At 44.5% G+C, this 286037-nt stretch overlaps 9 protein-coding genes and 6 non-coding genes across 18 annotated transcripts in view; 8 read left to right on the top strand and 7 right to left on the bottom strand.

The window, feature by feature from the left end:
- Positions 1-4768: 4768 nt before the first annotated feature.
- FIS1 (fission, mitochondrial 1) lies at positions 4769-43891 on the top strand. The gene is made up of 5 exons (XM_060684401.2): positions 4769-5405; positions 24722-24854; positions 26084-26160; positions 37816-37921; positions 42494-43891. Exons 1-5 carry the CDS (start codon positions 5361-5363, stop codon positions 42589-42591), a joined length of 459 nt encoding a protein of 152 aa, XP_060540384.1. The 5' UTR covers positions 4769-5360; the 3' UTR covers positions 42592-43891.
- A 78092-nt stretch (positions 43892-121983) lies between these two features.
- Positions 121984-144754, top strand: CLDN15 (claudin 15). Of its 2 annotated transcripts, none has more exons than XM_034441836.3 (5): positions 121984-122423; positions 136546-136710; positions 138207-138288; positions 140947-141057; positions 142072-144754. In XM_034441836.3, the coding sequence occupies exons 1-5, from the start codon at positions 122207-122209 to the stop codon at positions 142193-142195; spliced, it is 699 nt and encodes a 232-aa protein (XP_034297727.2). In that variant the 5' UTR covers positions 121984-122206; the 3' UTR covers positions 142196-144754. The 2 variants fall into 2 exon arrangements, with proteins under 2 accessions (XP_034297727.2, XP_060540361.2); XM_060684378.2 differs by lacking the exon at positions 121984-122423 and adding an exon at positions 131073-131184.
- An 8965-nt stretch (positions 144755-153719) lies between these two features.
- On the bottom strand, positions 153720-192194 carry LOC117679695 (dnaJ homolog subfamily C member 3-like). The gene is made up of 12 exons (XM_060684396.2): positions 191899-192194; positions 187156-187266; positions 182800-182924; positions 182082-182156; positions 181212-181355; positions 178879-179060; positions 168992-169111; positions 167964-168069; positions 164973-165093; positions 162481-162613; positions 156422-156570; positions 153720-155091 (listed from the first exon to the last, which is right to left on the bottom strand). Exons 1-12 carry the CDS (start codon positions 192044-192046, stop codon positions 154949-154951), a joined length of 1557 nt encoding a protein of 518 aa, XP_060540379.2. The 5' UTR covers positions 192047-192194; the 3' UTR covers positions 153720-154948.
- ADAT3 (adenosine deaminase tRNA specific 3) lies at positions 192082-195647 on the top strand. 3 transcript variants are annotated; one of them, XM_034441834.3, is made up of 2 exons: positions 192082-192363; positions 194502-195647. In XM_034441834.3, the coding sequence occupies exon 2, from the start codon at positions 194523-194525 to the stop codon at positions 195549-195551; it is 1029 nt and encodes a 342-aa protein (XP_034297725.2). In that variant the 5' UTR covers positions 192082-192363; positions 194502-194522; the 3' UTR covers positions 195552-195647. The 3 variants fall into 3 exon arrangements, 2 of the variants coding, with proteins under 2 accessions (XP_034297725.2, XP_060540380.2); XR_015733670.1 differs by lacking the exon at positions 194502-195647 and adding an exon at positions 192563-192754 and having other exon boundaries at positions 192329-192363; XM_060684397.2 differs by lacking the exon at positions 192082-192363 and adding an exon at positions 193729-193852.
- Positions 195648-201760: 6113 nt separating this feature from the next.
- TRNAM-CAU (transfer RNA methionine (anticodon CAU)) lies at positions 201761-201832 on the top strand. Its single transcript has one exon. It is a non-coding gene; the product is annotated as a tRNA-Met (tRNA).
- A 523-nt stretch (positions 201833-202355) lies between these two features.
- On the bottom strand, positions 202356-202428 carry TRNAK-UUU (transfer RNA lysine (anticodon UUU)). The gene has a single exon. It is a non-coding gene; the product is annotated as a tRNA-Lys (tRNA).
- A 3272-nt stretch (positions 202429-205700) lies between these two features.
- Positions 205701-205774, top strand: TRNAI-AAU (transfer RNA isoleucine (anticodon AAU)). The gene has a single exon. It is a non-coding gene; the product is annotated as a tRNA-Ile (tRNA).
- Positions 205775-211017: 5243 nt separating this feature from the next.
- Positions 211018-211941, bottom strand: LOC117679680 (histone H2B 7-like). The gene has a single exon (XM_034441833.3). The coding sequence runs from the start codon at positions 211650-211652 to the stop codon at positions 211272-211274; it is 381 nt and encodes a 126-aa protein (XP_034297724.1). The 5' UTR covers positions 211653-211941; the 3' UTR covers positions 211018-211271.
- Positions 211942-212085: 144 nt separating this feature from the next.
- Positions 212086-212845, top strand: LOC117679679 (histone H2A type 2-C-like). Its single transcript, XM_034441832.3, has one exon. The coding sequence runs from the start codon at positions 212150-212152 to the stop codon at positions 212537-212539; it is 390 nt and encodes a 129-aa protein (XP_034297723.1). The 5' UTR covers positions 212086-212149; the 3' UTR covers positions 212540-212845.
- A 10490-nt stretch (positions 212846-223335) lies between these two features.
- TRNAM-CAU (transfer RNA methionine (anticodon CAU)) lies at positions 223336-223408 on the top strand. The gene has a single exon. It is a non-coding gene; the product is annotated as a tRNA-Met (tRNA).
- Positions 223409-225056: 1648 nt separating this feature from the next.
- Positions 225057-225129, top strand: TRNAK-CUU (transfer RNA lysine (anticodon CUU)). Its single transcript has one exon. It is a non-coding gene; the product is annotated as a tRNA-Lys (tRNA).
- Positions 225130-225442: 313 nt separating this feature from the next.
- Positions 225443-225514, bottom strand: TRNAM-CAU (transfer RNA methionine (anticodon CAU)). Its single transcript has one exon. It is a non-coding gene; the product is annotated as a tRNA-Met (tRNA).
- Positions 225515-237789: 12275 nt separating this feature from the next.
- LOC117679694 (vomeronasal type-2 receptor 26-like) lies at positions 237790-244240 on the bottom strand. The gene is made up of 4 exons (XM_034441852.3): positions 243428-244240; positions 242198-242425; positions 240220-240346; positions 237790-238901 (listed from the first exon to the last, which is right to left on the bottom strand). Exons 1-4 carry the CDS (start codon positions 244238-244240, stop codon positions 238003-238005), a joined length of 2067 nt encoding a protein of 688 aa, XP_034297743.3. The 3' UTR covers positions 237790-238002.
- An 11157-nt stretch (positions 244241-255397) lies between these two features.
- Positions 255398-263146, bottom strand: LOC117679692 (vomeronasal type-2 receptor 26-like). Its single transcript, XM_087893352.1, has 4 exons — positions 262328-263146; positions 260560-260778; positions 258849-258975; positions 255398-256296 (listed from the first exon to the last, which is right to left on the bottom strand). Exons 1-4 carry the CDS (start codon positions 263144-263146, stop codon positions 255398-255400), a joined length of 2064 nt encoding a protein of 687 aa, XP_087749478.1.
- Positions 263147-277328: 14182 nt separating this feature from the next.
- The window catches only part of LOC148113763 (vomeronasal type-2 receptor 26-like), a 15748-nt gene continuing 7039 nt past the window's right edge, over positions 277329-286037 (bottom strand). Inside the window, exons 4-5 of the mRNA XM_087894439.1 lie at positions 285243-285369; positions 277329-278253 (exon numbers count right to left, since the gene is read on the bottom strand). Coding sequence (XP_087750565.1) covers positions 277355-278253; positions 285243-285369 — 1026 coding nt within the window. The 3' untranslated portion in view covers positions 277329-277354. The remainder of the gene's footprint in view (positions 278254-285242; positions 285370-286037) is intronic.

Genomic DNA, 286037 nt, shown 5'->3' on the forward strand with positions numbered 1-286037 from the left:
ACTCAGGAGGCAGCAATAGATTGGGGGGGGGGAGAGCGGGGGGGGAGAACCGGTTCGGTGATGTCATATCGTCACCGCTACTGGCTCGGCCTAACCGGACCGAACCGGGAGGAACCCACCACTGTTTTACTGACCTCAGAAGGATGGACGGCTGAGTCCATCCTGAGCCAGTCAGAATCGAACTCCTGTCAGTGAGCAGAGTTAGCCGGCCATGTGGCATTCTAACCACTGTGCCACCACGGCTCTAATCATTTGTACTGAGCTGTAAAGCGAGGTTTATCAAACTTGGGTAACTTTTAAGTTGTGCAGACCTCAACTCCCAGCATGCTGGCTGGGAAATTCTGAGAGTTCAAGTCCATACCTCTTAACGTAAAGAAGGTTGAGAAACATTGTTCTACGGCAGGGGTGTCAAACTCGCGGCCCACAGGCCGGTGATGGGTTTCAAATTTTTTTTACTACCGGTTCGAACCACTGAACTGCCGACCTTTCAATTAACAAGGTCAGCATCTTAGCCACTGAGCCACTGTGTCCCTTAATAAACCAATACCAAGGTACAAAGATATTCTTGGCTAGCTGCACTTACTGGTGTGTGTGATTTTCTCTGATTAGATAGCCCTCACAACTCACAACCGTTCGTTTCGTGATTGTTTGAAGTTACAACGGCACGGAAAAAAGTGACTTATGACTATTTTTCACACTTACGACCGTTGCAGCATGTGATCCAAATCCAGACCCTTGGCAACTGGCTTGTATTTATGACGGTAGCGGTGTGCCAGGATCATTTGCAACCTTCCCAGTCAGCTTCTGACAAAGTCAACGATTCGCTTAACAACGGTGGCAAGAAGGGTCGTAAAATGGAGCAAAACCCACTTAACAACTGTCTTGCTTAGCAATGCAAATTCTGGGCTCAATTGTGGTTGTAAGTCGAGGAGTATCTGTATAGGAACCGACTGGGAGAGCGTTGGTACAAATTAGACTGAAAATGACCTCACAGTTAGACTGTGAAGTCATCAATACGGAGAAAAGTCAAGACATTTTCCCCGTATTTTGTCTGTTTCCTTTCTTCTTCTTAAGAATGGCTGGGGATCTGATGGCCGCTAGATTACTACACTGCTAAGATTACTAATCAGTGGTGAAATGTAAAATTTGTTACTACCGGTTCTGTGGGTGTGGCTTGGTGGTGGGGTAATGTGACTGGGTGGGCGTGGTGAACATTTTTTTAAAAAAAACTTTTAAAAGCTTTTTTTTACAACCTCTTTGGCCAAAAAGGTTGTAGAAAAAATGCTTTTAAAAGGCTCTGGCGATCCCAGCTGAGCCGCGCGATCATCAGAGGCTTTTTTTTTTTTAAAACTTTTAAAAGCATTTTTTCGGCCGAAGAGGTTGTAGAAAAAATGCTTTTAAAAGTAAAAAAAAAAAAGCCTCTAATGATCATGTGGCTCAGCTGGGCATGTGGGGGGGGGAAGGATTTTTGCTACCGGTTTTCCGAACCACTCACCGCCATTGGTACCTGATCAGGTGATCCGGTCCGAACTGGGAGCATTTCACCCCTGGTACTAATCCAAATTAAAATATATCTGAAAAGCTGGATGGCTACCCAGCCTCTGCTGGATCCCAAACAATGAAGTGGAAATCACAAATTCCCTGGATAATTGTTTATAATTGGTTTGTCCACCAAATTTCTTACGGTTAGGACGTTTTTCATGATGTTCGTTCAGAATCATGGTTCCTGCAATTTAAGATGATGCTTCTGTGTCAGCAGAGAGCAAATCTAATCCTTATGATATGTCCTCAGATAACTTTAAAAAATACAGCCATGTCTATCCTTCTCGGTCATTGTTTTTCCACGCTGTTTATTTTCCTGATTTTTCTCCTCATTCTTCTTGGCTTTCTCTGAACTGTTCCAGTTAGGTTTCTATTTTATTTTTTTTTAAATGAGGTGCCAAGGACATACTACTCCAAAAGGGAGGGAGTCAGACCAAGGTAAAAAATAGAGCAGAATTATTCCTTTCTGAGGTGTGGAAACCAAATTCCACTTTTTAGAAGCCAAGACTTATATTCAAGTTGTGCTATATAACAATTCCAAAATCCTTTTCCAATGTTACATTTGATTCCTGTTTCCCATACAGGCAGTCCTCTACTTATGACTATAATTGGATAACCATTTGTCTGAATGTTCAGTTTAGTTTTAGTTTTATTTGATTTATATACCGCCCTACTCCCGAAGGACTCAGGACGGTGAACAGCCACAAGATAAAACACATAAATACAAAATTTAAAAGCAGAATAAAACCGAATTAAACAATTTGGGCGAAGACAGATTTAAAAACACCCCAATAAATTAAAAACAAATTAAAATTTGTGTTTTAAAAGGGGAAAAAGGGAAAAATTTAGGCCAGGCCAGCCTGATGGAATAAAAAGGTCTTGAGAGCGCGGTGGAAGGTGCGTAGATCCGGGATCCTCCATATCTCCGGGGGGAGCTCATTCCAGATAGTAGGTGCCCCCACAGAGAAGGCTCTCCCCCTGTGGGCCACCAGTCGACATTGTTTGGCCGACGGCACCTGGAGGAGCCCCTCTCTATGAGAGAGTACCGGCCGGTGGGAGGCTACTGGTGGCAGCAGGGGGTCCCATAGATAACCAGGTCCTAAGCCATGGAGCGCTCTAAAGGTGGTAACCAAGACCTTGAAGCACACACGGAAGACCACTGGGAGCCAGTGCAGCTCGCACAGGAGAGGTCTTACATGGGAACGCCATGTCGCTCCCATAACCACCCACGCGGCCGCACTCTGTGCCAGTTGGAGCCTCCGGGTGCTCCTCAAGGGAGCGTTGCAGTAGTCCAGGCGGAAAGTGACAAGGGCATGAGTGACCTTTGCCTCAGCCATTCACTCAGCCATGAGTGAATGGCTGAGGCAAAGAGGCAGTCCCGGAACCAGTGAAATCTGGGGGCTGGGCAGGGGACAGAATGTATCTGCCCTCAGTGTGGAAGGGATTGCCACTTTCGAATTGGCCTTTTTAGTCACACTAGATGCTGTTTTAGGACCTCTTTCCAGAGCACGATATCATAGTTTCTTGAGACTGAAGGATGCCAATGATTTGTCTGAAATGGTATAGGGCAATGATGGCTAACTTTTTTGCTGTCGCATGCCAAAAGCGGGGGAAGCGCGGGGGGTCGCTCACACGTGTGCTCACACCCATAATAACGCATGCGGGTGTGACCCCCACTTTTGGCACATGATGGCACAGTGGGCCCGGTAGGCCTGTTTTTTTGCCCTCCCCAGGCTCCAGAGGCTTTCTAGGAGCCTGGGAAGGGCGAAAATGGACTCCCACCCCACCCGGAGGCCCTCTGGAGGCTGGAAATGGCCCATTTCCTGACTTTCGATGGACCCAGAAGGCCCGAAAATCAGCTGGCTGGCACACACATGCACACTGCAGCTAAGCTAGAGCAACGCTCATATGCCCACAGATATGGCTCTGCGTGCCACCTGTAGCACACGTGCCATAGGTTTGCCATCACGGGTATAGGGCACCCTGCCTAAGCAGGGGGTTGGACTAGAAGACTTCCAAGGTCCCTTCCAACTGTTTTATTCTATTCTAATTGAGCCTCAAATTTCTGTTGCTAGGCGAGACAGTTGGTAAATAAATTTTGCCCCATTTATGACCTGTTTTGCCGCAGTTGTTAAGCGAATCCCTTAAGTTGCTAAGTGAATCATTCAGCTATTAAGCAAATCCGGCTTTCCACATTGACTTGGCTTGTTAGAAGTCAAGGCCATCCTTGACTTTACATATGGCCATCCTTAGTATGTAAAGCAAGGCAAACTTCAGAGGGTGAGTAGCCACTTTTTAAAAAATTCACAGGTCCTCGACTTACGACCACAATTGAGGCCAGGATTTCCATTGCTAAGTGAAACATTTGTTAAGCGAGCTTTGTCCCATTTTACGACCTTTCTTGCCACGGTTGTTAAACGAACAACTGCAGTTGTTAAGTTAGGAACACGGTTGTTCAGTGAATCTGGCTATCCCGCTGACTTTTGTTGTCAGAAGGTCACAAAAAGTGATCGCACGACCCCAGGACCCTGCAACCGTCATAAACATGAGTCAGTTGCCAAGCGTCTGAATTTTGATCAAATGAGCACGGAGATGCTGCAACGGTCGTAAGAAAAATGGTCAGAAACCACTTTTTTCAGTGCCATTGTAACTTTGAATGGTCACTAAACAAAATGTTGTAAGTCAAGGACTACTTGTATTCTCTATTGCTGAATACTATTAGACTAGACTGAGGATCATTTCTCAACTCAAATAATCACTCTGTTACAGTAGGGCAATGGTGTAGTGTCTCCTGTGGGGGGTTGGACTAGATGACCTACAAGATCCCTTCCAACTCTTTTAATCTGTTAATCAACCTCAGCATCTTTTCAGAGATGTGGACTTCAACTCCCGGGATTCCGCAGCCGGCATGCTTTGTAAATCATGGTTTATGGCTTAGTACAGTGTTTCTCCACCTTGGTCGCTTGAAGAAGCGTGGGCTTCAACTCCCAGAATTCCACAGCCGGCATGCTTTGTAAACCATGATTTATGGCTTAGTACAGTGTTTTTCAACCTCAGCATCTTTTAAGAGATGTGGATTCCAACTCCCAGAATTCCGCAGCCGTCATGCTTTGTAAACCATGATTTATGGCTTAGTACAGTGTTTCTCAACCTTGGGTGCTTGAAGAAGCGTGGACTTCAACTCCCAGAATTCCCCCACCAGCACGGCTGACTGGGGAATTCTGGGAGTTGAAGTCCACACCTCTTCAGGTGGCCAAAATGGAGAACCATTGTCTTAGCACATTACACAATCTCAACCTATGATGGTTTATTCCCTAATTTGTGGCTTAAAACTTTGGGGGGGGGGGAGATGGAATCCAGTCTCTATCTGTCCCCATCCCACAATACGTCCTTCCACATAGTCAGGCTGCCTTGCCGCTCCACTTTGGCCCACTCCCCAAACAGCGAGGCTGGGCTGGACCACTTTATTTCCCTCATGAAGTTCACCATAGAAACTATCCGAGCCGCAGAGGCTGACGGGAACTGAAGTCCTCTAGCGTAGAGAGGGAGGCCGGGTGGGGTGGGGCTAGCCATTTTAGGCGGTTCGCTCTTGGCGTTGCCATAGCAGCGGAAAGCCGTCTCTCGACCTATTTCCGGCTTTTCCCACCGGAAGACGGCCGCATGGACTTTAGGCACCGCGGGGCTGAAAAATCCTGGAGGCTCGAATAGGTGGCGCCGAAAGTCTGACCATAGAGACGAGGGGTTCGAGGGACTCTAGGTAAAGAAAGCAAGGTAGGGTTTCCGCTTCCGTCTCGCGGCCGCTTCCGTGTTTGGGCGTGATGGAGTCGGTCCTGAGCGAAGTGGTGGCGTCGGAGGATCTAAAAGTGAGTGACAGCTGCCTGGTCCTGAACCAGCGTGGCCGGGGGAGGTCTCCGAGTCCAGGAGCAGTCTACCTTTGGTTGCTAAGCTGGAAAACGAAGAGGGGGGGAGTGGAAGGTTGGGTGTCCCCCTTCCAGCCACTCCCTCCAGGGCAGGGGTGGGCAACTGTGGCCCTTTTACAACCTGTGGACTTCAACTCCCAGAATTCCTGAGACAGCAAAGCTGGCTCAGGAATTCTGGGAGTTGAAGTCCACAGGTTGTAAAAGGGCCACAGTTGCCCACCCCTGCTCCAGAGGGAAGTTCTGGGCTTGGGGTCCAACAAGGCTATTTATTTAACAGTAACAGAGTTGGAAGGGACCTTGGAGGTCATCTAGTCCAACCCCCTGCTCACGCAGGAAACCTGGACTAGGGATTCTAGCAATATATGTTAGCATTTCTCCTAGATGAATAGGAATAATAGGAATAGGATGAAAATAAGACCCAGAAATAAGAAGTTTAATACATGAAATTGCAGTAGTCGGAACATTTGGGTTAAGATATATAGTTAATTGGTTTCCACTAATATGTTGAATCGTATTATTGGGAAGAATTGATAAAAGAATCATTGGTGATTAGAAGAAAAGAATTTAAGGAAATAATTGGGGAATTGTACTGTGTTATGTGAATCTAAATTTAGGGGTTCAAATTTTAAGGAGGGAAAAGAAAAATTGAGCTATAATAGGATGAGAAGTCAAGATGAAGGGTAATGTTGGTTTTTTTAAAAAAAATTAAAGAGAATAAATGCTATGAGAAAAATTGGACATATCAAATTGTGTTAAAGATGAACAAAAATCTGTACAAATTTAAGACCGGGCCAATATTCTGTTCAGAAAAGATGTACTGTATGTTTGTTTGTGTGTTTAAAAAAAAAACTTTCCAAAAAAAAATGGAATAGAATAGAATAGAATAGAATAGAATAGAATAGAATAGAATAGAATAGAATAGAATAGAATATATGGAATGGAATGGAATAGAATATAAAATATATAGAATAGAATAGAAAATATATACACTGCTCAAAAAATAAAGGGAACACAAGCAGAAGACATTCAAGATCTGAATGAATGAAATAGCCATATTAAATACTTTGTTCATTACATACAGTAGTTTTGTGTTCCCTTTAGTTGTTTGAGCAGTGTATAAACAACTATACACTGTATATATAAAGAACAAAGTATTTAATAAAGCTATTTCATTCATTCAGATCTCGGATGTCTTCTGCTTGTGTTCCCTTTATTTTTTTGAGCAATATAGAATAGAATAGGAAAGAGACGAGAGAAGAGAAGAGAATAGAAAATATGGAATGGAATGAATAGAATATAAAATAAATAGAATAGAATAGAATAGAATAGAATAGAATAGAATAGAATATAAAATATATAAAATAGAATAGAATATAAAATATATAGAATAGAATAGGAAAGAGACAAGAGAAGAGAGAAAAGAAGAGAAAATATGGAATGGAATAGAATAGAATATAAAATATATAGAATAGAATAGAATAGAATAGAATAGAATAGAATAGAATAGAATAGAATATTTTATTGGCCAAGTGTGATTGGACACACAAGGAATTTATCTTGGTGCATATGGTTTCAGTGTACATAAAAAGAAAGGATATATTTGTTAAGAATCATAAGGTACAACACTTAATGATAGTCACAAGGTACAAATAAGCAATCAGGAAACAATATCAATATAAATCGTAAGGATACAAGCAACAAAGTTACAGCCATACAGTCATAAGTGGAAGGAGATGGGTGATGGGAACGATGAGAAAATTAATAGTAGTGCAGACTTAGTAACTAGTTTGACGGTGTTGAGGGAAAATGAGTAAAGCACAGTAAAATATAAATGTTAAAAAGATATATTTTCAAAAGTCCCAGCAGGGTTATCCTTGCTCGGTTGGTTGTTAGGCTCGACTAGATGTCCTCATGGGCCTCTTTCATTAGGGTTAAGTACGTCTCTGCTTAACCTTTACAAGGCTTTCAAATGTGCTTAGTCCTTTATTCCTTTCCATATAACTTTTTTTTTTTCCTTTTTCTTCTCTGGGCTTCTTTTCATGTTCCTTCCCTTTCGATTTACAGGTAGTTCTTGTCTTACAACAGTTCATTTAGTGACCTGTTCCAAGTTACGCCGGCACGGCAAAAAGTGACGTGACGGGTTTTTTTTTTTCACACTTAAAAACAACCACTGCAGCGTCCCTGTGGTCACATGATCAAAATTCAGGTGACTCGTATTTATGACGGTTGCGGTGTCCTGACACCACGTGACCACGTTTTGCAACCTCCTGGCGAGCAAAGTAAATGGAAAAATCTAGATTCACTTAGCCACTCTGGCAAGAAAAGTCATAAAATGGGGCAAAATTCACATAACTGTCTCACTTAACAACAGAAATGTCGGGCTCAATTGTGGCTGTAAGTCGAGGACTATAGTTTCCCCTGGGTACCTTTTTTGTTTGATGTGCAAGAATCCTAATTTGCTGCACGGATGGGATAAGTGAGGAGAAATCCAACGTGAATTGGGAAGTTGGCCCTAAATCCTTTACAACTTGTAAGACAGACATGCAGAGGCTTTTCTAATCTTAAGCAATTTATTTATTTTGCTTATTTATTTATTGGGTTTTTATCCCACCTTTATTTCTTTGTGGCAAACATACAAAATACAGGCAGTCCTCAACTTACAACAGTTCATTTAATGACCAAAGTTGACTGATGACCGTTTTTCACACTTACAACCATTTTTCACCCTTACGACCTTTCCGGCATCCCTATGGTCGTGATCAAAAATTCAGATGCTTGGCATATTTATGTCTTTATTTATTTATATATTTATATTTATATCTTGACATATTTATGTCAGTTGCAGTGTCCCGGGGAAGTCACATGATCCCCTTTTGCGACATTCTGAGAAGCGAAGTCAACGGGGAAACCAGATTCACTTAACAACCGTGTTACTAACCTACCAAATGCAACATTTCATTTAACAACAGCGGCAAGAAAAGTAATAAAATGGGGCAAAACTCACTTAAGTGTTTCACTTAGAAACATCAATGTTGGACTCAATTATGGTCGTAACTCGAGGACTACCTGTGCTAGCAACTTCTTCAGCAAAGGTCAGCAGTGCCCAGCATTTCCCTGATCAAACCTGCTTTTTTCCCCTATAACCTGGAACTAGAAAAAGAAAAATGCATATACAATACAATACAATACAATACTATTCTATATTAGCCAAGTGTGATTGGACACACAAGGAATTTGTCTTTGGTGCATATGCTCCAGTGGTGAAATCTAAAATTTGTTACTATCAGTTCTGTGGGCGTGGCTTGGTAGGGGGGTAATGTGACTGGGTGGGCGTGGCCATTTTTAAAAAAAAACTTTTAAAACCATTTTTTCTCCAACCTCTTCAGCGAAGAGGTTGTAAAAAAAATGCTTTCAAAAGGCTCTGACGATCCCAGCTGAGTTGCCTGATTGGCAGAGGCTTTTTTTCTTTTAAATGCCTCTGCCGATCAGGCAACTCAGCTTGGATCGTCAGGCATCGTCTTGGATCGTCAGCTTGGATCGTCAAACTCAGCTTGACGACCAGGTAACTCAGCTTGGATAGTCAGAGGCATTTAAAAGAAAAAAAGCCTCTGATGATCGCGTGGCTCAGCTGGGCATGGGGGGGGGGGTGGGGCAGGGATTTTTGCTACCGGTTCTCCGAACCACCCGCCTCCATCGCTACCGGATCGGACGATCTGGTCTGAACCGGGAGCATTTCACCCCTGATATGCTCTCAGTGTACATAAAAAGTAAAGATACATTCGTTAAGAATCATAGAGCCTTGGTAGTACAGGGGTTTAAGGCACCCTGTTATTAAGCTGGTTATTAAGACTAGCTGCCTGCAATTACTGCAGGGTTCGAACCTCGCCAGGCTCAAGGTTGACTCAGCCTTCCATCCTTTCTAAGGTAGGTAAATTGAGGACCCAGTTGTGGGGGCAATAAGCTGACTTTGTATAAATATACAAAAGGATGAAGGCTATTGCTGAGCACATTGTAAGCCGCCTTGAGTCTTCAGAGAAGGGCGGCATATAAATCAAATTAAAAAATAATAATAATAAAGTACAACACTTAATGATAGTCATAGGGTACAAATAAGCAATCAAATCATACTAGGAAACAATATAAATTGTAAGGATACAGCAACAAGTTACAGTCATGCAGTCATAAGTGGGAGGAGATGGGTGATAGGAACCATGAGAAGATTAATAATAATAGTCATGCAGGCTTATTGAATAGTTTGTGTTGAGGGAATTATTTGTTTAGCAGAGTGATGGCGTTCGGGAAAAAAACTGTCCTCGTGTCTAGTTGTTCTGGTATGCAGTGCTCTGTAGCGTCGTTTTGAGGGTAGGAGTTGAAACAGTTTATGTCCAGGATGCGAGGGATCTGTAAATATTTTCACAGCCCTCTTTTTGACTCGTGCAGTAAACAGGTCCTCAATGGAAGGCAGGTTGGTAGCAATTGTTTTTTTCTGCAGTTCTAATTATCCTCTGAAGTCTGTGTCTGTCTTGTTGGGTTGCAGAACCAAACCAGACAGTTATAGAGGTGCAGATGACAGACTCAATAATTCCTCTGTAGAACTGGATCAGCAGCTCCTTGGGCAATTTGAGCTCCCTGAGTTGGTGCAGAAAGAACATTTTTCATTTTGCTTTTTTGATGACGTTTTTGATGTTAGGTGTCCATTTTAGGCCTTGAGATATGATAGAAGCTAGAAATTTTATTTAAAATTTTAAAATAAAATAAAATATTAAATGTGAGTGGAGATGGACAAGGGACCCTTGCTTTTGCATCAAAATTGTTATGCTGAGGCTAAGTTAGATAAGTGTCGGTAGCAAGTCAACTTTCTGACAACTGATATGCTCACATCGTTAAAATTAAACACATCACTCAAATGGTTGAGATTACACCATCATTTTTACGTGTCAGGTATGGTGCAAAAACCTATGTCCAAATTCTCCTGGCTCTTGTATTTCAGTATGGTGCAATCAGGGATGAAATGTAAAATTTGTTAGTATCGGTTCTGTGGGCGTGGCTTGGTGGTGGCGGCGGCGTTAATGTGATGGGCGTGGCCAACTTTTTTTTTTTTAACTTTTCAAAGCATTTTTTCTAATGCTTTGAAAAGCCTCTGCCGATCAGGCAACTCAGCTGGGATCGTCAGAGACTTTTCAAAGCCTTTAAAGCGCTCCATGGCATTGGGCCTAGCTATCTCCGAGACCGCCTGCTGCTACCGATGTCCTCCCATTGACCCGTGCGCTCCCACAGAGAGGGCCTCCTCAGGGTGCCATCAGCCAAACAATGTAGGCTGGTGGCCCCCAGGGGGAGGGCCTTCTCTGTGGGGGCTCCCACCCTCTGGAATCAGTTGCCCCCGGAGATAAGAAGAATCCAGGACCTCAATGCCTTCCGTCGTTCCCTGAAAACCTATCTTTTTCAACAAGCCGGGTTGGCTTAAGAAGAAATTTTTAAAATTTTAAAATTCTTTTAATTAGTCTGTGATTCTTAACTTTCGGGCCAAAATTTATATATATTTTTAAATGTTTTAATATTTGTATTCTATGTTTTTTATCTTGGCTGTACACCGCCCTGAGTCCTCAGGGAGAAGGGCGGTATATAAATTGGAAATTAAATTAAATTAAATTAAATTAAATTAAATTAAATTTTTTTTAACCACCTCTTCGCCTAAGAGGTTGCAGGAAAAAATGCTTTGAAAAGCCTCTGACGATCCCAGCTGAGCCGCGCGATCATCAGAGGCTTTTTTTTTTTTTTACTTTTAAAAGCATTTTTTCGTCGGAAGAGGTTGTAGAAAAAATGCTTTGAAAAGTTAAAAAAAAAAAGCCTCTGATGATCGTGCGGCTCGGCTGGGCATGGTTTGGGTGGGGGGGAGCAGGGATTTTTGCTACCAGTTCTCCGAACCACCCACCGCCATCGCTACCGGATCGGGCGGTCCAGTCCGAACCATGAGCATTTCACCCCTGGGTGCAATTGAAAAGAGATAATGTGTAGCACGATAGGCCAAAAGTACATTAGAGCCGTGTTTGGTTCCTTCAACCACCTCCGCTAGAAACTTATACATATATTTTCTTTTTATATAGTTGCTTTTTTCTCAAAAAGTTGCTAATTGCTTAATTATATCAGCGAAGCTCCTGCATGACTGCCATGTCCTTCCTACCTGTTGCAAAGGATTTAGGGCCAAGCTGTCTTTTTATGTTGGATTTTTTCCTCATTGCCAGCACTGGTGCAACAACTTAGAATATGCGCCTTATTGCAATTGTCCCCAATCTTTGTGGCTTGGTGGCCTGGCTCGGCGAGGGGGAAAAGAGGGGAATCGGGCTGCGCGAGTGGCGGGCCGACCTGCACACACACACACACACACACACACACATCTCAACTTGCACATGTTGAGCTGTATGCATGTGTGCACATGTGCTGGCCCTCCGCTCGCGCAAGCCAAGCTGCACATGCATGTTCACCGTCCCACCAGTCGTGCAATCCAGTTCCAAATAGACCATGGCCTGATAGTGGGCTGCAGCCCAGAGATTAGATATATTGCATTGTGCACTGCAAACACAAATTGAACCGTGCAAAATAAATTGAAGAGCCATAGGTCTCTTATTAGTTCACTAAAGGTAAAGGTAAAGGTGCTAATCCCGTGATGTCGAACCTATGGCACACTTGCCACAGGTGGCACGCGGAGCCATATTGGTGGGCACGCGAGCTGAGCTCCAGCGTGCATGTATGCGCCGGTCAGCTGGTTTTCGGGCCTTCTGGGCCCACCGGAAGTCAGGAAACACACTGTTTCTGGCCTCCGGGTGGCTTCTGGGGTGGGGGGGAGACCTATTTTTTGCTGTCCCCAAGCTCCAGAGCCTTTCTAGGAGCCTGGGTAAGGGTGCAAACGGCCTTCCCCATCCCCCCAAAGGCCGGAAACAGCCTGTTTACCAACTTCTGGTGGGACTGGACGTCGGGAAATGGGCCGTTTCCAGCCTCCGGAGGGTTTCCGGGGTGTGGGCAAGGCCGTTTTCGGCCTCCGGAGGGCTTCCGGGGTTTGGGGAAGGCCGTTTTTGCCCTCCTCAGGCTTCTAGAAAGCCTCTGGAGCCTGGGGAGAGCAAAAAATGGGCCTACCGGGCCCACCATGCCATCGTGTGCCAAAAGCGGGGGGGGGAAGTGTGGGATGGTTGCGGGCACATGTGCAAGGGTGAGGCACATAGAATTATGGGTGTGGGCACGTGCGCATGTGACCCCCCGCTCTCCCCCAAAAAGGTTAGCCATCACTGTACTAGTCATTCCCAACTCTAGGGGGTGGTGCTCATCTCTGTTTCAAAGCCAAAGAGCCAGCACTGTCTGAAGACGTCTCCGTGGTCATGTGGCTCCGTGGTTATGACTCAACGCCAAAGGCGCACGGAACGCTGTTACCTTCCCACCAAAGGTGGTCCCTATTTTCCTACTTGCATTTTTTTTAACATACTTTCGAACTGCTAGGTTGGCAGAAGCTGGGACAAGTCACGGGAGCTCACCCCATTACGCCGCCCTAGGGATTCGAACCGCTGAACTGCCGACCTTTCGATCGACAAGCTCGGCGTCTTAGCCACTGAGCCACCGCGTCCCTATTAGTTCACAAGCAACCGAATAAAAATAATAATTACATGTGTCACTGTTAGGGGGTCAAAAGCAGTGTCATTTAATAGTGCTGAGAAGACATTCGAAAGTCACCTGAATTTCTTCCTTTGAGTTTCGGGGTCTTCCTTAATCATCTGAATCTAAGTTATTGAAAGGAAAATTATAAGGTCAGCTGGTTTGGGGTCGCCCACCCCCTTTGTTCTTTAATGGATAGAAAGAAATTAACCTCGATAACAAAATGAACAGGGAGATTTATTTCCCTAGGTGGCATCCTTCAACTGCTTCATTTTTCAAAGCCTAGCTTTAAATTATCCCGTATTCAGACATGTTTATCGCCTAACATTAGCTTTATCAGTTGTTCATGGGCAGCTGCTGCTACCCTGTTTCCCCAAAAATAAGACATCCTCTGATAATAAGCCCAATTGGGCTTTTGATCGCATGCGCTAAAATAAGCCTCCCCCCCGAAAATAAGTCCTCCCCAAAAATATTTAAACACAGAGCTGGAAATCAGGTAAGACGGCAAGAGGAGCCCCACCTTGCTCCACGCGCCCCAAAATAATAAGACCTCCCCGAAAATAAGGCCAAACACTTATTTCAGTGTTCAAAAAAAATATATAAGGCAGGATCTTATTTTCAGGGAAACACGGTACAGAGTAAGTCGACGATGCATAGAGCAAAGAGCTTTACCTGTTGAATTGGATCAGAATGCCAGTGAGAATTTGGATTTTTTTTTAATTTCAAAATTTTAAGCAGAAGAGAAAGCTACTGAGACTCAAAAAAACTGATCCTGAATGCTAAATGTTAAAAGCCTGAATGTTAAAACTTCTTTAAAAAAAAAAAAAAGTAGGAAGTGAGACAGTTCCACTAGGGGGCAGCCAATTATTTTGATGAACTTTTTGATATATTTACAGTATCGGCATAACTATAGCTCAGTATATACAGAAATGTTTTGCTATAGGTTATTTTTCAGACGAGTTTTCGGCAGCTTAATTATCTTATTGCAGTGTGACAGATATTTGCAATCATTGCGGCTGGGAACTCAAGGACATGCTTCCAAACGTTTTGTATTTTATTTAGTCATAAGATTTATATCCCAGCTTTTCCTCCATGGACCAGGGTGGATAAAAATCAATGATTTTTTTAAAAAAATCAAAAAAATCAGTTTTTTTTTATTTAAATCGGATTTTTTTGATTTTTATCGAATTTATTTTAATAAAAAACTTTTGGGGTAAAAATCTATCATAAGATAGTTTTCTATTTAAGATACAGAAATAATTTAGTTTATTCAGCATGAAATGGAGCTTAGTTATGTAGCATGAGGCTATATATTCTGCAACACTGGGACTATCAGTGAGTCAACGTAATAGCAGAGATGACAGTTGCTCTTTAAATATTATGATTTAAATCGAGTTGATTTAAATCAAGCCTTTTTACTAGTGATTTAAATCATGATTTAAATTGTGATTTAAATCAACTCGATTTAAATCAAATCCACCCTGCCATGGACTCAAGATGATTTACATAGCCTTTGTTCCTCTAAATAGAATAGAATTCTTTATTGGTCAAGTGTGATGGGACACATAAGGAATTTGTCTTTGGTGCATACGCTCTCGGTGTACATAAAAGAAAAGATACGTTTGTCAAGAATCATAAGGTATAACTCTTAATGATAGTCATAGGGAACAAATAAGCAATCAAATCCTATTAGGAGACAGTCAATATAAATCTTAAGGATACCAGCAATAAGGTTATAGTCATAAGTGGGAGGAGGTGGGTAATAGGAACGATGAGAAGATTAATATTAATGCAGATTTCGTGAATAGTTTGATGGTTTTGAGGGAATTATTCGTTTAGCAGAAAATTTAGCAAATTTTCCCAACAACAACCCTGTGAGATAGGTTGAACTGGGAGAAGGTAACAGATAAGTTATTCAGTAAGTTCTCATGACAGAGTTTTCCTGAGTTTGAACCTGAATAGCCAGTGTCAGTTCAAAATCTTAACTACTGGCTCTTCAGGTGAGCTTCTACAGCTCCCGCTATTTGGCAGATTGAAAGTCAAATTTTGTCTAGTGCAGTGGTGTCAAACACAAGGCCCGTAGGTTGCATTCGGCCCGCGATGTGGTCAGATCCGGCCCATGGGGCCGTTCTGGAAAATCCGGCCCGCGTCGCTTCAAACCGGTGTGCCCAGTGCGAAGGGGAAACATCGGGCCAGCGTGGCTTCGGCCCGGTCTACCCAGTGCGAAAAGGAAACATGCCAGCAGTTTAGGGAGTGGCGTCAAGATGGCCACACCCACCCAGTCGGCCACGTCCGCCCGGCGCCCTGAGGTCAACCACAGCCGTGCTGTGGCCTTCAGTGAAATTGTGTTGGACACCCTGGTCTAGTGATTAAGATAACCAGGCTAGAAACCAGGAGACTGTGAGTTCTAGTCCCACCTTAGGTATGAAAGCTGCCTGGATGATTTTGGGCCAATCAACCAGGAGACACTGAGTTCTTGTCCTGCCTTTGGCATGAAAGCTGGCTGGGTGACTTTGAGCCAATCACCAGGAGACTATGAGTTCTAGTCCCACCTTTGGCATGAAAGTTGGCTGGGTGACTCTGAGCCAATCACCAGGAGACTATGAGTTCTAGTCCCACCTTTGGCATGAAAGTTGGCTGGGTGACTCTGAGCCAATCACCAGGAGACTATGAGTTCTAGTCCCACCTTTGGCATGAAAGTTGGCTGGGTGACTGAGCCAATCACCAGGAGACTATGAGTTCTAGTCCCACCTTTGGCATGAAAGTTGGCTGGGTGACTTTGAGCCAATCACCAGGAGACTATGAGTTCTAGTCCCACCTTTGGCATGAAAGTTGGCTGGGTGACTCTGAGCCAATCACCAGGAGACTGTGAGTTCTAGTCCAACCTTAGGCATGAAAACTGGCTAGGTGATTTGGGGCAAATCACCAGGATAAGTTCTAGTCCTAGTCCTGCCTTAGGCATGAAAACTGGCTGGGTGACTTTGAGCCAATCACCAGGAGACTATGAGTTCTAGTCCCACCTTTGGCATGAAAGTTGGCTGGGTGACTCTGAGCCAATCACCAGGAGACTGTGAGTTCTAGTCCAACCTTAGGCATGAAAACTGGCTAGGTGATTTGGGGCAAATTACCAGGATAAGTTCTAGTCCTAGTCCTGCCTTAGGCATGAAAACTGGCTGGGTGACTTTGAGCCAATCACCAGGAGACTCTGAGTTCTAGTCCAACCTTAGGCATGAAAGCTGGCTTGGTGATTTGGGGCAAATCACGAAGATAATGTGAGTTCTAGTCCTGCCTTAGGCATGAAAACTGGCTGGGTGACTTTGAGCCAATCACCAGGACACTCTGAGTTCTAGTCCAACCTTAGGCATGAAAGCTGGCTAGGTGACTTGGGGCAAATCACCAGGATAATGTGAGTTCTAGTCCTGCCTTAGGCATGAAATCCAGCTGGGTGACTTTGGGCCAATCACATACTCTTAGCCCAACACACTTCACAGAATAATTGTTGTGAGGAACAACAGAAGGAAGAAGTAATAGTATCTATGTTTTCCACCTTGAGTTAAAGTAATAAAGGCAGGATTAGAAAAACAAACTAATACATTATTGTGGCATCTGTCCAGAACACCTGCAGCTTATTAATTGCTTGCTCCTGAATTCGTTTCGGCACTGCGTATTACATTTACATCACATATTTATGGTGAATTTGCTCAGCAGAACTACAGTAGTGGCCAAAATTGTGGAAACCTTTTGGGAAAAGTGTATTTTCGAAAACTAGCTAATAACACCACTTTTTGGGGGGAGTAGTACCATAAAATTATATATCAGTGGAAAGTTAATTTAATCAAGAATGTAGTGCAATAACTTTTATGCAGGAACTGCTATTAGAAAAGCAGTTAGAGTATAAAGAAGAAAAATGAAACACGTAGAAAAAATGAGATACACAAAAATGATCACCATAGAAAAAATGAGATATACAAAAATGATCGCCACGTCAGTTAATATTTACTTGGGTCACCTTTAGCTTGAATTACGGCCTTACAACGTCTTCCCATGGAGCAAACCAAGTCTTTTAGTTCTGCAGCTGTTCTAATGTGAAACCAAGATTGAAGGATTGCTTCTATTAACTGGGTTTTATTGCTTCTGACTAACAAGTTTCTTTAGTTGGCTCCATAGATTTTCAATTTGGGTTAAGGTCTGGGCTATTCTCAGGCCATTCCAGCAGTGGAATAGGATTATCTGGAAACTCCAAAAAAAAGTGGCGTTATTAGTCATCAAACCTCAAAAATACACTTTTCCCAAAAGGTTTCACAATTTTGGCCACTGCTATATATTCACTAACTTAATTGTAGGCTGCTTAGATTTGCTGTTCAAGATTTAACTCGGTCTTCAGGTAGGTCTGGACTGGGAAGTTGGAAAAACAACCTGAGAAGAAGCCACGGAAAATCAAGAAAACCACAGAGATGTGTACATAAAGTCCATAAACTAAGTGACGAAATCCTTTTAAAAGAAAATGGCCTTTTTATGAGAAGGGCTAGATCTGCCGTTGCTTTTGGACTCCAAGTACAACATTGTGTAGTCCCAGAGGCATCTGACTGCCAATTTTTCGATTGATAGGAAGTCCCAGGGGCTGTTTTCTATCCGAGAGGCAATGTACAGTTAAAGGTTTATTTTGGCTTCCCTTAGCGTTTCCAGATCTTGAAGTGACGGGTGTTGGCAATGACAAATATTGCTTAAACAGGTTCCCATTTCCGTTAAAAAAAACAAAAACCATGAATGAAAGGGATGCTTTAGGGCAAAGGACATTTGGAGTGGGTATTTTTAGCAAACACGGGGTTTTTCAAGCAGGCCGAAGAGACGTCACGCCTGGTCTATGGCCATCTTGGTGATCTCTTCACTAAAGATCATCATGTTCTCCTTCAAACCCAGTCCAAACTCTGCCTTGAGGGCTTTTTAAAACTCTCTTAGTTTAGTTTACTTTATTGTCATTGCACATGGTACAATGAAATTACCTTATTTTTCGGAGTATAAGATGCACCTTTTCCCCCCCCAAAAAAGAGGGTGAAAGTCTGGGTGTGTCTTATACTCTGAATGTAGCCCTGCCCAGCCTCGCAAACAGAGATTTCAGAGGCTGAAAAAAGCCTCTGAAAGAAGCTTCCGAAAAAAAGCCTTGAAAGAAGCTTCAGAAAAAAAGCCTCCAAACAGAGCTTCAGAAAAAAAACCTCTGAAAGGCTTTTATCTAAAATAATATGGCAAGTAACAAAAGAAGAATCAGTAAAAGTTCTAACCAAATTATGCTAACAAATCTGGAGAATGACACAATAACCAACAGAAGAGGTTAATCTATATACCAATACCAAAGAAAGATTGAATAGAGTACAGATAGTCCTTCAGAATAAAAGCCTCTGAAATAAGATTCAGGAAAAAAGCCTCTAAAAGAAGCTTCAGAAAAAAAGCCTCCAAACAGAGCTTCAGAAAAAAACATCCAAACAGAGCTTCAGAAAAAAAGCCTGAGGTAGAAAAAAAAAAGTTTTTTTTCTGAAACAGAGTTTCAGACGTTTCAGAGGCAGAAAAAAAAAGCAAGGCACAGAGCTCACAACCAACCAACCTGTTGCTAAAATTCACCTCTGGAAACAGCTGATTGGGGGTATTCCGGGAGGCCGATCCACCCACCAATCAGTTTTTTTCTTATTTTCCTCCCCAAAAACTAAGCTGCGTCTTACACTCCGGTGCGTCTTATACTCCGAAAAATACAGTAAATGCCATCTTCAGTGTACATTGTAACTATAAAAATAAAAACACAAATATACATCCTTTACATTCTGTATAATTGAAATTGAAAACCCGATATTGCGCTATACCGTAGAATTCAATATAGTTACCCCTCTGGGATAGAAGCTGTTTTTCAGCCTATTTGTCCTTGTATTATCCTGTACCGTCTGCCAGATGGTAATAGTTAAAAAAAAAAAAAGTGGGGGGGTGCCCAGGATGAGATGGATTTTTAAGAACATTTTGAACTTTCTTAAGGCAGCAGGAGTTATAAAGCTCTTCCAAAGAGGGGAGAGGGCAACCAATGATCCTCTGGGCAATGACGTTGACCCTCTGGAGCGCTGTCCTATCTGCCGCTGTGCCATCGGCAAACCATACACAGGTGCAGTAAGTTAAAATCAGGGCTGTGGAGTTGGGAGATAAATGTTCCGACTCCAACTCCGATTCCTCAGTTTTTTGTACCTCCGACTCCAGGTGCCCAAAATTTCCTCCGACTCCTCGACTCCGACTCCACAGCACTGGCTGTGGAGTCGGGAGATAAATGTTCCGACTCCGACTCCTCAGTTTTTTGTACTTCCGACTCCGACTCCAGGTACCCAAAATTTCCTCCGACTCCGATTCCTCGACTCCGACTCTGACTCCACAGCACTGGTTAAAATACTCTCTCTGGTGCAGCGGTAGAAGGTCACCAGCAATTTTTCATTCAGTTGTTGTTTCCTGAGAAGTCTCAGGTAGTATAATCTCTTTCTGGGCCCTTTTGACCAGCGCTGCAATATGAGCGCAACAGGTCAGGTCCTCTTTTATGATAACACTCGGAAACTTAAAACTGGCCACTTGCTCCACTCGGTCTCCATTGATAAGCAAGGGCTGGATGTCTGATCTATTCCTTCTACAGTCCATTATAAGCTCCTTGGACTTGTTTGTGTTAAGGACCAAGTTATTGTCTTCTTTGAACCTTGATCGAAAGAAACCATTTCTTCCCACAGTTGAGGTCGAAAAGACCATGAAGATTGGGGTGAAAAAAAAAAAATCCCTCCGATTCTTCTTTGTAGCCTCTGTAGAGGCTATTGAGCTCTACAGAGCAGCAAACGGAGGCTCGTCTGTGGCTTAATCGGCGCCTGATTGACTGGTGAGCTAGTGCCTGGGGGAAAGCTCCATTTCTTCGCGCCTTTTTTCTCCTTTCAAGTAAAGCCTCGGCTGCGTCTAAGCGCTTCCAAAATGGCGGACGCCATTCGAAGCAATCAAGGGCAACTGTCGTCCACTTGAATGTGCTATTGTGGGCCTGACCACCTCAGACAGACAAACAAAAAACCCCACTGTCTGGCAGCAGAGTCACACACACACAGATACACACACTGTGGTGCCTGGGTGTGCCCTTGTCTCTGCAGTTCTCCGATATTCCTTCATAAGAGATCCAATTGGATCATTTCCCCCCCCCCCCGGCAGTGTGTTGGGTCCTTGCTGGCCACTCAGTGCAGTGAAACAGCATTGGAAATCGTTGTGTTACCTGATTTTCAAACACGGATACGTACCGTTCTGTGTTAATTGAAAATATTTGGCGGCTCAGCCTTCGTTTTAGAAAGATAAATGAATCCCCAGCAGGGTGGACTTGATTTAAATTGAGTTGATTTAAATCGCAATTTAAATCATGATTTAAATCGCTAGTAAAAAGGCTTGATTTAAATCAACTGGATTTAAATCATAATTTTTAAAGAGCAACTGTCATCTCTGCTACTCCTTTGACCCACTGTTGACTCACCGATAGTCCCAGTGTTGCAGAATATACAGCCTCATGCTACATAACTAAGCTCCATTTCATGCTGAATAAATTAAATTATTTATGTATCTTAAGCAGAAAACTATCTTACGATAGATTTTTACCCCAAAAGTTTTTTATTAAAATAAATTTGATAAAAATCAAAAAAAAAAATCCGACTTAAATAAAAAAAATCCGATTTAAATAAAAAAAACCTGATTTTTTTGATTTTTTAAAAAAGATCATTGATTTTTATCCACCCTGATCCCCAGCCGTCTTTACCACAAGGAATGGTAGTCCTCGTGCGTGCATGCTTGCTTCGCGCGCGCGCCTCTGTGCATGTGCCCGGCCTCGAAAACGTGGCTAAATAGGATGGCATTACTTCTGGGCAGACCCACCTGAAGTTTCCGCTACTGATTCGCCCGAACTGGTACGAACCGGCTGAATACCACCTCTGTTATTGTGCCTTCTAGGTTGATGTATTTTGTCTTCTTTTCCCCATAATTTTATTTGTATGAGGGCCCCACTTGGTACCTTACGTCAGGGGAAAACAAGAGTCTAAAGTCACCCTATAAGCTTTGCAGCTTCAGACTTCTCTATGGACAGGTTGTCTGCTCGTTTAGTGACCTTTCAGAGCTACAACGGCGCTGAAAAAAGGGACTTTAGACTACTTTCCTCAGTTAGGACCCTTGCACCGTCTCCATGGTTACATGATCAAAATTCAGCTGCTTTGCAACTGACTCATATATATGACGGTTGCTGGGTCACGGGATCCCCCTTTTGCGACCTTCTGAGAAGCAAAGTCAATGGGGAAGCCAGGTTCACTTAACAATCGTGTTACTAACTTAGCTTCTGCAGCAGCGGTGGGTTTCACATGTTGCTAGTGGTTTGGTGTGCGTGTGCACGCTTGCATCATGCTTGCATGCACCTTCCATCCATGTGCCCGGTCTAAATAGAATGGCATAGAGCCGGGGTGGGTAGGCGGGATCTCACCCGCGATCTCCGCTACCGGTTCGCCTGAACTGGTACGAACTGGTTGAATACCACCTCTGTTCTGCAGTGATTCATTGCCTAAATAGGACAACATAGAGATGGGGTGGGTGGGGCACCCGCGATCTCCACTACCGGTTCGCCTGAACTGGTACGAACTGGTTGAATACCACCTCTGTTCTGCAGTGATTCACTGCCTAAATAGGACAACATAGAGATGGGGTGGGTGGGGCACCCGCGATCTCCGCTACCGGTTCGCCCAAACGGATACGAACCGGCTGAATACCACCTCTGTTCTGCAATGATTCACTGGAGCTGAGGTGGATGGGGCACCCGCGATCTCCGCTACCGGTTCGCCCGAACGGATACGAACCGGCTGAATACCACCTCTGTTCTGCAGTGATTCACTGGAGCTGAGGTGGATGGGGCACTCGCGATCTCCGCTACCGGTTCGCCCAAACGGATACGAACCGGCTGAATACTGCCTCTGTTCTGCAGTGATTCACGTAACAACTAGGGCAAGAAAAGTAGAGCAAAATTCACTTAACCACCGTCTCCACTTTGCGACGGGAATTTTCGGGCTCAGTCATGGTCGTAAGTCGAAGGCTACCTGCGTTATCTTGGGGTTCCTGGGCTCTGAAGCACCAGTGAGAATTGCAAAGCATGCTAAATTGCTCAGAATTGCATAGCATGCTAAAACGGGGAGGTGAGAAATTGCGATTAGCTGGAAGCATTTCTCCAAAGCTATTTGCTGACTGTGAAGAATTGCCCTTTCTTACACAGAGAGGGACCGCTTTTATTTTGGGTTTTTTTTCATTATTTTCCCCCTTTCATTTTATTTTATCACATTTATTGTTTGGGGTGACGCGTTCTGATCTCAAAATCGAAAAATGAGGAAACTGCAGCATTTTTCTTCCCCAGTAGAGGGCGCAAAGACTCTGCGATTATCCTACATAGGCTCCATAGAGAGCCGTGATGGCGAACTTATGGCAGGCATGCCACAGGTGCACGCAGCGCCCTCTCTGTGGGCACGTGAGCTGTCGTCCCAGTTCAGCTCTGTTGCACATGCGTGTGCGCGTCTCCCGTCAGCCAGCTGGTCATCGAGTCTCTGCTGCACATGCGTGGAAGAAGCGGGACACACAGGGTGCCACACGCGCATGCACAGGGATTGGGGTGCTCATGTGCAGGGGGACGCATGCGGATGCCCCATGCAGGCATGTACGTGGTGGGGCGTATGGAGGGCGCATATGCATGCCTGGGGGGTGTGCGGGGACGCACTCATTGCACTTTGGGGATTCGGGCGCGCATGCATGCATTCGCACACGCTTTGGGCACTCGATCCGGAAAAGCTTAGCCATCACTGATATAGAGTGAATGAAAAACAAGGCAAACTTCAGGAGATGAAGCGCCACGTTTGAATTTTTCACAGGTAGTCCTGGACTCACGACCGCAACTGAGCCCAACATGTCCGTCGCTGAGTTGAAACATTTCCGAAGTGAGTTTTGCCCCATTTTACGACCTTTTTTTGCCGCAGTCGTTAAGGGAATCACTGCCGTTGTTTAGGTTAGTCATACGGTTGTTAAATGAATCAGGCTTCCCCATTGACTTCGCTTGTCAGGAGGCCTCAGCAGTGACCGTAGAACACTCCCAACCGTCATAAATATGAGTCACTCAGCAAGCGTCTTGAATTTTGATCACGGGACCATGGGGATGCGGCCACAATGTTGTAAGTGTGAAAACTGTCCTAAGTCACCTTTTTTCGGTGCCGTTGTAACTTTGAACAGTCACTAAATGACCGTTGTAAGTCGAGGACTACCTGTTGTACAATAGATAAAATAAAGCTGATTTTTTTTCCCCACTAGGTTTATTACCCTTCATTTTGGTAAATGACTTGTCCTGGAAAGTTACTCAGTATCAGTAACAGAGTTGGAAGGGACTCTGGAGGCCATCTAGTCCAACCCCCTGCTCACACAGGAGACCTGTACTAGGGATTCGAACTGCCGAACTGCCTTTCTGATCGAGAAGCTCAGTGTCTTAGCCACTGAACCACCTGGTCAGGACTTCTCATCCAGCTGGAAAACAAATGGAACAGAAATTTGTGCTTTATGGGTGTTCAGTACTTTCAACTTGAAATGGTCACTAAATGAGCCGTTGTAGTCCACTTAGCAAGGTTCGAGTAGCGCACACTTTTGCAGGATGGTTTTTCCAGAAGTTTCTTCTAGCCTGGCCAGCATTGAAAATGATGGGTTTTACTTACAAATCACAACTAGAGTGGTGCAGCCTAGATGTGGAGCTCTTGCCTCATAATCGGGAGGCTGTGAGTTCGATCCTAGGTGGGGGCAGTTATTTCTCTCTCTCTGGGCGCAATGACAATATATCTGCTGAACAAAACTCTGCATTGGCGACAGGAAGGGCATCCGGCCACTAAACACTCACCTCCATTCAGTTGCCCAGGCTCCACCCCGCAAGGGATTACGGGGGTCATTAAACGATGAAGAAGATTAACAAGATCATGCTAAGAATATTGTGCTGTATATGGTACATACTGTATATCTGCTGAACAAAACTCCGTGTTGGTGACAGGAAAGGCATCCGGCCAGTAAACGAGTCATTAAAACAATATACTGCCTTAGAAATCACAGCTTTGTAAGGGGTCGTGTTGCAGAAGCCTCTCGTACAAAGCAAGGAGAGAGATCTTTCTATGATTTTTTTCATTTTCATTTTTCATTTTATTTGATTTGTATGCCGCCCTACTCCCGAAGGACTCAGGGCGGCGAACAGCCAACAATAAAATACATATATACAAAATTTAAAAAGCAGAGATAAAATCGAATTAAATAATTTGGCCCAGACAAATTTAAAACCCCAATCAATTTAAAACAAATTTAACGTTGAATATTAAAAATACTAAAAAATTAAAAATTAAAAATGTTTAAAAAGAGGGATGATAAGGATATGATAAGGATAATGGACAAATTATTATATAAGAACGTAAGGAAACTTTCTATGCATGTGTCGACTAAGATGGTTTCGGGGCAACGGTGGCTAACCGGCAATTGTAGTTTGTGGGTGGACTTCCTCCATCAAGCCTTTTTTCTTTTCTGTTCTCCAGAGATTTGAGAAGAAGTTCAATGCTGAGCAGAGCGCAGGCAACGTCTCCAGAGGGACACAGTTCGAGTACGCTTGGTGCCTGGTCCGCAGCAAATACAATGAGGACATCAAAAAGGGCATTGTCCTTTTGGAAGGTGAGCTTTAGACCAGCTGCAAAGTGGCCCCGTTGATCTTGCCTTACGAAACTCCTTTCTTAAGAATAAATCCCTGTATTTCCTTTCCTCATCTGAATAATGTTGTCTTTCACCTGTTAGGCCTTACGGATGTGGCAGGGGATTGATTGAAAGGGAGAAGGGCAGTTATGGGCAGGGGTGGGATTCAAAAATTTTAGCAACCGGTTCTCCGCCCGGTTGCTGGGTGGGCGTGGCTATGGTGGGTGTGGCCTTCTCAGCCTCCTGCACCATGGTGGGGGTTGGGGTTTCACCCTCCCCGGGCTCTGGAGGCTTTCCTTGAGCCTCCGGGAGGGTGAAAACTGCCTCCCCCGGGCGCTCCGGAGGGTGAAAACAGGCCCGTATCCAGACTTCTGGTAGGCCCGTTTTTTACCCTCCCCAGGCTCTGGAGGTTTTTCTTGAGCCTCTGGGAGGGCGAAAATGGCCTCTCCTGCTCTCCGGAGGTCGTTTCCGGACTTTCGGTACTTCTGGTAGGCCCATTTTTTGCCCTCCCAGAGCCTTCGCATAGGCCCTGCATTTACCTGGCATCCAAAATGGGCTGTGTGGAGACTCCTGGGAGGGGAGGGGCCAGCCAGTCCTTGCAACTACTGGTTCGGGCGAACCAGATGTAAATTAGCATCCGGTTTGTCCGAACCGGCTGAATCCCACCCCTGGTTATGGGGGAAGAATTTAATCCAGTCTCCATTATAGACATTCTCTCTAATATTTGAGGCACATGACGCACTCCACTGCAGTGGTAGGGAGCTTAAGAGCTTTTCCCATTCTCTAACTGAAGCGACCATGTTAATTTTGGGACTATATACAGGTGAGTTCGATCCTAGTTAGAGGCAGATATTTCTCTCGGCCCAGTGAAAATATATCCGCTTGAAAAAAAAACTCCGCGTTGGCAACAGGAAGGGCATCTGGCCAGTAAACACTCAGCTCCATTCAGTTGCCCAGACTCCACCCCACAAGGGGTTATGGGGGGTCATTAAAAGAAGAGGATACAGGTGATCCTCAATTTACGAAAGTTTGTTTAGTGACCGTCTGAAGTTACGACGTCACTGAAAAAAGTGGCTTATGACCATTTTTAGCATGAATGACGACCTTACAACGTCTTCCCATGGAGTGAACCAAGTCTTTTAGTTCTGCAGCTGTTATAATGTGAAACCAAGATTGAATGATTGTTTGTTTATTTTGTTTATTTATTTTAGAACTGTTGGGCAAAGGGAACAAAGAAGAACAACGGGACTACGTGTTCTACCTCGCGGTAGCCAATTACCGGCTGAAGGTGAGCTTGTGGATATGCTGCCCTCACTTGTTTCCCTTGCTTGCCACTATTTCTGGATTCGTTTCTAGATCTGGCTGTTCTGAACATCATTAATCGGCTGCCCTTAGCCTGAAATCACGGGAGTTTGGGATTAGAAGCCGGAAGAAATCGCATTCCCTTAAAAAAAAAAAAAAAGAGGAATTCCGATGTTGAGCACTTTGAGGGACATGAGAGAGATGCCCGGCTGGCGGAAGAAGCTTTTTTGGATGAGAAGCGAAATGTTTTTCAAAGGAAAAAAAAAAATACACAAGGAAATCTAGTTGCCTTTTGGGGAAAAAAAGCAGCTTTGGAATAGCAGTGGCAACAGCTTTTACTCTTATGTAGTGTTTCACAGCTCTCTCTAAGCCAGGGGTATCAAACTCAGTTTCATTGAGGGCCACATCAGGGCTGTGGTTGACCTCCGGGAGTGGGTGGGTGGTAGGGCGTGGCCGCCTGGATGGGCGTGGCCAACTGGATGGACGTGGCCAGCTTGATGTCATTCCCCAAACTGCTGGCATGTTTCCTCTTCACACTGAGTAGACCGGGCCGAAGCCGCATTGGGTCGACCGGGCCGAAGCCATGTTGGCCTGATGTTTCCTCTTTGCATTGGGTAGACTGGGCCGAAGCCATGTTGGCCCGATGTTTCCTCTTCGCATTGGGTAGACTGGGCCGAAGCCACGTTGGCCTGATGTTTCCTCTTTGCGTTGGGTAGACTAGGCCGAAGCCACGCTGGCCCAATGTTTTCTCTTTGCGTTGGGTAGACTGGGCCGAAGCCACGCTGGCCCGATGTTTCCTCTTCGCGTTGGGTAGACTGGGCCGAAGCCACGTTGGCCCGATGTTTCCTCTTTGCGTTGGGTAGACTGGGCCGAAGCCACGCTGGCCCGATGTTTCCTCTTTGTGTTGGGTAGACTGGGCCGAAGCCACGTTGGCCCGATGTTTCCTCTTTGCATTGGGTAGACCGGGCCGAAGCCACGTTGGCCCGATGTTTCCTCTTTGCGTTGGGTAGACTGGGCCGAAGCCACGCTGGCCCGATGTTTCCTCTTCGCGTTGGGTAGACTGGGCCGAAGCCACGTTGGCCCGATGTTTCCTCTTTGCGTTGGGTAGACTGGGCCGAAGCCACGTTGGCCCGATGTTTCCTCTTTGCGTTGGGTAGACTGGGCCGAAGCCACGCTGGCCCGATGTTTCCTCTTTGCGTTGGGTAGACTGGGCCGAAGCCACGTTGGCCCGATGTTTCCTCTTTGCGTTGGGTAGACTGGGCCGAAGCCACGCTGGCCCGATGTTTCCTCTTTGCGTTGGGTAGACTGGGCCGAAGCCACGCTGGCCCGATGTTTCCTCTTCACATTGGGTAGACCGGGCCGAAGCCGCATTGAGTAGACCAGGCCGAAGCAATGCAGGCTGGTCCCTTACATATTCCAGGAAGGCCCCACGGGCCGGATCCGACCACATCACAGGCCGAATCCGGCCCACGGGCCCTGTGTTTGACACCCCTGCTCTAAGCAGTTTACAAAGGTGGCGTATTGCCCCCAACAATCCTCATTTTACTGACCTTTCGAAGGATGCAAAGCTGAGTCAACCCTCGAGCCGGTCAGGATCGAACTCCTGGCAGTGGGCAGAGTTAACCTGCAATATTGCATTTCTAACCATTGTGCCACCACGGCTCAACGATGCTTGGCTGACCACATCCTTACCTCTCTTTTCAAATCCTCTCTATGACTTGGTCTCCCTCCCGTGTTGGCCGAGGGGGTCATTAGATTGTGGTTAGCTGGCATACAGTTTGTTCTTCACTTCCCGTCTCTTTTATCCCGGTTAGATTGTCAGAAAACAGATTCTGTAAAATTTATTGGAACCCAATTTTTTTTTTATTGATACAAGTTAATTGTCTTTGGGCAACGCTGGTTCCCTCGGGCAAGAAACAGGGATGGGCACGGTGCCTTAGAGTCAGAGAGGATTGGCAGGGAAACCTTTCCCTTTTTAAAATAACAGGTTGTCCTTGACTTAACAACTAGTCCATTTAGTGACCGTTCAAAGTTACAATGGCACCGGAAAAAAAGCGAATTAAGACTTTTTTTTTCCACAGTTCCAACTTTTGAAATGTCCCCCTGATCCTGCGATCAAAATTCAGATGCTCGGCCGCTGCTTCGTGCTTGTGACTGTTGCTGTGTCCCGAGGTCATGCAATCCCCTTTTGCGACCTTTTGACAAAGCACAAAATCAATGGGGAAACCAGATTCCCTTAACAGCCGGGTTACTAACCTTAGCCACGGCAGTGATTCACTTAACAACGGTTGGCAAGAAAGCTCGTAAAATGGGGGGCAAAACCCGCTTACTAAACGTCTCGCTTAGCAACAGAAATGTTGGGGGCTCAATTGCGGTCGTAAGTCGAGGCCCACCTGTAACAGGATCTCGAAAGCCGGATGGCGCTTCCATTCCCTTTTTCTTATGCCTGACTAGGTGGCTCAAGTGGCTAAGACACTGAGCTTGTCGATCGGAAAGGCTGGCAGTTTGGCAGTTCGAATCCGTAGTACAGTATGAGCAGGGGGTTGGACTGAATGACCTCTAAAGTCCCTTCCAACTCTACTGTTACTGTTACATCCAAGAGAGTTAAAATAGAGACAGTTTAAGCGTCTTTCTGATATTCTCTTCCTGCCCTGGGATTACATTGTGTTTTGAGAACTGTTGCCAGGTGCTTTCTCCAAGAGTTATTGCTGACATTTTAAACCACCCCAAACGGACTGGTTGATCCAGGCCAGGATAGCATTTAGGCAAATGCCTTCAGGGAAAGGCCAACGTGAGATTTTGAATTAAGTGACTGACCCGAGAACTGTTTGCATTTGGAAAGGTTTCGGTGAGAGAGAAAAAGGAAACGTTTCACAGATGAATAGAGTTGGAAGGGACCTTGTAGGTCATCTAGTCCAACCCCCCGCCCAAGCAGGACACCCTACACCTGTGATGGCGAACCTATGGCACGCGTGCCACAGGTGGCACGCGGAGCCATATTAGTGAGCACGCCAGCTCAGCTCTGGGGTGCATGCGCGCGCCGGCCAGCTGATTTTCGGGCCTTCTGGGCCCACCAGAAGTAGGGAAACAGGCTGTTTCCTGCCTCTGGAGGGCCTGTGGAGGTGGGGAAGGCCCGTTTTTTTTCCTTACCTGGCTCCAGATCCTCTCTGTGTATCTGGGAATGGCGAAAACAGCCTTTCCCACTTCCTTGGAGGCCCTACGGAGGTTCAAAGGGCCCATTTCCCCACTCCTGGTGGGACAGGAAGTGACGTTTTTTCCTGTCCCCAGCCTCCAGAGACTCCTAGAGAGGCTCCTAGAGACTCCTAGAGAGGCTCCTAGAGACTCCTAGAGAGGTTCTGGAGGCTGGGGACAGCAAAAAATGTCACTTCCTGTCCCACCGGGAGTGGGGAAATGGGCCCTTTCAGCCTCCGTAGGGCCTCCAAGGGAGTGGGAAAGGCTGTTTTTTTACCGTTCCCAGATACACAGAGAGAATCTGGAGCCAGGTAAGAAAGAAAAACGGGCCTACCAGGCCATCCTGTGCCAGGAGTGGGGGGGAGAGGGGGTTGCGCATGCATGCGCGTGGGCACGTGCACGCGCGACCCTCCCCCGCCCCCCCCTCCTGGCACGCGATGGCAAAAAGGTTAGCCATCACTGGCCTACACCATTTCTGACAAACTGCAGTCCGAGCTCTTCTTGAAAGCCTCCAGTGATGAAGCTCCCACAACTTCCAAAGGCAACTTCTGTTCCACGGGTTGATTGTTCTCACTGTCAGAAAATTTCTCCTTATTTCTAGGTTGAATCTCTCCTTGTTTAGTTTCCATCCATTATTCCTTGCCTGACCTTCAAGTGTTTTGGAAAATAGCTTGACCCCTTCCTCTCTGTGGCAGCCCCTCAAATATTGGAAGGATCCTATCATGTCTCCCCTGGTCCTTCTCTTTACAAGACTTGCCCAGTTCCTGCAAACCATTCATCGTATGTTTTAGCCTCCAGTCCCCTCATCATCCTGGTTGCTCTTCTCTGCACTTTTTCTAGAGTCTCAACATCTTTTTTTTATAGTGTGGTGACCAAAACTGGATATAGTACTCTATACTCTATACACACCTACTCTATAGGTGTGGTCTTACTAAGACATTACACTAATATTTCCTCTGTACTGAGCCTTATTTTGTTTTTTAACCTTAACCACAAAACAGACCTCTAACTAGGGATCTTTAAAACGATTCCACTCCCACCGATACTTTTCTTCCTTCGGCAATTTGAAAATAAGTTTTCCCAATCTCCTGGTTTTGTGGAGATCAACAGCACCTGTTGTTTTGTCTGGTCTTCTGGAACTGGGGAAGGCGGTGGGATTGTGAAAGAGGAACTCGGAGGGATGTAACTATCTCCCCAACCTTGGCTGTGTGTGGGGTTGACTCTCCCCGTGTCTCCCTGTTCACTTGGCCTTTGCTTTATCTCTTGACGACTAATCTTGGCTTCATAAACTTCATGGAAAGCCGGGGCGTTGGCCATCCTTATCTGTCTTGGCTGATCCTCTTATCTGGGCTTTTTATGGACTGCCACAGTGCCGTGATCATAACTCTTCGATCCTCGGGCATGTTGTCAAGACAGCAGTGCAGATAAGAAGCAAGTTCGGGTCCAAGGGAGGGAGGGAGGAATCTGTGCAAAGCACAGCTGCGCGTACAGTGCATTCCTAATCGTGTTTGCTCAAGAGGAAATCCCACTTGAGCCAGCGGTAGGATACGCGATGAGGCCTTAAGAGAGCAGGAATGGAAGGGGATGGTTGATGGAAGGAAGTTCAGGCTTGTTTTGAAGCTTCTGTGTGGCGCAAGAGATAAGCTGTCAAGATTGCAAGGGTGAGGTGAATTGAATTGAACCCTGTCCAGTTCAAAAACATTATGAGATGGTCTGGAAGTTGTTGTCTCTCTGTTGAACCTCCCTCCAGTGAGTACGCGATGATCCTCTCAAAAACATCTGGATGCCAGACTTCAACATGTTCGTTGCAATGGTGGGATCCTCCCGGTTTAACAACCGGTTCGGTGATCGCGCGCTTTGCGCGCGTGCACAGTTTGAAGAAATCTTCATTTCCGGGTTTCTTCGGAGGAGTAACAGCTGATTCGCATGGCAGTCGGCTCTGCCACGCGAATCAGCTGAGGAGATAAAGGTAGGAAAATAGCACAGGTGGGCGGGTGGGCCCATCTGATCATTGGGGCGAACCGGTTTGCTCCCAGCTGATTGCCGGAGATACCAGTTCCCCTGAACCGGTCCGAACCGGTAGAATCCCACCACTGGTTTGTTGTCTAAAGCAGAAAAGAAGAATGGAAAAGCACAATCTCTCCCTCATATATTGGAGTTATTGCTCCCAACGTTCCGCAGCTGTTAACATCTGGAGAACCTCATGTTGAGAAGTGTTTTTTTCCAGTGGGACCAGTCTATCAGGGCAACCTGGTCTGCCCAATGATGGGACGGCGCAAACTGCTTCCGCTTTCGCCTTTCAGCCCCAATCCAGGAGCCTTCGCAGGCAGTCGCTTTCGCGACAAACCATTTTTGTGTTGAATTTACGTTTACCGACAAAGAAAGAAAGGGAAACCGGTATCTCCAGCAATCAGCTGGGAGCGAACCGGTTCGCCCTGATGATCAGATGGGTCTTTTTCAAACTATTTAGCTCTCATCAGCTAGCCCAGGGGTTGGCAATCTTAAACACTGAAAGAGCCATTTGGACCCGTTTCCCACAGAAAAGAAAACATGGGGAGCCACAAAACCCTTCCCATGTCCGACTATTTCCTGAGCAGTCACAAAACTAATGTATGTAGTTGAATTAAACATTCTGTTTTCTTCTGAAACTTTTCTTTCCTTGGATTTATCCATGGTTGGCCTACAAAAAATCGCATGCCGGCGGTGTCACACATTGGCGATTGTGACGCATATTTTGAGCGACAGAGCTGCAGCAGAGGGATGAAAGAGCCACATGCGGCTCCAGAGCAGCGGGTTGCTGACCCCTGAGCTAGCTATACCCTTCTGGGATTCGAACCCAGGCTACTTGCATATATTTTGTTGTTGTTGTTAGTTGCGAAGTCATGTCCGACCCATCATGACCCCATGGATAACATTCCTCCAGGCCTTCCTGTCCTCTACCAACCTCTGGAGTCATTTAAGCTCCCGCCAACTGCTTCAGTGACTCCATCCAGCCACCTCATTCTCTGCCATCCCCTTCTTCTTTTGCCCTCAATTGTTCCCAGCATTAGGCTCTTCTCCAATGAGTCCTTCCTTCTCATTAGGTGGCCAAAATATTTTGAGTTTCATCTTCAGGATCTGGCCTTCTAAAGAGCAGTCAGGGTTGATCTCCTCTAGGACTTGCATATATTAGGTAAACGTATTACCCTCTAAGCCACGGGCTCTTCTCGCTTTGTCGGCTACACCAGGGGAGAGATTAAGTGTTATAAAGCTCATGTTGAGAAGGGTGTCTGCAGAGGTATCCCATGCCTTCCTTCCTTGAAGTCTTCCTAGGCCCAAGTTCTGGGTAGTCCAGGATTGTGTTCCAGCAGTGGCACATTGGACCAATGTCATCTTGTTTGTTCCCACAACAGCAATGGTTGTAAGCCCTCGCACAACCATTCATTACGAGAAATTTACTGGACAGTTAGAACAATGAATCAGTGGAACGACTTGCCTCCAGAAGTTGTGAATGCTCCAACGCTGGAGGTTTTTAAGAAGAGATTTGGACAGCCGTTTGAATTGGTATAGGTCAGTGATGGCAAATCTTTTTGGGACCAAATGCCCAAACTGGAACGCGCGTACATATGCATGTACCGGAGCACTGAAAATCCGAAGACCAGCTGGCTGGTGCGCGCATGCCTGTTTTTTGGCTGTTTTCTGGGCTGGTTTTCCGGCTGTTTTTCCGGCTGTTTTTCGGGCCGTTTTCCGGCTATTTTCTGGTGCTACGGTGCCCGCGAAGACCAAAAACCAGGAGGGCTCTGCGCATGCCATAGGTCAGTGATGGCTAACCTTTTTGCCATTGCGTGCCAGGAGAGGGGGGGACGGGGGGTGTCGCACGAGTGTGTGCCCATGCCCATAATTCTATGTGCCCTGCCCCCGCGCATGCACATGACCCCCCACTCTTCCCGCTCCTGGCATGTTATGGCCCGGTAGGCTCGTTTTTCTTTCTCACCTGGCTCCAGGGCCTCTCTAAGAGTCTGGAGAGGGTATAAACAGCCTCCTCCCCCCCCCCCCGAGGTCCTCCAGAGACTGAAAACAGCCTGTTTAACAACTTCCGGTGGGACTGGAAGGCCGTTTTTTGCTGTCCTCAGCCTCCAGGGCCTCTCTAGGAGTCTGGGGAGGGCAAAAATAGTCTTCCCTGCTCCCCCGGAGGTCCTCCGGAGGCCGAAAACAGCCCGTTTAACAACTTCCGGTCCCACCGGAGCTGAGTTCGCATGCCCACTGATATGGCTATGTGTGCCACCGGTTCGCCATCACGGCCGTAGGTTCACCATCACAGGTATAGGTCTTTCTGCCCGAGCAGGGGGTCAGACTAGAAGACCTCCAAGATCCCTTCCAACTCTGTTATTCTGTTTTGCTATCCTTCAAAGTCACAACGGCACTGGAAAAAGTGACTTACGATCGTTTTTCACAGTGACGACTGTTGGCAGCATGCCCCATAGTCACGTGACCAAAATTTGGATGCTTGGCAACTGACATGTATTTGTGACGATGGCAGTTTCCCGGGGGTCATGTGATCCCCTCTTGCAACCTTCTGACAAGCAGCGTCAATGGGGGAAGCCAGATGCATTGAACAACCGTGTTGCTAACTTAAGGACTGCAGTGATTCACTGAACAACTGTGTGGTAAGAAAGGCCGTAATATGGGGCAAAACTGACCTAACAACTGTCTTGCTGTTGGAAAATTTGGGCTCAATTGTGGTTGTAAACTAAGGATTACCCTTACCCTGGTTATCTACGAGACCGCCTGCTGCCACCAGTAGCCTCCCACCGGCCGGTACGCTCTCCTAGAGAGGGGCTCCTCCGGGTGCCGTCGGCCAAACAATGTCGACTGGCGGCCCCCAGGGGGAGAGCCTTCTCTGTGGGGGCACCTACTATCTGGAATGAGCTCCCCCCGGAGATACGGAGGATCCCGGATCTACGCACCTTCCGCCGCACTCTTAAAACCTTTTTATTCCACCAGGCTGGTCTGGCCTAATTTTTTTTCCCTTTTTCCCTTTTAAAACACAAATTTTAATTTGTTTTTAATTTATTGGGGTGTTTTTAAATCTGTTTTCGGCCAAATTGTTTAATTTGGTTTTATTCTGTTTTTAAATTTTGTATTTATGTGTTTTTATCTTGTGGCTGTTGACCGCCCTGAGTCCTTCGGGAGTAGGGCGGTATACAAATCAAATAAACTAAACTAAACTAACTAACTTATTTAATTTTGTAGGTATCTGGTCCCTGAACATGGATAATACTGTTGTGTTTAATAACCACTTTTGGGTTTTCTGTCTATAAGAATGGACAACTTCCTTGGAATGTGTCCATAGTCATTAGATTTAATCCCCATACCTGTCTCCTTACGGGGACCGCCTCTGCCCTATTGTCTCTACCTGTAATGGTAGGTGAGAATGGCCTTGAACGACGGGGCAAAGAAATGCTGCCTAGGAAACGGTCAGATAAGAAAAGGCCATATAATGGGTGGAGAAAGACTCAGAAGGGATCCACCCTCATTTCCCGGGCTGCTAAGGAGACGGAAGAATTGTACTTTCAGATGCGCAAGTTTCTATTAAGGTGAACAGTACAGGTAGTCCTCGACTTAACGGCCACGCGTTTTCTGTGGCTAAGTGAGACATTTGTTAAGTGCATTTTGCCCCATTTTACAAACTGCACGTGACCTTGGGATGAAGCAATTGTTGTAAATGCAGTATTTTTAGGACTATAAGAAACACTTTTTTGTCTCCCAAAAGGGGGGGAAAAGTCTGTGTGTCTTATAGACCGAATATTGCTGCAGCTCCGCCCACCCACTTGTTTTTCTGAAAAAACGGGCTGAAAAAAGCCTTGAAAATGGACCGAAAATCCCCCCTCAAAAATGGGCTGAAAGAAGCCTCAAAAATGGGCTGAAAAAGGCCTTAAAAATGGACCGAACCCCCCCCTCAAAAATGGGCTGAAAGAAGCCTCGAAAATGGGCTGAAAAAAGCCTCGAAAACGAGCCAAAAAAAGTCTCAAATATGGGCCGAAAAAGCCCTGAAAACAGGCCGAAAAAAGGCTGGAAAAGGGCCAAAAAAGGGGCTGAAAATGGGGTGCGCGGAGGCCAAAAACCTTTTTTGTTGTTTTCCTCTTCTAAAATTAGGTGCGTCTTACAGTCAGGTGTGTCTTATAGTCCGAAAAATACGGTACATGCCAGGGTCCCGAATTTTGATTTCATGTCCAGGTGGACATTACGATAGTCCTGCGAAGTGTGCATATATAAAGGTAAAGGTTCCCCTCGCACATATGTGCTAGTTGTTCCCGATATATATATATATATATATATATATATATATATATATATATATATATATATATATATAAAATATAAAATCGTTTTTTTCAGCACCTTTGTAACTTCGAACAGATGTTAAACAAATGGCTGATAGTGGAAGACTATTTGTATTAAAATAAATGAATATAAGGAGCATGGATAGGAAGTCCTCGACGTATGACAACAACGGAGCCCAAAATTTCTGTAGGTTAAGCAAAACATTGGTTAAGTGAGTTTTGCCCCATTTTAAGACTTTTCTTGCCACAGTTATTAAGTGAATCACTGCAGATGTTAAATTAGTCCCACGGTTGTTAACTGGAACTGGCTTCCCCATTGATTTTGCTTGTCAGAAGGTCGCAAAAGGCGATCACATGAGTCTGGAAGACCGTCATAAATATGAATCAGTTGAATTTGAATTTGAATTCTGATCACGTCATGGCGGGGAGGCTACGAACGGTCATAAGTATGACAAATGGTCTTAAGTCTCTTTTTTTCAGTGTCGTCGTAGCTTTGAACGGTCTCTAAACGGACTGCTGTAAGTCCAGGACTACCTGTAAAATAGAATTAATTCATCTTCTCATGTTCTCCCTGTATGATCTTCCTCGTAAGGCTGACAGTTAAGGAATGTCGGCCAGCAGGGCTCACGGCTTTCTGCCATGGCACCTGCTCTATGGAACATCATTCCTCCTGAGATTCTCAGTCATCCAGGTCACAGTTGCCCCAAAGGTGCTTTTTCAAAAGACAACTGGATTTTTTTTTCATTGAAGACGTTTCACTTCCCATCTAAGAAGCTTCTTCAGTTCTGTCAGAAGTGGAGAGAAGCGAAACATGAAGAGAAGAGAAGTGAAACGTCTTCAGGGAAAAACAAGGAAAGTCCAGTTATCTTTTCGAAAAAAAAGCATATTTGGGACATTCCTCCTGAGGTTAGGTTAATGCTGACCCTGCTGTCCTTTCTCAAAACCCTAAAAATATGGTTTTTTTCCTCAGATCTGTAGCCCCAGAAGTGTAATAGAAGCTGTCCCTTGGTTTCTTGACAGATGTTTTATAAAGCTCAGCTGCCATGTTTTTAATTTTAATTTATATGTTTTATTTGTGTTTATCTATTTTCTGGTAAGTCATCTAGAGACAATAGAATAGAATAGAATAGAATAGAATAGAATAGAATAGAATAGAATAATAGAATAGAATAGAATAGAATAGAATAGAATAGAATAGAACAGAACAGAACAGAACAGAACAGAACAGAACAGAACAGAACAGAACAACAGAATAACAGAATAACAACAGAACAGAACAGAACAGAACAGAATTCTTTATTGGCCAAGTGTGATTGGACACACAAGGAATTTGTCTTTGGTGTATATGCTCTCAGTGTACATAAGGAGAATAAAATATATTCATCAAGAATAAAAAGTTACAACACTTAGTGATAGTCAAGGTTACTAATAAGCTATCAAATCGTACTAGGAAACAAGTAAAAACAATATAAATTGAAAGATACAAGCACATGGTTATAGCAATAAGTGGGAAGAGATTGATACTAGTGAGGAAGAGAAGAACATATGTGAGATAACAACAGAAAAATTTATTTGAATAATTCCTGAACTATTTTCCTTTCCTGACCATAACTAAGAATTCACAGGCTTCCAGTCCCAAAACTTTGTATAGATCGTCCTCGACTTAACAACAGTTCATTTAGTGACCGTTTGAACGGCCCGGAAAAAAGCGACAGGACTAATTTTCATACGTACGACCGTTGTGGCATCCCACATCCACACAAACAAAATCCAGACGCTTTGTGCCACAGACTTGTATTTATGACGGTTGCCGTGTCTCGGGGTCACGTGTTCGCCTTTTGTAACCTCCTGACAAGCAAAGTCAACGGGGAAGCCACGTTCACTTAATAACTGTGGCAAGAAAGGTCGTAAAATGGGGCAAAGCTCACTTCACAAAGGCCTCACTTAGCAACCGAGATGTTGGGCTCCATTGCGGTCGTAAGTCGAGGAACTACCTGTGCCCATCCCCTATTGTTGTTAGAACTTGAGAACATCCATCTGCTTCTGTTGTTCTTTCCTACGATGGGTCGGCGTGACTTCACCTGGTGTCCAAGATATGACTGCTGTTCTTTCTTTCTCCGTGACAGGAATACGAAAAGGCCCTGAAGTACATCCGGGGCCTGTTGAAGACTGAGCCAAGCAACACGCAAGCTTTGGAGATGGAAAAACTGATCAAGAGAGCCATGCAGAAAGGTTAGGGGCAGTGGTGGTATTCAGCTGGTTTGTAGCAGAGATCACGGGTGGGCGAGCGCATGTAAGGAAGGCGCGCGCGGGGCGAACCTGTGGTAAAAATATGTGAAACCCACCTCTGGTTAGGGGGCAGAGGTGGGGTAGAGAAGGCCGGTCCTTTTTAGCTCACATCGATTGTACTGGATCCCAGTCCAAAGAACAACGGCTAATGGGATTTTCCCCAATCTGCTGTTATTCTTTTTAACCTCTGGGTTATCCTGGTTTGTAAAGAATTGAGCTAAACACAGCTTCACAGTTGCGAGACCAAAACGTGCACTAATCTAACCCTAACCATGAATCAGAAGTGCAATCTTGGCTTTTAACAAATGCAACAAACCTGGATGATTAAAGAGTGTTATTTCTATCTAGAGAACTATGAAAGTGAGAGGTGGTACACTCTCAGCAAACTGGTTTTATTTAAATATACATACATACATACATACATACATACATACATACATGCATACATGCATACGTACATACCAGTGGTGGGTTTCAAAATTTTTTACTACCGGTTCTGTGGGCTTGGCTTGGTGGACATGGCGTGGCTTGGTGGGCATGGCAGGGGAAGGATACTGCTAAATCCCCATTTCCTCCTGATCAGCTGGGACTCGGGAGGCAGAGAATAGATGGGGGCGGGGCCAGTCAGAATTTTTACTACGGGTTCTCCGAACTACTCAAAATTTCCGCTACCGGTTCTCCAGAACTGGTCAGAACCTGCTGAACCTCTAAAACATACATACATACTTGTGTTTCCCTGAAAATAAGACCGGGTCTTATTTTCCTTTGGGCCTCAAAATAAGCACTAGGGCTAATTTTCAGGGGTGTCTTATTTTTTTTCCCCATGTACGGGAGGCCCACTTCTGCTTGCTCGTGGCCGCAACGGAACATTAGGCAGAGTGATGCACCAGTGCTGTGGCCACGAGGCGAGGCGGCGGTGGAGTTGCTCTACGTGCCCTGCACTGATTTACACCCCGACACTTGCCTCACCTCACGGCCGTGGCACCAACACACCACTCGGCCTCCTGCTCCATTGTCACCGCGAACAAAGCAGAAGTAGACCGGCAGCCATGTGGGTTCCTGCTGCACATAGCTGCTGGTGCTGCCACCGCGAGACAGATGTCGGGGCGTGGATGGCCTGGGCTGCGGGGGCCCTGAAGTAAGCCGGTGTGGGGCAGATTCATTCACTCACTTTGCCTCGTGGCCGCGGCACCTCAACAACAAAATGGGCAGCCAGTTGGCTGCACAGGCTCTTAAGTAGGGCTTATTTTGGGGATAGCACTAATATTAACCTAAATCTTCTCCCCTTTTTAAATGTAAATTTTAATTTGTTTTTAAATTGTGGGGTATTTTAAATTTGTTCAACCAAATTATTTAATTCGTTTTTAACTTATTTTAAATTTTTGTATTTATGTGTTTTATCTTGTGGCTGCTCATCGCCCTGAGTCCTTCGGGAGAAGGGTGGTATAGAAATTTAATAAAATAAATAAATAAAATAAATTAGGCACAAATGTATAAAACAGCCTAGGGCAGTGATGGTTAACCTTTTTGGTGCCGAATGCCCAAAGCGTGTGCATGTATCTGAATGCACGCGCGTGTGCCCAAATCCCCAAAATGCAATGCAAGCACCCCCGTGCCCCATTTTGGCTTCCAGGTTGGTGCAGGAGGCTTTCCAGGCCAAACCCCGTGTCCCATTTTGTGCCTGGAAAGCCTCCTGCACCAAAATGGGGCGCTGCGCAAGGCTCCTCCATTGCCCCATTTTCAGCCTGGAAAGCCTCCTGCACCCCCCTCTGCGCATGCTCCCTGCCCGCCCACGCATGCGCGGCAAATACACTAAGACCAGCTTGCCAACAGGAGGTGTGTGCGCATGCGCGGTGCAGCTGGGTTGGAGCGATGGCTGGCACGCCCACAGAGAGGGATCTATGTGCCACCTGTGGCACGCATGCCATAGGTTTGCCATCATGGGCCTAGGGCAGTGATAGCTAACTTTTTTGCCATCGCGTGCCAAAAGCAGGGGGAGCACAGGGGGGCGCACCCATAATTCAATGCCCTCCGCACATGCGGATGTGACACCCCCCGGTCCACCCGCTTTTGGCACGGTGAGCCCAGTAGGCCTGTTTTTCGCCCTCCCCAGGCTCCAGAGGCTTTCTAGGAGCCTGGGGAGGGCAAAAACAGCCTTTCCCACTCCTCCGGAGGCCCTCCGGAGGCCGGAAACAGCTAGTTTGCCAACTTCTGGTGTGCCCGGAAGGCCTGAAAACCAGCTGGCCAGCATGCGCATGCTTAGTGGAGCTGAACTAGGGCAATGCTCGCGTGCCCACATATATGGCTCCATGTGCCACATATGGCACACGTGCCATAGGTTCGACATCACGGGCCTAGGGCTTATTTTCGGGATAGGGCTTATTTTCAGGGAAACGGTATATACACATATATATACACACATACATAAATATAGGTAGTCCTTGACTTACAGCCCCTCTTTTAGTGACCGTTCGAAATTACAGCAGCATTAAAAAAAAAAAAAGTGACCCATGACTGTTTTTCACACTTAACGACGGTTGCAGTTACGACATGATCAAAATTCAGACGCTTGGCAATCGGCATGCATTTATGCCGGTTGCCGTGCTCCAGGATTCGGTGATCAGCTTTTGTGACCACCTGACATGCAAAGTGAAAGTGGGAAAGCCGGATTCCCTTAACAACCGTGTTACTAAGTTAACGGCTGCCGGGATTTGCTTAACAACCGTGGCAAGAAAGGTCGTAAAATGGAGAGACGCGACCTAGAAATAAGGAGAGTGACAGTGAGAACAATGGAACGGCTTGCCACCAGAAGTAGTACTCCCAACACTGGAAGTTTTGAAGAAGACTGTGGAAAGCCATTTGTCTGAAATGGGGTAGGGTCTCCTGTTTGAGCAGAGGGTTGGACTAGAAGACCTCCAAGGTCCCTTTGAACTCACTTATGCTGTAAAACGAGCAAAACTTAATTGTTTCACTTAGCAACCGAAATTTGGGCTTAACTGTGGTCATAGGTCAAGAACTACTTATACATGCATGCATATATACATACATACAGTAGTGGCCAAAATTGTGGAAACCTTTTGGGAAAAAGTGTAGTGTCCAAAACCAGCTAATAACACCACTTTTTTGGGGGAGTAGTACCATAAAATTATATATCAACGGAAAGATAATTTAATCAAGAATGTAACGCAATAACTTTTATGAAGGATTTGCTATTAGAATAGCAGTTACAGTATAAAGAAGAAAAGTGAAACACGTAGAAAAACAACAAGATATACAAAAATGATCACCATAGAAATAAATGAGATATACAAATGATCAGTTAACACGTAGTTGGGTAACCTTTAGCATTACAACGTCTTACAACATCTTCCCATGGAGTGAACCAAGTCTTTTAGTTCTGCAGCTGTTATGTTTGTTTTGTTTTATGTTTGTTTTATTAGATTTATATACCGCCCTACTCCCGAAGGACTCAGGGTGGTGAACAGGCACAAAATAAAATACATAGATACAAAAGTTAAAAGACATAATTAAAACCAGATGAAATAATTTAGCCCGAGACAATTAAAAAATCCCAATAATTCAAAACAGATTAAAATTTTGATTTAAAAGAATTTTAAAACAGGGGAGAAAATTAGGCCAGTCCGCCTTGCTGGAATAGGAGAATCTTAAGAGCACGGCGGAAAGTGCGTAGATCCGGGATCCTCCGTATCTCTGGGGGGAGCTCGTTCCAGATAGTGGGTGCCCCCACAGAGAAGGCCCTCCCCTGGGGGCCGCCAGTCGCATTGTTTAGCTGACAGCACCCGGAGGAGCCCCTCTCTATGAGAGCTTACCGGCCGGTGGGAGGCTGCTTGTGGTAGTAGGCGGTCCCGTAAATAACCAGGTCCTAAGCCATGGAGCGCTCTAAAGGTGGTAACCAAAACCTTGAAGCGCACCCAGAAGACTACCGGGAGCCAGTGCAGCTCGCGCTAATGTGAAACCAAGGTTGAAGGATTGCTTTTATTAACTGGGTTTTATTGCTGGATTGCTTCTGACTAACAAGTTTCTTTCGTCGGCTCCATAGATTTTCAATTTGGGTTAAGGTCTAGGCTATTCCCAGGCCATCCCAGCAGTGGGATAGGATTATCTTGAAACTCAAAAAAAAAATAAAAAATGGTGTTGTTAGCCATCAAACCTCCAAAATACACTTTTCCCAAAAGATTTCCACAATTTTGGCCACTACTGTACACTCCACAGCAGTTAATGTTTAAAGATTGCTCAGTAATTGTGTGTCTCTGAAAGGACCCAAGCTAGGATTGATGGCCAAGGGATCTTGGTTGACCTCAGGAAGGCAGGCGTGGCGGCTACTACTCCTTTGAAGGGGTGGGGGGTGAGTGGGTGGGAGATGAGTTGGTTGCCATGGTAACAGGTTTGTCCCGCACGCCCCTCTCTCCCTTTCGTCCAAAGTCCCTTCGGCGTGTCCGTCTTTAACTGACCCTCAAGGATGACACCCCCCCTCCCTTCTTGTTCTCTCCACAGATGGCTTGGTTGGCATGGCGATCGTTGGCGGCATGGCGTTGGGAGCAGCCAGTCTGGCGGGCCTGATTGGCTTGGCCATTGCCAAATCCAAATCCTAAGGCGGATAGGGGTTAGGCCTCCCTTCTCTTCCTCTGGTGGAGCAGCCCGGCCTGGCAGCTTGGAAGACCCAACCCTTCAAGAGAAGCGAGTGGAGGGATGGTTCAAAATTCTTTTTGTTTTTCTTCAAATGTCACTAACGCTGACTGTAATTCCTGGATTTTCGGTCCTCTTTTTTTTTTTCTTTTCCTGCCGATCAGCTGCCACGCTCATGAGGGCAAAGGGCCATGATAATGCAGAATTTGCCCAGAGAATGAGGGTGCCCTGAGACTATAATCCAATTTTTCCTCTTGCGTTAATCCAAGATGAGGTTCTTCTGCTTGTCTCTCCTCCGCTGATACAAGAAGACGTACTAAGTCCTCTCTCTCTCTCTGCCTTTCACTTGTCCCAAAAGTTTGGAGGTCTCTTCTGCTGAAGTACGGGAGCAAAACCACCTTGGTGTCTCTTCCGGAGAAAAAACCAGGATGTCCTTCTGCCTTTCGGATGAAGCTTTGATCAAGTGCTGGAGACAAGGCAGCCTTCTGGGATGGGTGGGAAAAAGCAGCAAGTTTTCCACCGGCAGAATATTCCCTTCACAGTGTGTGTAGTCAGGATGAATCCATGGTTAACACTAGATTTTTATTTTTTTTTAATTTCCTTGTAATGCTTAGCCGGGTAGGCTCCTGAATTCTTCCAATTTCTTTTTTTAAAAAGTCATTTTTGTGAAGGTAAAGAGGCTGGGTAGGCTCAGCAAGAGGCCCACCTGTTTGGGCTTCTGACAATGGACAATGGTATATGAGTAGTCCACTCCAAGCCACACCACCTCTAGCTGAACTACAATACCCAAAACTCCTCGCTCTTGACCATGTTAACCTAGACCTGCTTAGATCTGAAGCTCACAAGTCAGCTAGCTTGAGTAAGACGTCGGTCTATATCTGAGGTGGGGAACCATGGCCCCCTTTATGACTTGTGGACTTCAACTCCCAGAATTCCTGAGGGAACTATGGCCCCCTTTATGACTTGTGGACTTCAACTCCCAGAATTCCTGAGCTGGCTGGCTTAGGAATTCTGGGAGTTGAAGTCCACAAGTCATAAAGGGGGCCATAGTTCCCTCAGGAATTCTGGGAGTTGAAATCCACAAGTCATAAAGGGGCCATGGTTTTCCACCCCTGGTTTAATTGATACCCTATCATGAGTGTTGGATGGTTCACACCATTGGAAAACATCAACTCTTTTTTTTCCCCTCCCCCTGAATGAGGTATTTGTATCGTTTTCTAGCCTCCGGGTGGCATGAAGGAAGAATAAAATTCATTGAGAGAATGATGTCATTGGTTTCCTCAACTCTTGGTTTCTGCCTTTCGGGAAGGGTGAAGGAAGGGCAAGCCGCAAATCAGGTCATTCGTGAGAACGCTGTAAAAACGTTGCGTACTGCGCTTGCCTCAGATGTCAGGATGCAAATGCGTAGCCGTGTTTGCACACCTCCCCCCCCCGAGCCCGTTATCGTATTGGCACCCTTTCGGCAAGCCACCAATGGACCATGATCCCTTGCCAACCTTCCTTCCTTCCTTCCTTCCTTCCTTCCTTCCTTCCTTCCTTCCTTCCTTCCTTCCTTCCACTCTCTCTTTCCCTGTCTCTCTTTTTTCTTTCTTTTTCTTTTTCTTTCTCTCCCTCTCTATCTGTCTCTGTCCCTGTCTGTCTGTCTTCCTTCTTTCCTTCCTTTCTCTGTCTCTCTCTGTGTCCCTGTCTGTGTGTCTGTTTCTCTCTTTCTCTGTCTCTGTCTCTCTCTTTCTCTCTGTCTCTCTGTCTTTCTTCCTTTGTCTCTTTTTCTTTCTCTTTTTCTCTGACTCTCTCTTTCTTCCTTTCTTTCTCTTTCCTTCCTTCCTTTTTTCTTTCTTTTCTTTTCTTTTTTTCTTTTTTTCTTTTTTTTTCTTTTTTCTTTTCTTTTTTTTTCTTCACATGTCCTGGGTTCTCTCTCTGAAAAGAGAGTTATTATCGCAGGTAATAATATTTCTATAACCCTGGATTTTTGCCAAGGTCTGCCTGGATAATAACCACCTTTTTGGCTCACCTTGTACTCTGATGCATTGGCAGCAAAAAACGGCTTAATTGCTTTGAAAGAACCCATGCCAAGTGCAGCAACACAACCCAAGGCCGATCTTCGAAAAGGTGCAGATGGCCAGTTTCGCAAGCCGTCGGTCTTGGGGTGGGGGCCAACTCATGCCTGTGAAAAAGACCTGCGCACCACCTAGAACATTCCAGAAATTTTCAAGGTAGCTTTCGGACTAAGCATGTTCCTTGCCCGGTTTATAGAATGACTAGCAAGAAAAGTGGTTTTGTTCCTGTCTGGTAGTTTGTTCCATCCGGCACTTTTTTATTTTTCTTCCTAGATTTTAAACCTAGAGCGCAACAGTTTTGCTCTCTGGTGGCTTAGCAGCCGAGGCGAAGAACTTTCTTCCCACATCAAAGGTTGTGAAATAGCTGTAGCTCACATTAAATTCAAGATCCTCCCTTCCAAACGACTACTTCCGTATGGGATTCGGCCTGGTTCAATGGCTGGTGCCTCACTGAGAGAAGGAAAAGGACTTAAGCTTGAATCTGTGTGGAAAGCTCGACTTTTTTCTTTTTCAAAGGGTGCCTTACCTTTCGTGGCACTGCTTGATGGTTTCTTCAGAAGTCTGCAAAGACTTGGCTGTTCCTTCAGGGACCAGGGCCAGGATGTTCATGGTGCTCTTGCATTGGGTGGGTGTGAGATTTTGGGAACGAGATTTTTATCGGGGCCTAACCTTGGTTTTTCTTTGAAAGGGTTTTAGTTTTGGCCACCGGCCACTGTTCCATGGGGTCAGATACTGTAAGTCATCATAGGAAAAAAAGAAGGAAGGGAGTGATGAAGGAAGAAGGGAGGGAGGGAGGAAGGAAAAAAAGGAAAAAGGGAGGGAGGGAGGAAGAAAAAAGTAAAAGAAAAGAAGGAAAAGTAAAGGGAGATAGGAAGGAAGAAAAGGGAGGAAAGGAGGGGAAAAAAGGAAGGAAGAAAAAAGAAAAAGGAAGAGACGCAAGAAAAGAAAGGGAAAAAAGGAAAAGAAAAAGAATGAAAAAAATAGATGGGCAAGTCTTGGGAAAATAACTTAAATAATGCTATGTGGCAAAACATGCATTGTGTCTTAACTGAGCATGCAAAATCGTCCTGTTTGCACAGGACTCTAATCCTACATATTTATTTACCCTGGGTAGTTTACCTAAAAGGAGCTTTCTGGTCTAGATGCCTGCTTAGAAATAAGCCCCATTATTTAAAGCCAGCTTTTGTTGAGCCCAAATGGGTTGGTTTGCTTTTGGTTTCAATGCCCTTTGTGCCAATCCAACTGTGGTAGTTTAGAAACATCATTGCTGTGAAAGATGCCTTTGTTGACTTATTCCACAAACCACAACTGAGCGCAAAGTGTTGGACTCTAGTCCACGGCTAGGCCCAGGCCAAGCAAACAAAAACCAGGATGTTACATAGTTGCTAAGTTGTGGTTTAAGGTGTTTTTGACGACTCGCCTAGTCACACTGCATAGCTTGATAAGCGAACAATATTAAGTGGGTTAGTGCAAGTATATATACCGTGTTTCCCCGAAAATAAGAACCTGTCTTATATTTTTTTTGAGCCCTGAAATAAGCGCTTGGCCTTATTGCCATGCGCTCAAAAGCCCGATTGGGCTTATTATCAGGGATGTCTTATTTTGGGGGAAACAGGGTAAAAGTGTGGCACTTAATTTTGTATGTGTAAAAAAGGATGCTGGAGCTGAGAAAAATCACCGTGCTTTTCAGAGTATAAGCATTTCCCCCCCCCAAAGAGGGTGGAAATGTCAGTGTGTCTTATAGACCGAATACGGCCATTTTTGGCCTCCCAAAACACACACACCCCGCGGGTCCCGTTTTCATAAAAAACGGGACGTGTAGAGGGTTTGGGAGGCCTTCAGAGTGCTCCTGCGGGCTGGGGAGGACAAAAACGGGATGTGTGGGGGGTTTTGGGAGGCCAGAAACGGGCTCGTTTTTCACAAAAACGGGACGCGCAGAATGCTTGGGAGGCCTGCAGAGTGCTCCTGGGGGCTGGGGAGGGCAAAAATGGGACACATAGGGGGTTCGGGAGACGAAAAGTGGCCTATTTTTTGCGAAAACGGGTCCGTTTTTTGAAAAAATGAGATGCGCAGAGGGTTTGAGGGCCTGCAGAATGCTCCTGGTGGCTGGGGAGGGCAAAAACAGGATGCGTGGGGGGGGGGGTTCAGGAGGCCAGAAACGGGCTCGTTTTTCACAAAAGCGGGACGCACAGAGGGCTTGGGAGGCCTGCAGAGTGATCCTGGGGACCGGGGAGGGCAAAAACCCGACGCGCGCAGGCCAAACACTGTGTTTTTTTTCTTGTTTTCCTTTTCGAAATCTTGCGCGTCTTATACTCTGGTGCATCTTATAGTCTGAAAAATACAGTACTTTTTAGTGCCTTCTGGAATCCAGCTATTCACCACTGTTTTGTTTCCATTTCATGAAATTTTGACCCTTTTCACTTGCTGTAGAGTCCTGTACCTTTGTATAAAGATATTATTATTATTATTATTATTATTATTATTATTATTATTATTATTATTATTATTATTATTATTATTATTATTATTTTAAATGCTTTGTCCAGCTTCCCTTGTTCTTTTTTCTTTTCCTACCCATCTTTTCTAAAAAAATTTCCATGAAATGTAGGTGGCGGGGGAGGGGGGGAGAAATTTCTCAGTTCGCCCAGCTTGACTTTCGGTGTTGTCTGATCCACGTGTTAAACATCCAGATGTGAGTCACCTCCCTTCAACTTCCCCAATGGGTTCTTGTTTCATTCACTCAGAAGTTTTGGCCAATTCTGTATTTTATTTTTTGTTTTATTTTTTTTGCTGGGACAAAGCACTCTTTGCTTTCAAAAGGAAAAGGGCAGTTGAATGGGTAAAAGCATTCCGTGACGTCTTTAGAAATGAAAACGATAATTTCTAGGAAGTAAGGAGGAAAAAAAAAAACAATAATTAGGATTTATCCACCCCCCCACCCCCAGTTTACTGGTTTCTAAGTTGTGCAAGCTACAGAATTTTGATCTTTCATGTTCAGTTGTGACTCTGAGACAAGACTTGGCTAGGCCCCAGCGAAATTCATGGGAATTAAATTACTCATGTTTGTGATGTGAACATTCTCCAGGATGTATCTTTAATAACAATATTTTAGAAGGGTAGGTAGCAGGTATGTGGCTATAATGCTCAAAGTTATGCACGGTATTCATCCTGCCTCAAACTAAAAAGACTCCGGAAAGGCTGTATGTTGACACTGAAAAAAAAATATATTTTCTTGATTTGACTGCTCTGTGTCCCGGAAGAGTGGTGATTTCTATAAATAGTTGTGCCCAGTTGGTGGGATTCAAATAATTTAACAACCGGTTCTCTGCCCTAATGACCAGCTGGGTGGGTGTGGCCATGGTGGGCGTGGCCAGGAGGTGTGACAGGCAGCACTCGGCCTCCTGTACCCCCGTGGGAGCAAAAACGGGCTGCGGGGTGGGGGGACGTACCACCCCCTGTGCCCCATTTTGGGCCTAGGAGGCCTCCCTGAAGCCTCCTGAGAGCAAAAACAGGCCATGGGGGAGGGGGGGTTTAGGAGGCCTCCCTGCACTTACCTGGGAGCCAAAATTGGGCGCTTAGGGACTCCTGGAAGGGGCGGAGCGGGGCCAGCCAGGAATTTAACTACCGAACCGGCTGGATCCCACCACTGGTTGTACCTATTGTTTGATGCACGCATTTCAAACATTGCACGCTCACCTATCCTAGGTCCTTTAATTGATGCGCCTCGCTTTTTTCTTCATGCATTTGGAATTACGGCTTTGGACCTTCGCTTGCTCCTTCCGGCTAGTTCCCCTGGTTGACACCAAACACACATTTTCTCTTCGCTTGGTTTATTTTTTTATATCCAGACCGACATGGAGATATCGGAAATAAAAGAACCTTTTGCTCATCGTAACGGCAAATCTAATTAACATGTAAAGTCTTTCCAGAAATCTGTCTTTCTTTTCTTTTCTGGGTCAGAAATCAGCAATTTGTTGGATTCTCCATTGTTCAAAAAAAAAAAAAAAAAAGGTCGATACCTTTATTTAAGTTTATTAAGGGGTCTTTCTTCTAAGGCTCAGAGAATTGCTATCACGAATTATAATCAGTGACACCATCCGAATGTTAAATACATGGACTCAATTTTATGTGCAAGGTTGTAACTTTTAACCAGGAGTGGTATTCAGCCGGTTCGTACCGCTTCGGGTGAAACGGTAGCAGCGACTGCGGGTGGGCTGGGCCACCACCCGCCCCGGTGTAATGCCATCCTACTTAGCCACATTTTTGAGGCCGGGCACATGCGCGGGTGGTGTGTGTGTGAAGCAAGCATGCGCACACTGGGCAAACCAGTGGTAAGAAATTATGAAACCCACCGTTGACTTTAACCATGGTTTGTTCAATTGGCAGAAACAATGTTTTAGTTATATTGCCTGGGATCAGTTCTAAGCTGAGACGGACGAAGCCACCTGTTTATAAACCCGATTCATAAACCATTTATGGCTTAGTGCGGGGGTCTGGAACCTTAAATGCTCAAAGAGCCATTTGGACCTGTTTCCCACAGAAAAGAAAACACCGGGAGCCACAGAATCCTTCCCGTGCCTGACTATTTCTTGAGCGGCCACAAAACTAGCCATATGTAGTTGAATTAAACGTTCTGTTTTCTTCTGAAACTTTTCTTGGATTTATCCATGGGTGGCCTACCAGAGGTTGAAATGCTGAATAAATCGGGTGCCAGCGGGTGTTGCACATTGGCTGTTGTGATGCATATTTTGAGTGACGGAGCCGCAGCGGAGGGATGAAAGAGCCGCATGGTGGCTCCAGAGCCGCAGGTTGCTGACCCCTGGCTTAGTGTGTTGTCTGAATCCAGCTATTGAAGGTTATCCTACAAACAGGTTGAGAATGGTGTTAATAAGAATGTTTTCACTTCGTATGTTAGGCTAGATATATTTTCTTAAGGTTCATGTATGTGTATGTGCATCTGCATTTGGGACATGATCAAAAACCATAAACTCCATTATCTTTCCTTTTTCTGAAACAGCTACGTAAAATTTCCTAATTTTTTTTCCTCTTTAAACCCAGATGCTCAGATTTCTCTCTGTTCTTGTAGGAGCATTTTCTATTCTTCTCTCGTTCTTAAAATTCTAGATATTGCTAGCCTTTGACTTACGACAGTTCATTTAGTGACCGTTCGAAGATACAAAGTCCCTGAAAAAGCGACTTGTGACTGTTTTTCACACTTACGACCGTTGCAGCATCCCCAGAGCGATGTGATCAAAATTTTGGATGCTTGGAAAACTGGTTCATACTTATGACGGTTGCAGTATCCCGAAGTCATGTGATCCTGTTTTGCGACCTTCCAACAAGCAAAGTCAGTGGAGACGCCAGATTCACTTGGCAACCGCATGACAACGGGCAAAATTCACTTAACAACCGTCTCGCTTAGCAACAGAAATTTTGGGCTCAATTGTCATAATTCAAGGACTAACTGCAGTCACCAAAAGTTCAGCATTGCTTCCCAGTCTCTTTAGGGCTGTGAGTACTAGACTAGAGAACTCTTTCTCGGTGTGACAAACTAATGTTAAGTGGAGGACCTAAAGGAAAACCACATGTAGTCTTTGACTTACGTTCACAATTGAGTCCAAAATGTCTGTTGTTAAGTTGAGACATTCGTTAAGTGAGTTTTGGCCCTTTTTATGACCTTTCTTGATGTTGTAAATTAGAGGTCCAGGCTTTTGCTTTGTTCCAAGATGTCTCTCCAAGATGTCTCCCCGAGAGCTTTTATTTTTACACAGTTTTACACAGGCAGATAAAAGGTAGGATAGCAACAGGGTTCTAATTGGACAATCCTCCTCCCTCTTCCCCGACTCAGAAGAAGGTCAGATAACACAGAGCAGAGCAAGAATGAGATCATCCAGGAAGAAGATACAATGACACCAGAAACGGAAGCAGTGTGCTGCATTCTGCCGAACGTCATTCTTCAATTGCCTACATCTTGCCACAGTTGTTAAGCGAATCGCTGAAGTTGATAAAAAGTTAGTAACCTGGTTGTTAAGTGGCTTTTTCATTGACTTCACATGTTAGAAGGGCGCAAAAGGGGATCACATGACCTTGGGACACAGTAACAGTCATAAGTATGAAGCAGTAGCCCAAGCATCTAAATTTCGATCATATGATCACGGGGGTGCCAGGAGTGATGCGATGACCTAGAGGTGGAGCTCTTGCCTCACAATCGGGAGGCTACGAATTCGATCCTAGGTAGAGACAGATACTTCTCTCTCTGGGCACATTGAGAATATATCTGCTGAACAAAACTCCGCATTGGTGACAGGAAAAGCATCCGGCCATTAAAATACTCTGCCATCTCCATTCAGTTGCCTAGACTCCACCCCACAAGGGATTAAATGACGATGATGATCACAGGGATGCAGCAACAGTTGTAACTCTGAAAAACAGTTGGAAGTCACTTTTTTCAGTGCCGTTGTAGCTTTGGACAGTCCCTAAACGAACTGTTGGAAGTCAAGGACTTCCTGTAATCCATAATGAGCAATCTCTCCAGATAAAGCACCTCTCAGCAAAGAATGGGAACAGATATGGTTCCTTCTGGGACTTGCACAAAGGAGATAATCTGATTATGTTAGAGGAGAAAAGAAGTGGATAGTGGATTAAACCAATGTTTGTCAACCCTGGCAACTTTCTTTTGTGGGATTCCCAGAATTGCTGGCTTGAGGAATTCTGGGAGTTGAACTCCACCCGTCTTAACATTGCTAGGGTTGACCAACATTTGATTAAATCACCAAGCTTGTCTTGTCTTCCCTTCTTTCAAACAGGATGCTCTCAAAGTCAACCTTTTGTTGCTAAGATTAGACTTAACAGCTACTTGGAGTTGTACAGATAGTCCTTGAATTACTACCACAAATGAGCCCAAAACTTTCTTTGCTAAGTGAGCCAGTTGTCTATGTGACTTTTGCCCCATTTTATGGCCTTGTCGTGCCGCATTTGTTACGTGAATGACTGCAGTTGTTAAATTAGTGACATGGGTGTTAAGTGAATCTGCCTTCCATCAGTCACTTTGCTCATCAGAAGGTCGCAAAAGTTGATCACATGACTCCGGCAAAAGGGGTGGTACTCACTTACTTTCCCTACCAGTTCGCAAATGTGAGTGCGTGCGTCCACGCATGTGCCAGGCCTTCCACACATGTGCTTTGCTGCCGCGCGCACCTTCTGTGCATGTTCCCAGCCTCAAAATGTGCCTAAATAGGATGGCATAGAGCCAGTAGCAATTTCTGCTACCGGATCGAGTAAACCGGTCCGAACCGGCTGAATACCATCTCTGCACGGCAACTGTCATGAATATGAACTGGTGGCCAAGCATTTGTTAAAAATATATTTATTTTTTTTATCATAAAAGGTAAAATACAGAATAGAAAGACAAACAAAACACAACAAACACACTAATCCAGCAGTAACAACTACAAAAAAAGAGGAAAAAATGAGTTCCAAAAAAGAAAAGAAAAAAGCGATCCAAATTTAATTAAATTTAACATAGAATCCACCCTGGCTGGACACTGAAAAAAAAAGAAAAGAAGTATCCGAATTGTGATCGCATGCTGCGAACAGTCGTAAGAGTGAAAAACGGTCGTAAGTCACTCCTTTGGTGCCTTTGTAACTTTGAACGATCACTAAACGGTTGTAAATCGAGGATTACCTTGAGAAAGGAACTTGTTTACAAGGTTGTCTCCCTTTAAGGTCAGGCGAGTCATTAAAAGCTTATCTAAAGTTCTCTGCTTTCATCCCCAATAAAAAGCAAGGAGGACGGGACGGATTGTTCTTCTTTCTCGTAGTCTTTTTTTAAAATAACATTCTATTTTATTTTGAGGGACAAGCTGAACCTTCTCCAAGGTGGTTCTTGTCTTGAGTCTTCTGCTTCGAATCTCACCACCTTTTGCTCCTTCGGCTTCGTGGAGGACCAGAGGTCTTTAGACAGAATCAGTTCGGCTATTGTTGCCTTTGAGTTCCTTGGCACCAAGTCACCTATTGATTCTCTTCACCAGATTTTTTTCCCCCTCACTCTAACCACAAGATTCCAGCAAGGATTCTAACAAGTGATGGGATTCAACCAGTTCGGGCCGGTTCGGGCAAACCGGTAGTTAAATTGCTTGCTGGCCCCTCCCCTCTCTGCCCCTTCCAGGAGTCACCATGCGCCTCATTTTGGCTCCCAGGTAAGTGCAGGGAGGCCTACTCGGCCTAAAATGGGGGGAGTGCAGCGCCCCTCTGTGGCTCATTTTCGCTCCCAGGAGGCTTCAGGGAGGCCTACTAGGCCCCAAATGAGGCACAAGGGGGGGGGGCAGTGTTCCAATATCTGACGGGCTGCCACAACGATGAGGAGTCAGCCTCTTTTTCCAAAGCATCAGAAGGCAAGACAAGGAACCACCGATGGAAGCCAATGAAGGAGAGAAGCAACCTAGCACTAAGGAGAAACTTCCTAACAGCGAGAACAATTAACCGGTAGAATGCCTCGCCTTTGTAAGTTGTGGGTACCCCATCATTGGAGGTTTTTAAACAGAGACTGGATGGCCACTTGTCTGAAATGGTATAGGGTCTGCTTGAGCAGGGGGCTGGACTAGAAGACCTCCAAGGTCCCTTCCAACTCTGTTATTCTAAGTATACCCTTCGTGTATACCCGGGGTGTCAAACTCAAGGCCCGCAGGCTGCCAGCGGGATGCTTATATCTGGCCCATGAGGCTGCCCTGGAAACAGCAAAGAAACGGCCCGTGGTGCCTCTACCAGTGAAAACGGAGCTTGGGAGGGCCGCCCAGGCCCTGTTTTTGGCCGTGACAGCCTCCTGCAGCCCTCTACCAGTGAAAATGAAGCTCGGGGAACTCTGTTTTCATTGGCAAGGGGCTGCAGGAGGCCGTCACAACCGAAAGCCCACCCGAGTTCTGTTTTCACTGGCAGAGGACTGCAGGAGGCTGTTGCAGCCGAAAACGGAGCTCAGGAACCCATTTTCACTGGCAGAGCGCTTGGGCTGCCACAGGCGCCCCCGACACGAATGACATCGAGCTGACCATGCCCCCCTGGCTCCCCTGAAGTCAAACACATCCCTGATGCAGCCCTCAATGAAATTGAGTTTGACACCCTGGCTATAAAATAACCCCAGTCATCTCCACCATATTAAAAAAGAAGAACAAGGAAATGTTTAGGCCCCATTCGGCTTCGTAAGATGGGTTTGGGAGCCTGGTGAAACGCCGTCATGTGACCCATTGAGGGTTTTGCTCACCCAACTGGCCAACCCAGTTTATAATGATTTACGACCTAGTATGATGTGCTGGTTCAGCTCCTGGGAAACATGTATTGTCCAATGATCATTTTCCTGCTCTGGCTGAACTATACCAACACGCTAAACCACACAGCGATTTCCTTCTTGGTGGGTTAGCGTGTTAACAATTCTCTCATCATTGTGGCTTGTAATCCCTGGGTTATAATTTAGCCTTTGTGCGGGAAACCAACCAATTTCTCTCTCCCCCACCCCCCACAACTAGCACAGACTGCCGCCTGCCATGTTACATAATCTTTGACTTTTGTCCTTCCCGTAATGGGTTCATGGTGTTCTTTGCCTGAGATGCCATGTGCCTCGTGTGGCTTTGCTATCAAATAAAAGCAGAGTTATTTAAAATGGTGTTTTGCTTTTAAAGAGACAAAGCAGCGTTTCTGAACCTCAGCGGCTTTAAGATGTGTGGACTTCCAAGTCCCAGAATTCCCTACTTGCTGGCTGGGGAATTCTGGGAGTTGAAGTCCACACATCTGAAAGTTTCTGGGGTTGAGAAACATTGGCCTAATAATGGTTTGTTTAAAAAAAACCCCCAGAGGATCCTAAACCCTAACTGAACAGAACAATGTTTAATTCGGAATAACAGAATTGGAAAAGAGATCTTGGAGGTCTATGAAGATTCTCAGTCATCCAGGTCCAATGGTGGGATTCAAATAATTTAACAACTGGTTCTGTGCCCCAATGACTGGTTGGGTGGGCATGGCCAGGATGGGCGTGGCCATGGGGATGACAGAGGCAACACTCGGCCTCCTTGCACGCCCCTGGGAGCAAACACGGGCTGGGGGGGGAGCCGCACCCCCCCGTGCCCCGTTTTGGGCCTAGTAGGCCTCCCTGCACCCTCCTCGGAGCAAAAACAGGCCCTAACTTTAACCCTGCACCGCATCCCCCGCACCCAGTTTTGGGCCTAGTAGGACCAGTGGTGAAATGTAAAATTTGTCTGTGGGCATGGCTTGGTGGTGGTGGGGGTAATGTGACTGGGTGGGCATGGCCAACTTTTTTTTTTTTTTTTTTACTTTTAAAACCATTTTTTCTACAACCTCTTCAGCCGAAGAGGTTGTAAAAAAAAAAATGCTTATAAAAGCCTCTGACAATCAGGCAACTCAGCTGGGATCCTTAGAGCCTTTTAAAAGCATTTTTTCTACAACCTCTTTGGCCAAGAACGCTGCAGTGGTCTTAAGTGTGAACAATGGCCATAAGTCACTTTTTTCAGGTGCCGTTCTAACTTTGAATCAGGTGTGAAATGCTACCGGGTTGCACCGGTTTGGGCGAACCGGTAGTGATAAAAGCTACCAGTTTGGGCGAACCGGTAGTAAAAAAAAAGCTACCGGTTCGCCCGAAGTGGTGTTTCCAACAATCAGCTGTGCCGCGCGATCTAAATTTGCTAGAAAGCAGGAAATCCTGCTTTCTAGCGAATCTAAATCGTGCGGCCTAGCTGTTCCCTCCCCTCGCTGTTCTACTTACCTTGTTAAGCCTCTTTTTTCCATGGGAAATGTGCATTTGGCACACACCGCACATGCGCAGGCAGCGAACCGGTGGCAATCCGTGGAGAATTTCACCACTGCTTTGAATAGTTATTAAATGAACTGTTGTAAGTTGAGGAGTACCTGTATACATGTGTGTACACACAAACACACACACACCCCTATAACAGGGATCCCGAAGAAATAACGGGAAGCACAAGGGTACAGTATTCCGTGGTCAAGTTTGCTTTGGCCGCTTATCTTATCCAAAGAGGTATGTGAGTGCTACTGGAAAAAAATAAAAATTCAAGAGGAGTTGTCCTCACTTTCGTTGGAAAAATGGCAAGGGAAGAGAGAGGGAGTAGAAAAATATGCTGTTTTGCTCTTCAGCAGATCCTGTTTACTGGGAACGGGGCCTCAGCCTCCCTGATCAGCTGAGGCTCCGTATCAGATACTGACTGCTTCCTCGGTGGAATTTCCAAGTTCTGCGTTATCTCTAAACTTTTTTTTCTTATTATTATTAAGAAATTGCCAAGGATGGTTTCTTTTTTTGTTAAGCCTGCACATTCCTCTGAGGTTTTCTGGCTATTTACACACACCCCCATCCCAATTCCTTCTTTTGATTTATATATTATTTGGGCCTCTGTGCATCTTTAATTAATAAATTCCAATACCTGAGGGGCTGCCGCAAAGAAGAAGGGAGTCAAGCGATTCTCCAAAGCACCTGAGGGCAGGACAAGAAGCAATGGGTGGAAATTAATCAAGGAGAAAAGCAACTTAGAACTAAGGAGATATTTCCTAAAAGTTAGAACAATTAAGCAGTGGAACAATTTACCTCAGAAGTTCTGAATGCTCCAACACTGGAAGTTTTTAAGAAGAGATTGGATAACCATTTGTCTGAAGTGGTGTAGGAATTCCTGCCTAAGCAGGGGGTTGGACTAGAAGACCTCCAAGGTCCATTCTATTCTATTCTATTCTATTCTATTCTATTCTATTCTATTCTATTCTATTCTATTCTATTCTATTCTATTCTACTCTACTCTACCCTACCCTACCCTACCCTACCCTACCCTACCCTACCCTACCCTACCCTACCCTACTCTACCTTCGAGACCGTCTTCTGCCACCAATAGCCTCCCACCGACCAGTCCGCTCCCACAGAGAGGGTCTCCTCAGGGTGCCATCAGCCAAGTTATGTCGGCTGGCGACCCCCAGGGGGAGGGCCTTCTCTGTGGGAGCCCCAGCCCTGTGGAATGAACTGCCCCCGGAAATACGTAAGATCTCCGACCTCCGGGTGTTTCGCTGCGCATTGAAGACCCTGTTGTTCCGCCAGGCCGGGCTATCAACATAATAATTTTAAATTTTTGGGGTTTTAAATCGGCCAAATCTATTTAATTATTTTAATTTTTAATCATTGTTGTGTCTTGTGTTTTTAAATTGGCTGTACATCACCCTGAGTCCTTCGGAAGAAGGGCGGTATAGAAATAAAATTATTATTATTATTATTAAAAATTATTATTACTCTATTCTACTCTATTGTTTCCTGCACTGTGGTGTGGTGGCTGCTTTAGAAGAGACAACGTATTACCGGTAGTCCTTGACTTACAACCATTCATTTAGCGACCGCTCGAAGTTACAAAGGCATTGAAAAACATGAATGTCAGGATTCCAAGTAACATACCCATAGCAAACAAAACTGTGAGGCAGGCAGTCTCTTCACAGAATGCACTCAGTCAGGTCAGCTTCAGGGTTGACAGTGACGTATGACCGTTTTTCAGACTTGTGACCGTTGCAGCATCCCTTTTGTCGCAGGATTAAAATTAAGATACTTGGCAACTGGCTGAAATGGATGATAGTTGATGTGATCAGCTTTTCTGACCTTCTGACAACCAAAGTCAACGGAGGAGCCAGATTCCCCTAACCAACTGTGTTACTAACAACTGCAGTGACTCACTTTAACAACGGTGTCAAGAAAGGAAGCAAAACGGGGCAAAACTCACTTAACAACGGTTCCGCTTAACAACCAAACGGTTAGGTTCAATTCACTAGTGTTCGTAAGCCGAGGACTTCCTGCAAAACTAATTTATATTTGCCCATAAGTTGAGGAGGAATGTGTTATCTGGACTTTGGACCAGAAGGCCAAGTCGATGATTAGACTTTGGATCAATTAATAAAGTTCAGGTATGAATCATCTAATCCCCTGAATCTGGTCCTTTAGGAGTTGACTGGAGCTGACTTATTCTATGTGATTGCTGCTTAACCGCGATTGGTTGTCAGCACAACATGGCAAGCCAAAATAAACCATAATGTGGAATGCGGTGTTGGAAGAACCAAAGCTTGGTTTAAAGGATCATAGAATCAGAGAATCTTAGAGTTGGAAGAGACATTGGAGAGTAGGGGTGTCAAACTCGATTTCATTGAGGGGTGCATTAGGGTTGTGTTTCACCTCGGGGCTGGGGTGGGTGTGGCCTGGGTGGGTGTGGCCGGGGTGTCGGGGGCACCTGTGGTGGCCAAGTGTTAAGGCAGGACTTCCCTCAGACTCTCATTATAGTTTTCCTTCCTTCCTTCCTTCCTTCCTTCCTTCCTTCCTTCCTTCCTTCCTTCCTTCCTTCCTTCCTTCCTTCCTTCCTTCACCAGAGGTGGTATTCAGCCGGTTCACACTGGTTCGCGAGAACCATTGGGGGAAATTTGGCCAAGGTCGCCAAACCGGTAGCAATGGCCGGCTGATCACCCCCTCGAACTGGTCCTCGGGTTGCCACTTGCTTGCCCCGCCCGCCATGTTCGTCACTGCCATATTCTTCGTGCACATGCATCCCATTGCCTTGCAAGTCAATGGGGTGCACATGCGCGAAGAACATAGTGGCGATGGCAGCAGCTTTTTCCGCAACCTCCGGTACTTTATGGCAGCCTGTGGAGGCTTCTTTGCCAGCTGCTTTCCAGCAGTGGCGGCTGGCTGGGGGATGCTGAAAACTCTGGTCAGCTTGCCTTCCAGACTCTGGGCCAGTCGCCACGGAAAGTAAGCAGCCCGAACAAAGAGGCAGTGGTGGGGGAGGAAGCAGGGCTAGGTCCAGCGCCGCTAAAGGAGGGGAAACGGGGGCGACTGGTGAAGGGAGGGCAGGGGTAGATAGGTGGAAATTCCAAAAATTTTCCTACCTTTTCCTATGGGTGTGGCTAGGTGTGGGGGGGTGTCATGTGATTAAGTGGTCATGGTTGTGAGTGATGTCAAGTTGGCCACGCCCCCTCAATCACATGTCCCCCCCACCTAGCCACGCCCACCGAACTGGTAATGAAAATTTTTGAAACCCACCACCGATGCTAATCCAGGGGTGTCAAACTCAAGGATGTGGTTGGATCCGGCCTATGGGGCCATCCTGGAAAATGTAAGTGGCCAGCCCGTGTCACTTCGGCCCGGTTTACCGGCATCGCTTCAACCTGATCTACCCAATGCGAAGAGGAAACGCGCCAGCAGTTTGGGGAGTGGCATCAAGCTGGCCACGCCCACCCAGTTGGCCACGCCCACCCGGCTCCCCAAACTCAACCACAGCCCTGATGCAGCCCTCAATGAAATTGAGTTTGACACCCGTTTGTTAACCTAATACCTCGTAAGTATGATATTTTAATACTTATAACTGACTGGTTGGACGAATTAGAGTATTCGTTAGTCTGCTGCGATGATTGGGTTGACTTGAGGTGAACTTAAGGACATTTGTCAACCCTGAAGTACGATTTCATGTGGTCTGTAGACTCAGCCCCTGTACTTTATTCCACAAACCGTAGCCTAAAGTCACCTGTGAACCCATCCAAAATAACCAACGTGGGTTTTCCCCGGATGAGACTTTGGTTTACTCAAGCATTCAAGACAGAGCACCCAGATAGACGGTTCATATCTCATCTTGAGTCATAATGGGGTTTGGCTTCAGCTTGGCCTATGCAGCTAGTCCTCGAACGTACGGCAGTTCATTTAGTGACCGGTCAAAGTTACAACGGCGCTGGAAAAAATAACCGATGGCCATTTTTCGCAGCTACGACCTTGGAAGCATCCCCATGGTCACTTGATCAAAATTCGGATGCTTGGCAACTGGTTCACACTTACGACCGTCGCTGGGTTCCAAGGTCATGTGATCACCTCCTACGACCCTCTGACAAGCTAAGTCAATGGGAAAACCCGATTCCCATAACAGCCAGGTTACTGGTGGCGCAGTGGACTAAGTGCTGTTAAAGTAGCACTTAGTTGCCAGCTGCCTGCAATTACTGCAAGTTCAAATCTCACCAGGCTCAAGGTTGACTCAGCCTTCCATCCTTTTGAGGTAGGTAAAATGAGGACCCGGATTGTGGGGGCAATAAGATGACTTTGTATAAAAAAGAACACCGCTTAGGGGGGGCCGAAAGCCCTACTAAGCAGGTATATACAAAAAGTATGAAGGCTATTGCTTAATGCATTGTAAGCCGCCCTGAGTCTCCAGAGAAGGGCGGCAAACAAATAAATAAATAACTACTGACTTATCAACTGCAGTGGTTCGCTGTGGCAAGAAAAGTCGTAACCAATGTCTCACTTAGCGACAGAAATTTTGGACTCAGTTGCGGTCATACGTCGAGGACTACCTGTAGAAACCTGGCCCCGCTAGTTTGTAAGCCATCATTTAAGCTTTATGTCTATTCAATAAACCAGGGGTCTCTAAACTTGACAAACTTTAAAACTTGTGGACTTCAACTCCCAGAATTCCTCAGCCAGCCATGCTGGGATTTGAAATCCACAGGTCGTAAAAGTTGCCAACTTTGGAGACTTAACCAATGTCTCACTTAGCAAACTTTGGGCTCAATTGTGGTCATTAAATCAAGGACGACCTGTAGAAACCTGGCCCTGCTAGTTTGCAAGCCACGATTTCAGATTTATGTCTATTCGATAAACCAATGGCTTCTGGACTTGGCAACTTTGTGGACTTCAACTCCCAGAATTCCCCAGCCAGCCACGCTGGGAGTTGAAGTCCACAGATCTTTTTTTTTTATTTTTTAATTTGATTTATATGCCGCCCTTCTCCGGAGACTCAGGGCGGCTTACAATGCGTTAAGCAATAGCCTTCATACTTTATTTATACAAAGTCAGCTTATTGCCCCCACAATCTGGGTCCTCATTTTACCTACCTTTGAAAGGATGGAAGGCTGAGTCAACCTTGAGCCTGGTGAGATTCGAACTTACAGTAATTGCAGACAGCTGGTGTTAATCACAATGCTTTTAGTCTGCTGAGCCACCAGGCCCTTAAAGAGATCTTAAAAAGTTGCCAACTCCTCTGCCTTAAACCACGGCTGGAGGGGCCATATCGTGGCTGAGCATGATCATTAAGCCTGGTCGTAGAAGGTTCCAGAAGGTTTCTAGCCTCAGCGGCCTGACCACTAGCAACTAGCAACCTAGCAACCGTGACGTGACTTTTTGGACTATGCCCTCGGTTTGTTCCTGCGGCCTCCGACTCAGGGGCACCTGTTCAGGAATGTGTTGTATCTCTTTGCCCACGTCTGATTGATGGATGCAATGCCAACCACGGCCTTGTCCTGAAGTAGGAGTTGAGAGGTGCCAGGAGGTCCTATTTCCCAGCTGTGTGGGAGCAATGGAGGCCAGCCAGGAGTACGACGCGTTCATCCAGTCCTGCTGGTTAAGTCTTTCCAGTTGCAAAAGAATCTACTCTGGGTCCTTTCCTCTCTTCCTTTCCATCCTTGGACTTGTGCGGAAAAGAGCAGAAACTGAAGAGTTAAAAACTACCCCCAAATTATGGCTAAACCACCTAAAGTAAAGGTAAAGGTTCCTCTCGCATATATGTGCTAGTCATTCCCTACTCTAGGGAGCGGTGCTCATCTCCGTTTCAAAGCCGAAGAAGCCAGCGCTGTCCGAAGACATCTCCGTGGTCATGTGGCCGGCGTGACTCAATGCCAAAAGCGCACGGATCGCTGTTACCTTCCCACCAAAGGTGGTCCCTATTTTTCTACTTGCATTGTTTACGTGCTTACGAACTGCTAGGCTGGCAGAAGCTGGGGCAAGTCACGGGAGCTCACGCCGTTATGCGACACTAGGGATTCGAACCGCTGAACTGCCGACCTTTCCATCGTCAAGCTCGATGTCTTAGCCATTGAGCCACCATGTCCCTTAAACCACCTACTGGACCCCAACTCATCTGCCATTTTAAAAGTACAGTAAATTTAAAAAAAATAATCAGGACAGTTAGCAGAGTCAAAGAACACCAATTCCCAAGTACAGATATTCCTTGTCTTACGGCCACCTTCGAGCCCAACACTTTTGTTGTTAAGCAAGACAGTTGTAAGGTGAGTTTGGCCCCATTTTGTTTTGTTTTTTTACTTTTCTTGCCACGTTGGATAAGTGAGTCACAGTGAGTCACTGTGTTAAGATAGTAACACAGCTGTCAAAAGTCAGATACTCAAAAACAGACTCTTATTTATGATGATTGCAATGCCCTATGGTCCTATGATTTCATTGAAGGCCACATCAGGGCTGTGGTTGACCTTGGGGGGGGGGCTGGGGGGAGTGGCCGACTGGGTGGGGATGGCCAGCTTGATGCCACTCCCCAAACTGCTGGCATGTTTCCTCTTCGCACTGGGTAGACTGGGCTGAAGCCACCCTGGCCCGACGTTTCCATTGGGTAGACCAGGCCGAAGCAACACGGGCCATCCCCTTACATTTTCTAGGATGGCCCCGTGGGCCAGATCTGACCACATCGTGGGCCGGATCCGGACCCCCCGTCTAGGCAGTTTTTCTCAAGCTTAATGTCAACTTGCAAAGTATCCCTGACCTGTTCTTGAGTTGCCATAGGCCAGGGGGGATGGGAAACCGGCAAAATGGCACAGCAACCAAAGACAGATGCACATTCCACGCTTATCTCTCTCAAGGCTGTATCCTAGGGTTACCTACAGCACAGGGATGGGTTCTAAATTTTTTTACTACCGGTTCTGTGGGCGTGGCTTATTTTGTGGGTGTGGCTTGATGGTCATGTGACAATTATTTAGGATTTAGCAGAAATACTGGTCTACCAGGCTTTTAACTGCTTGCAGAGCTGTACCGATCTACCCATTTATTTTTGCAGGCACTGATCTACTCGTGTATTTTTGCAGGCACTGATCTACTCATGTATTTTTGCAGGCACTGGTCTACCCATTTATTTTTGCAGGCACTGATCTACTCATGTATTTTTGCAGGCACTGATCTACTCGTGTATTTTTGCAGGCACTGATCTACTCATGTATTTTTGCAGGCACTGGTCTACTCATGTATTTTTGCAGACACTGGTCTACTCATTTGTTTTCTTTTAACACTGATCAGCTGTAGGGCAGCCCTTTGAAGCCCCACGGCAAGAGTTTAAACAGTTTTTTTCCCTCTAGCCATCAGCTGGGACTCAGGAGGCAGCAATAAATTGGGGGTGGGGCCAAATAAAAGGTAAGAATAATGCAGGGCGTGGGGGGGCGTGTGGGGTGGGGGGCATGGGGGGCAGAACCAGTTCGGTGACATCATATCGTTACTGCTACCGGCTTGGGAGAACCGGGCTGAACCGGGAGGAACCCACCACTGCTACAGCAGCCGGAGGGGAGTGACCTCTACAACCCGCGAAATTGCTCCTTTGGCAAATGTGATTGATGACACACCCTAGGGGGAGGGGGGGAAATGGGTCATAATTGGAGCATAAATTACATAGGGTGAGAGCTGGCTACTCTTGGGAATGTGCCAACATGAAGTTCCTAATAAATAACTGGATTTCTTTTGAAGCTTGGCTCGAGACTCATGATTTCATTAGGGCATCTGTCGGAACCCTGACAGCAAGCAAATTTAAGATATGTAAACATAATAGACGGGAACATGCTGGATGAGGAATTCTGGGAGTTGGAGTCCACATATCTTAAACTTTTCAAGGTTGAGAAACAGGGAGTCCTTCCCCCCACCCCAAAAAAATCAGGAATCTGGGAGCAACATTTCTGATTCACACGTTTTATTCTAAGGCAGAAGTTTGGGGAGGTCCACAACTCACCTTCATCAAATAATTCAGTCTTTGAAGAAAATATGTGACTCGGTAAAAAGGATACCTTTTGGCGCCTTCTGGTTTCGTGACAAAGATGTGACGCAAATCCCAGCCTCCCCATCAAGGAACCGAGATATGGAGGTGTGGGATTGGCACACCAAACAAGGAACGCCAGCCAGCTTGGTACAATTGTGTTTTCTTTGCTCTTTTGTTCCTACGGGCAACTGATGGAGACATTTCCACTTGGCGGTTTATTAATTATTAGTCTCGGATAAACAACATACAAAAAAGGCCTCTATCCGTGGGGACAGGTTACTTTTAATGATGGGTTGCTTCCTTCTTTGTCATGGAGCTATCGATCTGTTTTTTTTTTCCCTCACCAGCTGAGCAATTCTTTTATTTTGTTGTTCCCTACAAATTCTCTGAGGTCTCTTTTGCATACTCCGTTATCCACCCGGTTCCCTTGTGTGTAGGGATTCGTGAGGCCTCTCCCTTCCTGTTTTCAGGCCTTGTTTTGCATTGCTGATGAATGTGAATTGACCTTTTTTTCTTCGTGTCAGTTCTGCAGAAGAAGATCATCGGCAGGTCTCTTGTCCTGGCTGGTTGCCCAACTTTGAAATTCACCTCTCCATTCCTCCATTTTTCTTTCCAGGATTATGAACGTCACCGATGTTTCTACGCGGCTGGACGTGAGGGGAATGTGGCTGTAGCATCTGACACCATTTCCCTCACCAGGGTTGACTTGTTGATCTCTGTCAGCAAAATTGCAAGGTTGGCAATCTCTCTTATCCTAGGTTTCAACCCAACCACCAGATTGGGTGGTTCAGAGCAGTCTCCACAAGATATCTGCTCTGGTTTCCATTCAATAGCAATAGCACCTAGGCCAAGTGTCAGCAACCTACGGCTCCGGAGCCTCATGCGACTCCTTGGGCCCTCTGCTGTGGCTCCCAGTCGGGTGATCCCATCACTGGCTGGCCCTGTCCCTTGCCCTCCCCTCTCAGTCACTCCTCGCCTGGCCTGAGAAGGTAAGGGTGACGGTGGATGAGTGGCTGGGGCAGAGACAGAGAGATACAGAAAGAGGTGGGGGGAGGGAGGGAGGGAGGGAGAGAGAGATGTAAAAATGGTTTTGTGGTTGCCGGTGTTTTTTTAACAACTGGTTCTCTACCCTAATGCCCGGCTGAGTAGGTGTGGCTAGGGGGTCATGTGACTTGTGGAAGTGAGTGACGTTGAGTTGGCCATGCCCACCCAGGTTTTGTGGCTCCCGGTGTTTTCTTTTCTGTGGGAAACGGATCCAAATTGTTCTTTGAGTGTTTAAGGTTGCAGATCCCTGACCTAGGCTTATATACAGTGCTTTTACAGCCCTCTCTAAGCAGTTTACAGTGTCAGCCTATTGCCCCCAACAATCTGGATCCTCGTTTTACCCAATCCTCGGAAGGACGGAAGGCTGAGTCAACCTTGAGCCTGGTGAGATTTGAACGGCCAAATTGCAGGCAGCCGGCAGTCGGTCAGCAGAAGTAACCTGCAGTACTGCATTCTAATCACTGCACCACCATGGCTCTTGATCATCACAAATGTCAGGAAGAATTTTGGCTGAGCCCGGTGTGGACTGGGTTCTTTTAAATTTACTTTTGCTAGGTCTGTGATGGCGAACCTGTGGCACGCGTGCCGGAAGTGGCACGCAAAGCCATCTCTCCGGGCATGCAAGCTATCGCCTGTTGTTCTTCTGGGTTCTTGCACCCTGGCCATCTGGTCTTCACATGCACGGGAGCACTGGAAACTGGAAGAGCATGCGCACACCGGGAATATGACCTTCTGGTTTCTGGTGCGCGTACGCGCACTGGCCACCTGGTCTTCCGGTTTTTGGCGTGCATGCAAAGATTATCTTCCCAGTGCGCACATGCGTACTGGGTGGCTGCTCTTCACACGCACATGCGTGCCAGAAAATCAGGTGGCCAGCGCACATGCATGCACCAAAAAGATCATCTTTCTAGCGCAGTGATGGCTAACCTTTTTGCCATCGCGGCCCAGGGGGGCTGGGGGGTCGTGCATACGCATGCCCACACCCATAATTCTATGCACCCTGTCCCCGCACATGCATGTGCAACCTCCCCTCCCCCCCGGCTCCTGGCACGCAATGGCCTGGTAGGCCCGTTTTTCTTTCTCACCTGGCTCCAGGGCCTCTCTAGGAGAGTGGGACTGGAAGTTGTCAAATGGACCGATTTCGGCCTCTGGAGGACTTCTGGGGTGTGTGTGTGAGGAAGGCTGTTTTTGCCCTCCCCAGACTCTTAGAGAGGCCCTGGAGCCAGGTGAGAGAGAAAAACGGGCCTTCACCACTACCCCAAGCCCTCTGGAGGCAGATAACAGCCTGTTTCCCTACTTGTGGTGGGCCCAGAAAACCCAAAAATCAGCTGGCGCGCCGGAGCTGAGCTCGCGTGCCCACTGATATGGCTACGCGTGCCACCTGTGGCACACGTGCCATAGATTCGCCACCGCAGTCCTAGCACATGCACATGCACCTGGCGGCTACTCTTCTAGTTTCTGGCACGCGCACTCCCGTTTCGGCACTTGGTGCCGAAAAGGTTCGCCGACCCTGACCTAGGTCAAACAAAGGAAAACTGTCTATGGATATTCTCAGTCATGGCTCTGGGGGGTCGTAGCGATTCTCAGTCATCCAGGTCATGGTTGTCCCAAAGGTGCTGTTTTCAGGAGGCAATTGGACTTTCTTATTTTTCTTTGAAGATGTTTCCCTTCTCATCCAAGAAGGGATGGTAGGGAATGGAAGTATTTTTACTGTTTGAACAGAAAGCTGATCGTTTGCATTCTTTTGGAGAGTCATTAAGGCCACTTGGACGTTTATCTGTGTCCTCAGGGTCACCTGAGTAGTGCAAATAGGTGTGAAGCATCTACCTCCAGTCTATAACTCAGTCCTTTCAACAGTTCCAAGAAGGCTCCACACCAGTGGTGAAATCTGAACCGGTTTACTACCGGTTTGCTGGCTACGCATGCGTGCTTGCGCAGTGCACACCACGCATCAAATGCGAGGTGCGCCCACGCACACATGCAGTGCACTCCAAAAGGAGGCATGGGGTAAGTAGAACAGCGCGCGGCTGAATAAATTGTAAAAAAAAAAAAGCTTTTAAAAGGTTAAAAAAAGGCTCTGACAATTGCATGGCACAGCTGTGATCGTCGGAGCCTTTTAAAAAACTATTTAAAAGCATTTTTACTACCGGTTCCGGAGAACCAGTAGTAAAAAAAGTGCTAAAAAAGTTTTAAAAAAAAGTTCCGACGATCGTGCGTCGCTCACCTGATCATCAGAACTTTTTTTTTTACATTTTTTACTACTGGTTCGGTGAACCAGTAGCCTTTTTTTACTACCGGTTCGGGTGAACTGGACCGAACCGGGAGCATTTCACCCCTGATCCACACCCATCTGCGCTACTCAGGTGACCCTGAGGACACAGATAAACATCCAGGTGGCATTAACAACTCGCTAAAAGAATGCCAATGACCAGCTGTCTGCAAGGAGTATAAATCCTTCCATTCCCCACCATCCTGTCAGAACTGAAGAAGCTTCTTGGATGAGAAGGGAAACGTCTTCAAAGAAAAGCAAAAAAAGTCCAGTTGCCTCCTGAAAAAAAAAGGATCTTTGGGACTTCTGGAAAACCCCAATCGCAGGTCCAGAGGCATATAGGTAGTCCCCAAGGAACCTGCCCATTACACCCATAAGTCCTGATGTTTGTAAAATGGCTCACCCACGAGACCAACCTGATTTTACAAACTTTTTTGTGGTGTTCATTTAGTGAACACCCAATGAGTCCTTAAAGAGAGTCAATTGTTTACTATGGGCCAGAAGCAGAGGTGAAATCTAAAATTTGTTACTACAGGTGCTTTGGAGAATAGCTTGATTCCCTCTTCTTTGTGGCAGCCCCTGAGATATTGGAACCCTGCTATCATGTCTCCCCTACTCCTTCTTTTCATCAGACTAGACATACCCAGTTCCTGCAACCGTTCTTCATATGTTTTACCCTCCACTCCCCTAATCATCTTTGTTGCTCTTCCTCTGCACTCTTTCTAGAGTCTCCACATCTTTTTTACATCGTGGCGACCAAAACTGGATGCAGTATTCCAAATGTGGCCTTACTAGGTACTACAAAGTGGTATTAACACTTCACCTGATCTTGATTCTATCCCTCTGTTTTAAGTTCGGAACGATTCCTGATAAAATTGGATTGAACAACTGGGTTTCTGTTTTATGAGGACACGAACCGATGCTGCGGGTTCTACCAAGTTCTCAATTCATGCTATGCCAAAGGTGTGCTTATTAATGATTAATGGAGCAAACCGCAACACGCTAAAGCCACCTCTCATGGTTTATAAATCACAATGCAACATGTTAGGCCAAGTCCAAGCAAACTAAATTTTGGTTTAATGAAAGGCATCAATCTTCGAATCAGAGTACAGTACCTGGTCAGCTTTAATTGAATCTCGCGGTTCATTAAACTGTAATCTGACTTCCCTGTTTGCAGAGACTGTGGTTTGTAAGATCACAATGTATGGTTTTGTGCAATATGTATGCTCTTCCAGTTGTGGCATAGCCAACCAGTTTATTTATTTATTTATTGGTTCGATTTATATGCCGCCCTTCTCCGGAGACTCAGGGCGGCTTACAATGCGTTAAGCAATAGTCTTCATACTTTTGTATATACCTGCTTAGTAGGGCTTTCGGCCCCCCCTAAGCGGTGTTCTTTTTTATACAAAGTCAGCTTATTGCCCCCACAATCCGGGTCCTCATTTTACCTACCTTGGAAGGATGGAAGGCTGAGTCAACCTTGAGCCTGGTGAGATTTGAACTCGCAGTAATTGCAGGCAGCTGGCAGATAAGTGCTACTTAACAGCACTTTAGTCTGCTGCACCACCAAGGCTCCCAGTTGTATTAATATAAAAGTCATTGTTTTCTGCAGTGTATAAAAATATATGACAATTTCTACCAATATCACAAGTCTCTATTCTTTTTTTTTAAAGTTTTTTATTAGTAATTCAAAAATTAAAAACATTGGACATAGATATGACATCATGGTCCCAAGCATCTTCCAACACTTTAAGTTAATACATAATATACTAGTGATAATATAATAATATATTCCTTACACCTTATACGTTATTTAAACATAGTATAATATTAGTCGTTTATACCTTATTCCTATACAATTATACATATCTATACCTGCATATACCTATCTATACAATTCACATACATATTTATCTATAGTAACGTATATAATTCTAGTCTAACACTACCCATTTGTCTCGGCTATCCTCCTTTTATCTAGCCATTCGTAGAATTTTGCCCAGATTTTATAGTACAATGTTTCGCTTTTATCCTTGAGTTCCAAAGTGAGTCTATCAATTTCTGCGCAGTTGAAAAATTTTAGCAGTATTTCCTCTTCATTTGGGGTATCTTTCTCTTTTCACTTGTGCGCAAAGGCTATCCGTGCCGCTGTAAGTATATGCAGTAGTAGATAATTTATGTCTTTCTTGTATTTGCTCTCTGTCATTCCCAAAAGGAAAAATTCCGGTTTGACTTCTATGTTTATTAACAAAATTTCTTCCAACCAACTCTTTATCAGATTCCAATATTGCTTTGCCTTTTGGGCATTCCCACCACATATGATAGAAGTTCCCCGGAGCCACGTCACACTTCCAACATTTTTAAGTCTCTATATATTCTGTGCACAAATTTGGTATCTTTCATAAACAAATTAAACACTAAATAGGCCTTATCATTTCATCTGAGTGCGGGAAAAAATAGGTGTTAAATGATATATTTTAGAAGCCATCTCTTTAAAAATGTTGAGTGACTTCACATGACGAATCTAACATGGTCCGTTAAAGTCCAAACGGCTGTGATTGCAGAAAGCATTAAGCTTGGATGGGTAGTTTTAACACATATATGTGTAACTCCAATTCACAATGTAATTCAATAAACAGCCTAAATAGTTGTGTGAATAAAATCTTCTGTTCGTTGAACCCCCAAGAGAGAAACCCAATCTATACATTTGCGAGATGGATACTGTCAAGCACCAGGGAAATCAGGAGATTCCAGGTGGTTCAAATTAGTATAAAAATGTATTGCAAGCTTAAGGACTCTACAAAAATCTGAGCTACTAACAGTCAAGGGAAATGTGTGGGATTTATTTATTTTATTTAGAGTACGGCAAATACATGGACTTAGAGTAGTTCAAATGTTAACGTCCAGTCCACCAGCTATTCAAGGACAGAGCAGTCTATGTGGAAAAAATCAGACATTGAGCCGGTGTAAGCTCTTGATGGACATTTGGACACAATGTGGTAGATATTTTGTCAAGGAGCACCACCGTCACACTGAGAGGTAGAGACAAGACCCCACTTAAACAATGAGTCCTGGCAGACACCATGTTGGGTACAGACACCATGTTGGGTACGGATGTTCAGAGTTGACCAATGCTGGTGAGTGAATAATGTGTGGGAATTAAGTAGGCTTTCAAGGTAGGGAGGACGTAGACGTCTTGTGGGTCGTGACTTATGACCCCTTTAACTCTTCCCTCAGGCTCAGCCTGGTCATCTCCTACAGTTCCCACATCCATGCTTAAAGAAAAAAAAAAATCTTAGGTTGATTAGTAAATAAGGAAAAAGTAGGAGTAAACATACTCAGGTTAACCTCCTGGGGGGTTATGCTATTCTGCCTAAGTCTGCCTTTGGCCTCTTTCTCCTCATCATTTACTCTGGCCTTTGCATCCCTGTAGTCTTTCTGTATCTCCTCGTAGGGCGTGTCAAATTTTTCAGCTTTCAATTTCCAAACATTAGGGCAGTGATGGCTAACCTTTTCCGGACCGAGTGCCCAAAGCGCGAACCTGAACCTCCAAAATGCAATGCGTATGCCCACTGAGCATGCACCCCTTCCCGCCGCACATGCGCAGCAGAGACCCAAAGACCAGCTGGCCGGTGGGAGGTGTGCTCATGTGCAGCAGAGCGGAACTGGAGTAATGGCTCGTGTGCCATCAGAGAGGGCGCTGCGTGCCACCTCTGGCACGCGTGCCATAGGTTTGCCATCACGGCATTAGGGGTTCTCAAAAGTTATGACATACCTTGGGGATTGTACAAATATTTTAATATAATTTAATATAATTTAGATGTGCTTGGTAAGTAACTACATAAATATCACAACTTGATAACATTGTTTCTATGCAAATTGACAATTTAAATGTTCCTTATTCACTGGAATTCCCCCCCCCCCGTTTTCTTAAATAAACAAATTGTGTAAATTTGATTAATAAATCAATCAATCTGCCATTAGTATTACCCTGTTTCCCCGAAAATAAGACCCAACTGGAAAATAAGTCCCAACCGGAAAATAAGTCCCAACCGGAAAATAAGTCCCAACCGGAAAATAAGTCCTAGCATGATTTTTCAGGATTCTCGTAATAAAAGCCCTACCCCCCAAATAAGCCCTAGTTAAGATTGTCAGCCAGATGGATGCATTTAGTACTGTATTTTCCCCAACATAAGACCTAACCAGAAAATAAGCCCTTATGCGTCTCTTGGAGCAAAAATTAATATAAGACCCGGTCTTATTTTCGGGAAAACATGGTATCTATATCTACTCCTACTGCTGTAAGTACAGGCAGTACTGATACTGCTATAGTTGCTGTTGTACCCTTCAGGACTGCCATTTTTACAAGTCCTACACACTGCTATTGTTACTACCAGTAGTAGCTACTACCAGTAGTAACCATTACAATAGCCATCTAAAAGTAAAATAATGATGTTGTTCCTCCTAGTATCAGCTACCTGGTGTCAGAAGAATGATTTGGGTTTCCAACTCTGTGGCACAGTTCCTGCTGCTGCATTGATTTTTGTTGATAGCTACAGCTTTACTCAACCTACTCTGAACTTTCCTGCAGGAATGCTTCCTGTTCTTGCTACTATAGTTGCATTATAGATTCTCTGCTTGCCAAGAAATGATATTTCTGCTGGGTTTAGGAGGGGGGTGGGTAGAATGGAAAAGCCATAGAGCAGCAACCCCCAATTTTTGAGTACTAGGGACCAGTTCCGTGGAGAGAGGTTTTTCTGTGGACCGGAGGGAGTGTGGTTTTCTATGCTGCCTACATCCTGAGGATGAGACTTCGCTTGTTTACGCACCCTGGTTTCTGGCCAGTCTATGGACCGGAGATTGGGGACCCCTGCCATAGAGGAAGGACAAAATTAACAGGTGTATGTGTGAGAAAGACTTTTCCTGCCCGTTCCCTCCTCTAACAACTGGTCCATTGTGTTGCCTGAACCGGCTTAGCTAGACCTGTCAGCACAAAGGTTTAGGAGCTATCTCATCCTCTCTCTCTCTCTCTCTCTGTGTGTGTGTGTGTGTGTGTGTGAAGCACGGTAAAGTGGGTGGAGAATGAAGCTTGGGTGGTCGGTATCCGGTGAGGAAGTTTGACACCACCTTGCTCAGAGCATACAGAGTACAATTCTGCCTCTGGTTAGGTCCCACCAGCCATGGATCCCACTTTCCCACCTGCTGGGAAGGACTAAAACAGAACTGGGAATTTGATGGGTTCTGGGCCACATCTGGCTCTTTGGCTACCTCATGTGAGATCAATCGGAACTTAGAAATCAAATGTAAATAAGACATAACATCAGTGGTGGGTTGCTCCCGGTTCGGTCCGGTTCTATAGAACCGGTAGTAAAACCAGCGGGAGGCTCCGCCCACCCACCACGACGTCATCTTGGGTGATCAGCGCATGCGCGCTCCCGTTGTGAACCGGTAGTAAAGGTAGGTAGAACCCACCCCTGCATAACATGTATTCTACCGCTACCGCTACCAGTGAACTAAAATAGGTCATTTGCTGTTTGTTTGTTTTTTACAAAGCGGTGAAATTAATATTGAGCAGAATCCACTTCACCCTATTGCATTGGCCCTCCACAATACAGGTAGTCCTCGATGTACAACCACAATCGAGGCGGAAATTCCTGTTGCCATAGGAGACAGAAATTTGCCCACCTTTCTTGCCACAGAAGAAGTTGTAAAGTTAGAAACATGGTTGTTAAGTAAATCTTGCTTCCCCAATGACTGATCAGAAGGTCGCAAAAGGAGATTGTACGACCTTAGGGCGGGTGTCAGCAATCTGTGGCTCTGGAGCCGCATGTGGCTCTTTGGGCCCTCTGCTATGGCTCCCTGTCAGGTGATCCCACCACTGGCTGGCCCCGCTTCTCGCCCTCCCCTCCCAGTCACTCCTTGCCTCACCTGAAAAGGTAACAGTGACGGCGGTGGATGGAGACGCGGCCAGGGCAGAGACAGAGAGATACAGAGAGAGGTGGGGGGACAGAGAGACTTAGAGAGATACAGAGGGGGGGAGGGAGGGAGAGAGAGAGAGATGTCAAAAGGGTTTTTGTGGTTCCCAGTGTTTTTAAATTGGGATTTTAAATTTTATGGATTTGGGGGTTTTAAATTGGGAAGCTAGTGATTTAATTCTTTTTAATTATCTTAACTTTTGTATTTGTATGTTTTTTAATTTTGGCTGTTCACCGCCCTGAGTCCCTTCTGGGAGAAGGGCGGTATACAAATTAAATTAATAAATAAATAAAATAAATAAACAACTGGTTCTCTGCCTTAATGACCGGCTGGGTAGGCATGGCTAGCGGGGTGGTTCATGTGACTGGTGGAAGTGAGTGATGTGGAGTCGGCCACGCCCACCCAGGTTTTGTGGCTCCCAGTGTTTACTTTTCTGTGGGAAACGGGCCCAAATGGCTCTTTGAGTGTTTAAGGTTGCAGACCTCTGCCCTAGGGCATTGCAATCAAAAAAGAATAGAATAGAATAGAATAGAATAGAATAGAATAGAATAGAATAGAATAGAATAGAATAGAATAGAATAGAATAGAACCTCGGAAGCAGGGGTGAAATGCTACTGGTTCGCACCGGTTCGGGAGAACCGGTAGTAATAAAAGCTACCAGTTTGTCTGAACTGGTATTTCCAACGTGCATTTGGCATGCATGTGCAGGGAGCATTTGGCACGCACTGCGCATGCACGCACGCAGCACTCGTTTGCTGTGCAGCACCCATGCGCAGGAAGCAAACCGGTGGCAACCCACGGAGGATTTCACCACTGCTGAGAGGTCTTCTAGTCCAACCCCTGGCTTAGGTAGGAAACCCTACACCACTTCACACAAATGATTATTATCCAATCTCTTCTTAAAATCTTCCAGTGTTGGAGCATTCACAACTTCTGGAGGCAAGTTGTTCCACTGGTTAATTGTTCGAACTGTCAGTTATTTGGCCGATAGCTCCATGACAAAGAAGGAAGCAACCCATCATTAAAAGTAACCTGTCCCCGCGGATAGAGGCCTTTTTTGTATGTTGTTTATCCGAGACTAATAATTAATAAACCGCCAAGTGGAAATGTCTCCATCAGTTGCCCGTAGGAACAAAAGAGCAAAGAAAACACAATTGTACCAAGCTGGCTGGCGTTCCTTGTTTGGTGTGCCAATCCCACACCTCCATATCTCGGTTCCTTGAGGGGAAGGCCGGGATTTGCGTCACATCTTTGTCACGAAACCAGAAGGCGCCAAAGGATATCTCTTTTACCGACTTACATATTTTCTTCAAAGACTGAATTATTTGATGAAGGGAGTTGTGGGCCTCCCCAAACTTCTGCCTTAGAATAAAACTAGTGAATCGGAAACGTTGCTCCCAGCTTCCTAAATTTTTGTGGGGGAGGACTCCCTGTTTCTCAACCTTGAAAATTTTAAGATACGTGGACTCCAACTCCCAGAATTCCCCATCTGATCTGTGGTCAGATCTGGCCCATGGGGCCGTCCTAGAAAATGTAAGGGGAAGGTGCGCGTTGCTTCGGCCCGGTCTACCCAATATGAAGAGGAAATGTGCCAGCGGTTTGGGGAGTGGCATCAAGCTGGCCACGCCCACCCAGTCAGACTGTAAAAGCTGTAAAAGTGTAACTGTGATTTTAAAAGTCCAAAGCAGGCAAGAGATGATGGTTGGATGAGTCCTTTTCTTGGCTACTGTGTTGAATTGTCTCTCCCTTTCTATTCTTTTTCTTTTTCTTTTTTCTTTTTGTAGGCAGGTGACAAGATTGGAAGTCAGACAGGAAAGAAAGAAAAAGCTTTTTAATATAGGGTGATATGATTCAAAGCTAGAGTAAGAGACAGAAATAAAGGGAACATTTTTATTCGATAAAATGAAAGCAATAATTAGAAATAGGTGGAATACTTGAATAACGATAGACTGCAACCTAATACAGATGTGTATTGTTATAGGAATTTCATAAGTCGATTGAATGTAATAATAATGTTTAATCTGATCAGTTTTGTTTGTATTGGAATGTATGGCGCCCAGGTGCCGCACTGTTGACACATTGATCTGACATCTTTATAAAAAGTAAAAAAATGAAAAAGTTGAAAAATAAAATAAAATCCTTCCTTCCTTCCCTTCCCCTTCCCCTTCCCCTTCCCATCTTCTCTCCTCCTCTCCTCTCCTCTCCTCTCCTCTCCTCTCCTCTCCTCTCCTCTCCTCTCCTCCCCTCCCCTCTTTTGACAAAAAGAGAGATGCCTTATGCCAGGCAGAGCCCCTTAACTTATAGAGCAAAATTTGCACTGCAGTCAATCACCAGTCCAATTGGATACATAAAATTACCGTATTTTTCGGACTATAAGACGCACCAGAGTATAAGACGCATCTTAGTTTTTTGGGAGGAAAATAAGAAAACAGCTGATTGGCGGGTGGATGGCCTCCCGGAATACCCCCAATCAGCTGTTCCCAGAGATGAACGTTAGCAAGAGGTTCGTTGGTTGTGAGCTCTGCGTCTTGCTTTTTTTTTCAGCCTCTGAAACCTCCCTTTGAGAGGCTTTTTTCAGCCTCTGAAACCTCCGTTTAAGAGGCTTTTTTTCAGCCTCTGAAACCTCTTTTCAGAGGCTTTTTTCAGCCTCTGAAACCTCCCTTTGAGAGGCTTTTTTCAGCCTCTGAAAACCCTTTAAGAGGCTTTTTTTCAGCCTCTGCAACCTCTTTTCAGAGGCTTTTTTCAGCCTCTGCAACCTCTTTTCAGAGGCTTTTTTCAGCCTCTGAAACCTCCATTTCAGAGGCTGAGCGGGGCTACATTCCGTGTATAAGACGCACCCAAATTTTCACCCTCTTTTAGGGGGGAAAAATGTGTGACTTATACTCCGAAAAATACGGTAACATTGATTGGTCTTAATGTACCCTTTTCAGCCTTAAAACTTTCTAGTTGGTGGGCCAAAGTACTTGCTTTCTCTACAAATGCAGCCACTGATATGCCAAGCAAAGCCTTAAACTCAGAGTCTTAGAGTTTGGCACTAAGTCCGGAGAAGTAACACGTACCTGTCTCATTCTTAAATTATCTCTGAGCCAGCTAATTTATAGTTCTTGGCTGGACTCTTATTTGCTCTATCTTCTCCACTCCCCCTAAGAGCAAAGTGAGTTTGCCCTGGCAGCTTGTTCCTGAACCGGTAGCCAAAACTTCAGTCATAAATTTGAAGACGATGAAAAGAAAGGCAGATCGAGGAAACCTGGCTGTAAACCCGAGAATTCGGGTTTTGTTTTTTTTAAAATTTAGTTTTCATTCTCGTTGGCCACTTATCGGTACGGTACTCAGACTGAAGTCCACCCTCCGCCATAGAAACGCGCTGGGTATATGTTGAGACAATCACTCATCCTAGAATGCGTCAATGGAGAACATGGATGGAATTCTACATCTTCTGCCTTGAGTTCCAGAAGAAGGAAGACAAGCAGACCTGTCAAAGAAATTGAAGACATAACAGAATAATAGATTTGGAAGGGACCTCGGAGGTCTTCAGGTCCAACCCTATACCATTCCAGACAAATGGTTGTCCAATTTCTTCTTAAAACCCTTGTGTTGAACCATTCACAACTTCTGGAGGCAAGTTGTTCCACTGATTAATTGTTCTGTTAGAAATTTTTTCCTTAATTCTAGGTTGCTTCTCTCCTTGATTAGTTTCCATCCATTGCTTCTTGTCCTGCCTTCAGATGCTTTGGAGAATAGCTTGACTCCCTCTTTTTTGTGGCCGCCCCTGAGATATTGGAACACCGCTATCATGTCACCCCTAATCACTTCTTTTCATTAAACTAGACATACACAATTCTTGCAACCGTTCTTCATATGGTCTAGGCTCCAGTCCCCTAATCATCTTTGTTGCTTTTCTCTGGACTCTTTCCAAAGTCTCAACATCTTTTTTTAATATCGTGGCGACCAAAACTGGATGCAATATTCCAAGCGTGGCCTTACCAAGGCATTATAAAGTGATATTAACACTTCACGTGATCTTGATTCCATCCTTCTGTTAATGCAGCCTAGGACTGGGTTAATAATTAATAACATTAATCAATTAATAATGTGTAAGCTCCTGTTACTTGTCCCAGCTTCTGCCAACCTAGCAGTTCGAAAACACCTAAAAAATGCAAGTAGAAAAATAGGGACTACCTTTGGTGGGAAGGTAACAGAGTTCCGTGCGTCTTTGGCGTTGAGTCATGCCGGCCACATGACCACGGAGATGTCTTCGGACAGAGCTGGCTCTTCGGCTTTGAAACGGAGATGAGCACCGCCCCCTAGAGTCGGGAACGACTAGCACGTAGGTGCGAGGGGAACCTTTACCTTTACCTTAAACCATAATGTGTAATCTTACAATAAATAGCCGAGTTCAAGAAGGATTTGCTAACGTTGATCTATTCTCATTGTAGAGCTATAGAAGCAGATTAGTCTTTCGCACCCTTTCGCTTTCTTTTGAAACTACAACAAGCTGAATTCTGGGAATTCTGGGAAAGTTGTAGTCCTAAAACCTCTGAAAGGTGCCATCTTGGGGGATACAGGAAATGATAGGAGAATAAACAGTTGCATGGAAGGAACCCAGATCTGCACACTGAATTTAATCAGTGGAATGGCTTCCCTTCAGAAGTTGTGGCTGCTTCATTACTGGGGGGTCTTTTAAAGAAGAGAATGGACAGCCATTTGTCCAGAATGATATAGGGCCATGATGGCGAACCTATGGCACGCGTGCCACAGGTGGCACACGGAGCCATATCTGTGGGCACGCGAGCGTTGCCCTAGCTCAGCTCCAGCGCACATTCACATGCAGGCCAGCTGATTTTCGGGCCTTCCGGGCCCACTGGAAGTTGGGAAATGGGCTGTTTTCAGCCCCCAGAGGGCCTCTGGTGGAGTTGGGGAAGGCTGTTTTTGCCCTCCCCAGGCTCCTAGAAAGGCTCTGGAGCCTGGGGAGGGCAAAAAACGGGCCTTCCGGTCCCACTGTGCCATCGTGTGCCAATAGCAGGGAGAGCACGGGGGGTCGCACGCACATGCATGGTGGGGCAGGGTGTGGGCACATGCACGCGTGGCACCCCTGCGCTCCCCCCACTTTTGGCACGCAATGGCAAAAAGGTTAGCCATCACTGATATAGGGTCTCTTCCTTGAGCAGGGGGATGGACTAGAAGACCTTCAAGGTCCCTTCCAACTCTGTTATTCTGTTAGATTTGGAATGAGTCCTAAATAGTGTAGCTGAACTCTGAGGAAACCCATCATAGGAGTTGTCTATGGAGATTCTCAGTCATGGTAGTCCCCAAAGGTGCTTTTTCAAGAGGCAACTGCAGAACCGAAGAAGCTTCTTGGGTTAGAAGCGAAACGTCTTCCAGGAAAAACAAAGGAAGTCCAGTTCCCTCTCGAAAAAGCACCGTTGGGACATCACAGGAGTTTGCTCTAAGTTGGTGCGTGGTTTCTTTCCAACTCAGTGTAAACGAGGAGTAGGTTTCTCACCAATTTCAGCTGGAAGGGTCATGCATCCCTGGCTCTAATTCCACGGCAGCTTTTCAATCCATCACGATGGGCCTTTCTTCTGACTTAATCACGAAGAGGATTTATGTGTCTGTTATTCCTGTTTACACCCGCAATTTAAGTGCTCAAACGAGGTCAGTCCAATTGGCAGATGTATTTGTTTACCCAAACCTTGATCGTGTTATCTCCTTCTCGGTCAAGTTTAAGTAAGGGCCGAGGATGAGAAAAACAAAACAAATAAAGAGAGAAAAAAAAAACCCCTCCAACATAAACCACTCTGCCAAGTTGGAGCCATAAAAAAACGATAAGCGATAAAGTGGCAGATAAGAAAGAATGAAATTACTACAGGAGATATAGTTATGGTGACAGCATTCAACCTCACAATGAAAACACCGTTCTTTAGAAAGCATTCTTTTATTTAGCCTCGTTTGCATTTGATTGGCTTGTATGGAAAGGCGGGATCTTTGATAAGATCGTCCTAATGGCGTCCTGTACATACTTGCCTGGTGCGTTTCCCTCCGTGAGGAGTCTTGTACAGAGAGTCCTCGACTTACGACCGCAATTGAGCCCAATTTGCTAAGTGAGACATTTGTCGAGTTTTGCGACCTTCCCTGCCACAGTTGTTAGGTGAATCACAACAGCGAGAACACTTTGTTTAGTGACTGCCTGAAGTTAAAATGGCACTGAACAAAAGTCACTTATGACCAGTAGTGGGATTCAGCTGTTTCGGGCCGGTTCGAGGGAACCGGTTGTTAAATAGCTGGCTGGCCCCTCCCCACCCTGCCCCTTCCAGAAGTCCCCATGTGCCCCGTTTTGGCTCCCAGGTAAGTGCAGGGAGGCCTACTAGACCGAAAATGGGGCGTTGGTGGGAGTGGTGGTACGGTGCCCTCCCTGTGGCCAGTTTTTGCTCCCAGGAGGATGCAGGGAGGCCTACTAGGCCCAAAACGGGGTGCAAGAGGGTGAAGCGCGCCCCTCTCCCTGTGGCCCATTTTTGCTCCCAGGAAGCTTCAGGGAGGCCTACTAGGCCCAAAACAGGGCACAGGGGGGCGGTGCCCCCCCGTGGCCCATTTTTGCTCCCGGGATTGTGTGCAGGAGGCCGAGTGCTGCATGTTACATCTCCTGGCCACACCCACCCAGCCGGTCATTAGGGCAGAGAACCGGTTGTTAAATTATTTGAATCCCACCACTGCTTACGACTGTTACAACCACCGCAGCCTCCCCATAGTCATGTGATCAAAATCCAGGCGCTTGACAATTGACTCATATTTATGACAGTTGCTGTGTCCCGGGGGTCACGTGATCCCCGCTTGCGACAATGAGGGAAGCTAGATTCACTTAACAACCGTGTTCCTAACTTAAAAACTGCAGTGACTCATTTAACAATTGCGGCAAGAAAGGTCGTAAAATGGGGCAAAACTCACTTAACAAATATCTCGCTTACCAGCAGAGATTTTGGGCTCAATTGGGGTTGTAAATCGAGGATTACCTGCAATGGTGGTATTTAGGGCAAATATTTTTTGGTGTCACACAGTTGGAGGCCAACCAGTTCAGGTTTTCACCCTAAAATCAAAAGCTCCTCAAATCTCCACACCAGGGGTGTCAAATTAGATTTCTTGGGAGGGCCAGATCAGCATTATAGTTGTACGCCATGGTCTGGCCAAGGGGGTGGGTAGGAGACAGGATGGACGCCCTCCTGCAGCACCCTGCCAGCCAAAATTGGGTGTATGGGGCGTTGGGCAGCCCCTACACACTCCATGTTTAGTTTCGATGGCTTCCTGCAGCACGCTGCCGGCCAAAACAGGGCACGCGGGACTGTGGACGGTCCTGTGTGGCCCGTTTTCACTAGTAGAGGCACTGTGGCAGTGATGGGATTCATAATTTTTTACTACTGGTTCTGTGGGTGTGGCTTGGTGGGCGTGGTGTAGCATGGCTTGGTGGGCATGGCTTGGTGGGTGTGGCAGGGGAAGGATACTGTAAAATCTCCATTCCCACCCCACTCCAGGGGAAGGTTACTGCAAAATCTCTATTTCCTCCCAATCAGCTGGGACTCGGGAGGCAGAGAATAGATGGTGGCGGGCCAGTCAGAGGTGGTATTTACCGGTTCCATGAACTACTCAAAATGTCTGCCACCGGTTCTCCAGAACCGGTCAGAACCTACTGAATACCACCTCTGCATTGTGAGCCGGTTCTTTGCTATTTCCAGGCTGGCCCCATGGGCCGGATCTAAACACCCTACAGGCCAAACCTAGCCCACGAGCCTTGAGTTTGACACTCCTGATCTACAATGATGCCCTTTCACATGTTTGGGTTTGTTGTGGAATGAAAGGACCGAGCAACATTCCTAGGTCAGCCAGAGACAGTTTTATTGCGCAAGGTTCAGAGCCAGTTTTGTACCTGAAGCTTTGAACAAGGGAAGAACCCTGATACAACTGGTTTTATACATTTCTAAGACAAAGGATTCAGTGAGATCATACATTTTCCATATATGGTTAACATGAGATCATACATCCGATTTTCCCTATATGGTTATATACATTGGATAATGTGTTCATCTAATTACTTAAACCAATAATTTTAGTTTATAAAATTATCTTAGCCACACAACTTTTCTTAAGTGCTTGTAGTTGTTAATGGGAGAGTTACTGCTGTCCTTGGGTAAATTTATTGGATTAAGTAACTCTTTGTAACATATAGGTCTTTGTGTCATTCACAGTGAGGTCACTCAGATGTTTTCCATATGGCGGTCCTTTTGTGACATCTAGGTCTCAGAAGATATATTACCACTTAATGGGGTTTAACTGTTTGTTAATATAATTTCCAACAAGCACTTTCCTCTCTTATAATAATGTGAATAGAGAGGTTCTCTCAGAGTTCATGTATCTAAGCACGTCTTCCCCTTATAATAATGTGAATAGAGAGGGTCCTCCAGAGCCCATATATATGACTGTGTATGATTCCTTTCTTTTATTCACCTTATTTCTTTTATCTGCATTAGATTGAGACACATGCCTTCCAAATGCTAATGTTGGCTTCCTGTTCCATGACCATGACTTAACTCTGATCTTGAGTCTGCCTTGATTGTTACAGGAACCTGTTTTCGGTTGATTCTTGATCAATGCAACCTAATTATTAACTCAAAAAGCCTTGAACAAGGTAGATTCCGATTTTTCCTCACCTGCTGAGTTCTCATGATACCTCCTGAGAAAGGCAAGATAAAAAAAAGCCCATTTCCTCCAAGGGATGGACTTTGCTTTATGGTAACAATGGCAGAGCCAAAAAAGTCAGCTCAGAAAGTTCAGACTGCCCAAGGAGCTGCTGATACAGTTCTACAGAGAAATGATTGAATCTCTCTCATTTGTAACTTCTATAATTGTCTGGTTTGTTTGGCACAGCAAACTTACCGCTTTAGAATATCAGAGTTGGAAGGGACCTTGGAGGTCTTCTAGTCCAACCCCCTGCTTAGGCAGGAAACCCTACACCACGTCAGACAAATGGTTATCCAATATCTTCTTAAAAACTTCCAGTGTTGGAGCATTTACAACTTCTGGAGGCAAGTTCCCATGTAACACCTCTCCTGCGCGAGCTGCACTGGCTCCCGGTGGTCTTCTGAGTGCGCTTCAAGGTTCTGGTTATCACCTTTAAAGCGTTCCATGGCTTAGGACCTGGTTATCTACGGGACCGCTTGCTACCACCAATAGCCTCCCACCGGCCAGTACGTTCCCATAGAGAGGGGCTCCTCCGGGTGCCGTCGGCCAAACAATGTCGACTGGCGGACCCTAGGGGGAGAGCCTTCTCTGTGGGGGCACCTACGATCTGGAACGAGCTCCCCCCGGAGATACGGAGGATCCCGGATCTGCGCACCTTCCGTCGCGCGCTCAAGACACTCTTATTTCATGAAGCTGGCCTGGCCTAAATCTTCTCCCCTTTTAAATATAAATTTTAATTTGTTTTAAATTATGGGGTATTTTAAATTCAGCCAAATTATTTAATTCGCCCGATTTTAAATTGATGGAAAAAATTATTTAATGTTTTTAAACTGCTTTTAAATTTTATATGTTGTGTTTTTACCGTGGCTGTTCACCGCCCTGAGTCCTGTTGGAGAAGGGCGGTATACAAATTAAATAAATAAATAAATAAATAAATAAATAAATAAACAAACAAACAAACAAACAAACAAACAAACAAACAAACAAACAAACACACACTTAATTTCCACAGTTCTATCTTACGTCTAAGTATATTACCAGTAGTGGTAATATAAACCAGCCACAAAATCTCCATTCCCTCCCCTCCTGGGGGAAGGATATTACAAAATCTCCATTCCCACCCCACGAAGCATCCAGGGGAAGGATACTGCAAAATCTCCATTCCCTCCCCTCCTGGGGGAAGGATATTGCAAAATCTCCATTCCCACCCCACTCTGGGGCCAGTCAGAGGTGGTATGGTATTTGCCGGTTCTCCGAACTACTCAAAATTTCCGCTACCGGTTCTCCAGAACCTGTTAGAACCTGCTGGATTTCACCCCTGCTCTGAACTGCACAGAATCTTAGCTAGAGGTTCTCCCGAACCCCTGCGAATCCCCAGCAGCCCACCCCTGCACCCAGAGCTGCTGTGACATCACAGCAATCAGCCAATCGGAAAAAGCCTCATCTCCAGAAAATTAAACCATTCTTCATCTTCTGTATGGAAGTGAGGCCTTAATTAGCTGTTGTGTTGTGTAACTGAAGAACTGCAGCTTAACAAAACAACAGCAGATATTAACGTGACCAAAAAAAAAGAAGAAGAAGAAGAAATTAAATACCTCGCGGATCCTGTACAGCCTTGAAAATTGGCACTCCTTCACGACGACGGATGAAGCATCCGGTTTCACACCTTCTGAATTACTCGGAAATCTGACACTTTCTTTATCTTGAAGTCTATTTCTGTGCCAGAGGGATTTCAGCAGGTAATCTTAGAACCTCTCAAGGTAGTATATCTGGTGTCACCACAGAGCCATGTTTTCTCAACCTGAGCAACTCTAAGATGGGTAAGACTTCAACTCCCAGAATTCCCCAGCCAGCCATGTTGGCTGGGGAATTCTGGAAGTTGAAGTCCATCCATCGTAGAGTTGCTCAGGTTGTGAAATACTCCCACATAGGCCAGGGGTGGGTTCTAAATTTTTTTTACTACCGGTTCTGTGGGCGTGGCTTATTTTGTGGGTGTGGCTTGATGATCATGTGACAATTCTTTAGGATTTAGCAGAGGTACTGGTCTACAAGGCTTTTAACTGCTTGCAGAGCTGTACTTGTCTACCCATTTATTTTTGCAGGCACTGGTCTACCCATTTATTTTTGCAGGCACTGGTCTACCCATTTATTTTTGCAGGCACCGGTCTACTCATTTGTTTTCTTTTACCACTGATCAGCTGTAGGGCGGCCCTTTGAAGCCCCACGGCAAGAGTTTAAACAGTTTTTTCCCTCTAGCTGATAGCTGGGACTCAGGAGGCAGCAATAGATTGGGGGTGAGCCGGATAAAAGGTAAGAATAAGGCAGGGGGGGTGGGGGGGCAGAACCGGTTCGGTGACATCATATTGTCACCGCTACCGGCTCGGCCGAACCGGGCCGAACCGGGAGGAACACACCACTGACATAGGCTCTCTAGAAGTGACAATGTCCTTCTTACTGTAGATCAGGGGTATCCAACTCAAGGCTTGCTGTAATTCGTTGAACCAGTCAGTTATAAGTATTAAAATATCATACTTACGAAGTATTAGGTTAACGCAGGGGTGTCAAACTCAATTTCATTGAGGGTCACATCAGGGCTGTGGTTGACCTCAGGGGTGTGTGCAGGAGGGTGGGCGCTGACAAAAACCACATAGCTGGCACATTTTGCAAGATACCTGTGACCTGGGGCGAATAACAGGTGACGTGACATTTAGCTATTTAACATAGTAAGCGTAAAGGCTTTAGGGGTCTGTAATCCAGATAACCAATCGGTATTATCTGTTATGCGTGTGTTATTAGTGGAAGGGCAAAGGGGCATATGGGACCACCCATTTGACTATAAGAATTGCTGTAAGATTATGATCAGGGCAGTGGTGGGTTCCTCCCGGTTCGGTCCGGTTCGGCCGAGCCAGTAGCGGTGACGATATGATGTCACCGAACCGGTTCTCCCACCCCCCCACCCCTGCACGTTATTCTTACCTTTTATTTGGTCCCACCCCCAATCTATTGCTGCCTCCTGAGTCCCAGCTGATGACTAGAGGGAAAAAAACTGTTTAAACTCTTGCCGCGGGGCTTCAAAGGGCCGCCCTACAGCTGATCAGTGTTAAAAGCAAACAAATGAGTCAGGTCGTAAGCGCGAGGACTGGTCGTAAGTGCGAGGACCTTCCAGAAATGACTCTGACCAGCTAGCCACCCCCGCCTAGTCACATGACCTCCAAGCCACACCCACAAAATAAGCCACGCCCACAGAACCGGTAGTAAAAAAAATTAGAACCCACCCCTGAACACCTCCGTGGTGAGAGACAGGGAATTTGAGCAATAAGGCAGAGGTGAGTCTTTTTCAGAATCGGAAGGACTGATCTTAGTGAAGGGCAAGGTCCAAATACAACAATGGCCACCATTCTTTTCTCGCAACCTTCTACTTTCTGACTCGGTCGGAAGGAAAAGAGACTCTTCTTGTCCGACGTGAAACTGGCAGATTGCAGTTGCCCGTTCAGAATTAACGCTGACACAAGTACAGGTTGCACCCTTCTTGGGCAAACCTCTTCCTCAAAGCTTGGAAGGTGAACCTTGGGTGAAATGCTTGGCACCCCGGAAATTTATTACCGCTCAGAAGATTGCTGAACATGCAGGATGCTGAGGTAGATAGAAAGAATTAAGACTGCGAAACAGGATTGCAATGATTTAACCCATTGCTGTGAGTCAACCTGTTGCCTTTAAAATACGGGTTCTCCTTGACTTATAAGCATAATATGGAATATGGAATAACAGAATTGGAAGGGATTTTGGAGGTCTTCTAGTCCAATCCCCTGCTTAGGCAGGAAACCCTAAACCTGTGATGGCGAACCTATGGCACGCGTGCCAAAGGTGGCACGTGGAGCCATATTTATGGGCATGTGAGCTTTGCTCTAGCTCAGCTCCAGTGCACAAGTGCACACCAGCCAGCTGATTTTTGGGCCTTCTGGGCCCACCGGAAGTCGGGAAACAGGCTGTTTCTGGCCTCCGAAGGGGCTCCATGGGGTGGGGAAGGCCGTTTTTGCCCTCCCCAGGCTCCTAGAAAGCCTCTGGAGCCTGGGAAGAGTGAAAAATCGGCCTACTGGGCCCACTGTGCCATCGTGTGCCAAAAGCGGGGAAGCGCGAGGGGGTTGCGCGCACATGCGTGGGGGGGTGGGGCACGGGGGAGCAATGAATTATGGGTGTGGGCACACACACATGCGCCCCCTGTGTTCCCCCCGCTTTTGGCACACGATGGTAAAAAGGTTAGACATCACTGCCCTATAACAGAGATGGCGAACCTTTGGCACACATGCCAGAGGTGGCACACAGTGCCCTCTCTGTGGACACGCATGCAGCTCAGCTCCACTGTGCATGCGTGCGCACCTCCCACTGGCCAGCTGGTCTTCAGGTCTTTGCCGCGCATGCACGGTGGGCAAGGGTGGGGCGCATGAGTGGGGGCCGCGCGTTCATTGCAATATGGGGTTCAGGTGCGGTTTGGCACTCAGTCCGGAAAAGGTTAGCCATCACTGGTATAGGGGAGCGATGTCTATCCTTTTCTGGACCGAGTGCCCAAAGCATGCGCGAACCCCAAAATGCAATGGGCATGCGGGCCCACATGTGCCTCCCGCATGCGCATGCATGGCAGAGACCCAAAGAACAGCTGGCTGGCGGGAGGTGTGCGCACATGCATGGCGGAGCTGAGCTGAGACAACGGCTCATGTACCCACAGAGAGGGTGCTGTGTGTGTCACCTCTGGGACGCGTGCCATAGGTTCATCATCACTGCCTTATACCATTTCAGACAAACGGGCATCCATTCTCTTCTTAAAAACTTCCAGTGTTGGAGCATTCACAACTTCTGTAGGCAAGTTGTTCCATTGATTAATTGTTCTGTCAGGAAATTTCTCCTTAGTTCTAGTTGCTTCTCTCCTTGATTAGTTTCCACCCATTGTGTTTTGTCCTACCCTCAGGTGCTTTGGAGAATAGTTTGACTCCCTCTTTTTTGTGGCAGCCCCTGAGAGACTGGAACACTGCTATCATGTCTCCCCTAGTCCTTCTTTTTCTTAAACTATAGATGCTGGTGGTTACCTATAAAGCCCTTCATGGCTTAGGCCCGGGGTACTTGTAGGACCATCTCCAGCCGCTCTCCCACCGTCCTGTGCTCTCTCACAGAGGCGGCCTCCTCAGGGTGCTGTTGGCCAAACAATGTCGGCTGACGGCCCCCAGGAGGAGAGCGTTCTCTGTGGGAGCCCCGACCCTCTGGAATGGATTGCCCACCGAGCTCAGGACAGCCCCCGACCTTCTTTCCTTCCGTCGCGAGCTGACGACGTGGCTCTTCCGTCAACTCAACTGATCAGTTTGGGGGTACACTGTCATAATTTTAAACTGTTTTAATAGGTTTAATAGGTTGCTGATTTTGATTTTATTTCATTGTGATTTGTATTGGAATTTGTCATTTTGTAAGCCGCCTTGAGTCCCCAGGGAGAAAGGCGGCATATAAATCGCAATAATAAATAAAATAAATAAATAAACTAGATATACCCAGTTCCTGCAACCGTTCTTCATATGTTTTAGCCTCCAGTTGCCTAATCATCTTTGTTGCTCTTCTCTGAGCTCTTTCTAGAGTGCAGAGAAGGCACTCTTTCTAAAGCATATTTTTTACATCGTGGCGACCAAAACTGGATGCAGTATTCCAAGTGCGGCCTTACTAAGGCATTATAAAGTGGTATTAACACTTCACGTGATCTTGATTCTATCCCTATTTAGGCAGCCTAGAACTGTGTTGGCTTTTTTGGCAGCTGCAGCACATGGCTGGCTCCTATTTGAGTGATTGTCCACTAGGACTCCAAGATCCCTCTCACAGTTACTGCTATTGAGCGAGGTACCACCTATACCCGTGATGGCGAACCAATGGCACGCGTGCCACAGGTAGCACGTGGAGCCATATTAGTGAGCACGCTAGCTCAGCTCTGGGGCGCAGGCGCGTGCCGGCCAGCTGATTTTCGGGCCTTCTGGGCCCACCAGAAGTAGGGAAACAGGCTGTTTCCTGCCTCTGGAGGGCCTGGGGGAGGTGGGGAAGACTCTTAGAGAGGCTCCTAGAGACTCCTAGAGAGGCTCTGGAGGCTGGGGACAGCAAAAAATGTCACTTCTTGTCCCACCAGGAGTTGGGAAATGGGCCATTTCAGGCCTTTGGAGGGTCTCCGAGAGAATGAGAAAGGCTGTTTTCGCCCTTCCCAGATAAATAGAGAGGATCTGGAACCAGATAAGAAAGAAAAATGGGCCTACCAAGCCATCATGTGCCAGGAGCGGGGGGGGGGGTGCATGCACATGCACGTGGGCACGTGCACACACGACCCTCCCCCGCCCCCCCCTCCTGGCATGCGATGGCAAAAAGGTTAGCAATCACTGATCTATACCGTACGCGTGCATTTGGTTTTTCTTGCCTAAATGTAGAACCTTAGTTTTTGATAATGGAGCCTACCCGTTACTTTTCTACATTGTGACGGTTGTAAAGCAGGTTGTTACGTGACCAATCCAATTTTGAGATCATACAGTAAATAGCTTTGGGGAGGGGGGAGAGGGAGAATAATGGCCCCTTTATAATCTTGGAACTTCAACTCCCAGAATTCCTGAGCCAGCATGGAATTCCGGGAGTTGAAGTCCACAGGTCAAAAGGGAGCAATACTTGCCCTCCCCTGATTTGTGTGTGTGTTTGTGAGTCCATTGCAAGTTTGAATGGTTGCCAAGCGATCAGTCGTAAGTCAAGGACTACCTACACATTTCTCCTTCGCAGAGAAGATTGAGAAAGATTCCGTAAATGTCTGGGAGAAACTTACCTCTAAAACTCTCGATTACATTCTCTAAAACTCTCAATTACACATACGTATGGACTAGTCAGGGGACGCGGTGGCTCAGTGTCTCAGACGCTGAGCTTGTCGATTGAAAGGTCGGCAGTTCAGCGGTTCGAATCCCTTGTGCTGCGTAACGGGGTGAGCTCCCGTTACTTTTCCCAGCTTCTGCCATCCTAGCAGTTCGAAAGCACCTAAAAAATGCAAGTAGAAAAATAGGGACCACCTTTGGTGGGAAGGTAACAGCGTTCCGTGCTCCTTTGGCATTTAGTCATGCCGGCCACATGACCACGGAGACGTCTTCGGACAGCACTGGCTCTTCGGCTTTGAAACGGAGATGAGCACCGCCCCCTAGAGTCGGGAACGACTAGCACGTAGATGCGAGGGGAACCTTGACCTTTACCTTTATGGACTAGTTTAGCTAGTTTTTTAAAAAAATTTCCCCATATACTTGCCAAATTCATAATTTTCTGCTAGGTGTTATTCTCAAGGGACAAATAAAAAGCTTGCTCATAAGTGTGTAGCTTTTCATAGCTGCTATTTATTGCTGAAATGACTTCCGGGTAATCTTTCTTAGAAGTAACTTTGGTCAAAAAAGCTTGCTGCTTTTTTTTTTTTTTTTTTGGCAGGTTATAAACTCTGTTCCTGATAAAAGTTCCAGGGCTAATTTCCTTCTTGAACTAAAGCACTGATTTATTGCTGATGGGGCATCTGAGTCAATTGCTGGAGTTGACTGATTTGCTGCTAAACAGAGCTGACTAAATAAGAGTTGGAAGGGAGCTTGGAGGTCTTTTAGTCCAGACATCACCAACCTTTCGGACCTCAGGGACCACTAAATTCATAATTTTAAATCCCGCGGACCACTAATACGATCTGCCTACTGGCCGGCTGGGTGGGCGTGGCTAGGTGGTCATGTGACTGGGTGGGCATGGTCAACTCGATGTCACTCACATTGAGGGGCGTCTTGCCAGCCTCTACTCACCCTTCCCCTCCCAGCCCGTTCTTGCTTGCCCGCCGAGGCTCCTTAGGGCCCCAACAGGAAGCAGTTGTTGGAGCTAAGCAGCCACCATGAGAAAAAGTTGGCAAAACAGCTCAGTTCAAATTGGATCTGACCAAGAAGGAGGCTCAGCAGAAGCACCTCACTGAGGACAGCGCGAGCTTACACTGGCTCCCAGTGGTCTTCCGAGTGCAATTCAAGGTGTTGGTCACCACCTTTAAAGCGCTCCATGGCATAGGACCAGGATATCTACGGGACCGCCTTCTGCCACCAACAGCCTCCCACCGACCAGTTCGCTCCCACAGAGAGGGACTCCTCAGGGTGCCGTCAGCCAAGTTATGTCGGCTGGCGACACCCAGGAGGAGAGCCTTCTCTGTGGGAGCTCCTGCCCTCTGGAATGAATTGCCCCCGGATATTTGTAACATTTCTGACCCCCGGGTTTTTCGCTGTGCCCTCAAGACCCTACTGTTCCGACAGGTGGGGCTGTCAAATTGAATGATTTTAAATTGGGTTTTAATTTTGGGTTTTACAAATTCAGCCAAAACTATTTAATGATTTTAATTCATTTTAACTAGATATTGTATATTTGTATATTTGTATTTTAATTTTGGATGTATACCGCCCGGAGTCCTTCGGGAGAATGGGTGGTATATAAATAAAATTATTACTATTACTATTACTATTACTATTACTACTACTACTACTACTACTACTACTATTATTATTATTATTATTATTATTATTATTATTATTATTATTATTATTATTATTATTATTATTATTGGCTTTCCAAGCAGAGGGAAGACCTGTGGGAGTGCAAAGCCAGATACCGGTGCCTGGAGGCTCAGCGGGCTGAGATGGTCAGCCAGTTCCAGGCCATGATGCAGTCCCACTGGAACGAGGCCCTCCACCTCTTCGCAACCAGCGACACTTCCCTCCAGCCTTCGCCCAAAGCCCCGTACCAGGAATCTGAAGCAGACCCCAAGTTGGAATTTCTGCCCCCCTCCGACCCAGACAAAAAGACCCTGAAGGGGGAGACTCTCTGCTGCAACACAAATGTTCATTGCACATATTCATATGACGGCCGTGGCCAGGGGGGCTTTCTATCAGGTTCACCTGATACACCAGTTGCGCCCCTTTCTGGATCGGGACTCCTTATGCACGGTCACTCATGCCCTCGTTACTTCCCGCCTGGACTACTGCAACGCTCTCTACATGGGGCTCCCCTTGAGGAGCACTCGGAGGCTCCAACTGGTGCAGAATGCGGCTGCGCGGGTACTTATGGGGGCGACATGGCGCTCCCACGTGACACCTCTCCTGTGCGAGCTGCATTGGCTTCCAGTGGTCTTCCGAGTGCGCTTCAAGGTGTTGGTTCTCATCTTCAAAGCGCTCCATGGCTTAGGACCCGGTTACTTACGAGACCACCTTCTACCTCCGATAACCTCCCACCGGCCAACACGCTCCCACAGAGAGGGCCTCCTCAGGGTGCCGTCTGTCAGGCAATGTCGGCTGGCAACCCCCCGGGGAAGAGCCTTCTCTGTGGGGGCACCCGCCCTCTGGAATGAGCTACCCCCAGGGATACGACTGATCCCGGACCTCCGTGCCTTCCGCCGGGCCCTGAAGACTTTTTTTATTTCAGCAAGCCGGGCTGGGTTAAAAATCTTTTAATTGGGGAATTTTATGGGTAAGGGGTTTTAAATTGGAGAAGCCAAAGATAATTTAATTTCGTTTTAATGTATTTTAATATTTGTATTGTGTGTTTTTAATTTTGGCTGTTCACCGCCCCGAGTCCTTCGGGAGAGGGGGTGGTATAAAAATTTAATAAATAAATAAATAAATAAATAAATAAATAAATAAATAAATAAATAAATAAATAAAATATTCGGCCCAGGGGCCGTAGTTTGAGAACCCGTGATTTAGTGCAATATAAAAAATGCAAAAAAAAATTAATAATAATAATAAAAAAATCTGTGGACCACCAACATTTTCTTGCAGACCACCAGTGGTCCACGGACAGCCAGTTGGTGATCACTGTTCTAGCCCAACCCTCCCTGCTCAAGGAATCAAAAAAGGTAGAATGGAATGACTTTAGAGTGGATAACACTGCTAACTAAAGAAGATTGTTACTAAAAAATAAGAAGACATTTTGGTGAAATATATTGTAGCCATGGGCATGCATTGCATTATGGTAAGAACTTCCCAGTGACCAACTAGGACAGGGGTTGGCAATCTTAAACACTCAAAGAGCCATTTGGAGCAGTTTCCCACAGAAAAGAAAACACCGGGAGCCACAAAACTCTTCCCGTGTCTATTTCCTGAGCGGCTACAAAACTAGCATATATACCTGTAGTCGAATTAAAGATTCTGTTATCTTCTGAAACTTTTCTTTTCTTGGGTTTATCCATGCTTGGCCTACCGAGGGTCGAAAAGCTTAATAAATTGCGCATCGGTGGGTGTAGCACATTGGCAGTTGACGCATATTTTGAGCAACGGAGCCGCAGCAGAGGGATGAAAGAGCCACATATGACTCCAGAGCAGGGGTGGGTTCTAAATTTTTTTTACTACCGGTTCTGCGGGCGTGGCTTATTTTGTGGGCATAGTTTGATGATCATGTGACAATTCTTTAGGATTTAGCAGAGGTACTGGTCTACCAGGCTTTTAACTGCTTGCAGAGCTGTACTGGTCTACCCATTTGTTTTTGGAGGCACCGGTCTACCTATTTGTTTTTCGAGCGCACTGGTCTACCACCACACTGCCTTTTAACACTGATCAGCTGTAGGGCGGTCCTTTGATCAGCTGTAGGGCGGCAAGAGTTTAAACAGTCTTTTTCCTTCTAGCTGATCAGCTGGGACTCAGGAGGCAGCGAAAAATTGGGGGCGGGGCCAAATAAAGGTAAGAATAACACGGAGGGGGTGGTTGGGAGGGCCCAGCTCACGAACAAAGAGAACCGGTTCGGTGACGTCATATCATCACCGCTACCAGCTCGGCTGAACTGGGCCAAACTGGGAGGAACCCACCACTGCTCCAGCCGTGTGTTGCTGACCCTTGAACTAGGACAGTGATGGCTAACCTTTTTGCCGTTGTGTGCCAAAAGCAGGGGAAGTGTGGGGGGGTCGTGCACATGCGTGCCCACACCCATAATTCAATGCGCCCCGCTCATGCGTGTACGACCTCCCCCGCTCCCCCCGCTTTTGGCACGCAATGGCATGGTGGGCCTGGTAGGCCCATTTTTCGCCCTCCCCAGGCTCCAGAGGCTTTCTAGGAACCTGGGGAGGGCAAAAACGGCCTTCCCCACCCCTCTGGAGACCTGAAACAGCCCATTTGCCGACTTCTGGTGGATCTGCAAGGCCCATTTTTCACTCTCCCCAGGCTCCAGAGCCTTTCTAGGAGCCTGGGGAGGGCAAAAAATGGCCTCCCACCCCCCTGGAGGCGCTCAGGTGGCTGAAAATGGCTCATTTCCCGACTTCTGGTGGGCCCGGAAGGCCCGAAAATCAGCTGGCCGGTACGTGCATGCGTGCCAGAGCTGAGCTAGGGCAACACTCGCGTGCCCACCGCTATGGCTCCGTGTGCCACCTGTGGCACGCGTGCCATAGGTTCGCCATCACGGAACTAGGATATATCTAGAAAACTCACAGCTACAGACAGCAAGATGTTTCCTGACAGTGAGAACTATTAATCAGTGGAACGGCTTGCCTCTGGAAGTTATGGGTGCACCATCACTGCATGTTTTCCAGAAGAGACTGGACGGCCATTTGTACGTAATTGTATAAGGTCTCCTGTCCTGAGCGGGGGTTTGGACTAGAAGACCTCACAGGTCCCTCCCAGCCCTGAGTTCTACATTAACCAACTTCTACTGTCCTTTGGAGTTAATATCTAAGCGGATGTTGGCCATGGGTCCAGTGACAGTAAAGAGCAATCAGGTTTTCTGCCTCTAAATGTCAAATTTTCCTGAATTGTCTCAAGTTCCATTTTAACTGGAGGCCGTCAACATATCTTACTAAGATGTATACTCACTGTGTTCCTTCTTCATTTTTATTTTTTGGGTTCTATTATTTTACTTCTGTTCTGTTTACATTCCTTTCATTTTCTCCCTTTTTATTACCTAGAGCAGCCCCATGATGAGATTGGCAGCAAATAAATTCAACAAATAACAGAATGACAGAGTTGGAAGGGACCTTGCTCCAATATCATGCTGAAGCAGGAAATCGTATAAAATTTCAGACAAATGGTTGTCCAATCTCTTCTTCAAACTTCCAGTGTTGAAGCTTTCACAACTTCTGGGAGCAAGTTGTTCCACTTATTAATTTTTCTCTCCCTGTCAGGAAAACTTCTCCTTCTAGGTTGCTTCTCTCCTTCATTAATTGCCTTTTTCATCGTCTCTCCTTGCCAACCTTTTAAAGGTAAAGGTTCCCCTTGCTAGTCATTCCCGACTCTACGGGGCGGTGCTCATCTCCGTTTCAAAGCCGAAGAGCCAGCGCCATCCGAAGACGTCTCCGTGGTCATGAGGCCGGCATGACTAAACGCCAAAGGCGCACGGAACGCTGTTACCTTCCCACCAAAGGTGGTCCCTATTTTTCTACTTGCATTTTTTATGTGCTTTCGAACTGCTAGGTTGGCAGAAGCTGGGACAAGTAACGGGAGCTCATCCCGTTACGCGGCATTAGGGATTCGAACCGCTCAACTGACGACCTTTCGATCGACAAGCTCAGCGTCTTAAGCCACTGAGCCACCGCGTCTCTGCCAACCTTTACTTCAAGGTAAAAAAATAAATAAAAATCCCGAATCAGTCAAAACAAAGAATTTGTCTTTTAGGCCCCTAATCATTTTGATTTCTTTTTTTTTTCCCCCTGGTATTTCCTCCGGCTCTAAAAGACAACAGAGAGCTTCACCCGGTGCCCAATGCTAAAAGAAAGAATTGTTCCTTTCGAATGAAGAAATGACTTGTTTGGGTGTTGTAACATTTCTTACCAGAAAGACAAGAGTCACGCTCAAAGGATTTTGGAGGCTCTTTTTCGGTGCTGGCTGCCTGCTAGCATCGTACTGGGAAACAAATGCGTTTTTGGGGGCACTTCTCTGCGTGTGTTTCGGTTTGCCAGGCCTAATCTTTGAAAGGCCTCTTCTTGGCGTTGCTCTTGTTTTAACAATTCTCTTTTGCGCACCTCTTTGGCATCTGGATGGCCCATGTGACAATTTCGCGTGCCGTCTCAATGGGTGCATAAACAGCTCCTTTATTGTTTGGAGAAAGCTCCTTCCGGCCTGGTCCTTCTCCACCAAAGCTTAATTTTCTTCCTTCCCCCTTAAATAAACAGTGTTAATGCCATGGAGATTGCGCAATGCATCTCTCCTTCCCTTCCTTCCTCCCTCCCTCTCTCTTTCTCCAAGTAACAGTAACAGAGTTGGAAGGGACCTTGGAGGTCATCTAGTCCAACCCCCTGTTCACGCAGGAGACCTGTAGTAGAGATTCGAACCACCGAACAGCCAACCTTTCCTGATCTACAAGCTCAGTGTCTTAGCCACTGAGGCATGAGAAAGAGAGAGAGGGAGGGAAGGAGGGAGGGAGGGGGAGAGAAGGGAAGGAGGGAGGGAGAGAGAGACACTTACACAGAGAGAGACAGACAGAGAGACAGAGAGAGGGAGGGAGGGAGAGGGAGAGGGAGGGAGAGGGAGAGAAAGAGAGGGAGAGGGGGAGAGAGAGAAAAAGAGAAGGAGGGAGGGAGGGACAGAGTGGGAAGAGACACGGAGACAGAGACAGACAGAGAGAGAGACAGGGAGGGAAAAAGGAAGGGAGAGTGGGGAGGGAGAGAAAGAAAGGGAGAGGGGGAGAGAGGGAGGAAGGGGGAGACAGAGACAGACACACACACAGAGAGAGAGACAGACAGACAGGGAGGGAGGGAGAGGGAGAGAGGGGAGGGAGGGAGAGAGAGAGACAGAGAGAGAGGGAGGGGGAGAGAGGGAGGGAGGGAGACAGAAAGAGAGAGACAGAGAGACAGGGAGGGAGGGAGGAAGAAAGAGAGAGACAGAGAGAGGCAGAGAGACAGGGAGGGAGGGGGAGAGAGAGAGAGAGAGAGAGAGAGAGAGAGAGAGAGCTTGGCAGCCATATTTGTTCTGTTTCTGGTATGTTCCAAGAAGGAACCAAAAAAATACACTTGATAATCCCTTGCCAATGGTACTCAAACATCAGCTGGGAACAGGAAGTGATGGGGTTGTAGTGGATAAGCTAGCTGGACGAGGAGTTGAACAGGAACAAGGATTCGTTCTCTGCTTGAGAGCGGGCGTTGCAGATCAAGTCAGCTTCCCAAATCAAGACAAGATGGAGAATTTGAGATGGAAGCAAATTGCTTTCAAGGATGCCTTTGGCGCCGCTGCAACTGGGATAAAAGGAGAATAAGACACCGAATTTTGTAAAACTGGGCTAGCTTATAGGGAGGAAATAATGGCCAAAAGAGAAATATAATATTGGCATTCTAATGAATATAATATTGAAGAACACGGCGGAGAGAAGTTTTCAAAGATCCAAGATCAAGACTCCTACTATTGATTCTTCTTATAATGTTTTATGTTTAAAATGTAGAGGACCACCCTTCAAAAAAGAAAAAAAAGATATACAGATAATCCTTGACTTACAACAGTTCGTTTAGTGACTGTTGAAAGTTACAACAGCACTGAAAAAAGTGACTTAGGACCATTTTTCGCACTTACGACCGTTGCAGCATTCCCATGGTCACGCGATCCAAATTCAGACGCTTGTGAACTGACTCATATTTATGACATTTGCAGTGCCCTGGGGTTATGTGATCCCCTTTTGCGACCGTCTGACCAGCAAAATCAATGGGGAAGCCGAATTCGCTTAACAACCTTATTACTGATTTAACAACGGCAGCGATTCCCTTAACAACTGGGTCAAGAAAGGTCATAAAATGGGGCAAAACTCACAAATGTCTCATTTAGCAACAGAAATGTGGGGCTCAGTTGTGGTAGTAAGTCGCGGACTACCTGTAAAAATTTGCAGTAGAGCAGGGATGTCAAACTGGATTTCTTGGAGGGCCGGATCAGCATTGTAGTTCTCTGCGGGCTGGCGGGGTAATGGTGGCGGTGGGTGGGGGCGGGGAGGGGGAGACGGGACAGACACCTCCTGCAGCACCCTGCCAGCCAAAACAGGGCCCTGTTTTCAGCCTGAACGGCCTCCTGCAACACTTTAATGGCCAAAACGGGGTGCAGGAGGGGGGGCCGTGCGTGGTTCCCCCATGCCTTGTTTTCACCCTCCATGGCCTCCTGCAGCAATCTGCCGGCTGAAAACAGGCCGAAAACGGGCCGAGAATGGGCTATGCGGCCTGTTTTTGGTCAGCAGAGGCACCGTGGGCTGGTCCTTTGATATTTCAAGACGGTCCCGTGGTCTAGATTTAAGTACCCCGCGGGCCGGATGCAGCCCTCGGGCCTTGAGTTTGACACCCCTGCAATAGAGGAACGATTGCTACGTGAGTGTGAATTACATTATATGAGCCTCTCGCCTTCCATGAACCCTAATAAGTATTTCTGATGTTTCTTATTTCCAACTTCTTCGACATCCTCCTCCATTTGACTCATTTCATTAGCCCAAATTGCATAGTTAAGTGAAATGATGCTAACTAATTATCTTTCTGCCTGGGAGAACAGAATCCACATTGCCCCGGTAAATGCGGGATGATGTTCGTCCATCGTTTTCGAAGAGGATCTTGACATCTAATGGGTTGTGGGCTGTCCATGGTGTATCCACAGCAGCGATGGGTTTCACATTTTGTTACCTCCGGTTCTCCGCGCACTCGCACAGATGCTTCGTGCGCATGTGCGTGCCTTCTGTGCATGGGCCTGGCCTTCCGTACATGCGCTTTGCTTCCGTGTGCCTTCTCCACATGTGACCGGCCTCAAAAACATGCCTAAATAGGATGGCATAGACCCGGGGAGGGGGGGGGCACCTGCGATTTCTGTTACCGGTTCTCCCGAACCAGTCCGAACCGGCTGAATACCACCTCTGGTCCACAGGTGGCTGGTAAATCCACGGAATGTTCTGCCACATGTCAGGCAGACATGTGTGGGCAACACTACTGCAGCGTTTGCAGCTCTGCCTTTGCAGAGTGTTCACTTCTCTTGTGCTATGGTTGTCCTTCTGTCTTCAAATGTCTGGCAGCCTTGGTGGATCAACGTGCGCCATGTCGATCGATCTGGTGCCAGGGTTTCCCACAGGAGGCGGTGTCGAAATCCAGGGAGTCGAGAGAGGCTTTCAGCGTATCTTTGAAGGATCAGATGACGGAATGTATGTACAGATGAGGCCCTGGGGATCAAAGGAAGGGTCATATGTGGAGATAGGACCCAGGTGTGGATCAGGTATAAAATGCTCCCAGTTTGGTCCGGTTCGCCCGAACCGGTAGTAAAAAAGGCTACTGGTTCGCCGAACTGGTAATAAAAAATGTAAAAAACAAAAGTTCCGACGATCAGGTGAGCGACGCGCAATCATCGGAACTGGTTTTTTTTTTTTACTTTTTTAGCATTTTTTTACTACTGGTTCTCCGGAACCGGTAGTTAAAAATGCTTTTAAAAGTAAAAAAAAAAAAAGTTCCGACGATCACGTGTCACTCCGCTGATGGTTGGAACTTTTTTTTTTTGTTTTACTTTTTAGTCATTTTTTTACCTGGCATGTAAAAATGCTTTTAAAAAGTAAAAAAAAAAGGCTCCGACGATCACAGCTGTGCCGCGCGATCGTCAGAGCCTTTTCGGGCCGAATAGGTTGTAAAAAATGCTTTGAAAAGTAAAGATAAGGCTCTGACGATCGCGCGCCACAGCTGTGATCGTCAAAGCCTTTTTTTCACCTTTTAAAAACATTTTTTAAACAACCTATAGGTTTTAAAAGTAAAAAAAAGGCTCCAAAGCTGATCACACCCACGTGCGCGCTGTTCTACTTACCCCATGTTTCCTGTGTGTGCACGCATGTGCACGCATGAGCACGCGCACACCTCGCATTTCGTGTGTGGTGTGCACTGTGTATGCGCACACACAATGCGTGTTTCGCAGGCAGCGCGCATGCCCAACCAGCAAACCGATAGTAAACCAGTTCAGATTTCACCACTAGTGTGGATATAATGGACATGAGAGTGAGGAATATGACTTCTGATAAAAATATTTTCTCTTGTCTTCATTTCTTTGCCTTACAACAAATAATTAAGCGGCTTTGTTCCTTTCTCTCTCTCTGCAAAAGGAGGAGGGCCGCAGGGGAGTGGGGTGCTTCCTTAGACAAAGCATTAAAACTGGCTTTATTCTTCTCTGCAAAAGTAACAGATTGGGGTGTGTGTGTGCTGCACAGTCGTAGCTGGCAACTTACCTGTCAGAAAACCACTAGCCAGTGTAGGAAGTTAGCACCCACCCCTTTCCTAGAAGAATGAAATATTTTAGGAAATATTAAAAAGGCAGAATATTATGTTTCCCTGTAGGAGAAATGGAGAAGCATGTTTTAAAGACAAAGCAGCTCCCACCTTCCTGCCCCCCACCTTTTGTTAATGGGAGAGGCAGAAACCCAATCCTTTGTCAAAGGACCATCATCTGCAACACAATGGGACCCATCTAGCAACAGAAACTCCCCACATGGCACCTGGGAAGATTACATCAGCCAGCAAGGCTAGCTAAAACCCCCACCCCCTGGAAGTCTGACAACCAATCAGGATACACTTTCTGGGCCCCAGGAAGTTCAAAGCCAGAGAGAGCATAAAACCCGGGGATTCGCTGTATCTCATCCCCTTTTCTGTTCAGGAACTCAAGCCATGTGATCCTGTCCACCATTAAACCATCTTCCCACAGAAAAGAAAACACCGGGAGCCACAAAACCCTTCCCATGCCTGACTATGCTGACTAGCATATGTAGTTGAATTAAACATTCTGTTTTCTTCTGAAACTTTTTTCTTGGATTTATCCATGGTGGCCTACCAGGGGTTAAAAAGCTCAATAAATCATGTGCTGGCAGGTGTCAAACATTGGTGGTTGTGACGCATATTTTGAATGACGGAGCTGCAGCATAGTGGTGAAAGAGCCACATGCGGCTCCAGAGCCGCAGGTTGCTGACCCCTGCCCCAGTAAATGCGGGAAAGGCATGTGTCAAAGGCATTAGAGTGGCGGGAAAAAAATTCTTAAATGAATCTAGGACAGCTGGGGGGAGAAAAAAATATCTTCTCCGTCTCTATAATGCTAAACGGAGAACTTTTGGGCGAAACGAAGAAACAATCTGATGTGATGTAAGACAGTGTCTCATATTTTCTATGAATCATGCTGAACTGGAACAGGCTGAAGATTAGCTCACGAAAAACCCAGAAAGTCTGAACATTGGAATACAGGTAGGCCTTGACTGATCACCAAATTTGGGACCAGGATTTCCGTCGCAAAGCAAGGCAGTTCTTAAGTGAATCATGCGGTCCATGTTTTTGCCGTGATTCAGTGCAGTTGTTAAGTGATTGAGTGAATCCAGATTTTCCCGTTGACTTTTGCTTGTTGGAGTCATGTGGGAACGTTGCAGAAGTGGGTTTCAGCAGGTTCTGACCAGTTCTGGAGAACTGATAGCGGAAATTTTGAGTAGTTCGGAGAACCGCTAAAAACCGCCTCTGACTGGCCCCGCCCCCATCTATTCTCTGCCTCCCGAGTCCCAGCTGATCGGGAGGAAATGGGGATTTTGCAGTAACCTTCCCCTGGATTGGGGTGGGAATGGAGATTTTACAGTATCCTTCCCTTGCCACGCCCACCAAGCCACGCCATGCCCACCAAGCCACACCCACAGAACCGGTAGTAAAACAATTTGAAACTGGAACGTTGGGAATGGCAATCACATGACTTTGGGGTGCTACAACTCTCAGAAATACATACTGGTTACCAAGTGCCCAAATTTAGATGACATAACTGTGGGACACTGTAGTCATTGTAATCATGAGGATTAACAGATGAACAGAGTTGAAAGGGACCTTGTAGGTCATCTAGTCCAACCCCCAGCCCAAGCAGGAGACCTTACACCACTTCTGACAGATGGCAGTCCAGTCTTCTTGAAATCTTCCAGTGATGAAGCTCCCACAACTTCTGAAGGCAACTTCTGTTCCATTGGTTGATTATTCTTGGGGTCAAAATTTTTCCTTATTTCCAGGTTGAATCTCTCCTTGTTCAATTTCCATCCATTATTCCTTGTCCAGCCTTCAGGTGCTTTGGAAAATAGCTTGACCCCCCCTCCTCTCTGTGGCAGCCCCTCAAATATTGGAACATTGCTATCATGTCTCCCCTAGTCCTTCTCTTCACTAGACTTAGCCATGTCTAGTTCCTGCAGCTGTTCATCATATGTTTTAGCCTCCAGCCCCCTAATCATCTTTGTCGCTCTTCTCTGAACTCTTTCTAGAGTCTCAACATCTTTTTTATAGTGTGGTGACCAAAACTGGATGCAGTATTCTAGGTATGGTCTTACTAAGGCTTTATAGAGTGGTATTAGTTCCTCCCTTGATCTTGATTGTATCCAGTGGTGGGATTCAAATAATTTAACAACCGGTTCTCTACCCTAATGACCAGCTGGGTAGGCATGGCTCGGTGGTCATGTGACCATGTGGGCATGGCCAACTCAACGTCATTCAGGTTGATGGGCACTTCGCCTTAGCTGTTACAATGTAATAAGGGCTAAACGGAGAGGCAGTTTCTGTAAGCAGGGTAATAAAGATTAGGCTAGAAATAACACCAGAATGTTTCCTTCCTGCCTTCCTTACAGGATTAGCCCTGTAAAGTGGAAAAAAACAAAATAAGATTTCTTCCAACAACCGGTTCTCTGAACTGCTTAGAAAGTTAACAACCGGTTCTCCCGAATAGGTGCGAACTGGTTGAATCCCACCACTGATTGTATCCCTCTGTTAATGCAATTTAGGATTGCATTGGCTTTTTTTGGCTGCCGCCGCACACTGTTGGCTCATATTTAATTGGACTGGTTTTCAATAACATAGTAACTTTGAACAGTTGCTGAACAAACGGTTGTAAGAGCCATGGCGGTGCAGTGCTTAGAATGCAGTATTGCAGGCTAACTCTCTCCACAGCCAGGAGTTCGAACCTGACCGGCTCAAGGTTGACTCGGCTTTCCATCCTTCGGAGGTTAGTAAAAATGAAGTCCCAGATTGTGAGGAACAATAGGCTGATGTTTGTAAAGTGCTCAGAGAATGCTATGAAGCACTATGGAGCGGTGTATAAGTCTAAATGCTATTGCTATTGCTATGAGCCGTGGTGGCGCAGTGGTTAGGGTGCAGTCCTGCAGGCTACATCTGCTGACTGCCAGCTGCCTGCAATTTGGCAGTTCAAATCTCACCAGGCTCAAGGCTGACTCAGCCTTCCATCCTTCTGAGGTGGGTAAAATGAGGAACCAAATTGTTGGAGGGCAATAGGCTGACTCTGTAAACCATTAGAGGGGGGCCTGTAAAGCACTGTAAAGCAGTATATAAGTCTAAGTGCTATCCCATTCCAATGTCTTTAATGATAGACCTGTGATGGCGAACCTATGGCACGCGTGCCATCGGTGGCACGCAGAGCCATATTAATGGGCACGTCAGCTCAGCTCTGGGGCGCATGCGCGTGCCGGCCAGCTGATTTTCGGGCCTTCTGGGCCCACCAGAAGTAGGGAAACAGGCTTTTTCCTAACTCTGGAGGGCCTGGGGGCGGGGTGGGGAAGGCCCGTTTTTCTTTCTTACCTGGCTCCAGATCCTCTCTGTGTATCTGGGAAGGGCGAAAACAGCCTTTCCCACTCCCTTGGAGGCCCTACGGAGGCTGAAAGGGCCCATTTCCCGACTCCCAATGGGACAGGAAGTGACATTTTTTCCAGTCCCCAGCCTCCAGAGACTCCTAGAGAGGCTCCTAGAGACTCCTAGAGAGATTCTGGAGGCTGGGGACAGCAAAAAATGTCACTTCCTGTCCCACCGAGAGTTGGGAAATGGGCCCTTTCAGCCTCCGTAGGGCCTCCAAGGGAGTGGGAAAGGCTGTTTTCGCCCTTCCCAGATACACAGAGAGGATCTGGAACCAGGTAAGAAAGAAAAACGGGCCTACCAGGCCATCATGTGCCAGGAGCGGGGGGGAGGGGGTTGCGCACGCATGCGCGTGGGCACGTGCATGCGCGACCCTCCCCCGCCCCCCCTCTCCTGGCACGCGATGGCAAAAAGGTTAGCCATCACTGTGATAGACCATAGAACCATGGAACCACAGGCCTTCTAGTCCCACCTGCCTTCTGAAGGAGCCTCATATGCCACTCCAGTCAAAATGGTGGTCCAGTCTATTTATTCCACTGTGAATTGTTCTGTCAGAAAATGTCTCCTTACTTTAGGGGAGAATAATCAGGGACTGCACCTATCTTGCCTTTTTATAGTAGGCAGTGACTGGATGCCACTTTAAAAATCCTCAAATGAAAATTTATCTCATGGCTACTGGCTTTTTTTTTTTTTTTCCATTTATTGGTACTAAGTCACAGTCGTGCAGGTGATTTGTTGAGTAAGTCAATATTGGTGAAGGAACTGGACTTGAGGGAGGGAGGGAGGGAGGGAGGGAGAGAGAGAGAGAGAGAGATTTGGCTCAAAGTCACCCAGGAAACTTCTACGGCTGAGGTGGCTTTGAATCTGTTTCTTGAGCCACCACCCCCGTCTGTCCTATCTATTATAATTATTATTATGGTCCATCGTATAGTCAGCCAGATGTCTTTTTATCTGCCTTTCAAGTCCTGGAAAGTTTTATTATGGTTCTCATACAATCAGCTGAGTGTTTAGACTGGATTTGACATTATTATTTCTTCTTCTTCCTCCTCCTCCTCCTCCAACCCTCCTTCATCTTCCTTCAGGAACAATAAGGTTCGAAGCAGTGGTGAAATTCATTTTTTTTAACTACCGGTTCTGTGGGCGTGGCTTGGCGGGCGTGACTTGGCTTGGTGAGCGTGGCAGGGGAAGGATACTGCAAAATCTACATTCCCACCCCGCTCCAGGGGAAGGATACTGCAAAATCCCCAGACCCTCCCCGCTCCAGGGAAGGATACTGCAAAATCTCCATTCCCACCCCGCTCCAGGGGAAGGATACTGCAAAATCTACATTCCCAGGTGGTATTTGCTGCTTCTCCGAATTTCCGCTACTGGTTCTCTGAGCTACTCAAAATTTCCACTACCGGTTCTCCAGAACCTGTCAGAACCTGCTGGATTTCACCCCTGGTTCGAAGGGACCTTGGAGGTCTTCTAATCCAAACCCAAGTGGTTGTACTGATTAATTGTTCTCCCTGTCAGGAAAATTTATCCCTAGTTCTAGGTGGTTCTTCTTCTTCTTCTTCTTCTTCTTCTTCTTCTTCTTCTTCTTCTTCTTCTTCTTCTTCTTCTTCTTCTTCTTCTTCTTCTTCTTCTTCTCCTCCTCCTCCTCCTCCTCCTCCTCCTCCTCCTCCTCCTCCTCCTCCTCCTCCTCCTCCTTCCAAATTTGCCTATTTCAGATACTGCCTATTTCATTCAGAATGACTCTGGGTAGTCATTTAAATGTTCATTATACTAAATAAAAATAGGAGGGTACATACTTTGCCTTGCACTAGTGAAGAATGGATTGGTTGTAAATGTGACAAATAAATGGATAAAACTTCACTAAAACTCCACTAAACCAATGACAAGCTGCAAATCCCCTCATGCCGATAGAAAAACAGCGATGATCAATATATTAAAAAGCAATAGAACCTCTCCTCCAAACTCAGTTTGTGGATTGGATAGGAAATACTAGAAGTATTTCCATATAGAATTGTTTCTATACATATTATTGTTTTGTCCACGGACAACAGAACCATGGAGTGAGTAATTTGCTTCTGGAATCAGAACAAGAGCCCCCCTGCCTGCAATTTAAGAGAAGTCTGAAAACATAAATATTTTGCCAGCCTTCTGAAGTCACTGTTTGTACTTCCATTTGGTTTGTCATCCCTCCATCCCTCCATCCATTTATGCATCCTTCCTTCCTTCCTTCCTTCCTTCCATCCATCCATGTATCCATGCATTCATCCATCCATTTATCCTTCCTTCCTTCCTTCCTTCCATCCATCCATCCATTTATCCATCCATCCATTTATCCATCCATTTATCCATGCATGCACCCATCCTTCCTTCCATCCATGTATCCATCTATCCATGCATCCATCCATTTATGCTTCCTTCCTTCCTTCCTTCCTTCCTTCCTTCCTTCCTTCCTTCCTTCCTTGTATTCCATCTATCCATGCATTCATCCATCCATTTATGCATCCTTCCTTCCTCCCTCCCTCCCTCCCTCCCTCCCTTCCTTTCCTCCTTCCATCCAGTCTTCCATTCATTTATCTATCCATCCATCATCCACCCATCCATCCTTCCTTCCATCTGTGTATCCATCTATCCATGCATCCATCCATCCATCCATTTATGTATCCTTCCTTCCTTCCTTCCTTCCTTCCTTCCTTCCTTCCTTCCTTCCTTCCTTCCTTCCTTCCCTCTTCCCATCCATCCATCTATCCATCCATCCATGCATCCATCCATCCATCCAACTATCCATCAATCCATCCATTTATCCACCCACCTACCCATCCAGAAGTGGTATTCAGCCGGTTCGGGATTGGTGGGCGTGGCTTGGTGTGTGTGTGTGTGTGTGTCATTGTGACTGAGTGGGCATGGCCAACTTGATGTCACTCACAGCAAGGTGCCACCCCATCAAGCCACACCCACCAAGCCATACCCACAGAACCGGCAGTAGAAAAAATTGAATCCCACCACTGCATCCATCCATCCGTCCATCCATCCATCCAGAGTCCTTTGACTTCCTTTTTTTTTCTTTCCCTTCCTCCCTTCCACTGATTTTCCTTTCCCCCTCCCCTTCCCCCCTCCCCTCCCCTCTCCTCATATTTATCCACAATTTATTTATTTTTTTCAGCACAAGCACGCACATCCATTAATAAAAAATAACTTGGTATTTGATTTCAAAAGCCGGGTACCTGTTAAGGTTGGGTGAAGTACTCAAAAATCTCTTTCCCGTGCTTTGTGAGGCCCAGCTGTTTTGTGCAAAGTTTTCCTAGGCGTGCATTCTTCCTCCCTGAGCTTTAATTCTGCGCTGGAATCCATACAGAGTTTTCCCTAAAGCAGGGAATCTCCAATTTGGCAACTTTAAGACTCGTGGACCTCAACTCCCAGAATTCCCCCGCAAGAACATGGCTGGATGAAGAATTCTGGGATTTGAAGTCCACGAGTCTTAAAGTCGTCAAGTTTGGAGACCCCTCTGCCTTAAAGTACGATCTTTCGCTTGGGGTTTTGCTTTAATAAACTGGAAACTGAGGTGTTCCATTATTAAAGCGTTGAGATGCATTGCATTAAAGGACTGAAATTCCAAGATTTTTCCAGATGTTTCAGTTACAGCTCACTGAACTCTGACCTTTCGACTCCATATTATTTCCCTTCATTAAAGCTGAAGTGAAATTTAGGTAGGGAAAAATTAAGCGCGTCAAACTATGATGGTGGACTCTTCTCTACGTTTTCCGTCACTGGTCCAATATTTGGACATTTTCTGGAGACTATGAACCTTTGACAAGACAGAAACCAAATATTTTAAAGCCCAGGACGCCAGGTTACCGTGAAAACAAGGACACTGTGCTCATTTTGAAACCTATGAACCAATCTTCGTGCAAAAGTTTGTTTTTTTTTGCTTTGTCCATCCTCAGAGGCACCCCTCCCTTCAGTCAAGTGGATGACACAATCGTTCTTCCTTCAACCGGACGTGAATCACCCTGGTACTTCAGGGATGTTTCAGGGCAGGTTGAAATTCCGCTTGGGAGGTCAATTTCATTTTTATTTTATTTTTATTTATTTTTAAAAAAGGAAGAAATCACAGAACGGACAATCCTGGGAAGAAAAGACTGTATTTTGGAGAGGATAAAATGCTAGGAAGCAGATTTTTTTTTTTTGTAAACAGCTGAGCAAAACCTTTAAATGATGGGGTCATCGCTGCAAATAATTCCTGAGAAATTCTGCATGACTATAATTCTCTTTGCAATGAAAAAGTGTGTGTGGGGGGAATACATGTCCAAACTAGCATATCTTTTATCAGGTTCACCTGATCCGCCAGTTGTGTCCCTTTCTGGATCGGGACGCCTTGCGTACGGTCACTCATGTCCTAGTTACCTCCCGTATGGACTACTGTAATGTTCTCTACATGGGGCTCCCCTTGAAAAGCACCCAGAGGCTCCAACTGGTCCAGAATGTAGCCGCGCAGGTGATTATGGGCGCAGCTCGTTGCGTCCATGTAACACCTCTCCTACGCGAGCTGCACTGGCTCCCGGTGGTCTTCCAGGTACGATTCAAGGTGTTAGTTATCACCTTTAAAGCGCTCCATGGCTTAGGATCTGGGTACCTACGAGACCGTCTTTTGCCACCAATAGCCTCCCACCGACCAGTTCGTTCTCACAGGGAGGGACTACTCAGGGTACCATCAGTCAAATTATGCCGACTGGCGACTCCCAGGGGGAAGGCCTTCTCTGTGGGGGCTCCAACCCTTTGGAATGAACTGCCCCCTGAGATACGAAATATCCTAATCTCCGTGCTTTCCGCCGTGCCCTCAAGACCCTGATGTTCCAACAAGTGGGGCTAAACATATGAACATGTGAATGTTTTTAAAATGTTATCTATTTTAGGTTTTATTTAATTGGGCCAAACTATGTTATAATAATAATTTTAATTAGCAATTTTATGATGTTTGTGTATCTATATTTTTCTTGACTGTACACCGCCTTGAGTCCTACGGGAGAAAGGCTACCTTTCTTACCTATAATATAATATAATATAATATAATATAATATAATATAATATAATATAATATAATAAATAAATAAATATGATATAGCCAGAGGCTTTGCTCACCCATCCTGTTAACCTCAGGATGTCCCTAAATCATAAGATTGTGTGCTACATCATGATTTGTACTATTACACCATGGCCATCACTATTTCCTAGGGTAGGGCATTTATTTGCTTGGTTTTTGCCTCTATTACGGTACTTTAATAAGCAACTCAAAGTAGTGAATGAACCTCATACTCATTCCCCCTCCTATTTTCCCTACAACAACCCTATGAGGTAGATCAGGCGGAGAGAGAATGACTGGCCCAAAGCCACCCAGCTGGCTTTGAAGCCTAAGGCAGGACTGCTGATTGGCCCAAAGTTACCCAGCTGGATTTCATGCCTAAGGAGGGACTAGAACTCACAGTCCCTTGGTGATTGGCTCAAAGTTACCCAGCCGGTTTTCATGCCTAAGGAGGGACTACAACTCACAGTCCCTTGGTGATTGGCCCAAAGTTACCCAGCCAGCTTTCATGTCTAAGGAGGGACTAGAACTCACTGTCCCCTGGTGATTGGCCCAAAGTTACCCATCCAGTTTTCATGCCCTAGGAGGGACTACAACTCACAGTTCCTTGGTGATAGCCCAAAGTCACCCAGCGGGCTTCCATGCCTAAAGCGGGACTAAAACTCCCAGTCTCCTGGTGATTGGCCCAAAGTCACTCAGTTATCTAGACTAGAAATCATCATCTCCCGGTTTCTAGGGCAGCACCCAGTGGTGGTATTCAAATTTTTTTTACTACTGGTTCTGTGGGTGTGGCTTGGTGGGCGTGGCATGGCTTGGTGAGTGTGGCTTGGTGGGCCTGGCAGGGGAAGGATACTGTAAAATCTCCATTCCCTCCCCACTCCAGGGGAAGGTTACTGCAAAATCCCCGTTCCCTCCCCACTCCAGGGGAAGGTTACTGCAAAATCCCCATTTCCTCCCCACTCCAGGGGAAGGTTACTGCAAAATCCCCATTTCCTCTCCACTCCAGGGGAAGGTTACTGCAAAATCCCCATTTCCTCCCAATCAGCTGGGACTCGGGAGGCAGAGAATAGATGGGGACGGGGCCAGTCAGAGGTGGTATTTACTGGTTCTCCAAACTATTCAAAATTTCCGCTACCGGTTCTCCAGAACTGGTCAGAACCTGCTGAAACCCACCTTTGGCAGCACCTCCACCGCTGTATCAAACTGACTCTCTATTTCATATATTCCTTGATTCATGCATTGAAGCAATTTCTGGCTACCTGAAATAGTCATGTTAATCCGGAAGCAATTTATATTTATTCTCTGTATTTGTCTGAAGTGGTGTAGGGTTTCCTGCCTAAGCAGAGGGTGGACTAGAAGACCTCCAAGGTCCCTTCCAACTCTTCTCTTCTCTTCTCTTCTCTTCTCTTCTCTTCTCTTCTCTTCTCTTCTCTTCTCTTCTCTTCTCTTCTCCTCTCCTCTCCTCTCCTCTCCTCTTTCCTTCCCTTCCCTTCCCTTCCATATTTTCTATTCTGTTCTGTTCTGTTCTGTTCTGTTCTGTTCCGTTCCGTTCCGTTCCGCTCCACTCCATATTTTCTATTCTATTCTATTCTATTCTATTCTATTCTATTCTATTTCTATTTCTATTTCTATTTCTAATTCCATTCCATTCCATTCCATTCCATTCCATATTTTCTATTCTATTCTATTCTATTCTATTCTATTCTATTCTATTCTATTCTATTCTATTCTATTCTATTTCTATTTCTATTTCTATTTCTATTTCTAATTCCATTCCATTCCATTCCATTCCATTCCATTCCATATTTTCTTTTCTATTCTATTCTATTCTATTCTATTCTATTCTATTCTATTCTATTCTATTCTATTCTATTCTACTCTACTCTACTCTACTCTACTCTACTCTACTCTACTCTACTCTACTCTACTCTACTCCTCTCTTCTCCTCTATTCTATTCTAAATAAATTTGTATTTATTCTGCATGGGAATAAACAGAGAGTTCAGCAAATGTTTAGTAACCCTGAGCAGGAAGTAATTCAAGGATGTGTGAAGTTCCCTGGGTTGCTTAATATACCTGCGTATACACGTCTGAGAAATGTTTGTGGAGGTGCTACAGGTATGTTGATTAGGAATATGAATACAGGTGTATTTTTTTAAAAAATAGAGACAGGGGCTGAAAGCCCAAGTGTTTAAATCAAATATCTTTCTTGCAGTCTTTATATATGCTTTATATATGCTTTATATATGCCTTTACAATCAAAAACAATACAGCACAAAATAGAAATACAGTTAGTCCAGATCATTTAGTGACCGTTCGAAGAGATAATGGCGCTGGAAAAAAAATGATTTACGACCGTTTTTCTCACTTACATCCATTGCAGCATCCCCGTGGTCACCTGATCCAAATTCAAACGCTGGGCAACTGGCTCATATTTATGACGGTCACAGTAGTGGTGAAATCTAAAATTCGTTGGTAGCAGTTCTGTGGTCGTGGCTTGGTGGGCGGGGGGAGGGGGGTAATGTGACTGAGTGGGTGTGGCCAATTCTTTTTTTTTTTTACTTTTAAAACCATTTTTTTCTACAACCTCTTCGGGGAAGAGGTTGTAAAAAAATGCTTTCAAAAGGCTCTGACGATCCCAGCTGAGTTGCCTGATCGGCAGAGGCTTTTTTTTTTCTTTTAAAAGCTTCTATCCATCAGGCAACTCAGCTGGGATCGTCAGAGGCTTTTGAAAGCATTTTTTCTACAACCTCTGAAGAGGTTGTCACTATGTGTTAATGTGTTACTAACTTAACAATTGCAGTGATTCACTTAAACAAACACGTGGCAAGAAAGTTCTTCATATTTGGCACGTTAGTTTCAAGCTTCAGCAGTGGTGAAATTCAAATTTTTTTTTACTACCGGTTCTGTGGGCATGGCTTAATGGGCGTGGCTTGGCTTGGTGGGTGTGGCAGGGGAAGGATACTTCAAAATCCCCATTCCCTCCCCACTCCTGGGGAAAGTATATTGCAAAATCTCCATTCCCACCCCACTCCTGGGGGAAGGATATTGCAGAATCTCCATTCCCACTCCACTCCAGGGAAAGGATACTGCAAAATCCCCATTCCCTCCCCCATTCCTGGGGGAAGGATATTGCAAAATCTCCATTCCCACCCCACTCTGGGGTCAGCCAGAGGTTGTATTTGCCGGTTCCCCGAACTACTCAAAATTTCCGCTACCGGTTCTCCAGAACCTGTCAGAACCTGCTGCATTTCACCCCTGAGCCTCAGAACTGCATGGAGGATGCATTTTGAGGTATGGAACAACGACCTAAGAAAATTTGATTGAATGGCTTTGGTTGGAAGGAATATCCATCTGGTTCAGTTCCAAGCCAGAAGAATAGCACTGGAGACAAAATGGAAGCTGGAGGCTGATTGGAAAATGGGTCCATTTATTAATGAACAGAACCACATGTTTGTAGTTCTGGTGCAGCTGGACCCATGGAGTTGAGAGTGGGGGTTTTTTGTATACCTTCTCTTGGGCTTTGCACTTGAGCTTCCTGTTCCTGTGCAAGAACATGTATTCTATTGGCTGTTGTCCGACTCCCATGGGCCCATGTACAAATCCAAGGAGTTTGTCTGAGCTACGTTTGGTTGAAGTTTGGGCTGATGCAATGAAGAGGCTTGTTGGGCAATTGCTATTGTGGCTGAGGGCTAATCCTACCTTTGTTGGATCTTGGGTGAGGGTATTTGCTTATGAATAGAGCTAGCTATCTCTTTATCTCTTAAGTGCTGACATCTGCTGAGGGCTATTAAGAAAGGTGGGGGGGGGTTTCCTTTCCAAGAGCATGTTTCTCCAGTTCTCATCCAGGAAAATATAATATTCTGCCTTTTTCAATATTTCTCAAAATATTTCATTCTTCTAGGAGAGGGGTGGGTGCTAACCTTCTACCCTTTCAAGTCGTCAAAATTTCATTAGCCCTCAGATTCGTGGATGGGCCAAGCAATCTGACATGAATGTTAGGAAGTTGCATGACACATCAGGAAGCACAGATGTGAAAGTTAACAGAGCGAGGGGATTCTGGCAGCTGCCTGGGAAAATGAACAATTGCAACTAGGGGAAACAAGGACGTGATTTTGTGTGCCTTGGTAAATCTTTTACTAAAGAAGAGGAGATGGATGGAGGCGGAGGAGGGTGAAGAAGAGAAGAAGAAAAAAAGGAAAGAAGAGGAGGAGGAGAGGAAGAAGAAGAAAGGAGAAGAAAGGAGAAAAGGGAAAAAAGGAGGAGGAGGAGAGGAAGAAGAAGAAAGGAGAAAAGAGAAGAAAGAAGAGGAAGACGAGGAGAGGAAGGAAAAGGAGAAGAAAGGAGAAAGGAGAAGAAGAGGAAGAGGAGGAGAGGGAGAAGGAAAAAGAAGAAAGGAAAGAAGAAAAAAGAAGAGGAGGGGGAAGAAAGAGAAAGGAGAAGAAAGTAGAAGAGGAGGAGGAGAGGAAGAAGAAAAAAGGAGAAGAAAGGAAAGGAGGAGGAGGGGAGGAAGAAAAAAGGAGGAGAAAGGAAAGAAGAAAGAGGAGGAGGAGGAGAGGAAGAAGAAAAAAGGAGAAGAAAGGAAAGAAGAAAGAAGAGGAGGAGGAGGGGAGGAATAAGGAGAAAGGAGAAGAAAGGAGAAGAAAGTAGAGGAAGAAGAGGAGAGGAAGAAGAAAAAAGGAGAAGAAAGAAGAAGAGGAGGAGGAGAGGAAGAAGAAAAAAGGAGAAGAAAGGAAAGGAGGAGGAGGAGAGGAAGAAGAAAAAAGGAGAAGAAAGGAAAGAAGAAAGAAGAGGAGGAGGAGGAGGGGAGGAATAAGGAGAAAGGAGAAGAAAGGAGAAGAAAGTAGAGGAAGAAGAGGAGAGGAAGAAGAAAAAAGGAGAAGAAAGTAGAAGAGGAGGAGGAGAGGAAGAAGAAAAAAGGAGAAGAAAGGAAAGGAGGAGGAGGAGGGGAGGAAGAAAAAAGGAGGAGAAAGGAAAGAAGAAAGAGGAGGAGAAGGAGGGGGAGAAGAAGGAGAAAGGAGAAGAAAGAGGAGGAGGAGGAGAGGAAGAAGAAAAAAGGAGAAGAAAGGAAAGAAGAAAGAAGAGGAGGAGGAGGAGGAGAGGAATAAGGAGAAAGGAGAAGAAAGGAGAGGAAAGTAGAGGAAGAAGAGGAGAGGAAGAAGAAAAAAGGAGAAGAAAGAAGAAGAGGAGGAAGAGAGGAAGAAGAAAGGAGAAAGGAGAAGAATGAAGAAAAAAGGTGAAGAAGAAAGTAGAGGAAGAGGAGAAGAGGAAGAAGAAAAAAGGAGAAGAAAGAAGAAAGAAAAAGAGGAGGAGGAGAGGAAGAAGAAGAAAGGAGAAGAATGATGAAGAAAGTAGAGGAGGAGAGGGAGAAGAAAAAAGGAGAAGAAAGAAGAAGAGGAGGAAGAGAGGAAGAAGAAAGGAGAAAGGAGAAGAATGAAGAAAAAAGGTGAAGAAGAAAGTAGAGGAAGAGGAGAAGAGGAAGAAGAAAAAGGAGAAGAAAGAAGAAAGAAAAAGAGGAGGAGGAGAGGAAGAAGAAGAAAGGAGAAGAATGATGAAGAAAGTAGAGGAGGAGAGGGAGAAGAAAAAAGGAGAAGAAAAGAAGAAGTTGAGGAGGAGGAGGAGAAAAAGAAAGGAAAAGAGAAAGGAAAAGAAGAGGTGGAGAAGGAGGAGAGGAAGAAGAAAGAACAGCAACACAGCGGGGCAGGAGGAGGAGGAAGAGGAGGAGGAGAATGCTCGAATTGCTTATAAAGTCAGAAGGGCAAGATAAAAATATAACAAATCAATAAAGCGGGAAGCATGTTGGATTGAAGGAATGCTCGATAAGACAAGCTAAGTGTCGAAGTGCAGGCTGGCCGTGCCAAAGAAAACAAAACAGGTCATTGACTGCAAGGGGACTGAGATATCTATATATAATATAGGAAATCTGTGGGGATAAAGGTATGTAAACGAGCAGCGGTGGGATTCAAATAATTTAACAACTAGTTCTCTGCCCTAATGACCAGCTGGGTAGGCATGGCTCGGTGGTCATGTGACCGTGTGGGTGTGGCCAACTAAACATCCCTCACGTCGATGGAGGCTTCGCCTTAGCAGTTACAATGTAATAAGGGTTCACCAGAGAGGCAGTTTCTTTAAGCAGGGCAATAAAGATTAGGCTCGAAACAACACTAGAATGTTTCCTTCCTGCCTTCCCTACAGGATTAGCCCTGTAAAGTGGAAAAAAAAAACCAAAATAAGATTTCTTCCAACAGCCGATTCTCCAGACTGCTTAGAAAGGTAACAACCGGTTCTCCCGAATAGATGCGAACTGGCTGAATCCCACCACTGTAAACGAGGATGGGCTGAATCCAAAGGGAGTGATAAATCTGGAAGAGGTTTATGTCGACACGGTTTTTATAAATATAGAGCTGAGGGTTTCTCAACTTTGGACGGGGATGCTGGCTGGAGAATTCTGGGAGTTGAAGTCCACTCATTTGAAAGGTCCCAAAGGTTGAGAAATACTGATATGGAGAGGATAAATGAGGACTGAATTGCACAACAAACATTGCAAGGCAAAGTGAATTGTGTTTAATTATGGATTGTGAACCATAAGGGTTTATGGCATGTTCAAGAGCTGGGTTGGCTGGTGGCGATAAGCAAATTACTTATCAGAAATTACTAGATAAGCTGAGCACTTGAGCCAAACTTGGTAGAGACTTATTCTGGTTTCACCTCCTGAGATGAATTTAATTAAACTAAATTATATCTGAGTTGTGGGTTCTGGGCTACAACGCCAGAAGTTGCTAAATTACGACCACAATTGAGCCCGAAATTTGTCAGACATTTGTTAAGTGAATGTTGCCCCAACTTTCTTGCTGTCGTTAAGTGAATCGCTGCAGTTGTTAAGTGAGTAACATGGTTGTTAAGTGAATCTGGCTCGCCCATTGACTTTGTTTGCCGGAATGTCGCAAAAGGAGATCATGTGACATCCCCCCCCCCGGGACACTGCAACCATCACAAATATGAGTCAGTTGTCAAAAGTCTGAATTTTTGATCACGGGGATGCCACAACGGTCGTAAGGGTGAAAAAAACGGTCATAAGTCCCTTTTTTTCAGTGCCGTTGTAACTTCGAATGGTTGCTAAATGAACTGAGTGAGGTGTATCTGTAGAACTCCTAATGGTCCCAGCAGGTATGGCTGCCATTGTCAGGTCTGATTTTTGACTCTCTGTGCATGTGCAAGGGGTCAGGAACAGGTTACTTCCGGGTTACTTCCTGATTAAAACCTTGCACTGCCGCCCAGTGGTGGGTTGCTAACGGTTTGGTCCGGCTCTTGCGAACCAGTAGTAAAGGTGGCGGGAGGCTCTGCCCACCCGCCTGGGCATCATCACGGACGCTCTGCGCATGCACAGAAGCGCCTGGCGCTCCCTTGTGAACTGGTAGCAAAGGTAAGTGCAACCCACCCCTGCTGCCGCCGCTACCAGTTCATCAAACCACACTCCACCGCCGCTACCAGTTCGCACAAACTGGTAGGATTTCACCACTGGCTGGAAGGGACCTTGAAGATCTTCTAGTCCAGCCACCTTCTCAAGCAGGAGAACCTATACCAGGGGTGTCAAACCGTGGGCCGGATCCGGCTGGTGAGGGTCCTTAGATCTGGCCCACGGGGCCTCTCTGGAAACAGCGAAAGACCGGCCTGCAAGGCCTCTACCGGCGAAAACAGAGCTCAGGAGGGCCCGTTTTTTCTGGCAGAGCGCTCGGGCCTCCACAGGCGCTCCCGACATGACTGATGTCCACCCCCAGCCACGTCCACGCCCGCCCAAAGTCAAACACAACCCTGATGCGGCCTTCAATGAAATAGAATTTGACACCCCTGACCTATAACATTTCACATATTCAGATAATACTATCTGTACAACATTTTTCCCCACTTTCCATTTATAGCCTGCCCTTGATCTATCGATTCGTGAGGTGGTTGCCAAATCTTGCTTGGCACGTTGATTTTCAGAGGAAACTCGCCGGATACAGGTAGTACGACTGCAACGGAACCCAACATTTCCGTTATTAAGTGAGACCTCGGTGAAGTGAGTTTTTGCCCCATTTTTACGAACTTCCATGCCTCGGTTGTTCAGTGAATCCCCGCAGCGGATAAGTTAGTAACCCGGTTGTTAAGCGAATCTGGCTTAACCACTGGCTTTGTTTGTCAGAAGGTCGTAAAAGGGGACACAGCAACGGTCCTAGGTATGAGTCAGTTGTCAAGTGCAACTGAATTTGGATCACAGGACCATGGGGACGCTGTGAAGGTCGTAACTGCGAAAAACGGCCATAAGTCACTTTGTGCCGTTGTAACTTTGAAAGGTCACAGTGCCGTTGTAACTTTGAAAGGTCACTAAACAAACTGTTGTTAAGTCTTACGGGACCGCCTACTACCACAAACAGCCTCCCACCGTCCGGCACGCTCTCATAGAGAGGGGCTCCTCCAGGTGCCGTCAGCCAAACAATGTCGACTGGCGGCCCCTAGGGGGAGGGCCTTCTCTGTGGGGGCACCTACTGTCTGGAACGAGCTCCCCCCGGAGATACGGAGGATCCTGGATCTGCGCACTTTCCGCCGTGCTTTGAAGACACTCCTATTCCAGCAGGCCGGCCTGGCCTAATTTTCTCCCCTTCTTTTAAATTTTTAAATTGAAATTTTAATTTGTTTTAAATTATTGGGAATTTTAATTGTCTCGGGCAAAATTATTTAATTTGGTTTTAATTATGTTTTTTAACTTTTGTATTTATGTGTTTTATTTTGTGCCTGTTCACCGCCCTGAGTCCTTCGGGAGTAGGGCGGTATACAAATTTAATAAAATGAAAAAAAAAAGAAAAAAAGTCGAGGACTTCCTGCGCTCCTCTAAAACTTGGATTTATGGTGGGATTGACTTACTGGGATTGCGCATCTTGTTTCTTAGCCTGTGGATAACTTAGTTTATTGATTATTGTGAATGTTCTGTTTGTGTGGCAAAGAACTTCAACTATTCTCCAAAGCAACGGAAGGCAGGACGAGAAGCAAATTTCCTGACAGTGAGAACAATTAATCAGTGGAACGACTTGCCTCCAGAAGTTGTGGGTGCTCTACAGTGGTGAAATCTAAAATTTGTTACTACCGGTTCTGTGGGCGTGGCTTGGTGGGGGTGCGGGTAATGTAACTGGGTGGGCGTGGCCAATTTTTTTTTTTTAACTTTTAAAACCATTTTTTCTACAACCTCTTCGGGGAAGAGGTTGTAAAAAAATGCTTTCAAAAGGCTCTGACGATCCCAGCTGAGTTTTCTGATCGGCAGAGGGTTTTTTTCTTTTAAATGCCTCTGATGATCAGGCAACTCAGCTTGGATCGTCAGAGGCATTTAAAAGAAAAAAAAGCCTCTGATGATCAGGCAACTCAGCTGGGATCGTCAGAGGCATTTAAAAGAAAAAAAAGCCTCTGCTAATCAGGCAACTCAGCTTGGATCGTCAGAGGCAATTAAAAGAAAAAAAGCCTCTGCCGATCAGGCAACTCAGCTGGGATCGTCAGAGGCATTTAAAAGAAAAAAAAGCCTCTGCTAATCAGGCAACTTAGCTTGGATCATCAGAGGCATTTAAAAGAAAAAAAGCCTCTGCCGATCAGGCAACTCAGCTTGGATCATCAGAGGCTTTTAAAAGCATTTTTGGGTTGTAGAAAAAATGCTTTTAAAACCTTTGAGGATCCCAGCTGAGCTGCGCGATCATCAGAGGCTTTTTTTTTTACTTTTAAAAGCATTTTTTCAGCCAAAGAGGTTGTAGAAAAAATGCTTTTAAAAGTAAAAAAAAAAAAGCCTCTGATAATTGTGCGGCTCGGCTGGGTATGTGGGGTGTGTGTGTGTGGGATTTTTGCTACCGGTTCTCTGAACCACCCGCCTCTATCGCTACCGGATCGGGCGATCTGGTCCGAACCGGGAGCATTTCACCCTTGGTGCTCTATCACTGGAGCTTTCTAAGAAGAGATTGTACAATCATTTTAAATTTGTTTTCGGCCAAAATATTTAATACTTTTAATGGACTTTTAATGTTTGTATTATCTTTATTTTATCTTGGTTGTTCACCGCCCCGGGAGTAGGGCGGTATAGAAATTTGATAAATAAATAAAATAAATAAATAAATAAACCATTTGTCTGAAATGATATAGGCTTTCCTTCCTGAGCAGGGGATTGGACTAGAAGACCTCCAAGGTAGCTTGTCTAGCGTGCTTTCCTCCGATTTTTCTTCCCAACAACAACCCTGCGAGGAAGCTGGCAGAAGAGACAACAGCTGGCCCAAAGTCAGCTGTTTTAGAGCTGAGATGAGTCTTGCAGCTGGCTGTCTCATTATTCTCATTTTTAAAGCCTGTGAACGAAAGGGAACTGACCAGCCCTCGATCCTATAGAGAAAAATATGCTGGATCTCAGATTTAACAGATGAACAGAGTTGTAAGGGACCTTGTAGGTTATCTAGTCCGACCCCCCCCCATCCTCGGCCAAGCAGGAGACCCTACACCATTTCTGACAGATGGCAGTCCAAGCTCTTCTTGAAAGCCTCCAGTGATGAAGCTCCCACAACTTCCGAAGGCAACTTCTGTTCCATTGGTTGATTGCTCTCACTGTCAGAAAATTTCTCCTCGTTTCTGGGTTGAATCTCTCCTTGATCAGTTCCCATCCATTATTCCTTATCTGGCCTTCAGGTGCCTTGACCCCCTCCTCTCTGTGATAGCCCCTCAGATATAGAATAGAAAATAGAATAGAATAGAAAATAGAATAGAATAGAATAGAATAGAATAGAATAGAATAGAATAGAATAGAGAATGGAATGGAATGGAATGGAATGGAATAGAATAGAATAGAATAGAATAGAATAGAATAGAATAGAATAGAGAATGGAATGGAATGGAATGGAATGGAATGGAATGGAATGGAATGGAATGGAATGGAATAGAGTAGAGTAGAGTAAAGTAGAGTAGAGTAGAGTAGAGTAGAGTAGAATAGAGTAGAATAGAATAGAATAGAAGTAGAATAGAATAGAATAGAATAGAATAGAATAGGAGTAGAGTAGAGTAGAGTAGAGTAGAGTAGAATAGAATAGATTAGAATAGATTAGAATAGAAGTAGAGTAGAGTAGAGTAGAGTAGAATAGAATAGAATAGAAGTAGAGTAGAGTAGAGTAGAGTAGAGTAGAGTAGAGTAGAGTAGAATAGAATAGAATAGAATAGAATAGAATAGAATAGAATAGAGAATGGAATGGAATGGAATGGAATGGAATGGAATAGAGTAGAGTAGAGTAAAGTAGAGTAGAGTAGAGTAGAGTAGAGTAGAGTAGAATAGAGTAGAATAGAATAGAATAGAAGTAGAATAGAATAGAATAGAATAGAATAGAATAGAATAGGAGTAGAGTAGAGTAGAGTAGAATAGAATAGATTAGAATAGATTAGAATAGAAGTAGAGTAGAGTAGAGTAGAGTAGAGTAGAATAGAATAGAATAGAAGTAGAGTAGAGTAGAGTAGAGTAGAGTAGAGTAGAGTAGAGTAGAATAGAATAGAATAGAATAGAATAGAATAGAATAGAATAGAATAGAATAGAATATTTATTGGCCAAGTGTGATTGGACACACAAGGAATTTGTCTTGGTGCATATTGGTACCCTGCTATCATGTCTCCCCTGGTCCTTCTCTTCACTAGACCAGCCATGCCCAGTTCCTGCAACCGTTCTTCGTATGTTTTAGCCTCCAATCCCCTCATCATCCTGGTTGCTCTTCTCTGCACTTTTTCTAGAGTCTCAACATCTACTTTTTATAGCGTGGTGTCCAAAACCGGATGCAGTATTCTAGGTGTGGTCTTACTAAGGCTTTATAGAATGCCAATGAACCCCCTAAATACCCAAATGATCCGGGCTGAGATTTGGGTCTTCTTCAGGTTGTGGGGCAGGGCCGATGCTCATCCTTCTTGGTTTCTGGTTGGTTGGTCCTTTTGCAAAAGAGAAACAGAGGAAGAGAGATGGAAGGAGGATATGCAGGGAGGATACGCAGAATGCAGGGAGAAAGAAGACGGTGGGCTGCCTTGGTTCAACTCCGCTAACCTACTTCGTGCTGGCCGGCATCTAAACTAAGATATTGTTTTGTTTTTAATTTGATTTATATGCCGCCCTTCTCCGGAGACTCAGGGCGGCTTACAATGTGCTCAGCAATAGCCTTCATCCTTTTGTATATTTATACAAAGTCAGCTTATTGCCCCCACAAACTGGGTCCTCAATTTACCTACCTTAGAAAGGATGGAAGGCTGAGTCAACCTTGAGCCTGGGGAGATTCGAACTAGCAGTAATTGCAGGCAGCTGAATGATAGTAACAGGCTATTAGTCTGCTGCACCACCCGGCTCATGTACAGAATTGTATTCTGTAAGCGCAAATGCCTTGCTTCACTTGAACTGCCCTGCTAAACTGCCTTTTTTTTTTTTGTTAGCCTTTTTTAGCCTTTTAAATTGTCAAATGGGTTTTAGTTTCTTTTTTTTTTTTATTGAGAAGTTTTACAAAAAGTTTACATATTCCCCCCCCCTTCCCTACCTCAACCTCCCCCCTCCCCCCCTCCCCTTCCCAGAACAAATTACAGGGTATAAACTTCAACAATCACAATCAATCCTAGTCTAAACAATTATGACATTCCACATCTCTTGTTCCTTCAATTCCCTAATTACCCGCCTAGCTTTATTACTTAAAGACACACTAAATATCTATATAATCATTCATAACCTATCTGCAATTTCTTATTCCGGTATTTATTTTGAATATTATTATAATATAATAATAATTATATAATTCTTTTAAAATTTAAAATTTTGTATTGGTATGTGTTTTAGTTCTGGCTGTGCACCGCCGTGAGTCCGCTAGGAGAAGGGCGGGATACAAATTGAATAAAATAAATAAAATAAAATAAAATAAATAAAGAGAGGCCGGGTAAATTTGGGGACCACAGCTCAATTTGTGGCTCGACGTCGCTTTCTCACTCCAGCTTGCCCACCGTAGATAAGCCACGCTTCGTTTTAACCAGGTTTGTTGAGTAAGCGGCCGGGTGGACGCCTCGCGCTCCCTCCGAAAATCCCCAAGCAAAGCACACCAACCGAAGCAACCTAGAACTAAGGAGAAATTTCCTAACCGTGAGAATAATTAACCAGTGGGACGGTTTTGCCTGCGGAAGTTGTGGGTCACTGGAGGTTTTTAAGAAGAGACTGGACAGACACTTGCCTGGAATGGTATAGGGTCTCCTGCCCGAGCAGGGGGTTGGACTAGAAGACCTCTAAGCTCCCTTCTGGTGATGATGAAGATGACGATACAATCATATGTCTGAAATGGTATATAGGGTTTCCTGGCTGAGCGGTGGGTTGGACTAGAAGATCTCCAAGCTCCCTTCCGGTGGTGGTGATGATGATGATGACGATGAAGAAGAAGATACCACCACTTGTCTGAAATGGTATACTATATAAGGTTTCCTGCCTGAGCAGGGGGTTGGACTAGAAGACCTCCAAGGTCCCTTCCAACTCATTCTCTTCTCTTCTCTTCTCTTCTCTTCTCTTCTCTTCTCTTCTCTTCTCTTCTCTTCTCTTCTCTTCTCTTCTCTCCTCTCCTCTCCTCTCCTCTCCTCTCCTCTCCTCTCCCCTTCCCTTCTATTCCATTCCGTTCCATATTTTCTATTCTATTCTATTCTATTCTATTCTATTCTATTCTATTCTATTCTATTCTATTCTATTCTATTCTATTCTGGGTGGATTTGATTTAAATCGGGTTGATTTAAATCATGATTTAAATCACTAGTAAAAAAGGCTTGATTTAAATCAACTCGATTTAAATCACAATTTTTAAAGAGCAACTGTCATCTCTGCTACTCCTTTGACCCACTGTTGACTCACCGATAGTCCCAGTGTGGCAGAATATACAGCCTCATGCTACATAACTAAGCTCCGTTTCATGCTGAATAAACTAAATTATTTCTGTATCTTAAATAGAAAACTATCTTACGATAGATTTTTACCCCCAAAGTTTTTTATTAAAATAAATTCGATAAAAATAAAAAAAAATCCGATTTAAATCAAAAAAATCTGATTTTTTTTGATTTTTTTAAAAAAATCATTTTAATTTTTATCCACCCTGATTTTATTCTTTGACGCTCTGCGTCAAAGAGTGAACTCGACCTTCCCACGCCCCCACCCCCGTCCCAAAGTAGGATGGCCACCGGCAAAGCCAGGAGGACAGCACCCACCCCCAATTCAAGCTGTTGGACCCACCTCGCCCCATCATCCACGGCAAGAGCAAGCGCCTCTGCAGGACCTCCCCTCCTCTCCCTCCTCTGCTCTTTCACTTGCAAGCTTTAACAGTAACAGAGTTGGAAGGGACTTTTGGAGGTCATCTAGTCCACCCTCCGCTGACACAGGAGACACGTCCCAGGGATTCGAACCACCCGAAATCTTTCCGGATCGACAAGCTCAGCGTTTTAGCCACAGAGTCACCTTAGCCGGGGCTCGCGGTAGCTAAGACGCTTGAGCTTGCCGATCGAAAAAGGTCGGTGGTTCGAATCCCTAGCACAGATCTCCTGCGTGAGCCAGGGGGGTTGGACTAGATGACTCCCAAAGTCCCTTCCAACTCCGTTACTGTAAGGCAGGCAATCGCTGTGGCCGCCCCCACCCGAGCTTTGGCAGCCGGGGAGAGAAGGGCGCTTTTTTGTAAAAAAAAAAAAAAAAAAAAAAAAAAAAAAAAGCCTTCAAAAAAAAAAAGCCTTTCAAAAAAAAAAAAGCCTTCAAAAAAAAAAAAAAAAAGCAACCTGCCCATTCCCGCTTTAGAAGGTGGACTTCGGGCCGGGCCGGTGACGTCATCCCCCCCTCTCGCCCTTACCTGCTCGTTCGAGTCCCGAGGAAGCCTCGGACGCGCCTCCCGCGGCGGCAGCAGCAGCAAGCAGCAGCAGCTCAGCGCTGGGCTTCGCGCTAATCGCTTGCAAAACTTTCGCCCTCCGCTCTCGCGGCCGCCAACGATGTCGCTCCTGTTGGAGGCGGTGGGTTTCTTCCTGAGCGTCGTCGGCTGGGCCCTGCTGGCCGTCACCCTCTTCAACAGCTACTGGAGGGTCTCTAGCGTCTCGGGCAACGTCATCACCACCTCTACCATCTTCGAGAACCTGTGGCAGAGTTGCGCCACCGACTCCACCGGCGTCTACAACTGCTGGGAGTTCCAATCGCTGCTCGAACTGCCCGGTGAGTTGGTGGGGAGCGATCTCCCTGGGAAGGGTGGAGGTGGAGGGATGAGCGTCGGAAATCCGTCGCTCCCCAACGCCGTCGGGGTTGCAAAAGGGATCTGGGTGGATCGCTTGGCCGGATCCTGATCGTTGATCGCTTGGCCGGATCCTGATCGTTTTTCCCCCTCCCCAGCCGTCGATTGGAGAGAGAGAGAGAGAGAGAGAGAGCAAAGGCGCACCGTTTTCTTGCGATACCCGCGCCCGGAGCTCTATCGAGGGTGGGGTGGGGGTTTGATCCAACTTGATCCCCCAGATCTCGAGCTGGCGGTTCGAATCCCTACTACAGGTCTCCTGCGTGAGCAAGGGGTTGGACTAGATGACCTCCAAAGTCCTTTCCAACTCTTGTTACTGTTACTTTCTGGCTTTGGGACTCCCCCCCCCCCCGCCCTTGGTATCTGAAGTTCCCGGGACCGGCCCTATCCAGAGACTCGGGACCACAATACCCATCATCAGTTGTGTGTGTGTGTGTGGCTGCGCGAGTTGGTCGTCCAGGCGCTCTGGAGCGACCCGGCTTTGGGGAGTCTTTTTTGGGGGGGTCGGTGGGAGACTCCCCCCTCGGTAGCTGGAGTTCTCGGAACCGGCCCTTTCCAGAGACTCGGGACCACAATACCCATCATCCTTGTGTGTGTGTGGCTGCGCGAGTTGGTCGTCTAGGCGCTCTGGAGCGACCCGGCTTTGGGGAGTCTTTTTTGGGGGGGTCGGTGGGAGACTCCCCCCTCGGTAGCTGGAGTTCTCGGAACCGGCCCTTTCCAGAGACTCGAGACCACAATACCCATCATCCTTGTGTGTGTGTGGCTGCGCGAGTTGGTCGTCTAGGCGCTTTGGAGCGAGCCGGCTTTTGGGAGTCTTTTTTTGGTGGGTGGGAGAGTTCCCCGGACCGGCCCTTTCCAGAGACTAGGGACCACAATACCCATCATCAGTTGTGTGTGTGTGGCTGCGTGAGCTGGTCGTCCAAGCTTTGGGGAGTCTTTTTTGGGGGTGTCGGTGGGAGACTCCCCCCTTGGTATCTGGAGTTCCCGGAACCGGCCCTTTCCAGAGACTCGGGACCACAATACCCATCATCCTTGTGTGTGTGTGGCTCCGCGAGTTAGTCGTCCAGGGGAGCTCTGGTCTGGATGGAGCGGGGGGGGGGCGTCCGGGGCTGTTATGGGTTGTGTGAGCCGGCTTCTCTTTTCCTTCGGAAGTTTTCACAGTAACAAGAGTTGAATGGGACCTTAGAGGTCATCTAAACCAACCCCCGGCTCACGCAGGAGACCCGTATTAGGGATTCCAACCCCTGAACTGCCAACCTTTCTGATCGACAAGCTCAGTGTCTAAGTTGTGGGAGCTTCCATCCCTTGTGGAGGCTTTCAAGAAGAGATTGGGCTGGCCTTTTGTCAGAAATGGTGGTAGGTAGGTAGGGTCTCCTGCTTGGGCGAGGAGGGGGGGTTGGACTAGATGACCTTAAAGGTCCCTTCCAACTCTATTAATCTGTACCCCGTCTCTTCCTTCCCCGCTGTACCCCAGTCGCGCTGAATTGTGGGGGGAATTCTGGGAGTTGAAGTCTCCCACGCGTCTTAAAACGTTTTCAAGTTTGAAAAAAAAAAACACCACCGGCTAAACATGCAGCTAACAACAGGTGGCTTCGATACCATTATCAGAAACCCGTATTCCGTCTCCTGCAAAAGCTCTTGCAAAGCAATCGTAGAACAGTCGTTTACCGCTCAATTAACGCGATCGATTCAGAGCGTGCCTCCTTCTTTTAAGGTGCAAACCTGATCCTTCTCCTTGAATCTCTCTGTTAAGGTTTATTATTGCCCCTTGTCCTTTAGCCTGCCTATCTGTGCAACAGGCAGAAAGGCAGCAAAGGTTTTGCTAAGGGACCCAAAGGGAAATTCCCCTTCCATGCCGAGTAGAGTAGAGTAGAGTAGAGTAGAGTAGAGTAGAGTAGAATAGAATAGAATAGAATAGAGTAGAATAGAATAGAATAGAATAGAATAGAATAGAATAGAATAGAATAGAATAGAATAGAATAGAATAGAATAGAATAGAACAGAAAGTTTATTATTTATTTATTGGTTCGATTTATATGCCGCCCTTCTCCGGAGACTCAGGGCGGCTTACAATGCGTTAAGCAATAGCCTTCATACTTTTGTATATACCTGCTTAGTAGGGCTTTCGCCCCCCCCCCCCAGCGGTGTTCTTTTTTTATACAAAGTCACCTTATTTCCCCCATAAACCGGGTCCTCATTTTACCTACCTCAAAAGGATAGAAGGCTGAGTCAACCTTGAGCCTGGTGAGATTTGAACTTGCAGTAATTGCAGGCAGCTGGTGCTACTTAACAGCACTTTAGTCTGCTGCACCACCAAGGCAATAGAATAGAATAGAATAGAATAGAATAGAATAGAATAGAATAGAATTGAATTGAATTGAATTGAATTGAATTGAATTGAATTTTTTATTGGCCAAGTGTGATTGGCACACAAGGAATTTGTCTTGGTGCATATGCTGATCCATAATGCTGATCCATTGGTGCAGACATATTTCTTTGGTCATCTAGAGACAAAGATGTAGAGTAGAGTAGAGTAGAGTAGAGTAGAATAGAATAGAATAGAATAGAATAGAATAGAATAGAATAGAATAGAATAGAATAGAATAGAATTGAATTGAATTGAATTGAATTGAATTGAATTTTTTATTGGCCAAATGTGATTGGGCACACAAGGAATTTGTCTTGATGCATATGCTGATCCATAATGCTGATCCATTGGTGCAGACATATTTCTTTGGTCATCTAGAGACAAAGATGTAGAGTAGAGTAGAGTAGAGTCGAGTAGAATAGAATAGAATAGAATAGAATAGAATAGAATAGAATAGAATAGAATAGAATTGAATTGAATTGAATTGAATTGAATTGAATTGAATTGAATTTTTTATTGGCCAAGTGTGATTGGCACACAAGGAATTTGTCTTGATGCATATGCTGATCCATAATGCTGATCCATTGGTGCAGACATATTTCTTTGGTCATCTAGAGACAAAGATGTAGAGTAGAGTAGAGTAGAGTAGAGTAGAGTAGAGTAGAATAAAGAATAGAATAGAATAGAATAGAATAGAATAGAATAGAATAGAATAGAATAGAATAGAATAGAATAGAATAGAATAACAGAGTTGGAAGGGACCTTGGAGGTCTTCTAGTCTAACCCCCTGCTTAGGCAGGAAACCCTACACCACTTCAGACAAATGGTTATCCAATCTCATTTTAAAAACTTCCAGTGTTGGAGCATTCACAACTTCTGGAGGGAAGTTGTTCCACTGATTTAATTGTTCTAACTTTTAGGAAATTTCTCCTTAGTTCTAGGTTGCTTCTCTCCTTGATTAGTTTCCACCCATTGCTTCTTGTCCTGCCTTCAGGTGCTTTGGAGAATAGCTTGGCTCCCTCTTCTTTGTGGCAACCCCTGAGATATTGGAAGACTGCTCTCATGTCTCCCCTAGTCCTTCTTTTCATTAAACTAGACATACCCAGTTCCTGCAACCGTTTCTTCATGTTTCAGCCTCCAATCCCACTAATCATCTTCGTTGCTCTTCTCTGAAACTCTTTCTAGAGTCTCATGACGCTTGATTTTATTTTATTTCATTGGTCCAGAATTAATTTTCCGCGCCAAGCTCAACTTTTTTAAAAAATCAGGCAAGATATTTCTTAAAGGCTTAAAATAGCATTTTCCCGTGGCTGCCAGCAATCCATACATCCCTCCTGCTTTGTTTTCCCACGGAGCCAGCAGGGGGCAGCAACGAGCAATTATCTGATGGTCGATAGGGGAAGAAAAAAAAACCCAATTAAGATCAGAATAACTGTAAACATATTTTTGGCTATAATTAGTCGTTCTCGATGCCAGCCAAGGCTATATTTTAGGCTGATATCCTGGTTAGTTGTTTGCGGAACCAATCGCCGAGGTTCAAAAAAAAAAAAAAAAAAAAAGGCTGCGGGTAAAATTGTGAAATTCTCACCCGCCGTTGCCAACTTTGCAACTTTGCATGGACGATTGGCCTTCTGGCTTTCGCACAAATGCGGGGGGGAAAAAAATGCAGTCAGTTCAGTTTCGCCTAAGTGTGTTATTTGAACTTTAGCCAGTCTGGTTGGTAAACCATAGCTTGATGATTTAGCATCTCTTGTGAAGCCCGGCACACCACGGTCAAAGCCATCGGTGACGAAATACGGGTCGTCCTCGGCTTACGACCAAAATTTCTGTTGCTAAGCGAGACAGCGGTTAAAAGTGTGTTTTGTCTCATTTTTTACAACCTTGCTTGCCGCACCGTTGTTCAGTGAATCGCTGCGGGGGTTACCTTTAGTGAGACGGTTGTTAAGTGAATCTGACTTTGCCGGTTAGAAGGGAATCACGTGATTTTGGGACACTGCAACCCCGTCGTAAAGATGAGTCCGTTGCCAAGAATCTGAATTTTGATCACATGACCATAGGGCCGCTCGAATGGTCATAAGTGTGAAAAACGGGCTTAAGTCAATTTTTTTCAGTGCCGTTGTCCCTTCTTTAAATGAATTGTTGTAACTCAAGGACTACCTGTACGGTGAAGTCACCCAGAGAATAGGTAGCTGTTTGTGGAATGTAAATGCAATCGGCATGATAACTTGTTATGCGTTTAGTGATCAAAACAAGCAGATAAAATGTTCCGAGGTCCTGAAAAGTGAATGGTGTGAAAATCAGGGTTAACATCAGGGGTGAAATCTAAAATTTGTTACTACCGGTTCTGTGGGCGTAGCTTGGTGAGGGGGGGTGTAATGTGATTGGGTGGGCGTGGCCAACTTTTTTTTTTTTTTTTACTTTTAAAAGCATTTTTTCTACAACCTTAAGAGGTTGCAGAAAAAAAATGCTTTTAGAAGCTTCTGACGATCAGGCAAGTCAGCTGGGATTGCCAGAGGCTTTTAAAAGCATTTTTTTTTCCTACAACCTCTTTGACTGAAGAGGTTGCAGAAAAAAATGCTTTGAAAAGCCTCTGACGATCCCAGCTGAGTCGCGCAATCATCATCAGAGGCTTTTTAAAAAAAACTTTTAAAAGCATTTTTTTCGGCTGAAGAGGTTGTAGAAAAAATGCTTTTAAAAGTAAAAAAAACCAGCCTCTGATGATTGCACGGCTCAGCTGGGCATGGTGGGGAGGGGGCACAAGGATTTTTGCTACCGGTTCCACCCGCCGCCATCGCTACCGGATCGAGTAATCTGGTCCGAACCGGGAGCATTTCACCCGTGGTTAACATGGACTAACCTTTGCAAAAAGCTCTCTTGACATCATTAAAGGAGGAGAGCCATGTTAGTCTTTAGTTGTACAAAAAAAAAATCAAGGAGTTGGGAAGCACCTGTTTAGACTGCAGAGAGTCCTTGACTTACAACAATTCATTTAGAGGCCGTTCAAAGTTACGACGTCAATGAAAAATGGGACTTGTGGCCGTTTCTCACATTTACGGTCCGTTGCAGCAATCACCGTGGTCACGGAATCAAAATTCAGAGGCTTGGCCACTGTCTTGTATTTACGACGGTTGCAGTGTCCCGGGGTCATGCGATCACTTTTTGCGACCTTCTGATAAGTCAATGGGGAAGCCAGGTTCACTTAACATCCATGTGGCTAACTTGACGATGGCAAGCGATTCACTTAACAACTGTGGCAAGAAAGGTCCTAAAATGGGGCAAAATCCACTTCACAAATGTCTCGCTTAGCGACAGAAAATTTTGGGCTCAGATGTGGCTGTAAGTCAAGAACACAACCTGTAATATGTTTTATGAGAAGGCAAATGTTTTTTGTGAAATGCCGCTTGCTTCCTCATAGGGGTTGGACTGGATGACCTCCAAGGCTCCTTCCAACTCCGTTAACCTGTTAAATCAATCAAATACGTAGAATGTCTAGTCCTCACAAAAGTCGGAAAAAGTGCTTAGCTGACTCTTTAGCTGGTCATTAAAATTTGACCCAAGAGATGTCTGCATGTAAATTTTGTAGCCTGAAGGTTCAAACCAGAGGTGAAATCCAGCAGGTTCTGACAGGTTCTGGCGAACCGGTAGCGGAAATTTTGAGTAGTTCGAAGAATCGGCAAATGCCACCTCTGGCTGGCCCCAGAAGGGGGTGGGAATGGAGATTTTGCAATATCCTTCCCCCAGGAGTGGGGAGAGAATGGGGATTTTGCAATATCCTTCCCCTGCCATGCCCACCAAGCCACGCCCACCAAGCCACGCCCACAGAACCGGTAGTAAAAAAATTTGGATTTCACCACTGGTTCAAACTGATATAAGCAGTCCTCAACAACCATACATTTAGTGTGATTCAAAAAAGTTGACGATTGTTTTTCACACTTACGTCCCTTTGCAGCATCCCCCCATGGTCACATGATCAAAATTTGGACGTTTGGAAATTGGCACGTATTTATGACGGTTGCAGCGATCCCCTTCTGCGACCTTCTGACAAGCAAAGTCAACGGGGAAGCCAGATTCATTCAACAGCCTTCTTACTAACATAACAAATGCAGCAATTCACTTACCGTATTTTTCGGACTATAAGACGCACTTCCCCCCGCCAAAAAAAAAGTGGGTGGAAATGTCGGTGTGTCTTATAGACCGAATATGGCCCTGTTTTTGGCTTCCCGAAACTCCCCTCCCACATGTCATGTTTTTGTCAAAGATGCACAGAGGGTTTGGGTGGCCTGCAGAGTGCTCCTGGGGGCCGGGGAAGGAAAAAATGGGACATGTGGGGAGTTTGTGAGGCCAAAAATGGGCCCACTTTTTCACAAAAATGGGATGTGCAGAGGGTTTGGGTGGCCTGCAGAGTGCTCCTGGGGGCTGGGGAAGGAAAAAATGGGACATGTGGGGAGTTTGTGAGGCCAAAAACGGGCCCGTTTTTCACTAAAATGGGACGTGCAGAGGGTTTGGGTGGCCTGCAGAATGCTCCTGGGGGCTGAGGAGGGCAAAAATGGGGAGTTTTGAAGGCCCAAAACAGCCCCGTTTTCCCACGAAAATGGGACATGCAGAGGGATTGGGTGGCTTGCAGAGTGCTCCTGGGGGCCAGGGAAGGAAAAAATGGGACATGTGGGGAGTTTGTGAGGCCAAAAACGGGCCTGTTTTTCACTAAAATGGGACGTGCAGAGGGTTTGGGTGGCCTGCAGAGTGCTCCTGAGGGCCGGGGAGGGCAAAAATGGGACGCGTAGAGAGTTTCGGAGGCCAAAAATGGGCTCGCTTTTCCACAAAAATGGGATGTGCAGAGGGATTGGGTGGCCTGCAGAGTGCTCCTGGGGGCTGAGGAGGGCAAAAACTGGACGCGCAGAGGCCAAAAACTATTTTTTTTCTTTTTTTCCTCTTCAAAATCTAGGTGCGTCTTATACTCCAGTGCGTCTTATAGTCTGAAAAATACGGTAACCACTGTGGTAAGCAAGGTCATAAAATGGAGCTAAACTCACTCAGCAACTGTCTCGCTTAGCAACGGAAATGTTAGAATCAATTGTGGTCGTAAGTCGAGGACCACCTCTGAGGTAGCACTCCATCCTCTGACGTTTTGTTGCAAATCTTAGGGTTTCTTCCTTGCTCCTGTTCAAGATCTCTTTCAAAGTCCCAAAGGTTTTTTTTTTTTTTTTCAGGAGGCAACTGGACTTTTCTGGGTTTTTTTCTTTGAGGACGCTTCGCTTTTCATCCAAGAAGCTTCTTCAGCTCTGACTAGATGGTTGGGAAATGGAAGGATTTATACTCTTTGCAGACGGCTGGTCATTTGCATCCTTTTTAGACAGTCGTTGAGGCCCCTTGGAGGTCTGCCTGTGTCCTCAGGGTCACCTGAGTAGTGCAAATCTTCCTGTAGGCTGCAATTTTTCTCTGGAAATCCGTACTCCCACACCCAGAGTTGGGCTGTTGGGGGTTCGCAGGGGTTCGGGAGAGCCTCTAGCTAAGATTCTATGCAATTCGGAGAACCCCCAAACCCCACTCCCGGCTGGCCCCACCCACCCCTCCTAGGAGTCCCCATGTGGCCTGTTTTGGATGCAGGTAAATGCAGGGCACTCACAGAGACTTGGGGAGGCCTACCAGAAGTTCAGATAGGCCAGAAACGGGCCTGTTTCCGCCTCCAGAGCCTGGGGAGGCCGTTTTTGCCCTCCCGGAAGCTTGAGAAAAGCCTCCAGAGCCTGGGGAGGGCAAAAATTCCCCTTCCCCGCCGTGGTACAGGAGACCGACTAGGCCACGCCCACCATGGCCACGCCCACCCAGCAACCGGACAGAGAACCCCTTGCTAACATTTTTGAAGCCCACCCCTGCCCACCCCATTCGAACCGCCATGTAATCTCTTTCAAAGCGTTGCTCCGTTGCTCGGATGAAAATGCCACCGCCTCCCCCCCCCTGTTCGCCAGTCTCTGTCCGAGACCAATTTGCGACAAGGAAGGGAAGACATTGGACGGGGCGAGGCGGAGAGGATTCCGCCTAGGACAGAAGATGGAACAACTTGGCCTGAGACCATCCCCTGTTCAAAGTGCAGCTGGGATGGAACGCAAGGAAATAGCCCCGTTTCTCCTTGCTTCCTGGTTAATATTTGTTGCTACGCCTCTGCCAAAACAATAAAGCCTTTTGTTGGGATGTTCTCCTGCCACAAAGAGGCAGGACCCAAGTTGAAATGACGAGGCGATCTCCGAGGACAAAAGATCAAGAGGTTTCCCCTTCCCCGGTGTCCATCACCTTCCAAGTGCAAAGAGATGCCTTCACTCCTTGGGGTACGTGTCAGGGGGGGTCTTTATAACCAGACAAACCTTGAATGCTGGCTTCATCACCTGGAAAGACGAAGAAGAACCCTTCTTCCCACCTGAAGAGCTGGGAGTGAGTAGAGGACTGCCGTGTCAAGTTTAGTGGTCTAGTGGTTAAGGCGCTAGGTTAGAAGGTAGGAGACTGTGATTTCAAGTGCTTCGTTGGTCATAAAAGCCAAATTTGGGCCAGTCACCAGGAGACAGGGAGTTCTGGTCCCCTCTTAGTCATCTGGGGGGACTTTGGGCCGATCACTAGGAGACTGGGAGTTCTGGTCCCCTCTCAGTGAGCTGGGTGACTTTGGACCAATCACCAGAAGACTGGAAGTTCTAGTTCCCTCTCAGTCAGCTGGGTGACTTTGGACTAATCACAGGAGGCTGAGAGTTCTAGTCCCCTCTTAGTCATCTGGGAGGACTTTGGGCCGATCACCAGGAGACTGGGAGTTCTGGTCCCCTCTTAGTCAGCTGGGTGACTTTGGGCCAATTACCAGGAGACTGGGAGTTCTAGTCCCCTCTCAGTCAGCTGGGTGACTTTGGACCAATCACAGGAGGCTGGGAGTTCTAGTCCCCTCTTAGTCATCTGGGGGGACTTTGGGCCGATCACCAGGAGACTGGGAGTTCTGGTTCCCTCTTAGTCAGCTGGGTGACTTTGGGCCGATTACCAGGAGACTGGAAATTCTAGTCTCTTCCTAGTCAGCTGGGTGACTTTGAGCCAATCATCAGGAGACTGTGAGTTCTAGTCCCACCCTAACTATGAAAATCAGCTGGATGAATTTGGGCCAGTCCTTCCCTCTCAGCCCAACTCACTTCACAAGGTGGTTGTTGTGGGCAAAAGAGGAGGAGTCTTTGGTCTTTACTCTGGCTTGAGCGATTTGTAAAGTAATAAAAGTGCGATAAAAGAAATAAACAAACAATAAACATTTTTCTTCTCCTTCCGAGTGACTGTGGCAGCTTATACCTGCATTTCTCTATACCCGTTTTCCCCAACTTAGTGTCCTGCCAATATGCTCTGGACTGCAAACCTCATTATCCCCAGCCAGCGGTGGCTTCCACATAGTCTTACCACCGGTTCACTGTGTGCACGGACCCTTGCTTCGCTCGCGCACCCCTTCCACACATGTGCCCGGCCTCGAAAACGTGGTTAAGTACGACAGCATTACGTCTGGGCGGATCGCCGCTACCAGTTTGCCGAAACCGATCCGAACCGGCTGAATCTCACCTCTGTTCCCATGGGAATTTGGATAGGCGAGACCTCCATGTTGGGAGCATTTCAGGTGGTGGCTAGCCGGCTGCATGCTTGTTTGTTTTTTTAAGGAACTTAACATTCGGGGTCAATTGCATAAGTTAGCCATTTGTCCAGGGATTGCTGTGGGGTCAATCTAAGCTGTTGCTTAGAAGGATCTTATTTTGTTTCTGGGTGAAAGAAGAAGGAATGTCAATGCAGTTTGAGACCATTGACAGAAGAAAACAAACAGGGCCTTTTTTTCGGAGGGCGGAGTTTATTTGCTCAGCAGATAAGTCAAGGATATTATCAACATTGACCGAAAGGTACCTCTTTATAAAAATAAACATTTGGGTTGAGCACATGGGTGATGAATTGTTTTGGCAAGGACCAAAGTTTTTCCGCCATTTTGCGGTCAGCTTCAATCTGCCATCAACTCTACTGGGCCTGCTTTGTTGTCGCTCGATATAAATCCATCCAGTCATCCTGAAATGTAAATGTTTGTCTCAGCAGTTAGTTGAGTCAACCGTGGTTGAATTTAGCCAACTGAGGCTAACTCGATTTTTCTGTTGGGAAAACCTGTTTGAAAAACAGGCCTTGATTTACCACCGTTCGTTTTGCAAATGGTTCGGAGTTCCGTAAATACGAGCCAGCCGTGTGCTTCAGCTGCCCAAAAAAGCCAACACAGTCCTGGGCTGCATTTTTTTTTCTTTTTAATTTGATTTATATGCCGCCCTTCTCCGGAGACTCAGGGCGGCTTACAATGCGTTAAGCAATAGCCTTCATACTTTTGTATATTTTATACAAAGTCACCTTATTGCCCCCACAAACTGGGTCCTCAATTTACCTACCTTAGAAAGGATGGAAGGGCTGAGTCAACCTTGAGCCTGGCAAGATTCGAACTTACTTTAATTGCAGACAGCTGGTGTTAAATTACAGTGCTTTAATCTGCAGAGCTATCCAGGCATTAACAGAGGGACAGAATCAAGATCGCGTATAATATTAATACCACTTTGTAAGGCCTTGGTGAGGCCATGCTTGGAAATCTGCATCCAGTTTTGGTCGCCACGATGTAAAAAAGATGTGGAGACTCTAGAAAGAGTGCAGAGAAGAGCAACAAAGATGATTAGGGGTGTAGAGGTTAAAACATACGAAAAATGTTTGCTGGAATTGGTTTTGTCTATTCCATTGACGGCTAACCCTTTTCTTATCGTGTGCTGAAAGAGTGCGCATGTGTTGGCACCCATAATGCAATGCGCCCCCCCCCCGCGCCAGTGGTGGGATTCAAAAATTTCTGCTACCGGTTCTGTGGGCAGGGCTTGGTGGGCGTGGCAGGGGAAGGATACTGTAAAATCTCCATTCCCACCCCACTCCAGGAGAAGGTTACTGCAAAATCCCCATTTCCTCCCGATCAGCTGGGACTCAGGAGGCAGAGAAAAGATGGGGGCGGGGCCAGTCAGAGGTTGTATTTACCGGTTCTCCGAACTACTCAAAATTTCCGCTACCGGTTCTCCAGAACTGGACAGAACCTGCTGAATAGCACCTCTGCCCTGTGCATGCGTGCACACACACACACATTCTCCTCCTGCCCCCGCGTATGTGTGCGTGACTCCCCCCTGCCCCCCTGTTTTTGGCATAGCAGGCCTCCCTGCAGCCTCCTGGGCCCAAAAATGGGCCATGGGGGGGGCTCGCCGCATCCCCCCACACTCCCTGCCCCCCGTTTATGCGTGCCCCCCTGCGCATGGGCACACATCTCCCGCATGCGCCCCGCCCCCTGCAAACCCCAAAAATCAGCTGGCCAGCAGGAGGCACATGCACGCATACATGGTGGAGCTGAGCTGAGCGACGGTTTGTGTGCCCACAGAGAGCTGTGGCACACCTGCCATAGGTTCGCCATCACGGGTCTAGTCTAACAAAAAGAAGGACTAGGGATTACATGAAAGCAGTGTTACCAATATTTGAGGGGCTGCCACAAAGAAGAGGGAGTCAAGCTGTTCTCCAAAGCACTTGAAGGCAGGACAAGAAGCAATGGACGGAAATTAATCAAGGAGAGAAGCAACTTAGAACTAAGGAGAAATTTCCTGACCGTGAGAACAATTAACCAGTGGAACAACTTGCCTCCAGAAGTTGTAAATGCTTCAACAGTGAAAGTTTTTAAGAACCATTTGTCTGATTTGGTACAGGGTTTTCCTGCCTGAGCAGAGGGTTGGACTAGATCCTTCCAAATCTGTTATTCTGTTTCAGTGGCACTGAATAAAGTGACTTATAACTGATCCTCGCACTTATGACTGTCGCGACATGATCAGAGTTTGGGCACTTGGCAACTGGCATTGATTTATGATATTTGCATAAATCCTGAGATCATGTGATTTCCCCCTTTGCTATCTTCTCAGTTGGCTTCCAACAAGCCAAGTCAACGGGGAAAGCTGGATTTGCTGAACAACCACATGAATTCCTTAACAACCATGATATAAAGGTTGTAAAATCAGGTGCGGCTCACTTAATAACCACTCCATTGCTCAGCAATGGAGATTCTGGCTCCAACTGTGGTCATAATTTGGGGACTACCTCCGTTACCCAAAATTATTTCAAAGACGTCCTCTTGCTTGAAAATGCAATTATCGTTCAATTATACCGTATTCTATAGTAGTATTATGAGGTCAGCTCACAATACCAATTAAATTCTAGGCAGATTTTTTAATCTGCAGCTACAAATCCTGTTTATATAATGATTAGAGCGGGTATATTGTTCCTAAAACTAGGATGGTGGCTACAATATATAAAATATATTTATATTATCTATGTATCTATGTATCTATGTATCTATCTATCTATCTATCTATCTATCTATCTATCTATCTATCATTTATCCCTATCTTCTATCATCTATCTGTCTATCTATCTATCTACGTGTGTGTCTATCTATCTATCTATCTATCTATCTATCTATCTATCATCTATCTCTCTATCTCTCTATGTATCTACCTACCTACCTACCTACCTACCTACCTATCTATCATCTATCTATCTATCTATCTATCTATCTATCTATCTATCTATCTATCATTTATCTTCTATCTATCTATCTATCTATCTATCATTTATCTTCTATCTATCTATCTATCTATCTATCTATCTATCTTTCTATCATTTATCTTCTATCTATCATCTATCATCTATCTATTTATCTATCTATCTTCTATCTTCTATCTATCTATCTATCTTCTATCTATCATTTATCTATCATCTATCTATCATCTATCTATCTATCTTCTATCTATCATCTATCTATCTATCTATCTATCTATCTATCTATCTATCTTCTCTCTTCTATCTATCATTTATCTATCATCTATCTATTATCTATCTATCTTCTGTCTATCACCTATCTATCTTCTGTCTATCACCTATCTATCTATCTATCTATCTATCTATCTATCTATCTATCTATATCTATCTATCTATCTATCTATCTATCTATCTATCTATCTATCTATCTATCTTCTATCTATCATCTATCTATCCATTTATCTATTTATCTTCTATCTATCACCTATCTATCTATCTATCTATCTATCTATCTATCTATCTATCTATCATCTATCTGCCATCATCCTAGTTTTAGAGACAATATACCTGCTCTAATCATTATATAAAAAGGATTTGTAGATGCAGATTAAAAAATCTGCCTAGTACAGGGGGGTCAAATTCAAGGCCCGGGGGCTGCATCCGGCTGATGGGGTACTTAGATCTGGCCCGCAAGGCCACCCTGGAAACAGCGAAGGACCAGTCTGGGCTGTTTCTGTCAGTGAAAACGGGCTTCCGAGCTCCATTCTCGGGTGCCACGGCCTCCTGCAACCCTCTGCCAGTGAAAACGTTGAGCTACCACAGGCGTCCCCGACACGAGTGACGTCAAGCTGGCCACACCCATCCTGGCCACACACACACCCAGCCCACCGAGGTCAAACACAACCCTGATGCGGCCCTCAATGAAGTCGAGTTTGACACCCCTGGCCTAGAAAATATCTCTCTAAAATAAAAACATGTTACTTTTTAAAAGCCAGTGGAAACAGCTGCACTCACTATTCTCCTTTGTCTTGTCTCCCCTGTAGCATATCTACAAGCTTCGCGGGCCCTCATGATCACTGCGCTGGTCCTGGGTTTCTTAGCGATTATGAGCAGCATGCTGGGCTTACAGTGCACCAAAGTGGCCGAAAACAACCCCAATGCGAAAGCCAAGTTGGCGGTCATGGGAGGCAGTTTGTTCATCCTGGCTGGTAAGCTTTCTTCTGTACAGATAGTCCTCGACTGACGAGCACAACGCTGTCCCCAAATTTCTCCTCACTAAGGGAAACATTGGTTAAGTGCGTTTTGGCCCCATTGTACGACTTTTCCTGACCCCGTTGTAAAGTGAATCATTGCATATGTTAAGTTGGCGACATGGTGATTAGGTGAATCTGGATTCTCCCTTGACTTTGCTTGTCCAAAGGTCGCTAAAGGGGATCACGTGATACCCTTTATTATTTGATTCAATTTGTGTATTACTTGATTCAATTTGTACAGCTGCACATTTGTGAGTCTTCTTCCAAATGAAGGCATTGTCCTTCTCTCTAGATCAGGGGTGTCAAACTCAAGGCCCGGGGGCCGGGATTTGGCCCATGGGGGGCTTAGATCTGGCCTGTGGGCCCGCCCTGGAAACAGCAAAGGACTGGCCCGCGGTGCGGCCCTCTGCCAGCAAAAATGGAGCTTGGGAGGGTCATGTGGATCCCCCCCAAGGCTCCGTTTTTGGCCATGATGGCTTCCTGCAACCCTTTGCCAGTGAAAATGGAGCCCGGATGGGCCGTCGCGGCTGAAAACAGAGCCTTGATAAGTGACGTTGAGCTGGCCACGCTCCCTGGCCACACCACGCCCCCCCCCAGGTCAAACACAGTCCTGATGCAGGCCTCAATTACCGTATTTTTCAGAGTGTAAGACGCACCTTAGTTTTTGGCCTCTGCCTACCAGGTATTCATCTGGCTAGCATCCATAGCCTGGTCAGCTTCAGCACATTAGTTTGCTGGTTGTGAGCGTGCGCGCATTGGGGCTGATAAGCAGCTTCAGCACAGCTGAACGTCGGAGGGAGCTCCAGTGAGTAAAGCAGGTGAAGCGCAGAAGCGGTAATACAAGGCAGCAGCTGTTCCAGGTTGCAATTTTGGGCTCTGCGCCTCATGTTTTCAGCCTCCAAACGCTCCGTTTGAGAGCCGTTCAAGGCTTCAGAGATTGCCAAAGCACATCGCCGCCAATTGCCGCCCGAAAATGCAACACACAGAAGCCAAAAATGGGGCCTGCGGAGACCTAAAATGCGATGTGCAGAGGCTGAAAATGCAGAGGCAGCGATGTGCTTTGGCGATCCCCGTAGCCTTGAACGGCTCTCAAACGGAACGTTTGGAGGCTGAAAACGCGGGGCGCGGAGCCCAAAAATGTAAGCCATTGTCTGTGGCAATCTCTGCAGCCAGGAAGAGGACACGCGGAGGCCGAAGGGTGGGGGCCGGCGGGTGGTCGGGGCTACATTCAGAGTATAAGATGCACTCAAATTTTCAACCTCTTTTAGGGGGGGAAAGTGTGTCTTATACGCCAAAAAATATGGTAAATTGAGTTTACACCCCTGCTGTAGATGATCCTTTGGCCCTCCAGCTATCGGGTTTCCCAAAAAGCAAATCCTGACAATCCACTTATCGGTTCACCCCAAAGCTATTTCTCACCCCAAATATCTTTTTTCAATCTCCCTATTCAGGTCTTTGCGGGATGGTGACCGTTTCATGGTACGCCTTCAATATCACCCGGGATTTTTTTAACCCGCTGTTTGTTGGGACAAAGTAAGTATCCAACAGGTGGATCCATATTCTTTTTTTTTTTTTTTCTCGGCATATCCTGGGTCTAAGGCTGAAAAAAGAAAATGGCAGGAGGGACCATTTATTGATTTATATATTATTTGTATGCCGCCGTTGAGCAGCCTGGTGGCCTAGTGGTAAAAATGCTTGCATTCCATTCAGAAGGTTGAAAGTTAGCTGAAGGTTAGTTGAAGGTTGACTAGGTAGTGGCAGATGTTTCTCTCCTAGGGCCCAAAGAAAAAATATCTACTGTGATCTCCATGTAGCCATCAGGAAGGGGATAAGAGCCTTGGTAGTACAGGTTTAAGGCACCCTGTTATTAAGCTGGTTATTAAGACCAGCTGCCTGCAATTACTGCAGGGTTCGAATCTCGCCAAGGCTCAAGGTTGACTCAGCCTTCCATCCTTTCTAAGGTAGGTGAAATGAGGACCCAGTTTGTGGGGGCAATAAGCTGACTTTGTATAAATATACAAAAGGATGAAGGCTATTGCTGAGCACATTGTAAGCCGCCCTGAGTCTTCGGAAAAGGGCGGCATATAAATCAAATTAAAAATAAAAAAAATAAATAAAAAATCTGTCCAGTAAACGCTCAGCTCTAACCATTCACCACAACTCTAGCCTGAATTAAGGAATTACAGGGTTGTAAAAAGGGAGTTTTATTTATATCCCCACCTTTATTATTTTTTCAAATAATGCAAGGTGGAAAACATTTAGAGCCTTGGTGGCGCAGCAGTCTAAAGTGCTGTTAAGTAACACCAGCTGCCTGCAATTACTGCAAGTTCAAATCTCACCAGGCTCAAGGTTGACTCAGCCTTCCATCCTTTCAAGGTAGGTAAAATGAGGACCCAGATTGTGGGGGCAATAAGCTGACTTTGGATAAAAAAGAATACCGCTTGGGGGGCCCCAAAAGCCCTACTAAGCAGGTATATACAAAAAGTATGAAGGCTATTGCTTAACGCATTGTAAGCTGCCCTGAGTCTCCAGAGAAGGGCGGCATATAAATCGAACCAATAAAATAAATAAATACAATAAATAAATATCCAACACACCTTCCTTCTCCTATTTCCTCCACAATGCCAACCCGGTGAGGTGAGCTGGGAGAAAGAGGGACTGGCCCAAGGTCACCCAAGTGGCTTTCCTGCCTAAGGTGAGACTAGAACTCACTGTCTCCCTCTATAGAATAGAATAGAATAGAAAATATGGAATGGAGTGGAGTGGAGTGGAGTGGAGTTGAATAGAGTAGAACAGAACAGAACAGAACAGAACAGAATAGAATAGAAAATATGGAATGGAATGGAATGGAATGGAATAGAGTGTAGTAGAATGGAATGGAATGGAGTAGAGTAGAGTAGAGTAGAGTAGAGTAGAGTAGAGTAGAATGAGTATTTTACTCTACTCTAGTAGAATAGAGTAGAATAGAATAGAACAGAATACAGAAGAGAGTAGAGTAGAAGAGAAGAGAAGAGAGAATAGAAGAGAGTAGACTAGAATAGAGAACAGAGTAGAGTAGGTTAGAATAGAGTAGAGTTGAATAGAATAGAGTAGAACATAACATAACATAACATAACATAACATAACATAACATAACAGAACAGAACAGAACAGAACAGAACAGAACAGAACAGAACAACAGAATAGAATTCTTTATTGGCCAAGTGTGATTGGACACACAAGGAATTTCTCTCCGGTGCATAACCTCTCAGTGTAAATACAAACAACAAAGTGATACGTCATAGATCATAAATCATAAGATACAATCATCAATCATAAGAGACAAATGGCAATTGAGAAATCATAATATACCAACAGGAAAAGGTAGTAGGAAATATGGGACGATGAGAAAGATAAGAAGAATGACAAGGATAATAGCAATACAGCCCTACTACATGGGTAAATATCTTTAGGACTAAGACAATGCTGTAGGACTTACCGTGTTTCCCCCAAAATAAGACCCTGTCTTATATTTTTTTGAACTCTGAAATAGGCGCTTGGCCTTATTGCCATGCACTCAAAAGCCCGATTGGGCTTATTATCAGGGAATGTCTTATTTTGGGGGAAACAGGGTAGGTGTTCAGCAGTGATGGCATGGGAGAAATTATGTCTAAGTTGTTTTGGCATGCAATGTCCTATAGTCGGCATCTTAATCTTAATGAGCCCAATATGAAGGATTTTTAACAATTTCTTGCTCCTACTGCAGAAGGTTGAAACAGATTGTTCGGATTCTTTTTTTTTTTTCCTGATGAGATGGAATAATTAAACAATTGATTAATGTTGCCTTTGGATCTCAAGTTAAGTTCCTACTTAAAGATGTTGCTTGCTAGGAGACTTTTGAGCCAATCCTTCTGACTCACCCTTCCGGATAGAGAGGGGTTAAAACCAGAGGTGGGATTGAGCCGGTTCTATCCGGTTCAAGCGAACCGGTAGTGGCAACTGTGAGAGACTACATCCACCCGCTCGGATGTAATGCGCGAGCACTGTGCGTGCGCGGAAGGGCGCGCTCACATTTGCAAACCGGTAGGGAAGGTAAGTGAATCCCACCTCTGGTTAAAACCCCTCCCATAGATCCAGAAAAGTGAATTGTCAATGCATCAATCAATCAACCAACGAGCCCACCAATCAATTACACCCCTTTTGTTTATTCAGATACGAAATTGGACCTGCCTTATATCTAGGCTGGAGTGCTTCCTTGCTGGTGATCATCGGAGGCTGCTTCCTATTCAGTTCCTGTCGGAACAACCCATCCCAGGACAACAGGTGAGAGAGAGAGAGAGAGCAGGGCCGCCGTGCCAAATACAGGTAGTCCTCGATTTATGCCCACAGTCGAGCCCGACATTTCTGTGGTTGAGTGGATTTTGCCCCAATTTACCACCTGTTTTGTCACAGTTGTTAAGTGAATCACTGGAGTTGTTAAGTTAGTAACGTGGCTGCTAAGTGAATCAGGCTTCCCTAGTGACTTTTTGTTCTGACCCAGCTCCCCAAACACGACAAACCCTCTGAAGTTAACTTAAAGATTCCTTTATTAGGGGTGCCTGCAGCCCAGGCAAAAAGTTTCGCTCTCACCGCAGGCTAACAAGTCCATCCGTCCGGGAGATGAATAATTGTCTGCCCAGAGCTAGGGGGGGGCTTCGCTAGCAGCAGTGACTCTTCCGTCCCAAGGATCGGCCCATAGATTTCCACTGCTCTCCTCTCCTCTGCCTTCTGCACATCCGTGCGTCAGGCACTAGACCCAGCTGTTCCTCCTCTTCCTCATCAGCCACCTCCAGACCTGGGGGCTGTTGACTCTCCATCTGAGGGCTGACAGATGGCCCAGGCTCCACCTCTGTCTCTCTCTCTCTCTCTCTGCCAGCTCCATTCCCTCTTCCCCCTCGGAGCTCTCAGGCTTCCTTGACACTGACCCTGACTCCCACGCCTCCTCCTCCTCCGATTCGGCTGCTGGAGGGCCCGGCGGCCGACAAGCCACAATCCTTTTCCTTGTTAGAAGGTCACAAAAAAAAAGGGATCACGTGACACCCCCCCCCCCCCCCGGGACACTGCGACGATCATAAATATGAGTCAGTTGCCAAACTGACTGAATTTTGATCACACGAACATGGGGATGCCGCAACAACCATCAGTATGAAAAACGGGTCACAGCTTAAGTCCCTTTTTTCCAGCGCGGTTATAATTTTGAACGGTCACTAAACCAAGATGTTGTAAGTCAAGGACTACCTGTACTTTTCTGAAATCTTATTGAATCCAAAGACTGACATCTCCCTCTTCTGCTCCTAGCTACACGTATCCCTACAAAGCTCCCAAGGTTGGCATGGCAGCTCACAACCCCTCGGTCTCTCATCCGCGCAGAGAGTCCAACACCAGCAGTAACGGCCAGTATGGTAAGAATGCCTATGTCTAACCTGGGAAATGGTGGATCAGGACATCCCATCGTTTTGGATGCTTCCCTGGGAACGCAGAAGGCCAAAGACTCTTCCAAAATTGACCCGACCCGTACCAAGGAAGAACTATTTTTTATCCTTCGGTTTCGGACTTTCTTACATCGTGAGGATGCTCTGAACCTAAAGATGGACTGAAGGCATGTTTCTGGATCTGATCCTGGCCAATGCCACATTGGGCAAATTTATTTATTGCCAAGAAGTGTATAGTGGACTTTTAATATACATATATATATGTATCTATATAGGTATTCAGCAAGGATGGAGATTGCTTCTCAGATTTTTGATGCCTGTTGTTCAGAAGAATTGATGTTGCCACTGACCGGGATTGAAACTCACGTTAAATCACCTCCTGTGGTTTGTCACTCAAGGGGAGACATGAATGTACTGTGTGTGTGAGACAACTGATCCATGCTTGGAGGATATCACAACTGGAGGCCTACTCCTAATTCACAATTCTAAAATAATCCTAATAGTGTGGAGATTAAACCTCCCAATTGGGTGTATAGGTTTCCCTCAAGTCAACACTCCTAACCGATACATTAACCTTTTTAGGGGAAAATGGAAGTCAACCGTTGGATCGAATGAGACTGTTATTACGATTGCCTAAAAAAAAAATCTCCTCAGCACTGGAGCCAAGCATCCAGGAAGACCTTAAATTTTGAAAAACATGCCATGTTCACAACCCTAGCAACTTTATGTTGTGTGGACTTCAGTTTCCAGAATAGCTGACTGGGGGAATTCTGGGAGCTGAAGTCCAGACATCTTAAAGTTGTCACGGTTGAGACGCATTGGGGATATGGCTTATTCTGATTCGTTGTCTTCTGAGAATTGACTGTCCTGTGTTGGAGAGCTTCAACCTATGGATATTGTGGTAACCGACCTTTCCCCAAAAAGTAACGTTCAGGATGGAGTTTAGCAGCCGGTCATCTGCTAACTCCATGTATCTGGAGAGCAAGTTTGAAATCTTTAGAAGAAAAATGGACCTGGGTAATTGGTTTCTGTTTCTTCAAGGACAGGGCAGGGGTGAAATCCAGCAGGTTCTGACAGGTTCTGGAGAACCGGTAGCAGAAATTTTGAGCAGTTCGGAGAAGCAGTAGTGGAAATTTTGAGTAGTTCGGAGAACCAGTAGTGGAAATTTTGAGCAAATTCGGAGAAGCGGTAGCGGAAATTTTGAGCAGTTCGGAGAGCCTGGATAGCTCAACAGACTAAAAGCCTGTTATTAACATTCAGCTGTCTGCAATTATTGCAAGTTCGAATCTCCCCAGGCTCAAGGTTGACTCAGCCTTCCATCCTTTCTAAGGTAGGTAAATTGAGGACCCAGTTTGTGGGGGCAATAAGCTGACTTTGTATAAAATATACAAAAGTATGAAGGCTATTGCTTAACGCATTGTAAGCCACCCTGAGTCTCCGGAGAAGGGCGGCATATAAATCTAATTAAAAAAAAAAAACACGGTAGCAGAAATTTCGAGTAGTTCGGAGAACTGGCAAAAACCACCTCTGGCTGGCCCCAGAGTGGGGTGGGAATGGAGATTTTGCAGTATCCTTCCCCTGGAGTGGGGAGGGAATGGGGATTTTACAGTATCATTCCCCTGGAGTGGGGTGGAAATGGAGATTTTGCAGTATCCTTCCCCTGCCACGCCCACCAAGTCACACCCATAGAACCGGTAGTAAAAAAAATTGGATTTCACCACTGGGACAGGGATGTCAAACACAAGGCCCGTGGGCCGGATCTGGCCTGCGAGGTGGTCGGATCCAGCTTGCGGGGCCATCCTGGAAAATTTGAGGGGCCGGCCTGTGTCGCTTCAGCCCGGTCTACCCAATGCGAAGAGGCAACATCGGGTCAGCCGTTTGGGGGAGTGGCGTTAAGCTGGCCAGGCCCACCCAGTTGGCCACACCCACCTAGTTGGCCACGCCACCCCTGAGGTCAACCACAGCCCTAATGCGGCCCTCAATGAAATTGAGTTTGACACCCTTGTTCAAGAAGGAAATGAAAGTACAGTCAAGAGAAAGAGGGAATCCTTCCCATTCTGAGATCTGACAGACTTTCAAATACTTCATAGGTTTCTTAATTAACCCTTAACAACTTAAGACATGGGGACTTCCACTCCCAGAATTCCCTACCCAGAGGGATTCTGGGAATTGAAGTCCACCCATCTTCAACGGTACAGCTTGAGAAACGCTGGTTTATAGGATTCATCCTTTAGATTTATTATTGCACAAGAAAGTTAAGAAGGAAGCAGAACAGGAGTTTTAGCTATTTATTTTTGGGCTAAGTACTGATCAAATGGAAGAAACTGAGCAAAGAGTGATCTGGCTTCCTTCCTACCTGCCCAAGAATTGGAACGACACGAGGACATTTTGAACGGTGTCGCGTCTTGGAACCACAAGCTTCTCCTTCCTGCCCGGCTGGCTGCTGTGGAGTACAACTCAAAAAGTTTATTGTCGTATGTTTTTAAAAAAGAAAGAAGTAAACATGTCTGTGACCTGTTTTGTATAAAGACACACTGTTTGCAACTGCAGTGCCCAACGTTGGGTTGTCGTCTTTGGAATTGCAACATGGAAAGTCGGAAAGGGTGGGAGGGGAGGGGGAACAGGGGTGAAATGCTACCGGTTCGCATGGTTCGGGCAAACCGGCAGTAAAAAAAAAGCTACCGGTTCGTCTGAACTGGTATTTCCGACGATCAGCTGTGCCGCACGATTTATATTCGCTAGAAAGCAGAAAATCTAGAAATCTAAATTGCGTGACACAGCTGTTCCCCCCCACTGTTCTACTTACCTTAAGCCTCCTTCTGCCGTGCAAAGCGTGCGTTTGGTGTGCACAGCGTGTTTAGTGTGCACTGTGCATGTGTGTGCAGCATGCATTTGGCGCACACAGTGCGTGCATGTACGTGCAGCGTCCATTTGACGCGCACCCCACATGTGCGGGCAGCAAACTGGTGGCAAACGGCGGAGGATTTCACTTCTGGAGGGGAGATCAGTCAATTAATCTTATTGAATTAAATGATCTAATCAGCTGGGGAGGGGTTGCTCAGGGGAGCACCCGTGCATTTCAACCTCATCTCTGGTTTGAGCCCGGCCATATCACATTTATATATCACTTCATAGTGCTTGACAGCACTAAGTGGTTCACAAAGCCAGCCTATTGCTCCCAACCATCTGGATCCTCGTTTTTTACCGACTTCGGAAGGATGCAAGGCTGAATTAGCTTTAATCTGGCCAGGATCGAACTCCTGGCTGTGTGCAGAGTTAGTCTGCAATACTTACTGCATTCTAACCACAGCTCTTGCAATCCAGCATCCGTAAAAAGATTTTACTAAATCTATGTGCTTCTCGTTTACACATAAATTCTCCTGGTTGAGGATTTGAACTAGGAGTGGTGAGACCCGAGTTCTAATCTACCATTAGCCAGAGAAGAACCCCTGGTTAGCTTTAGATCAGTCACATTGAACCGGTCTGCCCAGTCTATACTTGGTTTTATTTGTTATGGGGAGAAACAAGCCTGTAGTACAGTGGACTAAAGCACTGTGATTAACAACTGCTGCTTGCAATTACTGCAAGTTCAAATCTCCCCAGGCTCAAGGTTGACTCAGCCTTCCATCCTTTCAAAGGTAGGTGATATGAGGACCCAGATTGTGGGGGCAATAAGATGACTTTGTATAAATATACAAAAGTATGAAGGCTATTGCTTAACGCATTGTAAGCCACCCTGAGTCTCCGGAGAAGGGCGGCATATAAATTAAATATAATATAAGGGCGGCATATAAATATAAATTTAATTTTTAATTAAAATTAAAAAAAAAATCGGAAGAGACAACACAGCCTTGAATTCTGGAACACAAGCCAGCATGTAAATTTCCATGTTGTCCTTGAGTTAGGACCATATTTGGGGCCAGGATTCATTGCTAAGCCAAGGCGGCTGCTAAGAAAGTCACATCTGATTTTACAACTGTTTTGGCCATAGTTCTTAAGCAAACCACTGCAGTCCTTAAATGAATCACATGGTTAAGCAAATCCAGCTTCCCACATTGGACTTTGCTTGCTGGAAACAGGTTGGAAATGACAGTCACATAACGTCAGGATGCTGCAATTATTATAAATACAAGTAGTCCTTGACTTACAACAGTTCACTTTAGTGACCGTCTGAAGTTACAGCGGCATTGAAAAATGTGGCTTATGACTGGTTTTTTGCACTTACGACCGCTGCAGCATCCCCATAGTCACGTGACGAAAATTCAGATGCTTGCCAACTGACTCCCTATTTATGACGATTGCAGTATTCTGGGCTGATGTCGTGTACCTTTTGACAAGCAAAGTCAATGGGGAAGCCAGATTCACTTAACAACCATGTTACTAACTTAACAAACTGAACACCCGTAGCAAGCAAAGTTGTAAACTGTTACTAACTTAACAACTGAAAACTGGTGGCAAGAAAAGTCATAAAATGGGGAGAAAAAAAAACACCTCACTTAACAAATGTCTCACTTGGCCACTGAAATTTTGGGCTCAATTGTGGTCGTACGTCGAGGACTACCTGTACTTGTCAGTGGCCAAATGCATGAATTTTGGATCACGTGCCTGTAGGGATGCTACAAGAGTTGTGTGAGGACTAATAGTAAGTCACTTTTTTCCATACCGCTGTTACTTTGAGCGGTTGTTAAACTAATTATTGTAAATCAAGGATTACCGCATTTTTTGGAGTATAAGATGCTCCAGAGTATAAAACACACCTTAGTTTTTGAGGAGGAAAATAGGAAAAAAATATCTGCCTCTGCCTACAGGTATTCATCTGGCTAACATCCTTAGCTTCGGCACATTAGTTTGCTGGTTGTGAGTATGCATTGGGGCTGATAAGCAGCTTCAAAAGCACAGCTGATCATCGGAGGGAGCTCCGGTGAGTAAAGCAGGCGAAACGCGGAAGCGGTAAGACAAGGCAGCAGCTGTTCCAGGTTGCCATTTTGGCCTCCGCACCTCGTGTTTTCAGCCCCCAAATGCTCCGTTTGAGAGGCATTCAAGACTGGGGGGATTGTCAAAGCACATCGATGCCAATCGATGCCCAAAAATGCGACACGCAGAGGCCAAAAATGGGGCGTGCGGAGGTCGAAAATGCAATGTGCGGAGGCGGCAATGTGCTTTGGTGATTCCTGCAGCCTTGAACCTCTCTCAAACGGAGCATTTGGAGGAGGGGTGAAATCCAGCAGGTTCTGACAGGTTCTGGAGAACCGATAGCAGAACTTTTGAGCAGTTTGGAGAACTGGCAGCGGAAATTTTGAGTAGTTCTGTGAACCGGCAAAAACCACCTCTGGCTGGCCCCAGAGTGGGGTGGGAATGGAGATTTTGCAATATCCTTCCCCCAGGAGTGGGAGGGAATGGAGATTTTGCAGTATCCTTCCCCTGCCACGCCCACCAAGCCACGCCCACAGAACCGGTAGTAAAAAAAAAAATTTGAATTTCACCATTGGTTTGGAGGCTGAAAACGTGAGGCGCGGAGCCCAAAAATGCAAACCATTGTCTGAGGCAATCTCTCCAGCCAGGAAGAGGATGCATGGAGACTGAACGGTGGGGGCCAGTGGGTGGGCGGGGCTACATTCGGAGTATAAGGCGCACACAAATTTTCAGCCTCTTTTGGGGAGGAGGAGAAGTGCGTCTTATACTCCCAAAGATACGGTATCTGCAATAAATAGGGAAGCAACTTCTGTGTATCTTTCAGCAAAGTAAGGTTCCCCAGATCTTCCACTTTTCTATCCTGCTCTACGGAGGGGAGAATTTGTCCCTGACAGAAAGCCACTTGAAAGGACTAGAAGCATTTGAAATGTGGATTTACAGGCGGCTGTTATGTATAACCTAGGTTGACAAAATCAGAAACGAGGAGGGGATAAGCCGCCTGGAAAAGCCAAGGGAAATCATCAAAACCATTAAAAAAGCAAACATTAAGAATATTTTGGACATGCAATGCGACACTCAGAAAAATACAGCATCCTTCACTTAATCCTCCAAGGAAAGATTGAAGGCAAAACGAGGTCCCGGCAGAAGAAAATGATCATGGCTTCCAGATCTAAGAGACCAGTTTGGACAAAATTCAGCAGCACTTTTTCCTGTTAATAAAAATAGGATCGCCAACATGATTGCCAAAGAGGAGGAAGAAGGAGGAAGACTAGAAGCCAAGCGTCCCTCACCCTTCGTAGCTGATCTGTTAGCTGGTACACCATACCAGTCCTCAAGGAGGAAAATAAACTGAGTCATACCCAGCAGGTTAGTGCCGTCCTGGGACTTTCTTCTCAGGCGATACAAAGGCATGCCAAGGATTGTGAAAATTGGGGGAGAAAAAACAACTACCTCGAGAGAAAATAAGTCTCCATTTTCTTCTTTGAAATACTTAAGTGTTGTGCCATTCCCGTATTAACGTGATAGAGAAGGCAGCCCGGGGAAAGGTTTCCACCTGGACCATGGTAGGTTTTTCTTCCCTACAACTGTGCCCTGAACATACCTGGGACATGGTGCAAGGCACATGTACTTTAGAAGCAAGGCCATCAAAGCTGGAGGCCTTCTTTACAGATCAACATTGAGGGTTGTGGATACAGTTGTTCCCAAATTCTTGCAAACAAGCCTGAGACAAAGCTGAATTCTATATTCCATTCCATTTTCTATTCTCTATTAATATTCTATTCCAGTGATGGCTAACCTTTTTGCCATCTCGTGCAAAAAGTGGGGGGAGTGTGGGGGGGGGTCGCACGCGTGTGTGCCCACACCCTTAATTCTATGCGCCCTGCCTCCCCGTCCATGCGTGCACGACCCCCCTGCACTCCCCCCGCGCGCTTTTGGCACGCAATGGCACTGTGGGCCCGGTAGGCCCATTTTTCACTCTCCCCAGGCTCCAGAGCCTTTCTAGGAGCCTGGGGAGGGTGAAAACGGCCTTCCCCACACCCCCAGAGGCCCTTCAGAGGCTGGAAACAGCATGTTTCCTGACTTCTGGTGGACCCAGAAGGCCCGAAAATCAGATGGCCGGAGCTGAGCTTGCGTGCCCACCAATATGGCTCTGTGTGCCACTTGTGGCACGCGTGACATAGGTTCGCCATCACGGTTCTATTCTATTCTATTCTATTCTATTCTATTCTATTCTATTCTATTCTATTCTATTCTATTCTACACTACTCTCTTCTATTCTACTCCATTCTCTCTTCTCTTCTCTTCTACTCTACTCTCTTCTCCTCTTCTCTCTTCTCTTCTCTTTTCTACTCTACTCACTCTATTCCATTCCATATTTAAAAAAAATTGGTAGTGTCTTTAAAATACAATTTAAAATAAATAAAAAATTAAATTTTAAAATAAATTTAAAATAAAATAAAATTTAAAATACAATAAGGGGACACGATGGCTCAGTGGCTAAGATGCTGAGCTTGTCGATCGAAAGGTCGGCAGTTCAGCGGTTCGAATCCCTTGTGCCGCTTAACGGGGTGAGCTCCCGTTACTTCCCCCAGCTTCTGCCAACCTAGCAGTTCGAAAGCACTTAAAAAATGCAAGTAGAAAAAATAGGGACCACCTTTGGTGGGAAGGTAATAGCGTTCCGTGCGCCTTTGGCGTTTAGTCATGCCGGACACATGACCACGGAGACCTCTTTGGACAGCGCTGGCTCTTCGGCTTTGAAACGGAGATGAGCACCGTCCCCTAGAGTCGGGAACGCCTAGCACAGTGATGGCTAACCTTTTTGCCGTCGCGTGCCAAAAGCGTGGGGGGGGCGCGTGGGGGGGTCACGAGTGCGTGTGCCCACATCCATAATTCAATGTGCCTCACCCTCCCACGCATGCGCACGTAACTCCCCACACTTCACCCTGCTTTTGGCACGCGATGGCATGGTGGACCTGGTAGGCCCGTTTTTCCCCCTCCCCAGGCTCCAGAGGCTTTCTAGGAGCCTGGGGAGGGCAAAAACAGCCTTCCTCATCCCCACGGAGGCCTTCCGATGCTGGAAACAGCCAGTTACCTGACTTCTGGTGGGACTGGAAGGCTTGAAAATCAGTTGGCCGGTGCGCACACGCGCGCTGGAGCTGAGCTAGGGCAACACTCACGTGCCCACCAATATGGCTTCGCGTGCCACCTGTGGCACCCGTGCCATAGGTTCGCCATCACGGGCCTAGCACATATGCGCGAGGGGAACCTTTACCTTTACCTTTAAAAATACAAAAATGAGTCAAAAGAGATGCTACACAACTAGCCCATATTGTTATGTTTAAATAAAGGGGAGGAATGGCTTATTTTTCAGCATCTTATGGACTTCATACTTTTCTATCATAAGAATCTTAAGTTGTAACTCTCAACTTACATGAAAGATCTGTCATCTCAGTAAAAACGGCAAAACACATACCTCAGCCTTCCAAAAAAAGACAAATCAATTACTTCTATTCATTTTCTATCCTATTCTATCCTTGTTCTGTTCTACCCTACCTTACTAAATTCTGGCAGCAATGGGTCAGAATAACAGAGTTGGACAGGACCTCCGCTCAAGCAGGAGACCCTATACCAGTGATGGCTAACCTTTTCTGGACCGAGTGGCCAAAGCGTGTGCATGCCTGAACCCCTAAAATGCAATGCACGTGCGATCCCCGCGCATGCACCCCCCCACTGCACATTATTTATTTATTTATTTTATTCAATTTATATCCCACCCTTTTCCAAGTGGACTCAGGACGGTGCACAGCCAGAACTAAAACACGTATCAATACAAAATTTAAAATTATTAAAAGAATTAAATAACTGTGGCCCACAAATTTAAAACATTGAAAACTAAAACCCCTTTGACAATTTAAAAAGCTAAAAACTAAAAAAAAAAAAAAAGGGGGGGGGGTTCACGCCCGCCCTGCTTGATGGAAAAGAAAAGTTTTTAGGGCACGGCGAAAAACCCGGAGATCCGATATCCTTCTATCTCCGGGGGCAAATCATTCCAGAGGGCAGGAGCTGCCACAGAGAAGGCCCTCCCCCTGGGAGTCGCCAGCCGACATTGCCTGGCTGACGGCACCCTGAGGAGTCCCTCTCTGTGGGAGCATACTGGTCGATGGGAGGCTATCGGCGGCAGAAGGCGGTCCTGCAAATACCCAGGTCCCATGCCATGGGGCGCTTTAAAGGTGGTGACCAACACCTTGAAGCACACCCGGAAGACCACCGGAAGCCAATGCAGCTCACGCAGGAGAGGTGTCACATGGGAGCAGCCTCTCGCTCCCATAATCCCCTGCGCGGCTGCATTCTGCACCAGTTGGAGCCTCCAGGTGCTCCTCAAGGGGAGTCCCATGTAGAGAGCATTGCAGTAGTGGACTGCAATCCACCTGCCACAATCCGGTAGCGATTGTGGCAGGTGGTTCGGAGAACCGGTAGCGATGGAGGCGCGAGGCTCCGCCCACCCGCCCGGGTGTCGTTACTTCCTGCTTTTAAAAGGTTAAAAAAAAGGCTCTGACGATCACAACTGTGCCACGCGATCATCAGTTTGTCATTTTTTAACCTTTCAAAAGCATTTTTTAAACAACCTATCTGGGTGAATAGGTTGAAAAAAATGCTTTCATAAAATAATAATAATAAAAAAAAGTTGGCCATGTCCACCCAGTCACATTACCCCACTACCAAGCCACACCCACAGAACCGGTAGTAACAAATTTTAAATTTCACCACTGGTGTGTGCCGCCCGCACGCCCCCTGCCCGTGTGCCCTGCATGTGCCCCTCATACGTGCTCCGCCTCCCATGTATGTGCGGCAGAGACCTGAAGACCAGCTGGCTGGTGGGGGCTGTGCGCGCATGCAGGGCGGAGCTGAATTGGAGCAACGGCTCACGTGCCCACAGAGAGGGCGCTGCGTGCCGCCACTGGGGCGCGTGCCATAGGTTCGCCATCACGGCCCACGGATGACAAGTGGCCATCCAATCTCTCCTTGAAACCTCCACTGATGGGAGCGTCCACAACTCCTGAAAGGAAGCTGTCCCACCACTGATTCATTGTTCTGTCAGGAAATTTCTCCTTAGTTCTAGGTTGGTTGTCTCCCCTTGATTCGTTTCCATCCGTGGTTTCTTAATTCTGCCTTCAGGTGCTATGGAGAATGGGTCACAAGTGGGGAGGGGGGTCTCCCTTTTAAGATAATGTGCAAAACATTCCGAGCCGGAACAAAACACAGTGTTGGTCAAAAATGATTAATAAAACCAAAGTCTTATAAGCAAATATAATCCTCTTGCCAGGGGTGGGCTTCAAAAATTTTAGCAAGGGGTTCTCTGCTTGGTTGCTGGGTGGATGTGGCCTAGTCGGCCGCCTGCACCACAGCAGTAGGGGAGCGTTTTTGCCCTCCCCGGGCTCCAGAAGCTTTTTTTGAGCCTCCAGGAGGGTGAAAACTGCCTCACCAGGCTCCGTAGGCCCTCCCAAACTTCCGGTAGGCCTGTTTTTCACCCTCCCAAGCCTCGCCCACCCTGAGCCTGGTTGCTGGGTGGGCGTGGCCTAGTCAGCCACCTGCACCACAGCAGTAGGGGAGCATTTTTGCCCTCTCCGGACTCCGGAGGCTTTCCTTGAGCCTCCGGGAGGTCGAAAACTGCCTCCCCTGGCTCCAGAGGCCCTCCCAAACTTCCGGTAGGTCTGTTTTTCGCTCTCCCCAAGCCTCGCCCACCCTGAGCCTGGTTGCTGGTTGGGCATGGTCTAGTCGGCCTCCTGCACCGCAGCAGTGGGGGAGCGTCTTTGCCCTCCCCGGGCTCTGGAGGCTTTTTTCAAGCCTCTGGGAGGGCGAAAACTGCCTCCCCAGGCTCCGGAGGCCCTCCCAAACTTCCGGTAGGCCCGTTTTTCGCCCTCTCTGAGCCTCCGCGCGGGTCCTCCACTTACCTGCATCCAAAAAGGGCCGCGTGGGGACTCCTGGGAGGGGTGGGCTGGGTGGGGCCAGCCTGGAGTGGGATTGAGGGTTCTCTGAACGGCACAGAATCTTAGCTAGAGGTTCTCCTGAACCCCTGCAAACCCCCAGCAGCCCACCTCTGCCTCTTGCCCATTTTTGTGCATGTGGATTGAGTGGTGTGTAACATTCACCTCCTTTTACTTGGATGACTTTAGAAAGCAAAACCAGGCAACAAGGAGCTTGGTTCCTATGTCGTATTTTTTCCACAGGATGAGACACTCAACACATGTTGTGTTCTCTCGGAATAAGTACACTTGAAACACGTTTGCAGAATGTTCCAAATCTGATCTATTTCCCTCAGAACTGGAAACAAAAACATTTCTGTTTTACGCACAGCCCTACCCCTCCGTCCTCCAGGCTCACCCAACTGCACCCAGTTTAAAACACCTCACTTTCAACCTGAGTTAAAATGTATTTTAGTTAGTCCCCCCCCCCTTTTTTTCTTCTGGCTCAGAACTTCAGGAGGCAAATTATGTCGAAACCTTCAGCCTTCTTAACTCAGCACTTTTGGTCGCTTCCTCAACCTTTGCTCCAGCAAAAAATGCTAAAGGTTTGAGGGGGGGGCGGGGAAGAAATCAATTATTTCTGCAATACGAAACTTTTTAATCTTGACACTTTTCTCGGTAAAGACAGGATATTAATACCTCTCCTTAATCTCTTTTTTTTTTTTCCTTCCCTCCCCCGGACTCCGATGATAACAATTGAAGCAGACCGGGCTTTATATGACTGTACTAAATAAAAATGGAAGAGGAGGAGGAGGAGAATTTTTTTTTTTAACTAACTGTAGAAAATGAGGGCGTTCGCGGTCAGCGGGTAGAGCTGTTAGATTATACCTGAAAAATATTTAAATTCCAGGACAGAGGGGAATGTCACGGAAAGGATGAAAGCTATCAATTTTTGTCTCCGAATCCATACTGTTCTTCGGGTCCTCCTCCAGTATTTGAAAGAAGGAGCAGTCAATGTGCAAAACCAATATCTTATCAATAAAGAATACCATCCAGATAGGCTCAAAAGCAACCAAACCGATGTTATTTTTCTTCCTTTTTTCCCCCCAGTCTGACACAGTCTGGGGTTTCCTCCTCCTTCCAAGGTCAAACAAACTTTGCCCCCAAAGTTTATAACCCCCCCCCCCAAACGCACAACTCCTTCCCTACCAAGAGATGGCACAAAAACACAATTCTTGGCAGGGCCATCGGCCGAAACCGTCCCAAGGCGTGGCGCCACTCAAATGTCAACATGTCCGGCCAAGCTTTCCCTTTGGGAAGGTGAACTCAAAACGGCATGCTTTCCTTTTTAAAAAAAAAAGAAAGAGAGAGAAAAAAGGAAAAAGGATACACCTTCGCCTTGCTGGGATTTTAAAAATGAACGGTTTCCTTGGCAAAAAGGCCGGCGGGATCGTAGGACCGGCAGTGCTTCCCTGGGTCTTGCAGGCACAAAGAAGAACTTGAGAGATGTTTAGATGGGACTACAAGGATTGAGCTCAACCTAACTTTGGGAAACATCCCTAAGAAAGGACAGGTTTAAGGCTCTGCATGCATCGTAAATCCCCTTTTCCCGGTCAGTGTTTCGTGGGAATCGCAGCTAGGAGCGAGAGGCCGCCGTCTTCCTTGTGGTCCTGGGTTACTATCTCGAGGAGCAAACTTCCGGTCCTCTGGAAAGGGATACTTGAATATATAAATAAGGAAACTAACCTCCCTCCCCACCCCCAGTTCCATTTGCGTCGGGAGTTGTTATTGGTCCTCTTTGTGCATCAACTCGCTGGCCAAAAAGGTCTTGGGTGGGTGGGTGGGTGGGAGGCCGGCTCAAGCGGATTAATTAAAATGAAACTTAAAATGAAAGTTCCCGGAGCCAAAGGGGTTAAATTCGGACGCCCACTGGTGCTGATGTCCTGATCCTCCTTGTTGATTTTCCGGGTCTAAAGGATCCTCGCCCGAGTCGAATTTCTGTCGCATTTCTGGAAGGCGAGGGAGGGAAATGAGAGAATAACAGAATTGAAAAGGGACCTTGGAAGTCTTCTAGTCCAACCTCCCTACCCAAGCAGGAGAGCCTACGCCAGTGATGGCTAACCTTTTTGCCATCGCGTGCCAAAAGCAGGGGTCGCACGGGTGTGTGTGTGTGTGTGTGTGTTTGTCACGCGTGTGTCCACACTTATAATTATATGCGCCCCGCCCCTGTGCATGCACACACGTGACCCCCCCTGCGCTCCCCCCGCTTTTGGCACGCAATGGCACAGTAGGACCGGTAGGCCTGTTTTTTGCTCTCCCCAGGCTCCAGAGCCTCTCTAGGAGCCTGGGGAGGGTGAAAACTGCCTTCCCCACACCCCACAGGCCCTCCGGAGGCCAGAAACGGCCTCTTCCGGTCCCACGACATGAGTGACGTTGAGCTGGCCACACCCCTTTGCCACGCCGCCTCCCCACCTGAGGCCAAACACAACCCTGATGCAGCCCTCAATGAAATACTGTCAGGTTTCGATGTCGTCTCAAATAAAATAAATTGCATTTCCAAACAAATAATCTTTGAAGAAATCTTTCATTTTATTAAGCACGACAACCTGTCCCTGATTGTGGCGTAGCCAACAATGACTTCCTGACCTCAAACCTTCCCTTTCCGTTCCCCAATTCTCTGTGTCTCATTGGCCCTCTTCCATATCACTCTCCCCATATCTACTACTTCAGCTCCCAGGAATGTCCCCACTCCCATCTCATGTCCTAGGGGATATTATCTTCAGGGAAAATAAGTAGGTGAGAAGTCAAGCGTCCTCTTGCCAGCTGCCCCCTCTTCTCCTTCTTATGTCAGCACTAGAGTAAATGCAGGTTGAAGTGCTGACAAATACAGTTTGACAACACCGGGCTACATTAGTAGAATCTTGCAAGTCTGAAAGTACAAATCTCCCACCATCACCTTTTAACAATTAGGGAGGGTCCTTTTTAAGCTTCTTTCTTTGCCCATTAAGCCATTGTGGGCTCCTCATGTTCTTATCTGAACCTTCCCTAGGCAGCATCTCTTCTCCTTTCCCACAAGGTCATGCCCACAAACCATTACAGATATTTACCCCACCCGCTGGTAGATACTTCCCCCTCTCTGGTTTTTCTGCTGTTGTCCCAAAAGCTGCTTTTTCGAAAGGCAACTGGACTTTTATTTTTGGGTTGAAGACGCTTCGCTTCTCCTCCAAGAAGCATCCTCAGTTCTGACTGAATGCTGGGGAATGAATGCTGTATGCTCCAGCATTTGAGGTTTATTAAGAAGAGACGAGAAAACTGCTTTGTCCCCAAACGCCTCCTTACCTGGATCTGTCAGGACCTCTTTAGCAGCTGCAATGTCGATGAATTTTTTCTCGGCTTCCTTTTTCTCATCTTCTGACTGGAAATTGTCAGGATGCCACTGCTGAGCCAGCTTTCGGTACGCTTTGATGATCTCCTGCTTGTTGGCGTTCCTGCAAGGGGGAGGGGGGGCACGAGAAAGAGGCCTGTTTAGGATAGGGAGATCTGAAGCATGATCTCTTTGGGACCAGAAATCAGCTCCATGTTATGGATAATACCCAGGAGAAGCTCCATTTGTCTTTCTTCTGCTGGTGAGAACATGGAGGGCAGGGAGAATGGCAGATTGCAGGAGGCAAATTAAAAAGAAAACAACCAAAATTACTCCTTTTGTCTACAGTATGTCCACAATATGGGATGCGGTGGCTCAGTGGCTATGACCCTGAGCTTGTCGATCGAAAAGCTCGGCAGTTCAGCCATTCGAATCCCTAGTGCCACGTAACAGGGTGAGCTCCCGTGACTTGTCCCAGCTTCTGCCAACCTAGCAGTTTGAAAGCTGGTAAAAAATGGAAGTAGAAAAATAGGGACCACCTCTGGTGGGAAGGTAACAGCGGTCCACGCGCCTTTGGGGTTTAGTCATGCCGGCCACATGACCACGGAGACGTCTTCAGACAGCACTGGCTCTTCGGCTTTGAAACGGAGATGAGCACCGCCCCCTAGAGTAGTGAACAACTAGAACATATATGCGAGGGGAACCTTTACCTTTACCTTTACCTTTTTATGTCCACAATGCTATAATTATTGGAAATTTATATTCACACATAAATTTATTTTTAACTACACTCCCATAAATGAGTTTAGAGTCCAAGTGGTGGTTTTTCCCCCCCTTCCTTTCTTTTCCTGAGCCACGGAGGCACAGTGGTTAGAGTGCAGTACTGCAGGCTACTTCTGCTGCCTGCTAGCTGCCTGAAATTTGGCAGTTCAAATCTCACCAGGCTGAAGGTTGACTCAGCCTTCCATCCTTCCGAAGTGGGTAACATGAGGACCCAAATTGTTGGGGGCAATATGCTGACTCTGTAAACCGCTTAAGAGAGGGCTGAAAAGCACTGTAAAGCGGAATACAAGTCTAAGTGCTATTGCTTCTCACCTAATATATAAAGATAGTCCAAGATGGGGAACTTATGGTGCTTCCAGAAGTTGTGAATTACAATTCCCAGCAGCCAGCAGGGTCAAAAATGGAGGATTTGGGGGACTCTAGTGGGGGCAGGTACGATAGCCCAGCGGTTAAAGATGCTGAGCTTGTAAAAAGCCGACAGCCAAGGTTCGAGACCAGAGTGCCACACGAAGGGGTGAACCCCAGCTCCTGCTCACCTAGCAGTTCGAAAGCAGGCAAATGAGAGTAGATAAATAGGTACCACTTCGGTGGGAAGGAAACAGCATTCTATGCGTGTTGGCGTATATTCATGCTGCCACATAACCACAGAAATGTCTTCAGACAATGCTGGCTGCCTCGGCTAAGAAACCGAGATGAGCACTGTCAGCTAAATTCTAACATGACTGGATGGGGGAAATCTTTACCTTTAGTTCAGAAGTATTTGAGAAGTTCTCACTCTTATGAGACTCTGCAATTCTAAACCATAATATGGTTCACTTCTTTGGGGCTATGTTTGAACCTACTAGTTATTATTATTATTATTTATTATTTATTAGATTTTTATACCGCCCCCTCTCCCGAAGGACTCGGGGCGGTGCACAGCCAAAGTTAAAAACATACAATATAAACAATTAAAATACGTTTAAAACAGAATTAAATCTAAGATGGCTCCCCAATTTAAAATGCCTTACCCATACCCCTATAAAAAGACGAATTTAAAATTTAAAAATTTAAAATTTCCACATTTAAAAAGGGGGAAGATTTAGGCCAGGCCAGCTTGATAAAATAGAAAAGTCTTAAGTGCGCGGCGGAAGGTGCGCAGATCCGGGATCCTACGTATCTCCGGGGGGAGCTCGTTCCAAATCGTAGGTGCCCCCACAGAGAAGGCTCTCCCCCTAGGGGCCGACAGCCGACATTGTTTGGCCGACGGCACCCGGAGGAGCCCCTCTCTATGGGAGCGTACTGGCCGGTGGGAGGCTATTGGTGGTAGCAGGCGGTCCCGTAAATAACCAGGTCCTAAGCCATGGAGCGCTTTAAAGGTGATAACCAGAACCTTGAAGCGCACTCGGAAGACCACCGGGAGCCAGTGCAGCTCGCGCAGGAGAGGTGTCACATGGGAACTCCATGTCACTCCCATCACCACCCGCGCGGCCGCACTCTGCGCCAGTTGGAGCCTCCGAGTGCACCTCAAGGGGAGCCCCATGTAGAGAGCATTGCAGTAATCCAGACGAGAAGTAACGAGGGCATGAGTGACTGTGTGTAGGGAGTCCCGATCTAGATAGGGACGCAACTGGCGGATCAGGCGAACCTGATGAAAAATCCTCCCGGACACGGCCGTCACATGCTCTTCTAACGACAGCCGTGAATCCAGGAGGACGCCCAAGTTGCGAGCCCTATCCGTGGGGGCCAATGATTCGCCCCCAATAGTCAGCGATGGCATTAGCTGACTATATCGGGACGTCGGAAACCACAGCCACTCGGTCTTGGATGGGTTGAGCCTGAGCCTGTTCCTCCCCATCCAGATCCGTACGGCCTCCAGGCACTGGGACATCACTTCAAGGGCATCGTTGGGGTGATCCGGGGTGGAGATGTACAGCTGGGTGTCGTCAGCGTACTGATGGTACTCCACCCCAAAACCACGGATGATCTCGCCCAGCGGCTTTACATAAATGTTGAACAAAAGGGGCGAGAGGACCGATCCCTGCGGCACCCCACATATGAGGGGCCTCGGGGTCGACCTCTGCCCCCCTGTCAACACAGACTGCGACCGGTCGGAGAGAAAGGAGGAGAACCACCTTAGTACGGTGCCTCCCACCCCCAACTCTTCCAACCGGTGCAGCATGATACCATGGTCGATGGTATCAAAAGCCGCTGAGAGATCTAACAGGACCAGGACAGAGGAACAACCCCTGTCCCGAGCCCTCCAGAGATCATCAACCAACGCGACCAATGCCGTTTCCGTGCTGTATCCAGGCCTGAAACCCGACTGGAACGGATCCAGATACGACGCTTCATCCAGGTACTGGGGAAGCTGTCCCGCAACCACACTCTCAACAACCTTCGCCACAAAACGAAGGTTGGAGACTGGACGATAATTAGCCAATATTGCCGGGTCCAGGGAAGGCTTCTTGAGGAGGGGCCTCACCACCGCCTCCTTAAGGGCGGCGGGGAAGACACCCTCACCCAATGAAGCATTTATAATCCCCTGGAGCCAGCCTCGCGTCACCTCCCGGGAAGCCAGCACTAACCAGGAGGGACACGGGTCCAACAAACATGTGGTCGCGTTCAATCTACCCAGAATCCTGTCCACGTCATCTGGGGTCACAGGATCAAACTCATCCCAGATAACAGTCTCAAGACCTGCCTCCGTCACTCTCGCTGGATCTACCCAGTCAGAGTCCAGACCTTCCCGAATCTGAGTGATTTTGTCATACAGATACTGAACAAAGTCCTCGGCTCTTCCCTCCAAGGGGTCCTCCCACGCTTCCTGGTGGAGCAGGGAGCGGGTCACCCTAAACAGGGCGGCCGGGCGATTATCTGATGACGCAATAAGAGCAGCAAAATGCGTACATTTTGCTGCTTTTATCGCCACTAGGTAAGTCCTAATATGGGATCTAACCAGTGTCCGGTCCGATTCAGAAAGACTAGCTCTCCAACTACTCTCTAGGCGTCTTTTCCGGCGCTTCATCTCCCTCAGCTCCTCGGTAAACCAAGGAGCAAGGCGAGATCCGCGCCGGGTCAGAGGCCGCAAAGGCACGACTCGATCCAGGGCCCCAGCGGCCGCCCTATCCCAGGCGGCCACTAGGTCTCCAGTCGAGGCGTGAGCCAGAACCTCAGGAATTGGCCCAAGCTCCGTCTGGAACCTATCAGGTTCCATCAGGCGCCTGGGGCGGTACCATCTTATTGGTTCCGCCTCCCTGCAGCGGGGTGCCGCGGTACGAAGGTCAAGGCGAAGGAGAGAGTGATCCGACCATGACAAGGGCTCGATGACTATATCCCCTATCTCAAGATCACTCAACCACTGTCCAGAGACAAAAAGCAAGTCCAGTGTGTTTCCCCCAGTGTGCGTAGGGCCATGAATTAGTTGGGTCAGATCCATGGCCGTCATGGAAGCCATGAACTCCTGAGCCACCTCAGACGTCTCGCCCACGGACGGCAGGTTGAAATCCCCCATGACCATAAGTCTGGGGGTATCAACCGCCACCGCAGCAATAACGTTGAGTAGCTCAGGCAGGGTTGCTGCCACGCGGCAGGGAGCCAGGTACGTGATCAGCAAGCCCATCTGAACCCCATGGCCCCACTTCACAAGGAGGGACTCACAACCAGCTGTCTGAGGTACAGTGGTCTCCCTAGGCCTAAGGCCTTCTCTAATAATAACCGCTACTCCCCCGCCCCTCCCTTGTGACCTCGGCTGATGGAATGCGCGGAAGCCTGGTGGGCACATTTCTACCAGAGGGACCCCTCCCTCCGGGCCCAACCAGGTCTCCGTAATACCCGCCAGGTCCGCTCCCCCCTCCTGAACAAGATCACAGATGAGGGGGGCTTTATTTACTACGGACCTGGCGTTGCACAACATCAGACGAAGGCCCGGGCCGTGAGGATCTGTGCAACCTGGCAAACGGGTGGAGCTTTGGGGGCCGGAGCACCCTACCGCTTGGAGACAGCGGGTGCGTGCTCCCTTAACATGATATGGCCCCCTGCTCCCGCCATATCTACCCCTCCCACTCACAGTACTGATGGTAAAAACACAGTCCGAACAAGCTCGACCCCCTCCATTGCCCCCGGGTCCCCCACCCGCCCCGCCGCGTGTCGTGGCCGGGCCTGACCCTCCCCTTGGTGGGTTATCCCCCAAACCCACGCCCCTGATTCCAATACCACCCCCCTCCCCCCTCCCCAAACCCCTTAAAAGATTAGACATAGACAATTTTAAAAAACCCCGCAACCCCCTCTTTGCGACATGCCAAGTTACAGCTTGGGTGAAAACAGGCTGTTGTGGCTTAGTCAACAAGCTATGGTTTAAAAACTACTGCAACGCTCTCTACATGGGGCTCCCCCTGGGGTGCACCCGGAGGCTCCAGCTGGTCCAGAACGCGGCCGCGCGGGGGATTATGGGGCGACGAGGCGCTCCCATGTGACACCTCTCCTGCGCGAGCTGCACTGGCTCCCGGTGGTCTTCCGGGTGCGCTTCAAGGTGTTGGTGACCACTTTTAAAGCGCTCCATGGCTTAGGGCCGGGGTACTTACGAGACCGCCTTCTGCCACCAATAGCCTCCCACCGGCCAGTACGCTCGCACAGAGTGGGCCTCCTCAGGGTGCCGTCCGCCAGACAATGTCGGCTGGCGACTCCCAGGGGGGGAGAGACTTCTCTGTGGCGGCGCCCACCCTCTGGAACAACCTCCCCCCAGAGATACGTACAATAACAGACCTCCGGATTTTTCGTCGGGCCCTGAAAACCCATTTATTTCAACTAGCTGGGCTGGCTTGAGTTAAATTTTAAATTGATTTTAAATTGGGTTGTTTTAATTTATGGCCAAAATATTTAATTATTTTAAACTGTTTTTAAATTTTGTATGTTCTGTTTTTTACTTTGGCTGTTCACCGCCCTGAGTCCTATTTGGAGAAGGGCGGTATAGAAATAGGAACAAACAAATAAATAAATAAAAAAAAGACTTGGCTGAACATACTGTTCGTTCAGGCCAGATGGCTTTTGTTAATGTCAATAGATTATTATTTTTTTCCTTGCAGAAAGAAGCTTTGAGGTGACAAAAGTGCAGCAGCTGTTCTGGCTTCCCAAAAATTATTAAACCAGGACTTCAACCTTCATGGTTATACTACAGTACAGGTTTTAATGTTCTGTTACAGGGGAATTCCTCTCAGCAGTTTTTAATCCTGGATTGTGAAAGAGATCGGATGCCAAAGATGAACCTGCTTACCTCTGAATTCCAAGAATTTTGTAATAATTCCTCTTCTTGGACTGCTTCAGCAGTTTCTGCGCCTTCTCGAGCCCGTCTTTTAATTCCTCGTTTTCAGCATCAAATTCTTTCGCTTCTTGATAATCTTCAATGGCTGGAGATTATTTTAAAAAAAACAACGGCTAGTTTTAATTCTTTCAACATGGAAGCTTCCTCCCCCAGCAGCTTTGATTCTTTGGTCACAGACGTTTTATATTATCCAGTTAAATGGAAATATGCAGCTACATATTTCATCTACAAATAGCAGATACTCTGCAGGTTATTAGCTATTCTCCAAAAACAGGCAGGGGGAAGGACTCATATTTTCCGGAAGGCACTCAAGACCTGGTTCTGCCAGCGGGCCTGGGGAACCCAGAGTGGAATGGAGATCATGTGAAGTGTTAATACCGCTTTGTAATGCCTTGGTAAGGTCACACTTGGAATACTGCATTCAGTTTCGGTCGCCACGATGTAAAAAAGATGTGGAGACTCTAGAAAGAGTGCAGAGAAGAGCAACAAAGATGATTAGGGGACTGGAGGCTAAAACATATGAAGAACGGTTGCAGGAACTGGGTACGTCCAGTTGGAAGGGACCTTGGAGGTCTTCTAGTCCAACCCCCTGCTCAGGCCGGAAACCCTATACCGTTCCGGACAAATGGCCATCCTATCTCTTCTTAAAAACTTCCAATGTTGGAGCACCCAGAACTTCTGAAGGCAAATTGTTCCACTGATTAATTGTTCTCACCGTGAGGTAATTTCTCCTTAGTTCTAGGTTGGTTCTCTCATTGATTAGTTATAAGCTTCTCTTTTCTATGCATGTTTCTTTTAAAATAAAACTGCTTTTGTATCTGTGTTTACTCCATTGGGAAGCTTTGATGTTGCTATTTATTTTGGTTGCTACATCACTTCAGTCAAATGGTTATCCTATTTCTTCTTAAAAATTTCCAGTGTTGGAGCATTCACAACTTCTGGAGGAAAGTTGTTCCACTGATCAATTTTTCTGTCAGGAAATTTTTCCTTCGTTCTAAGTTGCTTCTTGTCCTGCCTTCTGGTACTTTGGAGAATAGCTTGGCTCCCTCTTCTTTGTGGCCATCCCTGAGATATTGGAACACTGCTATCATGTCTCCCCTAGTCCTTCTTTTCATCAGACTAGACATATTCAGTTCCAGCAACCGTTTTTTATATGTTTTAGCCTTCAGTCCTCTAATCATCTTTGTTGCTCTTCTCTGCAATCTTTCTAGAATCTCAACATCTTTTTTTACATCGTGGCGACCAAAACTGGATGCAGTATTCCGAGTGTGGCTTTATCAAGGCCTTATAAAGTGGTATTACCCTCAAAACAACGCTATAGAACACTGCACACCAGAACAACTAGACACAAGAACAGTTTTTTCCCGAACAAATGCTAAACAAATAATTCCCTCAACATTATCAAACTATTCACTGAGTCTGCATTACTATTAAGCTTCTCATCGTTCCTATCACCCATCTCCTCCCACTTATGACTATGACTGTAACCTTGTTGCTGGTATCCTTAAGATTTATATTGACTGTTTCCCTATGACTATCATTAAGTGTTGTACCTTATGATTCTTGATGACTGTATCTTTTATGTACACTGAGAGCGTATGCACCAAGACAAATTCCTTGTGTGTCCAATCACACTTGGCCAATGAAGAATTGAATTGAATTGAATTGAATTGAATTGAATTGAATTGTATTGTATTGTATTGTATTGTATTGTATTGTATTGTATTGTATTGTATTGTAATTCTATTCTATTCTATTCTATTCTATTCTATTCTATTCTATTCTATTCTATTCTATTCTATTCTATTCTATTCTATTCTATTCACACTTCACATGATCTTGAGATTCCATTTAGGGAATTGTTCTTTGTTTGGTCCCATTTTCCTCCCTGCTGATAATGAAGTGTTGGGTTTTTTAAAAATACATTCCCAGGTTTGAGATATGAGATGTTTGGAATCGTGTTTTATTGCCTCTGGATAAGATTTTTAGTTGGGCTGGAAATGAACAATTGGGATCGCTTCGTGTGGCTTTTGTATTTTGCAATTAGAAAATAGTTTGACCGGGACGATAACGTTTGCCAAGAAATGTAAATGTAAATGTAAATGTAAATGTAAATGTAAATGTAAGCCAGAGAACCAGTTTGGTGTAGCGGTTAAGACAGCAGACTAGGAACTGGGACTTCTAGTCCTGCTTTAGGCACGAAGCCAGTTGGGTGACCTTGGGCTAGTCGTACACTCGAAGGAAGGAGGAAGGAGATTGTAGGGCATCACTTTGGGAAAGCCTTGCCAAGAAAACGGCAGGGACTCGTCCAGGCAGTTCCTGAGAACTAAACACGACTGAATGGAAGAAAAATAAATAAATAAGCGAAGTCGTTAACCCTGAGATGGAAGGAGGAGAAATGGATCCCCATGAAGTGGTGACAATGAGCTATCTCAGACGCTGACCTTTCTCAAATTCCTCATTAAGGATGAAGGCCTCTGCTCGGTCGCGCAGGATGAAGATATTTCTGGGATCTAGTTGATGGGCTTCGCTGCAGACATCTATTGCTTCGGCAGTCCGTTTGCTCTGCAACAGGAAGTAAAGTGTTTTTTTATTTTTAAATCAGGGCAACCTGGTCTACCCAAATATGGGGTGGAGCATACTACTTCTGCTTTCACCTTTCGGCTTCAATCCAGGAGCCTTTGCAGGCAGTCGCTTTCGCGACAAACTAATTTTTGTGTGTTGATTTTAGATTTTACCGACAAGGAAATAAAGGGAGAGTAGTACAGATCTATTTCAAGCTAGTATTTAGCCCGGTTCGAATCCCAGAAGGGTATGGCTAGCCGACGAGAGCTAAATAGCTTGAAATAGATCTATATTTTGTTGTTAGTTGCGAAGTCGTGTCCGACCCATCGCAACCACATGGACAACGTTCCTCCAGGCCTTTCTGTCCTCTACCATCCTCTGGAGTCCATTTAAGCTCACGCCAACTCTCTTCAGTGACTCCATCCAGCCATCTCGTTCTCTGCCGTCCCCTTCTTCTTTTGCCCCCAATCTTTCCCAGCATTAGGCTCTTCTCCAGTTGAGTCCTTCCTTCTCATTAGGTGGCCAAAGTATTTTGAGTTTCATCTTCAGGATCTGGCCTTCTAAAGAGCAGTCAGGGTTGATCTCCTCTAGGACTGACCAGTTTGATCACCTTGCAGTCCAAGGGACTCACAGGAGTCTTCTCCAGCATCATAGTTCAAAGGTCTCAATTTCTTTAGCGCTCAGCCTTTCTTATGGTCCAGCTTTCTCAGCCAGACATTGCAACTGGGAAAACCATAGCCTTGACTATACGCACTTTTGTTGGCAGGGTGATGTCTCTGCTGTTGTAGATTTGCCATAGCTTTCCTCTATATTATATAATCTATAATCTATATTAGTCTCCTTTTACTTCTTTGTCGGTAAATATACATTTAACAGGAGGAAAAAGAGAACCGCGATGTGGGTGCTCTTATTGGCTAACACATTCGCACATCCTTTCCTGGGCCTGGCCATCTGTTCCAATCTACCCTATGATCCTGCAGTGGGCTTCTAATAACACACCCTCGACTTAATTTCATTTACTTGATCATTTTAAAGAAATGCAGAAGGCTTCCCGTATGGAATACTGTGATTCTGGACAACTTACAGATAGTCCTTTGAGTTATGACCAGAATGGAGTCTGCCCTTTACGGTGATTAACTTCTAATTTTACATTTTTGTGATGGTCATTGAGCCAACGGAGTGGTCCTAAACGCAAACACCCAGTTGGTAAGCAAACACGGCAGTTATAAGGGCGAACCCCAAGTTTTTTTTTTAAACAAACACAGCGGTTGTAAGTGCAAATCCATTGTGGGTGTGGGTGTTTGCTGGAAATAAGTGCCAGTTTTTGGCAAAACTGCCGTAAAATGGGTGTGTGAGACTGCGGGACGCTGCAAATCCATCAGAATGTAGATCTGGGTCGCAAGTCCCAGGTCATAACGTCTAACGGTCACTAAGCAACCTGTCATAAGTCGAGGACTATCTGTACAATGAACCCGCCCCCCCCCCCAAATAAACAAAAACAACCAGTTCCATCAGAATATAAACAAATACTCCCTAAGTCACCAGGGATTTGGAATTGTTATCCTCCTCAAAATGAGGACTCCCATCATCCTGTCCCAAGAGCCCAACGGGTGAAAAAAATGGATTTTTAATGCCTTTGGAATGGGCCAGGAGAATTTGATCAATAAACCCATCCTGTGCCATTTCTTCTAGCAAGTTGGAAAAAGGTCAGGAGAATTCTTGGGCAAAATATCTAGAAAAAGGTTTGTTAATGCATCTTTTTACAATTTTGGAGCCCTACAGAGGCCTTGGGTTATGATTTCTATTAGCTCCAAAACATCTGGAGAAGATCAGCTGGGCCAAGGCTGCAGATGAAGGACCACGTCCCTGTGGTGCAGTGGTCAGAATGCAATACTGCTGTCAGGCCTGGAAGCCATCTTTGGTGTTAGGCCTTCAGGCCTGCAATGTTTACACTGTGGGAAACTGGAAGGGGGGAATTATATGGCGCGTGGGTAATATATAGTCATAATAACACTGCTTTCTTGAGGAGTCAAGGCCATTTTGCCCTGCACCTGGAAGGCTGGACCTGGGAGGCATCCCCAGTTGGGACGATGTTTGATTGGACCATGTGATGGACATGTGGATGCTGGGCAGGGACTTGAACTTTTCTTTGGGTGAGGAAAACCTGGGAACTTTCAGATTCGGGTTTTCCCAGATGTGCCAATATGACCTCTCTAATAAAATGTAGCTTTGAGGAATTTCAAGCCTCGGAGTTTTCTTCCGTTGGGTGTGTTACTTGGAACCCTGACAACTGCAGGTTGACTCTGCCCACTGCCACGAGTTCGATCTTAACTAGTTCAAGGTTAACTCAGCCTTCCATCCTTCCGAGGTCGGTAAAATGATGGCCCAGATTGTTGGGGAAAATATGCTGACACTGTAAACTGCTTAGAGAGGGCTGTAAAAGCACTGTGAAGCAGTATATAAGTGCTATTGTTATTGCTATACAGGAAGGAAGCAAAATCTCAGATAGGTGGAGCAACAGAACCAGACAGACAGACAGACAGGCCTGATAGTAGATCCAGGAAGCAAGGACAGATCCCCATTTCAACTTCATGAGATTAAGCAAAGCATTCACGCTTCTTTCAGCCTCTGGTCACGTTATACCAGGGGTCGGCAACCTTAAACACTCAAAGAGCCACAATTGTGGAGCCCACCAGTGAGAGGGAGCCGCAGTAGAGGGATGAAAGAACCACATGCGACTCCAGAGCTGCAGGTTGCCGACCCCTGGGTTATACCAAGACTGGCAGCTTCCCAAAGAGGGTGCTTAATCGCCAGGGACCCAAACCCAGATTCATTTCGAAGGAGTTCCCGAGTTCGAGTTCAGCCTCTACCTTGGATAAACAGTGGCAGATCCATCCTTTCGCTTTTATGGTGTAGATCTCTACGTTGGGTTCCGTTTTCATGGTGGCTTTGTACTTCTCGATGGCATCTGCGTATCTGTTGTTAGAGAACAGCAAAGAAGAAACAAGATTGGACAAGGGACACAGATCGTGAATGTTGATATAGCAAGAGCATTTAGACTTATATACCGCCCCACTGCACTTTAGAGCAGGGTTGTCAAACTCAAGGCTCACAGGCCGCATCTGGCCCGTGAGATGCTTAGAACTGGCTCGCGGGGCCTCTCTGGAAACAGCGAAGGACCGGCCTATGGTGCCTCTGCCAGCAAAAATGGCCCTCGGCGCTGCATGCACAATTTGGGAATTAAGTATAATCAAAAGCAGACCTCCATATTCCTTGATCCTATGTCTGGGATTCAACCAGAAAGGATCGCTTCATATCCTTCTTAACCGCATGCCCAATTATTTTCTCCACGGTGCATGCGCCGTGCAATCTCCGTGGGTTGGTAAAGGTTAGGTTAGGTGGTGCACGAAGGTGTCTGTTGAAATCTCAGTAACGGTTAAGGCCCAAGTCAGCTTAGATATAGGCAGGGGTGGGCTGCTGGGGGTTTCAGGAGAACCTCCAGCTAAGATTCTGTCCAGTTCGGAGAACCCCCAAATCCCACTCCTGGCTGGCCCCGCCTACCCCTCCCCTCCCAGGAGTCCCCACGCGGCCCCTTTAGAATGCAGGTAAGTGCAAGGTGTGCGGGGAGGGTGAAAAACGGGCCTACCGGAAATTCGAGAAGACCGGAAACGGGCCCGTGAAGGGCCTCTGGAGCCTGGGGAGGCCGTTTTTGCCCTCCCGGAAGCTCAAAGAAAGCCTCCGGAACCCGGGGAGTGCAAAAACGCCCCCCCCAACCGTGGTGCAGGAGACCGACTAGGCCACCTAGCAACCGGGCAGAGAACCCCTTGCTAAAATTTTTGAAGCCCACCCCTGGATACGGGCACCCATGCAAACCAAAAATCCAGGATGGGATGATCACCTCTGAGCTTTGATGTGCTCCTCAGCAGATTCCAGCTGCTTGGTGAGCTTCTTCACTTGCTTGTAGTGGGAAAAACAGTCCTTGTCGTCTTGATCCAGCTTCAAGCACTCCCGCACTTGGCTGTGTGTGTGGAAAAAAGTGGAGAGCGAGAATTGAAAAGAGGGAGATGTTTGAAGCCTTTCAGGCAGAGAAACTGAGGCAGAGTGAAGCCCGAGAAGGGATAGCAGTATTCCAGTATTTGAGGGGCTGCCATGAAGAAGAGAGGGGGTCAACTTATTTTCCAAAGCATCACAGGGCAGGATAAGAAACAATACACAGAAAGAAATCATAACCACCCGGCCACGCGGGTAGTTATGGGAGCGACGTGGCGTTCCCATGTAACACCTCTCCTGCGCGAGCTGCACTGGCTCCCGGTGGTCTTCCAGGTGCGCTTCAAGATTTTGGTTATCACCTTTAGAGTGCTCCATGGCTTAGGACCTGGTTATTTACGGGACTGCCTGCTACCACGAATAGCCTCCCACCGGCCGGTACGCCTCACATAGAGAGGGGCTCCTCCGGGTGCCGTCGGCCAAACAATGTCGACTGGCGGCACCAAGGGGGAGAGCCTTCTCTGTGGGGGCACCTACTATCTGGAATGAGCTCCCCCCGGAGATACGGAGGATCCTGGATCTGCGCACCTTCCGTCGCGCTCTCAAGACTTTTTTATTCCATCAAGCTGGCCTGGCCTAAATCTTTCCCCTTTAAAATGTAAATTTTAATTTGTTTTTAAAAGTGTTTTAAATTTGTCTCGGTCAAATTGTTTAATTCGGTTTTATTCTGTTTTTAAATTTTGTATTTATGTGTTTATTTATTTAGGTGTTTTATTCTGTGGCCGTTCACCGCCCTGAGTCCTTCGGGAGTAGGGCGGTATATAAATCCAACAAATGAAATGAAAATGAAATGAAGGAGAAAACAACCTGGAATTAAGGAGAAACTTCCTAATAGTGAGGACAATTAACCGGCGGAACAGCTTGCCTCCAGAAGTTCTGGGTGCTTCATCACTGGAGGCTTTTAAGAAGAGACTGGCCAGCCACTCCACGCTCTATTCTGAATTAAAGCTCCAGAAGAAGGAAGATAAGCAGACAATTCAAAGAAATTGAAGCCATAACAGAATAACCGAGTTGGAAGAGACCTTGGAGGTGTTCTATAGTCCAACCTCCTGCTCAGGCCGGAAACCCTATACCCGTGATGGCAAACCAATGGCACGTGTGGCACACGGAGCCATCTCTGCGGGCATGTGAACCGTTGCCCTAGGTCAGTTCCACCGCGCATGTGTGCGCGCCTCTCGATGGCCAGCTAATTTTGGGGTCTCTGCCACGGGGGGCGTGAGTCATGGACGCCTGCGTGGAGGGGGTGTGCAGCCCCCCCCCCGCGGCCTGTTTTTGGTCCCAGGAGGCTTCAGGGAAACTTGCTAGGCCAAAATGGAGTGCGGCGGGGGGGGGGGAGGGTCACGTATGCATGCTCGGGGAGACGGGGGGTTGTGCATGCATGTGCAGGGGAGGAGCGGGGGGGTGTCACGTATGCATGCATAGGGGTGTGGGGGTGCGCGGGGGGCATTGCATTATGGGTGTGCATTATTTTGGTACCCAAAGAAAAAAAGCTTAGCCATCACTGCTCTATACCATTCCGGACAAATGGCCGTCCAATCACTTCTTAAAAATTTCCAGTGTTGGAGCACCTAGAACTTCTGAAGGCAAATTGTTCCAGTGATTAATTGTTTTCACTGTGAGGTAATTTCTCCTTAGTTCTAGGTTGGGTCTCACATTGATTAGTTATGAGCTTCTCTTTTCTATGCATGCTTTTTTAAAAATAAAACTGCTTTTGTATCTGAGTTTACACCATTGGGAAGCTTTGATGTTGCATTTTATTTTATTTTATTTTATTTTATTTTATTTATTTTATTTTATTTTATTATTTTATTTTAATTATTTTATTTTATTTTATTATTTATTTTATTATTTTATTTTATTTTGTCCCGGGGTCATGTGATCACCTATTTGTAACCTTCCCAGCTGGTTTCCAACAAGCAAAGTCAATGGGGAGGGAAGCTCAATTCGCTTAACCACCGCACAATTCACTCAACAACTGCAGTGATTCGCTTAACAACTGTGGCCAAAATAGGGCGTAAAAATGAGGCACAACTCACTTCTTGCCTAGGAAAGAAAGTTTGGGGCTCAATTATGGTCGTTAAGTCAAGGATTACCTGTATATATTTCAAGGTCGGGGAAAGAAACTACAGAGTTTCCCCGAAAATAAGACCCTGTCTTATATTTTTTTGAACCCCGAAATAAGCACTTGGCCTTATTTTGGGGGAGGTCTTATTATTTTGGGGTGCATGGAGCAAGATGGGGCTCTTCTTGCCGTCTTACTTGATTTCCAGCTCTGCGTTTAAATATTTTCGGGGAGGGCTTATTTTCGGGGGGGGTATTTTAGCGCATGCGCTCAAAAGCCTGATTGGCTTATTATCAGGGGATGTCTTATTTTCAGGGAAACAGAGTACATCTGATCTGTTAATTTGCCAGTAGTTTGTATACAGGCAATCCTCGACCTACGACCACAATTGAGTCCAAAATTTATGTTATTAAGGGAGACATTTGTTAAGCGAGTTTTGCTCCGTTCTACGACCTTTCTTGCTTCAGTTGTTAAGTGAATAACCCAGTTGTTAAGTGAATCTGGCTTTCCCCTTTGACTTTGCTCATCAGAAGGTTGTGAAAGGGGATCGCGTGATCTTGGGACATAGCAACGGTCAGAAATATGAACCGGTTGCCCATTGTCTGAATTTTGATCATATGTGGGGTTGCTGGAATGGTTGTTAACTCTGAGAAACGGTCATAAGTCACTTTTTTCAGTGCCGTTCAGTGGTGGGATTCAGCCAGTTTGGGCGAACCGGTAGTTAAATTGCTGGCTGGCCCCTCCCCTTCCCTTACAGGAGTCTCCACGTGCCCCATTTTGGCTCACAAGTAAGTGCAAGGAGGCCTCCTAGACCCAAAACAGGGTGTGAGGGTGTGTGTGCAGTGCCCCCCTGCAGCCCGTTTTCGCTCCCAGGAGGCTTCAGAGAGGCCTACTAGGCCCAAAATGGGACGGGGGGGGGGGCGGTGCGTCCTTCCCTGATGACCCGGGGGGCAGAAGGCTGAGTGCTGCCTGTCACACACCCCTGGCCACGCCCACCCAGCCGGTCATTAGGGCAGAGAACCAGTTGTTAAATTATTTGAATCCCACCACTGGTGCTGTTGTAAATTTGAACGGTCACTAAACGAACTGTTGTAAATTGAGGAATATCTGTACTGTGAGGTGTCATAAGCTCAACCCCATCTTTCCTAATCGCTGGGATGGTATGTCAATGACAAGACATACCATACCCAAGGTAACAAAAAGGAAAGCCAGCTCGTTCATGGTACACTGACCTGGCCTCCCAAATTCTGAAATATAATATAAAATAATGAAAGGATTATGGATGGGTATTCAAACGAGTCAGCAGCAGGAGATAAGGGGTGAGGTAGAAGAAACATTCAGTTTGAACAAAACTGCTATAAACTGATATAAGATCCCAAGGGAGAAATATGAAAGTGTTACCAAAAAATCAATAAATGATGAAATTTTAAAAAGAGCAAGAGATGATGGATAGAGACAAAATATCTTTTAATACAGTGACCGTATTAAAAATTAAGAAAAAAAAAGTAAGGTAAAAGTTCCCCTCGCACATATGTGCTAGTTGTTCCCAACTCTAGGAGGCGGTGCTCATCTCCGTTTCGAAGCCGAAGAGCCAGTGCTGTCCGAAGACGTCTCCGTGGTCATGTGGCCGGCATGACTAAACGCCAAAGGCTCACGGAATGCTGTTATCTTCCCACCAAAGGTGGTCCCTATTTTTCTACTTGCATTTTTTACGTGCTTTTGAACTGCTAGGTTGGCAGAAGCTGGGACAAGTCACAGGAGCTCACCCCGTTACACGGCACTAGGGATTCGAACTGCTGAACTGCTAACCTTTCGATCGACAAGCTTAGCAGCTTAGCCACTGAGTCACCACATCCCCCCAAAAAGTAGAAAGTCACATTGGGAAAATAGTATTATGCACACTGATATATAACAGAATTTATTATTATTACAATGTGCATATTAAGGTTAGAAGTTGGAAGACTACGATTATGTATATTTACCGTATTTTCCGGCGTATAAGACGACTTTTTAACACATGAAAATCTTCTCAAAAGTTGGGGGGCGTCTTATACACCGGGTGTCATTCTCCTGTAATCAGGCAGACCAGCCCGAAAGGCTCTGACGAGCCTTAAATGGCTCTGATGAGCCAAGCTCTGACCATCCCAGCTGAGTTGCCTGATAATCAGGCAACTCAGCTTGGATCGCCAGAGCCATGTAAAAGGGAAAAAGTTTTCCCTCTCCAGCTTGCTTACCTTAGCTGCTAGTCGCAACGCTTGCCTTGCTTCGCTTGCCTGCAATCCATTCCATCAGCAAGCAACTCTCTGCCTGCAATCAAGCAGGCAGGGAGTTGTGGACTTCAACTCCCAGAATTCCTCAGCCAGCAAAGCAAAGCTGGCTGAGGAATTCTGGGAGTTGAAGTCTACAAGTCTTAAAGTTGACAAGGTTGGAGACCCCTGTTCTATTGGTCTAAGTTTTTTCCCCTTTGGGAGCTTTAAAAAAATAGTTATTATGTTTTTTTTTTAGTTGTTCTATTTTAGACCTAGCCATTGAAAGTTTAGGAAGTTTTAAATTTAGCTTTCATATAAAAATAAAAATAAAATAAAATTATATTTGTGCAGCTTTCTGAGATTTAGTGTTTCTGTAGTGTTTCACTCTAACTACACAAACACACAAAATCTCACAAAGCTGTATGTGGAATTTTGTGTGTGTAAAGTGTGAAAGTTGGGTTTTTGGGCTTTTTGTGGCTGTGTGAGGTTCCTGCTTGTTGCAGGGGCCATTTTGGGTCTAGCACAGCTGCTTTTACATTGTGGGTGAGCCAGTTGATGTTTTTTAATTTTTATTTGGTGTGCGTTGGAAGAGGGGTAGTCTTATACGGCGAGTATAGCCCAAACCCTATATTTTAACAGGAAAAGTCGGGGGTTGTCTTATACGCCCAGTCGTCTTATACGCTGGAAAATACAGTAATTGTATTGTTATTATTAGCATTAGCATTGTGCAAAAGGTACATTGATCCAGACAATACACTGTCCACAAAATATGTAGGGCTGTTACAGGAAAAATTACAAATAAAATGTATTAAAAAAAGAAAAAGAGGAGGGGTATGTCTGGGAAGGAAAGCCAGCTCATTCATGGTACACTGACTTGGGTTCCCAAATTCTGCTAAGCCACCATGTGACTTCCCTAATTTGGGTTTGGCATAGGTGAAGGAATGCAGACTTGGCCTTGAGAACCGGGAAGAAATAACCCCGCCATCAAAGGGGAAGTTTCGGAAAGGATGAGTCAGTCTGAGTGTGAGGAGAAGAAGAAACTCAAGATGACCCCGCCTTGAGTTGATTTGGCATACAAGCGGAGTGGAGGGGGAAAAAAAAACAAAAAAACTCTCGACAGGCTTTGAAGAGGCTGTTTTTTTGACCCTGCTACATCAACCAAAAAGCATTCTGGGAATTTCGGCTTCATACCTTGAAAGGCTAATAGAAAGCTATGGCAGCTTGCAAACCACGTTGTAGAGCGTTGCATCCTGAGCAAACTCAATCAACTTTTTCTCGCCATGTACATTTATCCATCCGAACTACACTGTGTTGTTTCTCTGTGTCATATAACATATGTGGGTACATGCATAATTTCTGTATTTTCTGGATTATAAGGTCCGGACTATAAGAAGCACCTACCATTTTGGAGGAGGAAAACAAGAAAAAAAAAATCTGCCTTTGCCTCCCAGCATCCATCCAGTATTCATCTGGTCCGTTCGTCGCAGCCCATTTAGCGCTGCCGCAGCCCATTCACCACCGCCACCTATTCTCCGTGGCCCATTCACCACCACCCATTCGCCGCGGCCCGTTTGCCGCCACCAGGGCCCGTTTGCCACAGCCTGTTCGCCACCACCGCAAGCCCGTTCGACGCAGCCCATTTGCTGGGGCCTGTTTGCCACGGCCCGTTTGGCACAGTCCATTTGCCACCATCCATTTGCCACGGCCTGTTCGCCACCGTCATGGCCCGTTCGCCGTGGCCCATTTGCCGCCACCGATCCCTGCTGCCTAGAACCGGCCAAAAATGTGACACATGGAGGCCGAAAACGGAACGCACGGAGGCCGAAAACGGCTGAAGGGTGGGGTGGACGGGGCTACATTTGGTGTATAAGATGCACCCAAATTTTCACTCTCTTTTAAGGGGGGAAAGTGTGTCTTATACTCCAAAAAGTATGGTAATTTTTATCTATCTATCTATCTATCTATCTATCTATCTCCCCAAAATACGACTTACTCAGAAAGTCCTAGCTTGATTTTTTACATGTGTGCCCGTTATAAGCCCTACCCCCCAAAATAAGCCCTAATTAAGACCCAACTCACTCCAGGATGCACGGGTAAAAATTAAGCTAGGGTGGGGATTGGGTGGTGGTGGAGCTGCCCTACTACTTACCTTTGGATAGTTGCAGCCAGGCCTCACACACCTCAGCCCATTTCTTCTGCAGCCAGCAGGGCTTTCCTGATTGAGATCGATCCGGAGCTTTGTTATTGGGTACAGAGGCCTTCAGGAAAGCCTTGCTGGCTATAGAAGAAATGGGCAGAGGTGTGTGAGGCCTAGTTGCAACAATCCGAAATCGAAGTTCCTGAAGGCCTCTGACAGCGAAAAGGAGGCTGGGGGTGACAAGCACAAGTGAGGTGAGTCAATGGATGATATCACCCCGAAAATAAGACCTGGTGCCTTTTTTTGGTGGAAAAAAAAAATAAGACAGGGTCTTATTTTTGGGAAACATAGTATCTATCTATCTATCTATCTATCTATCTATCTATCTATCTATCTATCTATCCAGGGGGAACATGTTGGCTCAGTGGCTAAGATGCTGAGCTTGTCGATCGAAAGGTCAGAAGTTCAGCAGTTCGAATCCCTAGTGTCGCGTAACAAGGTGAGCTCCCGTTACTTATCCCACCTTCTGCCAACCTAGCAGTTTGAAAGCACATAAAAAATGCAAGTAGAAAAATACGGACCACTTTTGGTGGGAAAGTAACAGCGTTCTGTGGACCTCTGGCGTTTAGTCATGCCGGCCACATGGCCACGGAGACGATTTCGGACAGCGCTGGCTCTTCGGCTTTGAAACAGGGTTGAGCACCGTCCCCTAGAGTCAGGAACGACTCTGACGATCAGGCAACTCAGCTGGGATCGCCAGAGGCTTTTAAAGGGATTTCTTTTCCTACAACCTCTTTGGCCGAAGAGGTTGCAGAAAAAAAGGCTTTTAAAAGTAAAAAAAAAAAGCCTCTGATGAGGTGGGTGGGGTAAGTGAGCGGCGACCGGGCTGAGGACCAGTTCAGGGTGTGGCCGGCCAATGTTATTACCAGTTCTCCGAACTACTACAAATTTTTACTACCGGTTCTTGTGAACCGGTGCGAACTGGGAGCAACCCACCACTGCTACGTACCTATACTTTTGTCATGTTTATGTAGTGTATAGTGAAGTGGTGGCCCTTTGAGAGCTGTATGCAATGAAATTTCATTTTAATGTACGCCGGTTAGTGTACATTTAAAGTGAGAATAAAGATATTCTAAGTCTAAGTCTAACTGTGATTTATCCTATTTATTTTTTTTTTTTGCTTAAATTATTAAAGATTTAAAGCAGTGGTTTTCCAGGGTGGCCTGAGATCCTTTCAGGGGGGATCCGCGGAAGTCTCCTGAGTAAATATTTTACATTTTCTTAATTTTATTTTCCAATGCTGTAAACGTCAACGAATATAAACCACATAAAAGCAAACAGTCTTATCGTTTTAGACAAGGATCCTAACCAGGGGTGAAATCCAGCAGGTTCTGGAGAATCGGTAGCGGAAATTTTGAGTAGTTTGGAGAACCGGCAAATACCACCTCTGGCTGGCCCTAGAGTGGGGTGGGAATGGAGATTTTGCAATATCCTTCCCTCAGGAGTAGGGAGGGAATAGGGATTTTGCAGTATCCTTCCCTCAGGAGTGGGGAGGGAATGGGGATTTTGCAGTATCCTTCCCCCGCGACGCCCACCAAGCCACGCCCACCAAGCCAAAAAAATTTGAATTTCACCACTGGTCCGAACGTTAAAAAGTTTGAGAACGGCTGGCTTCAAACAGTGGGAAATTTGGGCACAATCTTTCCTCTTGGTCTTCTGACAGGCCATGGAGCGACATCCGCGCTTCATTTACAGACGGTCTTCATTTAACGAACACCATTGGGACCAGCAACTCGGTCGTTAAGCGAAGTGGTCACTAAGTGAAACCACAAATGTACTTATGATCTTATCTCAACTTCTCTCTTTTTTTTTTAACGGACCTCACAGGTTGTTAAATGCGAGGATTGGTTGTCACCACTGTAAATGTGAATGGTCACTAAACGAGATGGCCGATAAACAAGGACTACTTGTACTAGCTTTAGAGGACTAAATTCACCCTCCTTCTGCCAGATTTGTATTGCTGTTCTCATTGACATCCTATAGGACTGTGATGGCGAACCTGTGGCACCCGTAACCATATCGCTGGGCACGTGAGCTCAGCTCGGGCCTTCTGGGCCCACCAGAAGTAGGGAAACAGGCTGTTTCCTGCCTCTGCGGGGTGGGGGTGGGGAAGGCCCATTTTTTGCTGTCCCCAGGATCCAGAGCCTTTCTAGGAGTCTGGGGAGGGCGAAAACAGCTTTCCCCTCCCCCCCCGAAGGCCGAAAATGGCCCGTTTGCCAACTTTCGGTGGGAAGTTGGGGGGAAGCTGGGGGGGGGGGCACGCACGCATGTGCGGGGATACAGCGCATAGAATTACGGATGTGGGAACGCACGCACACAACAACAAACCCCCCCCCCCAGCTCCTGGCACGATGGCAAAAAGGTTAGCCATCACTGCTATAGGACATCACAGAAAGCGCTGTGGCCAATTTCATCCAGATGGTCCTTCCTTGACTTGCATCTATTCATTTAGTGACCACTGGAAGTGACAACGGCGCTGAAAAAAGTGACTTAGGGCTGGCTTTCGTACTTCTGACCATTGCAGCATCCCCAGGGTCCCCTGATCAAAATTTGGCAACCGGCATGTACTTAGGATGGTTGCATTGTCCTGGGGGGAGGGGGGGTCAATCACCATTTGTAATCAGCAAATGGGGGAAGCCAGATTCGCTTAATAATCACACGATTCGTTTTAACGACTCGGGGGGGGGGAGTTGTAAAACCGGGGCAAAACTCACTTAACAACTGCCTCGCTTAGTCGTAAGTCAAGGACTACTCTGTCACTCATTTGAAAAATGGAAATCGGAGGCAGAACTGCGACTGTTTGCACGTCGCAACTTTTTTTTCCTGAATCCCAGCATTCCAACTTTGGGATGCTGGGGGGGGGTCTCCGGAAGAGTATTGTTGGGGTTGTCGATAGACTGTGTGTTGTCCACCTGATACGCATGTATACTAGAAGCACGCGTGCACGCACACACACACACACACACACACAAACCACACCAGTGGTGGAATTCAGCCAATTCGGTTCGGGCGAACTGGTAGCGGCGGCTGTGGAAGGCTCTGTCCACTTGCCCGGATGTCATCACCTCCTGTTTTTTTAATCTCTGTGCATGTGCGGAGGTGGTGCGAGCGAGCGAAGCAAGCACGCATGCTCACATTTGCGAACCGGTAGCGAAGGTAAGTGAATACCACCCCTCACACACACACACACACACACACAAAATGACCTTGCATTTACATGGCTCACTCACGTTAAGGACTCTTCGTGTTCTCCCAAGTTGTAATAGAGTTTGCTGAGCTTAAGGAAGGCGGCCCTGTTGTCATTCCGCAGCTTAGTGGTGGGCTTTAAGTCCAGGATGGCCTTGTTGTAGTCCCCAAGATGGAGGTAGCACTCGGAGCGCAGCTCTTTGGGTTCTGGATCCCAAGGGGAGATCTGAAAGAAAGCCGGGGGTGGGGGGGTGGGGCATGACAATGGTTTTGCTCAGCCTCATTGTGGTCATGTCAACATCATCGCTGGAAAGGACCTTGAAGATCTTCTAGTCCAGGGGTGTCAAACTTGATTTCGCTGAGGGCCGCATCAGGGTTGTGTTTGACCACGGAGGGCTGGGGAGGGGAGGGGTGTGGTCATGGTAGGCATGACACGGGACTTGTGTTTGGGAGGGGCACCTATGGTGGCTAAGTGGTGAGGCAGACCCTCCCTCAGTCATTATAATCTTCCTTCCTTCCTTCCTTTTTTTTTCTTTCCCTCTTTATTCTAATTTCTTCTTCCTTCCCCTCTTTCCTTCTTTTTCCTTCCTTGCTCTCTTCCCATCTTTTCTTCTTTGTCTTTGTCTTCCCTCTTTCCCTTTCTCCTTTCCTGTCCCTTTTTTTTTTTTTTTTTAAATTTGATTTATATGCCGCCCTTCTCCGGAGACTCAGGGCGGCTTACAATGTGCTAAGCAATAGCCTTCATCCTGTTGTATGTTTATACAAAGTCAGCTTATTGCCCCCACACAACTGGGTCCTCAATTTACCTACCTTAGAAAGGATGGAAGGCTGAGTCAACCTTGAGCCTGGTGAGATTCGAACCTGCAGTAATTGCAGGCAGCTGGTCTTAATAACAGGGTGCTTTAGACCACTGTACTACCAGGCCCTTCTTGCATGCTCAAAGGCAAAAGGGGAAATATTTCTCCTTTTGTTTTGTTTTCAGTTTGTTTTGATAGCCCCTCTGCCAGCCGAAACGGGGCGCGGAAGGGGGAGGGGCATGTGTACCCTCCCACCCCGTTTTGGCCAGCAGAGGCACCGTGAGCCGGTCCTTTGCTATTTCCAGGCCAGCCCCCGCGAGCCAGACCTAAGCACCAGTGGTGGGTTTCTACAGGTTCGGGTGAATGGTAGCGGTGGGGGAGGGAGGCTCCGTCCACCCGCCCGGACATCATCATGGATGCTCTGTGCATGCGCAGAAGTGCCGCGCGCAAGCCAAGCAAGCGCACGCAAGCGCACTCTCACAGTTCTGAAACGGTAGCGAAGGTAAGTGAAACCCACTATTGCTAAGCACCCCTTGAGTTTGACATCCCTGCTCCAGTCCAATCTCCTGCTCAAGCTAGAGACCCTGTACCATTCCGGACAAAATGGCTGTCCAGTCTCTTCTTAAAAGCCTCCAGGGATGCAGCCTCCACAACTTCTGAAGGAAAGCCGTTCCACTATTTACTGTATTTTTCGGAGTATAAGACGCACCTTTTCCCCCCCTAAAAAGGGCCTAATTTTTTAAGTGTTTTTAAGTGTTTTGTTTATTGTTTTTAATTAATGGGGCCAAATTTATATATATATATTTTAACTGTATTTTAATATTTGTACTTGATGTTTTTACTTGGCTGTTCACCGCCCTGAGTCCTCAGGGAGAAGGGCGGTATACAAATTCAAAATAATAATAATAATAATAATAATAATAATAATAATAATAATAATGATGATGTAGCCCCGCCTACCCACTGGCCCCCACCCTTTGGCCTCTGCTTCCCAGGAGTTACCTCCTTGCAGCAAACAGGAAGAAACAGCTCCTTTCAGCTTCAGCACAGCCTAATTACCACAAGTTGATATGTGCTATGTATATATGTGCTAGTCATTGCTAACTCTAGGGGGTGGTGCTCATCTCCGTTTCAAAGCCGAAGAGCTAGCACTGTCCAAAAACGTCTCCGTGGTCATGTGGCCAGCATGACTAAATGCCAAAGGCGCACGGAACGCTGTTACCTTCCCACCAAAGGTAGTCCCTATTTTTCTACATGCATAGTTTACGTGCTTTCGAACTGCTAGGTTGGCAGAAGCTGGGAGAAGTAACGGGAGCTCACCCCGTTACGAGGCACTAGGGATTCGAACCGCTGAACTGCCGACCTTTCGATCGACAAGTTCTCGTACAGTGCAATATTAATCAGGGGGTTTCAATTCAATTGTATAGAATGTGAAGGATGCGTGCTTGTGTTTTATTTTTTTTAGGTATAATGTACACTGAAGGTCGTCTTTAATTTCACTGTACAAGGTGCAAGGACAATAAAGTAAACTAAACTAAACCAGACAACTTTAGCTTAGAGAAGATGAATTAAGAAGGTACCTCAATGACTTGATCCAGAAAACTGACTGCTCCCCGATAGTTTTTTTTCTGAAAGGCAGTCTGAGCTTCTTGCATGGAAAATTCTTGCTCGGTGACTCTGGATAGCTGGTTCCGGGCCTCTGCATCATCTGGATTGCTCTTGAGCTGGGGAAAGTAGTTTTTTTTTTTTTTTTTTTAAAAATAGAATAAAATAAAAAAGGTTACATGATACACACTGAATACGAAAGGACGCACATTGTTTGCATTCCTTTGTGGCATATGTTAAAAGAAAAATGCTCAGTTCCAACAGATCTGGACAGGGGTTTGTTTATTTAGTAGTGTTTCTATTCTATTCTATTCCACCCAGCTCCAGAGACTCTGGGTAGCCAGCGAAATAGTCAAATAGAAACTCGTAAAACAACAACGATAATCGTGGCACAACATGGACGACGGGATCAAAGAAGAAATGTCTGAAATGCGTAGGGTAGAAAAAACAATCGTCACCCTAGCTAGTGCTCTTAATCTGCAATTTTTTTTCCCCGTTAAAAACCAGGGTTTTCTTGCTACAGGAAAACATTGGGGTTTGGGCGCTGTACGGATTTCAGGCTGCTAGATTCCAACACACGGTCCACTTGTGGCTGGCGAAACACTCAGAGGATTTAGTAAGCCGATAAATCTTGGTCACCGCTCCTTCCCTGTGTTGAAAAGATATTTTCTGTAACACCCTGGTTTTAATCCAGAAAGCCAGACTGTCAGCTAACCATGTTGCTCACTAACTGAATTTGTTGCCACCAAGAAACAGTGGTTCTGATGCACAAGTCAAAAGAATGACACCTGGATATCTTTACACCCTACTCAGCCAGTTTCTTGAAACGAGTATATTTTCCTTACCACGGCTTCAAAGTCTTGTTTTGCTTCCTGGGTGTATCCTTGTTTCAGAAGGATGTTGCCTCGCTGAAGCCGGGCCTATGGAAGCAGAGAAGTTTAGATCAGTGATGAAATCTAAAATTTGTTACTACCGGTTCTGTGGGCGTGGCTTGGTGGTGGTGGGGGTAATGTGACTGGGTGGGCGTGGCCAATTTTTTTTTTTACTTGTAAAACCATTTTTCTACAACCTCTTCGGCGAAGAGGTTGTAAAAAAATGCTTTCAAAAGGCTCTGACGATCCCAGCTGAGTTGCCTGATCGGCAGAGGCTTTTTAAAAAAACTCAGCTTGGATCATCAGAGGCATTTAAAAGAAAAAAACCCTTTTTTTCTTTTAAATGCCTCTGACGATCCAAGCTGAGTTTTTTAAAAAAGCCTCTGCTGATCAGGCAACTCACCTTGGATCATCAGAGGCATTTAAAAGAAAAAAAGAGGTTTTTTCTTTTAAATGCCTCTGACGATCCAAGCTGTTTTTTTTAAAAGCCTCTGCCAATCAGGCAACTCACCCCGGTTTAGATCCTTCAGAATCAACTAACTTCCCCAAATTAGAACACGACCCGTTGTTTTTTTTTTTTTTAAAGACCAGCACCGTGGGACCAGAATAATCCCATTTTTCCTTAAGAATCCCTTTCTGCTTAATGTCACCTTGGAGAGGAGGACGGGAGGTGAAAGTAAGAAGAACTTACCGCAAGGAAGTCCGGCTTGAGTTCAATAGCTTTGGAGAGATCCGGCAACGCTGATTTAAACTTGCCCATAGCCAGGTAAATGGTGGCCCGTTTGTAATAGGTAAGGTAATTTTTCGGATCGATTTCTTGAAGGGAGAAAAAGAAATCAGCCACAGTGTCAGTGTGTCCATCGCTACTTCACGCTTGCTTGTGCTTCGTTGACAGTCTGCCATGGACTCTGGGGAGGGTGGATGGGAGGGGGAAATGCTTGGGGGAAAGCGAAAGTAACTGCTGTATGTCCAGGAGATGCTACTTCAAGGTCACCCTTCTGGGAGAAGAAGGCAGCTGCATACCAAAGTTGAAGTGACCGTTCTGAAAACATTTTAGATGAAACTTGATTGGTCATGGGTATGTGTGTGTGTGTGTGTGTGAGCGATGAGAGGCAGTTAAGGGAGGGAAAAGTTGAACTTGGGGATTTTGGTGTGCGATTCCGCCTATGCACTATTGCAAGGCACTTGACTTCTAATAAAGCTATACCTTTCTCAATAAATGGAGCCAAGGATCGTTTCTGTTTAGAGCAGGGGTGGGCAAATATGGCCCCTTTATGACCTGTGGACTTCAACTCCCAGAATTCCTGAGCCAGCTTGGCTGTCTCAGGAATTCTGGGAGTTGAAGTCCACAGGTTGTAAAAGGGACACAGTTGCCCACCCCTGGTTTAGAGTGTTGTCAGTCACTGAGTGCATATTTAGCAGGAAAGCAGGCTAATCTTGCTAGCATTCTAAACTAAGCGACCTGCAGCTCTGCCTCCATTTGTGACACGCAACACCAGAAAAGCAGACATGGAAACAAAGAATGTGGTCCCTCAACTGGGTGCTCCTGTCCGAGTGTGCAAAATCCTTCCCGGAGTCATTTTGCAAAAGACACAATGCAGAAAACGGCTACCTCTTCCTGCTGCAGCTGCCAGCGGTGGGTCAGAAAAGTCTTGGACTGAACCTCAACAGAGCATCCTGGCGCTGTCATTATGTTGCTATTCTGTACTGCAGTGATGGCTAAACATTTTCTCTTCGGGTGCCAAAAGCGTGTGTGTGCGTGTGTGACAGCGCATGCGTGTGCCAACACCCAGAATGCAATGTGTGCGCCCCACGCATGCATGCACCCCCCACGCATATGTACGCGACACATAACCCCTGTGCATGCGCGGGAGGGGAGGGATTAACATTTTTTAGCAACCTGCACCACAGCGGGGAGAGGGGGCATTTTTGCCCTCCCCAGGTTCCAGAGGCTTTCCCCGAGCCTCCAGGTGGGTGATAACGGCCTCCCCCGGTCTCTGGAGGCCCTCCAGACTCTGGGCTCGTTTCCACACTTCCAGAACGCACGTGACGCTATCCCCCCCTGTATGCACTCACGTCTCCCGCATGCGCCCCATCCCCTGCGCATCCCAAAAATCAGCTGACTGGCGGGAGGTGCGTGTACGCATGCGCAGTGAACGTGAGCTGGGCGACGGCTCGCGTGCCCGCAGAGAGGACTTTGCGTGCCAGATGTGGCACGCGTAACATAGGTCCGCCATCACTGCTCTACTGCATTATTGTGAAGGTTAAAAACGGGTGGTGGGGAAGAAAATTGCGCCCTGCGGTAAAGGAAGGGCAGGTGAAACATCTGAATAAAAATATTGAGAGCAGCTGCCGAAGGAAAGGAGTCCTGCTCCTTATCTAATCAATAGTTCATCAAGTTTGTAGAAGGGGAAAATAATCTGAATTTGAAGGAAGGATTATGCAGGGGGGTTTTGGTTGGTTTTTTTCTTGCAAGAGACACAGCCCATTTCATAGCAGGCCCTGTCTTTAAAAACGCCATTTTCCCTTATGGAAAACCTAACAGAACAGTATTTCGCATCAGAAGATTTTAAAAGTGCTTGAGTTAAAATAATATTTTTTTAAAATCAATTGATCTAGGTCCTGGCAGCAGGGCTAATTTTTTTTTTTAAGCTTTTTGTTTTTTTCTTATTAAGCCTGAGTAAAACACTGTAAAAACACACTAATCCTATTATGTAGCAGATCTGCCTATTTAGCAGTTATTAATAGTTAATAATCTTTTTTTTTTTTTTTTGCTGAAGAACAGGAGAGTCTTGTTCCAGTTCAGTTCATCTAATTCTCCTTCTTTAAAATGCTTCAGCTGATTATTATTATTATTATTTATTATTTATTTAATTTGTATACCGCCCTTCTCCAACAGGACTCAGGGCGGTGAACAGCCACGGTAAAAACACAACATCTAAAATTTAAAAACAATTTAAAAAACATTAAATACTTTTGGCCATCAATTTAAAATAACCCAATTAAAACCAATTATAAATTTAAAACTGTAAGGATGGGGTCAAGCCAGCCCAGCTAGATGGAATAGATGTGTTTTCAGGGCCCGACGAAAAGTCCGGAGGTCTGGTATCGTGCGTATCTCTGGGGGTAGGTCGTTCCAGAGGGCAGGTGCTGCCACAGAGAAGGCTCTCCCCCTGGGGGTCGCCAGCCGACATTGTCTGGCCGATGGCACCCTGAGGAGGCCCTCTCTGTGTGAGCGAACTGGCCGGTGGGAGGCTATTGGCGGCAGAAGGCGGTCTCGTAAATACCCCGGCCCTAAGCCATGGAGCGCTTTAAAGGTGATCACCAACACCTTTATGATCATATAGCTATGATTCCTATAGCTTTAAATTACTCCGGTCCTGGTGGCTCAGCAGACTGATAGCATTGTGATTAACACCAGCTGTCTGCAATTACTGTAATTTGGAATCTCACCAGGTTCAAGGTTGACTCAGCCTTCCATCCTTTCTAAGGTAGGTAAATTGAGGACCAAGTTTGTGGGGGCAATAAGCTGACTTTGTATAAATATACAAAAGTATGAAGGCTATTGCTTAACGCACTGTAAGCCGCCTTGAGTCTCCGGAGAAGGGCGGCATATAAATCAAATTAAAAAAAAAAACACCTCCTACTAAGACAGTGATGGCGAACCAATAGCACCTCTCTGTGGGCATGCGAGCTGTTGCCCCAGCTCAGCTCTGCCGCGCATGTGCGTGCGCCTCCCGCCAACCAGCTGGTCTTTGGTCTCTGCTGTGCATGTGCGGGGTGCATGCAGGGGTGGGGGGTGGGCGCATCAAGGGTGAAATGCTCCCGGTTCGGACCGGATCAGCCATTAGCGATGGAGGCGGGTAGTTCGGAGAACCAGTAGCAAAAATCCCTGCCCTACCCGCCCATGCCCACCCAATTGCCCGGTCGCCCACTTGTCTTGCTTGGCCGCTTGCTGCTTCTTTCGGGCTCGCTCGCTTTTCCTGCCTTGTTTTGGCTGCTGCAATCCATTGCATCAGTTAGCAACTGAATCTGTCTGCCTGCAATCAATCCAATCAGTGAGCAACTGAATCTGCCTGCCTTGTGCCTTCAATTTGGTAAGTAACTGGTTTTTTTTTGTTTTTTTTCGGAGCTTTAAAAAAAATAGTTAATTGGGGTTTGTTTTTTTTTTAGACATAGCAATTTAAAGTTAAGGAAGTTTTAAACTTAGCTGCTTTTATCTAAAAATATAAATGAAATGAAATAATAAAATAAAATAAAACTTTGTGCAGCTTTCTGAGATTTGGTGTGTTTCTGTAGTGTTTCACTCTAACTACACAAACACACAAAAATCTCACAAAGGTGTATGCGGCATTTTGTTGTAGGAAAAGTGTGAAAGTTGTTTTTTGAGCTTTTTGTGGCTGTGTTGTGAGGTTCCTGCTTGTTGCAGGGCCCATTTTGGGTGAAGTGCAGCTGCTTTTACATTGTGTGTGAGTCAGTTGTGTTGCATTGTGTTGCGTTGTGTGTGTGTAAAGTGTGAAAGTTGGTTTTTGGTATCTCTTATTGTTTTGTGTGCTTTGTTTATTATTTTTATTACTTATTATTATTGGCCACGCCCACCCTGTCACCTGGCTACCAAGCCACACCCACAGGTCACCTGACCAACAAGCCATGCCCCACCAATTAAGCCATGCCCACAGAACTGGCAGGGAAAATTTTTAGATTTCACTCCTGGCGCGCATGCACATATGCGTGGGGCAGGGCACACGTGGGGATGCGCACGCATGCATGAGGCACGCACGCATTCGCAGGAGCAGGGCGCATGCACGGGGCCTGCATGTGCATTGCATTTTGGGGGTTTGGGCGCCCGCTTGCGCTTTGGGCACTTAGTCCGGAAAAGGTTAGCCATCACTGTACTAAGAGATCTTTCATTGCCTTTAAGCAGCCTCTACCTGAGAAAAATTGGACAGTGCCCCAATGTTAATGTAACTGTATCAGCCACCGCAGCTCTCTTTTTTTCCAATAGGCAGCTGGCATCTTGAAGTGATATTCCAAGGCTGGTACTCACCCACTGCCGAATGGTAGTGCGAGAGGGCTTCGGCCAGCTGCCCAGCAGCCAGTAGCTTCCGACCCATTTCTAGATGGTTGTCAATCTCAGCTTGTCCGGCAGCCAACAAACCTGGAAGGGATGAAGTCATTCGGGAGACCAAGAGTTAGGGGCAGTGTTTCTCAATGATGGCAAGATGTCTGGGACTTTAACATCTTTGTCAAACAGCATGCTGGTATGGAATTCTGGGAGTTGAAGTCCTCACATGCTGGCTGGGGAATTCTGGGAGTTGAAGTCTTCACATGCTGGCAAGGGAACTGTGGGAGTTGAAGTCCTCATATGCTGGCTGGGGAATTCTGGGAGTTGAAGTCCTCACATGCTGGCAAGGGAACTGTGGGAGTTGAAGTCCTCATATGCTGGCTAGGGAATTCTGGGAGTTAAAGGCTTCACATACTGGCTGGGGAATTCTGGGAGTTGAAGTCCTCACATGCTGGCTGGGGAATTATGGGAGTTAAAGGCTTCACATGCTGGCTGGGGAATTCTGGTAGCTGAAGTCCTTACATGCTGGCTAGGGAACTGTCGGAGTTGAAGTCCTCATATGCTGGCTAGGGAATTCTGGGAGTTAAAGGCTTCACATGCTGGCTGGGGAATTCTGGGAGTTAAAGGCTTCACATGCTGGCTGGGGAATTATGGGAATTAAAGGCTTCACATGCTGGCTGGGGAATTCTGGTAGTTGAAGTCCTTACATGCTGGCTAGGGAACTGTCGGAGTTGAAGTCCTCATATGCTGGCTAGGGAATTCTGGGAGTTAAAGGCTTCACATGCTGGCTGGGGAATTCTGGGAGTTGAAGTCCTTACATGCTGGCTAGGGAACTGTGGGAATTGAAGCCCTCGCATGCTGGCTGGGGAATTCTGGGAGTTGAAGTCCACATGCTGGCTGGGGAATTCTGGGAGTTGAAGTCCTTACATGCTGGCTAGGGAACTGTCGGAGTTGAAGTCCTCATATGCTGGCTGGGGAATTCTGGGAGTTAAAGGCTTCACATGCTGGCTGGGGAATTCTGGGAGTTGAAGTCCTTACATGCTGGCTAGGGAACTGTGGGAATTGAAGCCCTCGCATGCTGGCTGGGGAATTCTGGGAGTTGAAGTCCTCACATGCTGGCTAGGGAACTGTGGGAATTGAAGTCCTCACATGTTGGCTAGGAAACTATGGGAGTTGAAGTCCTCACATGGTGGCTGGGGAATTCTGGGAGTTAAAGTCTTCACATGCTGGGTAGGGAACTGTGGGAGTTGAAGACCTCACATGTTGGCTGGGGAATTCTGGGAGTTGAAGTCCACACAACTTAAAATGGCTGAGGAATTCTGACCTAGATCCTTGATGCATTGTTAGCAAACTGGTGAAACAACAAATTCTTTTGCAAACACCAAAGATGGTACCTCACTAATTTCCTTCCTTCCTTCCTTCCTTCCTCCCTCCCTCCCTGAGGAATCCCTTTCCTTTAAAAGTGACTCTGAGTGGCTCACCTGTAGTAGAAACCAATTATTAAAATCCGAGAATAAAAGCGGCCACATTAGGGACAAAAGCAGGCTTAACATATAATAGCATTACTGTATTGGGTTTGTATACTGTCCTTCCCCAGTATCTGTGGAAAGAGACTGGCTTAATGAACCTTAGTGAGATCGGAGCCATATGGATTTCGGAGGGATGCTAGTATAAGGGTGAAAAACACTGACTTTTAACTTTGCAGATTGCTGCTCTTTTCACGAGAACCGCAGAGCTCCTGTCCTTCTTCGACTAAGTGAGCAAGATTTGAAAGGCCGCAGCTAGGAAATAATACTCAAATGTGCTCAAACCCTGAAAACCATCGGTTGTTAATGTGAACGTACTTTTCATGCTATTTTTTTCCTTAGATGTTCTGCTGCATTTGCTCTATACCCTTCTGCTTTTCTGTTTAGGGGCCCACTGAAACTTTAGATCAAGTTTCTAATTCGAACTATTCTATTTAACATTACCGTACTAAATTAGCTGTACAGTTATAAAACCTTTACTGTTCTTTATTGTAAATCGGTTACTTGCTTGGTATCCCCCTACCAAGGGTATTCTCCCCTTATAGCCTAGGTTTTGATGGGTCTAAATTGTGACTTTGTATAGCTCAGTTTAGTGAACATTTATTTATTTATTTCCTGTCCTGGGTTTTTAACATTTAACATTTATTTCTTTCCTGTCCTGGGTTTTTAACATTTACCATTTCTTTTTTGAACTTTCTTGCTTCAAATGCTCTACTATCATCCCAGTCCCGAAGAAGCCCACCATCAAGGAACTGAATGACTACAGACCAGTTGCTCTAACATCTGAAGTTATGAAAACCTTTGAAAGGCTAGTTCTGTCCCACTTGAAAACCATCACGGATCCGTTGTTACACCTCCTGCAATTTGCATACCGAGCAAATAGATCAACAGACGATGCTGTTAATATGGCTCTGCACTATATCCTACAACATCTTGAATCTCCAAAGACCTACGCAAGGGTCCTCTTTGTAGACTTTAGTTCAGCATTCAATACCATCATTCCAGACATTCTTCTAACTAAGCTAAACCAGCTAGCGGTACCTGAACACACTTGTAAGTGGATCATAAGCTTCCTAACAGACAAGAAGCAGCAGGTGAAGCTAAGCAGAATCACATCAGATACCTGTACAATTAGCACAGGGGCCCCACAAGGCTGTGTGCTCTCTCCACTTCTCTTCTCTCTGTATACCAGGGGTCTCCAAACTTGGCAACTTTAAGACTTGTGGACTTCAACTCCCAGAGTTCCTTTGCCAGCTTTGCTAGCTGAGGAATTCTGGGAGTTGAAGTCCTGAAGTCTTAAAGTTGCCAAGTTTGGAGACCCCTGCTGTATACCGATGACTGCATCTCAAACGATCCATCTGTTAAACTACTGAAGTTCGCAGATGACCCGATAGTGATCGGTCTCATTCGAGACAACGATGAATCCGCACACAGACGGGAGGTTGAACAACTAGCCTCGTGATGTGACCAGAACAATCTGGAACTGAACACACTCAAAACCGTAGAAATGGTGGTGGACTTTAGGAGAAACCCTCCCATACTTCCACCTCTCACAACACTAGACTACACAGTATCAACAGTACAGACGCTCAAATTTCTAGGTTCCACCATATCTCACGACCTAAAATGGACACCCAACGTCAAAAACGTCATCAAAAAAGCACAACAAAGAATGTTCTTTCTGCGCCAACTCAGAAAGCTTAAAACTGCCCAAGGAGCTGCTGATACAGTTCTACAGAGGAATTATTGAGTCTGTCATCTACACCTCTATAACTGTCTGGTTTGGTTCTGCAACCCAACAAGACAGACACAGACTTCAGAGGATAATCAGAACTGCAGAAAAAACAATTGTTACCAACTTGCCTTCCATTGAGGACCTGTATACTGCACAAGTCAAAAAGAGGGTTGTAAAAATATTTACAGACCCCTCACATCCTGGACATAAATTGTTTCAACTCCTACCCTCAGAATGACACTACAGAGCACTGTACACCAGAACAACTAGACACAAGAACAGTTTTTTCCCGAACGCTATCACTCTGCTAAACAAATAATTCCCTCAACACTGTCAAACTAGTTACTAAGTCTGCACTACTATTAATCTTCTCATCGTTCCCACTACCCATCTCCTTTCACTTATGACTGACTGTATGACTGTAATTTTGTTGCTGGTATCCTTACGATTTATATTGATATTGTTTCCTGATTGCTTATTTGCACCCTATGACTATCATTAAGTGTTGTACCTTATGATTCTTGACGAACGTATCTTTTCTTTTATGTACACCAAGAGTGTATGCACCAAGGCAAATTTCTTGTGTGTCCAATCACACTTGGCCAATAAAGAATTCTATTCTATTCTATTCTTTATTTCTTTCCTGTCCTGGGTTTTTAATATTTAACATTTCTTTATTTCTTTCCTAGCCTGGGTTTTTAACATTTAATATTTTTTTTATTTCTCTCCTGTTCTGGGTTTTTAAATAATGGCTACAGGTAGACCTCGTCTTATGACCATATTTCTTTTGCTAAGTGAGAGTTTTGCCCCATTTCATGACCTTTCTTGCCACCGTTGTTAAGTGAATTCCTGCAGTTGTTAAGTTAGTAAAATGGTTGTTATGTGAATCCAGCTTCCCCATTGACTTTACTTGTTTCAAGGTTACAGTAACATGACCCTGGGACACTGCAACGGTCGTAAATATGAGTCAGTTGCCAAACTGTTCTGAATTTTGATCATCTGGCCAAGGGGATGCTGCAACGGTCATAAGATTGAAAAATGGTCATAAAGTCCCTTTTTGTTTTAGTGCCGTTGTAACTTTGAACGGTCACTAAATGAACTGTTGTTAAATCAAAGACTACTTGTATACGGATGGTCATTATGTAGAGCAAATGGGTTCACAGAGGTCAGCAGTCCCATTGTACAGAGGAGATCACTGAGGACTAGGAACATGCTAAGGTTTAAACGGAGGAAACCAAGAGAGGAGGGGGGTAGGTAGGGAAGAACAGGCGGAGCCAGCCAATCACGTTGCCCAAGGGGAGGGCCTCTCGAGGACTGACAGGGCGGAGCTTGCCAAGTTAAAGGGGTATTGGGAGCAAAAAAGATTGACAGGAAACGACTGTGGCAACAAGGGGCGGGGCCAATAGGAGCTCGGTTGCTAAGGTCAAAAAGGAAACGGAGGTGGGCTCCGATTACTATGGTTACCTGGCAACTGTAGATCCAGCAAGACGCAGAGCAACGAAGCGGCCCATAGCAGTCTTTTCTCACAGTTGCCCGGACCGAGCCCGGGACCGTCCGCGCTTCGGCCAAGCAGCCCTAGGCTGCGCCACACCGGCTGCTGCCCGGACTCCATGTCCCAAGCTCCGGAACCCGCTCACTTCCGCATCCGTATTCAGATCGGCTGACAGTTCTTTCCGGCACGCTTGGTCGTCTCTCTCTATTGTTCGAGGGTGAAGATAAAAGGGCCGCTCTAGGATGACCATTCTCTCTCGTCGGCACCCAACGGCCGTCCAAAGGAAAGAAGAAAGAGCGGAGCCTGCTAGCCAATCACCGCCCTCCTCTTGGAGAGCCGTGGAACTTCCCTGGCCAATCAGAGCTTAGGGCAGGCGCGGCGGAGAATCGGAAGGCGGTGCTTCTTCGCCGGGGAAAATTTGCAGAATTCGAAACGAGGTGAGATTTTTTTCTGCCCCCCCCAATCACGTGGTGCGAAAAAAAAAGTGGGATCCTGGATTGGGGGGAGGGGGGGCGGTTATTTGTAAGGGCTTTTGCAAACTGGAAGAAAGGAAATTACCATATGCATGACTTTAATTAACAGCCAATAATAATAATAATAATAATAATATTTTTAAGGGTGCCTTATTATTTCCAGCGGAAGCAGAGGAACGAGGAACAGCACTTGATGCAGCATGTAGTTCCTGAGCTTGTGCAGAGCGCTTCTCCCGTTCTCTACCAAAGACTCTCCCACTGAAAGCCAGGCATGGTTTTCCAAAACGGATCATGAGCCACTAGAGATCCATTCTTAACCTTGTGCAGTGTAAAAAATAAAAATAAAATAAAATAAGACGGGCAGGTCTTTTAAGGTTGGCCTTTCCTATTTCCCACCTTTTTAAACAATGTAATTTTTTTTTAAAAAAATCTAGTTCTTGGAGTTGTCAGTGAAATGAGCCAAGGAGTAGGAAGGCCATTGGATCACTACTAGAATGTTAACAACAATGAGGATTCTGTGCTTTTCAAGTTGTGAAATGTTTGGGAATCAGTGGGAAAAAAATGGTTCGTGGTGCATGAATTTCTGAATTCAGTAACAAGAGTTGGAGGGACCTTGGAGGTCATCTAGTCCAACCCCCTGCTCACTGCAAGAGACCTGTACTAGGGATTACAACTCTTTTAAAACAGCTCCATCTCTTTCTCCTGGGATCACATGGCAGCTTTCTGGAGCTGCCCCGTAATCTTGGGGGGAGGGGGGAAATCATGGTTTTAAATTTAAAAGTGTAAATTCTGCCTCACGGTGAGCTAGATGGCAAATTGAAGAACTAATTTCAAAAATTAAAAAATGGTGGCTGCATTTGTGTCTATATCCACACATCCTGGAACCAACTCTGAAGGTCGGTACAGTGCCGGCTCACAGTTGTGAGCTGTGGGACAAAGGCTTGCCTTATTTCTTTAAAACTGGCTTAATGTTTAGAATTTTTTTTCTTTTTTTTTTTAACATTTTTGAAGGAAGGAAGAAGATGGGAGGGAAGGTGAACAATGCGACTAGTGCTTTAACTGTCATCCTGCATTTAATTTTGGATCGTCGCAGTGTTCCAATATTTGAGGGGCTGCCACAGAGCGGAGGGGGTTCAAGCTATTCTCCAAAGCGCCTGAAGGCCGGACAAGGAATAATGGATGGAAACTGAACGAGAAGAGATTCAACCTGGAAATAAGGAGAAATTTTCTGACAGTGAGAACAGAAGTTGCTCTCAGAAGTTGTGGGAGCTTCATCACTGGAGGCTTTCAAGAAGAGATTGGACTGCCATCTGTCAGAAATGGTGTAGGCGAACCTATGGCAGGCCTGCCACAGGTGGCACGCAGAGCGCTCTCTGCGGGCACTCGAACCGTTGCCCCAGCTCAGCTCCACGGCGCATGCGTGTGTGCCTCCTGCCGGCCAACTGAATTTTGGGTCTCTGCCACGCGTGGGGGAAAGGGCGCATGCAGAAGACGCGCGGGGGCAAGCGGGAGCATGGGATCACATGCACATGCATGGGTGGGCGAGGCGCGGAGGGTGTGGATGCATTGCATTATGGGTTATAAGTGCAGGGAAGCCTCCTAGGCCCAAAATGGGGCATGGGGATGGTGCGGCGCAGTTCACCCCCCGTGGCCCATTTCTGCTCCCAGGAGGCTGCAGGGAGGCCGACTAGGGCCAAAACGGGGCACCGGGGGTACGGCACAGCCCTCCCATGGCTCATTTTTGCTCCCAGGAGGCTGCAGGGAGGCCTACTAGGGCCAAAACGGAGCACCGGGGGTATGGCACAGCCCTCCCATGACTCATTTTTGCTCCCAGGAGGCTGTAGGGAGGCCTACTAGGCCCAAAACAGGGAGTGTGGGAGGGTCACGCGGATGTGCAGGGGGCATGGCGCGCGAGGGGGCGGGGTTGCGCGTGCATTGCATTATGGGTGCGCGCTTTCAGCACACGACAACAAAAAGGTTCGCCATCACCGGTATAGGGTCTCCTGCTTAGGCAGGGAGGGTAGGGTTTGGACTAGTCAGTAGATGACCTACAACATTCCTTCCAACTCTGTTAATCTGTTAACAATCTCTTTCCTTCCCAGAGAATGTGACAAGGATGCCTGATGGAGCCCGATTCCAAGCGACGGAAGACAGCGGAGCCCAATGGCGCCTCCGCTTGGGAAGTGCGGCCTGTACTTTCGGAGCTGGAATCTCGCGACGTCAGGCTCATGCCTGTCTACGCCGCCCCAGTGCTGGATAAGAAAGAGACCTGTCGCCTGATGAAAGAAGTCTCTGCTATCTACCCGTTGAGCGACTACCCTCATTTGAAACGGATCCGGGCCTGTCTCTCGGCAGGCAGCCCCCACCCGCTGGAGATGATCTTGTGCCTTGCAGGCCTCAACGGAGAGCAGGCCGGCTTGCGGTCCCTCGCTGAACTCTTTCCCAGCGGCGAAGTAGATTTCTGTGGCTTGGGGAAACCTTTCTTGGCCCATGTGCCGGCTTGCGCGCCTTTGACTCGTCCCCAGTATGAGGAAGCCGCGTCGCACTGGCCTGTCTCCTTCCACGAGAACAAACGGATCAGCCAAGCTCTGAAAGGCTGTCTTTTCTCCCCCCTGGAGAAGGATCGCATGCAGGGTTACATGGAGTTGGCTATCCAAGCAGCCCAGCAGGGAGCGAGGCAGGGTATGGAGCCCATAGGAGCCACAGTGGTGGATCCGGCCACTGGCCGAGTCCTGGCTGTTGGTCACGACTGTAGAGAGGGCTCCAACCCACTTCTCCACGCGGCGATGGTCTGCGTTGACTTGGTGGCCCACAGCCACGGAGGGGGAGCTTACAGCTTCGAAGATTATCCTGCTTGCACCTTTCTTCCTGTGGACAACAGTACCCAGCCGCCTCCTTCTCTTGAGGACGGCCTTCCGTACATTTGCACCGGGTACGACATGTACTTAACTCGGGAACCATGCATGATGTGTGCCATGGCGCTGGTGCACTCCCGCATTCAGCGGGTGTTCTACGGTGCTCCGTCCTCTCATGGGGCTCTGGGCACAACGCACCACATCCACAGCCGGAAGGACCTAAACCACCGTTATGAAGTCTTCCGAGGCATTCTGGAAGATCAGTGCAAACGCTTGGTGTGCAAGGAATCCTCGTGAGAGAAACTTGTCTGGGGGGAAGGTTCTTACTTTTGAGGCTTCCGGGGATGGTATATATTGTATTTTTTTTTTCAAAAAAAGATATTTGAAGGATGGTTTCGTGTTTGTGGTGTAGTTTGTTTGTAGTCCTTGACTTAGAACCATTTGTTTAGTGACGGTTTGAAGTTAAAAACGACATTGAAAAAAGTGACTTATGATGGTTTTTCACACTTATGGCCGTGGTGTACATCCTCTTGGTTACGGATGCTTGCCAACAGATTCATATTTCTGATGGTTGTGGGGTCTTGAGGTCACGTGATCCCCTTTTGCGACCTTCAGGGTCAAGCAAAGATAATGGGGGAAACCAGATTCACTTAACAACCTGTCACTGATAACTGCACTGATTCACTTAACAACTGTGGCAAGAAAGGTCGTAAAATGGGACCAAACTCACTTAACAACGGTCTCAATTAGCCACAGAAATGTTGGGGTCATTGGGGTCATAAGTCGAGGACTACCTGTAAAAGTCGTGAGATCAGCTGGTGGTGATAGAGCCAAAATATAGGCCGCCATAATGTATGGTGGACATAAGCAAAAGCCAGTTAATTCTAGTGAATAAAGCACCAGGTGTTGTGGCCCGTACACGGCCTGTGCAGCTAGTAGCTGATTCAGACAGCGAGGAGGCTGGTGTGCTGCGCCAGCAGCCTGTGCAGCTGGCTCTCAAGTCGGACAATGAGGAGGCTGGAGAAGATGTGGTGCCAGAGGCAGGGATTCAGCCAGGGCCTTCAGAAGCTCTCTTAAGTGAAGAGGAGGAACCTCTTCTCAATGCAAGGGCGCGCAGAGCTGCCAAAAGGCAGGAGTGGCTCCTCAGGAGGAGGTCTCCTCGAGAGTAAGGCTTGGGGCTAATTGGGCACTCCCTTAGCCTATTTAAGGAGGAATTCCGACTGAAGCAATTTGCAGGGAACAACTTCGTTCACATACCTTCCTGTCTTGTCTTGCTTATCAGCTTCCTGCAAATTGCTTCTGGGCATTCTGCCAACCATAGTAAGCTTTCAGTTATTATTTGAATTCTTGGCGGCTGTTAATGCAATTAATTAACAGCCGTTGTTGTAAAAGACTGATTTATTTAGTAAACCAAGGTTTGAACGGACTTTGTGTGTGCTACATTCTTTGGGGTCCGTAGCTGGGGCAGAACACCAGGTTAGAAACTGGGAGGCCGTGAGTTCTAGTTCCGTCTTGGCTATGAAAGCCAGGTGGGTGACTTCGGCCAGTCCCTCTCTCTTTCAGCCCAACCCACTTCACAGGGTTGTTGTAGGGAAAACAGGAGGAAGAAGGAGTATTGGATTTATTCGCTGGCTTGAGTTATTTGTAAAAATTATAAAGGTTGGATACAAAAAAAAATAAACATGGTCATAGCAATGCTAAAATAGGACGGGATGTTGCAATGCTCTGGATCTACGTTGGAATTGTTATTGTGTTTTTATTTTGCTTTCAATGCGTCACAAATTGTGACTTTATTAACCATAAATATAAATTGTAAGTCAAGTCTTTTTATTCTTGTAATTTGTTTGTTGGTACGCATATAAAAAAAATATGTTAAATTTTTGCATTGCCTATTTCTGGTGAGCTGGAACCAACTGCTCTTATTTTCCCTAAAAATATCACTTTGATATTTTGAAAACGATGCGACCATTTTGTGAGATTTGTTAACCGCACCACTCAAGACCTACCTGTACGTCGCTGCTGCTGCCGCCCAATACAGGTGTGCCTGCTTGCTTTAATTCAGCAATTAATAATGATTTGGGATGACTCTGTTGGGATTGTATAACCCAGGGGTCTGCAATCTTAAACACTCAAAGAGCCATTTGGACCAGTTTCCCACAGAAAAGAAAACACCGGGAGCCACAAAACCCTACCTGTGCCTGATGATTTCTTAAACGGCCACAAAACTAGCATCTGCAGTTGAATTAAACGTTCTGTTTTCTTCTGAAACTTTTCTTGGATTTATCCATGGTTGACCTACCGGGGGTTGAAAATTTCAATAAAGGAGCCTGGATAGCTCAGCAGACTAATACATTGTAATTTAACTCCAGCTGTCTGCAATTAGTAAGTTCGAATCTCGCCAGGCTCAAGGTTGACTCAGCCTTCCATCCTTTCTAAGGTAGGTAAATTGAGGACCCAGTTTGTGGGGGCAATAAGCTGACTTTGTAAAAATATACAAAAGTATGAAGGCTATTGCTTAACGCATTGTAAGCCGCCCTGAGTCTCCGGAGAAGGGCGGCATATAAATCAAATTTAAAAAATAAAAAATTGTGTGTTGGCGGATGTCGCACATCGGCGGTTGTGACACATATTTTGAATGACAGGGAGCCGCAGCAGAGGGGTGAAAGAGCCACATGCGGCTCCAGAGCCGCAGGTTGCTGACTCCTAGTATAACCAACAGTGCTGGCGTTTTCCACTTTTCTCAGGACAATCTCCCCAAGGAGGCAGTACGGCAGGAGTTGTAGAGTTAGTCCTTTTGCTTTCTACTTTTATTACATAAAAATGGAATGAAATAAATGTTTTAATACCTGTCCTGAAGACACTCATACATTTATGAAGGGGTGGTGATGGCCTGTATGGGCCTGAACGGCATCCTCCTTCCTTTAAAATTCATAAAATGTGGATCTATCCACTCGTATCAGTTAAGCTGCTATGATATGAATATGTACCAAACTATATGTAGTTCTTGACTTAGTGACTGTTTGGTTAGCGACCAAAGATACAATGAATCTGTCCAAGGTTATAGGTAGTTGTTCTGACCCAGCTCCCCAAACCCTCTGTAGTTGAAGCAATGATTCCTTTATTAGGAGCGCCAGCAGCCCCGGCAAAAAGTTTCTCTTTTACCTCAGGATAACAAGTCTGTCTGGCAGGAGAGATGAATAGTTGTCTGCCACATCTATTCATATCTGCCTCTTGCCTTTTATCCCCAGAGCTAGGGTGGGGCTTTGCTAGCAGCGGTGGCTCTTCTGTCCCAAGGATTGGCCCATAGATTTCCACTGCTCTCCTCTCCTCTGCCTTCTGCGCATCCACGCATCAGGCACTGGACCCAGCTGTTCCTCCTCTTCCTCATCAGCCACCTCCAGATCTGAGGGCTGTTGACTCTCCATCTGAGGGCTGACAGACGGCCCAGGCTCCGCCTCTGTCTCTCTCTCTCTCTGTCAGCTCCATTCCCTCTTCCCACTCAGCTCTCAGGTTGCCTTGATGCTGACCCTGACTCCCACGTCTCCTCCTTCTCTGATTTGGCTGGTGGAGGGGCCGTTGGCCGAGAGGCCACAACAGTAGTCCTCGACCATTCATTTAGTGACAATTCGAAGTTATAACAGCACTGAAAATGTGACTTGTGACCAGTTTTCACACTTATGACCGTTGCAGCACATGATGAAAATTTGGACGCTTAGCAACAGGCTCATTTTTATGACCGTTGGGGTGTCATGAGATCATGTGATCCCCTTTGGTGACCTCCTTACAAGCAAAGTTAACGGAGAAGCCAGATTCACTTCGCAACCATGTTATTACCGTAACAACTGCAGTGGATCACTTCACTGTGGCAGGGAAGGCCATAAAATGGGGAAAAACTCCACAACCGTCTTGCTTAGCAACCAAAATTTTGAGCTCAGTTGTCGTAAGTCGAGGACTACATGCACTTACAACCGAGATTCGAAGCTCTGACGGTCACATCCCACCCCTCCCCGCTCTGATCATGGGACTACATTTTTGGTGGTCAACAATTGGCCCAATTTTTGGCTGTTTGCAGTGTCCTGCTAATATAGATGAAGCGGGATCTGATAGATGACCACTGGATAACTTTCTATTCACTCTATTCTAAAAGCAGGAAATGCATCCGGTTGGAAAAAGTACAAAGTCAGCCAAAATCCTTTTGATACCTTTAGGAGGCCTCTAAGTTGTCAGAAGATAGGAACATTCTAATGACATACAGCTTAAAGGTTGGTAAGGTCAAGGGTATCCACATGAGCTAGAAGTCGTTTATCAACAGAAGATAATTTGAATCTATGCTCCAGTAATTTACAGAACAATTATGATTGTTTGGCAAGGATAATGTAAAACTTTAGTAATTAGGAAATGTCAATTAAATATAACAAATGTATATGACCATATAAACTGCTGAGTTAACAGAATCCTTTGTTTGAAAATGTATAAAACTGTGGTCTCAGAATCATAAAGTTGTTCAGATTTTTAGGTACGCATACCTCTCTGAACCTTGCGCAATAAAACTGTCTCCGGATGACCTAGGAATGTTGCTTTGTCCTCATCATTCCACAACACTGCGATCATGTGACTATGATATACAATGTATTTTGCTGGAAACTTGGTGTTTACTTCTGGTTTCTGGCAAAAAAAAAATCCATTGTGGACAATGGATTCGTTTTACGACCACTGCATTCATTTAATGACCGTCACAAAAAATATTATAAAATCAGGCAGTGTCACTTGATTAATTCCAGGCTCAATTACGGTCATAAGTCAAGGAGTATCTGTATTCTGAAAAAATGTATCTGAGTCTTACATGTTGGAGGATGGATCGGAAACAAATATTATCTATATATTGTTTTGAGGTGTCCACTGATACTTTACTAATTTTTGCTTTAATGACACTTGATTGACTAATTTTGAAAATATTTGGAGCGATATTTCATGCCAACAAGCAATTAGTGAACACTAGCGTTGAATTCATATAAAAGTTTTGTTCCTATGAATTCCTAAAACAATCTTAGCGTCTTGATTAAAAAAGGCTATATATAAACCCTTTGTAAGAAAATAAACAAAATGATAAAGCAAGAAGGCAAAGATTAAAACCAATTATTTTAAAAATAGAACAAGAAACAATTAGGGCAGCTGATAGGGAAGTCTAAGAAAAGGGAGGGAAACAGATAAATCTAATTTGCTGACACCAAGGACAGATTGACCTTCTAACCATTAAGTAAATATTTAACCAAAGTATTTAATATTTAAATATTTAACCAAAATATTTAAGACAGGGAGTCCTTAATTTACGACCACAGTTGAGCCCAAAATTTCCATTGTTAAGGCAGTTAAGTGAGTTTTGTCCCATTCTACCACAGAGTAGAATCCATATTCACACTCTTTCCTATTTCTTCCCAAAATAATCTTAGCTGCTTGATTAAAAAAGGCTGTAAGTAAACCCTTTGTAAGGAATTATCTAAAATTATAAAGTTAAAAATAAACACTGAAACCAATTATTTGAAAATTAAGCAAGAAATAATGAGGGCGGCTGATAAAATGATAGGGAAGTCCAAGAAAAGGGAGGGAAACAGATAAATCTAATTTGCCAACACCAGGACACAATGACCTTCTCCCATTAAGTAAATATTTAACTGAAGTATTTCATATTTAACTTAATATTTAACCAAAATATTTCATATCTGGGAGCTGAAGTCCACCTATCTTAAAGTTGCAATGTTCAAGGGACACGTGGTTTTGGTATTTGTGAATCAGAATCAAATAAGCCTCTCCTCATTTATGGTCCTCGACTTACAACGGTTTGTTTAGTGACCGAAGTTAACAATGGTACTAAAAAAAAACGACTTATGACCGTTTTTCACACTTACAACCGTTGCAGCATCTCCACAAAATTCAGACGCTTGGCAACTGACTTGCATTTATGACGGTGGCAGTGTCACGTGATCCCGTTTTGCGACCTTCTGACACACAAAGTCAACGGAGAAGCCAGATTCACTTAACAACTGTGTGACTAATTTAACACCTGCAGTGATTCACTTAACAACTGTGGTGAGAAAGGTCGTAAAACGGGGGTGAAACTCACTTGTCTCACTTAACAACAGAAATGTTAGGCTCAATTGTGGTCGTAAACCGAGGACTACCTGTAACGGTATCTCCTCTGCCTCTTTAATTTTGTTCATGGTCTTTGTCTGGGACTGAGAACAATTCCTCCTCAAAAGTTATTATATCATGGATCTCCAAAATTGGCCATTTTTAAGACATGTGGACTTCAATTCCCAGAATTCCCTAGCTAGCAATTCTGAGAGTTCAGCCATGCTGGCTGGTGAATTCTGGGAGTTGAAGTCCACAAGTCTTAAAAGTGGCCATGTTTAGAAACCCCTGCTTTATAATATTAAGCAGTGTAATGGGAATCTATTGGGAAATAGAGCTTTGCCTTTCAAGGAGATAAGAAAGCCGTTATTGCATCAAGCAGAGTGGCGCAGCGGAAGCGTGCTGGGCCCATAACCCAGAGGTCGATGGATCGAAACCATCCTCTGCTAAGTAGCTTTTTTTTCTAAAATAAATAAAATAGAAAAATAAAAATAAAAATCTGTTGACCTTTGGATACATCTTTTTAAAAACTTTAAAAAAAAAAAACCCTCGCCTTTCCCTCTGGCTTGGATTCCAGAAAATACAGGAAATGAACGCTTTTTAGATGATGCAAAACCATACCTGTCAATCATCCTGACTTCTGAGCATTAAGCATGCTATTCAGGATTGCAGAGAATTGGCTTTAATTGCTGTTTAACGAAAAACCTTGCTTTGCAATTCGGGGCGCAGGGGCGAGGGAAAGCTAGCTTGGGTTAAGGAGGTGGAGGAGGATGGGAATTGTAGTGCTTCTTGGTTGCAGATGGAAACTGGCCTTAACTACCTTAATGGAAAAAAAATAATGTGGGCACATCTTATAATAAATTGGATTATTCCTTTGGGATTTCAAAGGCTTCGCTGCAGAGGCTGGAAAAGCTAACTAGGATAAAGGCATAAACTAACATTTTATGGGGAAGGGGGGAGAAAAAAAATTGCCGCCCGAACAGGGACTTGAACCCTGGACCCTCAGATTAAAAGTCTGATGCTCTACCGACTGAGCTATCCGGGCTCTTGAGGAAGGTGGTTTTCTGCACTCCTGTAGTGTAACTCAAAACTCCCGATGCATTTTTTTCCCCCTGCTTTTTTTTTTTTTAAAAAGGGTATAGAAGGGAATATTCCATTGATTTTTTTTCCAATTCTCTGATCTCGATTTTGACCCGGAATCCAAATCATTCGTAGAAGCAACAGGGAGAGAGAGAGAGAGAGAGAGAAAAGCAAGGCATTAAATAACTGTGGGAAGCGCCCCCCCATCCCGAAGAAAGAAATATTTTGGAAAATATTAAAAAAAAAAAGACAGGATAGAATATTTCCCCCAAATGAGAAATGGGAAAAAATATTTAAGGGAAGCAGAAACCGGCCCCTTAGCAGAAATTGAGGAGGTCAGCTTTTAGAAACGCAGATTTGGTAATCCATTCAGAAAGACTGGGTCAGATGGAAACTCCAGATAAGCAACAAACAAAAGGTTGACAAGATTAGCTCAGACCGATACCTGCGACAGCAATGGCTAATCTTTTCATTGCCAAGTGCTGAAAGCAAGAGCGGGCGCACCCATAATGCAATGCACGTGCAACCCCATCGTGTACCCTGTGCATGTGCGCACACCCACCTACATGCGCCTCCCCTGCGCATGCACACATGACCCCCCACATCCCGCCCTGTGCATGCATGCAAGACGCCCCGCATGCACCTCGCCCCGTCCATGCATGTGCGACCTTTGTGCAAGCATGCGCAACTCCACCGTACGCCCCACCCCCGCACATGTGCACACGCCTTCATGTGTGCCCCACCCCTGCGCATGTGCATGTGACTCCCCATGATCCCTGCCCTGCACATGTGCGCATGACCTCCGCATGCGCCCTGCCCCTTGCATACACGTGTGACCCCCACAAATGCATGCATGACCCCTCGTGTGCCCCCGTGCATGCACGTGCTACCCCACACATGCGGCCTGCCCCCACAAATTCATGCCCATCTCCCGCCTGCACCCCACCCCCCACGCATGCATGGCAGAGACCCAAAAACCAGCTGGCCGGCGGAAGAGGTGTGCACATGCGCGGTGGAGCTGTGCTGGGCTGATGGCTCGTTTGCCCACCAAGAGGGCTCTATGTGCCCCGTGTGGCACATGTGCCATAAGTTCGCCATCACGGATCTAGGATTTCCATTTCCCCTCTTGCCTATAAAGCCAGCTATGACCCCTACATGACCCCATAGGAATCCAGACGGTATAAAATCCCACCCACTCTAAACTCCATTTTGTCAGCAGTACCAGAATCACACGGTTGGTGGTTCTGCTTCATCAATAAACGGACCCTTTTTCCAATCAGCGCCGGCCAACTTATTTTCAGGCCTTCTGGGCCCACCGGAAGTTGGGAAACAGGCCATTTCAAGACTCCAGAGGGCCTTGGGAGGGTGGGGGGGTTTGGGAAGGCAGTTTTTGCCCTCCCCAGGCGCCAAGAAAGCCTCTGGAGCCTGGAGAGGAAGAAAAACAGGCCTTCCGGACCCACCGGAAGTTGGGAAATGGGCTTTTCCCAGCCTCCGGAGGGCCTCAGGCGGGATAGGATGGGGAAGGCCGTTTTCGCCCTCCCCAGGCTCCAAGAAAACCTCTGGAGCCTGGAGAGGTCGAAAAACAGGCCTTGCAGGCCCACTGGTAACCTTTTTGCCGCCTCGTGCCAAAAGCGGGTGGAGCGCAGGGGGGTCATGCACGCATACATGGGGGCTCGGGGCACAAGGAGGGCATTGAATTATGAGTGTGGGCACATGCGTACGAGACCCCCGTGCTCCCCCCACTTTTGGCATGCGACGGCAAAATGGTTAGCCATCACTGTTCTAGGAGGTGGTGGTGGTGGTGGGCTTCCCACATTGTCCTGCCTTCAGGTGCTTTGGAGAATAGGTTGACCTCCTCCTCTTTGTGGCAGCCTGTCAAATATTGGAACACTGCTATCCTATCTCCCCTTTTTTCCCACTTGTTGAAGCTGTTTATGAATAGATTGGCCTTTTCTTAATGGGCATAAAATATCCATCTCTTAAAGACTTCAGGCATGTGCTGGAGGCCGTTAAGAATAACTGCTTTCTGCCTTTAAGAACATGTTTTCTCTATATCTCCTTTGGGAAAATATTCTATCCTGCCTCTTTTAATATTTAATATTAATATTGATATTGATATTGATATTGATATTGATATCGATATCAATATTAATATTAATATTAAAGCATATTTTAATCTGGGGAGGGAATGGGTTTCCTACACCACCATCATCAAAGCTCTGTTGTTGAGTATATGGAAAAGGCTCTTCTCTTGTAGCAATAAAAAGTTTTCAGTGTTCAGTATTGAGCTAAAAGGCAAAGCTTTTAAGTTTCTACTTTAAATTCTTACTCGTTTTAAGGATCAGAGTTAACTGGGTTTATTTCATGATTTTACGTTTTATAAAAAATCGCTTAGCGCTGCCTTCAGTGTTCATATAAACCGAACAGCATTAATTTGACAGTGAATTTGACAGCATTAATTTGACAGTGAATAAAATGTAATTTAAATGAAAATACTAAAGGTTTCTTTTGCACATATATATATATATGCAATATATATATATATTGCATATATATATGTGTATGTATATATATTGCATATATATATTATATATATATGCAATATATATATATATAATATATTGCATTTTATATATGTATATATATAAAACAATATATATATGCACTATATATATATAATATATATTGCATATTATATATATATATATATATAATATATTGCATATATACATTATATATATATATTATTTATATATATATATATATAATATATATGCAATATATTATTTATATATATATATATAATATATATGCAATATATATTATATATATATATAGTGCATATATATATTGTTTTATATATATACATATATAAAATGCAATATATAATATATATATATATATATATATATATATATATATATATATATATATATATATATATATATATATATATATATATATATATATTATTTATATATATATGCAATATATATATATTGTTTTAAAATGTGCTGCAGGAAGAAGGATGAAAAGTGGCTAGGACAATCCTGGATGAAGATCAGAGGGTTCAAGGAATCCGAATGAAACAACGGAAGATGATTATACAATGTCATTTAATATTTAGGATTATATGAAAACAAGCAAATTTAAGGGGCACCAAAGATCTCCCCATTTGAGATTATAATTCGACTCGATTGGCTTCATTAAGAGGCTAAACCAGCTCCTTCCATAGGTGGCCGGTTAGCTCAGTTGGTTAGAGCGTGGTGCTAATAACGCCAAGGTCGCGGGTTCGATCCCCGTACGGGCCAACCAGTATTTTTTATTTTTATTTTTATTTTTAAGACGATGAAAAACTATTTTAAACAACAAACCCCTTGTGTGACTCGCTGTTTTCCCCGGGCAAATCTTTTCGGACACCGACCTTTTATGCGATTCTTCCCACGTTAAGCAGAAAATACCATGAAAAAGTGTGCAAACGCAATGCAACACAATGTCATGCAATGCAAATAAAACGTGTAACGCAAAGCAAGGCAAGAAATAGTTTGATGCAATGCAAATGCAAATACATTTTACTCAATTACAGTTTTTGCCAAAATCTCCCCCCCTTCTTTTAATGATGTCTGAATATTTCTATGCTTACTTACATAAAAAACATCTTCATTTGTCCTTAAATTCTAATTATTGCTATTTATTCATATTTGTTCTCTTTTATTCTTTAAACAATTCATTCTTCATCTTAATATCTTTATATTTGTTCCGGGTTGCCTTTCTTCCATTTCATCTTTTTTATTGTACAGCAATCTTTCTCCTCAAACCTACCACCTCTCTCTTTTCTTTCCTTCTTACTTTCTCTTCCCCTCTTCTTCTCCTCCTCTCTACTTCCTCTTCCTTTCTCCTTCTCCTCCTCTCTTCCTCCCTCTCTTACCCTCACTCCTACTCTAATTCCCCTTCCCTTCCTCCCTCCCTTCTCTTCCTTCCCTCTCTCTCCTTCCTTCTCTCTTCCATTTCTCTTCTCCTTCCTTCACCCCCCTCTATTGCCGTATTCATTTTCAATTTTATATTTTCCACTATGGAGTCCAGGAACCCCAATCTTTCTTTCATTTATCAAGTATATTTGTCAAAATTTCCCCTCATCTTTTTAATTGTTAGCAGTATATTTCATCTTATTCCATTTTTTCTTTTAAATCTTTACTCAATCTTCCAACCCTTAGACTTTTTACTTTTAACAAGATATTTTTTCTACTTTACTTCTTATTTATTTATTTATTTATTTATTTATTTATTTATTTATTTATTTATTTATTTATTTATTTATTTATTATACTTCTATACCGCCTTTCTCCCGTAGGACTCAAGGCGGTGTACAGTCAAGAAAAATATAGATACACAAACATCATAAAATTGCTAATTAAAATTATTATTATAACATAGTTTGGCCCAATTAAATAGAACCTAAAATTAGATAACATTTTAAAAACATTCACACGTTCATATGTTTAATCCGCTTGTTGGAACCTCAGGGTTTTGAGGGCACGGCGGAAAGCACGGAGATCAGGGATATTTCGTATCTCAGGGGGCAGTTCATTCCAAAGGGTTGGAGCCCTCACAGAGAAGGCCCTCCCCCTGGGAGTCGCCAGTCGGCATAATTTGACTGACGGTATGTCATTTAAATCATTTTTTACATATCAATTTTATTCAGTTTTACATTTAATTTCCATTTTCCATCTTAATTTCAATTAATTAATTAAGGAAGGGACCTTGTAGGTCATCTAGTCCAACCCCCCCCCGCCCAGCCAGAGGACCATACACCATTTCTGACAGATGGCAGTCGAATCTCATATTTGGGAGTTCCTGTGTCCTTTTTACTGTTTTGTGTGCAGCCCAGAGGTGTTTGTTGGAGGCAATTTCCAGATTACAGATTAATAAAGTTGGAAGGGACCCTGTAGGGCATCTAGTCCAACCCCCCACTCAAGCAGGAGACCCTATATCATTTCTGACACATGGCAGTCCAGTCTCTTCTTGAAAGCCTCCAGTGATGAAGCTCCCACAACTTCCGAAGGCAACTTCTGTTCCGTGGGTTGATTGTTCTCACGGTCAGAAAATGTCTCCTTATTTCCAGGTTGAATCACTCCTTGATCAGTTTCCATCCCATTATTCCTTGAATGGTCTTCAGGTGCTTTGGATAATAGCCTGACCCCCCCCTCCTCTCTTGGGAAGCCCCTCAAATATTGGAACACTGCTTTCATGCCCCTTTAATGGACATCATTGCAATCTGACTGCCTACCAACCTGCCTTCCGTTGAGGACCTGTATACTGCACGAGTCAAAAAGACGACTGTGAAAATATCCTCAGACCCCTCAAATCCTGGACATCAACTATTTCAGCTTCTACCCTCAAAATGACATTACAGAGCATTGCACACCAGAAAAACTAGACAACGGACAGTTTTCCCCCACATGCCATCACTCTGCTAAACAACTAATTCCCACAACACTGTAGAACTATTTACTAAGACTGTATTACTATTCTTCTTCTCAACCTTCCGATTACTACCTCCTTTTCTACTTATGACTATACAGTAAACTTATTGTTAGAATCCTTACGATTTATATTGTTTTATTTAGTTTCCTAGTATGATTTTTGATTGCTTATTTAGTGTCCTATGACTATCACTAAGTGTTACATATTATGATTCATGATGAATGTATTTATGATAACTATGATCGTGATCTGTCACTTATATCTTTTATGTACACTGAGAGCTTATGCACCGGAGACAAATTCCTTGTGTGTCCAATCACACTTGGCCAATAAAGAATTCTATCTATGTTCTATATATTCAATATCATTTGAATCAAGATGATTAGGGAACTGGAGACTAAAACATATGAAGAACGGTTACAGGAACTGGGTATGTCTAGTTTAATGAAAAGAAGGACTAGGGGAGACATGATAGCAGCGTTCCAATATCTCAGGGGCTGCCACAAAGAAGAGGGAGTCAAGTCACGAACATCCTGACTTCCAACTTCTTCTTCCAAGGATATAAGAAACACTTAAATTCAACTCTTAGTTTAAAACTATAAGTGCTTCAAGCACTCTAGAGTTGAGACTAGAAAGAGTGCAGAGAAGAGCAACAAAGATGATTAGGGGACTGGAGGCTAAAACATAAAGAATTGGGTATGTCTAGTTTGATGAAAAGAAGGACTGGGCTGACATGATAGCAAGGTTTCAATATCTCAGGGGCTGCCACAAAGAAGAAGGGAGTCAACCTATTCTCCAAAGCACCTGAGGGCAGGACAAGAAGCAATGGATGGAAACTAATCAAGGAGAGAAGCAATTTAGAACTAAGGAGAAATTTCCTGACAGTTAGAACAATTGATCAGTGGAACAACTTGCCTCCAGAAGTTGTGAATGCTTCAACACTGGAAGTTGGATAACCATTTGTTTGAAGTGGTGTAGGGTTTCCTGCCTAAGCCGGGGGTTGGACTAGAAGACCTCCAAGGTCCCTTCCAACTCTGTTATTCTATTGTATTCTATCTCACCAAGCCCACTGATCCACCCCCACCTGTTCTTATTAATCTATAAAACCCACTGCCACTAGAAATTAAAAGACTACTATTATGCCATAGGAGTCCCCGCTTTCAGAGATGCACATCTAAACCACTGCTTCGCAACCTTGGCATTTTAAAGCCCTGTGGACTTCAACTCCCAGAATTCCCCAGCCAGTTTATGGAAGCCCAGCTGTAGAATTGTGGGCTGCCTCAATGAAGCTGGTTTAATTCCATTTACGTGTAAATGGAATTCACTGGGCATAATCCACATGTGTAAAAACTACAGCTCTCATAACTTTGTTAAATTTATTTGCCTCTGGTTTATCTTGCCATGGGCTGCTTTAAGCGGCTTACAACAGTAAAGCAGGAAAAATGCTAAAAATGTGAACATAATAGTAATGAAACTGTAGGAAGAAATATCCTTCTGGGTTCAGCTCCAAGTGGAGAAAAAGACACTGGAAATATGGAGACTGCTTGGAAAGATGGTTTAATGGTGGACAGGTTCACATGGTTTGAGTTCCTGAACAGAAAAGGGGCCGAGACGCAGTGAGTCCCTGGGTTTTATGCCTTCTCTGGCTTTGAACTTCCTGGGGCCCCAAAAGAGTATCCTGATTGGTTGTCAGACTCCCAGAGGTTGGGGGTCTTAGCTAGCCTTGTTGGCTGATGTAATCTTCCCAGGTGCCATGTGGTGAGTTTCTGTTAGATGGGCCCTACTGTGTTGCAGATGAGTTTCAAAGAATGAAAGATTGAGTTTCTGCCTCTTGCCCATTGACAAAGGTGTGGGGGGGAGAGGAGGCAGGAAGCTGCTTTGTCTTTAAAACATGCTTCTCCATTTCTCATCCAGGGAAACATAATATTCTGCCTTTTTAATATTTCCTAAAATATTTCCTTCTTTCAGGAAAGGGGTGGGTGCTAACTTCCTACACATCAAACTATACATACCCAGTGTTCCTGCAACCGTTCTTCCTATGTTTTAGTCTCCAGTCCCCTAATCATCTTGATTCAAATGATATTGAATATTTAGAGCATAGATAGAATTCTTTATTGGCCAAGTGTGATTGGACACACAAGGAATTTGTCTCCGGTGCATAAGCTCTCAGTGTACATAAAAGATATAAGTTCCTAAGATATGTATCGGAATGGAGAAGATGGATTGATTATATTCAAAATAAGTACCAGACAAGAAAATATCAAATAGCTTATGAATGAATGTTAGTATTAGAAGTATTTGGTTATCTGTAGTGGAGTTAAGGTTTCAGTGGGGGAGGCAGTACTTTGAGGTGTTGGAAGAAACATCCTTCTAGGTTCTGCTCCAAGTGGGGAAAACAGACACTGGAAACATGGAGACTGCTTGGAAAGATGGTTTAATGGTGGACAGGATCACATGGCTTGAGTTCCTGAACAGAAAAGGGCAGATACAGTAAATCCTTGGGTTTTTATGCTCTCCCTGGCTCTGCATTTCTTGGGGCCCCAAAAGAGTATCCTGATTGGTTGTCAGACTCCCAGGGGGTGGGGGCCTTGCTGACTGATGGTCACATGTGCTTCCCAGGTCACATGTGGTGAGTTTCTGCTGCTATTGTGTAGAGGGCTAATCCTATCTTTGGCAATTCCTACTATGGCTCTGCCTGAAGGAGGTAGATCTTTGTTATGTAGAATAGACTGGCCCAGGCCTTAATGGCCCATTGACAAAGGGTGGGGGGCAGGAAGGTGGGAGCTGCTTTGTCTGTAAAATATGCTTCTCATATTTCTCATCCAGGGAAATATAATATTCTGCCTTTTTTCATATTTCCTAAAATATTTCACTCTTCCAGGAAAGGGGTGGGTGCTAACTTCCTACAGAGGATAAGTAGATTAATCTAGTTTATGTTTGATTAAATGAAATACCTTGTATTTTGCTCTGGGAAGTGGGGGGGGGAGGGTGGGGGGGAACAGGGGAAAAAAATTTTTGTATCTTTTTTGTAAAACTTTTCAATTAAAAAAAAAAGATATAAGTTCCTATCATGTCACCCTAGTCCTTCTTTTCATCAAACTAGACATACCCAGTTCCTGCAACCGTTCTTCATATTTTAGCCTCCAGTCCCCTAATTATCTTGGTTGCTCTTCTCTGCACGGGACTTTAAATCAGATGAACGCTGGTGATCAGCAGCTCTTCCTTTGCTTAAGTGGGTGGCTCTTAAAAGAGCCTTTGGGGTTTTTTTTTTTTTTTAAAAAAAACTTCGGGGATCCCCGCGAGCTTTTGCAAGGAGAGACGACTTTACTTGGAGCTGGTGTATTTGGTGACGGCTTTGGTGCCCTCGGAGACGGCGTGCTTGGCCAGCTCTCCGGGCAGGAGGAGGCGGACGGCCGTCTGGATCTCCCGGGAGGTGATGGTGGAGCGCTTGTTGTAGTGAGCCAGGCGGGAAGCTTCAGCCGCGATGCGCTCGAAGATGTCGTTGACGAAGGAGTTCATGATGCTCATGGCCTTGGAGGAGATGCCGGTGTCTGGGTGGACCTGCTTCAACACCTTGTAGACGTAGATGGAGTAGCTCTCCTTGCGGCTCTTCTTGCGCTTCTTGTCTCCTTTCTTCTGAGTCTTGGTGATCGCCTTTTTAGATCCCTTTTTGGGCACCGGGGCAGATTTAGCCGGTTCGGGCATCCTTCGTCCTAGTTTAATCTACAGCACCACCGAATGAATTAATTTGCACTTCATTGAGCGGTCCAGCTTATAAAGGAGCCCTATGCAAACGAAGTCTTAAAAAAAAATGCTCTGCTTATGATTGGCTAATTTGAATGGTGGTGGGAAGAAGAAGAAGAAAAAAAAAACTTTTCGGAATGTTGGGTTTGACCAGCGGTGCGCTCTCATTGGTCGACCGCTAGGCATTTGCTTTCTCTCTCTCTCTCTCATTGGGTGATTTAAACAGACGTCCTTTTTTTTTTTTTTTTGGTGATTGATTAGCCCGGGGGGAAAAGGAGGAGAAGGAGAGCCCAAACCTCATTGGACGAACGGAGATGCAAGCGGCCCAATCAAAAGAGGCGCTCGCGAGACTTTGAAAAAGTATATAAAGGGCCGGGAAAAGGCGAGTTTTTCATTCGGAGATTTGAAAGTCTTTTTTTTTTTTCCTCTTTCTCCGCTTCTAGGCTAATTGAATCGGGATGTCCGGACGCGGCAAGCAAGGCGGCAAAGCCAGGGCCAAGGCCAAGACTCGCTCATCCCGCGCCGGCTTGCAGTTCCCCGTGGGCCGCGTGCATCGCCTGCTCCGCAAGGGCAACTACGCGGAGAGGGTGGGCGCCGGAGCTCCCGTCTACCTGGCCGCGGTGCTGGAATACCTGACGGCGGAAATCCTGGAGCTGGCGGGCAACGCGGCCCGGGATAACAAGAAGACTCGGATCATCCCGCGCCACTTGCAGCTGGCCATCCGCAACGACGAGGAGCTGAACAAGCTGCTGGGCAAAGTCACCATCGCCCAGGGAGGCGTCTTGCCCAACATCCAGGCCGTCCTCCTGCCCAAGAAGACCGAGAGCCACAAGGCCAAAGGGAAGTGAGGAGCTCTCCCGGCCCGCCGGCTTCAGCTCGCCCAAGAACGACACCCCCAAAAAGGCTCTTTTAAGAGCCACCCACCTTTTCTCGGAAAGAGCTGAGGAGAACATAAAGTGGGTTTTTTTTTTTTTTTGGAGATGGTTTTTTTTTTTAGAGAATTTAAAAGCCGATCTCTGATTTTTTTTCCCCCCCCTTGCAATCATAAATATTTTTTTTTTTATAAAAAGTTCTTTTTATTTTAAACACATTAAAAACAAAACAGACGTACAACATTTATAGAAGGAAAAAAATAAAGAGAAAATCTCACTTTTCTTTTCGGCTGGATGCAGTGATTCTTTCTATATATCAATATTTACAGATATTTTAGTATTTATATATTTTTGTTTTCGCGGGTGTTTGTATGTAGGTCTTTGGTTATTCGGGTCTTATATATATTTTTATATATATACACATTTGGTTATTCGGGTCTTATATATATTTTTATATATATACACATTTGGTTATTCGGGTCTTATATATATTTTTATATATATACACATACATAAATACATATATATGTATGTATGTGTATATATAAAATTATATATATATATTATATTTCTACATTATACATTATATTATATTTATACATTTATACATTATATTATATATAATTTTATATATATAAAATTTTTTAATCTTAGTTTTTCCACTTCTCAATTTACACAACAGTCCTGACTTCCCAGCTAATATATATATACCACCCTTCTCCCTGAGGACTTAGGGCGGTGCACAGCCAGAATTAAAAACATGAAATACAAATATTAAAAAACAATTAAAATATATATAAATTTGGCCCAAAAATTTAAAAATCACAAACCAATTAAAACATTTAAAAAATTTGAATGTTATTTTGAAGTGTATGGTAAGAGGGGGAAGTAATAATAATAATATTACTAGAAGTAAGGGTCAGTATTTGGAGGAGGGAGTAAGGGGATGGTAAAATATTATATAATCTGTTATGTATTAGGTTTTTATTTTGAAGAAGTCACGGGGGAGGGGGGTTGGGGTGGTGAGGGGGGGGGTTAGGGAGGAGGGGGGGAAAAAGGGGGGGAAATTTGTAATTGAAAACTTTTTCAATAAAAAAAAAACATTTAAAAAATTTAAAAATTTCTTCCTAAACCAGCCCGGCTTGCTGGAAAAAGTGGGTTTTAAGGGCACGGCGGAAGGCACTGAGGTCTTGACTTATTTAACATTCATTTTCTACTTTCTTTCATTCCCTCTCTATCCTATAAGTTGATCGGCCACATTTTCCCCCTCCTTTCTTCATTCATGTTTGTTTTTTGTTTTGTTTGTTTTTATTAAATTGATATACCGCCCTACTCCCGAAGGACTCAGGGCAGTGAACAGGCACAAAATAAAATACATAGATACGAAAGTTAGAAATATAATTAAAACCAGATTAAATAATTTAGCCCGAGACAATTAAAAACTCCAATAATTTAAAACAGATTAAAATTTTGATTTAAAAGAATTTTAAAATGGGAGAAAATTAGGCCAGGCCAGTAATTAGCCAGGTAACTTATTTCCTTATTTTTCAACCATTCATACCATCTACTTTGTATCTTATAGTACTTTGATTCTTCTTTTCCCTTAATTTCTTTAGTTTATTTAATTCTGTGCGTTCCCAGAATTTTCTTAATTAAATCCTCTTCGGATGGTGAGTTTTCTTTCTTCCAATATTGCGCATATACAATACGTGCTGCAGTCAGTATATATGCAATATGCCCGATTGCAAAGGAATTCTGGACAAAAATTAAAACTTGGATAGAAGAAATAACTCAGAATTCAATACAGGGAGAACCGGAACAGTTTTTGCTAGGAATCTCAATAGAAAATTACACTAAAGAAATACAGTACCTCATATTGCAATCATAAAATTTTTTAAAGTAATTTTTATTAAACAGGTTTTTTTTAAAAGAGCAGATAGTAACACTTTCTTCTTTTCAAGTTTCCCATCGGTAATCCATACTTTTAATACATTTTCTCTCTCTCATCTTAGTATATCTTTTATACATATATTTCTAACTATCCTATATATATACTGCTCAAAAAAATAAAGGGAACACAAGCAGAAGACATCCGAGATCTGAATGAATGAAATAACCATATTAAATACTTGGTTCTTTACATACAGTAGTTTATACACTGCTCAAACAACTAAAGGGAACACAAAACTACTGTATGTAACGAACAAAGTATTTAATAAGGCTATTTCTTTCATTCAGATCTCGGATGTCTTCTTGTGTTCCCTTTATTTTTTTGAGCAGTGTATGTACCATTATAATGTATTATGTTATTCTAATGGTTTTATTTGCATTTGACATAAACGTGTACACAATTTCCTTTTCATGATTTTTATTTCTTCCCATTTGTTCCTATATTTCTCCACCCAATTGCAATCATAAAATTTAACTTAAAACCTGCAATTACTGCAAGTTCAAATCTCACCAGGCTCAAGGCTGACTCAGCCTTCCATCCTTTCGAGGTAGGTAAAATGAGGACCCGGTTTGTGGGGGAAATAAGGTGACTTTGTATAAAAAAAAAGAACACCGCTTGGGGGGGGCGAAAGCCCTACTAAGCAGGTATATACAAAAGTATGAAGGCTATTGCTTAACGCATTGTAAGCCGCCCTGAGTCTCTGGAGAAGGGCGGCATATAAATCGAACCAATAAATAAATAAACAATAAATGACTATCACTAAGGGTTGTATTTTAGGATTCTTGATGAATGTATTTTTTTTCCTTTCTTTTTATGTACACTGAGGGCGTATGCACCAAGACAAATTCCTTGTGTGTCCAATCATACTTGGCCAATAAAAGTTCTATTCAATTTCTATTTCTATTTCTATTTCTATTTCTATTTCTATTCCTATTCCTATTCCTATTCCTATTCCTATTCCTATTCCTATTCCTATTCCTATTCCTATCCTATCCTATCCTATATGCACCAAAGACAACGTCATCCAGGTCATAATTGTATAGACAGAACAGAACAGAACAGAATAGAATTCTTTATTGGCCAAGTGTGATTGGACACACAAGGATTTGGTCTTTGGTGCATATGCTCTCAGTGTACATAAGGAGGATAAATACATTCATCAAGAATAAAAAGATACAACACTTAGTGATAGTCAAGGTTATTAATAAGCTATCAAATGTACCAAATGTATCAAATAGAATTTTTTTTTAAATTGGCCAAGTGTGATTGGACACACAAGGAATTTGTCTTGGTGCATACGCTCTCAATGTACATAAAAGAAAAGAGATGTTCATCAAGAATCATAAGGTACAACACTTAATGATAGTCATAGGGTGCAAATAAGCAATCAGGAAACAATATCAATATAAATTGTAAGGATACAAGCAACAAAGTTACAGTCATACAGTCATAAGTGGAAGGAGATGGGTGAGGGGAATGATGAGATTAATAGTAGTGCAGACTTAGTAAATAGTTTGACAGTGTTGAGGGAGTGATCACTTAGAATCACTTAATGATAGTCAAGGTTACTAATAAGCTATCAAATGTACTAGGAAACAAAAACATTTGAAAGATAGAAGCAACATAGTTACAGTCATAAGTGGGAAGAGAGAGATACTAGTAAGGAAGAGAAGAAAAATAGTAATAGTCTTTTACTATTATTCTTCTCTTAGTAAATTATTTGACACATTATTTGAATAACTTATTTTTATTATATATATATATATATATATATATATATATATATATATATATATAATTTTTATTATATATATTGTTATTATTTCAATAACTCGTGTATCCAATCACACTTGGCCAATAAATTCCTATTCTATTTTTGTGTGTGCTAATTGAAGTAAAAGAAATTACCTACTTATTACCTCAAGATTACAGCCCCTCTTTTTCAGTTTTCCAATTGTGTTTAAAGTCATCCACTTTGGTTTATTTGGAGATTTCCCCCCCCCCCAAGAGGCAACTGGACTTCCTGGTTTGTCTTTGAAGACGTTTCTTTGAATGACCCACTTTCTGCAATGAGTATAAATCTATTTCCCATCATTCATTCTGAGCTGAAGAAGCTGCTTGGATGAGAAGCGAAACGTCTTCAAAAGACAAAAAAAACACCAGAAAGTCCTGTTGCGTCTTGAAAAAAAAAAAAGCCACTTTTGAGATAATAAAACTGGGTTTTTCTTTTTTTTTTAATTGCAAAAGTTTTACAATTATATTTTCACCCCATTTCCCCCCCAACCCACCCTAACCCTCCCCGCCCCCCGGACTTCCACAGAATATACTCCCATCAGAATCCCCTTTATATAAAACTTGAACCCCTCCATCCCCCATATAATTTTTCATCTTCACAAAATTCAAATATTTCTATCTCTATATAATACTGTCAGTGAAAAGCTATTTGATACTTCCTAGTTTGATATTTGTTCTGCACGTAATCTATCCACTTTTTCCATTCCCATTCATAAGTCTCTTGTGAGCGATCTTTTAGATATGCTGAAATCTTCGCCATCTCTGCAAAGCTGGCCATCTTCAAAGTCCATTCCTCAATAGTGGGCAAAGCTTCATTTTTCCAGTATTTACCTATCAATAATCTCGCTGCTGTTATCATATACAATATCAACTTTGTTTCACCCAATGTAAAACCCTTAACTATACCCAGTAAAAACAATTGTGGAGAAAATTGAATTTTTTTCTTCAAAACATTCTGCGTGACCCACCAAAGTTTTATCCAAAAAGCCTTAACTTTCTTACAAGTCCACCAGACATGATAATATGTAGCATCTAAACAATCACATCTCCAACATATTGGCTGAACATTAGGGTACAAAACTGGGTTTTTCTTAAAAAGCCATTCGTTTCATCCCCTTGGCCTTATTCTCACACATAACTCGATCCTCCAGAAATTTAGCAGTTGACATTCCCTCACTTCCACCAAATTTTAGCTGATCTTAATTTTTTAAATGGTCCCTTTTAATACATGGTTTTGCTGCAACCCGGAGGGCGGATTAAATCAATGAAAACCTTAAAAAGCGTCCCAAAAATGTGTGAACGCAACCCGTAGTCCTTGTCAAAGACGAGTTTAAACGAGAGTTTTGAAAGGCGTGTGAAACTTTAGAGCCAATTCGCCCCGTTTTAGTAAGCATCTTTTGCGAGATGGATACTATAATTCAAGTTAAATGTTGCAAAGTGGGCCTTATATTTTTACAATGTTTTAAAAAGCCCCGGAGGAATTTCAACTTTGTCTTAACCAATCGGAAGTCTGGCCGCGATTTTTCGACGATCACGTTTTTAATAAAAAAAGAAGCACTTTCTTTGAGAAAGGAAAAGCGCCGGCTTTAAAAATGTTAAAGCCATTTGCTTTCCCTCTCCTTGTTTCAAAATCCTCAACTTCGCGCCAACTCAAAGGAGGAAGGCGATTGGCTCCCGTCCAGCCGGCGCGGGAGTTTTTTTTTTTTTTTTGAAAAAGGAACTTGAGCCAATCGCTTGCAAGCGCGGGAATTTTGAAAAGCGGGGGTGGGGGGAGAGGGAAATTCAGCCCGGCTTGGAAGGACAAACGCGCCTTTGCACGAAGGGGTGGGGGGGGGAAATGGATCAGTTACGGTTCCTCATTGATCAAATGGTGCATTTTGAAAATATTTTGGGGTGATACACAATTTAAAAAGGAAGGCAGATTAAAAATAAATTCAGCAGTTTTATAAGATGTGTGGATTTCAGCTCCCAGCCAGATGGCTGGGAAATTCTGGGAGTTGAAATCCCTGCATTTTAAAAGTTGCTGAAGTTGAAAAACTTAAAAGAGTACACAGATCCCTGTGGGCTAATCTGGCCAGGATTTGCACCAAAAATGTAATTGTTATTGCTTTTACCCCCCCCCCCATTTAATCCTGTTATATTTATATTGACTGTTTCCTAATATCATCTGATTGCTTATTTGCACCCTATGACTATCATTAAGTGTTGTACCTTATGATTCTTGATGAACGTATTTTTTCTTTTATGTATACCGAGAGCATATGCACCAAAGACCAATTCCTTGTGTGTCCCATCACACCTGATTAATAAAGAATTCTATTCTATTCTGTTCTGTTCTATTCTGTTGTTCTGTTCTATTTAAGAGGATATCAGTACCTTGGCTTGCTATCTAGTTATTTGGATTGATTTGGTTAAAGGTATTGTTTTACAGCTAAGAGCCTGATGCAGGAGATAAGTAGCATTCCTCTATTTCTCGTGCTTGCTGCCAACAACCCTGTGAGGTAGGCTAGGCTGTGTTGGAAGAAATCTCCTTCTAGGTTCTGCTCCAAGTGGGGAAAAAGACACTGGAAACATGGAGACTGCTTGGAAAGATGGTTTAATGGTGGACAGGATCACATGGCTTGAGTTCCTGAACAGAAAAGGGGCAGATACAGCAAATCCTCGGGTTTTTATGCTCTCTCTGGCTCTGCATTTCCTGGGGCCCAGAAAGAGTATCTTGATTGGTTGTCAGACTCCCAGGGGGTGGGGGTCTTAGCTAGCCTTGCTGGTTGATGTAATCTTCCCAGGTGCCATGTGGTGAGTTTCTGCTGCTATTGTGTAGAGGGCTAATCCTATCTTTGTTGGATCTTTGGCAATTCCTACTATGGCTCTGCCTGAAGGAGGTAGATCTTTGTTATGTAGAATAGACTGGCCCAGGCCTTAATGGCCCATTGACAAAGGGTGGGGGCAGGAAGATGGGAGCTGCTTTAAAATATGCTTCTCCATTTCTCATCCAGGGAAATATAATATTCTGCCTTTTTCATATTTCCTAAAATATTTCACTCTTCCAGGAAAGGGGTGGGTGCTAACTTCCTACAGCTGGGACACGACCGGGCCAAAAGTTCCAAGGGTGCGGGTGGACTTGTATTTCCGATTCTTTTGATTGACATTTTAAAATTATTTCTTTGCTATGAGATAAGCTATAGCTCCTGAGTCTTTTCGAAATGAAATGGGTGGCAAATAAATTCAATAAAGAAAATATTGATAATGTGCTATCAAATTGTTTTCAGTTCCTTAAAGAATGCCTTGGTGGATTTTATTCAGTGGTGAAATCCAATTTTTTTTTACTACTGGTTCTGTGGGCATGGCTCGGTGGGCGTAGTATCGCTTGGTGGGCGTTGCAGGGGAAGGATACTGCAAAATCTCCATTCCCACCCCACTCCAGGGGAAGGACACTGCAAAATCTCCATTCCCACCCCACTCTCGGGCCAGCCAGAGGTGGTATTTACCAGTTCTCTGAACTCAAAATTTCCGCTGCCGGTTCTCCGAACTGCTCAAAATTTCCTCCACTGGTTCTCCAGAACCTGTCAGAACCTGCTGGATTTCACCCCTGATTTTATCCAAGACAAACTGACTTTAATTTGTTCTTTCAAATCTCTCAACGGTATTCTAGACTGTGTCATATAATATATGTGGGTATATGCATAATTTTGTATTTATTTATTTGTTTGTTTGTATGTTTATGTTTATGTAGTGTATATTGGAGGTGGAGACCCTTCCAGAGCTAATTTTTTATTTTAATGTATGCCAATTAGTGTACATCCAAAATGACAATAAAATTATATTATTCTAAATTCATTTATATATATATATATTAATTTGATTTATATGCTGCCCTTCTCTGGAGACTCAGGGCGGCTTACAGTGCGTTAAGCAAGAGCCTTCGTACTTTTGTATATTTTATACAAAGTCAGCTTATTGCCCCCACAAACTGGGTCCTCAATTTACCTACCTTAGAAAGGATGGAAGGCTGAGTCAACCTTGAGCCTGGCGAGATTCGATCTTACTTTAATTGCAGACAGCTGGTGTTAAATTACAGTGCTTCTGTCTGTTGAGCTAAACCAGGCTATTGATGTTGCTACTTACTGATCGTCCTTTTCTCTTTTCTCCCTTCCTTCCTTCTCTTCCCTTTTTTTCTTTTCTTCTTTTCCCCTTCATTAGAACCCTTTCCAGAGAATTAGGGCTTTGCACACTCTGGGTTCAAACTTAAGGTCTTTTGCATCACAGTTTTGGGTTGACTCCTAATTTCATCCTTCCAATTCCTCTTTGCCCCTGATTTAAAAAAAAAAGACTTCTGTAATTGATGACTTAGATGAGGGAATAGAAGGGGAACTTACCAGATTTATGTAAACTGGCAAGAATAGCCAATACCCTAGATCTGTGATGGTGAACCTATGGCACGTGTGCCACAGGCGGCACGTGGAGCCATGTCGCCTGGCACGCCAGCTCAGCTCTCTCTAGGAGTCTCTGGAAGCTGGGGACAGCAAAAAACATTACTTCCTGTCCAACTGAAAGTTGGAAAACGGGCCATTTCGGGCCTCCAGAGGGCCTTCAAGGGGGTGGGGAAGGCTGTTTTCACCCTCCCCAGATGCATAGAGAGGATTTGGAGCCAGGTGAGAAAGAAAAATGGGCCTACTGGGCCATTGTGTGCCAGGAGTGGGGGGGAGGGGGGTCGCGCGAGCATGCGCAGGGCGGGGCACATAGAATTATGGGTGTGGACATGTGTGTGAACCTCCCCTGCCCCCCCTCTTTCTGGCACGCGATGGCAAAAAGGTTAGCCATCACTTGCCTAGATGATGTAGATCCAACATCCAGATGGATCTTGTCAGATTTGAACACTGAGCCTTCTCTAACAAAATGAAATTCAATGTGGAGAAAAGTAAAGTCTTACACTTAGGCAAGAAAAAACAAAAGTACACATATAGACTGGGTGAAACCAGGCTTAATAGCACTAACTGTGAGAGGGATCTTGGAGTCTTTACTGGATAACCAGCTAAATATGAGCCAGCAGTGTGCGGTGGCAGCCAAAAAAGCCAATGCAATCCTAAATTGCATTAACAGAGGGGTACAATCAAGATCAAGGGAGGTACTAATACCACTCTATAAAGCCCTAGTAGGGTTGCCAGGTCTTGTTCCAAAAAATAGCGGACAAGCGGGGTGGGTGGTGGGGGAGGTTAAGTAGTAAAAAAATTAAAAAAAAATTACAATTAAATTATATATTTTCTTACAAACATTTTAACACGTATTAAAATAATCACTTCAAAACTTTACTTAAAATTCAAAACATCAAATATATTATAATCATATGTACAATATTAAATTACATTTTACTTTGCTGTCGTGTGTATTTTTTATTTGACTGCGCAGCTTTGATCAATTCTTTGTGTTTAAGGAATAATTCTTTAATTTCAGTACAACGTTGAGAAATATTAAAAAATATACAAAGTTCACTTCGAACTGATGGTACAAGCAGTCGGTTACGTTCGTCAGTCCACAAATTTCCCCGTGACGCTGAAAATTCGTTCAACGTTTGCATTTGATACCGGAATTGATGCACAATACTGGAACAGTTTCAGGAAACTCGGAGCTGGCTCTTTCTTGAAAAAATACGTCCACTTATCAAGGGATGAATCGCCCTGCAGATGCACATAAACTTTGGTGTATTTGCACACTCCTCTCTTTCGCTTTAAAGAATTCGAAATCTCGCCACTGTCACTCTCATCACTCGACGCCATTTTAGGTCAGTCGACACAAGCTACAATACATTTTAAAAATGTGAACTGTACATAATTTTATAATATATTTTTATTTTAATCTCATCATTAATTTTTTCGGAGAATCGAGTTCAATGGATATTCGATCTTTGTCTCATTCTAACTTACGAAAAAAAAAGACAAAACGCGATTCTCCTATCCTTATTCTCTTAGACTGTACAGCTTTAGATTACGTACCATTTCACCATAAAGCTTTTGAATAAAAAAAAATGTCCACTATTTTGTGAAAAAAAATAGTGAACATAATGTGAAAAAAGAGGACTGTCCGCTCAAATTGTGGACACTTGGCAAGCCTAAGTCCTAGTAAGACCACACCTAGAGTACCGTATCCAGTTTTGGTCACCACACTATAAAAAAAGATGTTGAGACTCTAGAAAAAGTGCAGAGAAGAGCAACCAAGATGATTAGGAGACTGGAGACCAAAATATATAAAGAATAGTTGCAGGAACTGGGCATGGCTAGTCTAATGAAGAGAAGGACCAGGGGAGACATGATAGCAGTCTTCCAATATTTGAGGGGCTGCCACAGAGAGGAGAGGGAGTTGAGCTATTTTCCAAAGCACCCGAAGGCCAGACAAGAAATAATGGATGGAAACTGATCAAGGAGAGATTCAACTGGAAATAAGGAGAAATTTTCTGACCACGAGAGCAATCAACCAATGGCACAGAAGTTTCCTTCAGAAGTTGTGGGAGCTTCATCACTGGAAGCTTTCAAGAAGAGACTGGACTGCCATGTGTCAGAAATGGTGTAGGCGGGGTCTCCTGCTTGGGTGGGGGGTTGGACTAGATGACCTACAACAGTGTTTCTCAACCTTGGTAGCTTGAAGATGGGTGGACTTCAACTCCCAGAATCCCCCAGCCAGCAGCGCTGGCTGGGGGATTCTGGGAGTTGAAGTCCACCCATCTTCAAGCTACCAAGGTTGAGAAACACTGACCTACAAGGTCCTACAAGGTCCCTTCCAACTCTGTCAATCTCTGTCAATTGCCTCCAACAACTGGGCTGCACACAAAACAGTAAAAAGGACAGGAACTTCCGAATATAAATCAATGCAAAGTCATCTGGGAGTGGAAAAGCTGAGAAATAAAGAACATCAACGCAGAGGATCTCAGAGAGACGAATGAACCTACTTCTGAAAGCGGCTTAACCCAATTAGCCCTTGCTTCCAAAACAGAACATACCTTCCAGTTGAAAGATGTCGCAACTCTACGCCGTGTGCCTTCTTAGCGCAGTAGGCAGCGCGTCAGTCTCATAATCTGAAGGTCCTGAGTTCGAGCCTCAGAGAGGGCAGAGTTTTTTTCCTTTTAAGGGAAGGGTGGAGGGAAGAGAGAATTTATTTTAGCAGCGTTTAAAAAAAAGTGAAATAAAATATCTCACTGGGGGGAAATTGCAGGACACAGGTCGAGGCTTCTAAAGGGAGTTTTGCAGGTTTTGGATTTAAGGGGCGGGGGTAGGAAGTTGCTGGGAGTCACACACAAACACACACACAGACACAAAGACAAACACTCAGAGAGGATTATTGGGATCTTGTGCAGGTTTTGCAATTTGGCTGCAAATAGTGTGAAAAAAAAGATGCAGCCACTTCCTTTAGATAACCCTGATAATAAGTAATTATTATTTAGATAATAAGACTATTAGTAGCCTTGACTATCACTAAGTGTTCTGTCTTTTTATTCTTGATGAATGTATTTTATTCTCCTTATGTACACTGAGAGCATATACACCAAAGACAAATCCAATTCATTCCATTCCATATTTTTATTCTATTCTATTCTATTCTATTCTATTCTATTCTATTCTATTCTATTCTATTCTATTCTATTCTATTATTCTAATTCTAATTCTATTCTATCCCATCCCATCCCATCCCATCCCATCCCATCCCATATTTTCTATTCTATTCTATTCTATTCTATTCTATTCTATTCTATTCTATTCTATTCTATTCTATTCTATTCTATTCTATTCCATTCTATTAGTCTAATTCTAATTCTATTCTATCCCATCCCATCCCATCCCATATTTTCTATTCTATTCTATTCTATTCTATTCTATTCTATTCTATTCTATTCTATTCTATTCTATTCTATTCTATTCCATTCTATTAGTCTAATTCTAATTCTATTCTATCCCATCCCATCCCATCCCATATTTTCTATTCTATTCTATTCTATTCTATTCTATTCTATTCTATTCTATTCTATTCTATTCTATTCTATTCTATTCTATTCCATTCTATTAGTCTAATTCTAATTCTATTCTATCCCATCCCATCCCATCCCATATTTTCTTTTCTATTCTATTCTATTCTATTCTATTCTATTCTATTCTATTCTATTCTATTCTATTCTATTCTATTCTATTCTATTCCATTCCATTCCATTCCATTCCATTCCATTCCATTCTATTCTATTCTATTCTATTATTCTAATTCTAATTCTAATTCTATTCTATCCTATCCCATCCCATCCCATCCCATATTTTCTATTCTATTCCATTCTATTATTCTAATTCTAATTCTAATTCTAATTCTAATTCTATTCTATCCTATCCCATCCCATCCCATCCCATATTTTCTATTCTATTCTATTCTATTCTATTCTATTCTATTCTATTCTATTCTATTCTATTCTATTCTATTCTATTCCATTCCATTCCATTCCATTCCATTCTTCTAATTCTAATCCCATCCCATCCCATCCCATTCCATATTTTCTATTCTATTCTATTCTATTCTATTCTATTCTATTCTATTCTATTCTATTCTATTATTCTAATTCTAATCCCATCCCATCCCATCCCATTCTATTTTATTCTATTCCCTATTCCATTCCATATCTCCTCTCCTCTCCTCTCCCCATTGGCTTTCTCATTACAATGCACTGACCAACGCATCTCGTGTGGAGTAAAGCTACGTAAACGGCAAAGCTTTATAACTGCCCGGCTAGCTCAGTCGGTAGAGCATGAGACTCTTAATCTCAGGGTCGTGGGTTCGAGCCCCACGTTGGGCGAGCAGCTTTTGCTTTGCTTTTTTAAAAAATAGTAGCCCTCTTTTTAAATAGCTTTTTAAAAAACAAACAAACAAAAAAAAAACACGCTTTAGCCGGGGCAGATCGCAAGAATAAACTGCCCTCGCTGCAATTCTTCAGCCCCAGTGATGTTTTACAAACAGGTGGACTTCATCTCTTTGATGATGGAGTGTTCAGCAAGGGAATTGAAAGGCTAAAACTGTAATGTTTTAGAGAATGAGTGGCAAACAAAATAATAATAATAATAAAAAGAAACCCTGGATCTAAGGATGGGGGACAAAAAAAAAAAACTTGTTAGCAGAGGATGGTTTCGATCCATCGACCTCTGGGTTATGGGCCCAGCACGCTTCCGCTGCGCCACTCTGCTGTGGCTGAAATTCCTTCTGTTGAAACCCTTCAAATGATGCAGTTTCTGCTTGAGAGTATCTTAAATAAACAACAACAAAAAACCGAAACAAAACACAAAACCCTTTTTCTTACCTCTGAAACCCCTGAGAGGAAACAGCTTCGATTGTTTTCCTTACAGAGGTGAGGCAGTCAGAGGAAAATCAGAATGGAGGGAAGTGGGTGGTGGGTGGGTGGGGTGGGGATACGACCAAGCCCCTCCCCCTTTTTGGTTGCATTAATGTATGTCAATTAGTGTTCTATCAAAGTGACAATAAAGTTTGTTCTGTTCTGTTCTGTTCTGTTCTGTTCTGTTCTATGCCATGCCATGCCACTCCACTCCATTGCATTCCATTGCATTCCATTGCATTCCATTCCATTCCATTCCATTCCATTCAATCTTTTCTTTTCTTTTCTTTTCTTTTCTTTTCTTTTTTCTTTTCTTTTCTTTTCTTTTCTTTTCTTTTCTTTTCTTTTCTTTTCTTTTCCCTGTTCTGTTCTGTTCTTTTCCCTATTCTGTTCTGTTCTGTTCTATTCTATTCTAATCCATGCCATTTCATGCCACTCCACTGCATTCCATTCCATTCCCTCTTCTCTCATCTCTTCTCTCCTCTCATCTCCTCTTCTCTCCTCTCCCTCTTTCCTTTCCTTTCCCTTCCTTCCTTCCTGCTTTTCCTTTCTTACTTTCTCTCTCTTCCTTTAGTTTCCTTTCCTCCCCCTCCATCCGTCTGTTCCTCCCTCCCTCCCTCCTTTTTCTTTTCTTTTCTTTCTTACTTTCTCTCCCTCTTTCCTTTCCCTTCCTTCTTGCTTTTCTTTTCTTCCTTTCTCTCTCTTCCTCTCTTTTCCTCCACCACCCGCCCTCCTTTTTTCTTTTCTTTCCTACTTTCTCTCCCTCTTTCCTTTCCCTTCCTTCTTGCCTTTCTTTTCTTCCTTTCTCTCTCTTCCTCTCTTTTCCTCCACCTCCCTCCCTCCTTTTTTCTTTTCTTTCCTACTTTCTCTCCCTCTTTCCTTTCCTCCTCCCCCTCCCTCCCTCCTTTCTTTTCTCTCTTACTTACTGTCCCTCTTTCCTTTCCCTCCCTCCATCCTTTCCTGCTTTTCCTTTCTTCCTTTCTCTCTCTTCTTTTCCTTTCCTCCCCTTCCGTTCCTCCGTCCTTCCCTCCCTCCTTCCTTTTTCTTTTCATTTTTTAATTTCTCTCCCTCTTTCCTTTCCCTTGCTTCCTGCTTTCCCTTTCTTACTTTCCCTCTCTTCCTTCCCTTCCCTTTCCGTATTCAACCCCCTTTCCTTCCCTTGAATAGCCTCTGAATATCAATCGTTGTCCGCCATCTGCTGGTGGCCCGAAGAGTTGCAGCCTTTGGATAGCCATAGTTGAAATATGAATCCATAAGGCTGGTCCATATTGAGATCACAGATACGGTCCCCACAAGTTACAAGCGAGAGGTAACAGGGCATTGAAACTCTGACTAAGAGTGGGGATTTTCTTTTCTTTTCTTTCTTACGCTCCGTCTTACCTTTCCTTTTCCTTCCTTCCTTCCTTCCTTCCTTCCTTCCTTCCTTCCTTCCTTCCTTCCTTCCTGCCTGCCTGCCTGCCTGCCTGCTTTTCCTTTCCTTTCCTTCTTCAACCCCCCTTCCTTCCCTTGAATAGCATTTCTTCCTTCTTTCCTTTTTCTTTTCTTTCCTAATTTCTCTCTCTCCCTCTTTCCTTTCTTTTCTTTTCCTTTCCTACCCCTCCCTCCCTCCTTTTTCTTTTCTTTTCTTTCTTTCTTACTCTTCCTCTTTCCTTTCCCTTCCTTCCTTCCTTCCTGCCTGCTTTTCCTTTCTTATTTTCTCTCTCTTCCTTTCCTTTCCTCCCCCTCTGTCCCTCCCTCCCTCCCTCCTTCTTTTCTTTTCTTTTCTTTTCTTTTCTTTTCTTTTCTTTTCTTTCCTTTCCTTTCCTTTCCTTTCCTTTCCTTTCCTTTCCTTTCCTTTCCTTTCCTTTCCTTTCCTTTCTTACTTTCTCTCCCTCTTTCCTTTCCCTCCCTTCTTGCTTTTCCTTTCTTACTTTGCCTCTCTTCCCTTCCCTCTTCCTTTCCTTTCCTTTCCTTTCCTTTCCTTTCCTTTCCTTTCCTTTCTTACTTTCTCTCCCTCTTTCCTTTCCCTCCCTTCTTGCTTTTCCTTTCTTACTTTGCCTCTCTTCCCTTCCCTCTTCCTTTCCTTTCCTTTCCTTTCCTTTCCTTTCCTTTCCTTTCCTTTCCTTTCCTTCCCTTCCTTTCCCTTCCCTTCCCACTTCCCTTTCCTTTCCTTCTTCAACCCCCTCTTCCTTCCATTGAATAGCCTCTGAATATCAATCCTTTTCCGCCATCTGCTGGTGGCCTGAAGAGTTGCAGCCTTTGGATAGCCGTAGTTGAAATATGAATCTATAAGGCTGGTCCATGTTGAGATCAGAGATACGGTCCCCACAAGTTACAAGCAAGAGGTAACAGGGCATTAAACTCTGACTAAGAGTGGGGATGGGGCGAAGACTCAGTCGGGGATCCTGTGGCCCAGAAAATCAATTGGTTTCTCTAGGTAGTCTTCAACTTACATCCGTTTGTTTAGTGACAGTTCAAAGTTACAAGGGCAGTGAGGAAAGTGACTTATGACATTTTTCACACTTACAACCATTTGCAGTATCCTCATGGTCAGGTAATCAAAATTCAGACGCTTGGCGAGTGTCTCATATTTATGACGGTTGCAGTATCCTGCGGTCATGGGAACACTTTTTAAAATATTTTAATTCACCAGTGATTGAGATGCAGAGTTAAATTTTGAACTCTGTTGCTTGTTGTCTTCTCAATGCTGGGCTTTTTGGGAAGCCTCCCTCTCTCTCTTCCTCCTTTCTGCTTTTTGCAGATGTTGCCTTTCAATTCCTTTTTCCAAAATACTTTGCCATTCTAATTCAAAGTTTTCTTCCCTCCTCTCCCTGCCCCTCCCCAGAGAAAATAGGATTGGCGACCCTTTCTTTTCCTTTCCTTTTTTCTCATTTCCCCTTTCCCCCTTCCTTCCTTCTTTTTTCTTTTCCTTCTTACTTTCTCTCTCTCCCCCTTTTTTCCTTTCCTTTCCTACCCCTCCCTCCATCCCTTTTCTTTTCTTTCCTTTTTTCTCATTTCCCCTTCCTTCCTTCCTTCCTTCCTTCCTTCCTTCCTTCCTTCCTTCTTTTTTCTTTTCTTTCTTAATTTCTCTCTCTCCCCCTTCTTTTCCTTTCCTTTCCTACCACTCCCTCCCTCCCTCCTTTTTTTCTTTTTTTTCCTTTTTTCTCATTTCCCCTTCGTTCCTTCCTTCCTTCATTATTTTTTCTTTTCTTTGATACTTTCTCTTTCCCCCCCTTTCCTTTCCTTTCCTACCCCTCCCTCCCTCCATTTTCTTTTCTTTTCTTTCTTACTTACTCTCCCTCTTTCCTTTCCTTTCCTTTCCCTTCCTTCCTTCCTTCCTGCTTTTCCTTTCTTACTTTGCCTCTCTTCCTTTCCTTTCCTTTCCTTTCCTTTCCTTTCCTTTCCTTTCCTTTCCTTTCCTTTCCTTCCCTTTCCTTCCCTTCCCTTCCCACTTTCCTTTCCTTTCCTTCTTCAATCCCCTCTTCCTTTCATTGAATAGCCTCTGAATATCAATCCTTTTCCGCCATCTGCTGGTGGCCCGAAGAGTTGCAGCCTTTGGATAGCCATAGTTGAAATATGAATATAGAAGGCTCATCCATGTTGAGATCACAGATACGATCCCCACAAGTTATCAGCGAAATGTAACAGGGCATTAAACTCTGAGTAAGAGTGGGGATGGGGCGAAGACTCAGTCGGGGATCCTGTGGCCCAGAAAATCAGATTGTTTCTCTAGGTAGTCTTCAATTTACATCCGTTTGTTTAGTGACAGTTCAAAGCTACGATGGCAGTGAGGAAAGTGACTTATGACATTTGTCACACTTACAACCATTGCAGTATCCTCATGGTCAGGTAATCAGAATTCAGACGCTTGGCGAGTGACTCATATTTATGACGGTTGCAGTATCCTGCGGTCATGGGAACACTTTTTAAAATATTTTAGTTCACCAGTGGAAAATAGGATTGGCGACCCTTTCTTTTCCTTTCCTTTTTTCTTATTTTCCCCCCTTCCTTCCTTCTTTTTTCTTTTCCTTCTTACTTTCTCTCGCTCCCCCTTTTTTCCTTTCCTTTCCTACCCCTCCCTCCCTCCCTTTTCTTTTCTTTCTTTTTTTCTCATTTCCCCTTCCTTCCTTCCTTCCCTCCTTTTCTTTTCTTTATTTACTCTTCCTCTTTCCTTTCCTTTCCTTTCCCTTCCTTCCTTCCTTCCTTCTGCCTGCCTGCTTTTCCTTTCTTATTTTCTCTCTCTTCCTTTCCTTTCCTCCCCCTCAGTCCCTTCCTCCTTCTTTTCTTTTCTTTTCTTTTCTTTTCTTTTCTTTTCTTTTCTTTCCTTTCTTACTTTCTCTCCCTCTTTCCTTTCCCTTCCTTGTTGCTTTTCCTTTCTTACTTTGCCTCTCTTCCCTTCCCTCTTCCTTTCCTTTCCTTCCCTTCCCTTCCCTTCCCTTCCCTTCCCTTCCCTTTCCTTTCCTTTCCGTTCCGTTCCGTTCCTTTCCGTTCCTTTCCTTTCCTTTCCTTTCCTTTCCTTTCCTTTCCTTCTTCAACCCTCCTTCCTTCCCTTGAATAGCCTTCCTTCCTTCCTTCCTTTTCCTTTTCTTTCCTAATTTCTCTCCCTCCCCCTTTCCTTTCTTTTCCTTTTCTTTCCTACCCCTCCCTCCCTCCCTCCCTCCTTTTTCTTTCCTTTCCTTTCCTTTCTTTCTTCCTCTTCCTCTTTCTTTTCCTTTCCCTTCCTTCCTTCCTGCTTTTCCTTTCTTACTTTCTCTCTCTTCCTTTCCTTTCCTCACCCTCCGTCCCTCCTTTTTTTCTTTTCTTTTCTTTCCTTCCCTTTCCTTCTTACTTTCTCTCTCTTCCTTTCCTTTCCTCCCCTCCCCCCTCCTTTCCACTTTCTTTTCTTTTCTTTCTTACTTTCCCTCCCTCCCTCTTTCCATTCCTTCTTCCTTTTCCTTTCTTACTTTCTCTCCCTCTTTCCTTTCCTTTCCTTGTTGCTTTTCCTTTCTTACTTTGCCTCTCTTCCCTTCCCTCTTCCTTTCCTTCCCTTCCCTTCCCTTCCCTTCCCTTCCCTTCCCTTCCCTTCCCTTTCCTTTCCTTTCCGTTCCGTTCCTTTCCGTTCCTTTCCTTTCCTTTCCTTTCCTTTCCTTTCCTTTCCTTTCCTTTCCTTTCCTTCTTCAACCCTCCTTCCTTCCCTTGAATAGCCTTCCTTCCTTCCTTCCTTTTCCTTTTCTTTCCTAATTTCTCTCCCTCCCCCTTTCCTTTCTTTTCCTTTTCTTTCCTACCCCTCCCTCCCTCCCTCCTTTTTCTTTCCTTTCCTTTCCTTTTCTTTCTTTCTTCCTCTTCCTCTTTCTTTTCCTTTCCCTTCCTTCCTTCCTGCTTTTCCTTTCTTACTTTCTCTCTCTTCCTTTCCTTTCCTCACCCTCCGTCCCTCCTTTTTTTCTTTTCTTTTCTTTCCTTCCCTTTCCTTCTTACTTTCTCTCTCTTCCTTTCCTTTCCTCCCCTCCCCCCTCCTTTCCACTTTCTTTTCTTTTCTTTCTTACTTTCCCTCCCTCCCTCTTTCCATTCATTCTTCCTTTTCCTTTCTTACTTTCTCTCTCTTCCTTTCCTTTCCTTTCCTTTCCTTTCCTTTCCTTTCCTTTCCTTTCCTTTCCTTTCCTTTCCTTTCCTTCCCTTCCCTTCCCTTCCCGTCCCACTTTCCTTTCCTTTCCTTCTTCAACCCCCTCTTCTTTCCATTGAATAGCCTCTGAATATCAATCCTTTTCCGCCATCTGCTGGTGGCCCGAAGAGTTGCAGCCTTTGGATAGCCGTAGTTGAAATATGAATCTATAAGGCTGGTCCATGTTGAGATCAGAGATACGATCCGCACAAGATACAAGCGAAATGTAACAGGGCATTAAACTCTGAGTAAGAGTGGGGATGGGGCGAAGACTCAGTCGGGGATCCTGTGGCCCAGAATATCAGATTGTTTCTCTAGGTAGTCTTCAACTTACATCAGTTTGTTTAGTGACAGTTCAAAGCTACGATGACAGTGAGGAAAGTGACTTATGACATTTGTCACACTTACAACCATTGCAGTATCCTCATGGTCAGGTAATCAAAATTCAGATGCTTGGTGAGTGTCTCATATTTATGACGGTTGCAGTATCCTGCGGTCATGGGAACACTTTTTAAAATATTTTAGTTCACCAGTGGAAAATAGGATTGGCGACCCTTTCTTTTCCTTTCCTTTTTTCTCATTTCCCCTTTCCCCCTTTCCTTCCTTCTTTTTTCTTTTCCTTCTTACTTTCTCTCGCTCTCCCTTTTTTCCTTTCCTTTCCTACCCCTCCCTCTCTCCCTTTTCTTTTCTTTCTTTTTTCTCATTTCCCCTTCCTTCCTTCCCTCCTTTTTCTTTTCTTTTCTTTATTTACTCTTCCTCTTTCCTTTCCTTTCCCTTCCTTCCTTCCTTCCTGCCTGCCTGCTTTTCCTTTCTTATTTTCTCTCTCTTCCTTTCCTTTCCTCCCCCTCTGTCCCTCCCTCCCTCCTTCTTTTCTTTCCTTTCCTTTCCTTTCTTACTTTCTCTCCCTCTTTCCTTTCCCTTTCTTCTTGCTTTTCCTTTCTTACTTTGCCTAGCTTCCCCTTTTTTCCTTTCCTTTCCTACCCCTCCTTCCCTCCTTTTTCTTTTCTTTTCTTTTTTCTTTTCTTTATTTACTCTTCCTCTTTCCTTTCCTTTCCTTTCCCTTCCTTCCTTCCTGCCTGCCTGCCTGCCTGCCTGCTTTTCCTTTCTTATTTTCTCTCTCTTCCTTTCCTTTCCTCCCCCTCTGTCCCTCCCTCTTTCTTTTCTTTCCTTTCCTTTCTTACTTTCTCTCCCTTTCCTTTCCCTTCCTTCTTGCTTTTCCTTTCTTACTTTGCCTCTCTTCCCTTCCCTCTTCCTTCCTTCCTTCCTTCCCTTCCCTACCCTACCCTTCCCTTCCCTCTTCCTTTCCTTTCCTTTCCTTTCCTTTCCTTTCCTTTCCTTTCCTTTCCTTTCCTTTCCTTTCCTTTCCTTTCCTTCCCTTCCCTTCCCTTCCCTTCCCTTCCCTTCCCTTCCCACTTTCCTTCCCTTTCCTTCTTCAACCCCCTCTTCTTTCCATTGAATAGCCTCTGAATATCAATCCTTTTCCGCCATCTGCTGGTGGCCCGAAGAGTTGCAGTCTTTGGATAGCCGTAGTTGAAATATGAATCTATAAGGCTGGTCCATGTTGAGATCACAGATACGGTCCCCACAAGTTATCAGCGAAATGTAACAGGGCATTTAAACTCTGACTAAGAGTGGGGATAGGGCGAAGACTCAGTCGAGGAACCTGTGGCCCAGAAAATCAAATTGTTTCTCTAGGTAGTCTTCAACTTAGAACAGTTTGCTTAGTGACAGTTCAAAGTTGCAAAGGCAGTGAGGAAAGTGACTTATGACATTTTCCACACTTACAGCCATTGCAGTATCCTCATGGTCAGGTAATCAAAATTCAGACACTTGGCAACTGACTCATATTTATGACGGTTGCAATATCCTGTGGACAGGTGAACAATTTTTGAGACCTTTGGACAAGCAAAGTCAATGGGGAAGCCGGATTCACTTAACAACCATGTTACTAACTTAACAACCGCATCGATTCACTTCTCAACTCTGGAAAAGAAAGATCATAAAATGGGGGACAAAACTTAACAAATGTCTCACTTAACAACTGAAATTTTGGGCTCCGCTGTCGTCATATGTCAAGGACTATCTGTTTCACTGACCATATCTCAAAGATGTTATGGCTAGAATGTTGACCTAACAGGAAGTGCTAAATATTATTATGGTCAGATAGATATGTTAATCTAAAATTTTCTTTCTTTCTTTTTAATAAGTTTTTTATTCTTTATTTTTTTTACAAACATACCATTGGGTGAACGGTGTGGTACCGGAGTGCCTTATATTTTAGTACAAATAGAATAATATTCTTCATTTTTAATACAATTGACTATTTTATAAAGTTTTAATAATAGTACATATATTTTGTTGAATTATAATCTTTCCTTCTTTGATTATTCGATATTTTAGTACGTTATTTTTATACCAATCTACAAATTCTAAATGTCACTCCTCTTACTACAAATAAAATATTAATAATCATGTTTGCTGTGTTTGACAAACTTATATACCCTGTTTCCCCGAAAATAAGACATCCCCTGATAATAAGCCCAATCGGTTTTTTGAGCACATGCGCTAAAATAAGTACCTCCTGAAAATAAGCCCTCTCCAAAAATATTTAAATACATGTGCAGCTGGTCCCTGCCATTTCCTCTGGTTTCCTCCATGCGCCCCAAAATAATAAGATCTCCCCAAAAATGAGGCCAAGTGCTTATTTTGTGGTTCAAAAAAAAAATTAAGACAGGGTCTTATTTTCGGGGAAATATGGTAGTTCTAATAGTCGTACACAGATTTATATTTAATTGTAATCTTCCATTGTTTATGCCCTTTCTAACTTTTTAGTCATGCCACTATTATCACATTTTACTACAAATACTACAAATAAAATAATATTCATCATATTTACGTTTGACAAGTTATATAATTCTAATACACATTTTTGTTAAATTATACTCGTTATCTTGTTCAATATTTCCGTCTATTGTTTTTATGTCAGTCAAATTCCACATATCGTTCCTTTTACTACAAATAGAATGTTGGTAATCATATTTGTTATATTTAACCAACTTACATAGTTCTACTAATAATACATATATTTATGTTAAATTATAATCTTCGACTGTTTAATTATTCAATATTTCAATATATTGTTTTTATAGCCATCACCATATGGTTCAAACATTTTCAAAATTACCATCATTAAGATTCTAGCTTCCCTTCTTGTTATTAATTCACTTTGTAATGTAAAAATATATATTCCATTAATTCCCCTTTCTCTAACTTCCAACCCTCTTTTAACTTATCTCACTATTGTTTTTTTTTTAAAATGTTCCCTTTTTTAAAATCTAAGCTAAAATCTAAAATTTTCTAATGTCACCTGCCTTTGTCTTGCTTTTAAATAAGCAAACATATATAACCCTGGTTTAGCTTTGCTTAGGTGGGCTCAGTAAAGTATTAAAAGCTTTGCTCGGAATCCAGAATATAGTGTATTATTGCTTGAAGGCATTGTTGGAAGAAATGTCCATCTGGTTCAGTTCCAAGCTGGGAGAAAGACACTGGAAACATGGAGGCTGGTTGGAAAGATGGTTTAATGATGAAGCAGAAGCACATGGGTTTTGGGCAGCTGACCACAGGGAGATGAGAGTGGTGGGCAGTGATGAAAAACCCCCAGTTCGGACCGGATCACCTGAACCGGTAGTAATGGAGGCGGGTGGTTCAGAGAACCGGTAGCAAAAATCCCTGCCCGCCACTCCCAGCTGAGCCGCACAATTATCAGAGGCTTTTTCTTTTAATTTTTAAAAGCATTTTTTCTACAACCTCTTCGGCCGAAAAACTGCTTTTAAAAGTAAAAAAAAAAAGCCTCTGATGATCGCGCGGCTCAGCTGGGGTCATCAAAGGTATCGTCAGCTGATGATCCCAGCTGAGTTGCCTGATCGGCAGAGGCTTTTTTTCTTTTAAAAGCCTCTGACAATCCAAGCTGAGTTGCCTGATCGGCAGAGATTTTTTTTCTTTTAAAAGCCTCTGACGATCCAAGCTGAGTTGCCTGATCGGCAGAGATTTTTTTTCTTTTAAAAGCCTCTGACGATCCAAGCTGAGTTGCCTGATCGGCAGAGACTTTTTTTCTTTTAAAAGCCTCTGACGATCCAAGCCGAGTTGCCTGATTGGCAGAGGTTCTTTTTCTTTTAAATGTCTCTGACGATCCAAGCTGAGTTGCTTGATCGGCAGAGGTTTTTTTTCTTTTAAATATCTCTGATGATCCAAGCTGAGTTGCCTGATCAGCAGAGGCTTTTAAAAGAAAAAAAGCCTCTGCCGATCAGGCAACTCAGCTGGGATCGTCAGAGCCTTTTGAAAGCATTTTTTTACAACCTCTTTGCTGAAGAGGTTGTAGAAAAAATGGTTTTAAAAGAAAAAAAAAATTGGCCACGCCCACCCAGTCACATTACCCCCCCAAACCACACCCACAGAACTGGTAGTAACAAATTTTAGATTTCACCACTGGTGGCGGATATTTATACCTTCTCTTCAGCTTTGCACTTGAGCTTCCTGTTCCTGTGCAAGAACATGGGCACAGATTTTTCGTCGGGCCCTGAAAACCCATTTATTTCAACTAGCTGGGCTAGCCTGAGTCAAATTTTAAATGGATTTTAAATTGGAATGTTTTAATTACGGCCAAAATTATTTAATTATTTTAAACAGTTTTTAGGTTTTGTATGTATGTCTTGTTTTTACTTTGGCTGTTCACCGCCCTGAGTCCTACATTGGAGAAGGGCGGTATAGAAATTTAAACAAATAAATAAATAAATAAATAAAACATGTATTCTATTGGCTGTTGTCAGACTCCCATGGTGTCATGTACAAATTCTAGGAGTTAGTCTGAGCTACGTTTGATTGAAGTTTGGGCTGATGCAATGAAGGGGCTTAATGGGCAATTCCTATTGTGGTTGAAGGCTAATCCTACCTTTGTTGGATCTTGGGTGATGGTATTTGTTTATGACTAGACCTAGCTATTTCTTTATCTCTTAAGTGCTGACATCTGCTGAGGGCTATTAAGAAAGGTGGCGGCTGCTTTCCAAGAGCACGTTTCTCCATTTCTCATCCAGGGAAATATAATATTCTGCCTTTTTACTATTTCTCAAAATATTTGGTTCTTCTAGGAGAGTGCTAACTTTCTACAGCATGTAAATAACATTTTGTGTATCTTTAAACCCCATATTTTGGACACGACACAATGGTTTCTCTTCCCTATCTAATTTACCTGACAAAATTACAAAAGGCAAGGGTTTCATCGGGATATATTTATTTTCACCTGGGGAAAGAAATACAGTATTTCCTTAATATGTATCCTTAAACCTTCATGCCATTAGGAATTGTCCATTAAAATAATTGCTCAACTCATATGCATCTTCTAATTTAGTTGGAAGTGACATGAAGAGTTTGGTAAGGATTGTATTATCACCTTCGATGGCAAAATTTAATTAGTCATTAATTTTAATGAATTAGTCAGTGGTTTTTAAGGGGTAGGAAAGTCACTCAACTCCCTATAAAGAATCACAATTGGTTCTTTCTAACGTTTATCGTGATAGTGGCCAGTTCTTTTTTTTTTTATTACTATTGAATACCCAAACAGAACAACTTAATTAAATCATATGGAAAATGTCTTGCTGAAAAATTAATTTAACCCCTCCACCAGGGGTGAAATCTAAATTTTTTTGCTACCAGTTCTGTGGGTGTGGCTTAATTAGTGGGCGGGGCTTGGTGGTAAGGTGACTGGGTGGGCGTGGCCAAGTCAATGTCACTTCTTCGCCCTTTTTTAACCTACAAAACACAACACAACACAATTGGCTCACCCACAATGTAAAAGCAGCTGTGCTAGACCCAAAATGGCCCCTGCAACAAGCAGGAACCTCACACAGCCACAAAAAGCCCAAAAAACCAACTTTCACACTTTACACACACAAAATTCCACATACAGCTTTGTGAGATTTTGTGTGTTTGTGTAGTTAGAGTGAAACACTACAGAAACACACTAAATCTCAGAAAGCTGCACAAATTTTATTTTATTTTATTTTTATTTTTATATAAAAGCAGCTAAATTTAAAACTTCCTAAACTTTAAATGGCTAGGTCTAAAAAAAGAACAACTAAAAAAAACCCCAATTAACTATTTTTTTAAAGCTCCCAAAGGGGAAAAAAACTTACTCAAAAAACAGGGGTCTCCAACCTTGGCAACTTTAAGACTTGTGGACTTCAACTCCCAGGATTCCTCAGCCAGCTTTGCTGGGAGTTGAAGTCCACAAGTCTAGGCAGGAAGGCAGGCAGGCAGATAGAGCTGCTCACCGATGAGCTTGATTGCAGGCAGGGAGATTCAGTTGCTTGCTGATGCAATGGTTTGCAGGTATTACAGCAAGCGAAGCAAGGCAGGCGTTGCGACCAGCAGCTAAGGTAAGCAAGCTGGAAGCTGGAGGGGGGCTGCCCTCCACCCATAAAATCCCCATCAAGTTTTAAGGCAAAAGACAAATTCAGTTGAGTTTGTTTATACTTTATTACCTACATAGATAATGTATTTCCTAATAGTTTACTTTTCAGTATACTAATTGAATTTGAACACTAATGTAACTGTTTGAAATGTTTGTGTAGCTTCATCCGATTATTCATTCATTCCTGTATATGAAAATGACTGCACATACACATCCAATCGGTATTCGCTTGTTCAAAATTCAATCTTGTTCTTTTTTTTTATTTCTTGTGTACTAAATGCTCTCTAGTGTTGAGCTCAGGCCTCCATATAATTATATAGATTTTGGGGGTGAAGATGCATCCCAATAAGCCAGCACCGGAAGACAGGATTGAGAAGATCTCCACAGCCACCATGTATTTCCCTTTGGTGCTCAGGTAGGTGGGGACAAAAGTCAGCCAAACACTGCAGAAAACCAACATGCTGAAGGTGATGAACTTGGCTTCATTAAAACTGTCTGGTAACTTCCTGGCCAGGAAGGCCACAGTGAAGCTGAGAAGAGCCAAGAGTCCCATGTAGCTCAAGACACAGTAAAACATGGTGATGGAGCCTTCATGACATTCGACTATGATTTCTCCAAGGAGGGTCTCCATGTCCAAATCTGGAAATGGAGGAGAAGTACTCAGCCAAACAACACAAATAGTTACTTGAATGAAGGAACAGAACCAGATAATAGAATAGGCCAACTTTTGCCCCACCCATTTGTGAAATAGGCTTCCTGGCTTTGATGCTAGGAATGCTATAATGACCGTGATGGTTTTGGCCAATATAGAAGAAATCGCAACAGAGAAGGTGATGCCAAATGTTGTTTGTCGGAGGAGACAGGTCGCCCTATTGGGCTTTCCAATGAACAGAAGTGAGCAGAGGAAACAGAGAAAGAGGGAGACAAGTAGAAGGTAGGTGAGGTTGCGATTGTTGGCTTTGACAATGGGTGTGTCCCGTTGCTTAATGAAGATTGTAAACACCAAAGCTGTAACTAGGGAAAAAAGAAGAGACAGAGACACCAGAGTAATGCCCAGTGGCTCTTCAAAGGAGAGGAAATTCAGTGTCTTTGGAACACACTCATTGTGAGCTTTGTTTGGAAATTGATCCTCTGGACAACGATCACAATTCTCCATGTCTGAAAAGAAGAGTTTTTGAACAGAATCAAACTTATTCCAAGTTTCAGAGTCGCTTGTCTGGAACATCTCTGCAATCTGACCCATTCCTTAAAACTTTCTCTAGCTGTCTTATTTCAATCTGCAATCTCTCATCTATCTATCTATCTATCTATCTATCTATCTATCTATCTATCTATCTATCTATCTATCATCTCTGTCTGTCTGTCTGTCTGTCTATCATCTCTCCCTCTCCCTCTCTCCCCCCTCTCTCCATCAGTGGTGGATTTCAAATTTTTTTACTACCAGTTCTGTGGGCGTGGCTTGGTAGGTGTGGCCTGGCTTGGTGGGCATAGCTTGGTGGGCATGGCAGGAAAAGGATACTGTAAAATCTCCATTCCCACCCCACTCCAGGGGAAGGATACTGCAGAATCCCTATTTCCTCCCGATCAACTGGGACTCAGGAGGCAGAGAATAGATGGGGGCAGGGCCAGTCAGAGGTGGTATTTGCCGGTTCTCCGAACTACTCAAAATTTCTGCTACCGGTTCTCCAGAACTGGTCAGAACCTGTTAAAACCCACCTCTGCTATCCATCCATCCATCCATTCCTCCATCAGTCTATCTATCTATCTATCTATCTATCTATCTATCTATCTATCTATCTATCTATCTGATATAGATTAACAGAGATTAACAGTTTTATAGCCCTCTTTCAATGAAATCAGGATGGCTCAAGGATACCATCCCTGAGAGATGCTCCTTTCTTTTTAATGTTTCAGGTAAAGGTAAAGGTTCCCCTCGCACATGTTAGCTAGTTGTTCCCAATTCTAGGGGGTGCTGGTCATCTCTGTTTCAAAGCCAAGGAGCCAGCGCTGTCCGAAGACGTTTCCATGGTCATGTGGCCGGCATGATTAAACACCAAGGGTGCATGGAACGCTGTTATCTTCCCACCAAAAATGGTCCCTATTTTTCTACTTGCATTTTTTAGGTGCTTTCCAACTGCTAGGTTGGCAGAAGCTGGGACAAGTAATGGGAGCTCTCCCTGTTCCGCGGCACTAGAGATTCGAACTGCTGAACTGCCGACCTTTCGATCGACAATCTCATTGTCTTAGCCACTGAGCCACCGCATCCACCATGTTAATTAACACCATTTTAATGTTTAGCGGCCATTAAAATAAACATCTTCAGTATCTGATTTTGTTATTCAAGCTAGGACATGGTGGAACACCCTGGCGTGAAATGCATCAATGAATCAAGAAATAATATTGAAGAGATTATTTTTAACTTGGCTGCAGAAATAAACTTTCAGACAAAGTTCCATTGAGGTGCTATGAATCTTACCCATTTGTCTGGAGATCATCTTTTCTGGACACGGAGCGCAAGCATAGCAGCAAAATTTCCGCCCTTCGATCTTGTCCTTTCTTTTTCCAAGAGGACAAGGATCATTACATAATGAGAGAGGTGGTAGCTATCCCCAAATAAAGAAAGTAGTCAGTATTAACCTTTTTAAAAGCAATTTTTTCCTTCTTAGATATTTTGTCAGAGGGCTGAGAAAATATCTACAAGACCTCTCACATCCTGGACATAAACTACTTCAACTTCTCCCTTCAAGATGCCACTATAGAGCATTGCATGCCAAAACAACTAGACGCAAAGACAGTTTTTCCCCCTCATGCCATCATTCTGCTAAACACCTAACTACAACAGTACTGTCTTATGCCTAAGGTTATTTATCCACATAGTAGGTGTGCGCTGGGCAGCTGATCTTCCGGTTTCAGGTGCGCATATGTGCACTGGCCACCTGGTCTTCCAGTTTCTGGCACGCATGTGTAGCCTGTGCACATGCATGCACCGGAAACAGGAAGAGTAGCCGCCCGGAGCACTCTTTCAGTTTCAGGCAGTGGTGAAATCTGAACCGGTTTACTACTGGTTCGCTGGCTGCACATGCGCGCTGTGCACCAAATGCGAGGTGCGGGCGTGCACGCACAGCACACACCAAAAGGAGCCTTGGGAAGGTAAGTAGAACCTAAGTGTGTGATCGGCTGTGGCGCGCGATCGTCAGAGTCTTTTTAAAAACTTTTAAAAGCACTTTTTAACAACCTATTCGGGCGAATTGGTTGTAAAAAAATGTTTTAAAAAAGTAATAAAAGGCTCTGACGATCACAGCTGAGGCGCGCGATTGTCAGAGCCTTTTTTTAAACCTTTAAAAGCAGGAAGTAATGACACCCGGGCGGATGGGCAGAGCCTCGCACCACCATTGGTACCGGTTCTCCGAACCACCTGCCACAATCGCTACCAAATCGCCGGATCAGGTCCGAACCGGGAGCATTTCACCCCTGGTTTCAGGGGCTCCCGCGTGCGTGAAGACCAGCTGGCTGGCGTGCTGGAACCTAGAAGAACAATGGGTGACGGCTCGCGTGCCTGGCGAGATGGATCTATGTGCCACTTCCGGCATGCGTGCCATAGGTTTTGCCATCACGGATCCATATCACTTTGTTGATTGTGACTTCCCACCTTGTTAGATCTTTTCTAAACATATCTTTTCTTTTATGTACATGGAGAGCTTATACACCAGAGACAAATTCCTTGTGTGTCCAACCACCCTTGGCCAATAAAGAATTCTATTCTCAGGAGTGAAGCTTTAGATACCAATACTTCCTTCAGATCTGCAGCCTACATCTGTTATTCTCCGAATTCAGTAGGAGGAAAATGCATCTTTTGGCACAGGTTTGGAAATTATTATTAGAATATTTATCATTAAACAGTTCAATAATACATCCAGGGGTCGGATTCAGCCGGTTCAGACCAGTTCAGATGAACCAAATGCTAATTTTATATCTGGTTCGCCGAACCGGTAGTTGCAAGGACTAGCTGGCCCCTTTCCTCCCAGGAGTCTCCACACGGCCCGTTTTAGATGCCAGGTAAGTGTAGCGCCCATCCGGAGGCTGTAGAAGAGTGAAAAACAAGCCTTCCGGAAGTACTGGAAGTCTGGAAATGGGCCTGTTTCTGGCCTCCAGAGCCTGGGGAAGGCCGTTTTCGCCTTCCCGGAGGCTCGAGGAAAGCATCCGAAGCCTGAGGAAGATGAAAACTCTCTCCCCACCATGGTGCAGGAGGCCGAGTAGGCCACACCCACCATGGCCACACCTACCCAGCAAGTGGGTACAGAACCGGTTGCTAAAATTTTTGAATCCCATCCCTGAATACATCTGCTTTTGCACACCTTTGCCATAGATGGAGTGAAATGGATTTGGGGCCTATGGTACGTGAAAAGCGGTGTATATGAAATTGGTCCTTTTAGCTCATGTTAATGATATGGTACCTGAGTGAATTCATGATGCCACTGGATTTTGTCTGGGTGAATGAGGAAGGATTTTCCTGGAGGAGCTTGTGGATCTATTTCTCCAACTGGGATGTTGACATAAGAGTTGTTTGGGAAAGTGACCAGGTTTACAATGTCAAATCCAGCTTGTAATGTTCCATCTTCGTTTAATTTAATTTCATCTCCAGCATTGTTATTGAAGGCAATTCTCTGCAGAAATGGGTGGAGCTTGCAGGAAAAAAAGAGGGTAAGGTTTAAAGAGAAAAAGATACACTTCCTAATGGTTTCAAATAACACCCGTTTTTAACAGTTGGAACAGACTGGAACAGTTTAATTGTAGTTTAACAGACTGGAACAGTTTAATTGTAATTATTGGACCCTAATCCGTGCTAGATACTAAATCTGCGTGCTAGTTCATTTCCGACTCTAGGGGGCAGTGCTCATCTCCGTTTCAAAGCTGAAGAGCCAGTGCTGTCCGAAGATATCTTCTTGGTCATGTGGCTCGCATGACTCAATAGTGAAGGTGCACGGAGCGCTGTTACCTTCCCACCAAAGTGGTCCCTATTTTTCTGCTTGCATTTTTTACGTGCTTTCGAACTGCTAGGTTGGCAGAAGCTGGGACAAGTAACGGGAGCTCACCCCATTACTCGGTCCTTCTGCTGACTTTCTGCTGACCTTCTGCCAAATGGCTGAACTGCCGACCTTCTGATCGACAAGCTCAGTGTCTTAGTCATTGAGCCACCGCGTCCCCCTCATTAGAATAGACATACCCAATTCCTGCAACCTTAATTCATAGTTTTTAGCCTGCAGTCCCCTAATCATCTTTGTTGCTCTTCTCTTTCTTTCTTTCCTCAAGTCCTGACACTGTGCTGTAACCAGGGGTGGGATTCTGCCAGTTCGGATGAACCATAACTCAGACGATCAGCTGTGCCCGACCGCTTGTCCCTGCACTATACCGACCAATATTTCCTTTGTTTGAAGCCCAGCTGATAGGTGCGGTAGAGCGGATTGCCACACCTCAGCTGTTTTACTCACCGGAGCTGCAGTAGAAGTTAATTTTTAGAGCTGTTTTCAAACACACTGCACACATATTTGGCGCGTGTGTGAGTGGAGTGTGTATTTGGTGCACGTGCGTTCAGCGAACTGGTTGTTACCCTGGTTGAATCCCACCACTGGCTGTAACTATGAAGAATCTTTAAAAAAAATACATTGAGAAAGAGGAAATCTTACCTGCCAGGCTTCTATTGTCTTTGATCGCACTTGATCTCTGTCCTTCGGTATGTTCTGATGTGTCCTAACTGTGTGAGCAGCATGTAAGGCTTGAGCCAAAGTATAGACGGCATTGTAGATACTGTAACTATGACTAAGCAGGCTGGTTTCAAAGAAGGGTGCAAGAAGGTCATCTAGTCTTTCTTTTCCAGTACATTCATCATCTTCAGAGGCATTTTTATGTGTTACTGAGCAGCCAAAAGCTTGCTTCCAGACATCTCTAATGAAGCCATCTTGATTCGCCCTGGAAGGGGTGACGGCCTGTATATATTGTTGGAAACCTGGAAGCTCCTTTTTGCTAATTGAGAAGGAAATGGCCCCATGGAACATTTGCATATCAAGACTCTTTTGTATGGAATGTAAGGTGAAATCATTTTGGGCCATCGCGATCCACACTTTCCGTGTGGAAACTTCCTGTGAGAAATGAGAAGCTGTCAGAGGAAAAAGTCTGGTCACCACTAGTGCAGAGGCCAGCCACATAAAGACTATATTTTCTCCATGTATGATAATTGCATTTGTGGTTTTCTCTGTGAACACGGTGACGTGCCTCACCGTTCGTTCAAGCATTTCAAAGAGTTCATAGAAATGGAAGTTTCTGTCAACCCTTTCGGTGAATTCGGAGCAGATTTCATTTTGCGAGAGCAGGGGTTCCATAATTTGGATGAAATGTTCCCCATGTTTGTCATCTGCAATGACAAATCCTACCCATTTCCATCCAAAGTACAGGAAGAGCTGTACTAAACCCTCGTACTGGAGAGCTTCATCGGGGGCCATGCGATAAAAAGGCGGGAAACGTGATTCATCAGTCGCTGCCAATTGAAATGAGCCATAGGAAATCTAAAGGAAAGAAAGGAGGAATGAGAGAAAGAGAGAATGGCAGAGAAAGATACATTCCTTTTTTTATTGATTGAAACCACTTTATTTAAAAAAAATATGGATGCTTAATATTTTTATTATGTTTAAAGATCTCCCAAAAAGGGAGATATCCTTTTTGAATCTTATATGTCTTCTCTCTCTCTCTCTCTCTCTCTCTCTCTCTCTCTCTCTCTCTCTCTCTCTCTCTCTCTCTCTCTCTCATCTATCATCTCTCTCTCTCTCTCTCTCTCTCTCTCTCTCTCTCTATCTCTATCTCTATCTCTATCTGTGGTGGGTTGCCCCCAGTTCGCACTGGTTCACCCACTGACCCCAACATCATCAAAGCGCTTCTGCGTGAGCGAAGTGAGCATGCACGTGTGGCCCCGCTGCAAACCAGTAGTAAAAGTAAGTAGAACCCACCCCTGATCTATATCTATATCTATATATCTATATATCTATATGTCTATGTCTATGTCTATCTATGTCTATGTCTATGTCTATGTCTATGTCTATGTCTATGTCGATATTTATTTATTTTTTATTTATTTATTTATTTATTTATTTATTTATTTATTTATTTATTTATTTAAACTTATATACCGCCCTTCTCCCCAGGGGGACTTAGGGCGGTGGACAGCCAGAAATTAAAACACATATAGTACAAAAGTTAAGAGAAAACTGAGGCATTACCAATTTAAAATCCCAAATCTACAAAATCAAAAAATTCCCAATTTAAAACCCAAAAACCAATAAAATTAAAAGATTAAAAATCCCCATTAAAACCATTTAAGCTAAGATTATATATATATATACCCTGAAAATAAGACCCTGTCTTATATTGTTTTGAACTCTGAAATAAGTACTTGGCCTTATTTCCATGAGTTCAAGAACCCGATTGGCAGGGGTGAAATGCTCCTGGTTTGGACCGGATCGCCTGATCTGGTAGTGATGGAGGCGGGTGGTTTAGAGAACCGGAAGCAAAAATCCCTGCCCCCCCCATTGCCCAGCTGATCTGTGCAATCATCAGAGGCTTTTTTTTTTATTTTTAAAAGCATTTTTTCTACAGCCTCTTTGGCTGAAAAAATGCTTTTAAAAGTAAAAAAAAAAGCCTCTGATGATCGCGCGGCTCAGCTGGGATCATCGGAGGCTTTTAAAAGCATTTTTTCTACAACCTCTTTAACCGAAGAGGTTATAGAAAAAATGTTTTTAAAGGGAAAAAAAAGCCTCTGCTGATCAGGCAAGTCAGCTGGGATCGTCAGAGGCTTTAAAAAAAAAGCCTCTGCCAATCAGGCAAGTCAGCTGGGATCATCAGATGCTTTAAAAAAAAATAAGAAAGCCTTTGCCGATCAGGCAAGTCAGCTGGGATCGTCAGAGGTTTTAAAAGCGGTTTTTTTACAACCTCTTCACCCTCAGTATGGAAGGGATTGCCACTCTCGAATTGGCCTTTTTAATCACACCAGATGCTGTTTTAGGACCTCTTTCCAGAGCACAATACCATAGTCTTTTGAGACTGAAGGTTGCCAATGCATGCTTAAAATGTATGAACTGAAATATCAGTGAGACAGTTAATGACAGGTAGCATAAGCCTTCAGATTCAAACAACTATGCCCTCAGATTCTGTATGTCTTGATTATTCTTATGGAAAGCAGCGATATACTGAAGAGAAACATGGATTAATTAAGGTCCACTCTTTGCCCTAATTTCTTTACTTCGCTTCACTCTTAATTTCTTTACTGATAAATCATCAAATTGCCTCTTGAAGGGGAAATCAAAAGCAGACAATCTGTGCGATTGTCCTAATTTTGAGATCTTTAGTTATGGCTCCAACCTGTGGGATCTTGAAAAGCTGCAAAATTTCTGCCATGCGTATGGAAGTTTCGGGGCTCATCCCTCCGATGATTCCCACAATTTTCTTTTCAGTCCCGCAAATATAGTTAGGGACAATTTTATGCAACTTAAAAAGCAGGTCCAGAGTGGTACGATAGGTCATTAGTGCATCGGAGTAGCTGTCATAGATGTGGAATCCTAGAGTGATGTTGGGCAAGATGTCGGGATCCTTGTTGATCTCTTTCACGGCAAACACTAAAGCCAAGACGTGTTGATAGAACTTGGTTATCACACTGCAAATAAAGTGACTTGCTTCAAAAGAGAATTGTGCTATGCATTATGCCACTAAGGAAAAGATATCCAGTGGAGAAAAAAAACCCCACAGGAAATGTGTTTTGATTTTGCTTTCCTAGACTGCCCTTGTATTGTGTATATTAGAGATCTAGCTTCCAACAATTTGTCTCTTCAGAATCAAGATTGATATCTTTATATGAAGTATTTAATTGTGTACCCCTTAACAGATATTTCAACTGCAATACCAAAAGTACACAAAAGGAAAAGGCTTCAGCGTGAATATAAAGTCATGAGTTCCCTTTGGAATAATTGGAGAAACCATGACAGATTTTATAGAAGGATGGCATGATAACATTCCTGAAATATCTGAATAGCTGCCATGTAGAAGAGAATTCTTACAAAAGAATTCTCATTTTTCCTACCCTTAGAAAGGAGCGTTTCTTGTCATATTATACTTTCCATGCATGTTTTAGTCCTTAATAAACCTATTGTTCAATCCACAATTACAAAAATGTTCGCCTCATAACGATAAGTCGCTCCTGCACAAACAGATCAGGAGCATTTCGTTTTGCCCTTTGAAATGAAACAAAATTATTGATGAAGTTAATCACTAATTGTTCAGAAGATAAGCCCCAAACTCTGAAGTTACTCAGTTGGAAGAAATGGAATGGGATGATTTTTTCAATTAGATGTCTTTTTAATTTACTATAGAAATAATCTAAGATGAGTAGAACAAATTTGTGAGGAAATATTACAGAAGATCTTATTGTTAAAGAAGGTGAAGCTGAAGAACATAGCCATATGTTATAAATTTATTTTTTCCTTCTATACTCCAATTCCTTCTTAATTCTTCCTTAAAGGAAGATTGTGAGTAGCCCAAATTTCTTTTTTTTTTAATTTTAATTTTTTTTAAAAAAAAAAACCAGTGCATTGTTAGGGTATATCATTTACAAATATATATTACAAATGAGCCGCGGTGACGCAGTAGTTAGAGTGCAGTACTGCAGGCTACTTCTGCTGATCACCGGCTGCCAGCAGTTTGGCAGATCGAATCTCACCAGGCTCAAGGTTGACTCAGCCTTCCATCCTTCCAAAGTGGCTAAAATGAGGACCCCGATTGTTGGAGGGGGGCGGGCAATATGCTGATTCTGTAAACCACTTAGAGAGGGCTGTATAGCACTATGAAGCGGTATATAAGTCTAAGTCTAAGTGCTAAATAAAAAAGACCAAAAAAAAAAAAAAAAAGAGAAGAGTGGTATTAAACATTAACATACAATTTAATAACAATAATAATGATATAATAATAATATAACCAAAAAGCTTTTAGCTTAGTTTTTTTTAAATTAACATATTGTAATTATTTACCTTTTTCTTATTTTCTTATTTTCAGTACTAACATTTATGATCTTACTTTTCTCTAATTCCTATCTCTTGTTTCTATCCATTCATAGAATTTATTCCAAATCATATAATATTCTGTATCTTCTTGATCTTTAATTTTAAAGGTTAATCTAACCATTTTGGCACAATCAATTTTTTCCCCCAATTACAGCCTCCTCTGGTCGGGTATTCATATTTTCCCAATATTTAGCATATATGATCCTTGCTGCTGTCAATATGTGTAAAATTAAATATGCGGTCCCTTGAAATGTACCTAGGAGACATGTTTCTGGTTTCAACTCAATATTCTGTTTGATTATCATTCCCAGCCAGTTTTGTATTTTCTCCCAATATTCTCTTGCTTTGCTACACATCCACCACATGTGGAAATAGGTACCTGGTTCTGACTGCATCTCCAACACTTAGCCCACATTTCTACTCTTCTTGAGAATGTTTCTGTTTCAGTTTTGAATTGCTCTTTCCAAGACTCTAAGGTGCCCCATAATCTTTTTGAAGTAGGTCAGATGGACCTCCAACTATTATAAAGGATATGTGCATAAAACCTTATATCTTCAAACCCTTCAACCCAGTATGTTGAAGGAACTCTCTATTTTACATGGATGGAAAGAACAGAGATGGATTAGATTAAAATCAGGTAAAGGAGTGATTTCTTACAATGGGAGGTCAACAGATTCCTCAAAAGGATGTCGCTTGAAACCAATTTCGGGAAACAAGTAATGGATGTGGGACATCAATCCACCAATGAGAAGTTCTCCATCCTGGTACCATTCCTGTGGAATTTTAAGGGCTTGCTCGCCAGTGCACTTAAGAGGTTGTACCTTCATGGCCAATTCTGGAAGCAGTAATACGACAATAATCCCCAACATTCCTGCTCATTTGATTTATCCTGTACTGCTGTTGGCAGAAGCCTTGATTCAAACAAGATGCTATAGACAGTGAAACAACTGCTTGATATCTGGCTTAAGAATATCTCAAAAATTGATCTGATCCCTTGTCTTAAGCCTCACCTATGTCTGAATGGCTTGATGCTCAAAATTGTGAAAGAACAGAGTTCCTCTCAACTCTAATACTGTACCTAATTTTTCACTCTTTCTTAAAGGACCAGCAGAAGACCTTGGCCACCATAATATTTTCTCTTGGTCAGCCCAGCCCTGAATTTCATTTGCCTTACACAAATTCTTCCAATACAGTTGTCCTGTTGAATCAGTGAGCTAGCATATTCGTGTGAAGTCCTATATCTCACATATATGAAACAATGGAGTTAGTCTAATTTATTGAAATCAAAGAGAATCAATAAATTGAAATCAAAGAGAATTCAGCTGCTGAATTGACTTGGCACTGGCTGATCAACAGTTTAAAAATATTAGCACAAAAGCCACAATGGCTATATATGTGTGTGTGTGTGTGTATGCTATGAACAGCAAATAGATGTAAAATCCTAAGAACCCAATTGATGGCATCAGTTTTCTTATTGACCTTGTAATGGTTGGGGGGGGGACGCCTCTTGAGGAATGGCCGTCAGCAGGGAACAATATATTGGAGATATATATATATCTGGTCTGGGATTTGCCTGATAATTCCTTCAGAAGCATCTTGAGAGCCACTGGAGGATTGACCTGGTGGTTTAATCATAGTGTTTGTGATAAGAGATAGAAATACGGCAACTTTGCTCATTGAAATGCAGAAGCAAACATATTTGTGAGATGCCACAAGGAAGAGTTTTCCATGTATTCTGGTGGGGAGATTTGAGGAACTGATCTTGAAGTCTATAATTGCACAGAGGGGCCTGCGGAGTCAAAGAAAAAGAGCTCTAGTTGTTCTGCCGGATTCAGCTCTGGATTCCCGAGGATATTGACACACACCAACAGTCCTTATCAAATTTATTAAGTAGCAAGAATAAACCAAAGTGTGGCTAAGGTTGGCAACCAGCCCAGAAAACAAGATATGATAAGACTTTTCCAAAAATGCTCTGATGATAATTACAAGTTGTTTCCAGCAAGAAACTTACTAAAGGTGTGTGACTTAAATAGGCTAAGGGAATGGCCAATTATCCTCAAGCCTTACTCTCGAGAAGAGTGCCTCCTCCTGAGTAGCCACTCCTGCCTTTTGGAAGCCCTGCGTGCTCGAGCATTGAGGAGAGGCTCCTCCACTTCGCTCTCTCCACTTGAAGGAACTTCTGGAGGTTCTGAAGGCCCTGGCTGAGTCTCTGCCTCTGGCACCACATTCTCTTCAACCTCCTTGCTGTCCGACGCAAGCGCCAGCTGTGCAGGCTGCTGGCATGACACCACACCAGCCTCCTCCTCGTCAGGATCAACCACTATCCGCGCAGGCCACTGGCGGGCCACAACACTAGTTCACATACAGAAGCAGTCAGAATTAGTCTTACCTTTAGTAAGCCAACAGATTTTGGAGTTGTTTTAAATATATATTTAAGTATCTATTTGCATTCTTTGGTTAGCAGATGCCATGAGATAGAAAAAGAATAGAATAGAATAGAATAAAATAGAATAATAGAATAGAATAGAATAGAATAGAATAGAATAGAATACAACAGAACAGAACAGAACAGAACAGAATAGAATTTTTATTGGCTAAGTGTGATTGGACACACAAGGAATTTGTCTTGGTGCATATGCTCTCAGTGTACATAAAAGAAAAGATACATTTAGAAAAGATGTAACAAGGTGGGAAGTCATAATTGTCAACTCGCAAAGCATCCTTGGCCTGCTCTCGAGTTGTCATAGGTTAGGGGGGATGGGAAACTGGCAAAATGGCACAGCAGCCAAAGACAGATGCACATTCCACACTTATCTCTCTCAAGGCTGTATCCCAGGGTTACCTACAGCAGCCGGAGGGGAGTGACCTCTACAACCACGAAATTGCTCCATTGGCGAATGTGATTGATGACACAACCTGAGGGGAGGGAGGAAACAGGGTCATAATTGGAGCATAAATTACGTAGGGTCAGAGCTGGCTTCACTTGGGAACATGCTGACAGGAAGCTCCTAATAAATAACTGGATTTCTTTTGAAGCTTGGCTCAAGACTCATGATTTAATTAGGGCATCCGTTGGAACCCTGACAATAATATTGCTAAGCTGGGCAGTCCACTTTTTAAGAGGGGACGTCTCATCCATGTATGATAGGATCCAAAGTTCTTGACAAGAGAGGATGTAATTAGATGGAAAGGGAGTCTAGACGCATCTCCCCCAAACACCTGAGAAGTCAAATGGCTTCTTTCAGAAGAGAATGTGTGGAAAAGGCAGAAACATTTGCAACTTCTCAGAAGGCTTATGGTACTGGAAGAGCAATCTTCCAGTTCTTTTGTCAGGATCCAACTTGATAATTAGGAATGGAAATATAAAGGCCTGGTCCAACCTATTCTGGTATATTTAGATGGTTCCAGGAATATACTGATACTGCAAAACACTTCCAAAATGTCACATCACAGAAAATGTTGCAAGCAGACCAGCAGATATAGAAATGGTCTATGTGTTAAAATATCAGGAAGTAATTGAAATATTAGGAAAAGAGAAAAATAACTATTGAAATGGACATAAGGGGTGGAAAGTTAATTAAATTGAAAGATTTTAAGGTAAACATGAAACAAGTTGAAATATAATGTTAAGAATTTCAAAATATGATGGGAATTTTGAGGAATATATGCAATAAAGGGAGAGAAAAACAGGGATGCCTGGACACCATAGAGAAAAAAGCACTGAATTGAAAATGAATACAGCAATAGAGAGAGATAGAAGAAGGAGTAGGGAGATTGAAGGAAGGGAGAAGGAGAGAGAGGAACAGAAGAAAGGGAAGAGGAGAGGAAGAGAGGAAAGGGGAATAAGAGTAGGAGGGAAGGTTAGATAGGGGGGAAGAAAGGAGGAGGGGAGAAAGGAAGGGGAAGTAGAGAAGGAGTAGGAGAGGAGGGAAGAAGAAGGTAGGAAGGACAAAAGGAGGGAGGGAGAGGAAGAGAAAGAGAAGAAAGATTGCTGTAAAACAAAAAAGATGAAATGGAAGAAAGGCATCTCCGAACACGTTTAAATATATTAAGATAAAGATTGAATTAATAAAAAATTAAATTAAGGAGAATGTATAGGATTAAGAATAGAAAAAAATAGAATTTGAGGGTGAAAGAAGATACTGTTTAGAAAAATAAGAGTAGAAAAAATAAGATTTGATTAACAAATATGGAAAAAGAACACTTTGGCAGAAACTGTATCTAAGTAAAATATATTTGGATATGATGAATTATATATGATATGATATGGTCAGGACTCTATTTCAAAAAAAAATGTGGGTGTGTATTGGGGGGGGAAGAAACCAATCAAACTTGTCAAAAAAAAAAGTCACATCACTTGCAGTATGATGGATTAAAACATCATTAAAACTGTCCTGTCTAGAAAGTAGGGGTGGGTCGCTACTGGTGAATCGATAGCGGCGGCATTGGGAGGCTCCATCCACCCACCCAGATTCTCTGCGCATGCACAGAATCGTCTGCGCATGCGCCGAAGCACTGCATGCTCATATTGTGGCTCCGTTGCCTGACCCTGGGCTATCGACAGATGCAGACTCTGAGAGTGAGGGAGAGGAGTTGGCAAGGCTTCCCTCTTCAGGACCCTACTCTCTGGCAATGCCTCCGGAGTACACCGAAGGCCAAGAGATAGGCCCAGAGCCAAGCACGTCCCCGCAGCCACAGGTGGACAGCGACGAAGGAGATAAGTGCTGGCTAGATCCTTGACAGCGGCTCAGGAAGAAGCGTGCGCAGCAGAGGGGAAGGCATGCCAGAGATTAGCTGAGTCACTGGACCACACCCCACAGGGTATAAATGTGGGTGTGGTGGGTGGTTCAGTTTGTGACGAGCAAAAACTAGAAATAATCCATGATCTCTGTGTTACTGGACTTCTGCCTGCCTTGTCGGACTGCATTTGAACTAATCCTTGTATTGCTGAAACTTTGCCTGCTTTATCAGAATGCTTGCAGTCTAATCTTTGTTTTGTGTGAGTAAAGTCTGAATTGGCAGCTAGCCACTGGGTTGCTGCCAGCTTTATCTTCAAAGACTTTGTCGTGTGGCTTATTAACTCCGGGCCGTCTGTCGGGTTGCGTGTGTGGGACGGGGACAGAACAGCTCACAAAGCGAGCACATGCACCCGCACACTCCCAATAGCAAACCGGTAGCTGCGGGATTTGAATCCCACTCCTGCTAGAAAGCTAACATGAAGCTAGAATGTCCGGGGAACCTTCAAAGTAGAAGACAAAATAAACCACAACTTGCATATTCCTTCTGTAATGATATCCCCACACAGCATGTTTAATCCGAATATTTTTTAATGTCCATTTTTCACTAAAATACCATTCTTCTTTTTGTTATGTCATTTTCAACTCTCAAGAGATTTGATCTAAGGCAGGGGTGTCAAACTTGATTTCACTGAGGGCCACATCAGGGTTGTTTTTGACCTTGGAGGGCCGGAGGGTGGGTGGCTGTGGCTGGTGGGGTGGGTGAGTGGGTGGGTGTGGCCATGGTGGGTGTGGCCAGCTCGACGTCACTCATGTCAGGGTCACCTGTGATGGCCAAGTGCTAAGGCATGGTTTTCCTGAGACTCTACCTCCCTCCCTCCCTCCCTCCCTCCCTTCCTTCCTTCCTTCCTTCCTTCCTTCCTTCCTTCCTTCCCTCCCTCCCTCCCTCCCTCCCTCCCTCCCTCCGTCCCTCCATCCCTCCCTTCTTCCTTCCTTCTATCAGCACTTCAAGCTGCATTTACTCTAGTGCTGACATAAGAAGGAGAAGCGGAAGCGTCTGGAAAGGGACGTTTGACTTTTCACCTACTTATTTTCCCTGGAGATAATATCCCCTAGGAGATGGGATGGGAGGGGGGAAATTTGTTTGAGCTGGAGCAGTAGATCGGGGTAGAGTGACTTGGAAGATGGCCAATGAGTGCAGGGGAGTGGGGAACGGAAAGGGAGGGTTTTGGGTCTGGGAGTCAGTGTTGGCTACGATGGAGTCGAAATTAGAATGTTGTGCTTAATAAATGGGAGTTTTTTTCATCAAAGACTTTGTTTGAAATGCAATTTATTTGAGACAACCTCGAAACCTGACACCTACCTTCCTTCCTTCCTTCCTTCCTTCCTTCCTTCCTTCCTTCCTTCCTTCCTTCTTTCCTTCCTTCCTTCCTTCCTTCTTTCTTTTCTTCCTTCCTTGAGTTTGACACCCCTGATCTAGTGGAAATAAATAAATAATATTACAGTCACATGGATAGATTTCTCTAAAATATTCCAACATCATGTAAAATATTCACTCTTTCTGCCTTTTTCTGTATTCTGCCTTTACACTTTAGTAGGCCAAAGGTATATAAGCCAGGGTATCCATCTGCTTTTAACTTCTCAACAAACTACCCTGTTTCCCCCCCAATAAGACATCCCCTGATAATAAGCCCAATCAGGCTTTTGAGTGCATGGCAATAAGGCCAAGCACTTATTTCAGGGTTCAGAAAAATATAAGACAGGGTCTTATTTTTGGAGAAACACGGTAATAATATTCTGAATATATACTGTATTATGGTTTGTATGCACACAAACAAAATCATGTTGTATCTTCAAACCAGTGATGGAATTCAATTGTTTTTAACTACCGGTTTTGTGGGCATGGCTTGGTGGGTGTGGTGTGACTTAGTGGGCATGGCTTGGTGGGCGTGGCAGGGGAGGGATACTGCAAAATCTCCATTCCCACCCCACTCTGGGGCCAGCCAACGGTGGTATTTCCCGGTTCTCCAAACTATTCAAAATTTCTGCTACTGGTCCTCCAGAACCTGTCAGAACCTGCTGAATAGCACCCCTGCTTCAAACTGATTTGATTGCTTTACCTGAAATCAGTGTTGGTCACAATACTATCCTATCTCCTCCTTTTCTAACTTATCCAGCAAAACCACAAAAAGCAAGGCTTACATTTGGAAATACTTGATTTCACTTTAAACAGAGATATGTTTCTTTCTTATATTAAAAGATCCCTGCCATTAAGAGCTATCCATTAACAGAATTCCTCAAAAATACCATACAGCTGGCAAGCTTTCTGGATTGAGTTGAGGGTCATGCAAAGAGTTCGGTGGTGGATTTATTATCAGCTTTGGAGGAAAAACCCAATTAATCAATGGTTTTTAAGAAGACGGAAAAAATCACTCGAGAAGCTAATGAATCTTGAGGTTTGTTCACAGTCTGTTCTTTCTAATGTCTATCTTGATAGTGGCCCAGTTCTTTTCTTACTCCAAGAATTGGCATGTGAAACATTGAAAACTTCTCCCCAAAAAACCAACTAAATCATATAGAAATTGCTTGCCTGAAAAAATTAAAGTACTTCTCTCACCAAATAAGCACTACCATCCATGGTGAAAGAAAGTCAAATTTATTCATATTTTATTAGCTATTATATCATCTAACAGATTTACTTTTGAGTTTGGACAGAAAAATTGAATGTGGCTCTGTCAGATTACTTATATATGAGAGCAATAATACAGTATGTACACATCCAATTAGTTGCTTGTAAAAATTAGATCTTTTTCTTTTTTTTCTATTTCTTATGTGTTAATTGCTCTCTAGTGTTGAGTTCAGGCCTCAGTATAATTATATAAATTTTGGGGGTGAAGATGCATCCCAGTAAACCAGCACTGGAAGACAGAATAGAGAAGATCTCCACAGCCACCACATACTTCCCTTTGGTGCTCAGGTAGGTGGGGACAAAGGTCAGCCAAACATTGCAGAAAACCAACATGCTGAAGGTGATGAACTTGGCTTCATTAAAACTGTCTGGCAACTTCCTGGCTAGGAAGGCCACAGTGAAGCTGAGAAGGGCCAAGAGGCCCATGTAGCCCAAGACACAGTAAAACATGATGATGGAGCCTTCATGACATTCGATTACCATTTCTCCATAGACTGTCTCCATGTCTAAATGTGGAAATGGGGGAGATGTACTCAGCCAGATGGCACAAATAGTTACTTGAATGAAGGAGCAGAACCAGATAATAGAATAGGCCAACTTTTGCCCCACCCATTTGTGAAATAGGCTCCCTGGCTTTGATGCTAGGAATGCTACGATGACTGTGATGGTTTTGGCCAATATAGAAGAGATCGCAATAGAGAAGATGATGCCAAAATTGGTTTGTCGGAGGAGACAGGTCATCCTATTGGGCTTTCCAATGAACAGAAATGAGCAGAGGAAACAGAGAAAGAGGGAGATAAGTAGAAGGTAGGTGAGGTTGCGATTGTTGGCTTTGACAATGGGAGTGTCCCGTTTCTTAATGAAGATTATAAACACCAAAGTTGTAACTAGGGAAAAAAGAAGAGACAGAGACACCAGAGTAATGCCCAGTGGTTCTTCAAAGGAGAGGAAATGCAGTGTCTTTGGAATGCACTCATCGTGAGCTTGGTTTGGAAACTGATCCTCTGGACAACTGTCACAATTCTCCATGTCTGAAAAGAAGAAAAAAGTTTCTGAACAGGCTTAAACTTTTCTGAAGTTTCAGAATTTCTTTTCTGGATTTACCTGAATGTAAGTTTTTTCTAAATCCTTTTGTAAAAACGAGTACTGTAGGGAAACACAATTTAGATTTTTCTATATATCAATACTGTTGGAGTGCACTAGGTTTTATAGCATTTCTGAGCAAGAGAATAGCACGTCCCATTTTCTAAATGTGTGCCAGCTAGTGGGAAAGAGAAAAAAAATGCTTGATACTTTAGATCCTGAAAAACTTGCAATAGCGCAAGAGCAGAGGTGTCAAACTCAATTTCATTGAGGGTCGCGTTATGGTTGCATTTGACCTTGGGGGCAGGTGGGCATGGCTAGTGTGGGCATGGTCAGGGTGGATGTGGCGAGCTTGACCTCACTCATGTTGTGGTCTCCTGTGGTGGCCCGGTCGAGGCTGGGGGGATCCATTGTCTCCAGCGGAGGAGAAAGAAAGCAAATCTAGAAAGCTAACATGAAGCTAGAATGTCCAGGGAGCGTTCATAGTAGAAGACAAAGTAAACCACAACTTGCATAATCCTTCTGTAATGATATCCCCACACAGCATGTTTAATCCGAATATTTTTTAATATCCATTTTTCACTAAAATACCATTCTTCTTTTTGTTATGTCATTTTCAACTATCAAGAGATTTGATCTAAGGCAGGGGTGTCAAACTCAATTTCACTGAGTGCTGCATCAGGGTTGACCTCAAAGGGCCGGAGGGTGAGTGGGCGTGGCCAGGTGGGTGGGCATGGGCATGGTGGGTGTGGCCAGCTCAATGTTACTTGTGTCAGGAGCTCCTTCCTTGCTTCCTTGCTTCCTTCTCTTCTTTTTCCTTCCGTCTTCCTTCTCCTTTCTGCTTTCTCTCCATCTTTCCTTCTGTTTCCTTCCTTGCTCTCTTCCCATCTTCTCCCTTTTTCTTTGTCTTTCCTCTTTCCCTTCCTCCTTTCCTGTCCCTTCTTGGATGCACAAATGCAAAAGGAGAAACATTATTCCTTTTGTTTTGTTTTGCTTTTGCTTTGTTTTGCTAGGCCTCTGCCAGCGAAAATGGAGGTTGGGGGTTGCGCGCGGCCCCTCTGACTCTGTTTTCAGCCTTGACGGCTTTGTGCAGCCTTTTGCCAGCAAAAATGGAGCCACTACGGGCCAGTACTTTGCTTTTTCCGGGGCAACCCTGCGGGCTAGGTCTAAACACCCCATGGGCTGAATCTGGCCCGCAGGTGATGAGCTTGGCACTCTAGAGGATAGAGTGTGCTAGAGGATAGGAGAACAGGAACTGTGCTACTTGATTACTGTTTCCTTTATGCAATGTGCCCATCATATAAATGAGATGAGATGAGATGAGATAGAGAGATGGTCCCCCAACACCCTGGCTGCGGTCCACTACCCATTTGGAACTGTGCCACACAAGATGTGAGTGAGCAAAGGTGGAAAAAGAAAAGGATGAGACATAAATGATGCCTACTGCTTGCAAAAATGGAGTTGCATGCGCTCAAGCCATTGACATAGAACCATCCTCCCTATCCCCCTGCCGGTCCACCAAACTGGAAAAGTTGGAGACCTCTGGTGTAGAGGACATCACTGATGTCTCTTGCTTTTCCTCCTTTGTGATGCATCAATACAGTGAGCAATAATGTTGAAGAGATTCATGTTAACTGGGATACAGGCTGGTTCAGGGATGGGTTCTACTTACCTTTACTACCGGTTTACAATGGGATCGTGCGTGCGTGCTTGTTTAGCTTTGGCGTGCCATGCTTCTGAGCATGCGCAGAAGCTTCTGCATCAGAGGTGGGTTTCAGCAGGTTCTGACAAGTTCTGGAGAACCGGTAGTGGAAATTTTGAGTAGTTTGGAGAACCGGTAAATACCACCCCTGACTGCCCCGCCCTCATCTATTCTCTGCTTCCCAAGTCCCAGCTGATCTGGAGGAAATGGGGATTTTGCAGTAATCTTTCCCTGGAGTGGGGAGGAAATGGAGTTTTTTTTGTTTTTAATTTGATTTATATGCCGCCCTTCTCCGAAGACTTAGGGCGGCTTACAATGCGTTAAGCAATAGCCTTCCTACTTTTGTATATTTATACAAAGTCAGCTTATTGCCCCCACAATCTGGGTCCTCATTTTACCTACCTTAGAAAGGATGGAAGGCTGAGTCAACCTTGAGCCTGGTGAGATTTGAACTTGCAATAATTGCAGGCAGTTGATGTTAATAACAGTGCTTTAGTCTGCTGCGCTACCAGAGCTCTTTTACAGTATTCTTCCCCTGGAGTGGGGTGGGAATGGAGATTTTACAGTATCCTTCCACAGTCACGCCACCAAGCCATGCCATGCCACGCCCACCAAGCCACACCCACAGAACCAGTAGTAAAAATTTTTGAAACCCACCACTGTTCTGCGCATGTGCAGATCGCTGATGACAACGTCCGGGGCAGTGGGCGGGGCCTCCCGCCAGTTTTACTACCGGTTCTTGTGAACCAGTCCAAACCCACCACTGGGCTGGTTCTATTGGGATGTCATGAATCTTACCCATTTGTCTGGATATCATCTTTTCTGGACAGGGAGCACAAGCATAGCAGCAAAATTTCCGCCCTTCGATCTTGTTCTTTCTTTTTCCAAGAGGACATGGCTCATTACATAAGGAGGGAGGAGGGATCTGTCCCCAAATAAAGAAAGAAATCAGTAGTAATGTTTTACTTACGTTTTTATCTTACAGGCAATGATTGTTGATAGTCATTTCTGCCATGTAACAGACAATTCAACCTCCAAAAGGTTACCAGAGCCAGGAATGTAACCAAAGTTGCATTTGATTTGTTTGTTTTTTTATCTAGCTGAAGTTTAATTAATGAAATGCAGCCCACATTTATATCTAAACTTGGATTATTTTCCCTATTGTTCCCCAGTCAAGGCTCTGGTTACTCTCTTTAAACCCAGGAAGACATAAGGCCTGGTTAAATTATATACTATCCAATGGTGGGTTGCCCCGGGTTAACACTGCTTCTATAGAACCGGTAGTAAAACCGGCGGGAGGCTCCGCCCACCGACCCTGATATCATCAAAATGCTTCTGTACATGCATACGGCCACGTTGCAAACTGGTAGTAAAGGTAAGTAGAACCCACCCCTGTTACTACCTGTCCCACATAGTATCTGCCCATTAATTAAACAATGCCATTTATAAGGACCCTGGAGGCTATCTTTTCTTTAATGGAATGGAATGGAATGGACTAGAATAGAATAGAATAGAATAGAATAGAATAGAATAGAATAGAATAGAATAGAATAGAATAGAATAGAATAGAAGGGACCTTGGTGGTCTTCTCGTCCAGCCCCTGCTGAAGCAGGAGTATCATGCTACAACATATAACTTTTTATACTGTTGTGGCTCTCTTGCCCCATCCAGTGGCCGGAGAGACAAATATGACCCAACTCTATTGTTTGGAGCTGACTCCGCCCATTTACCCATCAGCCCGCACTCTCAAACCAAGTGTATGGTGGGAAGCCAGACTCCATTTCTTTTAGCGTTTGGAGAAGGCAAAAGGACAAAGAAGCAGCCATTTTAATCTGTGGCACATGATCATCCAAGAACAAATTCACATCCCACACACAGAGCATCGCTGGTGAGATTCAAACGGTTTGTATTTATTGATTGTTATGTTCGGTAGTAACTTAATATTGTCTATCTTATATTTGATTCTCACTGTATGTATCCCAATTTTCCTCGGTTTCATCATATCCTGTTCTCTCAATAAAGCATTCAGATCTATGCACCCAGTCTGTTTTATCAGAGGATAGATGGTTTAGCTGCATGTCGAGTTGCACACAGACTAACGTGTAGTAGGAACAGAACAAGGAGAACCTAGACCATTTCAGACAAGTGACTCTTGAATGAAGCACCTTCCAAATTCAAATCTGCCCAGAGTGACTGACTGTCCATCCATCCATCCATCCATCTATCATCTATCTGTCTCTATCTCTGTCTCTGTCTCTGTCTCTGTCTCTGTCTCTGTCTCTGTCTCTGTCTCTGTCTCTGTCTGTCTCTGTCTCTGTCTCTGTCTCTGTCTCTGTCTCTCTGTCCCTGTCCCTGTCTCTGTCTCTCTGTCTCTCTGTCTCTCTCTCTGTCTCTGTCTCTCTCATCTGTCTGTCTCTCTGTTTCAATCTCTATCATCTCTCTCTATCATCTATCTATCTATTGAGTTCTAAAGCACCCCCCTCTCTCTCCCATATTATTGTTATGTTACCTGAGTGAATCCATGATGCCACTGGATTTTGTCTTGATGAATACGGAAGGTTCCTCCTTGCAGATCTAGTTCCCCAACTGGGATGTTGATATAGGAGTTGTTTGGGAAAGTAACCAAATTTACAATGTCAAATCCAGCTTCCAGTGCTCCATCTTCATTGAATTTAATTTCATCTCCAGCATTGTTGTTGAAGGAAATTCTCTGCAGAAATGAGTGGAGCTTGCGGAAGAAAAAGGATAAGGGTTAAAGGCAGTGGTGGGATTCAGCCAGTTTGCACCACTTCAGGAGAACTGGTTGTTAATTTTCTGAGCAGTTTGGCAAACTGGTTGTTGGAAGAAATCATTAGGGCAGAGAATCAGTTGTTAAATTACTTGAATCCCACCACTGGTTAAAGGGAAACAGATTAGCCTTCAAAATGTCTTCAAACAACACCACTTTTTAAGTTTGGAGGCTTTCTTCCCTGGGAATAAAGAAGTATAGCGGACTGAAAGAATCTAGTGGTTATTTTGGACCATAGTCCATCTTACGGACTAAAATTTCTTTAGTACATGTTGATTTTTTTTTCTAGTGACAATTGAGAGAGTTAGTGGAAAAAGAGCAAGAAGAAGCTATGGGAAGAAAATCTCCAGAGAAGTAGAAAGGCAGAAGTATGTTAAAGACCAGTTTTGTTGATGTGTAAGGAGGAAAAAGCTGAGATGTGTAACGGTGGTGGTATTCAAATTTTTTCCCTACCAGTTCTGTGGGCATGGCTTGGCAGGGGAAGGTCATGTGACTGAGTGGGTGTATCCAACTTGATGTCACTCATGGCCATGCCCACTCAGTCACATGACCATTGCCAAGCCACGCCCACAGAATCCGGTAGGAAAAAAATTGAACTTACAGCTATTTTTTCTACCTATTTTCTGCCCAGATCTGGCCTATACTGTCAAAGGCCTTGCCTAATCCTGCATGCCGCCCACTCTCCCTTCACCAGTCGCACGCATCGCCCCATTTCCCCTCCTTCAGAGGCCCCAGCCCTAGCCCCGCTTCCTCCCCCACGACTGCCTCTTCCATCGTCCTGTGGCCGCGACCTTACCTTCCTCCCACGGCTGGCTGCCAGGGAAGGCAAGCCAGAGCTGAGCCATCACCACTGGGATCCCCATCAACCCGCATCTTTCCCCCCTTGTCATGAGATGCCTGCAGCTGCCGCCTCTTATTTTTGGTGTGGCTGGAGTCCAGCCACACCGAAAAAAGATGCAGTGGCTGCAGGCTTCTTGCAGCAAAAATTACCAACCTCTGGCTCTGCTCCACTTCTCGAATGCACTGCCGTTGCCCTCTTCTAGGTACCGGCTGCGCAGGCACACTCCATTGCCTGCTGCTGCTGCGCCGAAGGGACTTCCCCGGGCAAGTCCAAGTGGAGCAGCGCGGCAGGCAATGGGGTGCGCCTGTGCGGCTGGCGCATAGAAGAGGGCGGTTGTGCATTCGAGAAGTGGAGTGGAGCCGGAGGTCGGTAATATTCACTGCAAGAAGCCTGCAGGCATTGTGTCTCTTTTTAGGTGCCGCTGGACCTGAACCAGTGCGAACCGGTTGAATACCACCTCTGATGTGTAGGCAAAAGACAACAGCTTCAGTGGGTCAATATTTGTAATGTTTTAATCTTGAAGAAAGATGAACATCAGTGATGCTTAGATAGATGGTCTACAATGATCTGTTGACTCATTAAGTCTTGGCACTCTGTTGTAACCTAAGACAACATTTCAAAAGAGCATTGAGAAAGGGGAAATCTTACCTGCCAGGTTTCTACAATTTTTGATCGCCCTTGATCCCTGTTGTTTTGTATCTTCTGATAAGTCCTCCCTGTTTGAGCAGCATGTAAGGCCTGAGCCACAGCACAGATTGCATTATAGATACTGTAACTATGGCCAAGTATGCTGGTTTCAAAGAAGGGTGCAATAAGGTCGTCTAGTCTTTCCTCTCCAGTACATTTCTCATCCATTATTTGAGAAACACCATTATTTGGTGGTGAACAGCAAAAAGCTTGGCTCCAGAAATCTCTAATAAAGCCATCTTGACTTGCCTCAGATGGAGTGACGGCCTGTATAAATTGTTGGAAACCTGGGGGTTCTCTTGTGCTAATTGAGAAGGAAATTGCTCCATGGAACGTTTGCATATCGACAGCTCTTTGTAAGGAATGTAATGTGAAATCATTTTGGGCCATTGTGATCCACACTTTTTGTGTGGAAATTTTCTGTGAAGAATCCGAAGGCATTGGGAGAAAAAATTCGGTGCCTTGTAGAATAGAGGCCAGCCACATAAAGACTGTATTTTCTCCATGTACAATAACTGTATTTGCGGTTCTCTCTGTGAACAAAGTAATGTGCCTCAGGCAACGTTCAGCCAAGTCAAATACTTCGGAAGTATATAAATTTCTGTCAATCCGTTCAATGAATTCGGAGCAGATTTTATTTTGAGAGAGCATGGGTTCCAGAGTTTGTAGGAAATGTTCTCCATGTTTATCATCTACAATGACAAGCCCTACCCATTTCCATCCAAAGTACAGGAGGAGCTGGATTAAACCCTCGTACTGGAGATCTTCATTGGGGGCCATGCGATAAAAAGGCGGAAAACGCGATTCATCAGTCACTGCCAATTGAAAAGAACCATATGAAATCTAAAAAAAAAAAAAAAAAAAAGGAGGAATAAGACAAAGAGAAAATGATAGAGTAAGAGAATGGATGGATATGTCCTGTTTTTATTGATTTACCGTAATCTATGTTGTTTTTCAAAATATGGTTGTTTAGTAATATAGATAAGGTTCAGAGATCTCCCTAAAAGGGAGATATCCTTTCTGAATATTGTCTATCTGTCTGTCTGTCTATCTGTCTGTCTGTCAGTCTCTCTGTCATCATCATCATCATGATGCTTTCTGAGAATGTTCAGGAGGATAAATCTATCTCAGCATCTACTTCTGTCCTAATATCGCAGCACCATTGAGAATGTCCTGACATATGGCATTCTTGCATGGTATGGGAGCAACTCTGTAGTGGACAAAAAAGCTTTACAGAGAATCATTAAAACTGCCCAGAATATCATTGGGCTCCAGCTACCAGCCCTGGACAACATCTTTGAATCTCGCTGTTTGACAAAGTTGCATAACATTCTCAGAGACTCTTCCCATCCTACTTACAATCTTTTTGGACTGTTGCCTTCCGGCAAAAGATACAGAACAATTAAAACTCGGACCACACGTTTTCTGAATAGTTTTTATCCCAGAGCTATAATTGCACTCAACAATGAACTAAAGGGCCACCAACAGTGAGCTGTTGGACAGCATTACTTGGTCTGTTGTCTGGATGTTTAGGTGGTTTAGGAGTGGGGAATTTGTGGTGGGTGGAAGTTTGTTTGGGGATTGTTATGTGTGTTGGACCTGGTCTTTGGATGTTAAGTGAATTTTGTTGTATGGGTATACTGTGTATACATGTACAATGACAACAAAGTTATTACTATGATCATCATTATCTCAAGTCTTTTTCTTGAAGATAACTTGAATATTTGAATTGAAAGAATCAAATCTTTCAGTGCTTCCTAGGTAAATGTTCCTTCTACATGTTGTGCTCCCCATCTTTAATATAAAACCCAGATATTTGTGCACATTATGCTTAAAATATATGATCTGAAATAAGCGAGGCAGGTAATGATAGCTAGCAAAAGTCTGCAGGTTCAAAGAACTATGTGTCAAAATTCTTAATGTCTTGATTCATCATACTGAACGAAGCGATATACTGAAGAGAACCACAGATTAATCAAAGTCTGCCCTTTACCCTAATTTCTTTACTTCTCTTTACCCTAATTTCTTTACATCTGTTTACCGATAAACCATCAAGTTGCTTCTTGAAGGGGAATTCAAAGGCAGGCAATCTGTGTGATTGATGTCCTAATTTTGACATCTTTAGTTATGGCTCCAACCTGTGGGATCTTGAAAAGCTGCAAAATTTCTGCCATTCGTATGGATGTTTCGGGACTCATCCCTCCAATGATTCCCATCACTTTCTTTTCAGTCCCACAAATATAGTTGGGGACAATTTTATGCGACTTAAAAAGCAGATCCAGAATGGTACGATAGGTCATTAGTGCATCAGAGTAGCTGTCATAGATATGGAATCCAAGAGTGATGTTAGGCAAGATGTGAGAATCCTTGTTGATCTCTTTCACGGCAAATGCTAAAGCCAAGACGTGTTGGTAGAACTTGGTTACCACACTGTAAAAAAGTCACTTGTTTCAAAAGAGAACTGTGCTATGCATTACATACTAAGGAATACATATCCAGTGACAGAAATACTATGAGGAAGACACACTGACAAGAGAACTATACTGAAGTTCACAGTTTTATGATTCCAGGTTCATATCTTATACGAAGTGGTTTGTTTAACTGTATCCTTTAACAGATACTTAAACGGATAACCCAAAAAGGATGTGACGGATAAGTGATATAACCAGAAATGTTAATTAATTTATTTATTATTTATTATTATTCGAATTTCTATACCGCCCTTCTCCTTTCGGACTCAGGGCGGTGAACAGCCAAAATAAAAACATTTATACATAAATACGATTAAAAATAGATTTAAAATAATTAAATTTGGCCCATAGTTTAAAATTTATCAATTTAAAATCCATATCAAAATTTAAAGCCAACCATAAAATCATAAAATCAAGAGAGACCGGCTAACTGAAAGAGATGAGTTTTTAGGGCCCGACGAAAGGTCCGGAGGTCGGAGATCACTCGTATCTCTGGGGGTAGATTGTTCCAAAGGGTAGGTGCCACCACAGAGAAGGCTCTCCTCCTGGGGGTCGCCAGCCGGCATTGTCTAGCCGACGGCACCCTGAGGAGGCCCTCTCTGTGGGAGCGAACTGGCCGGTGGGAGGCTATTGGTGGCAGAAGGCGGTCCCGTAAGTACCCTGGCCCTAAGCCATGGAGCGCTTTAAAGGTGATCACCAACACCTTGAAGCGCACCCGGAAGTCCACCGGAAGCCAATGCAGCTCGCGCAGGAGAGGAGTCACATGGGAGCGCCCAGTCGCTCCCATAATCCCCCGCGCGGCCGCATTCTGCACCAGTTGGAGCCTCCGGGTGTACCCCAAGGGGAGCCCCATGTAGAGAGCGTTACAATAGTCCAGACGAGAAGTGACGAGTGCTTGAGTGACTGTGCGTAGGGTGGACATGATTGAATAAAAAAGTAATCCATTCCCAGTGGTGGGTTTCTACCGGTTCAGCCCGGTTCGGATGATCTGATAGCGGCAATGGTGAGCTGAGAGTGAACCAGTTCTCTCTGACGATTAGCTTGGCCCTCCCACCCGCGTCTCTGTTATACATACCTTATATTCTGTTGTTTTTAGCCCAGCTGAAAGGTGTGGCAGAGCGGATTGCCGCATCTCAGCTGTTCCGTAAAACACTGCGCTTGCATGGAGCGAAGTGCATGCGAAACGCATGTATGAAGTGAACCGCTCGTAGCACCGGTTGAAACCCACCACTGTGCATTCCCTTTGAAAAACTGGAGGAATCATGAAATACTTTAAAGAACGAAGAGAGGATAATATTCTCGAAACATCTGTATGGTTGTCACGTAGAAGAGATCTACAGAAGAAATCCCATTTTTCCTGCCTTTAAAAAGGAGAGACTTTATAGTATTCATGTTAAAATTTCCATTCAAATTTTGGCCCTTCATCCAGTTCCATAATGTCCTCTGAGCACGGGTTGGCTTAGAACAAAGGTTGGGAACCTTAAACGCTCAAAGAGCCATTTGGACCTGTTTCACAAAGAAAAAAAAAAACACCGGGAGCCACAAAACTTTTCCCGTGCCTGACTATTTCCTGAGTGGCTACAAAACTAGCATATGTAGTTGAATTAAACATTCTATTTTCTTCTAAAACTTTTCTTTTCTTGGATTTATCCATGGTTTGCCTATCAGGAGGCAAAAAGATCAAGAAATCATGTGCCAGCGGGTGTCGCACATTGGTGGTTGTGACTCATATTTTGAGCGACAGGGAGCTGCAGCAGAGCGATAAAAGAGTCCCAGGAGGCTCCAGAGCCACAGGTTGCTGATCCCTGGCTTAGAAGACCTACAGGGTCCTCTATGATTCTGTTAAAACATTCATCTTATTATGAAAACAATTCCTGTACAATCAGCTCAAGCCTGTTCAGTGTTGTAAAAAAACCCAAACATTTCGCTCCTTGATAAGCAACAAAATAAGGGATAGTAGGAATCATTAAATACTCCATAAGAAAAGTCTGAAGAGAAGGAAGGTTATCGAGTTGGAAGAAACAGAACGGGTTCATTTTTTTAAAAATGAGAATCTGAGCTGAGTGGAACAAATTTATACTACAGAAGGAGCTCAGTGATCAGGAGAGTAGAGCTGATGAACATAGCTATTAGCTATATTAGAATTCATTTTTCCTTCCATGGTGAACTCTTTCTATTCTTAAAAGGAGATGGTAAACAGAAGAGGACTATTTCTACTTGTAAAGTTTTGTGTTTCAGCTTTGCATTTTTCTTTCAATGATTGCGATCTTTTTGAAATAGGACAGGTGGATCCCAAACCTCTAAGCGATACATGAAAAAAATAGAGACACAGTAGTAATAACTAGTGTTACCCCAAGGTTTTGGAAATGATTTTTCATTCCACAGTCAATGCTTATATTTAAAATATTATAGTGCCTATTAGGTGATGGTGAATTAGGGCCGGTTGTTTTTCCTCCAAGTTGGAAGAGTTTTCAGTTCTCAACAGAATATCTGCTTATCCTGGTCTATCGGATTTTGGCTTAATTAGAAAAGAGGATGTTGAATTAACAAATAATTTCTATATAACAAGCTGCTGTTAAGGATATGTCCGTGATACATTTATATTCATTAACAGATGATGATGGAACATCTGTTTTTTTTAGAGGGCTTCCGGTGCAGCGGTCAAGGCGGAGGATCAGCGCGGTGTGAGCTCCGTGGTACCGATCAAATTTCTTGAAGCTCCGCGGCTTTTTTGAGCCGCTTCCAGCCCCGGAGAGGCAGGGGGAACAGAGGGGCTTCCTTTGGAGGCAAGGAGAGGGTGTGCGACCCCCTTGCTGCAACGAAACATGAGCCCCGAGGATCCGGAGATCAAGAAGAAGGCCACGTGTAAGTGGCCCCAAAGCCAATGATGCTGCGGTTTTGACCGGCACGGGGAGGCAGGACAGAACGCGAACGGAGAAGAAGAAGAAAGAGAGATTGATTCGAGAATCGCAGGGGCTGTACAGCGTCTGGAGAGAATAGCGGCAGCCCAGATAAGAAAGGGAAGGAAGTTTTTATTTACAAAGCTTTTGATGATCTCGCTGCTGAGAAATTGGACAGAAACGGAAGGGCGAGTGAATTGGACTAAGTGCCGGTAACTACTGGAGTGAGTGAAAACCCCTAGCTGGGATAAGGACTAAAACTCAGTGGATTAAGGAACAATATATAACGATTAACCTTATAAAGCCAAGGATGATTTGGGGGTGAATCTTTTTTCTCTGAACCCCCCCTTCCTCCCTAGGAACTTAGCGTGACAGTGAGCCCTTTTCCTGTCTATATTAATCAGCTGGACAAACGGAAATAAGAGTGGGGATTAAAGAAGATTTCCTTTTTCTTTAAAGACATAATCAATTCTTAGTATAAGTGTATATAATAATCATGATCTAATAGATTGAGTACTTAATTATTTATTTAGAATTATTTATTACTTAACATAAATTGATATAATAATTTGCATATATAATCATATAGATTTTACTCATTTTGATAGGAATGAAATAAGGGAGAAAGTGGATTGAATGTGTATATTTAAATAGACTTCATAATAATATTTAATAATAATAATACGTAATAATAGTAGTGTATGATAATCTGGAAAAGCTTTCTTTGTTTAGCAAACATGTCAACCACAGTAACCTCCACCAAAGTGACTAAAAAGCACATAGCTTCTACAGTGGTATCCTCACTGATCACAATGCCTCCAGGTCTAAGAAAATCAGCTGAAAATTTACCAACAACTGAGAAACCAATCACAATGCAAGGAATGCAGACAATGTTCCAAAATATTCAAGAACTAATTGAAAAGAACCAAGAAGCTACATCTAAAAATTTTGAGGACCTGAAAACGGAGATGAGTGAATTAAGAGGAGAGATGAAACAAATCAAAGAGACATTGGGAGAGATGAGATCAACTCTGACGAAACACGAGGAGAGATTGACGGAGGTTGAAAAAACTATTGAAAGAGTTGAAACTCAAATAGACATTTGTGAAAGGAGATGTGCTCAAGCGGTTGGAAAACTCGAAGAGGAAGTAGTACTTTTAGAGATGGAGAAGTCTGCTTTCTTCTTATGTTTGCAAAATGTGGTGGAGGACAGAGAGGAACGGTTGGAGGAAATTGTGGGAGAAGTGATTGCTGAAGTAGTGGGGAGGGAGAAGGAAGAAGTCTGTGGCGAGATAAATGAGGCCTATTGTGTTTATACCAACTATGCGAGACGGCATAATCTGCCTAGAGAAATCCACATAAGACTTACTAAAAAGGCGCTCAGAGATGAAACCCTTCATAAGGCCAGGGACCAGAACATTACATATAAGGGATGGCAAATTACATTTTTAAAGCAGATACCTAGAAGGGTGTGAGAACAGAGACCGAGTTATCAGTTTATAACCTCGTAATTAAGAAAACACAATGCGCCTTATCGATGGTTATTGCCGGAAGGACTTTTGGTGATCTGGCAAGACCGAAAGATTAAAATTGAAAACATACAGGATGCACAGGATTTCTGTGAAAACTTCTTTGGACCCACTGAAGGTGAAAGAGAGAAAGAAATAGGTAAAAAGAGTAAGAAAGACCAGAAAGAGTAGTGGAGAAATGAGAGAGGACTACAAGCATATCAAGGAAAGGGGAAACGAAATGGGAGGAAGGGGGAGGAAGGAGAAATAGAAGAATACGGGGTTGAAACTCGTTTAGCAGCTAAAATTAAAGGGACCAATAGATAGGGATGGACCAAGGAGTGAGACTATTGACAGTAAATGTCAATGGCCTCAATGGTCCGGCAAAGAGGAGACGTATATTAACTAAAATTGTGAAAACTAATGTGAATATTGTCTGTATGCAAGAAACACACATCAAATTGTCACATGTTAACTTATTGAAATGTCCTAAAGCAGGGAAATTGTTTGTAGCGGCCTCAGAGGAGAGAAAGAGAGGCGTTGCAATGTACGTAAAGGAGTATCTCTCCCCAAAACAACTCTTCGCAGATGAAGAGGGACGAATATTAATGTTACAGGTGGAAATATCTCAGAGTAAAGTCTTACTGATAGGAATTTATGCCCCAAATATTAAACATAAATTGTTCTTCCGGAAAATACAAAGATAAATCCGTGACTTGGACTATGAGCAGGTATGTCTTCTGGGCGATTTCAATGCAGTTGTTAATAGGACACAGGATTATAAAGCAGGGGAAAGTCAAAAAAGAAACGGAGGACAAGATAGGATAATCTTACCAGTCATTTGCAATGAAATGAGAGAGAAATTAGGACTGAAAGACACATGGCGTGAGCACAACCCGACCAAAGAACAACAGTCTCAGACCTTCGTTAATAATAACCACTACCCCCCCGCCCCTACCCTGCAACCTCGGCTGATGGAATGCGCGGAAACCTGGTGGGCACATTTCAACAAGAGGGACCCCCCCTCTTGGCCCAACCAGGTTTCCGTAATACCTGCCAGGTCCGCTCCCCCCTCCTGAACAAGATCACAAATGAGGGGGGCTTTATTTACTACAGACCTGGCATTGCATAACATCAGATGGAGGCCAGGGCCCTGAGGATCTGCGCCACCTGGAAAACGAGTGGAGCTTTGGGGGCCGGAGCATGCCACCGCTCGAAGACAGCGGGCGCGCGCTCCCCTAACACGATATGGCCCCCTGCTCCCGCCATATCTACCCCTCCCACCCACAGTACTGATGGTAAAAACCTTATCTGGATGAACTTTATCCCCCCTCTTGACCCCGGGCCCCCCACCCCCCATGCCGTGCTCCACAGCCTTACCTGGCCCTCCCCTTAGTGGGTTATCCCCCATACCCACGGCCTTACTTCTGATCCAACCCTCCCCCCCGGAACCCCTTAAGACATTTGCTAAAACTTTATATAAAAAAACCCTCAACCCCCTCTTCGCGACATGCCACCTCTCTGGGTTCCAAAGCCCTTCATCGAGGTAGGCCTTCGATAACATGGAAGGCCAGGATTGCGAGAGGGGGGAGTCTCGCAAGGCAAAGAGCTCAAATATATGGCCAATAAACATAAAAAAGAAGAACAAGAAAGAGGTGAGCTAATAAGTAAACTAATAAAAGCCGAGGAACAATTACAAGGTAACCCACTCTCTGCAGGGGCAAAAGAACAGATAATACTGCTAAGACATCAGCTTAATCTCCTGGAATTGGATAAATTGAAAGATAAGATAAAGAGAGCAAAACAAAAACACTTTGAATCAGCTAATAAATTAGGAAGATGGCTGACATTTAGATTAAAAAAAGAAAAACAGATTAGACTGTTGACCAATTGGAAGACAAGGAAGGGAATCTATTAAAAGATTAAAAAAGGAAAGGAAAAAATTGGATTTCTACAAAGAATTGTATAAAAGGGAGGAGATCTCAGCAGGTGCAATAAAAAATTATATAGAGAATTTGGACTTACCCAGGATATCCAATCTAACGAAAGAGATACTAGAGGAGGAAATTACTTTAATGGAGATGGAAAAAGCAGTAAAGAAACAGGGGAATCTAAAAACCCCTGGCACACATGGACTTCCAGCAGAACTATACAAAACAATGTTTGAGGTTATGGGAGAGCATATGAAGGATCTATTTAATGAAGTAGTGGGAAAAGCGGAAATTCCCCATTCATGGAGAGAGGCAAATATTAGTTTGATTCCTAAGGAAGATTCCCCCCCCCCCATCAGACATAAAAAATTACAGACCAATTTCCCTTCTGTATTCAGATTATAAAATTTTTACTACAATTTTGGCAAATAGATTAAAAGGGTTTTTGAATGAATTTATACACATGGACCAAAATGGATTCCTACCATCATGACAATTACGGGATAATATGAGATTTATGTTAAATATATTGGAATACTATGAAGAACACCCAGGCAAACAGGTTGCATTAGTTTTTATAGACGCCATGAAGGCATTTGATAGAGTTAATTGGGATTTTATAATAGTGCAACTAGAATATATGGGATTTGGGCAGAGGTTTATAAATGCGATTAAAGCTATTTACTCTAAACAAGTGGCCAGATTATTGATAAATGGGGACTTGACGGAAGAATTTGTTATTGGCAAAGGCACAAGACAGGGATGTCCCCTATCTCCCTTACTTTTTATTTTATCATTAGAAACCCTATTATGTAAAATAAGGAATGAAGAAAAAATTAAAGGCCTTAGAATTGGACAACAGGTATATAAAACCCAGGCCTTTGCTGATGATATGGTTTTCATTTTGGAAGAGCCCATAGAATCCTGTTTATATTTATTAGAGATAATCGAAGAATTTGGGGCTGTAGCAGGGTTATTAATTAATAAAAACAAAACAAATATATTAACTAAGAATATCCGAGAAGAACCTAAGAGAGAGCTACAGGTGGTAACTGGACTAAACGTAGTTAATAAAGTTAAATACTTGGGAATCTGGCTAACTAATAGATGTTCGAGTATACAGGAGGACAATTACAATAAATTATTAATTCAAATTAAAAAAGACTTAGATAGATGGGGTAAAATACAACTCTCACTACTAGGACGAGTTACAACAGTGAAATCTTATGTTTTACCAAAGTTCAATTTTGTATTTCAGACTGCACCGGTGAGTCTATCTAAAAATTTTTTTATAGAGTTGAATCAAATAATATCGAAATTTGTTTGGCAGGGGAAGAAACCACGGATCAAAAGAAAGATGATGCAAGAAGTAAGGGAAAGAGGAGGTTTAGGATTACCATGTTGGGAGAATTATTATTCAGCTGCTTTACTAACTTGGGTAAAAGAATGGATTACCTTATCTAACAATCGTCTCCTTAAGATAGAAGGTTTTGATATACAACAGGGTTGGCATAAGGCACTTTGGCGTGAGAATATCCCACAGAGTAAATGGTTTACCTGACATTATTTAAGAAAGATTCTAATCTGAAATTGGGAAAAAGTCAGTAAAAAATACTACATCAAAATGCCCTGTTGGTTAGCATCTTTAGAAGCAGTGACATATCCCAATCTATATAATGTGGCTAAAAAATTAACATATAAAGACCTACTGGACGCACAAGGGAGATTAAAGTCTAAACAGGAATTAACCGTCCAAGGAGTGCAAATGGATTGGTGGAGTTATCTGCAGATTCAGTCTAAATACCAAGAGGATAGGGATGGAAGAGGGATTGATGGAGAATTACAAGAATTAGATAAAATCTTGATGGGTCAAGAAAAAGGTATGATTTCAAAATCTTATAAATTGCTCATGAAATTAGAGATAGGTGAGGAAATAGTCAAAGATTCTATGATCGCTTGGGGGAAGAATTTTGGGTACCCAATACACCTAGATAAATGGCAAGAGATTTGGTGGGATAATATGAAATTAGTAGTATCCACGGTCTATAAAGAAAATATCTATAAAATGATATATAGGTGACACCTGCCTCCCAATAGACTAGCTAAAATGTTCTCAGGGCAGTCGGCGGAGTGTTGGAAATGTGGAGGGGAACGTGGCACTTATTATCACCAATGGTGGTCATGTCCGAAGGCAGTGATATTTTGGGGGAAAATTAAAAAATGGCTCAATGAGATATTAGTGTTAAAAATCGACTGGCGACCAGAGACATGCCTGCTTGGCTCCAAGCCGGAAAATATAAAAAAGGACTTATGGTATTTGGCATTGCATATCATTACAGCGGTGAGACTGACATACGCGCAATTTTGGAAGAACCAAAATATCCCAACAGAGGAGGCTATTACAAAAAATTTTTTGGAATGTGTGGAAGCAGATACGTTAACTAAAAAGTTACAGGATAGAGAGCAAACAAGTAGGTTTAGCTTGGGACAAATTCTATAAATGGTTAGAAAAGAGAAATCTATAACCCACATTAGTTGAGGATTGGTATTTAAAGAGAAATTTATATTGTATAAATGGTTAGAAAAGAGAAATCTATAACCCACATTAGTTGAGGATTGGTATTTAAAGAGAAATTTATATTGTATAAGATAAGTGTGGTCGGACAGACCTAAGTGATTCACTAAGAAATATAAGATGTTCTGCCTTCTCAGGAATATAATTTAGAGTTATAGTACAGAATACCTGTTCACTAAGGTACTATATGGAAGTACGTATATTTATTGTTGTACTGTTTTGTCTGTCATTTTATGTTGTTTGCTTTTTCTTTTTAAATGAAATGTAAATAAAGATTTTTTTTTTAAAAAAAGAATGTATATACAATTAGGTGACATGTCAAATTTCTTCTGTAGAAGAAATGTTCTATTTTTTATTGGAATAGCCAATAAAAAAGAAAAAAGAAAAAAAAAGAAAATCTATTTTTACACAGATGGAAAGGAGAGAGCAGGATTAGATTAAAATAAACTAAGAGAGGGATTTCTTACAATGGAAAGGCAACCAATTCCTCAGAAGGATGTTTATCAAAAGTAACTTTGGGGAACATGTAGTGAACATGAGACACCAATCCACCGATGAGAAGGTCTCCCTCCTGGTACCATTCCTGTGGAATTTGAATGACTTCATCTCCAGTGCATTTAAGAGGCTGGATCTTCATGGCCAATTCTGGAAACAGTACAATGACAACAATCCCCAACATTCCTGCTGATTTGGCTTGTCCTGTATTGCTGTGGCCAGCAGTCTTGATTCAAACAGGATACTATAGAGAGTGAAAGAAATGCTACCTTGGTTGAGATCTGTCTTCAGAATATGTCTTGCCTCATTTATTGATCTGATCCATTTTCTTCAGCCTCCCTTATGTCTGGATGCTCAAAGTGTAAAGGAGAGAGTTGACCTTTGAGTCTAATATCTAATTATTAGCAATTTAAAAGGCCCCAGATATGAGGTTTTAGCAGAATTTCATTGATCTTGTATAATTATTCCAAGATGATGGTCAGTGTATATTTTACAGGTGTGGATTAATGTAGCTAGTTTCACATAGAGAAATCGGGAGAATCTGTCAGCCCTGGAATTGAGTAGGCATTGGCTGATCAACAGTCTAAAAATATTAGCACAAAGCCCACAAGAAATATATATTTATGCTATGAACAGCAAAAAGATTCTGAGAACCCAAATTTATGGCAACAGCTCTCATATTGACCCTGTCATGGTTGGGGAGCACTTCAATCAATTTTGAGGAATGGTCCTCAGCAGGGAGCAATATATTGGATAGATATATATATCGATTCTGAGATTTGCCTCTGCTAGTTCCTTCCGAAGCATCTTGAGAGCCACTGGAGGATTGACCTGTTGACTTAATCATCATGTCTTTGATATCTGGAGAGATGTTGCTGGAATAAACATGTTTGTTTATTCTAAACATATTCTGCATCCTCTTGGGGATTGAGGAACTGCGCTTGAGGTCTATAATTTGGCTGAGTGGCCTATTGCTCAGAGTTACATACATGAAATTTGTGGCCATATATGTTCTTGAAATGAATGAAGGAATGAATGGATGAATGAATCATCAATCAATCAATCAATCAATCAATCAATCAATCAATCAATCTCCCTCTCACATACAAACACACAGGCTAAATTTAGGCTCCTAATCTTTCGCATATTGTGGTATATGCCCAAAATTATATGACTACTAGTAGGAAGGGATAAATACTATTATGTCACTTGGAGGGGTTTCTTTAAAACGTCTATGGATATTCTCAGTCATCCAGGTCATAATCAAACAGATAGAACAGAACAGAACAGAACAAAACAGAATAGAATAGAATTCTTTATTGGCCAAGTGTGATTGGACACACAAGGAATTTGTCTTTGGTGCATATGCTCTCAGTGTACATAAAAGAAAAGATACATTTGTCAAGAATCATAAAGTACAACACTTAATGATCTAATCAAATCATAATAGGAAACGGTCAATATAAATTGTAAGGATACCAGCAACAAGGTTATAGTCATACAGTCATAAGTGGGAGGAGATGGATGATAGGAACGATGAGAAGATTAATAGTAGTGTAGACTTAGTAAATAGTTTGACAGTGTTGAGGGAATTGTTTAGCAGAGTGATGGCTTCGGGAAAAAACTGTTCTGGTGTCTAGTTGTTCTGGTGTGCAGTGCTCTATAGCGTCATTTTGAAGGTAGGAGTTGAAACAGTTTATGTCCAGGATGTGAGGAGTCTGTAAATATTTTCACTGCCCTCTTTTTGACACATGCAGAATACAGGTCCTCAGTGGAAGGCAGGTTGGTAGTAATTGTTTTTTCTGCAGTTCTAATTATCCTCTGAAGTCTGTGTCTGATTTGTTGGGTTGCAGAGCCAAACCAGACAGTTATAGAGGTGCAGATGACACACTCAATCATTCCTCTGTAGAACTGGATCAGCAGCTCCTTGGGCAGTTTGAGCTTTCTCAGTTGGCGCAGAAAGAACATTCTTTGTTGTGCTTTTTTGATGAGGTTTTTGATGTTAGGTGTCCATTTTAGGTCACAATTGTCTCAAAGTTGCTTTTTCAAAAGACAAGAGGACTGTGTTGTTTTTGTTTGTTTGAGGTAGAAGAAGGTATTTTGCTTCTCATCCAAGAAGCTTCATCAGTTCTGACTGGATGGTGGGGAGAAACAGTTCAGTTGCCTTTTGAAAAAGCACCTTGGAGGTTTCTTTAAAATATTCCAATGTCACCTATATTTTTTTTCTGTGATACCCTATATAAGACCTGGTTTGCTGTTGCTTATGTGTGCTCAGCAAATCCAGAATATACTGTACTATTGCTTGTATATATGTAAATAAAATAATGTATCTTCAAAGTGAACAGCTTGCCTTCGGAAGTTGTGGTGGCTGCATCACTTGAGACTTTCAAGAAGAGATTGGACTGCCATTTGTCAGAAATGGTGTTGGGTCACCTGCTTAGGCGGGGGTTGGACTAGATGACCTACAAGGTCCCTTCCAACTCTTTTAATCTGTTAATCTGTTAATTTTGTTGCTTTACTTGAGGCTAAATTTGGCCACCACACTATGCTATGACTTCCTGTTCTAATCTATGTGACAAAGCCATAAAAAGGCACGGATTTCCTCTGGATATTCTTGTTTTCACCTAGGCAAAGAAAGACTTCTTTACGTATATTTAAAGCTTCATGGCATCAAGAACTGCCCATTAAAATAATTGCTCAGGTGGTATCATGCATCTCCCAATTTAATTGGGAATGATGTAAAGTTTCAGAATGACTGTATTATCAGCTTCACTGGCAAAAATCAATTTATCAGCGGTTTTAAATGGGTCAGGAAATTAGTCAACGATCTTCAAAGAATCTTGAAGTTTGTTCTTTGTATTACTTCTGATGTCTATCTTGATATTAAGCCATTTGTTATGTTACTACTAATGAAAACCCAAAGGTTAATTAAATCATATGGAAAAGTGCTTGCTGAAAAATCAATATACTCTATTGTTCCAAAACCACATAATCCTCAAAGAATTCTGAGATGGAAGATGAATTCTGTCAAATATGTATGTACACACACACACACAAGCACAATTCCAAGTAGTTTTGCTTATTGAAAATGGAATCTTGTTCCTTTTTTTATTTCTTATGTGTTAATTGCTCTCTAGTGTTGAGGTCAGGTCTCAGTATAATTATATAGATTTTGGGGACGAAGATGCATCCCAGTAAACCAGCACTGGAAGACAGGATAGAGAAGATCTCCACAGCCACCACGTACTTCCCTTTGGTGCTCAGGTAGGTGGGGACAAAGGTCAGCCAAACATTGCAGAAAAGCAACATGCTGAAGGTGATGAACTTGGCTTCATTAAAACTGTCTGGCAACTTCCTGGCTAGGAAGGCCACAATGAAGCTGAGAAGGGCCAAGAAGCCCATGTAGCTCAAGACACAGTAAAACATGATGAATGAACCTTCATGACATTCGATTACCATTTCTCCATAGAGTGTCTCCATGTCTAAATGTGGAAATGGGGGAGATGTACTCAGCCAGATGGCACAAATAGTTACTTGAATGAAGGAACAGAACCAGATAATAGAATAGGCCAACTTTTGCCCCACCCATTTATGGAATAGGCTCCCTGGCTTTGATGCTAGGAATGCTACGATGACTGTGATGGTTTTGGCCAATATAGAAGAGATCGCAATAGAGAAGATGATGCCAAAATTGGTTTGTCGGAGGAGGCAGGTCATCCTATTGGGTTTTCCAATGAACAGAAATGAGCAGAGGAAACAGAGAAAGAGGGAGATAAGTAGAACATAGGTGAGGTTGCGATTGTTGGCTTTGACAATGGGAGTGTCCCGTTGCTTAATGAAGATTATAAACACCAAAGCTGTAAGTAGGGAAAAAAGAAGAGACAGAAACACCAGAGTAATGCCCAGTGGCTCTTCAAAGGAGAGGAAATGCAGTGTCTTTGGAATGCACTCATTGTGAGCTTGGTTTGGAAACTGATCCTCGGGACAACGGTCACAATTCTCCATGTCTGAAAAGAAGAGAACAGTTTCTGAACAGGCTTAAACTTTTCCGAAGTTTCAGAATTTCTTTTCTGGATATACCTGCAACGTAAGTTTTTTCTAAATCCTTTTGTAACTCTGTATTCACCTAGATTGTAAAAACGAGTACTGTAGTGAAACACAATTTAGATTTTTCTATATATCAATGCTGTTGGAGTGCACTAGGTTTTATAGCATTTCTGAGCAAGAGAATAGCACGTCCCACTTTCTAAATGTGTGCCAGCTAGTGGGAAAGAGAAAAGAGATGCTTGACACTTTAGATCAGGGTTGAAATGCTACCGGTTTGGCCCAGTTTGTCAGGGCATTTATTAATCCCATGTTTGGCTCTGGGACTAATTACCCTGGTTTAAAGGAGGAGATGAATCGAGGCTTATTCCAAGTTGCACTATTCTGATAAAGAAACGCGAAGGAAGGTTTCTAATAAAACTCATTTATTTGTTATAAAGAAAATAAAACACCTCACTAACTAAGAAAAGTTAATTGTTACATTTTTGAAAGTAATTCGGGCCGGCTATCTCTTAGCCGGACCTTGCTGGAAAGAGAACAAAGGAAAGAGAGTGTGTGAAGAGCAAGTGAAGGAATGTGGGTGGATACGGAAACACGTAGCTTACTGATAAGAAGTTGGCAAAGCTACGGAGAGTCTGACAGTCCAGAAATAATGAGCTCAGCTGGTAAATAAAATAACGCAGTGACATTCCCCTTCTTTGCCAGTTGAGCGAATATCAGTTCATCATCAAATAAGGCACATCTTCTCACGCAGATACTCGTGTTGAGCTGCTGGAAGTGGTTTGTTGAGCATATCAGCAATTTGATCATGTGTAGATACATATTGCATTTTGACAAAACCTTTTTTAACTAAATGTTTTATGTTTTGGTAACGAATGTCAATGTGTCTGGACCTAGAACCTGTAAAATGAGATTCAGAAATATAAACCACCGATTCATTGTCTTCCATCACTGTGATCGGTCGGATCAGGTGTGTCCAGATATCTGTGACTAAAGCATCAAACCAAGTTAGAGAATTACATGCATCTGAAACACAAGCATATTCAGCTTCAGTAGATGAACAAGAAACAAAATTCTGTTTACGTACTTGCCAATAAACAGGACATCCATTTAAGAACATCATATAACCTGAAGTACTTTTACGTGATTTCTTATCACTTGCCCAATCAGAATCTGCATAACAACATAATTCTGCATAATCAGTATGTGTTGGTTCTAACAATAACTTCATGTGTTTAGTGTATTTTAGGTATCTCAATAATTTCTTAATACACGTCCAATGAAACTGTTTTGCTTTACCTACGTGTCGAGATAAGAGATTAACACTAAGTGCAATGTCGGGTCTGGTCCAACTACTAATGTATAACAGTGACCCAATGACTGAACGATAAAGTGTTTGATCCTCGAACTCAGGACTTTCTTCTTGTGTCAAGTTGTGAAAATCTGTTTGCATGGGTGTCTTTGTTGTGTTAGCATCTTTCATGTTGCAATGATGCAAAACTTGTTCAATTTTATCTTCTTGTGAAAGACTAAACCCCTTCTGTGTTTTTTCAATCTGAACACCTAAATAAGTGCTAATGTGACCTAATGATTTCAGTGTGAAGTATCTCTGCAAAGCTTTGGCAAAAATTTCACTCATTTGCTTATTTGGACCAATATAAACAATATCATCAACATAAACAAGAACTATCTCATATGCATTGTTAGATCTTTTTGTGAACACGCACTCATCAGTTTCGGACTTAATAAAGCCCATTGAATTTAGTTTGTCAGTAAGACATAAATACCACATTAAACCAGATTGTTTCAGACCATAAAGACTTTTGTTTAGAAACCAGGTATCCCCTTCTTGCTGTCGGAATCCTGGAGGACTTCTCACGTAGATCTCTTCATCTAGGTCTGCATGTAGATAAGCCGTGTCAACATCAAACTGGAAAACTTCTAAACCAAGGATAGTTGCAGTTGCTAAAGCAATTTTTACACTCTCAGTTCTGACTGTCGGTGAGTAAGTATTTGTGTAGTCCTCAGGATAACGTTGAGTGAAACCCTGAGCTACAAGTCTGGCTTTGTACAATGACTCACCATTTGGTTTCTTTTTGATTCTGTAGACCCATCGAGTGCCAATGACCTTTTTGTTTGCTGGAGGTTTTGCAGGTGTAAATACCTTAAGTTTCTTTAGACTGTCCATTTCAACCTGCATTGCATCATACCATTTGTCTTGCTCTGAATCAGGGAGCTGCTTGATTTGTGTGAAATTATCAGGTGGAAGTGTGACATTGCAAATCAAAGGCAAGGGTGCTTTTGTCAGTTGCCAAGAATATCGTTGTGGAGGGATCCCTTTTGTGGCCCTCTTGGAACGTCTCGGGACAACTGTCCAGTCTTCTTCTGCTTCGTCCTCGTCCTCACTTTTGTCGCTAGCGTCAGCATCCGCGGCTTGCGAAGGCGGAACATCAAGTTGAGAAGAATCAGTGGAATCTTGATCATCAATCTGCGTGGCATCAGCAGTATCATCTCTAGGAAAATAAACTCCAGGATCATTGGAATGAATCCTGGACCAGTCAATATCTTCCTCAAAATTAGCAGATTGGGAAATCACAATTGCATGTTTAGAGTCAATAAATTTGCTCCATTTTGAATTATCATCAATACCCATAAATCTCAGTCTCTTTGCTGCTGGACTTCCTTTTCTTCTTTGAGCTAAGGGAATGTTCACCATAGCATATGAACCAAAAATATGGATGTTTTTAAGATCGGGCTTGTAGCCATACAACATGAAGAAAGGAGTCTGATTTGTTACACTGCTCCAAGTACGGTTTACAATGTAATTTGCGTACTTGATAGCTTCACCCCAGTATATCATATCAAGGTTGGCGTCTTCTAGGAGACAACGCATCATGGTTTGCAGTACCTCTCCGTTGTGAGCTGATGTGTCAGGGGCTGAAGTCTGATGAATAATTCCATTCTTACGTATCCAGTCCTGGAAACGCTGAGACATGAATTCGGCACCACGATCACTCTGGATTCTGGCGATGCGAACTTGGTGTTGGGTAGAAACAAGGGTTGCAAAGTCTTTAAAGATCTGAAAGGTCTCTGATTTTTCTTTCATAGGATATACATATCCATATCTAGAGTAATTATCAACAATTGTTAGAAAATATTTTCTACCACCAAATGATGGCGGGAATGGACCAACTATGTCAATGTGAACCAAATCAAAAATGGGTGTTGACAGGCGTGTAGCGCGTTTGGGAATGGCTGCTGCTTTGGATTTGGCCTTCTTGCATACAGCACAATCCAAAAACACCTTACACCCCTTTAGATCCAAACCTTTTGCGAACTCCGGCATCTTCCTAAGAACACGGAAACTGGCATGCCCCAATCTTCTATGCCATTTGTGGATACACCTGGAATGCAAAGGTTTACCAATTAGTGAATTCTCAACATTAACATTTTTATGCGGAACCTCAGGCTTGCTCTGAGCAACCTGTTTACCAATTCTATTTTTGTTGGCTTTAGGAGCCTTAGGGGTAGCAACAGGATCTCTCTCTGGAGCATCTCTATCTGGGCCTGTGCCTTCCCTTTTTGGAGTTTGCATATTTGCCTGTGTTTGTGTTTTAGGCTTAGGCTTTAAGTAATAAACGCCACCAATTAATATGGTTTCAGCAACAATATCTCCATCTTTAACTATGTAACTTGCTTTTTCAAGGTGGTGAACTTGGAACTTTAACATTCTAGACAAGTGACACTGACTAAGCAAATTACTGGTTGCTGTTGGTATGTAATAAACATCAGGGATGAATGCATCGAGCTCTTCAACATAAACAGTTCCTTTTCCTTTGACCTGACAAGGATGATTGGAGAAAGAATAAAGTTCACGTAGTTCTGGTTCAGGCTCGTGCATCTCTGTGAAAAGTTCCTTTCTGTAGGTAACATGCAATGCTGCACCACTGTCCAAAGTCCACAGGAGTCTTCTGTCATACTCTGGTTGAGGTTGTGGATCATTGGTTAAAGCCAATGTGGCGAGTGGAGTTTGTGGATCACGCCGGGGACCACGATGACCTTGTCTTCTGCCTCTGCCTCTGCCTCTGGAATCTGTTCCTCTGGGCTGGTACGTGACGGGAGCTGGAACTCGTTGGGGACAATCCCGGGTGGCATGTCCCACACGATTGCAGGTGTAGCATCTTGGTGTCTTTGGAGCATAGGTCCTTCCTCGGAAGGGGCGTCTAGCTGGAGCTTTTGATGCGGGTGGTCCTCTCAAATGTGGCATGGCCAACATGAATGCCTCTTCTTCAATTAAAAGTCTACAGACATTGTCCACTGTGCGTTGAGCAATAGGGACTTGGTTAATTTTTGTAACAGCATCTTTCCATTCATAATTCAAAGAGTTAATAATGATGCTGATCATTTGAATATCTTCAATGTTATGGCCTCTTTCTCTCAATTCTGTTCTCAGACCTTTCAGTTTGGTCAAATGTCCTCCAATTTGTTCACTGGGTTTCAATCTCGAACCGTGGAGTTCAGACATGAGTAAACATGAAGATTCAATTGAGATAGGCCTGTAGCAATTTTCCAATTCAGCCCAAATTTGTCGGGCTGTTGTATTTGGTGGAAAAGTGACCTGCAGTTCAGTATCCATGGACATCAATAATGTTGTGCGAGCCCTTATCTCTAAATCTCTTATTGCAAAGTCCCATGGTTGAGCAGGTGGGTTAAATACCATAAAATGAGTGCCTTCTCTAAGAAGCAATAGTGTAATCTCACTGACCCAGGCTTTGTAATTATGTCCTGACATTTTTAGTTTTGACTCACCAGTTAGTGGAGAGACAGAAAATGCCTGGTGAGGAGCCTGCACTTGGTATGCTGGCTGTGCTGGCAGGAATGCCTGTGGTATTTGCTGTGCCTGTTGTGGACCTAAAAATGGTCTTGGTTGTGCCATTGGAGGTGGGCCAGGAGGTGGCCCTATTTGCACTTGTGGCTGGGGCACATATGCAGGCATTTGTAGCTGCTGTGGCTGATGCACTGGAATCTGCTGTATTCCAGTTGCCATTTGTGCTTGAGCTGCAATATTGGCATGACCTGCTGGAGATGCAATCATTTGCCTTTGCTGTGTTCCATCTAAAAGGACACCAACACCGCCAGGGGGTGTTTGAGTTTGGGCCTGTGGAAACACTTGTGGCATTTCAGCTTCCTGTAGTAAATTACTTTTGCCAGCAGATGGTGCTGCACCTTTGGGCAGCTTTGCATACGGGGCATTGTATGCTTTAGAGTAGGAGTGGTTATGTAAGACATGTGTAACTTGATCAGGGAGACTTTCATGTGACGTATGCAGTGCTCTTTGCCTTAATTGGCCTGACACAGAATCCACCAGGGGGAGTGTCTTTGGCTCTGAGCAAGAAGACAATATGGCGCTTTTTGAAAAATTTAAGTTATCTCCCATATCTTGCTCAAGCATAGATATAGCCATTTTTGCCTGGGATAGCTGCTGTTCATAGAGTTTTATACGGTCACGATAGGCTTTCATAGCCATTTCACGCTGGGTGAGCTCAGGGCTTTGAGAAGAGTAATGAATTGTTTCTCTCTCTGCGTGGGAGGAATTTTGCTCAGCAGTGCTTGCACCGAGCTTTACAAATTCAGAAGGTTCTGGGGAGACTTTTTCAGAGCTTGGAAGATCAGAAGAAAATGTTACTGACCTCAGTCGTAAATCATCATCTTCAAAAACAGCTTCTGTCTTATCTGTCTCCATTTCTGTTCCCACGGCTTCTTCTTGTTCCAGGCGTGTGGCTGTAGTAAGGGGCTGGAAATCTGGAAACCTCCTGTCTGCCACCTCTTCGTTGGAAAGATCAATCAAATCATTTACGAAGAGTGGTCTTGGTTTCACTTTGCCTTTTTTTCTTCTGTTTCGGCATCTCAGCAATATAATTAGCGTACCTAAGTAGCTAAAAACTAATTGCCTATGCGCTCTTATCAGAAGTAACAAAAACAAGGAAAAAGCCATAAATCAGACCATCCTCGTGCTACCAGAATGTCAGGGCATTTATTAATCCCATGTTTGGCTCTGGGACTAATTACCCTGGTTTAAAGGAGGAGATGAATCGAGGCTTATTCCAAGTTGCACTATTCTGATAAAGAAACGCGAAGGAAGGTTTCTAATAAAACTCATTTATTTGTTATAAAGAAAATAAAACACCTCACTAACTAAGAAAAGTTAATTGTTACATTTTTGAAAGTAATTCGGGCCGGCTATCTCTTAGCCGGACCTTGCTGGAAAGAGAACAAAGGAAAGAGAGTGTGTGAAGAGCAAGTGAAGAAATGTGGGTGGATACGGAAACACGTAGCTTACTGATAAGAAGTTGGCAAAGCTACGGAGAGTCTGACAGTCCAGAAATAATGAGCTCAGCTGGTAAATAAAATAACGCAGTGACACAGTTCGCCTGAACCAGTAGTAAAAAAGGCTACTGGTTTGTCGGACCGTTACTAATAAATGTAAAAAAAAAGTTCTGACAATCAGCTGAGCGACGTGCGATCGTCGGAACTTTTTTAAAAACCTTTTTAGCATTTTTTTAACAACCTATTTACATCTATTCTCTGCCTCCCGAGTTCCAGTTGATCTGGAGGAAATGGGGATTTTGTAGTAATCTTCCCCTGAAGTGGGGAGGGAATGGAGATTTTACAGCATTCTCTCCCTGGAGTGGGGTGGGAATGGAGATTTTACAGTATCCTTCCACAGCCATGCCCACCAAGCCATGCCATGCCATGCCACGTCCACCAAGCCACACCCACAGAACCAGTAGTAAAATTTTTTGAAACCCACCACTGTTCTGCGCATGTGCAGATCGCTGATGACAACGTCTGGGGCAGTGGGCGGGGCATTCCACCAGTTTTACTACCGGTTTTTGTGAACCAGTCTGAACTCACCACTGGGCTGGTTCTATTGGGATGTCATGAATCTTACCCATTTGTCTGGATATCATCTTTTCTGGACAGGGAGCACAAGTGTAGCAGCAAAATTTCCTCCCTTCGATCTTGTTCTTTCTTTTTCCAAGAGGACATGGCTCATTACATAAGGAGGGAGGAGGGATCTGCCCCAAATAAAGAAAGAAGTCAGTAGTAATGTTTTACTTACGTTTTTGTCTTAAAGGCAATGACTGTTGATAGTTATTTCTGCCATGTAACAGACAATTCAACCTCCAAAAGGTTACCAGAGCCAGGAACGTAAGCGAAGTTGCATTTGATTTGGTTTTTTTTTATCTAGCTGAAGTTTAATGAATGAAATGCAGCCCACATTTATATCTAAACCTGGATTATTTTCCCTACTGTTCCCCAGTCAAGGCTCTGGTTACTATCTTTAAACCCAGGAAGACATAAGGCCTGGTTAAATGATGGACTCCCTGTCCCACATAGTAGCTGCCTGGTTGAATCACTCTCATAAGGTTGGCACACTTCAAGTCCCCTTAATTAAACAATGCCATTTATAAGGACCCTGGAAGGATATCTTTTCTGGAATGGAATGGAATGGAATGGAATGGAATGGAATGGAATAGAATAGAATAGAATAGAATAGAATAGAATAGAATAGAATAGAATAGAATAGAATAGGGACCTTGGTGGTCTTCTCGTCCAGCCCCTGCTGAAGCAGGAGTATCATGCTACAACATATAACATTTTATACTGTTGTGGCTCTCTTGCCCCATCCAGTGGCTGGAGAGACAAATATGCCTGAACTCTATTGTTTGGAGCTGACTCCGCC

The sequence above is a fragment of the Pantherophis guttatus genome, chromosome 4 (assembly GCF_059756535.1).
Source record: "Pantherophis guttatus breed Tessera chromosome 4, ASM5975653v1, whole genome shotgun sequence".
Classification (NCBI taxonomy): domain Eukaryota; kingdom Metazoa; phylum Chordata; class Lepidosauria; order Squamata; family Colubridae; genus Pantherophis; species Pantherophis guttatus.

What these genes read in the sequence shown, in the direction of transcription:
- LOC117679680 (XM_034441833.3), bottom strand. Translation starts at nt 211,652, where the DNA reads ATGCCCGAACCGGCTAAATCTGCCCCGGTGCCCAAAAAGGGATCTAAA.
- LOC117679695 (XM_060684396.2), bottom strand. Translation starts at nt 192,046, where the DNA reads ATGGAGTCCGGGCAGCAGCCGGTGTGGCGCAGCCTAGGGCTGCTTGGC. An exon ending in AACAAGACTTTGAAGCCGTG is followed by an intron (nt 181,356 to 182,081) that starts GTAAGGAAAATA and finishes TACTTTCCCCAG; the next exon opens with CTCAAGAGCAATCCAGATGA. An exon ending in TAATGAGGAATTTGAGAAAG is followed by an intron (nt 162,614 to 164,972) that starts GTCAGCGTCTGA and finishes AATAATCTCCAG; the next exon opens with CCATTGAAGATTATCAAGAA.
- ADAT3 (XM_034441834.3), top strand. Translation starts at nt 194,523, where the DNA reads ATGGAGCCCGATTCCAAGCGACGGAAGACAGCGGAGCCCAATGGCGCC.
- CLDN15 (XM_034441836.3), top strand. Translation starts at nt 122,207, where the DNA reads ATGTCGCTCCTGTTGGAGGCGGTGGGTTTCTTCCTGAGCGTCGTCGGC. An exon ending in ATCGCTGCTCGAACTGCCCG is followed by an intron (nt 122,424 to 136,545) that starts GTGAGTTGGTGG and finishes TCTCCCCTGTAG; the next exon opens with CATATCTACAAGCTTCGCGG. An exon ending in AACCCATCCCAGGACAACAG is followed by an intron (nt 141,058 to 142,071) that starts GTGAGAGAGAGA and finishes TTCTGCTCCTAG; the next exon opens with CTACACGTATCCCTACAAAG.
- FIS1 (XM_060684401.2), top strand. Translation starts at nt 5,361, where the DNA reads ATGGAGTCGGTCCTGAGCGAAGTGGTGGCGTCGGAGGATCTAAAA. An exon ending in TGGCGTCGGAGGATCTAAAA is followed by an intron (nt 5,406 to 24,721) that starts GTGAGTGACAGC and finishes TCTGTTCTCCAG; the next exon opens with AGATTTGAGAAGAAGTTCAA. An exon ending in CAAGAGAGCCATGCAGAAAG is followed by an intron (nt 37,922 to 42,493) that starts GTTAGGGGCAGT and finishes TTCTCTCCACAG; the next exon opens with ATGGCTTGGTTGGCATGGCG.
- LOC117679694 (XM_034441852.3), bottom strand. Translation starts at nt 244,240, where the DNA reads ATGGCCCCCGATGAAGCTCTCCAGTACGAGGGTTTAGTACAGCTCTTC. An exon ending in AGACAATAGAAGCCTGGCAG is followed by an intron (nt 242,426 to 243,427) that starts GTAAGATTTCCT and finishes TTTTCCTGCAAG; the next exon opens with CTCCACCCATTTCTGCAGAG. An exon ending in GATGATCTCCAGACAAATGG is followed by an intron (nt 238,902 to 240,219) that starts GTAAGATTCATA and finishes TCTTCTTTTCAG; the next exon opens with ACATGGAGAATTGTGATCGT.
- LOC117679692 (XM_087893352.1), bottom strand. Translation starts at nt 263,146, where the DNA reads ATGGCCCCCAATGAAGATCTCCAGTACGAGGGTTTAATCCAGCTCCTC. An exon ending in GGCATCATGGATTCACTCAG is followed by an intron (nt 258,976 to 260,559) that starts GTAACATAACAA and finishes ATTTGGGGACAG; the next exon opens with ATCCCTCCTCCCTCCTTATG. An exon ending in GATGATATCCAGACAAATGG is followed by an intron (nt 256,297 to 258,848) that starts GTAAGATTCATG and finishes TCTTCTTTTCAG; the next exon opens with ACATGGAGAATTGTGACAGT.
- LOC117679679 (XM_034441832.3), top strand. Translation starts at nt 212,150, where the DNA reads ATGTCCGGACGCGGCAAGCAAGGCGGCAAAGCCAGGGCCAAGGCCAAG.